Genomic DNA, 288,358 nt, shown 5'->3' on the forward strand with positions numbered 1-288,358 from the left:
AGGGTCACATTTAGTAAATATGTTGCTTAAAGAAGAACCTCCACTGTAAGTGTAAACATAAAACTTGGTTATCACTGAACGCTTCACGATGCTTTCAAGTGTGGAAATGCACCTTGACTAATGCGGGAGATGCTTCGATTTACACCTTATATTCCACAGTAGTTCTCGCTCATGAGCTTTAAATATTTATAGACAATGCACAATTAATATGCAATGAACCCTCAAAGGCAAGTCATTTGTGTAAACAGGCCAGGGAGGGATGCCATCAAGATCTGACTGCATATCTCTGCTTCCATCAGAAATTAAACAAATGGAAATTGAAAGCAGGCAGAACCACCTTGTGATGACTTTCACTCCTATTTCACATTTTTTTTGACTCTACACTGTACTTATCTCCTGAATGTGAGGACCGCTGTTTCTTTTAGCAAGTTATTGATAAAAGACAAACAATAACAAAATAATAAATTGACATTTATATCACAAAAATTTTAATTCTAATCAAATATTCAGTAATTAGTTCTGTTAATCCTCATTGACTTCATTTGCATTTTGCAAATTGATTTGCATGTAGGACATTTGCATGCCCATTCCTCAGTGCATTATTAATTGTTTGATTGACAAATTATTTAATCAGTTTAATTAGTAAAGTAATAGATACCCAAATACTTTTTTTCTAATAGCTTCCTATGTGTATTTAAATTTTCAAAACAAACAAATCATATCAGTTGTAACAGTTCACTTATGAAAGGCTGTTATTTTTTACATTCCAAATATAATCACAGAATGTTGGGAGGCAGTTGGGGGTGGCGTGTGGATTGCAATGATGTTTTTATATGGGTAGCCAGTGGAGTAGTTTCACACCCAAAGGAGTGGCCAGTGGACCAGTGGCCATATCGGGCTGATGGCTGGTTTTATCTAACTTTTGTACATTATGATATTACTCAAGATTTCTAACCAGTTTACTCATGTGTTATGGTTGATGGAACATTTAACAGTTAGCAGTTAATGAACAGAACCGTTTCCCAAGACATCTTATTGGATGACTACTGCCTCCAATTAAGTAAGCTATTAAGCCATACTATATCTTTTTTTGGGTCAAATTAGTCATTCTGATCAATTTTCCTCATGAATTGTATGTGCTGGAGGCTTTGCCAGACAAATACCCCTGCTTAGTAAGCATGCTGTGCCATATTACAGAGTTTTAATTGTTATAGCTTTGGAGTTCAGCTGGGTTGCTGTATTGACATGGCTCAGTTTTATTTATCATGCAATTTCACATAACTGTCACCAGGGAAGGTATGTATGCACATCATAATGGTAAGCCAACACACACAAGTACACAATGTTTTTGATGGTTTGATATCTGGTACCAAGTACCTCTTTATCATTGCTATTTATGATATATTTCCCATGATGCAAAACTGTCCTTTGTGTAACAGACCAAAACTGTTTCATTTCACATTACAAAGTATATTGATATATTCCGGAAATGTAAAATGAGCAGACTGTGTGAACTGCATGCTTTGTTATTGTTGATTTCAATAGCTCTATCTGCCTGCGCAAAGGCCATTTTTGTTGGAAACTGGAAAAAAAAAACGACTTGCCTCACTCATATAATAGAGTGAATAGTAAATAATTCAATGCATCTGAACAGAGGCATCATTGAGAAGGAACCTTCAGTGAATGTAAATTAGTTCTGTGTGGCCTCCAGCACTCTACTACCATGCAAATTCTACTGGGATGCATTGAAGATGATTGGTTCAATGAACATAAGCACAGCTCTTTTGTTTATCAGCACATCCAAAGAGCGAGGCAATAATTGTGTCTTGTGTAACTAAATATTACAGAGAAACAGCAACAAAGCGTTGAGCACTGCGTTAGCACGCAGTAATACTTAAATTGCTTTCTGTAGTATTATTTAAAGTTTAATCTGCAAACATAATCACAAAGAATATATTATAGCACAACGCTTCAAGAAACCACAGCACAAAAGACAGGAGTTACACCATGCACAGATCTGAAGTGACATTTTTATCAGAAAGGTTGGTTGCAGTATAATTTCATCGAGCTGAGCACCAGTGTGGCTGTCGCCTCCTTCCGGGAACCCTTGATAGCGAGAAAGAAAAACTTAATCCAATTGAGATGATGGCACAAATACATTTTCCTCCCTTCATTCGTTTTGGAATTACAGAAAAGCTCAACTCAAACAGGGCTGTCAGAACATCCTTATGATTAATCAGAGATTTAGCTTTTTTGATAGCTGGTTTCAGCAATAGAACATGAAAGATCATCTAGGCATTGGATTGTATTTTATGTATGCAGAAAAAACATGACAGTTGACAAATGAAGACACTTTCACGGTAATTCCTCAGAGGGACTTATATGCAGGGGCAATCATTATATTCTCATGAAAATTGATCTTTTGCTCCCAAAGTTGCAGAAGGAAAAAAAACTGCGGTACATTGTCCACATTTCTTCATTTTTTATGTATTCCAATCCATAACATATTTATACTTTGCTTAAATGTGTTCTTCCTAAGATAGAACCTATAGACTGCTAGTGTGGTAGAGTCACTGTCTTTCAGAATGTACAATGGTGAACAATTTCTGTGGTGAACTGTGCTCAGGGCGTATGACATATTTTCTGTTATTACTCATTGTTCTCTCTCAGACTCAGAGATGTGAATCAGTCTTCTAAATATTGTGAGCGACTGTAAAAATATGGAAGCTGTGTTTTAGAAATCTTATCTTGCAGCCTGCATATTATATAGACACAGAAGTAATCCTGTTTATGTTGTATTGCTGTAGCAAAAATGGTATTTATATTGATATAAAAACTAATTCATGTCCTATTGATTGCTTTACATTTTTGCATCCTTAATGGTTGTATATTTGGAATACGAGTCCAAAAGAGTAAATCCTGTTTTCCTTGAAGTTGACTGCTATTACATTACATTAAATTGCAATCACTTAACAGATGCTCTTACCCATTGCAACTTATAGCAGTGGAGAACATCAGGAATGCAATCTCAGGAATACAAATTATGAAGAAGCAACAGAAGGCCCATTTATGAACATGCTGTAGCCTTGTCTGATAACTTTAGGGTATATAGACAGAGAAATGCAATGTTGAGAAGTAGAAATAGGGCTACAAGTGGATTGCAGCGATGCAATTGACAGAAACATTAAGATAATGAATATAGTACAACATGTTTGGGTATTTATTATGTTAATAGTTTTATCTGAATTATGTGTGATTGAGTAAGTTCAGATGGCACTAAAGGTAATTATTGTAAGGACTTTGGCCATTTATTTTATTTTTTCATAAGGAAGTGTGGCATTCTGTGGCCACACTGGGCCTTCGACCCCCAATAGTGACAATGTTTTGTGTTTCTTCAGAAGGTAATACAACTGTGACACCTTTAGATTTGCATACAGAGATTAGACCTTCAGTGTGACTTTATATGCCTCTTGAGGGAAGAGGGGAAAGAAACAGACTGCATTCCTATAGGTCAGGTCTAACAGAGAGCAAGCCACTTAATCACAATGTGATATTGTGTGGACTATGAGTGAGTTTGATCAAATGATATTGTCTGTCTTTCAAAGATGATAATTAAAACTAGACATCAAACAATATCACAATTGTATTTTTAATTATGTACTTCAGATTATTTACAATGGCCATTGAAGAAAATGTTGTATTCATGCAATCAATCTGGGTAATCAAAAACTGAATATAATCCAAATTTAAAGAATACTGCATCAAATTAAGTGTAATAATATGAATAAGTTTATCAGATGCTTAGGTGAAAAAAGTGTAAGGATTTAGATTTTGAGGCAGGGAGGGAAACACACATTTATCCAATTTTATCTGGCATTTAGTTTCATTTAATTTCAAAACGTGCAACTGAAATGTTTAGGACATTTTGTCAGTAAGAGTGGGGAAGGTGCTATAGAAAGAATATATGCCTAAAGATAACCTGATGTATACAGTATGTTTATGCATATACTATGTGCTAGGCAGCATACTTGAATCTTGGAATTCATGCCTGGCACTAGCACCCCCTCTGGTTTAGTCTCAGAAGTGCAGGTTCTCCCCCTGTGTGTTTCTTTGGACTCCCCTTAAATGCAATCCTGACCAAGCCTTTCACAAGGTCTGGACAGGAATCCCCACCAGCAAAAGCCCCCAGTACTCTCCTTCAGGAAGTACACTTCCCCAGTGACAGTGATAAATTACTTTGTAAGTTGGACATGATTTTATGATTTTACCTGTCATTTTCTTAGATACCTTTCTATGGTATCTAAGAAAAGGTGGTGGTCTTTCCATATTTTACTCTCTGCTCCATACATACTTTGGATCATAACCTCCCTATACCATATCATAACAGCTCAGTGTGCCAGGCTATATAACACATATTTCCTGCATTGATATTATTCACAGTCCACCTCATTATATCATCCCCAGTTATTTCCATGCACATAAATATAATGCTTTCTTTCAGTCCATAATGTGGGTAATGGTCAACCAGCTTTTCCTATCTACCCTGTGGGATTCCAGACTATCTGTTCCCCCAGGAACGTGTGTGAGTGTTGGTTGGGAGCCTGGCCCGAGACTGTCCCTTGGCGATCTCCAGGCCGTGGGAAATTGTCTTTCCAGCTGTTTGCAGCCTCCTGATCTTTACGACTCCACCGGAGAGCAGACCATGGAATGATCGAAGTCCAGAGACAGTTAAAATTGCACCTTACAAAAGCAGTCATTGAAATGACAACATGTCTGTATTAATAGCTTTGTATTGAATTATGTTGAACCATATTGAATTATGAGGCGGGTTTTATTGCTATAATTCAGAAGCACTTTCAAGTCACAGTGCACAGCTCCATAACACCCCCAAATAAATAGGGAATATACTGATAATTTCACCTGGGGTTTTGTTTTATGTTGGTTTAATTACAGCAGCAGTGAGTGCAGGTCCCTTAATAGCCAACATGGTGGCACCCACTGCTTCTCCACTGTCCACCCACAGATGGTAATAAATGGTAATAAAAGCAACCAAAAATAGTTATCTTGCCTTGCTCGTTATACATACATACAATGTGCATGTTATTTTAAAGTTTGTTCTTAAAATTTTAATACTATCGCTGATAATTTGTAATTCAATACAAAAATACAGCTGCAGAAAACCCGACCACACCAAACAAAAAGTCATATTTTATCCAGGCAATGCCAGTATATTTCTCGCCATTTAAACCTGCACAGCTCCCATCATTTTGAATTTACCACCTGCACTTCCTTTCATGTTTGGTGCGTCCGTTGTGTGCACGTGCCTTGTTTGGCCAGAGCAGTGATGCAGACAGTTGTTTATTCTGTGAGGGAAGTTACTTGATATTAATATATTGTTAGGTGTTTCCATTGTTTTGACCAACTCCCGTACATGAATTGCTTCTCATAGCTTTATTGTGGCCAATATTTGAGTGAACATATGAATGGTTTTTGAAAAATCTGATATGTAATGGTATGCTCAGGAACCACAATTATAACTCAGGCTGGTCTTGAAGTTTGCGTGAACCACCAAGTGAAGCCAGTTTCAATTAGTGAAGAACTTTGGATGCCCTAACAACCTGATTACAGCACTCCATTTCAGGAACATCTGGTATTGGCAGTACATCTCCCCTGAGACCTTTGTTTTGCTTACAATGTATAAAAGTCTGGAGATAGCCACGGTATGGCCGTGCGCATCTAATCATTAACGCTGATTACACTGCAGAAGCTATTATGCCCCCTTCTCTCCGCCCGCTCTTCATCAAGGCCTCCCAGCTTGCTTTGCATTTCAGTCACACTTTCACTTGGTTTAATTCTTCCCAGACACTTTGAAGGTCCATTGCTTCAATCAATATCCATCATTTAAATTATTCCCCAGCTTTTTTTAACTCAGTAAAGTTGCAGGGTTTGATGGATTTAGGGCCATCATTAAATACAGTTAAAATATGTTCGTATTAGCCTTCCACTCCACTGGAGTCTGCACACTGCAGTCACAGTAACCTTTGCGCACAGTAGTTGCTGATATGCATATAGTCTGTTATTTAATACCTGTTTGAAAGTAGTCACAGCACCAATGGCTGATTTATGGTCTTGCTTAAGGCATTCATTGATTGATTGGGCCATTCAAAGTGTCAATCTGTCACATAAAATTAAATAAATACATTTTTATCACCAGCTATCTCATTTTTCATTTGAGTATTCATAAATGTAAATCATGGTACAATGCATTTCTGACTAACTAATCTTTAAATATGTTATGCTGATGCACCCTTTGTTTATTTACAGCTGTGTTATTTTTCTGTTTGGAATAGTTTATATTGAACTGTATTAGATTTAGCTTTCTAGTAATTGTCATTTTCAGCTTGAAATACTTTGTGAATTAAAAGTGCTTCTGAAGAGCAAACTAATAAAGTAACAGAAGCAGTTAGAATGAAGGATGAAGACTTGGCAAGGCTTATGCATTTATCATGTAGCAAATTAATACTGAGGTACTGAATGAAACCAGTGCTGAATGGATTCACTCTGCATAAGAAAACAAAAATTAATAGTCCTCATAACCTGGAATTGAATAGTTTATTTACCAGTTCTTTTTTCTGTCTTATTTCGGAGGGAAAATAGTTGTTAGTGCCAAGCCATATAAATACCACCCTGGCTGCCCTGATAAGCTTAACCTGTCTTTGAGACACTCAAGGTCTCCCAAGGTAGATTCAAGCATGGATTCATTCAACAAGTGTCCTTAAAATAAATACAACCACTCTTCTTTCAGAGCATCTGTTAGATTGTCTCCACCATTATAACCCCTGGTTTTCATTACATTCATAAAAATGCATCAGATTTACTGGGTAGAAGAACATTATTTTTTCGAATGCTTTATTTTAGGAAAAAGTAAGAAACCTAATGTTGATTTATTCCTTGCTTTAGTCACAATAATGCAGGGATTTAGCAGATGCCATACATCATTTTTAAGTAAACTTTAATTATTATTATTTTGATGGATTCCTACTCAGTTCAATTCCCATTTCCTTTTCCCACAGCATATTCTGTATATGACTGTCTCCCTCTGTATGGTCTTTCTGGTCTGTACCTGTCTTCATCTGTAGCACTATACACCCCATATCCCCGGGGCCACCCAACACTTCAGTAGAAAAGGGCAAATGGGGCAGAATTGGTTCTCATCTCATCATGTCCCCCTGTCTCGAATCTCTCCTTGTGTGTAAACATATTTCTTCTTCTACTTAAGGAGGAGAGATATTTCTGTGAGATTCATGTGGCTCCCAAGTGTCTGTAGATTTACTGCAGATATGTCTCTCTTTGTCAGTTTTTTTGGCTACTTTGTCTTGTTTATTGTACTAAATTGTTAAATATTTTACTTTTCCAAATAATTCACTGCTGGCAGCAAGTACTGTATCACGCTTCCAAAGTACAAAAATTATAACCCCAATAATTCATAATTATAAAACAGTACACTTACTTTAATAGTTATTAGCTCTCTCTCTTTTTCTAAAAGTTATTATCATTCTGTTGTATAGTACTACTGCACTTTTTATCATTTACAAAAGCACTTATGTATGTCATTTTTTAAGTTGCTGTAGATAAGAACATCCGCTCAATAAATGCAATACAATGCAAGGTACTGCAGTTATGGAATACAGCAAAATATGCTGTTTTAAATCAGCTAATGGAATTGGTATTTTAGATGCATTATTTTTTTCCGGAAGTTTAGATAAAAAGTAAAGGTTGTGCCATTTAAATTAACATTTTAATTAGTAGGAAACAACAATGGTCAGCCAAATTCAGAGTATGGACAAGTTTATCAGGACATCACTAATTTCATGGAGAGAAGTTTATTATTTGCTGAAAGAGGTTGTTTGTTTGCTGGGAAGTAACCTTGTACACCTCCAATCTGATAGTGTTATCCTCCCTAAAGACCATTATTTTTAAAATGCATGACCTGTTAATCTTGTAGAAAACTAAATAGTGGATTTTTTTCTAGCCAGAACCCTGTGCCAAACACATAATCTCTTCTCTCAGTTACATTAGTACGATTGTGTAATGAGAATAGTATAGTGAAAACTTATGGCCTCATCCACTTGGAAACATTATCATGTTTGGCACAATTCCTCTGATTAAAATCTCAGCCTGTTTATCTTTGATATTTCAAAGAATTAGATAAATAAATGCAATTTGATTGATTTTCAGAAAAGTCTTTCAATATAAAAAAGAAAACAAAATGAAAGCCACCACAAGACTCAATTAAGCTGCTCAGCAGGGTCCAAATGGGCCTGGAAGTGGGGAGCTAAAGATCTCAGAAGGCGTTTTGCTTTCCCCCCGACAGACACTTAGAGTCAGGGCCGTCTGAAAGGCAGTGTCTGTGGGGGAGCTGTGCATGTATCTGTGATACGTTTAGCCCCCTCCATCTTACTCTAGGCCCCACACAATTGTAAGAAAGGTCCAGTTGATGAGGTGGTGGAGCGCTGAACATGCTGACTCCTCAGGTAGGACCAGTGAATGCTGGGAGCTGCGGTCTTTTTCCTTGGTCCTCATGGCCTGACAGCCCCCTCAGGTGTCATTCTGCTCTGCCTCTGGTGCCACTGGCTTTTCTTTTGCTCTTTTATGCTGGCCTGGCTTTTCCAATATATCAAGGAAACTGTTCAGTAGTTCTGTTTACTTTATATTTTAGTTTTGGAGAGGCTTACCGTGGTTGCAGCTTTCAAAATGTTATTTTCAAACGAGCAAGTATATTGAAAATATATAATCACTGACTAGCTTGGGGGAAATAAAGCTTTAGAACATTAAAGAGCACATGAAAGAGAAGGTACACTCTTTACAAAAAGGAAAAGGAAAATGGCAACAAAACACAAAATAATAAAATAAAATCACGTTTTGCTTTGCAAGTGCATTATGCCTTTGCCTACCATTGCCTTTGACCAAAGCAGTGGCCTTAGAACTAGAGTAGGTCCCTGTACACTGCACTGTTGCTGTCGAGTGCTCCTAAGTAACTAGGATAGGTTAAATGAGGACAATGGGGCCCAGTAAAGTATATCTCATCTTATATTATACATCATTTTGTTTACATTTCATGGTGCTTTTTGCTTTCTAACATCTACAGTGTGCATTGTTGCACTGGGCAGGTCCGCAAGCTTGATATGTGAATAATTTAACAGTCTGGCATTAACTCTAACCAGTTAGAGAGACGGCAGCGTTAGTATTGATGATTGGAGAGAGGCATGAAGGTTTTCCTCCTACTGTCAATAATGTTAGCAATTACAATCTCTCAAGGTAGCTCTACGTGTTTATGAACTGTTAAAGATCCATCAGAAAGTCATTAGGTTTGGCTGTTCAGATGGGAAAGCATGAAATCATGAGGGTTCCCTGAGAATGAACTTGCGAGTGGAAATGTGCCGGATACTAATCCAAAGAATCAGTTAATATGCAATTGCATAGTATATATATCAACTGCATATGTCTATATATGTGAGAGTGCACAGTGTGATGCACATTAAAATGAGGATCAATCCACACACCAGTGCAATTCGCTCCAGGGGATCTAGCCTGATAGCTAACGTATGTGCTTTGCATTTCACATTTCAGTCAGTATATACCCCAGGAGCCATCAATTAATATACAGCACTACAATGGAAAAAGAAGGATTTTTATTATTCTGGCTTGCTTTTCCTGTGGTCAGGATATACTTCTGAAAATGTAGGGTGCATTGAACCCATTGAACCCTAAGGGAAGTGGTCATTTTAAATCAACAACAGAATACACTAAATTCACAATGTAAATATAAAAAAGGTATAAAACGTGGGATATAATTTCCAAATGACCTGTCATGCTTTCTCCAAGAAAAATTCTGGTATGTAACCTTCTAATCTTTTCTTCTCTCTCTCTTTGTGTCATATTAACTCAGTCACACACTAGCAACCCCTCTAGTTTGCGGGGTACCTGTGAACTGCCTGTGGCATTATTCAGTATGTGCCGTCTTCTGGCACAGTGTGTCAGATGGCTTGTCGTCTGAAAGAGAAGCAAGTGGCTGACTTCACACCTTTGGAGGAAATGCATTAGTCTGTGAATTTACTGAGGCTGAGGGATGTGTTATAATAATTCTTTTGATTAGGCATAGCAAATAGCAGGGGTCTGGTCTACAATACTTTGTTATATATTGAACAGACATTGGAAAATGGATCTGGCTCCTCTTAGGACTATTTGTTAAGACGTTCTTTTATAAGTTAGTAGCTGGTTTTCAGTTTGTAGCACAATTAAATCACATTTGGTTTCAACAGAATGTATTCTACAGAAAGTTACTTGACCATTAGGCAATACGTTTATGTTAAACAGTATTTTGCCATTTATATGCATGTCATTCTTGAAAATAAGCAATTTTAGCACTTTAGCATCAATTGGGTACTATGCATCATATTTGCTGCATGTTAGTTTGGTTGTTAGACTGCATGATATTTAATCCTGACTGTAAGGGCGAGCGTACATTATACCAGTCATGGGCTTCTTTTATCAGATCAGGACCAAATCGTAAGAAAATCGTAACTCGCAAGGTATGAGATGCCATTCAAAACCGATCTGACTGATCTAGAGGCTCCCGATTGTTTTTTGACATGCCATAAAATTTGTTAGGTGTGAGGGGTCACGCGAGCCAATTCTGTGTTTCAATCTCCGACCAATCAGGAGGCGGCACTGTGGATGACGTTTTGCCTGCTCTGCTTAGCTGACTGTAACGTCACCTTATCTGGTCGGGAGCTCATATAGTCTATGCTATCATCTGACTGGTTTCACAATCTGAACCTCATTGAGTGTGAGAGGACATTATGAACACCCAACGTCATAACCTGAGAGAAAACCACATGTACTTAATGTCAACAGTGCACAACATGCAAACATTTTAAAAAGTCTGCCAACCATTATATTGGCCACACTTTGGTTGGGTTTTACTGTAGAATCAGTCAACCATACAAAAGTAAATATTTTCCAAAGAAAGAATTGTGAATTTTGACAGCTTGGTTGCATGCAATAATGTGCCATTAGAGGGTTTGTTGTTCTTTTATTGTATTTGCACGTATTCCTCAGTGTGAGCAGTAAATATAATAATGGCTGTGTCAATAGCAGGAGCACTGGGTATTATACTACAAATATCTGTACAACCAGCAGATGTGCCTCCCTGAGCAGAATGGCTGTCTTTAGATGTGTACGTGATATCCGCTGATAATTAAAAGCACCACAATGCATTTTATTTGCAGCTATGATGTGTCATTTTTTTCTGCTAAAACACTGCATGGCACATGCCTGTATTTGAGGTCGCGACTATGTGACGAAATGCAGGAGCAGCTCCCTCGCCTGCACAACCCCCCTTGGCACCCCAAAGTATTACACTGTGATATGCATTGGTTGAGAAGAGCTCAGTCATCATTTACAGTGCTTTTATTTTTATCTCTTCCATTTTGAAAAATGCACCGTCACCCGCTTTTCCTGCAGCAAGCCAAGACATTATCTCACAGTTACAAGGTGTATTAAATTGTTATCACAGATACGCTTTCATAAATTATAGAATATATTGTGAGGGATTACATTTTATTTTGTGACCTTAAATTCACCATCTTGTTTTCTTCAAGTTTATTACCAAATGCGTTTCAGTCTGGCAGGGCAAGTCATCATGCACTTGATAACATAATACTATTAAGAAATAAGAACTTGAAAATGTGTGCTTCTCCTGGCCATGATTCTTCTCCATACTCGCTTCCCAAAGATGGTACAACCTGCCAAACTCAGTCAGGATGGCAGGTTTCCTCTCTACCTTATAGCAACAAGGCCCATCTGTTAGTAAATACCTCTCCTACAGTATGTTCTCTACCTTGATTCCCATTTCCTTCTTCCACATATTCTCCTATCTATCATATATTTCCCTACATTAAAAAAAAACCTTTCTCTCTTCATTTCCACATGTTAATTATGGTGACCATGACACTTTCATTAATTGCTATGTGGAATGTTGGTGATTTACAAATCTTGGCTTTTTCTGTGTGCATTAATTGCAATTCGCTGTGGAGTGTCAGCTAAATGCCTAAATTGTGAAGGTAAATGTGAAATGTGTGAACATAGAAAAGAAGAACCTGTCATGGTGTAGACAGTATACAGAGGAGAAAATCATATGGTATTCAATATATAAAGTAAAAACATAAAAGAAAAATGAAGCGATGATAACTGTGCAGCTCAGCTGGTGGATTGCAGACTAAAAAGAGGAGTAAGGGGTACGAAGATCTATTTTAAAAGTTTTTCTCAACAACTTTTTTTTGGTATTGTTTTGTGCTTACTAATTGAATGGGACATTCCAGATTGCAAAGAAGAAAAAAAAAAACGCGAGAAAATATTGGTCAAAACGAATGTGGTATTTCCTTATACAATGTACAACTGTATTCATGTTGTTCTGGTTTATTTAAGGGAATAATCTGTTTGCTGTAAAAACGTACTGCAAAATATGGAGTAGCATAAAATTGCTGCATATCCTTAAAACCCATGTCTAGAAGTAAAGCATCATTTGAACTGAGGCAATTTATTTATGTATGTATATATTTACACACCAAACAGAACATCATTCCTTTTAATACATTCCTTAGCAGTCAATACACTTACTGTGTATTGACAATCTTACTTTTCTCTGAAATGCAAACAGCTACACTCAGAGGAAAGGGTTCCAAAAAGAACAAAGGCTCCTCTGTGTCTGGGTAGAGGAACCCTATAAACTTCACAGATTATTTGATGGGCAAAATGGCTTAATTTGGAAGCTTTCACACTTTTCACACCTACCATACAGAGTTTGTAAAGAACAACAACAAAAAAAAGGTTCCCCTCTGAAGACTGGCTAAAGAACCCTTTAAGAACCCTTCTTTTCTAAGAGTGTGTGATAAAACAGCCAACAAGTGGAACTCCAAAGTGCCATATTTAGTAAAGGTGCCCCCAGTGAGTGCAGGTTAAGCCTTAGAGAATACAGCATTTTGGACTCGAGGCCCTGCGATTAGCAGACTATTACCATGCATCTGCAGTGGACTCGTCCTGTATGGATAATGTGGGCTTTAGTTGAATAGCGTTACTAAGAGCCTCTTAGCTACCTCCAGTCATGTAAAATTTGTTGTAGCCAGTGAGATATATGCCTGTCCTCAAGTACCATACTAGTTCTAACTGTCAGGTAGCACAGAATGAAACACAACGTGGAAAATAATCACTGGCTTGCAGGCAAATCAGAGAAGTATGGGTAGTGCAGCTGTGACATGACAGAATAGGTGTCAGTGGAATTTTCAAAATAGAGAACAGATAATCCAGGGAATACAATCCTACAAGTGTCAGACTTCCTGATGAATTTAAACGTGTACAGTGATTCAAAGATCACATTCTTTAGGATTATAAGACACAGTGAAAATTAGAAGCACAGCGAAAAGGTGAAATGACACCAGTATAACGTAGCATCTAATTTTTAGTACAGATGAATTCAACATGATTCAATAAAATGAAAAAAATAAACATTCTAAATACCAAAAAAGTACCTGCTTTGGCATGACGATGTGCAACTATTAGCCACCACAGCTGTTCACAGCAAAAGTGCTTTAGAAAGATGCACGGATTCATTATAAGATTTCTTCACACATGTGAGAACATATTCTGGCACAGATTTCAGACAGCTGCTTATGAGCTGCTGTGCATCCGTTTTTGATCTCTTCCCTCGGAGTTGGACCAATGCCTGATGTCTTACTGCCTCACGGGCTATGCAGTCTTTTGGTGTAACAGGCATCCTGTTATGCCATATTGCCTAATTATTCTTCAGGAATTGATAATGTTGTCACAAACGCAGGGTTCAACATTTGCAAAGCACATTTCAGTCCCCATTTGAGAACACTTATTATATAGCTGTATACAGTAACAGAAGCAGTAGGATAGTCACAGTCTTATGCTCTCTCTGAGTAGTCCCATAAAACATACAGTGCTCCACTGTGTTGCATTGCAGTCCACATTTTCATATTTATAGAATCCAACACACAGTACAGTATATGCTAGTTAGGTATTCTAAGAGTAAGCATTCTAAACTAAGGGCCTGGTGCAGGAGAGCTACAGCGTCTGCTGTCCCATTGTTCAATTAAAGCGCACTTGGTTACAGTTTACTGTTCTCGCCTGTTTTTTTACGGTTTGAATATTTTTGTTGCTTTTAAGGTCAAAATAAAAAGCAGCCGAACCTGCAGCTATTATTACATTACAGGCATTTAGCAGACACTCTTATCCAGAGCGACTTACACAACATTTTTTACATAGCATCCAGAAGCAGTGTTGCAGATCCCTGTTCTAAATGAACACATTAACAAATCAGCCATTAGATATGGGTCTTTGCTACATATATGAGTCATGGGTATCTAGTCACGCAGCTACTTACTTTGTGCTACTAAGAAAGATCAGACATGAAAAGTGCACATCTGGTGATTCACTTACAATTAAGAACCTTACCACACCATTATTAAGATTTCAATCTTACATGGTTACGTTCTACAATTGGACAGTTTGGATATGTATTTTTGGAAACACAGTGCCACCACTGGATTTGCTTTCTGGTGTTTTTGATTTCTGAGACAGGGAAACCAAATTCAATGTAGTTCAATGTACCTTAATTATCAGAGGACTATAAAAACCAATGTAAACACAGGTATAAGTGAGTTTGCTTAATATCAACATTTCATTCTGTTTCAGGTAACCTGAAACATGCGACTTGCTGAAAAAAACGGAACCACACAGCACAGGCCTTTTGGGATTATACAGGAAATTAAATATGGATTGGCAAAAATCTATTTGCTGTCTGCAAATTTAACAGAGGGAGATTCAAATTGTCTGGAGACTTCGGCTCATGACTGCCATCCTGAAGAACAATGCGTTCTTTGCAGAGTGCCCACGGACTATGGAATGTCACAGCTTATCACAGAAATGATATGCATTCCTAAAGCGTCTGGTATTTGATGGTGGTCAGTGCAGAAAAAGTAAATAGAAACATGTAATAGCTCAATTCACTTAAAATCTCAAAGGAGGAAGACACGTCTCTGACAGTTACATTGCAAAGGAATAAAAAGATCTGTTAATCAGCCTTGATCAGTCATTTTCTCCTGCTGTCTGTCAGCAGTTGAATAGCTTTTTCAATCTCACTATGGACACAGACAGCTGGTCTTTCAGGGCGATATATAAGGTAAGTGCCATACTTGTACAAAACCCAAGGCCTCTACACCAAACAACCTTGAAAAACATGCCACGTTTTTTGAATTATCTAAATTTTACGTTGATTTTGTAGCATTTATATAATTATTGCAGGGAGAAGAAATACAAAACACATGCCAGCAATAATGTGCATATGTATAACACCTCAGGTCCTTTGGTCCCAGAGCGCAAACAAGTCTCTCTATACAACTTGATATTGCTTAGTGCAGTGGCATCTGCTGCCACTTTAACAAGGGAATTTGCAGCAGCAGTCTTCATTTTGTCTTTACGGGATTATTGCTTTTGGGTGGGATTGCTTCCCCGCCTTCTGATTCCCACATTTTATTGGTCCTTATTGTTCTGGCTGCTATGTTTTTTTCTTTTCTTTTTTTTTTTCTGAATGAAGTTCAAGTTCCCTAGTGGAAGCATGCTGTTCACGATAGTGGTCATTCAAAAGGCTGTTTTGATGTCCTGACTGTGAACCAGTCCTGCAATCCTTTCTGAAAGACAGATACGCTTTACGTCAATCTTTTCTACATACCTATTTTATAGTCTATACATTTTAGAAGCCACAACAACTGTGGTAAAAGACGGTGTACTATACTCTAAGATGAAAGGCTTTGATTTAAAAAATTACATTTTTTTTTTTTGAACCTTCTAAATCTTTTTTCAGTTGTGTGATGTGAGGTCATGAAGAAATGAAATTGGAAATGAGAAGTGAAAGGATGAAGAACCACCCACCCCACCCCAGAACTGCTTTTTCCTTTTTTCACATTGATACATGTTTATATCCCCAATGTTTGCGCCTCTACATCATGAAACCTATGCACTTGTTGTACGTCGCTCTGGATAAGAGCGTCTGCTAAATGCCTATAATGTAATGTAATGTAATGTAGGCTACACAAAATTTAGTTCAAAAAGGTTTCAAGTCTGAAACATAAAACTGTGGATACATTTAGACAAAATAATAATAATAATAATAATAATAATAATAATAATAATAATAATAATAATAATAATAATTTCAGATTTTGTTGGACTCCTTTAAACATGGCAGTGAAAATGAAAGATGCAAAGAGGATTAGAAATCTGTATGCATTTTTTTTTTCTCAAAACTATATTTTCCATGATTTCTGCCACTAAAAGTGTGTTAAATAAAAATTATATTGAGAGAGGACTAAATCCAAAGCATGTTTAATGTATTCAAAAAAGGTTGTGCAGAAAGTGCAATATTCTGAAAAATGCATTCATATAAAAAGGAAAGCAATTACTAAACTTTGCAGATTGAAAAGGGCAAGCATCCACAGGGAAATGGAAAAGAAATAATTTGCTCATTGCATTTTCTGAAACACAAGTTCTGTGGCAGTGAGAGTTTACACATTGAGAACTTTGCAGCACAATCTGTTTCATTTTTCAAACTTTTAAATCATTGTCAAAAATGTATGCAGATTCAAACACAATGACATATAAAAATAACATGTGAAATTGCAAAGTAAGTAAATTAATAAATATTGTATGTTTGTCAAACTCTACCTGCATGAGTTATTAAAATGATGAACGGCTATGCTGGCTGAAAAACATTGTCAGTACATTTTGTCCTGTTGGACACTTGGATAGAGATGCTACTCTAAATTATCACAGCATGTGCTGCATAGATGAGAGCAAAAATGGCCAAGACCAAGTCCCTCAGTCTTTTAGTACACACCTGTGTAGTAGTTTATAGCCTATATAATTATACAATCTAGCAACTTCAACCAGTAAAATTGGCAATTCTTTTCAGTATTGTTGATCTTGTGAGTTGTCAACACAAAGTTAATTTCCCCTGAGGCTCCAATATAAATTGCTTGTCAACTTGCAAAGTAATAGCTGTGGTCTGCTTAAATGGCTTCTTGAAACTAGGTGGCAAACATATCTAACAAAAAAAACCTTTTCATAGTTACATTTGTTTCCATATTTCTTTACCCTTCATATATACATATGCATATATGAGTACACCTTTACCTGAATTCCCTAAATTACTAGGGTATACGGGCATAAGGGTGACTGAGGCTAATTTTACTGATGGATTTAAATCTTCTTTGTCGAGTACTAATATATTTGCAACTTAAACATATTTCAGGTGCATTATTGTATGTTCCCTGCCCACCCCAACACATTGGAGAAGGGGTGCCTGGCCCTTCCAGCCCACCCCACCAACACACTGCAGAAGGAACATCTGGTGCTTACATCCCACACCACCAACACACTAGAAAAGGAGTGTCTGTCGCTTCCAGCCCACACCACCAACACACTAGAGAAGGAGTGTCTGTCGCTTCCATCCCACCCCACCAACACACTGCAGAAGGAACATCTGGTGCTTACATCCCACACCACCAACACACTAGAGAAGGAGTGTCTGTCGCTTCCAGCCCACACCACCAACACACTAGAGAAGGAGTGTCTGTCGCTTCCATCCCACCCCACCAACACACTGCAGAAGGAGCATCTGGTGCTTACAGCCCACACCACCAACACACTAGAGAAGGAGTGTCTGTCGCTTCCAGCCCACACCACCAACACACTAGAGAAGGAGTGTCTGCTCTCCAAACCCACTAGAATAGCCCAGAACATGTCCAATGCACGTTGAGATGGAAAGAGCTGCGACTGAAGCTCAAAACAATTGATCAGCAAGAACTGGTGACGATGGAGAAAGAGAGGAATAAGTGGTGGGATGTGCTGCAAAGGCTTTTCTGCTTTATTATATCACTTGCAACAAGAGACCTTGTATTTAGGGGCTGATGTTTCACTGCACAAGCCTGACAATGGTAATTTTTTTAAAGAAGTTGAGCTGTTGGCATGATTTGACCCTGTGATGGAACAGCATCTAAAAAATATATAGAAAAAAACCAAGATGGAAGTCACACGTCCACTATCCAGATTGGATCAGCATAATGGGTTACAAAATTCTGAACACAACATCAGGGAGTTCAGGTATTACATCTTAGACTGCACGCCTGACATTAGTCACCAAGAACAAATGTCAATAATTGTAAGGGCAGTTTCTCTGGTGCCAGTTCCAATAATTAGGGAGTCATTCCTTGGTTTAATTGATGTTGTTGGAGAGACGACTGACCTTCACCTGTCAAAGGTCATCCTTTGCTGCAAGAGCTCCAGATTCTATTTGAAGACTGCAGAGGTCAAGCATGACAATGGAGCCAATATGAAAGGAAGGCACCAGGGTGTTCAAACCAGATAGCTGTCTAGAAACCCGAGAGCAATATTGTGCCATGTGGAGCTCTTAGCTTGATTGTTAGTCATACTGCAAAGTCATCAAAGTATGTCCAGAAATAGTTGACCTTCTTCTCTGCTACCACCCAAAGATGGAGCGTTCTCAAGAAGCATGTGAAGTGATGCCAGGTGGGACAGCCAACTTAGAAGTGTGAAGGCAGGTAGGTATCAAACCGAGGAACTACAAGATTAGCTATTGAAGGCCCAGCAAGCTGTCAATGATCCCATGTCCATCATACCAACTTCTTCTTTGTTGCATAGTTTGGTATGACATCCTTTCCAGCATCAACCAAGTGAACAAGCTCTTGTAGTCAGAGTCCATGCTAAAACCAGTCCCATTGCATATAAGGAGATTCATTTCCCTGGAGTCCCCACAGCCAGGGAACTCTGTGAGGAGATGAATATGGAGCCATTCCTGAAGAAGAAAAGAGTGATGACCACAAAGAGGCATTTCAGCTGTGTGTCAGTGGTTGAGTCAAAAAGGGACGCACTTTCAATGTTGTCATGGACCATGCCTTGAAATCATTAGACAAAGGATTTCAAACACTTTCTCGAGTGAAGAACGGAGTGTGGCACAGTGGGTAAGGAACTGGGCTTGTAACCGAAAGGTCGCAGGTTCGATTCCCGGGTAAGGACACTGCCGTTGTACCCTTGAGCAAGGTACTTAACCTGCATTGCTTCAGTATATATCCAGCTGTATAAATGGATACAATGTAAAGTGCTATGTAAAAAAAGTTGTGTAAGTCGCTCTGGATAAGAGCGTCTGCTAAATGCCTGTAATGTAATGTAAAGAAGAACGTTGGAGTTTAGCTGGATTTCAGCAATATGAAGGACATGCCTAGAGAGTGGTTGGAAGAGCTCTACACTCCAGCACACATTGACCTACAATGGAGAGCCAGACATGAATGGACAAGAAATGTTACAAGAGATCTTGAACCTGCCGCAACTGTCATCAGATAAAGTGTGGGCATCCAGTTACTCTAGTACTTGCAAAAAAACTGCTTCAAGGGCTATACCTTATCCTTTGGGTGGCCCTCAGAATTACAGTGACACTGCCAGTTACTGTTGCATCTGCCAAGAGGAGCTTCTCTAAAATTAAATGCATAAAGACTTGCTTTAGCTCAGCCATATCTCAGGAGCACTTGTGTGGATTGGCAGCCATCAGTATAACAAATGATCTGGCAGAGAAGGTGTATAGCAACATCATAAACTACTTTGCCATCAGAGAAAAAAAAAAAAAAACAGAAAAACAAATTTTTAGTTAAAGTTAAATAAAGTTTGATAAAAGACTAAAAGTCTAAAAGCCCCGCTAGAACCATTGGTTACTGGGGTAACCTAAGCACAAATGTGATTTTCATGCGCAGAAAATGGAAAGCCCTTTCACTTGGTTACTAGGGTACACTAACAATGTGATTTTTATACGTAGACATCCGTGGCATGTTGACCATAGGACTAAAGTAGTAACTAACCGACATCATTAAAGCTATTAATGTAGCCCCCAGCAGGGCTAATGAAAAGACATCTGACTGTCACACATTCACATGCGCCCCCCCCCCACCCCCACTACTGAAATGTGGCCAGGCAGAGTTTATCATTTTCCACCATTACCAGTCATTATGTCACAAAAAGCTTTGTTTGCAGAATCAACTCTGACTGTACTATTCAGTCTTATTGGCAAAAGAATAACATTGAGGTAGTGATTTACTATTCAGTTGGAGAATCAGTGATTGATATGAATGCATTCTGTTTCTGTTAAGTCAATTGACTTGTTTATGAACTAGCTGTAAAATAATTCACTCAGAAAGTGAAATATGCCATCCATCAAAAGGTATTTAATTTCCCTATGGAAATAATGACTCCTCCCATTTTAAGTTTTGTTTGATGCACCACAGACTCGAAGATAAAGGAGCCAGTGCTTATCAGATTCTATAAGACCATTGATTGGTGCTTCAGAATCCTCAGTCTCTTTTTGCTGGAACAGGAGAACCACCCCCTCATAAAATACAAAGACCAAGATGCATAGGTTGTCTTAGTAGGCTTGGCAAGTACACAAATCTTTTAAATTAAAGCATTGTTATGGCATGACCTACTTCTCCACAGTGAAGCACGATGCCCTTTCGCATTGAAGAGCTTAAAGGGCACATTGCATGAAACAAATTGTATACCAGGAAAACACTTTTATTCCAAATACGTAGTTAGGTCCACCTTTGAACACAATAAGCAATATTTGTTTTTTTTTTTTGTTTTTTTCTTTTTAAACCTTCGGTAAACTCTGTAAACATACCAATGTGAAACTTTGAGTCCATCATGTTACACTGAATAAATCATAAATCACAAATGAATTTCATTTCAGAAGTTAACTATGAAATAAAGACTATTTTAAAAGGAATTCTTGGGGGGCGGGGGGGGGGTGGGGGGGGGAGGTGGTCAAACACCAGTGGTCAAAATCAACGGTAAAATTGTTGGTGAGCTATGACATTCGGCATGCAGATTATAAGGGTGGATTGATCCTAGAGTACAGAACTGCCTAATTTTGGTGGGTTCATACAGAGGATTCATACACATATCCTGGGTTGGCTTGGTCAATATTTTCTTTGAGGACTTCTGTATTATGCTTATGCATTTGATGTTTGATTATCTTGCGGTGATGCAAGGGTTCGTGTTAAGATTTCTAAAAGTCATGTCAGATAGGCCTTTTCTCCTGTATTCTGTAGAACGTGTTCATAGCAGAAATGCCAGGAACATGAATAACAATGGAAGCACTACTGAACCCATCACACTGAACCTATCATACATCATACATATGTATTCATGCTGATTTTATCCTTGAGGGTGAAACAGATCTCATTCTTATTGGATAAGATACAATCCATTGCAAAAAGCTAATGCCACAAATCTTAATTTATTTGTGACATTTCCAGTGTAGAAAGCTGACTCGTATTTGTGGAATATAAATGGGTATCCTTGTTCAACTGTGCATGCTCTCCGATTCATTTGTCTGTGGACGTATCGTAAATGCAAAACAGAGCTTCAGCTGAAAGAGGAGGAATTGGACATGTGAATACAAATATTTCTCAAAAGTGAAAGCTTTTTTCAAGTTTTCTCTTCCACCTTCCGAAGATTTTATCAGAGGTTACATGGAATTATGGATATACTCAATTACAGTAGCCTTAAGACGAAGAGAGGCATCTTTTAAATGCTTCAGAAATACATGCAACTGAAATTTAATTGTTATAAAAAATCACCTTGATATTTCACTGGTACTGTAGCTCAACAAATACTGATTCTATCAATGTGTCACAAGACAGGTGACTCAAAAAGTCCATTAAATATCTATTTTGTGCACATGCACCAAAGAAAGTTGAATACATTTACAGGGTCTGGCTTAGTGGTTAGAATAGCCTCTGTGGATATGGAAACTCAGCTTTGGGGGAGTGTGTGTTTCAGTGTTTTTGGGGGTGACTAGAGACTGATTTATAGAAACTCATGAAGGAAATGACTTGTAGTTGTTTAGCAAAAAAACTTTATAAAAAGTTTGATAAAATCATTTATTGTCTTTCCTGAGCACATTTCATTTTCCGTCTTTCAGGTTCAGCTGTAGATCCCATTCGCATTCTCTTTTTATTTTTATATTCCCTTTGGAAAGTACCTATTACCAGTGCATTTATTTTGTATGTATGTGGCACTTGGTCTAGTTCATGATTAGATCTGGGGTACATACACATAAAACAGCAGATCACAGGGCATCACATTTTAAATGCAGTGTTTATGCTAAGGATACAGTGCCTGTCTGTGGAGGGCATATGGGTTGTCCTTTGACTCCAAGAGGTAAACAGCATTTTTCATGTTTTGAACAAGCACAGGGGTCTTTTCAATTGGATGCTATTTCCCCACAGAGCTGCAACCTTTTGAACTGTGGCTTTGATGTTGGTGTATTTTCTAATTTAGCATGACAGCTGCGGTGCATCAGACGCTTGATAACCAAGGTCAAAGTAGACCCCTAAAGACAGCATTTTTTGCAAAGAGGAAATTATCCATGTACTTTTTGACAAATCGCCAGCAGTATATTGTCTAATTTGAGTGCCTCTCATTGTCAAGAACATTTGCTGAATATAAACTCCTTTTTATTTCCAAGAAACTATAAAATGTATATTGATGGGAAGAAGGTAATATGAAGAATATAAATATTTTACAGTTACAACATAAAATAAATTATTGAAAAGGTATGTAGAATTATTTATTCATATGTTTTACATGGTAATACCATATGTGATTATTCAAAGGGAAATACATCACACATAATAAAGGTGAACTTTATATTTCAAAACTCCAGAGGCATTAGCAAAATATGCTAATTATTTCAGAGGCCTGGGGGGAGTTGATTCTTGTTGTACAATGTCTGTATGTTAAACATTCATAAAGATTTTTAACCATTTATAATAGCTTCTTTAGAAATCACAATAGCATGGGTATTGCTAATGTCTGCATGATGTAGTGGTATCCATGGGATGCTGCTCACATTAATGGAAATAATCTATATCACTCTGCAAATGCTTTTCATACGTACTTTAGTTTAGTGCAAGAAGTGATGGAGGCAAACAAACAAGCTGCTAAGTCATACAAAAATGTCAACAGACTAAAATACAGATACCAAAAATGTAGCATCATTCTGTTATGCAATGAAAATGTATAATATTCCAACAATTTCAGACTTTCAGACTGCACCATGGCTTATTTGACCCCTTTTAACTATCTTCTTTATTTCTGTTTGGATTTTGTATATATGGCTGTGTAGATACAGTAGGTTACCTATGTCGAGGCATTCAGTTTTGTTTACAATACCAATTATTGGCCTGCTCAGCTAATCTGTTGGTTAGAAATGGGCCTTTTGTGTCTTCTGGTGATATCACACTTTCGTATTCCTGAAATTTGCACAGATGTTCTACACTTGTCTAGGTTAACTTAAATAAATGTCTGCTTAGTAATTGTAATGTAAAGTAATGTTACTTCACTCATCAACATGATCCACTGGCTGATGCTCACCATCGAGAAATGGTTCCAACTTAAAGGCAGTTTAATAGGCATGGAACCACTTTAAATATTGAGGGAAAAGTTTATGTTGAACACAGACACTTACTTTAAAGTGTTTTTTTTTTTTCAGAATTAAGAATGGAGCACAGCGGCGGTTAACAAATTTGTCTCACCTATTTCCTGTCTCAGTTGTCTTTTTAACTTTGCTCTGGGAGCAATCGATATCCCTTTGGTTTTAATTGTGTCCTTAGATTGCAGTTGCGCCCTCCCTTATTTCTCAACTGCTCTGTTAGTGAGATAGCTGCTTTACCTTCTGGTATAAGTTCACTGTGTGGGTTCACTGGGTTCCAAAATGCAGCCTCACTTCTCTTGCTCTACACTTGGTTGAGCTGAACAAGCTGGCTGTCGTCTCCCTAACAGTAGGCTGGCATTTGCATTAAAGTTGATTGTTCAGTTTTATTCTATTTATTTATTTATTAAACTCCTTGCAGAACTGAGAGGATGTTAGTGTTCCATGACTGAGTCATAATGGTTAGTGGAAGACTCAGTACTCCTACCCCTCACCCCGCCTATGTTGTAATGTTCTTTTGTTTTTTCTGCCCCCACTGACAAAATAGCATACCGCTTAATTCCTTTACCCACACTTGGTGGATACATGGAGTTTTTTATTTAGGTTTTGTTGCCATGATCATGACATTAAGAGGACACACTTTCACTTCATAATGGATGAAAAACAACTAAAATATTATCAGTTTAACAAAAGAAATACAAGGAAGTCTGTCTGAAGTAATGTATCTTGAAAAATGTATTTCATCGATAGCGAAAAAGTTTTGGACATCCAAATCAGGGACTAACCCTTGCCCTTATGCTTTCTCTCACTCCTGAACATAACCGTTAACTTTCCTCAACCCACACAAATACTGTTTTCCTAACCCTTATCTTAATGATAGGTCTGGGAGTCATCTCAGTTATGGAATTTATATATTTATTTTGATATAAGCATTAACAGCTTGCGTCTTCATAGTTCTTTCCATATTTTATTAGATATATGTTTTAGTTAGGCTGTCATATCCACAGAAAGCATCCAAGGGTTGATCTATAATATTACATTTTGACATTAAATTATGCTCCTAATAATATGGAATTGTAATTACTGCCCCATTGCTTTAACCACTATTAAATAATTCCCTGCTGTTTTTATTTAGACATTTATTGGTTTGTGTTTATTTCTTCATTCATTCATTCATAAGCATTTAAGTGCTTTATTTATTTATTATTTATTTATTTATTTATTTATTTATTTATTTCCCAGGGGAACACACTCCTGCACCCCCATAGCATTTAAGTGTCCCCTCCAGGTTCAAAATCACTCCGACGCCCCTGGTTCAAAGTAATTAAAATGTGCAACACATTCACAATCCTATTGCAATATCTTGCCAAAACCTTCTGTTGATCCCATGTATTCCCTGTTATCTCCCATATAAGTGTCACTTTTAGTTTCTTCCTTGGTCCTCTACTTTCTACCATTAGATTGTCATTTTGTCAGCTGCCAACTATGTGGGGTTTTCAACTATCTCCTGCGCAGAAGGGTTTAACTCAACGAGCAGAAATTGTGAAAATAGTGAGCACAACAGATTAAAAGACATTTTTCCTCTTCCTATCCATCCTGTTCATATCCTTATAGGTGCTTGTGCTTAGTGTTTGGAGTGGGGCTCCATAGTAAGTGACTGAGTATTAGAGGGGTTCAGTTGGAACATGTCCACAGCATGTCATCCTCCAGCTCCTCCCACATGGTTCCACAGAAAAACGTGACATATGCATGCTTTTCCCAGACTGTTGCAGTTTAACAGCTGGGGTTTGGAGTCAGAGCATATTATGACTCCCCAAGGGCACATAAGGAGAAGAATGTGGAGGAGCAAAATCAGGCCATGACCTTAGTATAGACTATGCCAGACTACACCACACCCTATTTGGGCAGGGACAACTTTCATACAATAAATGCACAAACTGTGGGATTAAAACAGTCAAGGTGGAGCAGTTTATCGCCATAAAAGTTCAAAACCATGAAAACAGCCAGCAAGAAACGAAGGCAGAGGGATAGAATGCTTTACAAAGCAGCAGACAATGGTTCTGGACGCACACAGCAAGTGAAACACGAAACGCACCACACAACACCATCCAGTCACTCTTGTTGTCAAATCCATGTGAAAGAGTACAATCCTAAAGTACAGCGAACACACTCCTGTGGTCCTGGCTGCCACTGGCCATGAGGCTGTTGGAACCTAATGAGAGGGAAAAAATAAAATCAAGAAACTTGCTCGAAAATTCCACATCCACTAACCTTGCTATAAATAAAACTTGAAATTAAAATAAACACGCATACACAATCCGTGCATTTGTTGCGGCAAAGAGTAGCAACAAGATCCCGGAAGTGTGCAGCAAGTCAAATCTGTTACGCACACTTGCAAATGGACAATTTGGTCACTACCCCACCACCCACTACAATTGTTTTCATCATGATCTTGCTCTTAAACCAAAATTCATTCGTGTTAGCAAGTATTTTTGCATAATGCACCCATTCCTGAATTTGGATGCTCAAGTAATTTTGGGACTGGTCCATTAGTACTGATTTAAACCTAGTAGAGTAGAAATTGCTTAGCCACATAACAGAAATCAAACCAAATTGGATGAACGTGCGGCAGGGATATTGTTGCGTAGCAACAGCAGCGGTAGTGTAAAACACACCATTGACTATAATAGAATGGGACCCAGCAGAAATCGTCCTTTGGTGTGGAATGCATATGACAATTCAGGAGTGGGTCTGTGCCGTGACTTGCAATTTTGCCACTGCCGCCACTGCTCACTGACACAGAGAATTTATTTTTCAGCCATTTTTGTCACAAGGAAGGAAGTAGACCTTCTTATGTACTGTCTAGGTGCTACATGTATGAATCTCTATCAATGACTTTCTACGTTTATTTGTATTTATGTATTGCTACATCAGTCACTTCGTGGTCCTTTGCCTTTCCTCATCTGCTAATGTATATTCCACTGTATCCGTGGTTTTGCTGACTGCCTCCAGTATGGGATTCTCTGAACAGTCAGGCCATTTCCAGCGCACAACGCGGACGCGGCATTAACTGGATTTTCCTTATTTTCTTATCCGAGGGAGGTCAATGTCCTCATCAGCGCACATAATCTCTCCCTGTCTGGCTTGCGCTCTGCTCCCTGTTGCACTGCAGGTATAACTTCATCGTCCTCGTCACCACCTCAGTCGGCCAGGAAAACCTTGTGGTCTCCACCCCACGCAGAACAACACTCTGCGTTTGCCAGGTAATTTCTGCGCTGAAAAGTCACATCAGGCAAGTCAGTGTCCCCATTTGGTCTCTGACTGAATTGTGTTCTTGTATACCTTCTATATGCAAAGAGTTCCCTCCCACACCCCATTGAGCAAGCCACAGGTTCTTGTTGACCCCAAACTCACTCCACACTCTGAATTCCAACTCATACATTTGCTAAATGTAGATGCTTAGAAAGGAAAACACACATTGTTGGGTCTATATTTGGTGTGTTTGAAGCAGTCTTACGTAGATACCGTACCTGTAGAATCACATCAACCTAGCTAGAAATCTATTTAACATAATGCATAAACCAAAACATCTTTGGCAGTCACTAAAATGCTCATTTAGTCTAGACAACAAGATAACTGGCACACTGTTGTGTCCTGAATAATCTGTTTAGTGTGTACCACCATTATGCTTTATGAGGTTTATGCTATTTCTAGAAAATGGAGTTAAACAGCTCAGAAGTTCACACTGTTGGTGATAAATCATACACACACACACATATAATATATATGTATATATATATATATATATATATATATATATAGTGCAGAAATCATTTGTTTGTTTTTTCTTACTTTTAGCTTGGTTTTACCGTCTTCTTACAAGTAATGTCCACGTGATTTATGATCGCAGGACACAAACCAAAAATATGACAGGTAAAATGATCCAGAGTCTATTTCAATTTCCATAATAATATTACCTCAACTTGAGGTTAACCTCTCCTGAATAGGGCAATTCTGGCAGTTTTGATGGATGAGAATATTTCAAAGATGTTCCTGTCATTTAAGAAAACAAGTAACAATGGCACGAATAAAAGCCATCATTAGCCATTTTAAGATGTGATTTAAATCTACATTGACCAAGTGCTATGGATGCCAATAATCTGTATGAAACACTGACAGAGGGGCTGAGTGTGCTGACTGCATTGTGACAAGAAGGGTCAGCCAGCAGACAAGTGTCCTTCATCAGCAAGGGTGGACAGCTTCTTCATCCCCAGAGAATGGCTGCTGTGCACGGACAATACTGGGTTGAAAATGGCAGCATTGAAAACATAAAAAAAGAAAACAGTGAAGAACAAAAGGCTGCTATCAATATAACCTCCCTGAATTCTCATTATACTGTGTATTAAACAAATAAATCAGCTTATCTGTACAAATTAGAATACACAATCACGTACTTCTTTATACTTTACATTTGGGGTTGATTATGTTTTTCCCAAATTGAAAAATGTGTAGAATAGGACAGACATCACTTTGTGTGGACTTTGCTCAGTCTCCCACAGTCTCCTCCTGACAAACACATTTACTAGCATGCATTACTCTTGGACTAAACCCTTTTTTTTTCCATTGCATGGACTACGTAAAGTGTGAAAAACAATTTACACTTTGGTGTAAGAGTTCTACCTTGGCCTTAAGATCATACCATTAATTAGGTAATATGATTTAGCTAACATGATTAATAAAGGAATCAGTTCCATGCAGGATGATCAAGCATAACATTTAAAGGATGAATTACCAATAAAGCAAAAAGTATTTTTGCTGGTGTAATTCCTGGAGTTGTGTTAATTACTTAATCTGTATGGAGCCTCAATTCTTCTCTTTTTTTTCATATTTGGGTGCTAAAACAATTATTGAGCTTTTCATTGGATACAAACTCACCACATTTAATTTACATGCATAGATTCTAATTCTAGTGTCAATATTTTGCAGTCATTAGTAAACAGCTCTGATCCCTGCTCTGCTGTGTGTTTCATTCATGCAGTATCTACAGGTTTTTATGACAACGCGTATTTAAAAGATGCATACAGCATATTTGCATGGAAAATACTGGCAAGTTATTCATAATACAGTGGCAGCTGTGTTACTGTAAGTGAATCAGATTTAGCACAGTGGTGCTGTTCTCTCATCTCAAGTGTCATATCAGGCTCTCAGATAATTTTCGACAAGGGAATTTTTAGTATTATTTTAAAGGCACACTATGCAGGGTTTTATAAAACAGCCATGCTCAGTCATTACTATGATGCTCTGACAATCTGCGTCTGTGTGCACATCTGCCCAGTCTTTGCTTGTCTGCCTGTATTTGTTATTCTAAAAGGTGCCTGGGACGCCTCTCGGTGTGGCTCTTTTTTCTTGGTGGGCTGTATCTGAAAAGCATGTGACTAATAGACCAAGAAGGAGAAGAAGAGGAGGAAACGTGTATGGATTGGGTACAGTGAGTGATGCGTTTTCACTTGATTAGAGATGCTGGAGAGATAGGGTTGCCTTGGTGGCCTGCGTTTGAGTTAGGCAAACACAGGAGCGAAGCAAGGGGAAAAAATCCTGCAGAGCATGCTTTTAATGTATCCAGGTTACTCAGCTGCGCTCCAAATAACAAAGTCCAACAACTAAAAAATAAATAATTTCAAAAACAGCCCAACAAAACTCCAGTCATGCGTAAGAAAATGGGAAAAGACTGCTTAAGACTACTTCCCAGGGGAAGCCTTGGCTCGCAGCACCTTGAATAACAGAACATGCTGGCTGACATGACTTTAGTTGTGAAGATATCCTTAGCATGGCAAAGCACAGATAAATGGCTGCCCTTGGAACAGAACGACAGGTGATGAAACATTATCAGATGCCAGCCATTATCAGTTCTTGCCATCCTCAGAATTACTTGGCTGTTTACCTGGACGTGAAAAATCCCTAACAGCTGTTTTATCCTGCTGTGCAACTTCCAAAATGTCTGTGATTTTTAAATAAATAAATAAATAAAACAAAGTTACAAGTGTAACATGACTTTGCAATAAAACTTTAGTTTGCGCTCATCGATTACTGACTGAGGGCAGAGATTGTATCTATTTCCACTACCTTAGCACATGAGTGCTTCTCCGCATCTGTTAATGATTAGTCATTCTGTAATTTTTAATGTATGAAGTGTTATTGCCAGAAGTTTGTTTCACTATAACCTATTTATGTTTTGGGTTTGGGCCTTCGGCTCTGTAAAATGTCAAACAAAAGGTAACTCCATAGGCTTTGTAAATTTTTAATGGCAGGAAGTCCAATGCTTAATTGGCATATTGGAGAGATGGAACAGCTGCTGTAGCAGAAAGACAATTTACACCTCCTCCCTAAACAAGAATACAAGTCAGTGTTCATCAGTGAATCTTAAAATGGTGCAATCGACATACTGTACTTATTTTAATGTGGAAAGGCAAACCTCCAGATTGCAAATTACAAAGCCAGGGCACTTCTCTTCATAAGGATGAATTGTATTTGGGACTTGGGAATTATCTATTGAAAAGTTTCAATTATAATTGGAATTACGCAGAACTAAAATTACACAGAGCAGTTTTTTTCCCCTTAAGTGCAAACTGTCTTGGCTTGATCTACCGCCAGATTGCCTTTATAATTGCATTCTCCATCACAAAGACTTACCTTATATACACACTAGCCTGGCTTCTATTGGCACTGACTTTTTGCCATCTGTTTAAACTTGCAAACAAGCTTGCTTTGAATGATTCACATGTCCGGCTCCAGGCCAGATAACTGGAACTCTGGGGCTCTATTTTTAATATGTGTCTCATGCCAAACAGACTCTTAGGGGAAATTGTCAATTATCTGTCTACACTATCTAAAGTTTATGTTGTTTTTTTAGTGCTTGCTGTCATGGAAAATGCTACAACATACAGGATATTCAAAGAATAGTTTTTGCGAGCTGGAGGATGTTTCAATTTTAACTAAATAAAATCATCAAAACAAATTGTCTTATTTTCCTTAGTTACTCGACATTTTACAGCTTCTATTTGAATTTGTACTATTTCTGATTCACAGTTCAGAGGTCTAAATTTTGTATGTAGTATATATGGAGGGGATGTCATTGACTGTCATTGAATTATCACATCCTAATTTTTGGTATAGTAGACATAGTAAAGGTTTGAAGATTCTAACCTATATCTGTGAATTTTTTTATTTTTTATCAACATTCTGCCAGTCCGTTACCTGAAATATTTATGTCCATAATTGGTTGCAGGTGAAAGGCACATGTTGCAGCCCTTTGATATAATTGGGATGGCAGGTATGCCATCCTGCCAAGTTACGGCTCTGTGGGGCATGCCCCATACCTATACAGCACCGAGAGTTTGGCATTTTTCAGGGCTTCCTACAGAAATAACCACAATGACCACAGACCGTCAGCCCTTAATTAACTTCAGTACATTATGACCTCATGTAAACAGACCAAATTCACAAACAACTTCACACATCTACACAATAAAGCCCAAAACTTAGGGGATTTTGCATTTTTTCCTTTTTCTTCCTGCTGATTACATCATTACACATGCTCCAGCACCACAATCAACAATTCTCCCGACTGGACATTTAGTTACAATTACAAAATCTGATATAAGTAGCAAATTTCAGAGCACTAATACACCATCCAAAGTACATTGTAAAAACTTTGAGGTCACCATCTTGGTTCTGTTTGGAATGGAAGCTAGCTTTCTTGCTAACTAATAATAATATCCCAAAAATTAAACATATTGCTACAGCTGTATAATCTTTCATGACTCCGATAACTGCATGACTAACGTTATAAGGTAGGCCATAAAACCTCAGACTGAATTTGTACATTGTTTGACTACCGTTAACCAAAACATTGTGTAGCCAGCGACATAGCCATGCTTGTTTTATTCATACAGTATACAGTATACATAAAAGTATTCAAGGAATGACACGAGATAGCTAAAAATCTAGTGATGCTTGTCAAATTCTTCTTTTTTTTTCAATTCAAGCATGAAGCCATGTTTTGTTTACCATGTCTCAAAATAATTCATAAATACATTTAGATGTGTGTTTACCCCCAAGGGAAATTAATCTGGAACATCTTGGTTATAAGTCTATTTACTGTGTAACCAGCTATACATTTAATGCTTTAATGCTTGTAGTACTTTTCCTGCAGCAGCTCTCAAGTGTACATATAAAGATAAGTGAGAAACTTGTTTCCCTTGATGTGTCGCTTTCAGCTTGCATTATGCAGATACCTTTGTTGCAATATAAACCATACATAAATGGTAAATATAGCATGCCCAGACAAAATTCCATTCATAAATCTGAGCAAGGCTATCCTAATATTCTTACTAATATAGTAAGCTTTATCTATGTATCCTCATTTTGCTGTTATCAATGTGATATGCAGGTACGTAGCTTGCCAAGTGGATTCCTATTGGATATTAAATCCTTAGTAAAAAAAGCATGAACTACCTTAGTAGAACATAAATAATGCAGGCATTATTGTAATACAGTTGTGTCTGTTCGGTACTAATATAGGACAAATGTGTTGATGCAGGTATTTAAACCAGAGAACTCATGGCCTTTGTTATATCAGTGGAATTTACCGTTTTATTTGTACCGTCCTGTTCTACCAACATGACCCCCCCCCCAAACAAATTTGGATTCGGTCATGTTCTTTGGTTTCATATATTAGGTACATTCTCATGGAAACCATTTAATTTACCTTGCATGCATTACAAAGTTGCTACTGTGCACACACAAACACAAACACAGAAGACAATCCAGTCAAATTGTGCATATATATCTTGTTAAAAGAAAGCACAATGTAATAAATATGTTTGTTTTCAATTAAATTTGTACATTTCGAAAGGTTCTATTCATGGGCTTGTAATATTAAAACCTGGAAAAATTGGATAACTCTGATTTATGCCTCAGGTCTGCCTGACTCAGCTATAGGTTTGTGGTATTATGGAGCCTTATTTATGGTTGTGTTTAGTTGGGATGAATATGAAATAGGATTCATTTCAGTTTTTCTGTGTAAATTTGATTTGTGAAAAATGGCCTTCATGTTTATGTTCATCTTGTGTGCGTGTTTAACATTTTTGTTGCTATCTATGTGCTGGAATGTCATGAGGATATGTGAGAGATTATTTGTGTATGGCACAAAAGTGTTGCCTATATCATACTGCCAATTCAGTCCAGATGCATGAAAAGTCAACAGCCTAATCAATTTTCCACTTGCGCAGACTGTAAGGTCTAGTGGAACATGCTCTGGGAGCCCCTTTGGGACTCTTAACGCAGGCAAATTGAGACGTTCTCACATAATATATGCTGAACCCTGCTGAAATGCTGTGGCCATGCTCCGATCCTCGCTGTTGTCACATAAGAGCCTTGTATCGCGCTGCCTGAAGGGAGTGTCTTGGCGTATTGATTTGCAGGCAGAAGCAGTTTCATGGATTACTTGCAATGCAACTTCTTAGACAGTTACCATCACTTCTCCAAGCCAGTACAATTCCTAATTTATTCTGTGAGCACACCACTCAGCTTGGGCTTCTTTTGAATCTTCTTTGAGCTCAAATGTAAAAATCAGCTGGGGAATTGTACTGCCTGCAACCCGCCTGTGCTTTGATCATCAGTCTCGACAGTCCAAGACAAGCTCTTTATGACCAAAATCTGACTTTCTAAAATGTCTAATACATAGACAATGCCACTCGTTCTTACTGCACTGATGTGGCCTATGATCTGGATTAAATCATTATGATAGTGCTGACTGTAGCAAGGACTGCAATGGAGAAACACATAGCCCCTGTCATTATCCAGGGAAGGAAGGTTTAATTTTGTTTTCACACTAGGAAAAGTGTAGCATTGCTATTTTTGATTTTAAATTTTACTTATTGTTGTAAAACATTTCTTGTTCACTACTGACATAATAGTAGGTAATGGTTTGAAACACAATTACATATTAATTTTGCCAAAAATCACTAACTTCTATTTCTGCTCATCCACCATTATTGTAGAAGCATATTTTCAACTTAATTAACTGCAATCATTTGATGAAGATGATTTACTTTGATAATTGACTTCAATGTGAGTATCAATAATTGTGGGCATTGTAGTAATAGAAATGGTAGGTTTGTAATGCTCCAATAGCGCCTCCAACATTCTTTCAGTTTTTTGCTGAAACTGCAACTAAAGACAACTCTCACACAAACAATCAGGACAAAGTGAGTACGTACTGTATGTGAAATGTGCTCCAAATAGCAGGTGCAGGGGAAGGAAGAAGCAAGCTGAATGTGCTATGATTGAAGGAATAACATTTGTTTTTTAATATTGCACTTTGCTCTACTTTTCCATTTTGCGTTTTGCCTTGTTTTGCACATTTTAAAATATTTTTCAGTGTGCTCGTAATGTGCCTTGACACATTTTCTCTTAGCCTATATTACAAATCTATTACAACAACATTTTATTTGTTTCGGTTTTCTGGTAACAAGGCTTGCATGTAATTTATAATGTATTAGACATTCCACTGACTATTAGAGTCTACTATTAGAGTCACCATGGAAGCATTTTAGAGCAAAGAAAAAAAAATGAACAGCCAGTCTTTAGTAGTGTTGTTATGACAACTCTTCTTGATGGTTACCATGACAGTTAGCTAATTATTGAATGTACATATATAAGTTGGATATAAATAGATTGCTAATCACCACCATTGGGCAGTAGCACAAACAAACACACACACACACACACAGGCCACTTTTAGGTGCTTCTTGTTGTGTAATGTCCACATGGGGGTGAAAGAAAGACACAAAGGCAAAGGAAGGTAACTTCCCACTTAAAGATTATTATTTAAATGTAATGACAAAATCGAAAGCAGGGCCAGTTAACCATAATTTACTACAGGCAAATAGACTGACTGCATCATTGTCTGTAACAATTACCTGATTGTATCTATCTATAACATTGTAATAAAAAATAAAAATAACAATCTAGGCCATTGGATATTTTTTTGTTTTATTTTTATGCATACTATGTGTTCCATGCTTGTTTGTTTGGTTAGATAGTTGTACTTACTGCCCCACAAAACATCTTCATATTATTTTATGTTTATGTCATTTTATACTTTTACTCTAAGATTGATATTTTAGATAGGAGTACAATATATGCATACATGTAATGTGATGATAGCTGGTGTGGGTATGTAACTGAGTTATACAACTGAATAATAATAATAAGTAAAAGTAAAATAATAAAAAAATAAGTAAAACAACACTTACTAGGCCTCATATTGCTCACTGACTGTGTTGGTATATATGTTGCCTTTTACCCTGTGTTTTCTTCCCACATCTCCAATAAAGAGTAAGGCATGAAGTGCACTTACTAAATTAAGCTATTTAATCCACCTACTCTGCTGATGTTGTATTATATTGGTACATTGTGTACAGTATATTGGCAACCATTTCAGCACAGAAGAAGAAGGCTCAAGAAAATACTTGTCATTCACACCCACTATTTCATTTCAGTTTGTACATGCATGCACACAGATACATGTGATTTTTTTGAGATTATTGCATGTCTACGTGCCTGAAATGTTATATGTATAGTATATAATGTATTATACATGCCTGCATATATGTATATGCTGGAGCTATAAAAAGTGCGTTCAACACAAGTTAAAGTCATAGCATGCGCTTTATGAGGCATCCATCTCAGGTGTTCATTGTAAGGGCTCTTTATTTTTCACGGCATGATCCTGGCCTATTTAGTTTGTGGTCAGAAGGCAATAAACACAGCGTTGCAAGACTGAAATAACCCTCTTCACCATCTAAGTCCCCCCTGGGTTATCAGAACAAAAACATAAAGCACCGTAGTGTAATGCTGTAAGGGTGTATAATTTATCTGCCGGTTGTGAAGTAACACACATTCAAGAAAAATTCAAATGCCATTAGTATTTGAATATAGAAGCTGCATAAGAAGCAAGTAACTAAAACATAAACCCTGCAAACTCCTTTGTTTATTTTTTGGGCTATACATATAGGTATGCTAAAATTTCTCAATCAGCCAATATGTCACATGTTGTGTTTTTCTTTTGATCTCTCACTCTTACCTTATATTGGTTAACTGCATGTCTGGATATCTACGAGTTGCATGCATACTAACAGTGGAGACAGAGTGCATTTACACAAGGGATGGAATTACAGTAAAGCTTATGAAAATGTTGATGCCTACTTCTACAATGGAAGACTACAGCAATAGTACCTGGAGAACAATACATACCTAGCTAGCTATCTTTTTCTAATGTGTTTAGATCCAGCCATCCATTATAAAGATCATACTTGGCCTGTATTAGTAATAGAAGTAGGAAAGCCTGTAGTAGCCACAGCACTTTCATGACAAGGCAGGTGCACTTTTTGATTGGCTATAACAATGTGCAAGGCAAGAACAAAAATTCAAGTGTGTCCATCGCTCCAGAACCAATAAATAGTTTGAAACCATTGCAACACTAAAAACCAAACCAAACTTTTCACACAGAGAGAATAGCATTCATTGAATTGTGTTGCTTTGCTTTGGTTGTTGTTACAGCAGACAGAGTTTTTTTATTTATTTATTCATTTTTTAATTTAACAGAACACCACACAATGATTGAATGCATTGGATATGTTTATTCCTAAAAAGCTAGGGCTCTGGTAGTCCACTTTAACTGAAATGAAGAAATCAGGGATCCAGATTGTCGATTATTATTGGACACTAGTGTAGATTATTGCAGCTTTTTTGTTTGGGATGCACAGGTTCTAGCTCCAGATGGTAGTTAAAATCTCAGAGAAAGCATGAATAAAAACTGGTTCAGTTGTCCTGGAGCATTTCATTTTTCACTGGATAGCAGGAAATGTGCATTCTTTGCTTCCCTTGGTTCTGCCCTACTTTGCATCATGTATAACGGTCAATATGTGGACTTATTTCTGTTGATGCATGCATTCTGATGAAAAGGTTGTGAGGGTGAAGTTCCTTGCTCCCTTTAGTTTGTAACACACATTTGGTTTGTTTGAAATATTGTTTGTAAGGAGCTGACCAGAGAAAATATTTGTGTTCTTATTCTGTGTCCAGAAATCTACTATGACTGTAACCATTTTAATGGGCAGATTATTCAGCAGTTATTATTCATTATATCCACAGTACTGTAAAAAATATTTCCTAAACTGGTTAATCTTTTAAGGGCTTACACTTTAGGGACATTATTAAGCAATAAAAAAGGATTCATAATTAAAGCTTCAGGAAACTGACAGCATAAATAATGAGGGGCAGTGAGTAGTTTGTCAAGCTTCAGGCATCAACATAATGCGATGTGTTGATATTATACCCATGCCAATCCTTTAAATAATTACTGCACACTCGCTGAATAAAAACACTTTTTAGAATATTTATATGGTGTTGGTGGCAAAAACTTGGATGGAAACCAGGTATCTGCAAATGAGGACTTGGTTTTACCTCAAGGGTAGAATCACAATGGCAAGAAAACTCCTTGCTGACTTACGTGAAGTTACCAAAGTTATTCCCTTCTCACACAATTCACCATTTACTGGCCTATAAATAAATAATGTTATGCTAATCGGATCAAAGGGCTTGATTACAGGTATGCATAAAATAAACAAACTACTTGTAATAAATAGTGTCCAAGGTTATTTGAATACTATGAGTTATGAGTTGTTGTTTTTTTTTTTTCATCCTTTTTCCTTTGTATGTTTCTGTTTAAGGAAAATAAAGCTTTTTCCAGGAAAACTCAAAATCCTATTTGTTTAAGAAACTGCACATCTAAAAAGTGTTCCAATGTACTAAGCTATAGATGTCCACCAAGGGAAACTGACAACTTTAAGTAGCAGTGGTCATTGTTTGACACAATTGCCATGGATGCTCTTTTTCATACCTTTACACTGTTTTTTTCAGTGCTTGTGTTCCTTTGGATTTTGGGAATTAATAATTTAAAAGATAAATGAGCACTGTTCTACATTTTATGGAATTACAGTTTGCTTTAGTGGATTTTTTCATCTTCAACAGGGTTACAGTTCCACACAGAGATGAATACTTCAGCCTTTTGCAATGTTTCACAGAAATGGATAAACAAAGGAATTTCAAAGGGACAAAAATATTCAAACAAAAAAGGAACTCTGCTAAATTATTCATCCTTTCAGCTGTAGAGAACAAAAGAGCATGGCAAATTTGAAATGTGCTTCTTGTTGTTTGTTTTAAACACAGATATGTGTTTGGGGTAGTGTGTGGTAGTTTGGAGCTTGTGGTCTTGCGGTGTAATTAGGACATTCCCAGCAGCTGACACTGCAGGGAATCCTTAACAGTGTGTCAAATGAAGGAGGAGGAGGATGACTGATGATGAGACAGCCAAAGCATGGAAACATAAGTAGCCATCGTTCCTGCTCGATATATATATCGTGTCATCCTGCTGAGGACGACTGCATGCATTTGCCTTGTGCAATTATGCTCGGGCAATAGGCAGAGCTCCCTTCACCTTGCTTTGACTCGTTTGGTTTAATGTGTTATGACGCCTCCTCCTGTCTTTCCCCCTGATGGACCCATGGTCCCAGGAGACGTACAAGGGAGCCGTGGGAGGTTTCACCTTCAAGTGTCTATTGCGATATTTATTGCATGTCGCTCATTTTGTGTGTTTTTGGCTGAGCGGTCTGTAAGATTGTTGGCTGAAGTATAGTGCGGTTGCACACTGCCATTGTCACGGTGTCCTGTTGCCTTTCCTGCTCATTAACTTTTGCAATTATTTCCTCCAGAGAAGGATGAGTGGGGGGAAGAGGGAGCTATGTCTTTGCTAAAAGATATCCAACGGATCAATAAAACTGCACTTCTAGGAGTAATTATTGGCTACCCATTTCTCAGTGGTCCCAGTGGCTAATTTGCTAAAGAACAGTCTTGGAATCTATAATCTATTTCTCTTCTACATTCTACAGCTGTGGTAAAACAACACCAGCAGATAGGTTAGCCATGACCTCAAGGTCAAATACCTCAATATTTGTCTAATTCCTGTAGAGTCAGAGATGATTTTGGCGAGCGAGATTAGCTCGTTTTTGACCACCTCTATCCATCATGTTTCTCATCTGTCACAGATATGTGCTCCTGAGCTGGGCTGTCAGGCAGAACGAACTCACAGCTCCAGGCTTAAAGCTGAACTCCTTTGTTACCCCTGACATGTGGATATCTTTGCTAACTGTAACTTCAGTCAATCAATTTGTAGGATTTCATTCATATAGGTCTGTTCACCTAAGCAGAACCTCAAAACAATAAATTCAGGATGCACATATAATTCAGGGCTAATATGTATGTGAGTGTTCGACAAACACTTTGTTTGTCTGGTCCCAGAAAGTGATGCAATATACAGAATCAAGCAGGTCACATCCAAATGACAATGGATCGTTTCACAAATAAATGGCAGAACAAGGCCTACAAACCCCAACCATGTCCAGATAACACAACCAGAAGTGCTGAAAGACTACCGTCCCTCACTGTCAGGAACTTTTCAGATCAGGCATGTTGTTTACAGTGATTATTATTAGAAATCTGAATAGGATACCAAAGCTAGTATCCTGCAAAAATCATATTGTTAGTCTGAGTGGCTTAAACCCATGAAGGGGAAGCCTTCACCATCACAAAAGTATACATATAGGATGGCATATTTCATGCATGGTGATGATAGTATAACTTAAGCTTCTTAGGATGTTTCAAGCAGCCTTTCAGCATAGTCTGCCTTGCTAAGCATTTCTGTGTTCAGCCTGTGGCCAGCACATTTTCTCAAGTGACTTTTAAAGAGAGAATTCAGAGGAGGCTAGAATTTAAATTGAAAGCGTGAACAAATGTGCTCCCCAGATGCTGTAAAACTCTTTCAGAACATCAGATGATGGAAAACCTGGACTCTGTGAAAACATAAGGAGAGAATGAAACCAGCATAAGCAGGAACATGCTCTGTTGTCTAACTGTGTCTTGCTGTGAACTTGTCTGTCATGTTTAAGTTGAGATATTGTATTTCCAAAATGTTCAAGAAAATGTTAACGTAGTGATTTTCAATAAAATTTGATTCTTAGGCAGCCATGAATAAAACATGTCCCCATGCCATAATAATAATAATACCTTTCATACAACAGTTTGCAGTCTAAAGTGTATACGGAGAAAGATGAATGATAAAACACAGTAACTTTAACACAGTAAAACAATTATAAATGACAAAATAATTAAGCGACAAATAGAATATTAGTATTAGGTTAGATCTTTTGGTGGGCATCTCCAAATAATATTTGGATGTTAATTCAATAGCCAGTTATATAGTTGCAAACAAAAATATGTTTGCCCCAAACCCAGTTGAGGGTAGTTTCTCGGTCTTCTGTGAAAAAGCTACTAGAATTTAATTTTGCCAGAACACTGAAGGGTGAGTTTGACTTGCCTCATTATGATTAAGATCTCCTCACCATGATGCTTGCACAACAAAATAAGGGAGTCCAAGTGCTTATGTTATTCTGAAAATATACTTACTCCCTACGCACCCATTACGCCCACAATTAAACTGTATTTCAGCTCTACAGAATTTCAGTTAATAGAAACATGAAAGTATTTGGAGCCAAATTGCTGGGTATGCTCGTGTAACTGCTTGTGTTCTTCTAAGAAAAACCCCCTAAATAAAAGAAAACGTGCGGCGTGTGCAGAGTTTAAGGCCATTTTGTTTCTCGGTGAGGTGGTCTCTTGTATAGTATAATGCACCGTATTAAATTAAAGCATGGATCAATGCAGGATGCCTTGTGCATTTACTCCCCTATTAATCTGCACAAGGAAGGTTTCTGAATTACTGTTGAAAAGAGAGCAGTTCAACACAATTTTTTTACAAACTTCTGGAAAGTCCTCTCAATATAAAAATTGGATGTTTTTGGTTCCTGATGCTGATTGCTTTCTATTGAAGTGACTCCTGGCAGGGAAAAGATAAGAACGCTTGTAGAATACCACAGACACATAAACACTATTGCAAGTGTTGTAAGACAAGATGTTCAGAATGTTTCTTCCTTGTCTCCACTGGGAGAGAAGACTGCCATTAATGTTTCCTGAAAAGCTGATTGATCACTCCATCAAATAAAACACAAACCTGCCCACCTTGGAAACAGACATGTCCTTCAATATGCATTGTATTGGCACACCCTTCATAGTGTCTCTTCAATTCCTACTGCTTGGTGAAAATAAACAATTAAGAAGGAGAGGTGTGAAAGACATTTCAAGGGCAAAATAATCTTCTTCCTTCACATGGTATCTTCCCTGAGGAGACACCATTTGCACTGGCAAACAAGCAACAAAGAGCAGAGAACAGTGATCAGTGGAAATGCGTACGTTAGGTGATAGTGAATTTCAGTTGCCTAGAATAAGGACGCCTGGCAAAACAATATACTATTGTAATTTATGATTTTGAATAATAGTGTAATAATATATTGTTAATCTAATTGTCTGGTCTAGATCATGTCCTACTTGATGATCTTGTGTTTCAGTATTTTCTGATCTAATGTTTTGCAACCTCAGTCCTAACTGTAAATAATCAGTGCCACCAGTTTGTTTCCACCACGTGACATGCAGGGATATAAACTTGTATTGCTATGGTTATCCTCCAGGAGTCCCCATAAACACTCCAACATTACAGTCAAATAACTATTCATACAATTGAGACGTTTATAAAAAACAATTAATTGAATTAAAATGGGGAGGGACAGAGGAAGGAGAAAGAACATGGATGGAACATGGAAGTTTAAATGCTACGAAAAACAAGTCTTTGAGTAAACAAATGAAGCACTATTTGCCTGGTACACTAAATACTGGACTGAGTTTCTTTTGTACAACTTTTTGTAACAATAGCATTTAAAAACTGAGAAACTTTTATTAAGTTCTGAGATCAACACCGGGGAGGAATCATCTAGCTCCCACTTCCAAGTTTGGAAACTGTAATGCCCAGATTGTAGCACTAGAAAGTAGTATTTTATCAACTAATTTCTTTAAAGTTGACAAACTTATGAACACTGTCAATTTTTGAAACATTTTCCAAGCCGGAAAATGTGTTATATGGAAAATATTACACAGTAAAATGTCCAATGTTAATTCAACTCTAAGAGAGTACATATGAGTCCAATTGGGACCAGAGTATGCACAACTCTGGTCCCAATACAAGAACCATACAAGAACATGGTTACACAGCAAGGTTCTTCTCAGTCAATAAAACTAATCTCTGTACCATGTAAAATCAGATGGTGAAGTTGGTATTTTGCTGCAGAGTACAATACAAAATATGTCCGTTTTTATCCCAGATTCATGGAAATGGAGATGGATATCATAGCAAACACCATTATGCTGACAGTGCTGAAGGCATTATTGGGGGATAAGTGTTTGGAGACACAGCTCTTTTTAATCACTGAAAATGGCTAGAGTCTTTTTGACATAATCTGGTGGTATGAAAGTGACATCACAATCCATGAATGCAATAATAAAATTGATAAACTTGCAAATAGATATAGTGCATTTTTCATCAGATGAGACACAGCACAGACAAAACAATAAACCACCAATATGTCAAAACTTTAAATGGATTTTCTGAATAACTCACAACGTATTATAACTCTTTTCAACTCATCAACCAGCTCGGGTTTTGACAAAAATTGTAGATCCAAGCTGGGTAATTACAAAATATTTGCCAGTGTTAGTGGGTGAATTCTAAGATACAACTGAAAAAACCCTGAAAAACCCTATTCAAAAGGCAAAACTCAAAGTTGACATAGAAAGATGTGAGTCTTCCTAAGGACAAATATTCACCAAGCATTGTGCATAAATGACAGAAGAGAATGATAAACAACTGGCCATAATAACATATAATGACTGAGTTTTCATTTGAACTTTGTTCATGACATTCACCACTTTTATTTCATTTACCTTTTTTGTTTCAATATATCTCAGCTGCAAACTATTTTCTTATTATGGATATATTTTTTTAAATTGAACTTATATGTGTTAAAGTTAAATGTTTTATAACTGCTCTCATTTTTAATGTGATTATTTCCCTCTGCTTCCACAAAAACATGCCCCTGTACAACGTTTAAAGGCTGCAGCATATCTATGGTAGTAAGTAATCAAAGTGAATTTAACATGTGAATGTTGCTTGTAAACATTGATGTCAATCATCGCCTGTGCTTAATTAGTGGCAATTACTTTACAGCAGTTTTGTAAATATTGAAATGTGCTTTACTCCAAGAATTTATGTATTTGTGTGTTCTTGAACTCCTGATAATGTAGAGGAACGTGAGTTCCAGTCCCCACTGCTTTTCAGAAAAATTATAAACCATCCAAACTCACATTGCAAGAGAAATCATTACTCAAAATGTTTGAAAACAAAGTAAATCCAGCAATGGAAATGATTACTGAAATACCGTATATCACAAGGAGAGATAATAAAAATGAATTACAGGAACAATTTTAAGACGAAAGTAAGTGACACTAAGCCGTATATATTGATAGGTCAAGGATAGACTGTTCAGGAAGATCTTACGCATGTTTGGAAGCAGATGAGAAACAAACAGTGAAAAGAGCGTGGTTATGTCTAAGAGAAGTGTTTGAAAAAGACTTCTTGTGTGTTCAGGGGTTGATCAAGGTGCAAGGAAAGCATGATGGTTAAGGGATAATGCTTAAAGGAGAGAGAGAGAGAGAGAGAGAGAGAGAGAGAGATGCTGATGAAGGACTGTTCTCCAGTAACTACAACGTTTTGTTGTCCGTTGTTTTTTTTTTTTTTTCTGGTGAGCAAGGTCAGTAGAATAAACAAGGTATAAATTTACCTATTTCGCTTGAGTTGCACATCATCCCAGAAACAACAATGTACAAATGTGTGTTCACAATATTAACACAAGAGTAAAATAAAAGCATAATAATGATAATACAAAATGACAGAACAGTTACTTTCATTTTAGATTTCATTATACCTACCTGTGTTTTTGTTTCAGTATGGTGGGTGCCCATTTGAAGCTAACATTAGCCTTTCAAGTTAAATGCATTTCTAGGCGCCAATTTAATTGAAATGTCAATGTTGATGAAACCTCCATTTCTTGTTTAGTTACCCACTTTAACAAAAGAAGAATGTCTACCAGTTTAATTGGAATGTCAAAGCAGATGAAACCACTATTGCTTATTTAGTTACTCTGAAAGAGAGAATGTTTATTAAACAAGTTTAATTAAATATGGCACTTTTAATAAATGTGTGTACTGTATTTACTGCCAACATGTTTATTAGCCAAGAGGCCTGAAATTCTGTGGTACATGGTCAAGAAAACCACTTGTTTGCCTTTGTGCTTCTAAATTGAGAGACTTATTCTAGTTGCACGATTGTTTCTGCTTCATTAGTTTTTGATTGTAGGTATGTAGGATGATCTTTCACTGACTGGCTAGCTTGCTACCTCACTTGTTCTAAGTTGAAACAATGACTAGATTAAATTTATTTGTTTATTTATTTATAATGACGAGATCTAGCCCCACTCTCCCACTCAGCCACTCAGCTCTGGTACATGAGTAGGCTTAGTGAATAAGCTTCACTGGTAGTCACACAAATCTGAGAAAACATGATGGCAAATGTTCATGGGCCATTACACAGAGTTCCTCCAAATATGAACTCCCATAAGAAAAAAAAAACTGGCATTAGTCTATGTTAAAAATCTGGGGGTGTAGAGCAAATGTTGCCCAGTTAATTGCGGAAAGCAGCTTTGCGAAGGAAGAACAACAAGCACTGTTTTCTGCCTTAGTGCTAACTGGGACAGGACAGACATCAAAACACAAGCAGGGGGTGGGAGAACTCAGCAGGAGGGAGAGAGGGAAAAGTCAAGAATAAGAATAGCTGATCCGTGCCACTCCCAGCCCCAGGGGAAGGTGACTGAGACAGGGGCACACAAATGAAAGAGCACCCATAGGAGAGCCAGGCTTCAGGAAGGGCAATGGGGACCCAGGGTGAGGTGGAGTGCAGTACCCACAAAAAAAAGTACTCGGAGGGGTAGAAAGATATATGCACTTAGCACACTGCTATTCTTGGAAGAACAAAGCAGAATATAAAGAAATACATCCTTACCTGAGGGCCAAATGAGAGTGTCTGTGCAACAGCACTAGACTCAGCGAAAAAACTTCACTAAAAATCACACATCTGAGAACAGACCTGGCATTAATGTTGTGATAAGGAAAATAAATAAATAAATAACTCTTACACTGCGCATACACTGTAAAGTCTTCTTAAATTATTAAAAACTACTGCTGGGGTGCACAGAAGTTCCAGGTAATCTCTGCTTGTTGTGATTCAACAACAAAGTTACACCAAAACCAAAGCATAGACTGATGAAAAAATATTTATGTTAAAAATGAAACGGACCATTTTTCTACTTTCACAATCAGTTTCAAGTCAATCTACAATGGAGAGACATACAAAGACTATTTTCAGGTCAGGGCACTGGTCAGGGGCAATGTGCTCTCTTGGTTTTTTCTGCATACAATACCCCCTTTCAGCCTGCTGTCATTTGATGATGTCATGTTTTTACAGTCGTACAGGCTGACTTATACATCTGTGACCCTGGGAGACCTGAGCAAAGATCACTGTGCTTGAAAGGCAAGGTAATCAGTTGAAACGGCCCGTAGTTTCAAACATACAAAGAAATGAAAGGTTATGCCGTTTTAGTGGATTTATTTCCGCTCACCACATGAACAGGCTGGGTGAAAAATACACCCAGGGTAATTTCCTGGATTCTTTGTTTCCACCACTCTTGCATTGTAATTCAGTCTACCCCAATGCTCTGACCGAAACAATGTATAAACAGTTTCCCATAGGCTGGCTCAGTGACCCTTTCCCATTTATTCATTTCAAAACTCATTGCCGATATCTAGATTTTTTCTTCTTTTTTTTCCCCCTTCTGCCATCATCCCCTGATTTGTGCTGGTGTTTGAGCCCTGCAGGGAGATGACAGCTGCAGCAGAATATATGGCTTATAATTAGCCCTGCTTGATCATGTACTGTCCACCTCCCCTACCGTTTGCCAGTCTGTGGCCTCAGGGTGGCTCTCCTCATGCCACCTTCCTACCAGCCTGGATATTTTATTAAAATGCCAGCAGCAATGCGCGGAGCCGCTAAGCCTCACAAGGAGACATTTATCTCTAAATTGCTGTGCCCTCTGAGCTGGTTTCTGCATCAGTGGCAGATCTGAGAGACTTGCGAGATTGCCATTTAGTACAAAGTAAAATGTGTTCCGTGGCAGTTGAAAGTATTGAACTATGAAAGACATAGTTTTGTTTAATTGTGGATGAAGTCAGGAATGATTTTAATACAAATTCCTCAGAACTCCCTTCTTCATTTCTTATATGTAAGACAATTGAAGTGTCTCTTTTGATGTGTTTTGTTTTGATTCTTTGTCCAGCCATGTGATTAAACCTACTAAAGTCATATAAACTATATCACAGTTCAAATATTGTAGTAAAATTAAATGGCTCTACACATAAATGCCTACCAATTTTATGGTGTTTGGATTGTTGTAACATATTAATGTATACTCAAAAGCACACACCACCACAGAATCACCCATGCATATTGCTGCTGCTTATGCCTGGGTGATTCAGTGGTGCAGTGTACTTTTGAGTATACATACATTTGGGTGACCCAATACATGTTTTATCTTCCAGGCAAGGGAAAAAAAATATTGATGCAAACAAAATACTTTCTATAATATGTCAGACGACTACACAAGAGCAACCGCAAGCAATCGAGAAGAACAAGTGTTGATAACTTGACGTGCCCTTTGTTTTCCCAAGCTACTACTTGTATTTGAACTATTATTCTTGTGAGTGCAAAAACAGATTTGATGGCAGTAGGCAAGAAGCAGGCAAAAGCAGAGCCTTGTTATTTTTATTGTATCACCAAAGCCTGTGAGAACATCACAACCTCTTCTGAGAAACATTAGCAGAAGACATACTGCTTTTGCAACCTTCACCTGTGTTGTCAGGTGAACAGCTTTTCCAGTTTTTTTATCAAGGGACAAAAGTCATTGTCTACAGTCTACAGTCATTGTCTACTGCTGGAATATGGTCTAACATGGTAGGAATTGGCTAACAAAGATTGACCCTTTGTATTTTTCTTAGAATGGTTCATTAGCCCTGTAAATACAGTTTATTTTCATTAAGTTTCCTTTGAATACATACATTAAAATAGGTACCAGTAAATGAAAGTTCTGATTTGAATTTTAATCCTTTTATGTGAACATGCTGAAATGAAGATGAAGTGTATATAAAAATCTGAATCATATAGTAAAAACAAAATACCGAGCATACCGTAACTGAAAGTGCCAAACTGTTGGCATGCAGAAATTATATGTAACTCACCTATGGTTCTGAATATTTTAACAGACAAAAATACATGTTTATGTATCAGATGTGGAAAAACATTTTTTTCTGACATGCCTTGTTTCCCACAAATCCACCAATGTCCCCAGCACTGAGGCCAAAAAGCCTATCATTTAAAAAGTATATTAAATATCTTGAAAGATGATAGAGATGGTACAGAAATACTGAATATTTTTATCAGAGTTTGAACAGAAAGTCTTAGATTGCAACTAAAATGTCTGAGGGAGTATCTTTTGGAAGAATGGTGTTCTATCCCTCCAGTAGAGTTCTAAAGACTTGTAGAATCTATGCCAAGGTGCATTGAAGCTGTTCTGGCAGCTCGTGGTGGCCCAACACTTTACTGAGACACTTTGCGTTAGTTTATCCTTTAATTAGTCACCTGTCTGTAAATATGTATTGATAGGTTTGAGCAATTAAGGTTATATTTATTATAACCCTCATTGTCTGATTTATTCTGATTAAGTGTTTTTTTTTACTTTTTTCTTAATACACACACACGCACACGAACACTCAGACTCTGCAGCAGTTTCCAGATGGCTACATACAGAGTTCAATCATTGTTTGTAAGGATATACAATAGCTGCAAATCAAAGGGGTGTCATCAGCAGCAGACCAAATGCTGTCCTGGGTATGGTCATGCCTGGCAAGTGTCACTCCTCTGACCAGGACACTTAAACCCTCACTTGAGGCTGTCTTGTTGAGATTCTGATGGAGCGCTTCCCGATGCACTTGATTGCAAGATTTTTTTTTTTTTTTTGGTGTACAAAATGCGACTCTGCTTAATTTATCCAATTGCTATATTACAGACACATAAACATGGGAACAATAAACTAGACTGTTTTTAACTGTTCACCTGTGCCCCTGAGAATAAATGATGTGGTAGTTACCTTTATTTGTATGTTAGGTGATACCTATCTAATGATTTTCAGTCGACGACATACTGCTGAGCAGAGCTCTCAACAGGCAAGTGCCCAGATTGTGTTACCTCATTTTGGAGTGGAAGTCAGGACATACAGCCACAGACACCCTGTCTGGAGCCTTTGGCAATTGCTTTCATTGATTAAGATGGATGCCAGGGTGTGTGAAGGACATTTTTACAAATGGAAGCTGAAATCAAAACCATGGATAAATAGTGTGTGCAGGACAGCTTCACACCCAAGTGATTGTCACTTTGGACATTCTGTTGAGTGGTGTCTTCTTTGTGATTGAAAACTGTCAAAAAATAATTCCAGTTGGTCCTCACACCCACTCTATCAAAATAAAGACAACAGTTCAAATAAGGAATCCATGACAGGTCAACAAACTATGCTTTTTTAACACTGAAATATAGTTTTGTGACCCAAGCGAGGTGATTAATTATTTGTACCCCTGCCAGCAAACTATTAAAAGCCCAGGAAGATGGAGGGCGTTATAAAGAATGCCACCAACCAAAAATGCATTGTACCTCTTGTCTCTGAAGAACATCAGTGTCTATAAGCAACGGCTTAAGTGTGTGCAGTGCATCTGTGCATTTCAATTGTTCATAGAATGTCATCCTACTTTGTAGTCAATTCTATTATTTTCATCACATATCTGTCATTCCTTACTGAAGATTCATGTTCAAGATTTCTGCAGACTGTCTGCGCCTCTCTTTCAGGGAATGTAATCAAGACAGGTCAATGTGCAAGATATTCACTCTCCACCGCACCGCATCACCTCCGGGCAATTACAACTATGTAAATATCACAGAGTGCTCCAGAACAGCTGTCTGTGACTAAGCATTTCAGATGACCTTCCTTTCCCCTCAGCTCCTTCACATGGGTTTGGAACTTCATCGTCAATGTAGCTGTACCGCTTGAGCGCATTCATTTGATGCCCAAGCCTGACCTGCACTCATCCTCCATTTTTCGCCTTCACTGAGGCAAACTGAAAGGCATAAATGCCCTGTCAAGCTCCAAAAGCAAAGATATCACCTGCAAACCTGAGAATATTTTACTTAATCGGAAATGACTTTCTTAATGAATATCCTTTGTAAATTTGTCATTGAGCATTCAATTTTGTTAGAGCTGGTTTTAAGTTTTTCGTGCTAAAACATCAATAGCATTGTTATATTTCCATATATATATATATATATATATATATATATATATATAGTAACATATATAGTTATACAAACTTATAAATATAGTAATATATATAAGTCTGTGACCTCCCATTGTAAAAATGTACTGCATTGACATTTATTTATATACAGTATGTCCTTTCTTTTGTCCTTACAACATATACGTTCATATTTACACTTTTCATCATAAAATGAATAACCATGGCCTGTTCAAGGCCTCATTTGGGCAAATTGAGTGCATTTTCAGTGCAATTTCAATAATATACATTTGAATTCTGGCTATTACAGAATCATTCCTAGCAAGATGAATTTGAGTAAGTTAGGACAATATTCAACTCTGATATCTTAATTAAGTCAATTGTTCTTTAGAGTTGTTTAAAAATTCCCTGCTGCAGATGAGTTTGTAATGTTGCATACTGATGTGCATAGGTGATTTCCTTTGAATTGTTGACCGGTATGCATGGGATGGGTTCAATAAGGTCAACCATGTGCATTAAGAGCTTTCCATGCAGTTTAAATATGAAAAATTAACACATTTTGGATACATTTAAAGGATTAATTGAAGCAAATTACCCTATGGGATTAGATTGTTGTTTTCCTGTGGTACTTCAACTCCAGAGGACAGCACATACTTATTGATTTTGTAGTTAAAGTTCACCCCAGCTGGATATACTTGGATACAGAAACCACACTGCTGTCCTTCCATGGCCCCCGCCACTTTGAGGTTTTATGCCAAAAAAAAAAAAAAACTGCTGGAATGGGAGGCTGCTGCAGGAGCTTCAGGCTGTGAGCTGATTTGCTGATTCTCACTGTCTGTCAATATCTGCCTTGACAAGCCTCCCCCTCCCTGTGAAATCTGCAAGAAAGCCTGTCGAGCCGCAACTCCCCAAGTAATGAAAAGGACAAATGTGCAAAAACAAGTCCTCTTGCGGCTGGTACATTTTCCCTGAAATCTGAAATCAGGTTGCAATGTTTTGATTTTGATCCAGAACCTGTAGTGTGGAGGCAAACATTTGCAACAACACTGTTCTCTGTGGAAGGTCTTTTTCTCCAGGTCTAGACACAGAACAGCATAGCAGTGTGTTTATGAATGAATTACTTATATCTTCTTATACTGATGAGTTGCTGCTACATCAGTGCTAAGAAGTGAAAATAGATTTGAAGGCCCACACAATAAAAACTATGCACATATGATGTCAGTCTAATAATAATAATAATAATAATAAGAATAATAAGAATAATAATAATCACAGAGTAAATTTCTCTGCAAAGTTGCAACCTTTTGAAAATGAAAAGCACTCAATCTACCCCACTGGAATTTTTAAAGATTATTAGCCTACAATATAGATTTTCAAATACGTTTTAACAGTAAAAATTGCAACAGACTAAAAGCTTATGTAAAAGACAGCAATCATAAAGGCTGAAAATGGGAATTTTGTTCCCGTGCCAGCCCATGAGAGCAGTATAGGTACTGTAAGCATGAACCTATTATTTGAAGCTTTTTACTTTTTTTTTTCTTTTTTAATGACGATACTCAAGAGACATAAGTGAAATGTTGTATAATTTGTCTTCAGTCGCTATTTGGATTGCTTGGAACTAAGGAGAGAAGCATAGATTAAGGCTTTATATTCTAGCATTTAAATAGCAACATTTGCTACCACAGTGTTTCGTTGAACAGCACTTCAAGAAGATGCGTTGTTATTTCTTGTCATTGCAGACAATGGAATGTTAGAACAAAACCTACCAGGTGCCAATCAAGCTGTGGCTGATTAAACACAAATCCACAGATTCATCATGTTGATTGACACCACAGACTGAATTTGATTGGGCATATAGTTTTAAACATCCCCTGACTCTTTCAACTAAACTGAGATATTTTGTCAGACATTGAAATGTCAGTCACTCTGCTCAGAAGTGCTGAGCTTCTGAGCTTTGAGAGCTCCAGCTCTCCTTATTCCAGGCCAGTCTCTGTGAATAATCCAGGTAGGGATCCTTCTTTATGTTCTGAAGCTTCATAGATTGCAATCAACCTGCATTCAGGCCTCTACAAAGCCTACATTTTAAAACCATATATATATATTTTTCTCATCCAAATGTCAATTGCATCATTTTGAAATCCACCTTTCAACTGTGTCAAAAAAACATAGTTGAAAGGTGGCTTTTAACATGACGTAATTGACATTTGAAAGCCACCTTTCAACTGTGTAAAAACATTTATCACCATGAAGTCATTTTATTACCTCGGTTACCATCGTTACTGTACACAGGGATGAAACAAATGTATTTTGTTATTTCACATAATACAAATCGTTCTGTAAACCCACTGACATCTATTACCAAATCAGCTTGCCAAACAGCTTGCTACATCACTTTGAAAACAGTGAAAACTGCTTAAAAATAAAGGTCACTATTCCGGGGGCTATAATTTACGACCAATTAATATTTCAATAGAGCAATGTCAACTGCAAGGGGGCCCATTCAATTTGAATCCAGGTGGTTTGCCATTCATGTCACATAGCACATCAAACAGCAATTATGTGCGTTCTACCCATAGCGCCTTCTTCCTGGCCAACTGAAAGTTCTGAATGCGCGGCTGCTGGGGACTATGCCTATCTATGAAGAACATTGCTGATGACGCCCTACGCTGCCTGTGCCCACGACTTCACAGCAGCAAGCTTCCAATTCCCAGCTTTTAGCGGCACGTTGTGTAATCGAGCAAACGTGTAATGCACTTAGAGTGATCGAACAGGACATGCGGTACATTATCACTCGGGCCTCGGGCAGCCGATGCACTCATTGTTGCCTGTTATATATTGCCCAATGGATGTCGGTGATATCAAGGAGGACACATTGCAGGACCCGAGGCATCGCCGTAAAGAACAAAATGTTCTGGAGAACGTGTGCGCGGGACGCGGAGTGCGGGAACAGTTGGCTGTCATGCTGTTCTCAACAAAGAGAGTTAAACAATAGCAGCAGAAATTATCAAACAGTTCTATTTCTAGGTTTAATTGTAACCACCAGTAAGAGAAGCCAGCAGTAATGAAGTTAGCCCGCTTCTTCACGCCTGCGGTGGGAGGACGCCACTGTGCCGTGAGAGACTGCATGGAAACAGGCTGTGTGTGTGTGCAAGGGGGAAGCTCCATCAGGTGGAAGAGCAATAGAATATACTGGAAGTCCAGCGAGTGCATGCAGAAATAGACAAGTGATTGACTCACTGGCCATTCTTAACAGATTGCTGTTGGTCTTTAATTTTATGCCATCCGTGCTCTTTGCCTAAAGCGTCATGTAAGTGTTCCTGGATAAGAATGTCACCTAAATGCACGATATTGCAAATGCATTTCATGGATATAAAATGAAAAAAGAGGGGACTAAAATCTAAACATTGAACCAATCACTCATAATTTCATTGGCATACTTCAAGCAAAAAAGAAAGGAAAAAATGAAGTGGCGGTCAGTTTAAAGGTAAGCTCCAGGTCTTCTCAATTTCAAGATAAGGGGCCCGAACTGCAGTGCTGTTTGAATCTATCCCTCCCGTACCCTCCCATTCCCTCCACGCTATTGGAGGTGAGTGAAGTGGCTGTCAATCAACACCTGTGCTGACATGCGGTGCTGACTGGTAGAGGGGTCTCTGCCAATTGCTCCATCTCCCAGAAAGCATGTGGATCAGTAGATGAGAGGCCTTTTTTTATCTAGCTGCATTCGCCAACAGTGTTTGCGAATAATAGAGGCCTATGTAATTTGGCTCCATGTAACACTCAGTTCAACATGTCTTTACAATTGCAATTGTAAATGTGCTGTAATATACAGGAGCAAATATACAGTATTGCATGTTAAATGTATTTAGTATATGCGTGTAGAATATTTCAGTGGCTAAAGACTTACACATTTCAATCTTGTTTTATCTCAAAATTAAGTGACATGTATGAAGAAAAAAAAAAACCACTCTAGTCACAACTGAAGTAACTGCCTTAAATACTTGTTGATTCTCTGTGAACATGCATCTATTGAATTGACCAGTGAATCATTTATTAGTCTAATTGTAGCACAGGGTCAGATTTACTGGACAGAAATAAGTTGCAGAGGGAAAAAAGGTGCAGTGGTGAGAATATATAAAATGAGTGTGCCTTTTCATGAAGATTGCTTATATTCCAAATATTTTATTCTTTCTTTTGCCTGATTCAGGCCGTTCCTACATCCTTTTCTGTCAATAATGGATGGATTGGGAAATTGTGAAGTAAGTAGTAAATGGCTATAACTTTAAGATTAAAGTGATAGTGGTTGAAATTGTCACAAAACACCCACTAGCATTCCCCCTTGTGATTGAGCAATTCAGTCATTGTTGAACACCACCTATAAGAGCCATACACCTGATTATTTAAGAGAGGAGCAACATTTATGAGCTAGGATTTCCAGGGACTGTTTTCTTTGAAACAGAAAAATATGAACACTGGTGTAGGTCATGCCATGTGTTTTAGCCGATTCTAGGTATTTTCTATAGTTGTAAAGAGGTACCAGTAACTGAGCATGAACTTGTTGATTTGGTACATTATGAATATACATAAATAGGGCTGTCGATTGAGCTCATCCAACACCCCAAAATTATATTTAACATTTAACTTTCCAACAGCCTGTTGCACCAGTATAACATTCTGCTAGTTTTATCGCAAGTTAGGGTGTAAAGTCGATGTTAAATGTCACCAATAATGCTGTAAGTAGTTAGGTAGTAAAGTGAAGCTGTGTCTTTCTTCAGTTGCAGTGTGGATATTTATACTACATCTTAACTATAACAATTCAACATTTTCATCCTGAAGCCAATGACATGTGTGTTATAAAAAATAAAAAAAAAACTCCTTGTGCCTTTCTAACTGTAATAACAAGTAATATCTATGCTAGCTAAATTGATATGCTATCCACCTGAACGACCCCCCCTCCATAGCAAGCAGTTTTGTCATTCCAGCTGGTGGTCAGTGTTGCCAGGTCCACGGTTTTCATGCCAAATTGGGCCAAACGGACTTATTCATGGGTAGAGAAATAATTGCCGCGGGTTGCGGTTTTTTGGGCTATTGTTTTGCAAATGCCACAGCCGCTGAGAAGGGAAGATCTCTTTGACTGCTGTGCTGGCAGGCAGCATAGCTGAGGAAAGCAGTGGTATGTGATTGGTTTTGCTACTAAAGCCATTGATTCCCACCTGGTTCGCCACATCGATCAAATCAAATCAGAACAAAAAGCAAGCACATGAGGTAAAAAGGCCCTCAATGCCCACCCCCCAATTACCACCACAATCTCCAGCAACACTATATGCCATTATTTCATATGCTGTTGTAGACCAATTCCTTGAGGTGACATCTGGTATAGTAATGTGCTGTTGTTTATTGCAGTACAATCCTTTAGAATATATTGCATTTGTAAAATTGATGTTTTAGCATAATGAAACAATTTTTTTCTGTCATGATACTCAATGATACAAATGTAATGTTCCCTGAAATCTTTATTCTTATTCTTATTCTTTTTCTTCTTGGTAAATGAGTGATGCTATTTGAATTTTTGATTTCATCATCCGAAGAAGCATGCATGTGATAATTATTGTAAGTTTAAAAGGTACAGATATATTATCAAAATAGAGCACAATTTAAGTTGCCTTTCTTTTGCAGTTGAGCCTTTCCATTTTTCTAAATGATTGAATTATTTTCCCATATTGGATCGGAAATGTTATTTTTTTTCCAAATGTTTTTTAAGTTGCCTTTTTTTCAAACGATAGATACATTTTTTGTCATTGGATTCCACTAAGACTGAGCAAATGTAAAAAGATGACACTCAATGATGCAGTTTAATTTATGTTTCATGGGTACTTGTCATTGGCAGGAATTGGGTGGTCAGTGGTGATTGTGCTCCCCTCTAATGTGAAATGAAACCTATGCCCTTTTCTAGACTGTTTCATAGCATTGCCTTCTGCTGAAGAAGAGCAGATGGCTCTGTGGGTTTGCAGAAAGCAATCTCTGTGTATACCTAGGCAAGGTTTTCTGAATTATTAGGCAGCAGCCAGTGGTAGAGTGCTTTCATATTGCATATGGTACTTCATAGTAAAATTTTAAAGGAGGTCTTATCAAGCTGACATACATATGTTGTTATTTGGTAAATTATTGGATGAAATTTCAATGTCACATTCAAGGTACGTATGCAGTAAAGTTTTCTTTTTTTCAGCTTTAAGATGTTGCTTTTACCTGTAGGGTTCATGGCAGGGCTTCAGGGCTGCCCCTCCAAACTGTGCCCTGTAGCTCGCGAGCTGAAATAACTGACATATTTTTCCTCCACTTCTTTGATTCTATGAAGGTAGAATGTCAGCCAGACCTGAGCTTGCCAATATTTGTCCAGAACACCAAAATCAATATCTCATTGAAAACATTTGTGTGAATCTGTGCCTGCCTGTATGTATGTGCCTGTGTGTGTGTATGTATGTTGGTGTTAGTGTGTGTGTATATACAGTGCCTTATAGTATTCAGACCCTTGACTAATTCTCACATTTTACTGAATCACAACTGATGCTTTGATATATTGTTCTGTCTGATATTTCATTTAGAAAATCAAAATGCATTATTTTAAGGAGACATTGGTTTTATGTTATGTTATGTTATGTAACTTAGCACTGTTGCCTCACAGCAAGAATGTCTCCTGTTCGACTCTTGGTCGAGACCTTTCTGTGTGAAGGTTGTATGCTGTTCTTGTGTCCATGTGGGTTACCTCTGGGTACTCCAATTTCCTCCCACAGTCCAAAGACAAAGCTTGCTAGGCTTCTTGGAGAGTCGAAATTGCCCTTAGGTATGAGTGTGTGAGTGAATGGTGTGTGTGCCCTGCGATGGGTTGGCGACCTGCCCATGGTGTATTCCTGCCTCTCGCCCAATGCATGCTGGGATAGGCTTCAGCCCCCTCGTGACCCTGACCAGGAATAAGTAGGTTAGAAAATGAATGGATGGATATTATGTTTCTAGGCACTGCCTGGAAAAGGCCATGCTTTAAATCCATGAAAAATAAAATAAATAAAAAACTGAAATATGCTGTTTGCATAAGTATTCAACCCCTGTTCTCTGAAAGCTCCAAGTTTGTTCAGATGAAAATAATTGCAAAGACACAATTGCTTTACCATTGGCCTCTACCTGTGAACCATTAAACTAACTGTCACATTTTCTGGATAAAAATCCCACTCTGTTTAAGGATCATTGGTCAGGCCACGAGTCTAATGGAAAGGTACGAAAATGAAGACTAAAGAGTATTCTATGGAAGTTAGAGATACAGTAATGCAAATGTAGGAAAAGAGTACAAAAATAATATACAAGTATTTGGATGTACAAGTGAGCACTATGGGATCAGTAGTCAGGAAGTGGAAGCTGCATCACACCATCCAGACACTGCCTAGAAGGCCTTTCAAAATCTTTTAAAACTCAGCATCAAAGCAAAAAGGAGGCTTGTGAGGGAAGCCATGGAGAGGCCAACAGTCATTTAGTTCAGTGGCTGAAAGTGGAGTAAAGGTGCTCCAGTCAACCAAATCAAGAGCTCTGCATAAAACTAGCCTATATGGGAAGGTGGCAAGAAAGAAGCCATTACTCAAAAAGAGCCATGTCAAAGTATATCTGAAGTTTGCCAGAAAGCATGAAAGTGACCCAGCCACGATCTGGGAAATGGTTTTGTGGCCAGATGAGACAAAGAGTTATTTGACTGAAATTCTAAGCACTATGTGTGGTACAAATATAATACTGCCCATGCTTCAAGAAACACCATCCCTACAGTTAAGGATGGTGGAGGTACAGCATGCTGTGGAATGCTTTTATTCTTCAGTCCAGGCATCTTGTTAAAATTTAAGGAAGAATGGATGGAGCACAATACAGGGAAGTACTGCAAAGGAACCTTATTCTGGCTGCTAAAAAACTGAAGCTTGGGAGAAAGTTCAGCTTTTGGCAGGACACTGATCCCAAGCACAACACTAAATCTGTAGGGGAGTGGCTAAAGATCAAAAGGACAAATGTTCTACAGTGGTCCAGTCACAGTCCTAATCTTAATCACATTGAGAATCTCTGGCATTATTTGAAAATTGTGGTCCACAAGTATCATCTAACGAACCTGAACAACCAAGAGCAAATCTCCAGAAGAAGGGACCAAAATAACTCCCAATATGCAATTCTGGTAGAGACATTTTCTCAGACATTAGCCCAAACACAAAAAGGTGCACACACTAATCCTGTGTTCTTTCAAATTTTATGCAGTATATCAAATAGTTTTTGGAAAGCTTAAAATATTCAAAAGCCTTTCCAATGTTTTTCAAATGTGGTTTTTGCACAAAATTCTCTCGTCACCTCATCTGCATGGTGGAAAATAACCAACCCTAATGAAGCCCTAACAGAGAGAGTGCATTTGATTTGTACTTTTCAACTAGAGATAATGTAAGTGCAGGACACCTATCATTTTCTAAAGTGTGTTTAAGCTTATTTGATCACTTCACAGATATTTCTGTTCATCCTGTATCTAAAAAATGAAAACAATGGATATAAAGCTTTGAAGATTAAAATGGAAATGGGAAAGTTACATCACAGTAGCTGACTTTCCCTTAATTATGTGTCAAATATGAGGGCCCTGATTTAAATGTTGAAAGCCCACCTCAAAACAGCCATGTGACTTGTCCATCAATGATAACCCTTCACCATATCCAGTAGATTATTGAAGCAACTAACTTCCCAAATTGTAAATCACCAACCACCCCCCCCCCCCCCCATACAATTTGCAGTCTATTCAAAGCGTGGATAATCAAAGAGTCACTGCAGGATTGGTGCTATCAAACCATGTGCTTGTACAATGGGATCCATACGTTATAGCTCAAGTTATTTGTTCAGATGTACAGACCGAGCAAAAGACAATGATTAAGATGTCACTGCCGTTTAGACGAAATATTCTCAATTAAGATTCCAGTGGAGGATCTGCACTGAATGATAATGGTGCACACTTTGCAGTTCAAGGAATCACAATTCCCACACCTTTATAATGACCTACCACATGACAGGGATGATTAATTGCATACAGACCCAACCAGAAGGCTCTTATCAGAGGAGAATGCTCATTTCAGGTAGGAAACGTGTTAGCAGTGACATTTAACTGGTGAAGTACACCGATGGAAGGAGCTCGATATTTGCTTTGCATGTTGATGAAATTATCCCCAAGCACATTGCCAGACCTCTACAGATTAATCTCTGTCCTAATATAAGGACAATGCCCCCCACTTCATTTTTAAATGAACGCTTTTCAATATATTATGCAAAGAGCGATACTGGAGATTCAATACATCAGCATGATTTATTGTGTAAACTACTGTTGGACACAAATTTGGTTTAACCACCTAAAACAAGACACAAATTCTAATTAAAACCTAGAAATCGCTGCATTATATGCTATTTAACCTGTCACACCACAGAAGGGAAGTCATTATCATCCATTCATTTCACTTACGGTGTATACGTACAGTACAACATGTCATTAACCAAAATGCATCAGCCCAGTAATTTTTAACCCTAGATGGGTTTTTGAAGCATTATTTGAGGGTGGACTGTTATGTTTTCCTGTTGCATAACATATACACAATGACATAATATTAAATTAGTTATAGTTTATGCGTATCTATTCAGACACATCCACATTCATGTCCAGTGGTAGCATTTTTTGTGAACAACGATAAAAAACAAATAAATTGATAAGAACAATTAAATAGAAATGTTGTTCTAATTAATTGTAAAAATTGAAATAGAAAAAAAAAATCCTGTAAATAGTGACTTCAGTGAATGTAAGTGTAAATGAGTCTGACCCTGCTAGAGACGAAAGGCCAAACCACCATGGCAATCATCTGAAGAAATAGCTTTACCTACCTTTGGATATTCGTTCTGCAGGTTTGTGCGTTGAATGTCGGACGAAGGTAATTAACCTTACGTTGTACATCTTCATTATACATGTGTGGTAAGGCCTAGAGATGTACTGTAGCACTTTGCAGGTCAAATGACTGGACTTTCTATGAACTAATTCTGCCAGAAACAGGGTTTTCGGTTCGTGAGTACGCTCGGTTTAAGTCATAAAGCAATGTGTTTTATAATACTAGATGCAAGGAGACTAATGAATGTAATTATTTAGATCAAATGGCTGAATCATAACTCTTACACATGTCTGGATCGGTTCATGTATCAGAGATGGCTTCATAATTCCATCTCAGTCTTAATTTACAAGGACATGCACATTGTTTGAAGTTGACTAGGATTAACACAATATCTGCTGTGGCTTTGAAAAAAAAAAGAAATATGAACGTCTCAGAAATCGAAGACACAAATGATCCTAAATGAGAACCAGTTGATGAAGAAATTGGGGATATGAACAAGAGTGTAAGAGCAGAACAAAATTTTGTCATGGCAGCAAACTACTGCGGCTGTCAGCAAATCTACCCTCAAAACTGAAGTTAAGTAGAAGTGGTCTGACCTGAAGCTGGATCAATGCACTTTAACAAAAAAAGCATTCATGCAAATGTTGAACATCTTGGCACAGGATGAGAGAACAGGCAGAATTGCATTGGGGAAATGTCAATGTCTGGTATTATGATAGATAGTGACACTGACTACTATTTTATAGCAGGTCTTATACAGTATGTTTTTGTTTATAGTACAAGTTCCCTTTTTGCATGTGGGAATTATCAGATTTGTTTAAGTGAGCCTCTCAGAATAAGTGTATCTCAGAATAAAATGTAAATGTGAATGTATTTATTTCATGATTTTTCAGGGGGACATCCTATTAATAATGCTGTATAGACAAAACTGTTAATATAGACATGTTTTATAGATGTTGTGTGTCTTATTAAAAATGTCATCACTTTGCTTTGCTCACTCAGCATTATGTACTGAGCTAAGCACTTTTTTTTTAATTATCATAAATTGTTTTTTAAATAAGCTGCCCTGTTGCCTGCATATGTTCAGACAGTCAAATGATCAATGAATATAAAGTGGTAGTTTAGGACTGCTTTGGGATGTACATACATAAGATCAGGAGTAATTCTAATTGCTTGTTATTTAGTATTTAAACATTCATATTGCCTGTGCAAATGTAAACATACTTTACTATCCTTTGATAGAGGATGATGTGACAGTTTAACAGTTTTACTGAATTTTGAACAAGATCATTCTTTACCTTTCATAGTTACAGACTGGGCCCTGATTTGTTTGGCAACCAGACTTTATAGCATGAAATTAGTTTTATTGCAATATGCCTTTTTTCTGCCTTAATGTAACCCCTTGTTCCATTCAAATCACATAAACTATTCTTTACATCATCAGCAATTATAGGCAAGTCCATGTTGAGCCATGGAGAGATGCTCATTGTTATTGAATACTTATTGTTTATTTAGCAGTATTCATCATAAATCCACTATATACAATGTGTTAAAGGAATATTTTTGAGATATTTCAGATTTTCCTGTTGTTTAATTTTCCAGCCTTTCCACTGTATAAACTTAATCTTAATTGTCTGTATTGTAATAATAGCTGATTACGATTGGTTAAGCTTCCTTGTTGTCTCTAATGCAATACTCTTCAAATAAGCATAGCCAATTCTCTTATGAATTCAGCTGTATTGGTTATTGAAATGTGTATAGTATGGATTCAAATTACAGGCTGCAAAACAGAGTTGCCAAAAACATGGGGTGCCAGTTATGGGATAATCCCTTGTCTGACTTCTCCATTCATGTGGTTTAAGGGTCAGGGGTTGGGTCACAGAGCATCTGTCTTTTCTGGCACAAACCAATGATGGAAACTCCCTGCAGATCAGGAGCTTGGGAACTGTGCCACAGGTGGGAAATTGAACAGCTGTCATTTCAAGGGATCAGAATTCTGCTTGTTAAAATGTAAGCCTATGTTCACAAGCCTCATTGCTGAATGTTTTTGATTTTGAAGTTGTTTTATTTATTTATAAAAAGGTATTACTATTATTATTATTATTTTATTAGTTATAGTAGTAGTAGTAGTTGATATTGAGTTCCTGGGAAGATACAGCAGGAACTGACTGATGAGATCTGATGAGATTTATTTTTCGATAAAGTGTCCCATTGCTTTTTTTCCCCAATATAAAATGTATCAACAGACCTGAGTCAAAAGCTTTTGCCAAATTTGTTCTGTATATCGTATGCTGATTAAAATACATTTTGGGTACGAAATTAAAGAGATGGAACATATCCCTTCAAAGGCAAGCAATTTATTAATTTCCGTTCACGCCGTGGTGGAGAGGGCTGTAGGACTCATTAGTTTTATGGTTGTGTTTTTGCCTGGTCACCCCAAAGGCATCAATGGCACCTCAGAAACCATTAGTTGAAGCAGCACAGTAATTTGAAACTGCCTGGGCAGACTGATGGCTTCGGAGCAAATATGTATTGCTTCTTTAATTAGCATTTTTCAAACATCAGTACACTTTTAATTCTCCCAAGATTAAACTTCTTCCGGATGTATTATTAATATATGTTTTTTTCCCCCTTTCAAAGTCCAGGAGGTATTCAAGGTTGTGTGATTGAATTCTGGATGAATATTATGTTGATTCCTGGGGCAAGCCCTCCCCTTCAACAGAACTAATTGCATGGGCGTATTTTGTATGTAAAATGTTCCATTTTAAAAATCCTCAAATAAAGATATCGTGCTACATCTTTTCATCTTGTATTGCTATCATGGATGGGGTATAATAAGCCCCATTCCTTATCTTATTTCCTGCAGTAAACATAGTTCAAATACAGGTTGACAAATGGGTAAACAAAATGGTTAGATATAAATGCACAGTAGTCTATAATTCATATCATTGCTGTTTTTACTTATTATAAATGTAATGTTATACATTTTTTTTTCCTAGTTAGAATACTGCAATTAATGGTGAAAGATTGTAATGTATACTTAGATGTAGGTTCATCTTACATTTTGGAAAGATCACATACCTTTTAAAATTGCAGGTGGCACTTTTTCCTGTTTCCTTGAACTTTTGGTTTTATGAGCATGAGATGGCTTATGATTATTAGGGAGATTTTATGGACTCCAGTGAAATTTACTTTTGATTTTAGATTTTTCTGTTTTGGTTACTAAAGATGGTTTTTCAATAGTTTTTAGTTAGTTTGTAGTTTCTGTATCAATATCAAACTCCCTTTTTCCTCTTTCATATATCCAAGCGCCTTGTTAATCATTAAATCTGGAAAAAGTTATTTAAATGAACTGATGAATACTGGCTGGAATACTGGTGCAGTGCCATTCTGTATTTTATTATTTGTAAAGTTTGGATTGTGGACTCTGTGTGAAGGAGTACCATGTATCATTATGCATAATTACAATTTATCCTTATGTTTTTACTTGCTCTGTAACTCTGCTGCCCAAAGTCATTAGAACTATGCATCCATGACTTTTGTAAATTAATTCCTTCTGTTTAATTTCTCTTAGATTCAAGCTTCATTTAGTGTAATGTATTTTCTGTATTGGTGTATCTGTTTAAAATCCAATACTGTACGATAGTAGTGAGTGAGAGAGAGAGAGAGAGAGAGAGGTGGGGTGGAGGTAATAAGTGGCATAACAAATTACACCCACCCTAGCTGTGACTCACTGCAGACCGGCTGTTATAATCAGCTAATGGCAGAGGCTCAAACCTGTGACAGGTTTAAAGCCCAGGGTGCTCTCGCACGCATGACTCTTTGCTGACTGAGCCAATCAGGAGTCCCGAGCCCTATTCAGACCTTCCTCTGTTAGCTACGAGTCTATTCTTGCTTTATTTTATTTATTTTTATTTTTTTTGCATGTGTGCACTGAAATTGCACCATGGCTTCACATGTATTTGTGTTTGTGTCTCCCTCAGCTTGTTGGCGCCCAAATTAAATTATAAATTATGCAGAACTAGGGATGCCAATAAAGTAATAACAAAAATGTATATGCATATGTAATTCTAAAAGTATTTTATTTGTGACCAGATTCCAATTTTGTTGGTCATATTTCATACTTTGGCAGTTGAATACACTTTTTTAATCATAGTTAGAAAACTCCACTGTCTTCTGAAATGTGAGCCTATTGGATGATTTAATAGAGGGGTTAAATGACACTGCATAATTAGTCAGTAAGGTAAGTAAGTAGGAATTTGCATGTCACCCTTCACCTTAGCATTCCTTCACATTATCACACTAACCTTAGCTTAACTAACTTCATCAGAATAACATTTTGTCTTTCTATTAGTGAAAGTTCCATTCTATGAAAAAGAAAAAATGTTGTGTAGGAGTACCAAGCGAGTTCGCCCTGACCCTTGTGAGACATGATTCGCTTCACAGCTTCCCCACATCTCACTGAAGCTTTTTCCATTTCAGCTGGGACTTAATTACTCACAGATTAATTAAATAAAATCTGTAAAAAAACACCGTTTCACATAAGGCCACTGAAATAAGTATGCCACTGCAAGAATCATGTTCAATGTTGGTGAAGGAGATGGGCAGGCAGCCAAGTGGCCCATTTTACTAAGGAATTTTTCTTTTCTTCTATAAAAGCGTAGCCTACACATTACCGCTGATTTTAGTTTGGGCGCTGGGATATTTCCATATGGACTGGCTTTCAAAGTAAAATGAAAACTATACACTTTCTTTTCAGTTAATTAAAATGAAAAAAGAAAAAAACTTGCCTTTCAAATATTAAACAGGATTTAAATTATCAAAGGAAACATTTCCATTGTTATATATTATATAGTTGTAGAGTTGCTCATAATGTTCTGCTTCAGTATGTGACCCACTTTTTACTGGATTCTGTCATTATGTTGGCTGGCAATAGTTCAGATCAGGTCTGTAACAGTAAGCCGCTGACCTACTTGATAGTGGAAATCACAACTGTCACCACTCTATGACTATGAGACAGTGAGTGTCAGTCATTTAAGAAATGATTCTACATGCATGATGTGTGGCATCAGTGGTCCATGTTTTTGGACCACATGTCAGCATAGTCAACCATATATAATGCACCATTGTATTTTATCAGCTCTTATCAACTATCAAGAGCAGTCGAATAAACTGCATTACATTCACTGAGGACGAATTGACTTATTTTTGCATCAGCACATTATCTGTGTATCGTATCACAAATTTTATTTTTCATTTTTTGTTGTTCAATCACTCCTATGCTTTATAAAACAATTTCTGTGCACAGATTATAGTCTGTGAAAACTACAACCAGCTTGTCGGGTCCTGCTGAGATGCTTATGAAAAATGCATTGACTTTAGCGGCTAATGTCTCCTCTGCACTAGGCTAACTGGCCTTCGATAGCCTGCCTATGCGTGTCTCCACTTTTGGTTATTGAAGAGTAAGCATTTTTTTCTGACTAAAATAATCAGAGACGAATCACGTTGCCATGGTCACACATTGCACCTTGAGCAGTAGTCTTTTAGAAAGCAGTAAGATGAACAGGTGTTCATTGTACCAATTTGTGAGATGCTGCCAAGACTGTTGTGCAGACTATCATCAGGAGGATGATGACAACTGCACGATGATCATATTCTACTCCAGTCATACTTTGATTTTTACTTATAATTGTTTTAGCTGCGACCGCAGCTCTATAGCTCTGTCTGTCGGTTGGTCGGTTGGTCGGTTGGTTCACAAAAGTGTCCCACCCCGTAGCGGCCACAGTTTTCGCCCCAGGAGGCTGAAATTTGGCATGGACATTGGTCATGAACGGAAGGTACAGCTAAGTAACTTTCAGGCTGATTGACCAATAGGGGGTGTGGCAATGGGCGTGGCCTATCACAAAAAGGTGCATAACTCCCGAATGGATTCATAGATTTGCAAGATTTTGTGGAAAGGTTGGTCATGAGCCAAAGAAGAGGTCACGTGTTTGTGTGAGGCTGTGTGCGTGGATGCATGCACACATGGATGTATGCGTGTGTGCGGTCGCAGCTATTGCAGATTCGCGCTTGTTTTTCTCCAATCTTATTTGAATTGTACTGGCAAATAAATGGGCTGCAATTAAAGGTCTCAATGAAGTTCAAGTTATCGAGTACTAACTTAAATTGAAGTAACAGCTCTCAGACATGGATGTGCAAAACACGCTTACGTTTTAAATGGCTATTCACACTAATGAATAATGCACTTCCACACAACACCCCAAGTGATTTGTTGCCCTTTACCATGCAAATGAAGTGGCAAAAACAATTTATTTCATCCTGTTGAGCCTTTGAATACCTGGTATTAAAAGCACTATTACATTCAATTATCCAAGTTATGCAGTGCCGCAAAGCAAGACTTGTTTCTTAGGTTGGTTCTTAAATCACTTTTGATGCGCTTTTGTTTTTGTTTGTTTATTAACACATGGATGTGTTCATTACTAGGCCGAGAGACACAATGAATAGAAACTTTTAAGTTTAAATGGAACCACTGAGAATATGTGGAACAAGTTATATAATAATAATAATAATAATAATAACTAGAAAGGTTACAATTCCTGAAGGAATTGTGTGGGCTTGCTTCAAATTCCAACTGGCACTGTCCTCAAGCCTCAATGCATTTCAATGAAGGAGCATAGCTCAGAAGAAGCACGAAACCGTCCAGACCCTAACTATATACCTAGCTAGCTATGGCATGTCCTCACCTCTGTAACATTATTTGTTGTCCTCTGTGTGTCCATACATCTGTATTGGTGGTTGTAGCATACGTGTGTCCATACATCTGTATCGGTGGTTGTAGCTGTGTGTCATTAGCTCCTACTCATGCGTGCAGGATAGCATCCGTACGTGCTAACTTGGTTAACTAAAGTAGGTGAAACGCTAACATGTTAGGGTTAGCTAAAGTAATGTTAGGCGATAAAGCTCTGCTTAAAAACCTTGTGCTGTTGGAAATGCGTCCTACTAAACATCCATGAGTGAGTGAGTGACCACCTGCACATGCGTCCTACTAAATGTCCATGAGTGAGTGAGTGAACACATGCGCATGCATCCTACAAAAGCCTTCCTCTAAACGTCCATGAGTGACCCTCTATGGAACGACCACAAACATTGCTTACAAAAAGTTGAATATTTCAAAGAGTTTTGAATATTTCAAAAATCTGAATACAAGCAACAATGTCTGGAACTAGCCGCTCATTTGATGTAAAAAGTTTGAATGTAGTGCAAAAACTGTAGGACTAGTTAGAGCTAGAAAAACTGGCCAGAAAGTGCAGATAATAAAAAAATGAAAGATAGCAAGAGTGGGCTTGCCGAAGCAAAAAAGGCCTGTGGTTGTATTCACCAAGCATGTAATTTCTATATGTTGTTTGTTTAAACTGTAAATGGCTCCCAAAGGAATATTGCATCATACTGAATTTTAATTGTATTAGCAGTGAAAGGACTTACATTTGATTACCCGTTTCCTTGGCAAAAATGCTGTCGTTTAAATATTTAAATAATTATGTATGTTGTCAAAAGCAGAGATAAATTAAATTACCATAAATAACATTACAATCACTTGGCAAGCGCTCTCATTATTGTTAATGTGCATTAAAAAAATAAATAAATAAATCCATGAAGTGTTTAAAAATAAGCCACATAATATTGTAGCTTTTTACAGTAACTCTGTAACTCTGACAAAAGTCATGCTAGGAAGCAGAAGAAAATCAGTTAAAAAAGAAACAGGGTTATGATAAAAATGTAACACTAAACAATTTCCAGAAGTACTCTGCGTTGATTTAATAGAATTTCCCTGCACTGGATTACAGCTTGTCGATTTGATTATTGCAGTTAATGAATTCCCATAAGTGGGGCTGCATGGGTACTCCCCCACTGTTTTGAAACACAGCTAATCACACATCTTTTATCATATCTCTTTGGAGAATCAGTGACTGCCAGAAGGGATACTGTGATGCTAATTGAGACAGCCCTCAAAACTATGATATACACCACCCAATTAATTTACCCCATCGTCACAGAGGATGGGTTTCAAAAAGCCGACGAGTGGTATCTTTTGGATGAATATTTCAGTTTTTTCATCTGACCTACATTGGCTTTTTTTTAATTTTTAAAGAAATGTTTCATACATGGCAATTCCATTCCTGCAGACAATCCACTGATTGAATGAAAGGGGTGAAACAGGTCACATTCGTAAAGGAACACGTGCATTTCAGCACAGGTAACAGATGATCTGCATTCTCATATCAACTAAATCACAGGCCGTAGTTCTGCTTGTCTACTTGAATATATATTGGGGAGACACATGGGATCTAAGACTGCAATGCATGCATGTCCCAAAGGTCTGTGGTAACACAAGGGCAGAATACTGATAAGTACAGGGGTCCTCAGCTATTCAAGAATAAAACTTAAATTAGAGTAACCGGTCCATCTGCTAAATGTTCAAATGGACAGATTTTGCATGGGTTGGTATGCGTTGATTGCTTGCCCATTCCATTAAATGGGATAATACTAAAAATAAGAATATTTGTCAATGCCTTTCTTAAACTATATGGCGTAAAATCGACATTGACATTAGATTCAACAGAGCTTGCTGCAAGCAACTTGGCTGTGTTCAATCAACTGAATCTAATTATCAATTAAATTTAGTTAACTGGTTGACTGAGGGAGAAATTACTTTTTCACATGGGTGGTATGGGTGTTTGAAAACTTTTAATATTAAATAAATGAAATAGCAATGTAATGATGTACATATACAGAGGAACTTTTATGGTCCCTGGTTTCCAGACCACAGGATTGACCCTCTGCTGAGTCACGTTTACCATTAACTTTTCTGGTCAACCAAGGCATGATTAAGTGCTTGTCTCCTTCCTTTATAGTTTCACGGCACTGTATCTAATTTAAAATACAGAAGTACCAAAATATTAGATTGCCTCTAAACAACTACATGAAATATGCCAATTTAATACCGCAAAATATATTTGCTTTTATCATACTTCTCATTTCAATATATATACTGTTGTTACACATCCAGTGCTATTATTATAATATTATAGATAACTTGCACACATAAAGCGAAGGCACAGTCAAATATTTTTTTATGGCTTGTAATTGGCTAGCAAAAGGTTCCCCCACATTAGCTAGAGGTGTGTGTGTGCGTATTAGCTGAAATAAAAAAATGTGGATGTTAACCAGCTAACAACTGTGAGCTATCATTAACTGTAACATAACTCTGTTTAAAAAGTCATGTGTGAATAACAGTATATTTCAGCATACATGAAGTTTAGATACATACAGCATGCACAGATTCTGTACAGGTATGAGGATACTGTAATGTGTTAAATTTATGTAATGTGGTGCACCATCCCCATCACCACTACCACTAATACTACTACCACCACTACTACAACCACAGCCAATGCCATCATTACTACCATTGGCACTAATATTGTTTTACCAGCACCACCAGAATATGTTATTTTAATGGCAACACTTTATGCTCAGGTAAGTCCACAGATGTTCTTCTGAAACTCTAGTCCGTTACAGTCCAGTAAAAATGTTAAAAGTTTGTTAGAAGAAATACATAAGAAATACATTTTTTCACATCCCTCCTAGATGACCTCAAAGTTCAATAATTACAACAATGAAATGTGAAGACCTTCATTAAGTACACTATGGAAGAATTTGACCTCAACCTTCACAGTTCATAGCAATATTCAGCTCCAGCCTGTGACAGAGTAAAAAGCTTGAGCTCTTACATTTTGTAGTTAACATTTGCACCTTTTTATAAATATTTCAAAGGATTTACAGTTCTCTTTTCTACATATAATTTTCAGAAATCTCAGCATTTCATATAATTGAAACCTTGTGTTGGTGAACGCATCATGCATCTGTGACTTAAGATGGACTTAAAATCAATGAATGGAATGAAATTCAATCAGGTTTATTCACATAAAAAAGAAAGGTAGTTCAAGGCAAGATATAATTGCAAAATTATATTGCAACATTAGCGTCATTTCATTTTAACCCCCTGATAGAAAGTCAAACCAAAAAAGTACAGAGACCTGGAAATGTTCTCTGGTTCTTTCCCTAGTCTGACTCTAGATTCAATTAAAGGGATGTGTTACTTTGAAAGAAGTGTGTGATACTGTACACATTGGCTGTCTCCTAAGGTTTAATCACAACCATGCCCTGCACAGTGAATTGCTTCAAATGGCTACAATATATGGTAAGTGTGTGTGTGTGTGTGTGTGTGTGTGTGTGTGCATGTGTGAGAGTGTGTGTGTGTGTGTGTGTGTGTGTGTGTGTGTACAGTATGTGTATATGTGTGTATGTGTGTATGTGTGTGTGTGTGTGTGTGTGTGTGTGCCATACACCTTAGTGTCTTTTACTTTGGACGTCAGCAGCAGACTGCCTCACACTTCCATTATTCTTCTTTCGTTCTGTGGCCTACCTTGTGACGGATTGCAGCAGAATATTTTAACACATACAGTATATTGTTGAAATTTAAAAAGTGATTTTGTCCTGTTCGACATGAATATTCAAACCCTGCATCTGAAGCAAAATCCTCTGTACTGAATATTTTCCCTGAACTTTTCCCCTTTGTTTAGTGAACACTGTGTTCTCATGTTTTATTTACTGATTTATTGCATCATTTTATTTTTGTTAGCATTTCTGTTTTAAGCCATAGGGTTTTTAAAAAAGATATATTCAGGCCAAAACAGTAATTGGTATTTTGTCACCGTTGATAGTAATTACACATTTTCCCCAAGATAAGCTAACATTTACCCCCCTCATTATAATTAGGTCATATATTCAATGCATTTTCATTTATTAACTCAAGTAGTTTTAAATTGAATTTATTTTATCTGTTATGTATCAGAAAAAAAGTTATTTATTTATTTAAAGTCAGTAAGGAATTAGAAAATTAAGCATTGTCTGTACCCATAAATGAGGACTGGAGCTCCTCCAGCTCACTTAGCAACCTGTTTTGCTCCTTCATAATCTTACCCACCGATTGTGTGCACCACTCAACCATCCAGTTGTCCCTGTTCCCATATTTTGTTAAATTGTACTTAGGCATTTCAGTGTAGGGTCCGATTCCTTTCTTAATTCCCCAAAATAATTTAAAGTGAATTAACATATTTTAAAATGTCCATATGTTCCCAGAATTTACTGAACTGAAATTGAGCCCCATCTTTGATGCTTAATTGGCTCTTAAAGGTAAAACGGCAGATTATTGCATTCACCACTCTCCAATTTCGTAAGCACATAACTGCAGCTGTGTTGGTTGTTCAGTCCTCTGGTGCAGTAACTGCAGAAGCACAGCTGTTGGATTGCAGAGAGAATAGAGGAAATGGTTGACTGCCTACACTTCTGAGGACTCTTGCTTGTGTGCACCCTCCCTGATTGACAGAGAATCTTGCAGCGGTGTCAGACGCCTGCCAAGACTGAGCATTCAAAAAAACAGAAAGAGGGAGAGAGAGAAGGGAGTTGTGGAAGGTGAAAATAAAAAAATACCATACATAAGTGGTCAGAGAAAGCAAAAAAAAATATGAGTCAGGGCTGAGGGCTAATGGTACAAAGAATGAAGAAAGTGGTAAAATATAACAGAAGCATTAAGTTCAGAGGAAGATGGAGCTTTTGGTAGAGTGGATTCAGACAGTGGCTTCATGGTCACCGGTGGCAACAGGGCAGCCCATGTGATGCCCTTCTCTGGATCTCAGATGGCAGCAGTGGGGAGGATGTGAGTGAAACAGATCTCTGAAAAGGCAGAGGCCTGGGTGTGTGACCTTTTTAAATGGTAACATTTATGCTCATTGGCTGTGAGGAGATTGAAGAGACCTGAAAGTCATCCTAGTAGAATTTCTGCTTGTGCTTCCACCTGAACAAGGCAGACATCTTGAAAAAAATGCAAATTATCATCATTAATAGTTAGTTCAATAAGAACATTTTACTGTATATCTACATATTACAGGACTTGAGTGCAACAGTTAACTTTAATTGTATATTATTATTATTATTATTATTATTATTATTATTATTATTATTAGTAGTAGTAGTAGTATTATTAGTATTATTAGTATTAGTAGTATTATTATTATTGTTATTATTATTATTATTATTATTATTATTATTATTATATCATTAAGTAACACAGTAACATAATATCCCAAACTGGTAGTATGGAGACTGAGCTGTCTTATTAGCTAAGAACAACATGCTACTGAGACATAAAAAAACTGCAGTAGCAGATGTACCAGTAGCAGGTGCTTGAGCTGAAGTGAAAAACAGCATCGGGAACAGAAGTTCACTATGAGTGAAACAGTAAAGGCTCAGACATAATCCTGTATGTGTGGGGGGTGAGAGTAGGGACTGTAACCTTCAGTACTGTAGCAGAGAAGTCAGTTCTAGACATGTTGGAGTTGGGCTATGTGAGTCAGATAGCGTAGGCAGGAGTAAGGAACGTACCTGAGGTACATCAGAGAGGTCAGACACAGAGGTGACAGTTAACTCTCTAGTACAGTATGACAAGAGCAGGACACTGCTGACCAAACTCTTTATGTGGAAAAAAAACAACAACATTCACTCCCAAGGGTGACCAGCATGCAGTGAAGGATGCCTGTAGTGATGGGTAGACTGTTAACGAGGGATTGAGCGGACATCTTTCAAATTCTCTGAGGGGTTTGAAAATAACCGAAGATTAGGGTCAAATCATTGAGCGTGAAAATGGATACCCGCCACCAAATTATTTATGGAGGAGGGATATAGGCTGTGATTTTCAATGCTGGGGCAGGGAGGCAGTGAAAGTGGCCACATTAATATGACAAATTGGTTGTGAAGTCGTGTTATCTGTGCAGTGTGGCAGGAAAAAGTGCAATGTTTACAAATTAGTGGATTAGCTAACTTTGTTTAATCCAGCAGACAGCCACTGGCAAAATGAGACACCTCCCCACCCCACCAACCCTAACTCCAATCCACCTTCCTGCAGGGCCAAGGCTGACAAATGTCACATCACAAGAGCTGTCATCCTAATGCACCTTTTAGTATATTAGCCTGAAAGCAGCCATTCTGTTCCTTGACAATTCTTGAAATCCTTACCTTGTATAAAAAGGATTGTACTTTTCACTCTTGCAATTGGAACTGGCTTGGATGCCTGCACACTTTCTGGGGGAAAAAAGAAAAAGAAAACATGACAATAAAATGTCCTTTAAGGATGACCTTGACAGAGACCACGCTATCAACTCTTAAAGCTGTGACACAAGATTGAGGAATGTTTACTGCAACTGTATTGATTCAGTAGCCGTCAGTTTGTAAACAGCTCATTTCAGTACATCAAAATGGTGCCAGAGAAATGCATTCTTGTAAAATAGACAACATGTCAATGTGAGATTTAAAGAACGCTCTTCACAGATTGCATCAGCTGCTGTATCCCGGAATCTAATAGAAGGAGCAGATTCAGCAATGTCTCAATTCTGTTGCAGAGTTTTATTACTATTATTGGTTTGATTTGGAGATAGAGATTTCTTAATAATGCCTGTTATTAGAAATTCCATTTTGGGATCATTCAGCAATCTAAATTTGATTAAAAATGTATGCTGTACTTTGGATCAGGAATTATATGATTTCCATTTAACACCAAAATATTAGAACTTGTGATTTTCATGAAATCTGCATATGTACAAATATAGCACTCAGTCTTGAAAGTGTGCTAAACTACTCTGTGTGTGTACAGAAAAATAGAAACAGGCATATAGTCTATTCTATTTCAAAGTGAATATTGTAAAAATATAAAATACATGCCCATAAAATAAAAACATTTTAATATGATTTGGAATGTCAGTGTATTAAGTTAAATTGAACATGGTAATGTCACATTGTTAACTTGATTGTTTTTAAACCAATTAAATTCTATTAATAGGCAAATGATCATCTAATTATGTTTCATTAATAAAACACATTGCTGCACCTGTATAATTGTATAAACAAGGCCACCCCTGCATTGTGGAGAATAGGCTAAATTGCCATGGCTGCACTTTAGAGAATCGTGCGCCTGAACCAAAGGTGCGGAAAAATTTGGTGACAAGAAATGTTGTGAGAATAAATTCTGCAATTGGGGTCAACTTTAATCCACCAAACCCTTCACATATGAAGCCAGGGGTGGGTTATTTTTGAGAATTTTTTATTATTCATCCTATTCATGAAATCTTTTGTTTTAATATTTTATTTAGTTCAAAAAGACACTCAGAATGAAAATTGTTATAGTTTCTAATATTTTGAGCACTTTATTTTTCAGTGTTGATTGGCTAAAAACTCATGTGGTACAAACTCATGATGTCGATTGATCAACAACCCTTGCTTTAGCAGGAGCGCACTTTGTAAAGATGCTCTTAAGAGTCCATATAACAATTATGTTTGGGAAACCTACTTACCCACTTAACGAGAGAGCATTCATTGCTTAAGAACCTCGTAAATATACTCATTAATCCTACGATTCAATGTTATTGGGAAACCACCCCTGAGCCAGTGCCAAACACAATTACTATTCAAAGGGTTACCAATTAGCTTTCACCATGAGTATATCCACAGTTGTGTATATTTTTCAAGCCTGCTTATAAAACTCTTCCAACTGATTACCTGGTCTCTTTGTTAATCATACTTTCCCTGAAGACTACCCTGTGTTGATTAAATCCAACTAATTGTATATATTCCACCTGTGTATGAAGAATTTTGGTAACATATTCAGACAATTACCTGACAGAACCCTTCATGCATCAAGTTCTCAGGTTGTCAATAAAGCAATAATGCACTTCATTATGTCAGTTCTACCAGTCTGTAGCAGAAATAAAATTGTGGAATAGAGCTACAATAATTAGATCTTGTTGTGTTGCTTCACTCATTTAATGAAATCCATCAAGCTGCAATTTTGCAGAAAATCCACTCCGCCAGCCTGTGCACTAATACTCATCAACACATTGCCTATTAATACTTTGTGAAACAAAGTGATATGAATAGAGTGATGGTGAGGTGAGAACCGAAGCCTACATTTACTTCTTTGTATTGTTGGTATAGACTTGACTCTTCAATTATATATATTTTTTGCATGCCTTTTATTGTCAGAAGCTTCAAAACTTAGAAGTGGAGAAGTAATATCAATGATATTATTTCCATTATATTTCGTCCACAATCCCCCTTTCAATTTGAAAATATATGCAGTATACCACTGTGATGACAACATGTTCCCAATCAAGGAACATGCTTTAAAACTTGTATGAAAGAGCATGTTCTTCTTTAACACACATACAGAATTGACTTGTATCCATTAATGGACACAGACATTCCATTCTCTATTGCCAGAGCTGACACACTTGAATGAGACAGAGATCTCAGACCGTGAAACAACCTTGAAAAAGCAGTCATTCGCCAGAAAAAAAAGACCTTAAGAGGAAAAAACATAGCAGAAGCATCGATTAAAAAGATATAGGAAGAAGTACCTTTGAAAAGCTATACGAGTTGAAAATAGAAATATGAATGAATTGCACCATCTGAAATTCAATTTTTTGCCCTTTTTTCGTCCCTTTAGAAAAGTCGACTGTAGATTTAACATTATTGCATTTAGAAGAAAAAAAAATGTTTTGAGTTAGACCTGAGTATGGAAAGGTTCTCATTAAAACAGCCAATGAAAAGCTCTCAGTGGATATTCCATGGTGAATTAACCATTTCTCAATTAGATTATAAATTGATCCGTTTTCCATAAACGCTTACAATGAGGCTTGAACTCAACTGTATTTTCAATGCAGTATTATATTTTCAGTGATACAGTATTTTTCAATTTTGGACACTAAGTGCCAGTTTCACGGGCACAGGCTACGTTTGGTCTAGTGTACAATTTTGAACAGTTTTCCACGTGAAGAATTAAAAGTAAAGAACAGGGCAATATATACAGTCTTTTGGCTTCCATTGCAATAAATCAAAAATTATCAATGTCCTTCCACTCAATGGTTAACTATTGATCATAATGGGAATTACATTAGACCTGTCAGCCATTAGACCTTACCCTATCCATGTGTCACTGTGACAGACATTGGCACTTCATTGCATATTGAATTAGCACAAGTAAATGTACATCTCTGCGTTCCGTATAATGACTTGACATACATGAAACACACTGACTAAATCTGCTCATTGTAGGAACTGCACAATGATTGATTAAACAATGTTTGCATGCAGTTGTTCTTTCATTTTTATTTCATTTGCGTTGCAATGTTGTTCCTGACCTGCCGTGTCATAGCACAACTTGTTAGCAAATTTCTGATGAAAATGAGACCACCTAAGAAGTATGATTGTGGGTATTGTAGTGTGTAAGAGCCTGCACAAACTTTTCAAAACAATGTAATTTGTTTGTATTATTTGTGGAATTAGTGTGCTTCCAAATTGTCTTTGTCTTTTTAATTTGTGCAATCGGTCTTTGTGCAGTAGATACATGGTACATTGCTATCTATTCCTTATGTCTATACATGTCATTGTATTGACTGAAATCCGTTGATGTTTCGAAAGGACCAAGGACAACCTGTACTACTTTAACAGTGTACATATTTGTAAAGCTTCTCTTGATTTTACCATATTATGTATTGTTGTATTTGTTCCATTAAGACTGTGTATGATGTCACTGAATATTGCTTGTTTATGAATTTTAATTGTATCATTGTATTGATCGTCATCACTCTATTTTTTTTTAATACATACATTTTTTTGTTCTCATTCAGATGAGAGGAGTCAGACAAGTTTATAGATGGGATGGGATAATAGTCTAGAAAGTGCCATGGTGAGGAATCGAACCCGCAGCTACATGGGGGATTTGTTAATGGATTGTGAGTTGGCTGGCTGACAGGCTCTCCCCCTAATTGAATTCTAACAGAGTTTACAGGAGTCCAAGGGGAATAAAATTTATAAGAGTGAGTTCAATATTTTAGTGTATACCAACTTCGTACATGAACTGATTGCAACAGTTAACCTAACTGTAATTGTATTTATGAATTATTATTATTACTATTATTATTATTAGTAGTAGTAGTAGTATTATTATTATTGTTGTTGTTGTTGTGTTTTCATGTCACAGAATCCCAATCTCTGACTCTATAATGTTCTCCAGGAGTAGTTTCGTAATGATTCTAATTCAGCATTCTGTAAGAATATGTATTTTATTACTTGAGAGCTGCATTGCATACCTTGCCCGTTCTACTTCTATGGTTTCCCATTATATGACAAGCGATGTCATACTGGCTCCAAGTCACTGAAAAGTTTGACATATATACATATAGGTTCTCTCTTAGTCCCTTCCCTGGCCTATTCTTTTAGAGTCAGCCACGGAAGATAACCTACTGACTTCCTGCAGAAAAGTGCATGAGGGTTTAAAATAAAGATCATATCTTTTAATTACATTTTATGGGGGAAAAAATAAAATAGTGGCCACCCCCAATCCCCACACCCCAAGTATTTTATCAGTACAAATTATATGGTTGGGCAGACCAATTGCATTTACATTATCTATGTCACTTTAGTGTTACTTTATTTTACAAAATTAAAAAAAAAAAACATGTGAGGGTCACCTTTTAAATTTAAGTTGTACAAAACATGCGTGTTAACAACTTAATGTGCATTTGGATGCATATCCCATGTACATCACTGTTAGGGAACATGTTTCTGCCAAAAAAACCATCATTAGGGCCAGCTAAAGTCAATGTGGACTAAAACTCCACAAGTACGTTAGTTTCATCAATTTAACTTTATTTTAGGTTTTTACAGTGTGTACATACTGTAGAAGTGTTTGACAGCAAAATTGGCATTAACTGGGACTAATAGATTTGTGTCAGGCTTCCTGAGTGACGATAAATGGGTGAATGATGGCAAGCCAGAAATTAATTTCTAGTAAGTTTGGACAAAGTTTTGTATAAACATAATTTTATGTCACTTCTAACTACATCAGTTCAGCAGTAGTCCAAATGCAAATGTTGTTAGGTATGTGCTACTAATTGTTTTACAAATTCATAAGTTCTCCTGAACAAAACCTGTCTTTAAACAAAGGTGAACCAGAGAAATAAATACCACAGGCTCATTACATTTCATATAATAACATAATCAACCAATACCAGTCAATATAATATAATTTAGGAATATGAAAAGAGGGGTGGTACAGTATGTGCCTGACTTACTTATTTGGTAGAAGTGCAAGTAATCAAGTATCAGTTTAAATAATTTAACAAAACCCGAGTTTAATGGCACTCTTACTGGGGACACCTGGTTTTTGGAGAGGCATTTTCAGCAGTTTTATCATTTGATTCTGTAAATTTAGTCCTCTGAACTTTGCCTCTGACAGGACTGTCACGTTTTATATTTTCTGAGGGAGAAAAAAATAGATTGCAGGTGACCTAATAACCAGCACTGATAGCAATTTGCGCTGACAGTAATTCCAGATATGAACAGCTAGCAGTTTTTCAGGATTGCACTTCTACAGATGTCCAAGGTGCATTATCTCTCCTTGGTTACCTCTGACATTTTCCATTTAGAGTGTCACAGACATGGCACAGCCACCTACCTGCCTGAAAGGACAACTCTAATAGGCAGTGGCAGTTAATATATGAAGTTGCAATTGTTATTTGGAGATGTGTTCTGGAAACAGTGGAAACTGGCCATTTCACATATTACCATGCGTATTTTCTTTTTCTTTTTTTTCCCTCCAGTCTAATAACAAATATGATAGAATATCAATGTGAATAATGTATCAATAGTTTTATTAGATTTGTATAGTATTTTCATGTAGGATATCTAGTAAGGCCTGGCCATGTTGATACTTGCATCAATCAAGGCAATTCTGGGAGTCCTCAGTAAACTCTTTGGCTTAACTGCTGTTAGCCAGGGTGTCAATAAAGCAATCTGAATTTAAACCACACGTTTCTTGAAACGTTTTTTTTTTTTTTGTCACCAGTATGTATAGTGGCTGAAACTGACTAATGTTTTAATTTTTAAAAATTTTATTTTTAACAAACCTGTGGTTCAATTAAAGCAACACACAGGTTGGTAACCTGAGACTGGATACTTAATTGCTGTTAGGTATGATAAGTCTTGAATTATTTCAGCTATATATATTCACGATGGACATTGACCAGAAAATTGCTTGATGGAACGTACTTTGACAGAAGTTCCATCAACAAATGATGAAAATGGAGCTAAATCCTACGCCTATGTAAACGCATCCAGCCTGAAGACCAGATTTTCCTTCGAGAGAGAGTGCATTCATCAGTGAAATTATTCAAATGCAAGATCATTCTGGCTGGGCCATTGGGGAAATCACAAGGTTGAGATTCCATCAATAAATGATCAAAAAATTTGGTGAAAACAATAGAAATTCCAAGAAATATCTACTAATTTGTTCCATGAATAGACACTGAAAGCTTTTAAAATGTTGATGGACTCCAGGACAAACATGCTCAGCCATTAAGTCAATATTTGAAATGAAGCTCTGCAAAGCCAAGTTTGCTATTTATGCACTAATTCTGTGTATATTTATGATGTCCAAGGAAGCTCAAATTAGTATTGGTGAGACCAAAGCTGAGTCAACTTGTCCTGGAGTGGCTGGGAAGTTGTCATTCGCAGATATAAATAATAATTACTGCACCTCTTGACATCACTTGTGAATCATGTCTATTACCTATCGCCCCATTGTTTGTTTGCATTCTAATCTCAGAATCAATGTGATTACCTGAAAAATGGTTCTGAAAACCCATGTTGTTCAAAGACTCCTTTTATTAAATAGTATTTATGTGTATATGTTTTGCCATTTGACAGAGTTTTTGTGGTGAGTCCTCCCATTGTCAGCTGTGCAAAAGTAAATTAATGGGTGACTGACAGGTATTAACTGTTGCTTAGGTGTTGCCTTTTGCATGGATTGTTCACACATAAAAGAGCAGTGAGTGTCTAGTATTGGGTTTAGCCTCTGTTTTCATATGTGAAGATTGCATTTTTAGTCAGAGGTATATACTATCATGCAGAATGGCTGATAAACAACTACTCTGTAAAATGAGATGACAGACAAATTCATTAAGAAGGATTGTGCAGACACTGGGTATATCAAGTACAGTAGTTTGGAAAGTCTTGAAAAAAGAAAAAAAATGTTACACTCAGAAATAAACACCTTACAGGTTGGCCAGGAAAGGCAACTGGAGTTGATGACAGAATAATCCGAAAAGCTGTGGAGAAAAACCCTAAAGCAACAGTTAGTGTCATCCCCAGCAGTCTCCAGGGGGCAGGGGTGAAAATAGCACAAGCCTCCATATGCAGAAGACATCAAGAACAGAGTTATAGAGGCTATACTGTGATGTTCCGAGTAAGGACCCACACGCAGACCAGGGAAATCCAAGAAAACGTCGTCTTTAATCAGTGCGAAGTTCGTAGCCAGGTGATCAGAGAGAGTGCGGTACAGAATCGAGTTTCCAAAAGAAAAGTAAAAAGACAGGCAAAAAGTCAAAAACCAGGAGATCAGAAATAGCGAAGGTACAAAGGGGCAGGCAAAAGAGAAGTCAAAGAAAAGCGAAGGTCGAACCAGATCAAACAAAACCAAAAGGGGCAGGCAAACTCGAAGTCGGGCAAAGGGGTGTCGCAAGAATCTCAATAAACAAAGGCTTACAAATAATCGGCACAATGAATATGATCAACGTTCTGACAGGTAACTGGTGGAAAAGACTGACATTTATACACTGGGGAAGGTAACAATCAAGGAGGGGTTACGTGAGTGAGGGCGGAGTAACAAACAACATCCAGGTGAAGAACATTAGGATAACTAATTAAATGACAGGGGACTGACAAAACGTGGACTGGAATCACATAGACAACAATGATAACAGACGGCCTGGGTTTAGCAGGTAAAACACGTGCAGAGAGAGAGAGGTGCAGTTAGAGCAAGAGACAGGTGCAGGCAATTGCAGAACTCAGCGTTAGAGCAGGCTAGAAAGAAAAGGGGCGGAGCTACAGCGCAGCATGGAAAAGGAGAGACTGGTTAATGTATTAGTATAGTGATCTAAACTATCAAAAACCCAAAACTAGTGTGTGTTAGTCCATTAGTAATATTCACATGTTAGTATATTAGTGAGGTTAGTACTTTACAATCTATAAATTAGTAGGGATTAGTAGAAATTAGTAAAACTAGAAATCAGCAGGAAGAAAGTAAAGCGAGACTGGAAAGAAGGGGGGAAACCACGAAAACCCGGAACCACCCGAATAGTGAAATCACACAAGTACAGGGGAGTGAAGCAGCTCAGGGAACACAGACACAGAGACAGTACTGGGGAGACAAGTGACCGGAAAATACAGACTACAACACTATACTACAAGATGCAAACCTCTCATCAGCAGCAAGAATCCAAAGGCCAGATTAGAATTCGCAAAAAATACAGAGATGAGCCAGAAGAAGTATGGAAAAACCGTTTTATGGTCAGATGAGTTCATCCGCTAACTTAATTTTACACAATTTAAAATGGGGGGAATCAATGCACAAACAGTTGTTTCGGTAAAATGGTAAATCATATATGCATGCAAATGCCATGACATAAAAGGTGATCATTTATTTTTGTCTCATTATTATTATTATTAGTTTTATCTCAAATCCAAATGCCTTAAAATGACAAATTTCACTGTACCATTACCACACTTTTGGAAGGCCCTGCATATAAGAGTTGGTATGACATAATAAGAGTTAAAATGTGATGCATGAATGTAGCCATAAATTCCTAACTTCCTCGTTAGTCAGAGAAAATGCAGTTTTTTTCTTCTCATTCTCAGATAGTTTGCTGTCACATTCTGGCATACCTTAACAGCATGGAAGCATGTGTAAAATACTACTGCTATGGGACATTCCATAAAGATTCACTAATGTAACTATGTGTATTTGCTTAGCAAACCTGTGACACAGAACCAATGCCAGCGACAAATAACTGAAAACATTAAAATGGCCTTTGGTAGCTTTTTGGATAGACAATGCAGGGCATCCTTGCAACTTGAATACACTCTACAGACCTCTAAAACAGAGTTGATCTTGATTTTCAACCAAAATAAATTGATTTGTTGGTTGAACTAGAGACCACTTTTATAAGGGAGAGACAGAAGGACACTGTGAATACAATGGCCTTTCTTAATTGCATGACATAAAAATCTACAACAGTAAAATGGAAGGCCAAAAGCATGGCAATGGAATGGAATAAAGGAAACTTTATGAGGAAAACAATCCCTGTAGTTCCTCAAAGTGATGACAACAAAGGACCATAGAGGAGGTGCATAAAATGAATGGATCTGTGGTAAATAGGTGGAATTCAAACACACCATTCACCTAATAAAATTGACTGCTTAACTAAATCATTTATTCAGATAATTGGACCACACCAGTTTATCAAAGCAGAAAATAGGAAATATGCATTTCAAGATGCACCAGTTTTTATTGTGATTGTTTTTTATTTATTTACAATTTTATGAAGTGATGTCTACAGAGGTACCAGTAGCAACCTCAGAAAACAAAAAAGAGATCAAAAGGCAAATTGTTGGTAACTGGAAAGCAGTGAAACAATAAAACTGGTAACATGATTCACTTAGATCTGTACATTAAAACTAAAATGTAGAAACCTTACTGACCAACGTTGCATGCATTTTGAAGACTCGTTAAAAACTGCACTGAAGTACCTAATCAAGAGTTTAGATCTTAGATTATCTGTACTGACTATGTGTGGATTATGTGGGAGTACTTCCGTATTTAATTCTAATTCTCTCTCAGCACAAAATGAGAAGCTGCATGAAGTATTGTAGGTGAGAAATGAAAAGGTGTAATACTTTTTATGAAAGTATGATTAACAGATATTAATACATCCTGCAATTAAAAAAAAAAAACATTCCAAGTATGTTTGATGGTACTAATTACATTCATTTCTGCTACTTATGACATCTTATCAAATAAAGATACTGGATCAATATTTGCAAGTAGCAATTTTCACTTTGATGTTAAATAGTTCTAGCTGTAATATCCAGCACATAATATGCAGATACATTCATTACAATGATGATCACACTCTAAATTATGTTTATTCATTTGTTGGGTCATCTTTAATGGAATTGTTTGTCCTGTCAATACAGGAAATATATTCATTAAATACAATTCCGTTCACATAAAAATACAATGAGACAGACAAGCACAAAGTTGTTGTTTTAATTTTCCTTCTCCAAGGAAGTAATTATAAGGCCATAATCACTTACTAAGTGTCAGAAATTCATGTCCTATTTCAAACACTCATTCAATTGCTTATTTATATTTAAACTGAGTGTTGTTACAGCAGTGAAGAGGAGTGAAAAGTCTTTTTTTATTATTTATCTTTATTAACCTGCTTCTTATTCGTGAATTATGTCTTCATAAATCTGAGCTGACCAAAGAAGGGTGCACCTTTTTTGAAAACCTTTGGCTGTTTTCATTTGATAATTCATCACCACATAATGAGGTGCCCTTTTTCTGCCAGGAGAAAAGAAAATGGAATAAGACCATAGAGTGGAGGTGGTGGAGTCATACTAACTTACATAATAAATGATTCATTTATTTTGACTAATATTAACTAACCTTTCAAAATACTCCACATGACACATTCATCTTGGAAGCTCAAAATGTTGCCCTATTTGCCTTTTGTTCTAGTTTTGGTTCTTCAGAGAGCCATAAAATTTCCCAACACCTATTCTTTATCCAATTCTTTAACCTAATAAAGACTAATGAACATGATTATTGACATGGGAAAGCTTCAATACAAGAAACATTGGATTCTTCTTTCTTACGTCAACATATTTACTAATTCTCTACAAAATAGGCTGGCATGAAATGCTCTTCTTACCAAATACACATAACATATGCAGAAACATGACTCATTTTATACCCCTCGATGGAGTCCAAATTTAGGGCCATATTTACTAGGCATGCCACAAATTACCATCAGGGCCGCAAAATTATGTATTGCCGCATGTTTTCAATTTAGCGGGGAATTTACTAAGACTGGTTATGTAAATGGCCACAGCTGCAGTAGGTTCATTTAAATGCAATGTCGGTATTTACGATGGCAGGAAAGCAACTTCGTTGTACTGCTCCATCTCTGGTGAAGTTGGGCTTTGGACAGGTGCCACGGTCCATGGATGCAATGGATAGGCACCGTCATCTTTTAATGTAAGCATATCCCATTAGTTCAACACTTCAGAACACAGTTTTAATACTGTAAAAAAAAAAATAAATAAATAAATAAATAAAAAGGTAAGTAAAAAACTAGTAATTTTCAGTTATGAGGCTGTAGGGGAATGCACAAATATGAATAATGAGGACAGATGAATGTCTTAATCCCCACACATAGGCTCCAAGGAATGCAGGGGACATAAATATATTACCTCATGCGGTGATCAAATGCTGGAGCTAGAAGCTGTGCTGGCTTGCTGTCACAGGAACGTACATAGAGTAAGCTCATTTAACTCGTTGCTATGTTGCTAAGTGTAAGTGTTGCTAGTGGGAAATGGATGCTAGGTGGCCAAAAAACTGTCCCCGTCTGTACAAATGTAACAGCCGTTACAGTTATGCCATTTCTGAATAGCTAAAACAAATAACTTTGTTTGCTTTGTGATGTTATATGTTCACACAATTCCATCTAAAGAATTATATGTTTACAAAATGCCATCTAAAGAGAGATGGTACCCAGTGAGGTCGTGGGGAGGGCTTCAGATTTGGAGATTAGGGACACTAGATGGTGTTGAAATCTACATGTAGTGTCATTTTGGGGAGACTTTAGGCATTTTAAACCGTGTTTAATATTTGTTAAAGAAATTAATTGTAGCCCCCAACATGTTTGACTTTTTAAGTTAGCTCAGTGTTCAATGTTAAATATGTTCAGCTAATTTGCTTGCTGTATTGACATAGCCTCGTCTTCTGTATGCTCCAATTAATTAATGGAAAATAAACAGCTACCGAGTCCCCGGCATTTATAATAAGCACACACTAGACTGATCTGTATGGTCAGCTATTTGCTTTGTAAAAGCATACCAAACAAAAGCAACATTTCTCATCTGTTTAGACGGTACCACGACTCATGTCATGGTAAGTTACAAAGTTGCTAATCTGAGGTTTTGGCTGCTCATACATTACCGTTGAAAATGAGTTTCCTTGATTAACATTAGTCAGTGCATAAAAACCAGCATACTGTATGCACATTATAGGGTGTTTTCTTTTACGGTTACAATTTTTCCATACCCAACTATGTAGTATGGATGTAACAATGTACTGCGCATGCCTTGGTCAATTGTATCCAACTTGATTAAGTTATGAATGTAATTAGAACAACTAATGACTACTGATATGTCAAAAATGTTTGAAGTAAAAAAAAAAAGCTGTTCGAAGTAAAATAGCATAGTAAGCAAAATATTTTCTGAATAAAAGAGCAAAGTCCAAAAACTGTTACATTAATGGCAACTCTCTCAAGTGTAAGGCTAAACACACTGATGATGTTTACTTTTTTGCTGATGTTGTTACCACCGCAAGGGCCACCAGCCATGATAAATCAGCTGTGGCAGGTCATATGCATAATTTTACATTCTCTCCTCCCATACAGTATTTCTGTGGTATAACATCAGGCCACCCTAAATTACATATGCATTAACCCAAGCACATCAATTTATGGGTTGCCACATTTCTCTCATTTTTCCAGCACAAACCTCCGGTGCTGGGAAACCTTATAGTAAATATTAGCAGAGCTTTTATAAACACGAATGGAAAAAAAGTTTTTTTTTTTTTCCATTCATGTTTATAAAAGCTCTACTAATCCTTAGTAAATATGGCGTTTAGATTTATATAAAAAATTTTTTTGAATTATTTCTTTATTCTGAAGAACAATTCAGATGTTTTCCCCAAAAATCACTGGAAGGTATTCAAAATACAACAAACATTCTAAAGCATTGAAAAATACATTAAAGTTATGGAAGTAGTTAATTCTCTTGCCAAACATAAATGTTGTACTTGATAGAATGCCCTGACTTTTGCAATATGTTTTTAGAGCATTTTTGTATTATTTCTCAATGTAACTGAGGACTCAGAAGTATCTTCCACTTGTGTCAAGCTGTACTTGTACTCAAATTGAAATTAATGCCAGAAGGATGATGTTTGTCTCTGCAGAATTTTTTTGCACTCTTCAGAATGAACTCTGCTAAGTTCTGTATACAATGCACAAATCCAGGATGGCTGAGGTTCAACATTTTATTTTTATTTTTTTTTTGCATACCTTTGCCTCTGACATTCTTATTGCCAGAGTCCCTGGTCCATGGGTACCTCTTCACTTAAAGCAGTCATGGCATTCTCATTCAACAATTCAGAAGGATTTTTTTTTAATTATTATTAGTTTGCTTTTGCTCATGTTCAAAATTGCATAAACAACAGAAAATCAGGCAACAGCAATAAGTTTAGTTCTTAATTTCGCTCCTTACATGTCAATAATGTTCTAAACAAAAAAATGCATCAGAAAATTGGAAAACGTTATTCAACATGTTGAATGCATTGAGGAGGCAGCTATTCACATTGTAGTCAATACATCATCAATAAAAATGTATCGTGTCCACAGTGAGCAATAAATGGGAATGTTTTGTGATAGTATTTTCATGAAAAGTTGACATTTGCAGCCTGTATTAAGGTAGCTCAAATCACAGAACATTTCAGCTGACAGACATTGAGAGCACACGTTATTTTTTTACTAAGTGTTTTTTTTGGCATCCTCACGCCTTCTGTATCAATTCTTGTCCCCTCAGGCTACAAGAGGACATGCTCCCTACAATTATTAGCATCTGCGTGGCAGACAGCATCCTGTTTGTCTGTGAAGATATTATTACCTCACTCAAGCACCGCTGGCGGCCCAGAGACTCGGGCATGACAGACAACAGAGTTTGACTAACTGTGAGGTTTTTAAAGACAGGTTCCTCTCATTAGGTCACCGTGGAAGAGGAGTGACTCAGAAGGCCTTCCTGGTAATGAATCAGGGACCATACCAAGCCTGCAGGGCCAGAATTATGCATCCTGGCAGTGGATCAATAATTCTCTAGCAGGGCCTGTGTGGAACCCTGACCGCCTCTTCCATCTGTAACGAGCCCCACTAGGTAAGTGTTTGCTTCGCCTTGAGTTGCCTCTCCAAATTACCCCACTGAGGTATAGCTGGGGAATTAGAGGGGTGAATGAAGACGCCCAGAGGCAAAATTATGCTCACTGAACCACTCAATCACTTCGCATTACCATCTCAGAACACTTCAACACTTCTGTCTCTCCCGAGAGAGTAAGATGTGCTTCCACTTGGCAATTAAGGATGAGCTTGTGTACCACCATGTTGCATCTTTCTGTTCCTCTGCACACATTTATGTCCATTTATCTCCCAGGTGTGTCTCAACCTTTTTTGTATCACTGAACACTGCATGTGTTTCTATGCAGGAATTGTTCCTTATCGGTTCTAAGTTTGTGGCTTGAACCTATACATACAGCTTATCTGTTGCTGAGGTACAGTACTTTGTCATTTGAATCTAGCTTTTAGGTCTGCCTTTGTCAGTTTTGTACATGGTTTATTTTCTTTGGGGGGAAACAATACAGTAAACTAAGCTGCTCATAACATTGGTCAAAATCTCTTAGGGAGTGTATTCATCATGAATATACTATCATGTTATCATAAATACACTACTGAACACTGTTACATTTGCCCAATTGTTTATAGCTTGATGTTGCACTTACTGTGAAACATGATGCCCTTTGAGTATAACAATTATTCTACAAAGTTAAACTCCATTAATTTTTTAAGGCCTGTGCAGAGCCAGCTCTTTAATAATTACATTTAACTGGGATAATTACAAGGAATAATTATAGTAAACAACCTTATCCTTAGGCACCAATGTCACAATGAAATATTTTCATTGTAATGTTCTGGACACAATATGGGAAACATAGTTTTTGCATGTTAAGATTTTAATTCACATGAAAGCGAACACGTGAAAATCCCCGGTGCAAGTGACATTTTTGTTTCACATGAAAATATTTTAATTGTTAAATGTTAAATTCACATGTGAAATTGTGATTCTCACATGTGAAAATACTAATTTCACGTGATTTTTTTTTTTTCATAACGGATGTCACATTACGCTTAGAAAGCTACAGACAGAGCAACAGTGAAACCTTTTGCTTCAAGTTATGATATGTTCAGAAGAAAGGATAATTAATGAAATTAAAATTTGTTGGTCAAGTTTTGTCTTCACAGAGAATAATGTACTCTCTGTAAATCTGGATCTGACACAGGGAATGTTTCTAAATATCTCTGCTAATCATCAACAATGTGTCATCAGAAAGTTTGCTTTGAAATTCAAATCCATAAAATGTAAATTGTTTTGACAGACGAAGAAGATATGAGAGAGGATAGATTCACATAGTTTCAGGACTTATTCAAAATGATCTGGAATATTCAGTACATATCAGTTCTAGTCTTGCCATAGCATTTTTTAGATCATTATTCTTGTAGTGTTGGTAAATATGGCACCTCACCTAATGGATTGTTTCAAGAGAATATAATTATGCATAATGCGCTTGACTGATCACTGCCCCCACGTCAGCACAACTTTTTTGCTTTGTTCACTGATAATTGCCTAATGGGGCGATCTGCACCTAGGGATGCAATCTCAGATAAACATGAATAAACAGCATCATTACCATAGTTTAAGACTGAATTTGGGCATAAAAGACCAAAACAAAACTGTATCGTCCAAACAATTCCTTTTAAGACATAAATGTGAAGGATACTCTGTGAAAGATGCAGGAGGTGGATACCTGACTTCCAAATATCCACATTTTACATGTTTCTTTTAGTAATGGACTGTCTGAATCTGGAACACAGCATGTGTAGGCTCGTGTTTTGACTGAGAATTCCCTTAAAAGTTGTGTGTATATATACACACAGAACTAAATGGGAAAAAGTTGATGAAGCAGTTGTCAGATCAGTGCTACTAAATGTGATTCATGATCAAGATCTCTGATATGCATGTAATGGGGGCATAATTTTCTTAACTGGCTTTAAAGATGGAATTATTTCAAATTCTGTTTTCTCTAATGACCACATGAGAGTATATATCCTTTGGTCCTGACTCTGCTTGCCACTATCTCACGGATAACAAAAATATGCAAATTCTGTTGGATTCATCATACTCCCACTAAAGTAATTCAGTGCAATAAATAAAATGCAATTAATGAATCCCTCTTCCAGCTCCGCTGTAGCGCACTTTTACAATTTCACTGTGACATAGTGCTGGACAGAGCACGCTTTCCAGAGGGAATTGAAAGACTAACCCTGCCATAAAAATAGAAGCCACTTTTTTTCTGGGAAAAGTGGTTAAGAGGTACCCCTAGAAGACAGAGTTGAAGCCAAAATAGAATAGAATCAAACGAAGGGTTGTGAATTAATCTTTTAAAAAAAGAAGAAATTTGTTTCTCTCTTATCTTGAAGCATGCACCTTTGCCTATATCTATCTCAAGTGGTGCTTGATCACCATGTTAAATGCTCTCTTGTGTGTTGCTTTGGCTTAAGCATTTCCTTTTAAAAGAAAACGTTAAAAGGACTTGAAATAAAAAATGAAATTTTAACCATGATTCATGAACCACCCATGAATCATATAGTTACATATTACCTTCTATCCTAATTGACTGTATAACATAATATAGACAATTGTAATCCAGACATTAAAACTGTGAGTGTACTTTATAAAGGGCTTTACCGCTAGATTTAGCTATTGATGCATTAATAAGAATAAACAAATATCCTGTGGGAAACAAAGCAATCAGCAGAGGTATATGAAACATGAATTAAATTGTGCAGAAATAAAATAAACAGCAGGAGAGTTCCACTTCAGAATGAGTTGACATTTCATTTGCATAAAATTACGCATGGCTGCCAGTGCAGTTAACTTGTTGAACTGTTTGTGGGGGGCAATCTGTACAAATAAAAATCAAAATGACTGCAGTTCATTACAAAATAATTACACAGTACAAGGACCTAACTCACCTGATACAGTATTTAAGCATAAAATGTCATTGTAGTTAAGGGTGATGCTTATTTTATATGAAATGTTTATAAATAAATTACTTTTTCTAGTTTAACTTTCATGTGTTATGTGTTAAATGGTGTCTAGTACCACATGGTATTGAATGCGGGCTTATGGGCATAGTGCATTTAGGTGGGATATTTTGCATGCCTTTCATGCTATAATCAATGAAAATACAGTAAATAGTAAAGTTTAATAGAAAATATGATTAAACATTTGACACACTACCTTATGATCTAATACTTGTTTTAAGATGATGCGTTGAATTTTGTATGGTACTTTCTAGGTCCAGAAGTTCACATACATAATAATAGCCGGTATTAATTAAACCTCCCAGTTTATTGCTAAGAAAATTAATCACAAAAAAACTGTTTTAAATTAAATGTTTTCTTTTGCTGAAAGCCTCAAAGGACAGTAAATTAATTGATCGACCTAACACTAACCTCAGCCTGCTCTCCATCTCCATCCTTAAGAGATCATAGCAACATACACTCTGCACTCTGTAATACACATTCTACATTGTAAGTCACGATGAATATCAATTAACCACAATAGTTACAAATATAGAGAAAGATAAAAAGATAGCTAGTTTGTCCTCAAGAGGAAATACTTTTCACAGTTCGGTGCAGGCATATGAGAACATTACAAAACATAACACATATCCAAAAAAGTCTTTCAATTCCCTTTTCTTAATACCCAAATTTCATTTGCAAAAATAAATAAAGAAAAATATTTGGTGACAAAAAACTCTACTAGACTTCTTGACTTCCAACCCATCATCAAAATGCTGTTCAGGGTAACATGTACATATGTAACATGTATGTGTTTCAATCATGGTAATACAGTGCATTGCACCAGATTAAACATTGGACTAGAACCGTTTTTGGACTACTTTTGTTGAGGTATTTTTAGAGGAAAGAATGCTGGAAATAATTTAAATGAAGACCGGGTTAAACATAAATGAACTCATTACTGTAAGTGTGCAGTGTGCAATCTTTGTTTTATCTTTGTTTTTGAAGGGTGAAAAAGATTAAATCTGAGACATAGCATTTTCCGGTTATATAATCGTGACTATACAGCATCAAAGGGCTCTCACTAACAATTGTGCTACATTAGCCAATTCAGGACAGGCCTGCTATGTGGTTGTTCCAAATTTTAAAAAAAAAGACAAAACCCAGGTGGAGAACCTGTTCTCATTCAGCCTCTACTGTGGCATGGCCTTCCAAATTCTATTTTGGAATCAAATACAACAGTGGTCCCCAGGCCTGGATTAAAAAGCAATCTATCTGATGTGATCTGTAGTCAGCTTGAGTGCTGAATTTGAGGGTGGCTTGCACTTATAAAAAAATGAGGTGCCAAGCCCTCTCCTTCCTGTCACCTCATTACCCATGGGTCTACCCCCTACTTCCTCACATCCTGCGGGGACAGTCTCAGATCACTTTTTTCGGCCACACGTCTTACCTTTTCATGTATTATCCTTGTGTCTCACCTCCTCTGTATGCTGCTATAGTCTATCTCTGCAGTGGAAACTGCCACCCTGCCTGATTACATTTTGTGGTCAAATTGCTGTGCCTTCCCATTCTAACCACTTTACCTCTCTCTCTCTCTCTCTCTCTCTCTTTCTTATCATGTTTAGAGGAACCACAGTACATACATGAAATGTCACATGTTAAATGGTATTTTTAAAAAGAAAAATGAAATAAAAATGAACAAATGTCTTATGTTTATGTTTAAAATGTTTCACATTTGTATATGGCAAAATGTGTATTGTAGTGTATCAAAACTTATATCTTGAATTCTCTGAAAAGTTCAGTCCCAAAAATGCAATGAATCTTCAGCTGAAACGCTTGTTTATTTCAATGTCTCCTGTACTGTGGGAATATTGGTTTTGTAAGGCTTCAGGCTATTTTCTACCAGTGTTGACCCTATTCATGATTGTTACTTTTGTAGGAAATACAACCCGCTCTCTGGTGATAAGACATCCATTTCTGCCACATTTCATCACACATCTAAAGCAGCAGTTTTATTTATACTGTATTTATGTATTTATTTCTGGATATGATTTTTCTATACACAAAAGAAAGTTTGTGCAGTTCACATATTGATTGGTTACGGCAAAACCCAAGGCTTGCTTTAAGAAGTAAAAATATCCATGATTATTTTCTGACTTTAACTTTGCTAAGATATGAGATTATGGATATGATTATGGGTTTGACTTTGCTAATGTCAAGTGAGCGAGACCATGCATCCATACTGATCCAGGAAACTGAAGGCCTTCCAGTATTACTTGCATCACATGGAAGATACTGGAATCTATCATTAGAGACAAGTCTGAATTATTTTTTGAAAATAACAACATCCTAAAGGATCGCCAGTATAGTCTTCGCAGGGGAAGTTCATGCCTGACAAACCTTTTCATTACAGGACGTATTTCAGAGTGGGTTCCGAACTGGCTGCAGGGTAAAACGTTGAGAGTTGTAGAAGGAGGATGTTACCTGAGTAAGGTACTGTTGGAAGTGGAGTCCCCCAAGGATTGGTGTTGGGACCACTGCTCTTCCTTATATACATAAACAATCTTGAAAGGGACATTGAAAGTGCATTCGTGAAATTTGTGATGCAAAAACTTGGAGCCATAGTTAACAGTTTGGAATACACTAAAGTAATCCAAGAAGATATTAACAGAAACTAGAATGTAATTTTACTGACATCTAAAGAAGCAGCAAGTTTTACAGCAGGATAAAACAACAATCATCACTTAAGATCATTGTTGACAAGCACTGCCAAAAATGAGTGTGAATCAATTATTCTTAAAGAAAGACAACCACTTCATTATTCAATGTAATTAACGGAAATGTCAGGATAATGGCATTAATTATTAAATGAAACAACAGAAGCAACCGACACCTTTATGAACAGTCTGTTGTGAATGATTTCAGATTACTAGTTTTTTGTTACCAAAAATCAAGTAATAAACTTTTATCCAGGGAATTATTATAATAATAATTTGATTCACCAATGAATATCAATTTATTAAAGAAAGCTAACTTTTTCAAGCCTAGAAATTTGATAATAATAATAATAATAATAATAATAATAATAATAATAATAATAACAATAATAACAATAACAATACTAATAATAATAATAATTATTATTATAATAATTATAATTATAACAGAGATATACCAGTATTGCTAACTTGTGCCCGAATGCAAGCTGTTACCTCTAAGTGAACCAGGGTATAGCAAAAGCCAAAGCAGGGACATGAGCAAGGCTGGCAATAAAAGGCTTTATTTTCCTCCTGGGTGTCCTATTTCTGAACTGGTACATCTGCTCCATATGATTGGTGACTGCTGAACTGAGAAGGCTCTGCATTGGTGCCAGGAGTCAAACTTCCTGCTCCGCGGCTGTGTGCGACCTAGTCATCAACAGATTGCGTGGACGCACGAGGCGGTGGGGGAGCAGTTGAGTTCGCTCGGGACTCAGTGGCAGCTTTTGCACAAACAAGAACCACAGAGGGTCATGTGTCTCCTGTACAAGGGCCACCGTTTCACCAGCAACCCTTCCTTCCCTTGCCAAAAAGGCCTCTCCTTAAACGTCTCCCTTGATATGAATTTCTCAGACAGGAAACTGAAGTAATTATGGCTGAAACTCAAGCAGTGGCAGTTGATCAGGATTCATTTGAGTCCACTAAGGCAATAAGTATGACAATTTAGAGTGTGTGTGGTAAATTAAGCAGTCTCGGTTTGGTGATGATTAATTGCGTCGAAGTACAAAATCAAATGTGCAAGCCTATGCTTGAAACATCTGTCATCTGTCATTAGTATCCCTCACTTTAATTGCTTCCTATTTAAAGAACCAATTACTTTTCTTGTCAGAAATACTTTCATTATACTTTCAAGCCGTTCACCATATTAAATTACGTAAAAATAATCACGCTGAAAAAATAGCATGGGTTAATATTGCAATTAACCTCATGCAAAAAAGAATAGTGTATAGAATAGAAATAAGACACTACTTCATGTTACTATCTGCCAAAATGTTCTGATCAATCTAAGAAACTGAAAACTGCCACATTCAGATTATAAGCTTACATCCTTAGCTACTCTCTACTCCTCCCAGAAAGTGCCAAAATAAAAAGGTTTAAGTTTAACATTATTGTGTACGTAGAGTACGCTGAGCCACAGTAACAGGTTAAAACATATTTGAAAAATGCACAATGTGACTTGGCTTGCTAAAGGAGAACAGTGTTAATTTGCCTTGTTTCCATCTGCTCTTGTTGAGCTCATGGGAGAGTAGGCCTGCTGTCATTGCTATCTGCGTCTGTCACCACTCTCTCAGCACAATTATTCATTTATTTATTTATTTATTTATTTATTTATTTATTTATTTATTTATTTATTTATTTATTTATTTATTTTTGTTTAATTTATTTTTGTTTAATTTATTTGTTTGTTTGTTGCTTGTTTGTTTATATTTATGCTTTCTCTCTACCATTAATTGGTGGTTACTGTGTTAAACTGTTGCCCAAGTGCAATGTTGTTATATATTGCAAAATTTAAACATTCACAAAAAGAGACATATAATTGATAATTAATAAGAAAGTGACTGTAAAAGGTCATGTAGCCAAAGGGTTGCACCATATGTCTGCAAACATTCAATGCTCATCTGCTAAAGGTTTGAGCCATAGGCAAGGTGAACTGTACCTGAGATGTGGCATTGGAGGGGGCAGTCCGTTTTAGCTTGATGACAGATCCCAAGTGTAAAATGCCTTTTCTACAAGCACAACGTGTGATACAATACATACGAGGAAACTGAGTCATAAGTGAAAAGAATATATATTGAATTTATAACTTGTATATCCCAGTGAATTTAAAGCAACCTTTCAGGCAACTCAGGTTTTCAATCGTGCATTTGGTTTGCCAAATCCATGCACTCAGTTTTGCAACCTGTAAGCACGGTTTTGTGACAGGAGCTAGCCTGTTTTCAATGATATAGCTAAACCATCAACATAGTTTGTAGGTAACCAGTTAAAAGTACAAACAAGAAATTATCATTGCTTATAACTTAATGAAGTCCGCAGAATGACACACCATGCAATCTATTAAAACATTATTTTTAAATTGCTTCAAGTCGTGCCTGACATCAGCTCCTAGTCGAGCCAGTATTCATTATATAGGCTACCACAGGTTCTTTTAGAATATCGCTTTGACAATATCCTGTTTTCTCATGTGTGAATTGTAGCTGTACTGCTTTGTGTCTGACCTGCAATGAACCCTTTATTTACAAATGGATTTAATGTGACAAACTTGAGTGATCTCACTCAAACCGTGCGGATTGCAAAACTGAGGGCATGGATTGGCAAACCGAGCATACAGATTGCAAAAGTACAGAGTGTACAGATTTCCAGGTTGAATTTTGTTTTTTTTTTCAGCTAGGGTGCCTTGGGGGGATACATACATTGGCAATCACCCAGTGTCTACTTTAATATATAACATAAATGTTATATTTGGACTAACAGCAAAAACACTTGTAGAATCATAGGCTTTTGGATATGTTGAAGAAGTAAGAAACACTGTAAGCTTTATATGAGCAATGCAAACGTCAACAAATAATAACAGGAAGAATGACATGATCAATAGTTGAAATGCATTATTGATTTAGAGTAAAGGTAAAGTAGGTTGACAATCTCTGTTACCACACTTTAATAATTTAATATATATTTAGTCAAGAATGAAGTTAAATCAATGAAGGAGCTTGCATCTTTCTCTGGTGTTAATAACTCCATTCCATTTGAGGGTCATGGGGTTCAAATCACTCTGCAATAACTGTGTGGGAGTAAGAAAGGGAGATCCGGATCCCAATGTACACATTTCAACATTTGGCTCTTCTCCACATCCCTTCAGGATAAAACAGAAGGCTTTCTGATGTCCCCTAGGGTGATAATTCCAGGATCCACCCCCACAACCTATAAACATATAATGGTTGGAGTACTGTTTTTAGAAGTAAAGATAATATCCAGAATGATATTATTCAATAATTATCCATTAATAATTATCCAACAGCTAAAATTTTATATTGACATATGTTTTCATTATTTTTGCTACATACCCTAACCAATGCATGCCTACACTACTAGTAGAAAAATAGAAGTGAAAAAATATATAAAGCATGTTTTAGCTTTTTGCTGTATTGTTTACAGATGTGTCTGTATTAAGGCGCTGAGAAAATCTCAGGTTGAGATCTTGCAGTGATCCTGAAGTATTTCACTCCTCCACTACCAAGGGGTCAATGAAGCCTGGATTCCGAGCTGTGTCTTAAACGTTCAATCAATAACTGTTTCAGTTAATCTTTGAAATTATCATGTAATCAGGTACGTGGGAAGAATGGCAGGGGAACATTTATGTTGACACTTATCATGTGTCAGTATCAGTGTAATGTACGTGGCAATACATGAAAAAAAAGACTACAGGCATTGTATAAAGTAAAACAAGCTGATTAGAGCAGGGGCATGTAAATATAAATGGGGTAGCTGTTACTGTCACACGTTTCAAGGAAAGGAAAAAGTCCTGTGCTCTGCATCCCATAGTTACACTTATTAATCTTAGTTGGTTTACTTACTATCTCTTCTTTCATGGATTTACATTGAAGTGTTGACCAGCATCAAAAGCATTAGTAACAAATGACAAGTAGTGTTCATCTCTCCAAGATGAACTGTGAAATATTTGTTTAGAATGTTTCATATAAATATTTGTTTAATATTTGATCTAAGGACATTTGAACAGTTTCCGTTGTGGTCTGTTAGTAATTTTGAAGTTTCGAGTGACAGACCACATCAGAGTCAATACAATGAGTGAACAGGTTGAACAGGTTGTCGCAAAAGCAACCAGTTTCTAAAAAACAACTGCAAATATCAAACATTTCTACCATGGAACAGTAGTTCCGTTCACAATGTATACTTAAGGGTTGGAGTCAATTCCACAGCAGTTCAGTTAATTTCATTTCATTTTCTGAATTTGTTGCATTGATGTGGAATTGACCCAAACCCTGATGTTGATACACTGTATCTGCTAGAGTCACTATCAAACCAGCCCTTGATGCCGTGGTGATTGCTTTGGAAATAAAAATGTGGAAAACATAATGATCCTTTGAATCTGTGAATTTATCAGTGGAAACAGACACATTGTCAGCTAATTGTTATGCAAATCAGTGTTGGGCAAAAACACAAATAATTTGTGTAGTTGACTAGATGTTGGAACCGCCCCTCCATTTAGAGCACACTTGTTAAAAAATTATTATCATTTTTAGAGATCCATTCTTTTCAGTAGGAATATTGACAAAGAGCAATGCCTCTGTTAAATTACACATTAAGTCTGTCACCTCTCACCCAGCTGTGTCCCCCTCTCCTGTACCCATCTCAGTGTGGTTTCATATAATTTTATTTAGTTTTTTATATATTTTATTTTACTTTGTGTGTGTGTGTGTGTGTGTCTCTTTACCTTCCAGTCTAATATAATCGCCATTGTGTGGTCTAAAGATGAGTTGCAAGGTGTGTAATAATGAGTACTGTACGTTATCAGACCTGTGTTTTCTAGTTGTTCCAATGACCTTTGGTATGCACTTATTGTACGTCACTTTGAATAACAGCATCTACCAAATAAATGTAGTGTAATGTAAAATAATGTGCAAAATAAGCTCACTCCATCGGTATGCCATGTACCGGTAGGATTTTATTTTAATTAGATTTGATGTTGTTTGTGCATCTGTTTTTCACTTCCTCTATTCTTATTCACTTTTAGAGGGATAGCTCACTTTCTGGGGTCTTTTGATATTATTTCAATTTTAGTGTATGTTTTAAATTGGCTCAGACAGCTTTAGTGTGCAGTGAAGGGTATTTTTACAGATATTTCTGGCAACCTGTCAGCTTTTAAATGCCTGATATAGGAACGTTCAAGGGTTTGTGGTTCAAAGAAAATACAGTTCAGTTACCTCCAAATCAACTTGTACAGCAGCATTATGCCTCCAGAAGTTGTTTATGTGTATTTCCTGACTATTCTTCAAAAAATAATGTATAATCTTATTTTCTGTATTTTCAGTTAGAACCCTTTCCTTTGGAGCATGCAACCTGAGCCCACTGCACACAAAAAGTACCAGCACAATACAAAAACTGTTATATGTGTTCATAATTATGAATATTTGCGTACAACATAACTTCACTGTACAAGCTACTTTGGAATTTCTTGTAGACCATGACCATGAACTGCCAAATACCCCTATACCAGCCATGGTAAACCTTCCAAGTTGTCAGAAACTTCTTTAAATATCAAAAATATCCTTCATATGGTCCACCAGAAAGTGAACGGTCACTTTAAAGTGTAGTTGTATTGTTTTGCACCAATGAACACTTCATAATTAGTCATGTGTCTGTGCTTATCGCTAAATCATTTCTGACCTCAGAGTGCTTGCAGGGACAACCGGAGTAAAACTCCAAAAATGCAGGTTGACAGCCCAGATGCTGATGGCTTGAGATTAACTCCAGGCCCTGTGCAAGTGATGCACAGAAACTGAAGATAAAGCTGGCCACATCTCACCGTAAATGGGAAAGAATGGGTGGCAGACAGTATTTATTGACATTCTCTGTCTTATCTCTCAGATCACATTTAACAGCCTTGGAGAGAGAAAGAAAGTGCAAGTATACTTTTGCCGCTCCATAGCCCTCCATTTAGGAAGATGGTGACAGGTTAAAGTGGGAAGAAGAAATGTTACAGCAAAGAGCAGGAAACCTGCTACATTTTGACTTTTGAAAAAAAAAAAAAAAATCTCAGTCGATTGGAACAAGGGAACCCCCATTATGGAAAGAGATTTTTGTGGGGGACAGTAGCAAACAAAACTTCAGTTTTTACAAACCAGTTTTTAATGATGGAAAGAGCCCCATATTTGGGTGTCTCGTGGCGTAGCCTGTAGAGCACTGTCCACATGCTCATTAAGAGCCGCGATGTCTGCGGTTCATATCCCGACTGCGTTTGTCGCACATCTTTCCCTGTTCTTCCTGTCTCTCTACACTGTTCTGTCCAATAAAGCTGAAAAAGCCCAAAAAAATATATATATTTTAAAAGAGCCCCATACTAGAGTGCAGAGATACAGCATATCATTCCTGAAAATGCATCCAAATCTTATTTAAAAATAAAGAAGCAATACCCTGTAAATAGGTAATTGGGTGATTATATAATTATTTAAAACATAAGCTATAAATTACAATATTATTAATGGAGATGTATCAGTCATTCTAACAAGAAACCTCATAAACCACATCAACCTTCAGGGAAGGCATAAACTTTCAACATATTTTGTATGGATCACCACATCCAAAGATGCTTTGCAATTCCACTCCCAATGTTTGATAATCAGTCTCTCGTGTTTACATGCTCCTGTCTAATTGGATCAAACTTTCTCTTCTTTTTGCTCCAGTTTATTAAAAATGATTTATTTTTATTTATTAAATTGGAGAATTTCAACTTTCTGTCATTGAGAATCTTACAGATGCAAATATCCAGTCACATAACATTAAAACTTTGGCTCCAGGTATTCATGTCAAAAAAGAAACACACTGAGTCTCAGTGAGTTAAGAGCAGTAGTCATACATTTGTCAGGTGAAACTATAAAACAGCTAGAGTCTGGGCTATAGCCAAGAAAGGTTCAGCACAGTACAGCATTGATGAATTTTTCTATTTACTCAATACATTAAAATTTACAGTCATAAGTGACTGGATTTAGCTGTCAATAAAAATAAAGGATGTAAATCAGGGGTTTCGAATATGTTGATTGTGAGAGGCCAAACGTAGATTGTGTTTCATTTTTAAAAAATGCATCAATTCAAATTTTAATTCTCCTGGTTTTCATCCCTCTTCACTACAGCTTCTATCTAACAGACAGGAACACTTGATTGACATGAACCAATATTGGCAATATACTGTTTGGTAGATCTCGATGTCCTGGCCATTGGAAAAGTGCATCGCAAGCCAAAAAGTGTGCGCACCCCTGATTTAGATGATTAGTGCGACCAATTGACAGCTGACGACAACAGATACTTGTTGGTTAGACAATGGTACGGTTTACTGTTTGATCAACTGTCAGCCCCCTTGTAAAACATAATCATGTAAATGTTAATTGAGGGAAGGAATGAATCTATATTGTATTGAATATCCTCATTGGTACTTACTCCAACTTGGAGAAGGGGTCTATTTCTGTACAAAGGGGATATTTTCAGCCAAACAAACCCACAACATTTCTGAGGCATGTTGGATGTGTTCATTCACCCTCATATTAATTCAACTCCCTTTATGGATATCAGCAGGCCTATCCCCCCTGAATGACCATCCACCTGCTCAAACAGACCCTTTCCAAATCAGACAAATTGTATCTCTCAGCCAAGTCCTCACTGGCCCAGGGCCTCTTGCCCCAATCATCATGGATGGTTAGAAGAACCAAGACCATAAGGTCTGGTTGGATGATTACAATAATTAGCAATATGTGGCCATGTTAGATGGTTCAAATAACTGACACTGTACACTCTGGCTGGATGTATGGAATAACTAGCACCATACAGTTTGGCTGGATGGTTAGAATAAGCAATACCATATTGTCTGGTTAGTTTGTTAAAATAATTAACACCAAACTGTCTCCCCTCACACCACCAAGTACCACAGGGAAACAGCTGTCAAGCTCTTGTTCCCCAACAGCACTGTGGTTTCCTTGGCTACCACTTCTCAATACAACCCCATCATATTGGTGGATCAGAGGGGTAGAAGGAACATGAATGAACTGAAAATCCACACAAAGTATAAAGCACCCTTAGTATTGCAATCTCCCTTAGAAGCTTTCCTCTCTCTGAACCTGAATCAGGCTGACATCAAATGGTCATCATTTTTCTTTGGTGATGATCACTCGTGAAAAGCAGGTTGCTGAATTGTATGCCTCGTTGGTCCATGTGGACTGTTTCATTTTCAAATATGATTGTTCAAGGGTAATGGAAATTGAAGTTTGATCCCAACATTGTTGAATTGACTGACTGCCATTGAAGTGTTTTATAAAGTAATGTTGTGCCTGAAGCTGCATGTATTTAATTTGCTGTTTCCCCACACCTGCCTTTACAGCTCAATATTGGGTTGGTCTGAAATAATCTACTGACAAAATACCTGGTCATGAACTCATTATGTAAATGATTAACAATGCTGCTTTCCCTCGTTCTGCGCACGCTTTTGAGAGATAAGTCAGAGGTTAGTGCTTCAGAAAATATTTTGTAAACTTTGGATTTTCAATTTCAATTTTGCAACTGTAAAACTATTATAGAATGAGAGCAGGGAGGTAGAGTTAATTCAAAATCCAATAGAAGCTTAGCTATAATGAGGGCAGAGTCCTCTGTGACCAAACGTGGTGGCGAAAATCAATGAGGGAACCACTAAATATTAGACATCGGTATAAATAATTCTGCATTAATACAGTATATTGTGTTTGCACATAACATTAATTTTACGTTTCATAGCATTTTTTTGAATAGCTTCACAGTGCACCATTCTTACCTGCAGCTACTTTATCACAGGCAAAATGTCCACTGAAAGGAATGCAATTTATCAGAAGTAGCACCAACATTCCCTGGGTACAGTATAAGCTACTATTTAATATGAGGCCATTTTTCCTGCTTGGCTTTTAATGACATTCATTGATGCCTTTAATAGGTTTTCTTGATATTTATGGGGAAATGGACAATTATCTTGATGTTAGATAGATTGTGGAAGCTAACCCTTGGCAGCATTTTCCTTAAAACTGCAGCCATAGTTTAAACACATTAAATTAAACCTTCTACTTCATTGACAATGGCTGTCATGTTGTTTGCTTAAAGATCTATTTCAATACACATTCACCTGAGTATTAGAATACTTTAATCATGCAACTTTAAATGAGTTAGAAATATGACAGAAAGCAGAAAAAAATGAATAAATGATAATTGTGCTGAATACAATGTATATTTTAATCAGACATTTGTCATTCTTGATGTAAAATTGCTCATAGTCATTCCAGAAGCTGCTTCTCCTTGTACTCTTTTGAAAAGCCAATCCTGGGGCTAGCCCAAAGGCAACCACCAAAGAGCAAAACAAAGTGTATAAAATCCCAGTTTAACAGGTTAATGCCACTTTATAATACCCCAAAAAAAACAACCACTCTTAGCTGTAATAATAATAATAATAATAATAATGTGAAACCTTTATGTGTTGCAAATAATGAATATATTGTTAATTTCACAGATAACCTGATCCACAAACTGTATTCAGAAAGTATATGCTGAGGAAATAAGTAAATCACTGAGAGTAGCACATACTTTCTGCAGTGAGAACGATGAAGAGCTGAGAATTTGAGTTAAATTACTCTGGGCTATCTTGGAACTATCTGACATCTTATATTCAATAGCCACTTGAGAGTTTAGACAATCAGTTCATTGCCAGGGACATATATTACATTCTGTTACCTTGTGATCCATCCGCTAAAATCTACAGAACATTGGATTACCAGATGGTGACACAAAAATCAATCTTGAGGGCTGGCAGGCAGAATAAATCAGTATAAATATGCATTGATTACTTAAAGGTTGTTACTTGCTTTCAGCATGGACACAATCAGAATATCCCAGAGATGGTATGCACTGCAGCTCTGTTTCAGGCAGTTGTTTGTGAAAATGCATTAGTCTTGCATTCCATAAAGTGAACAGAAATCATAACTTAGTAATGCAAAGTGATTTTTAAAAAAAATATATATTTTTTTATGGGCTTTTCAGCTTTGTTGGACAGGACAGTGTAGAGAGATAGGAAGAATGGGGAAAGAGTGAAGGAGAGACGTGCGACAAAGGTCATGCAGTCAGACTCGAACCGCCGACGTCACGGCGCGTAATGAGCATGTGGACAGCGCTCTACAGGATGCGCCACGAGACACCCATCTGAGAGTTAAAAAATTTAGAGCTATACGAACAAAGAATCTGAAAATAATGAGGGTAGATATCATACAAATACACAAGACTATGCACTTTCTGCAGACCATTTAATACTGAATACATTCATTTTGTGATCACAATTTTTTTATTTTATTTAGCATATAAATACTCAAAACTGAATAAGTGGATGACATGAGCATTATGCTAAATACTGTTACCTGTTCTGTAACCTAAACAGCCTTTTCTTTCATCCAGTGAAATATAAATACTTCCAGTGTGCGTGCGTGCCTGCGTGCATGTGTGCATCCATACACATGTATGTAGCCAACCCTGTTAATTTGGCTGCATGTCACATTAATCACGTTCTATCTACAGGCAGCAATATGTAAAAATCTATAAATATATGCAATATGCTAAACTCATTGGTAAACACTTAATCCTTCCTGACAAGTATCAATGTGTATTAAAAATATGAATACAGAAAAATAATATATTACAGAGCTAGACAGATTCCAGGTTGATAGCAGCTGCTGTGAAAGGACACCTTCTTCAGGAAAGGAAATTAAACTAGGCAAAAAAAAAAAAACATTTAATTTTCTTTGTACAATTTCATCACCTCAGAAAAAAAAACATTAAGATTAAAGCAGTGGCAGCAACAATCATTTGAATGCTAGGGAATTTAAATCCGGTGCTTATGGGTTGGTAGGTGGAAGGTGGAAGTGTAGTAGAATTGTTAGGGAACTAAGCATGTAACGGAAAGTTTGCAGCTTTGATTCTCAGATAGGACACTGCTGTTGTACCTTTGATCAGGGTACTTAATCTGAATAGCTTCTGTATATATCAAGCTGTATAGATGGATAGTATGTAAAAATGCTGAAGTTGTCTAAGTCACTCTGGATAAGAGCATCTGCTAAATGCCAGTAATTTTATGTAAATCCAACCTCACAGCAAGAAGACCCAACTGATCAATTTAAAATGCGTTGTTTTTCATATTTCTGACAGATGGCTCTAGCCAGCATAAACTTTGAGGTCAAGCTGATTAGTTTGGTCCTTGAAATCCTGTCCAAGTTTTTCAGCTACAATTCATTTTCATTAAGAGACCCGATTCACGCAGCTTGATATGCTCACATGTTTTATAATTCCAGAAAAGGCTGGATTCATACAGTAGAACTGAAAACAGGCTAAGAGAAACTGTGTTATAGCACTACCATTTTTCGGTGTCGTTGAATGGAAGTCTACCAGAGCTTCCTTCTGCAGAATAAAAAATATTCAGCTAATGCATCCACATTAGATTTGAATTTGGGGAGTTATGGTACTGTATGTATCAACCCCTAAAGACATGCGTGTGATTTCAATGCCATATGGTGCCACACATTAAAGAATTAATCAAATAACCTCTGGTCAAATGTCTAGGCTGGTGGCCTATTTTATCTCTGCTGGTAACCATTTGGAGCCTCTGGCAATTCTCTGGAGGTAAACAAACCTAGATGGGTGAACCACCTGGATTGTACACCACTGTTTGCAGCAGATTCTAGGTTCCACTACATGTCTTCTTCCAGATTTAGGAAGAAAAAGTTACATGCTATTATCAGTCAGTCCATCTGAAGCACATTAGGACTCTTCCCAGTCGTACTGGCACATACAGGTTAGGCTGTTTCCTGGTCATGATCCTATAATCATAAATAAGACCTCCTTGAGCACTTAGCATCAGGCTGGCTATTTTATAATAGGCGATTTGGCTCCATGGTCATGCACCTAAGTCCATTAAGCTGTCCACACAGCTGAAGCTCTGCCAAGGTGAAAGCCATGCCAATATCAGAATATTATTCACCTTGGGTGTTATAAACATTAACTCTAGTTATGGCTCTTATGTATGGTATAGAGCTGCAGCCACTTGGAATGTGACTCCACCATAATTACTAAAATTATCCCTTGAAACTTGTGCCTGAGATCAGTTTTTGGCCATCTCATTGTGGTACACTACCAAGGATATAATGGAGCCTGTAGTGAACTTCCATAAAAATCTAATCTCGCCTTCAGTGGTGTTTCTGACTTCTGTCATAACACACCATTGCCCTGCTGTATTTTGAAGGTTTGTTTAGCCAGTAGTGACAGTATCTTCTCTGGCGAGTGAGCAGGCTGACCCTGAGCCCGTTGCCGTTTGGTACTGGCATTTGTTGGAAGTGTTTAAGACTAAAGGCATGAGGCACCGTCTTGTGTCATTATGGCTCATTACGCACACTGTTTACAGCATTTATAGTGTGCCTCCCAAACAACAGGATTGTATGTGTGCTAGACATGCAGCTGCTGCACTGATGGAGGATGCTATGTTTCAATGTATCTTCCTTTAATGCAGACACAATTAAAGGGTCCCATCCTATTACAAAAATGGCATGAAACAGTGGCATTCCTGTAGCTACTGGAGTTGTAGCGTCAAACTGTTCGTAAAACATGGCTTACCCTGCTCGCGCATTAGGACTGATGGCCCCATCCCCATAGCCGGTCTAGTGAGTCCAATCTGATGTGCCTCTTTAGAAATAGTAGGGAGCCTTTTTCTTTTCAGGACATAGCATGTAGATGTTTTAATGATGGGTTTTCAGCCACCAGTGGTTTGTATTCTGGCACTTTGAAAGGCAGTTCAGGCTCAGCCCACAGGCGACCCTGCTGGGATTCATCCAGCATGCTGTAGACAATGCAGTCTCACAGCTGAGGTCCTATCTGATCACCTAAATATAAGTGCACCAAATGTCCCCCTCAGCACATTTATATACCTCTGCATTATCTGGCTTGGTTACTGATGTTTGCAGTTATGAAAATGGAAACTGCACTAAAACCCATCCACAGTGTCCTTACAACCTACCATAGTCATCAAAGAGATGTTACTGTTGGCGTGACTCATTGTAGCAGCTCCACACACTCTCAGAAGACAGGATTGTTTTTCGCCCCCCTTAATGTCATTTCCATGGAAAAACAGCTCAGCCATTCAATATACTTTTTCTAGCAACTATCTGTATCCTTTGTATATTCTTCAAAACATCCCTGTGAATGTAACTCTGCTTGTTTGTAGTGATGTGATATCAGAAAAGAGCCATTTAGAAAAGTATTCAGCATGTATGAACAGTCTGTTTCTTAGCAGCATTTTCCTAGAGTCACTATCAGCCTGCAGAATTTTTTCAACAAATAAAATAATGGCACTTTTGCAGGTCCCTTTGGTATTGAAGATTTTGTTCTGTTTAATCTGCTGTGTAGGCAGTGTTTAACCATCTGATGCATTACGTGTTCATGGAAATGATGGGCATGAGGCAGAAATTGGGGTCACTGGGGTTTACTCTGTGCTAAGTGTTAGCGAACTCATTTACAGGAAAACATAGCTGTGCGCCATAGTAATGTGCCCCCACTGGAATATCAACTTAACTGCCTCAGGGTGTGAGCATGTAAGACAACATCAATACATAACACCCATGCTCAATTTCATAAATTGTGACTGGTGGGGAAGGCTTAATGGCATGAAAGTCTCCCAGTGAAACGCTGATTTACTGCAGTTCTTCCTCCTCAGATGTTTTCTCTGGCAAGCCACTAAAAGAATTATGTGCAGCTGCATCAAATTTAAATTTGTGACCAAAAAAAAAAAAAAAAAAATATATATATATATATATATATATGTGTGTGTGTGTGTGTGTGTGTGTGAGTGTGAGTGTGCATGTGTGTGTGTGTGTTTGTTTACTGCAGAAATACATATGGTATTGCATGTTTTTCTTTTATGCAGTGACCACTTAATAAAGAACATCAATAACCCTCGCAGACATTAAAAAATAATTCATTATTTGATACATGTGAAACATTAAGTCGTCTTAAAATATTTAAGCACTTGTTAAAATCCTAAGCTATTAGGTGTCTTTGAACAAGGTTCCATTTGGCCTTTTCCTGCTTTATTACTGAAATTAGTCACGTAGCAGTGCATCCGGGCTACCCTGAAACTCTGCTTCTATCAGCCATGGACCATGAATATTTTATGAAGGTAATAAAACATACATTTATTGTACGTTAAGTACAGGAAATTATGCTCCGTGCAATCCTAGAGTCTGATTTCTCATGATTATATCTACTAATTTGAGCTTTATTACAGATGGGCTTAAAATGATTATTACTGACCATGTTTTTATTGGATTTTTAAATATTTTTGCATTTTATTTCTGGGCCTTAGAAGAAAAAAAAAACACCCGTGTAGCATATAAATGTTGCCCTAAATGTATTCATGTATTTCATCAGACTGCGTTATCATGACATGGGGATCAATTTAACTATTTTCAAATCTCTGACTGAATTTGTCATCTTTAGATGATGTTCGCTGCTATGAGACAGAAATGTTCAGATTAATCATCTGATCATTTTACATATTCTATCAATAAGAACTACTTGAATTCATCGGAAAAAAAATATTTCATGAACTGTGAATAATGTCATCTACATGATACTTAAACTTCAAAGTCTAAATCAGAACTGCTTCAGTACCATGGTGTCTGATTAGATCTTCAAGAGCACATACACAGCAGTGGAATCTGAAAAAATGAAACGCATGGTATTTTTCTCCTATTACACTAATTAATTGGTGGCCATGATCTTTCATCAGATCTTTCAATCGATGTATGATTTTTATTGAAACCTACATGCTTAAATACAGATTTTTTGCATTGAATGACAAAATTAATACATTTCTAAAGGCAGAATTAGACTGTTTCTAAATGGCAAGGCATTTTAATTTTATTCATCTGTCAGGTGATTACTTATTGCTTTAAACTCATGAGTTCCACAGTTTCTGCACAGAACCCAACAGAAATGAACACACACTTTAGCCTTACATTCATTTTTATTTCATCCTTTCGATATCGAAATACTACATTGCATTCATTATGAAGACAGCTATCAAATTAAATACTGTGACCATGAAACAACTGGTGACTTTGCCTTGTATATTCTAAAGTGAGAAAGGTGATATAAGAAATTAACTGAATGGACACCATGGCATAATACATGGACAGTAATATGATGTTCCATTCTGAATAACTTTGACCTGAAGTATCAGAAATATCAAACCTACACTCTTGAGTCCCAAATTGAGACACAATTGTGGAAATTCAAGGATGAAAACAATATCATCACTTTACCAAACTGTTTTTGCACTAGCACTGGCTATTTGTGATAGCAGAATAGTGCCCTTAGTGTTTTCATTATTGTTGTATTAACGGAATTTGATCTGCATTTCAATGGTGAATCTCCTGCATGAGTATATTTCATTTGTCCTGTGCATGAAGAACTGTTGGTTCCACTGAATAATTATTGGTCAGGGTGACAAAATAACAAAAAGGTAATTACAACACATGAAAGAGTTCCTGATAGAACTTCCACTTTGATTTGGAGGTTATTATCATGTGCAGATGATTGAGTGTCTTAGTAAGGTGTTGGGCCGCCACAAGCCACCAGAAAAGCTTCAATGTTCCATAGCATAGATTCTAAGAGTCTCTGGAACTCCAGTGCAAGGATGGAACACCATTCTTCCAAAATATATTATCCAATTTGGTATTTTGATGATAGTGATGGGGAGAGCTGTTTAACACGTCCAAAATCTCTCATAGGTGTTCAATTGGGTTGAGATCTGGTGACTGCGAAGGCCATAACATATTATTCACATCCTTTTCATATACATGAAACCATTCAGTGACCCCTCGTGCACTGTGGATGGGGGCATTGCCATTGTGGATGAGACCACTCCCATCAGGATAGAAATATTTCATCATAGGGTAAAGGTGGTCACTCAGAATAACTTTGTATTGATTTACAGTGACCCTTCCCTCTAAGGGGACAAGTAGACCAAACCATGTCAGGAAAACTACCCCCACAGCATAACACACCCACTGGACTCCCTCACTGTAAGGCTCAAGTATTCAGGCCTGTACCATTCCCTTGGTGTACACCACACATGCACTCATCCACTTGTCGAGAATATGGTGAAGGATGACTCATCTGATCATATCACTTTTTTTTCCACATCTCTGTAGACGAGTGCCTATGGTTTTTGCACCCGTGAACTCTCAGATGTGCATGTGTCTTTGTAATGAGGGGTTTATGCACTGAACCCTCCTATAATATCCCTCTCTATGTAATTGAGCCTGTAAACAGTCTGAGGATGTCTTGTGTTGACATTCTCAGGAAGAGTTGCTTTTCTGTTTTTCCTTAGATATCGCATTAATGCATGAGCATCATGGTCATCAACTGTATGCTTTTGACCACAATTTCTGACGTTATATGCTTATGTCTTTCCCATAGATGCAGATTTCCCTAAATGCAGATGTCAGTTTAGTCACTGTTCCTATTTTAATACTGGTCAGTTGAGCAGTCTTTTGACTGAAGCTGCTGCCATCTATGCCCCAATAATGATCCCTGTTAAAACGTCTCTTAGATCTTTCCCTCTTGCCATCTTGATCCAAAGGTAAACTAGGTCTGCTCAGAATTTTATACATGCCACAGAGCATGATAAGATGTCAATTGCTTAATTGTTTCATGCAGTACACCTGTATGGAAGTGTCTGCATTTGTTTCTCCACTCATTTATTCAGCTTTTTTAAATTTAATTTGTCACCCATCTGTGTAGTTCTCCAGCCCTATACAATTAATCATGTGAGACTGCCTATTCCAGAAAAACTTCACTTATATATTCAGCCTATATTAAAATATTTGTTGTAGATATCAGTAAGCTTCTGCAATATATAATGTTTATTGAGACAAGTCAAAGCACATGCAAGCAGTAGTAATGAGGTACTTTACTTTAAATGAAAATGCTTATTAGCAGCAAGACCGCCTAGGGAGAGTGTGATATTCATCTTTCATTAGAGCATCTCCAACTAAATGTCCTGCATCTTGAGCACTTGGTCTCCTCACAGCAACATTCCACATTGAGTATAACCTTGGATAACGCTGAACAAATTAAGAAAGAAATGGTAGGGACTCATGTAATTGTTATAAGGTTATGATATATATATATATATATATATATATATATACATACATACAGTTAAATGCGAAAGCATTGGGACAGTAGTCCCAAAACACAAGTTTTGTGGTTTGGCTCTGTACTGCAGCACCTTGGATTTTAAATAAAACAATGTCAAAGGCAGTAAAGCAGGTTATCTTGTGGTAGAAAAATTTGAATAAATAAATCAGAGATATTAAGTAAGCACTGGGTATGTCAAAATCTGCTGTTTAATTCATTGTTAGGAAGTAGGAAAGCTCAGCAATAGTACTCAACAATGTAGACCATGGGGGAATATTGTAGAGGATGACCGAAGAATACTTTCAATTCTGAAGAAAAAACTATTTTCACTTGTCTTCATTGATGGTATGATTGCTGATGGCAGCAGGATGAATTTTGAAGTGCACAGTAACATCTGCTCAGATTCAACCATGTCACAAAACGCATTGGACAATGCTTCACCTTGCAGCAGAACAATGACCCCAGCAGGTATATCACCTTTAAGTTACAAACGCATCTCCCTAACGATTATACCACACTGCTGCCCTATGTTTCACTAGGAAACATAGATGTCTGGTGATATCTATGGTTTGCAGACTTCAGGCAGTCACTGAAAGCAAACAATTGCAGTCAATTATTATACATGATGGCTTTACTTCACATTATGATAACTTGTCCCATTACTTTTGCTGCCTAAAAATGGGGAAACTTTGTTCAAAATGGGCTGTAATTCCTACACGAATCACCTGATTCAAATGCAAATGCTCTTAAATTAAAGCTAACAGTCTGCACTTTGAACCCCTGGGGTTGACTGTGTTGCAATGAGAAATGAGTGCTAATATGTTTTCTTTAATACCTTTGCTCTTGTTTTGCATATAAACTTACTTATATTGCATTCTCTGCAGCCAAGCCCTGTAATTACAATTTACGACCACCCCCTTGTATCTAGACTAACCAGAGACTCTGATCGATGCAAACTACCTTGCACCTATGCACTTTTTTGTACGTCGCTTTGGATAAAAGTGTCTGCCAAATGAATGTAATGTAATGTACCTTGCTACTCATCATTTGCAACACAAAGGCTTGAGAGACTATGGCCAGCTCCTTTTGTTTATCACAGTCTATGCATACCTGTTAGTTCCATATAGGCTTTACATATATTTAAAAGGCAGTTCACCAAAAAATGAAATAAATCCATCTTTCCACTTACCCAGAGTGTTATCTAGCTATCCGAATAGTTTCCCTGATGTTTTAAAGATGTTTCCTGTGCAGCTCACCCTGATGCAATGGATCTCAACAAGACAAAGTTTCTTTAGAGCTCAAAGCGCCAAAAACCTCACATAAGAAAACTCAACAGCAATGTCTCTTTATAAATATAATGACACAGTTACTCACTTGACATCCACAGACCTTGTTGTGTACAATTTCATTAAAAACTACTTTCTACCAAAGTATACAAACTGGCATGGCAGCATTCTGTGGCGTAGTGTCAACATAATTTTAAAACATTGCATTTTTTAAAAACTGTGTTGACACTGCACCGCAGAATACTGCTGTGCTTTAATTGTGATTGCCGTGACACTCTGCGTGGATATACACAGTCGGCATACTTATGTAGAATGTAGTTTTTGATGGAATCGTGCACAAGGTCTGTGGATGTTCATGAGTAACCATGTCAATATATTTGGAAAGAGATGTTGCTGTTGGTGATGCTCTGCCAGGCCTGTACTGCAGCTACCTTCAGCTCCTACTTGTTTTGGTGGCTCATTGACTTCAGCATAAGAAGCACATGTTCAATTACATTAAGTGCATGTTCAAATCAGGTGATTGACATGACCAGTCAAGAATGTTCCTGCATTTAGCTTTGAAAAATGTCTGTGCTGCTGTAGCAGTGTGTTTGGGATCATTGTCTTGCTGTAGGATGAAGCGCTGAGTTTGGTTGAACTTGAACCGATAAGATGCTTCTGTACACTTCAGAATTAATTCTGCTGCTATCAGCAGTTACATCCTCAATGAAGACAAGTGAGCCAGTATTTGTGGCAGCCATACATGCTCAAACCATAACACCCCCACCACCATGCTTGACAGATGAGGGTGGGGGGGGGGGGGTGCTTTGATCTCGAGAAGTTCCTTTTGGTGTCTGTCTGCAAGACCTTTTACCATAACTCTGCAGGCTCATCTAGGTACTTCTTAGCAAACTGTACCCTGGCCATCCTGTTTTTGTGCTTAACTAGTTGGTGGCATCTTGCAAGTGTAGCTTCCGTAGTTGTATTCATGAGGTCTTCGGTGGACAGTAGTCACTGCCACATGCACACCAGCCTCCTAAAGAGTAATCTGTTGGATAGGCGTTTGGGGGGGGGGGGGTTCATTAGGGCGAGAATTATTTGTCATCAACTGTTGAGGTCATCCTTCACCTACCAGGCCCTCTGTGAATACTGAGCAGTGCTCTCTTTTTTCTTACCGACGTTCCAAACAGTTGACTGTAGTAAGCCTAAGTTTTGGCCTCAGTCTCTAACTGTTTTCGTTCTTATTCCTCAGCCTCAAAATGGCTCTCTGGACATTCTTTAGCACAGCTCTGGCCCTATGCCAATAACAGGCTCCAAAGGCAATCAAAAGCCTAGAATCAAGACTAGATACTGAAAGCTTTTTTATATCTGCACTAAGGAAGCAATTTAACATACCTGACTAAAAAGTGCTGCAGTGTCTACATGGAGAAACCAATGTGTATAAAAATAAATCAAATAATAAATTTAAATCCTTTAATGCAAGCAGAGAATGTGGACTTTATCCACATGTGTATTGTTTCATTACAAATTTAAAACTGTGGAGTATGGAGACAAATCAAGAAAAATATTTTCTTTGAACATTATGGAGCTCTCTGTAAGTGTGTGTGTGTGTGTGTGTGGTGGGGGTGGGTGTGGGGGTGTGTGTGTTTTGTGAAACCCAGCATGAGTACAGCTGCCCAGGTTTTAAAAGCTTTAAGTCATCCCTCAGTGGAAGGATACTGATACAGGATGCTCATGAAACCACCTGTTTAGCCCTCATTATGAAATCGCTCCATTGCAGTCAACAGAATCATCTTAATTGTCATGCATAATTAGTGGAAATTAAATCACTTAAGAGTCATCTTAAATGATTTAATTATTACTAATTATGTTTAAGTGCATATTCAGTAGCAATTTTTGGTCACCGACACATATTTACCCTTTATTTAACAGCTTCTTGAACCATAAAGCATAATAAATATAGTACAGGCCCAAAGTATTAGGCCACCTGTGATTTTTTTTTTTTATTTATTTATTTTTTTTTACTTTAGGTAGAGAAGAAGTTAGTTCACTTAGTTTACATCTGTTTATTGAATAACAAACTATAGTACCATTTTTTTTAGCTTTAAAGCTGGACCCTTCCGAGTGTGTACTCAACACGGCACCTGGATATATATGTGTATTTGGCCCTGCACATCCAAGCCAAACTCTTTCTTCTAGCCATATTTATTGCAAATGTAGGGCCTATTTTACTTGCACTACTGGATAAAAGTATTAGGCTACCTGTGGTGTTAAAAAAGCATAAGGTAAATAAAATTTCACTCCATTTCATTTCCCCTTCACTTCCCTCCCACCCCTTCACTTCCCACTTTAGACAGATGCTTGGATAAACTTCTAATAATTTGTTTAATTGTAATTAAAGGAGGCTATTTTCAGTAAAGTCTGAACGTTTGTTTGTGAGACCCTACTGATGTTATCTTCATTTTAAAGGAACCACCCACAGCTAATTAGTTGCATTGCATATAAACTGTTGAAATTTGACTTGCATCACAACTTCAATTCATGAATGTAGATAGGACCATCCATAGGGTGCTAGCCAAATGATGATGGTTATAGCCAAATATGCAAAGCACTATTCCAAAAACGTTCACTTTCACTTTTAAATGCAAGACATTGTCTCATTGTAAACAATATTTTTCCACGCAGCTGAAAGATCCAGTTTAATGTTAATATTAGTAATGATAAGAAGAAAAAACAGGATGTTACCTCATCAGCCAGAATGGTGGAATGTAATCAGTTAATGCGATAATTTGCGACATCACTCCAAAGTTATTATGATTTGATTATATTATCTAATCAATCCTCACTTAATTATAGCCAATTACCTCACTTACCTTGTATTCAGCTTGAGCCCTTACAGACATGTTGCATCCTCAGCTGAATTACAAGCTTTTAAGATTTCACACAAGAAAGGCCAAAAATGAATCACTGGCATATACTTAATTAAAGATTTTGTTGTTGGGAAATTTGAACATAGTTAGTGTACAATCTATAGTGCCATGTAGGACTCCTCCAAGCAATTTCATTGTGCAATTTAATCAGATCTTTACTACAGCTATAACAAATTCCATTAATATAGCATACTGTTTCAGCTTTATCTCTTTAACATTGTCCAAGGTTTGTTTATTTTTTATTTATTTACTTGCTTGCGTACTTACTTACTTGTTTATATCCTAATTGTCCCATTTGTTTCCTGTAGTGGATGCTTTCTACCCCAACTTGCATCCTGTACTCTCAGGTTGTATTACCATTGTTCCAGAGGTATGATATTAATTAACTACTATCAATGATTAATTACATAATTATTACTGGCAATTAAAAGATAAAAGGATTTGTGAAGATAATAGAACACATAAAATAATGTTTGTTATGGCTTTGCCCTACATAGAAAGTGTCTCTGAGTTTTAACTGAACAAGGTGACCCTCGCTGCAAGGTTAAAATACTGCTGTTAGCCTGTTTCTCTGCCAATATGCAGGCTACTGTATGACTGTGACTGCAGACCAGCAAAACAAAAAAATGTTTTAAATATTATGTGAATTATTGTTAAATGATTTTATGTGAAGTACACAAAGGCAAAACTACTGCACAAGATGAAGGAAACATTATTTACAATTACACACTTTTAATTATGGAAAACAAAAAAAAAATGTTGAGAATATTTTAGGAAAAAGATATCTTCTATGCTATGCCTTTTTGAAACTCAATGGCTGCCACTCAATGGCATACACAATCAAAAGATGCTAAGCCTTTTCACCGGCCAAAGCCGTTGACATATTATGAAATTGATGTTGTTATACATCACACTTAGCAGAGGATTATGTACTGATGTAAGGCTCATTGCCTTCAAATAACACCCGAACACCCTGACAATTCCCATGGAGACCAACCTCAGTCAAAACAACTTTTCACCCCAATTAAAGTCCAATTTTGCTTTCAGGATACAAAATAAAAGGTCTTTGTTCTGTTTCATCAAATACATTTGAGAGTGTTAGTTCACTGCTCAGATTAAGGAGAAATGCATATAAATAAATAAATAAATAAATAAATATACATTAAAATAACATAAAATAAAAGTTGCAGAAATACATTGAATACATTAAATTATCTATTTGGATATTGCATATGACTTCTCAATTAATTGCAGCAGCTATTGTGTGCATGAAACATACACAGTACAATTACAGAATCTCAGTATATGTTGTATTTCAGTAACCATTTTGTAACCAATTAATTAGTAAATCAAAGTGGTTTTATTTGAACAGGATGATTTTCTTCTCCAGGCAAGATGAAATACTGATGTGAACTTAAGTGTCATTAAACCTCAATTCATTTCTCAGTCCAATTAACCATAAATGTTGAACTCATTATAGTTTATTAAAAAAATCATAAGCAAGGTTATATGGTTTCTTCTGTGATTAAAACTATGGTCCAAGCTATCACTTCCAGTTTGTGTAATCTTCAAGGTTCTGAGGCATATATAAATCCTTTTCTTTCTCTCTTTTAGTTCTGGTCTGTTTGCCTATATGTAGTATCATTCTCTCAAATTATTGCCTTCCCATTATCTCCTGCTCAAAGTTTTAATCAGGAAAATATTTATGCAGAGGACACAAAGAACACATTGATTAAGTGATCTAAACAATATCCCCTCACTGGGTGAAAACAGACCTAGGAAATAAACTTATTTACCTACATAAATCAATTTTGGTGTTGTACATTCTACATATAAATGATTTTCTTTAATAAATGATAAAAAATATAATTTCGCTTGACAATATCCATTCCTAAGAAAACTACTACTATATGAACAGAAATGTAGTATAAATCATTTATAGTGCAAACTATAGTATGGGTTATGTATTTCCATTCCTAAGAAACGAAGACATTGAAAACATGGATAAAGCTTTCAGTTGATCGAACCACTGACTTCAGTTGTAGGAACTCACAGGAACATATATCTCATAAAATAGATATAGTAATTTGTTTTCAATTATATAATACAAGAAAGAATAAATGTGTGCACACATACAGGGCACATTACATTCTCGGTATTCAAATCATTATGCAAATCTGTTTTGAACTGGAGGAAATGAGAATATCTTTGCTTATAGCACACATGTTTTGGCTGCTGGGATAAGAATCAGGAAGGAAGTCATTAAGGGAGCACCTGCTCGTCCATGGTTCCTTCAAGCAATATGTGAATAACACAATCTGTGCTTCTGTTATTGTAAAAGCAACTCAGTAAGCATAATACTCAATGTAATGTGTAATTGTCATATCTAATGAACTTTGAAGATTTTTTTAACTGAAAACTGAAAATATGGGGAAATGTTCTAATCTAATTTTCTTCAAAAACTTCACGTTGAAATTTATTGGATCTGGAATGTCATATCTTTCCATGCTCCTGCACTGAGCTGTTTTCCCAAGAAAATAATTGTGGACCATCCATTTGAAACGTGCCTGACAAAAGCAGCTGGCAACATAGCTTTCAGGAATAGGATGTAAAGTGATTTCACTGAGGACTATTTAGTTGTTTTGAGTACAATGACAATCAATTACCAGTGGGAAATGCAGCACTGAACAGCAATCCAGCAAAAACAATTTGTTTGATAACTGAAAAAGGTAAAGGCATGGTGTCTTCAAACCAGTAAGTTGGCAATGTTAGTACTCCTATCCCACCCCCACCCCCTCCCCCCGTCCCACTGCTGATGTGAAATCCAAACCTTAAAAAAAAAGAGCACGCAAAATTGCGGGGTGTGCACAGCGGAGTGGAAGAAGGGCAATTTTAATACAGAACATGAAAAGTAAGATATCTAGACAATCACAACTTAGAATAATGTCACTTTCCTAACCTTCCAACAGCAGACAGGTTGATAAAATACAATAATATGAAAAGAGGGAGAAATTTTCCTTCAACAGCAGTAGGTGGTGATAATGTTGTGGATTACTCTATTACTTCCTCTGGCTCTCTGCTCTTGACCCAGGACTGCAGCTCAACCTGGAACTGTGCCTCTGTCCTGGTATGGGTATGGCTTTAAGGTACAATTTCTACAAATGACACCTACTTAATATCAGAACTCAGGGGGATATTGCCTCTAAGATCTTCAATCGATGTAATGACCTTGGCACTCTCCACAGACTCATCCATAGCGCCTTTCGTTGCTCCTTATCATATTCTTTTTTTTGCATAATAATTCAATCTGCTCTGCATGGCTGAACTGGCACTCCCTTGCCCCTAAGCATTTAAAATTCGCCACCACATGCATTGTTGATTGTACTGCACTATGTACCCTGCCTAAAACGAAGATCATCACAAGGAATCCAGCAAGTCCACACACTGCCTAGATCATCTACCCCCATGCACTGACATTAAAAAATACAAGCCATTGTTTTATTGTGACTCCACAGTGGCTGGTGAAAAACTAGGGGTTCTTCTGTTCAATGAAATCTGGCAACAAACTGGCAAATTTATTTTGTTGGATTAAGACATCTTATTTTGAATACATCGATATGGTAACGTCATCTGTTGGCATCAGTAGAGGATTTTCTGCCTTCCAGAACATAATCCTGAAAGGAAAGAAATTAATCTTGTCATCTCTATGTTTGATTTTCTTGTCTTCTAACTATAAAGTCATTTGGGTCTTCTTGTTTTTTCTTGTTTACCAATCCTCAGAAGGATTATTCACTGCTTTTATTGGAATTTTCTGAGTTGCTTACAATGTGTATGCAGTTAAATGCAAAAGTATTCGGACAGTGACACATGCTTTGTTGTTTTGACTCTGTACTGCAGAACATTGGATTTGAAATAAAACAATGAATATGAGGTTAAAGGGCACTCACATTAAGGACTGTCAATTTGAGGGTATTAACATTCACATTGGGTGATCCATGTAGGAATTACAACATTTTGTATACATACTTTATGGAAGCAAAAGTAATTGGGCAATTGCCTACTCAGCTGGTTCAAACATCTCATCTTCTAGGTGTGGAATGTGCAATTTAGTCTCCTATTAGCCCAGGCCAGGATTCGAATCCAGGACCTTCTTGTGAGGCAATAGTGCTACCCACTGCAAATCAAGTTATTCTGAGTGATCACCTTTATGGAGTGAGTCTATCCCAGGATGACAATGCCCGCATCCACAGGGCACGAGGGGACACTGAATGGTTTGATGATTATGAAAATGATGAGAATCATATGCTATGGCCTTTGCATTCACCAAATCTCAACCTAACTGAACACCTATGGGAGGTCTTGAACCAATGTGTTAGACGGCACTCTCCACCATCATCAAAACACCAAATGAGGGAATATCTTTTGGAAGAATAGTGTTCCATCCCTCCAGTAGAGTTCGAGAGACTTATAAAATCTATGCCAAGGTGCATTGAAGCTGTTCTGGTGGCTCATGATGGCCCAACACCTTACTAAGGCACTTTATAGCCGCGTTTCCACCAAAAGTACCCGGAACTACTTTTCAAGGAACTAAAAGGTTCCTTCAGCCCATGGTTGTCTGTGTTTCCACCGCGGTCTAAAGTCTCGCGAAGATTAGGCCACTGACGTAAGAAAAAGCGACGTTGTCGCCGGTCCATCTGTCATATGATTTCTTCTGTAACCCCATACTACCACCGAAGTAGCCTACATTATTTTCTAATAACCGGGACAGCCCGGAGGGGTTTATTCCTGTTATATACAACGGGTTACCAACAATGACTATATATGGTTACTTTTGTATTTATTGATTTTTATCGATTTAATCACCTGGAATTGAAATATTCTTCTGCAGCCGTTTGGGCATATTTTACCGTTGTCAAGCAAAACTGTCGTTGGTAGTTGAACTTGGACCGTTGTTATGCAACAAATAGGATATAACAGGCCAATAGTCAGATTGTAACTGTTTTATATATCCTCTCAAACACATTCATTATGTTTTTATGCGAACATTCGCTTTCATGTCTTGACATCCGAAGCGACAGAATGCATTCACATTTCCAATATAACTGGCAACAACAGCAGAAAACATGCACACGTTGTAAACAATTTGCTGTTTGATTACTTTCTCATCGTCAATTCTATATAGGCTAATCGCAAAATGACAAGAATAGAACGAAAACTCGGACTTGCGTGAAAATTTAAATTAGTAGTGGTACAGCCACTGTTTGCTTTCCTTCGAAGTTACTGCTAGCCGAGCAGCGAAGTGTGCCCTCCAGATGCGAACCATGCACCATAAATTAGTCCATAGTCTTCCTGGTCTTTTTGTGGAATTGAAGAATGGCAGAGTAAAATTACGGCAGTCTGAAAAAGCTAAAGGGACGATTACTAGAATTAACCTGTTATTTTACCCTGACAAAAAGTGCGGAAGGTGATTTCCAGTTTGCTTTTACTGTATCACCAATGTGAATTACGCAGAACTACCGCATACCTCACATAACTGTATCAAACGTTTTGAGTCAATTACAACGGGCTAACAAAGAAAATCCGGAAGAAAATATTCAGCAACCAAATTAATCCGTTTGAATGTTTTGGTATGTAATATGCTGTCCCAGCACGAATGCTTAGCATTTTATAAAACGAATACTAAAGCAAGAAAAGAACAGAAGAGCACACGTTATAATTCCAAGACGTTGGCAGACTATTACCAAGTAGGCTACTGCGCCGCATAACATACAAGTTTGATTTGAAGTTATTATGAAAATAAATCGGTTTGCGCGTGCATATTTTTAAACATGGCGCCTGAAAATAAACACAAAAAAATGCTGCGAGTACTCGACCAATCAGAAATGTTCAGCGCTGCAAGCTCCACCCAAAAGGTTCCTGTACTTTCGGAAAGTACTACTCCCCGAGCAGGAACTTTTTGGGGGGTAAAATAAAGCCCCCGGAACTAAATTTAGACCCTAGTTCCTGCGGTGGAAACGCACTGAGTTCCTCAAAAGGTTCCTAGTTCCGGGGTAAAGTTCCTGCGGTGGAAACGCGGCTTATGTTGGTTTTTCCTGTAATTTGTCACCAGTCTATATGAGATTTAACTGGCTTAATTATCTAAACACTGAATATACAGTTATTTGGGGTATGTCAATGTTGCAATATAGTTGCAATTTTGTGTAGAACATTAGTGTGGGGTGTGATAATAAAGAATACTGTATTCTGTCAGTGGGAATGTATTGTATGCTGTCTGTATCTTGCTATGTTCCCTTGGTTCTGTTCTGTTAATTTACTGATATTAAATATTACAATAGCTTCAATATATCCAGTTAAGGAATGAATGCCTCAAAAGCAGGTAGAATGGCAATTTTTGCAGGAAAATGTTTCCCTCACACAGTCTCTATTGATTTTGTTCCCAATTTCCTGGAGGTAGAGATGAAAGGGGTCCTTACTGACCTCATTGTAAGCCTGATAATATCCCCCTGAGATATGTGTCCCACATACTCTAAAACAACTAGCTACAAACCAATGGATTTTTGCCATGAAAGCCTTTTTTTGCAGCTTTGGGTGAATTAATTAATCATTCTGAAATAGTACTTGCAGATATAAACTGGCAACCTCCTGGTTACAAAGGTAGCTGAATATTCATTCTTACAGTATTTAAAAATTAAGAATTTTTTTTTTTTAAAGAAAAGACTTGAAAACATACAACCTGACCAATAAGAATTACAGATTCCATGAGCAGGCATTATTGTAGCATATACAACCCTGACGTTTTCTGTGTGTGTGTGTGCGCGCATGTGTGTGGATGCTGTTGGCTGCACTGGCCATATTATTATTATTATTATTATTATTATTATTATTATCCAATCCAATGTACAGCTATCTCTAATTGGCCTGCATATACACAAGTGTAGTTGTGTTGACAAAATAAATGTGTTAGGTGTTTATTAGAAAAATATAGCATTAATAATGTGTAACTGTTGCAAGGTCCAAAACATTTCAGCTTATAACTCAACAGAATACCATAATCACTGTGCAGTTCAAGGCCAATGGAAACATTTCTGTGATGTTTAATATTGATATTTCTGCAGACAAAATCAATACTTTGCAGTGTATAATATTCCCTGAAAAACAGAATTTCTTAGCCTTGCTCTGAAGCCATCAGGAGACATTCAATGGGCAATAACTATAACAAACTATGCCTAATATTTCCAAATGCCTTTTCAGCCAAAGAGGCAAAATACACTCCTGCACATGCTGATTGTGACCTTCAGAAAAATTATTTCTTTTACAGCACATTTCATGTTTTTTTCCAGCAGATTCAAAAGTTAAAATGAAGCTGTGGATTTAAAAAGTACCTAAATGACTATTTTATTTAGTTAATATCTGAATCTTGGTCAGGTTGTCATGTAGGCTGCTTTGTGTTGGTTTATCCATTGGATTTCATTGATTTACTGGCTTTTTACCAGGAATGGTAACATTAGTTGCAATCCACTTATATGCATGACAGTAAATCACTGATAATTTGTGAGGAAATTGCCATCTGTGTTCTTTTAGTCAATCATGAGTATTTCAGAACCTGGATAATTAATCTAATCATGACTAAGGAGGCTTGTTTGGTTGTGGGCACACCTTTAATTTCCATTTTTTAGAGAATTTTAGAGAAGAGAAGAACTCTAAAAACTGAGTAATGGCTGTGCGTAGGACTCACCTTACATGGGGAACAATTTTCAATAAGGTCACATGAATTGGTGTTAACTAATGTAATTATTAACTGTAAATTAACATTGTCACCGCTATAGCCTGATCTATGTACGCCTGTGTGTTTGTAAGGTTATGTCCCCCATTGACAGCTGCCGTGGCAAATGGTTTTCTTCTGCTGTAATGGAAGTTGTTTGGTTACTGATGCTGTGATGACCTTTAGGCAGCTACCGTGTTATATCCTGAAAAGCTCTTGGCACACATGAACATATCCACTGGGCAAAAAACAGCTCTGTATGCATCCTCAGCAGCCCACTACAGGTATATGTTTAATTCAAAGTATTAAGGCCCTTTCCTTTCTGCCGGTTTTATCGACAGTCTGACTAATTATTTTATTTCTTATCTATTTTACAATTTAATATGTCAAATATAAAATTCTATGTCAGTGTTGGTATTGAGCTGAATTGTTGAATTGTTGAGTGCCTCCTTCCTCATTTTAAATTGTAATGATATGCTCAAAATTTTCTCCAAAAATTATAGTAATACGTTAATTCATATACGTCATCAAACGCTTCTAGACTCCAGTGATACCTGTATATATCAATGACAATTTTAAATGTGAAACATTTTATTTTTTCAGCTTCGGTTAGTAAAATGTTGAGTTGAAAATTCTCAGGAATCTGCTGGAGTGTTGTCAAATTTTATCTACATCTAAAAAGTTATGTATGTGGTCACTTTGAACAACTTGCAGATAAAGTATTTCATCCGGGTCTGATATACACACCCACAAAAAGCTTTTCCATACTTGTTGAGTAGCTTTGAACACCATAAGCCTCAATACAAATCCATTAGCAAATTGCTGGTAAGTATATTTTATTCTGTTATTGCTTCCCCATACAATTACAGCTGTATTATCCATTTCATTTTGTGATCCATTAGAACGTACTTCATTATGTGCTTACAACCACTAAAACCATGTTCAAATTTGAAAAAAGTGAAGGTTGAGTCTAAGGCCTGGATTCATTGAGTACCCAGTATGGTTTGTCCTGAATTTTGGATAATTCAAACGTTGACATTTATCATTATTTCTTATCATTGCAGTAAGCTTTAGCTTAGACTGACAAGAATGGCTTTAAGGGATGGCTGTTTTAAAGATATCTAATTAAATGTAATATTCAACATAGAAAAATGATTGATATTGTCATCTTTATTTCAGAAACATAAAATGCAAATAGTATTCCCTTGGATGCATTTTAGTATCAGCAATACCAGGACCCTGAATATTAAAATGTATCAGTATAGTGAATTGTGGTGGTAGCATTTTCTTTAATATTTTTCAATATTTCATGTGCACTAAAACTGGAATACACAATCTGCAACTCACTGCTGATCCTTTGCATTTTTTCATTTTCTTTTCTTCTTTTTTTACAGGGCAATTCATTTCTTTTCAAAGGACTTGAGCTTCGCTTGGGCTTAATGGGCTTGACAAATTACAAACGATCTGTGTTGTCACTTTCATGCTTCGAAGTGCCATTATAACCAATGGGCGAGCATTTGGAACCTACAAAGGAAAACAAAGGAATAAAACAGGCCCGAAAAAAAAAAATCAAAAACTAAGAAAAAGAAACAATATGTGCATGACTTCCCCAAAATGATATTGGGGATTTAAGTAAAAATGGGTAAAAAATCAAGCAGGAGGCAGTCGAGTGCCATATCTGGCTACGAGAGGAGCAGTCGGTGCGTTGGTAAGAGCCATTGCCCAGAATGAAATCCTGGCCATGGAAATAACAGCGAAAGGGCAGGCCCCCCGCGAGGGGGCGTGTGATTAGCCATAGGGTCGCCCAGGGAGGGAGATTTTCAGTCAGCGTGGTCTTCCTGCCTCATCAGGCATTAGTGTTTGCTCTAGTTGGTCAGCCACCAGTGGTCCGCCTGCACCTGGTGCACAAGCGGCTCTGTCGTCTGGCGCAGTGACTGCACGGCCCAGCGGGTGGGGGTGCAGGATGAAATGAGGCGTCTGGTTCGACGTGCTCCACAGAGCGCGTGCGCTTGTCTGCGCTTTTACGAATTTGCAGAGCATGTACGGGTGGGGCAGGCCTGCAATTACAACTGGACATTCTTAATATGAAAAACTGAATAGGCAATACAAATACATTATGAATGTGAGCACAGAATAATAGTAATAATTTACAGGGTATTGTTTTGCCACAATATATGACACATTTATTGGCAAATTCCATGGATTGGGGAAATAAACAGACTCAACTTAGCAACATTTAATGTTATGAGTTTCCATTTCATTATATTATGCTGTTGTACTGTTTCATCCAGTGATATATTCATATTGCTACTGCTGCTGCGCATGTTTTGCCTTTAATATATGTTGTTTATGGAAGCATTACTGCACAAGATAGGAGAGGGTACATTGTGTAACTGTGCAATTATTATCTGTTTATTCTCCTTATTTACTGATGGGAATGGTTAGCCTGTACCTGAAACAAAGACAGCAATGAAATGTGAACCAGGGGAAATGCGGGATGCATTTTCATCCATCACCTGGCTTCCAGACTTCCAGAAAATCCTTTTGATTTTCCTAGTGCCCTGGCCACAGGGCCCATGCAAATGCATTGCTGAATTCTAGCACGGTTACCGGTAGAAATACAGTCAAATAGTTTGGAATGGCACTGATAAGCATTTAGATTATGGCTTTAGGAAAATGGCCATACGGAGCCCATGGCGAATGTGCCGTTTGCGGGAAACAATCTCATCAGGGATCTGAAAAAGCAGAGGATGCCAATAAATGACTGGTGATAGGATGTTAATCCTGCCTGCAGCAAGTGCCACTGAAATGATACCCTCCTCACGATTTAGCTTACCCAGGTATAAGAGTGTAATGAGTTTTATACTGATGAGAAACCTGCGTCTGTTTCTCATACGCAATTTCAAGATGAGAGTATGGCCCTGCATCAAACTTCACACCTTTGTTGATAAGAAAATTATTCATTGTGTTATTTATGGCTTCAGTCAAGCATTGCAGGGAGGTTTATTTCAATACACTGTACCGTGCAGCTCTAACTTCCAAACTCAGGAGGCTGACACCACGTGAAGTGATTTTATCGAAAATAAATCTCACAGTCTGTCCTGAAAAAACATCACGGCCCATACCACATCATTCAGTTTGTGGGCGATATCTTTCGTGCTAAAGAAGATGGATGCATGGATAGCAAATCCAAAAAAATGAAAAAAAAATACATAAGGTCTAGAAAAGTAAATTGAAAAATAAACTCAGAATATAAAGCATACACTGTGCTGCAGGTGAATTGAAAATATATATACTATTAATAGGATGCCATAAGTCTCAGGGTTGCTCATCCTCTGAAGACACTGATCCGGTGTATGAATGTGTTCAGTGGTCCAACTCTGACAAGGCAGTACATAATTGGCCGTAACGTTGCCCAAGGAACGAGGAGTTCACTTGGCAGGATTGCCTGTATCAGACTGTGCATCAAGACTTCCTGTGGTTCATTAGGTGCCTGCAGTCTGCCTGCGCCAGCTGTGTTTGTTGCGCAGTCCTCCTATGCAATGAGTGTGAAGCGCAGTTAGTGGACAACGTTGCACTAAGACCAAGCTACACATACTTTGTGTCCAAAACGGCTTATTTGCCTACTATTGTGTATACTTGTCTTACTAGCTTACTTGCCTACTATTGAGTATACATCTAAATGTGGGCAAAACGGAACCCACAATAGGATATAAACTGGTTAAAATATGAAGACAATGCCATGCTATGGAAGAGGAAACAGTAATGAGTAGGAGTAGTAGTAGCAGGAATGCTAGAATACATATTCTGGACTGAAATGCAGGAATATTAAGTCACACAGGATAGCACCCAGGCCTGTTAAAACACAATTTTAATAATTCTGTTGATGTCACAAAGAAAACAAATGTAATGGTAAAGCTTCATCTCATTTTCTTTCCTTTTGTCTGTTCAAGGAGAACCAAATTTGCTAGAAGTATCCCATTCATTCAGTGCATCTAAATATTTAAAGGGCCATCTTATTAATCTTTCTAATCATGAATTAACCATAAACTATTTAAGATTTGAGGCCCTGTAATGCTAATTATACAGTATTACATACCAAGAATAAATATTTAATTCCAGTGTTTCCCTACAGTCAGTCACACTTCCATGGCTACAATGTTCTTATCCTTTTCTTGTTCGCATGGACACACAATCAAAAAGTTTGTAAACTACATTCAGCCGCTAAAACTGGATTAATAAACTGTCCATTCCATTAAATGCGTACCCTCAATTTTATTAATTAGACCCTAAAATAAAACAAAGTTCTCAATTAAATTCAGTGTGTATAGAATCCCTAAGAGGGCAATTATGAAGTTACACTCATTGTTTTCCCCACAAATACACTTCATAAAATTCATAATTTGTTTAAAAAGGCCTCATCATTCATGCCGTTTCCAAATAATGGCACAGTTTTTTTGCCTTCCAATGAATAAGTTGACCCATTAAAGCAGTTGAATGATTAAATGACCCATTAAATGACACTTACAATTTATCATTTGTACCCTACTATCATTTAATAAATAATAAAAATACCAAAATAAAAATACGGATTTAACGTGGTGGTTCATTTGCACAACAGTATTTACTAACTTGATAACTTACGGGGAATTGGACATTGTAATTATTTACTGTCAGTATTTCAAGAACTGATTAGTTAAATTAATTTAATATATCTTAATATGACGAATTGAGGTTTATTTACAACTTTCCTTATTTGATGTTTAGAACACCAAATCGAGGTATTATGGGTAATTCTGGCCACTTGCATCTAGCTGCTGTGTTAGCATTCATCACAGCCCATATATCTATTATTACTTTAAAAATATATATCTGTAGTTTAGTATCAGGTCTGATGTATTGCCTTTGTGTGAGTTCATGAGTATCAGATCTTTCAAAGATTGTTTGTACAAGGAAAATAAAGTAACTACATAGTACACATTATAGTAGTACGTGTCAATGAATGAATGGATATATAGTTATCTCCAAATAAAAATGTATTATTTAGGAACACCATGCTATTAACTATATATATTGCAATACAGTAACATCAATTTCTTCCATAGCCATTGCCCTCACATAATTCACCATCCATATTTATTAATTTGGTGGTGATATCAGTAGACGCTAAACAACACTATAACTTTAAAATGTAAAAATAAAAAAAGACTAAGGGAAAATGCTTTAGTTTTGCATTTGGAAAGGGAGCAACTGGTCATAAAATATTATGATCTTGATGTCTGAAAGACTACAAAAACATGTAAAAAATAGCATGGGGTGCTGTGCTGTCCATTCCTGGACCTGCTGAGATCAGTGTGGAGCGAAATGGTGGGTAACTGCCTGAGTTTGACAACTTAGCAACTGACATCCTTGTGGTTTCTATGCATTCAATAGATCTATTATTTTTTATTTATTTATTTTAATGTCGGCATAACACAAAGTGCAGGACAAAAGTACTTTTTGAAACATCACTGAAATAACAGAATAAGCATGGCCAAATAATCTGAGCATTCAAATATCTGGTACCGTATGATCAGAAGTCAATCAATGTTTCTTTAACTTAAATCAATGCATGTGCTAGTATCATTCATTCATTCATTAATTCAATCATTCAATCATTCATTCATCCATTCATTCATTCATTCATTCATTCATTCATGCATACATACATTCATACATTCAGTCATTCATTTTTGTTTTCCAAGTTCACAGTTTGCTATGTTTCTAAGTGATCTGAATTGTATTAACCTTTGGATTCCCACAATTAAATATATAATTGTGGGGGGGAAAAAATTCTTCAGCTGCTTCAAAACCAGACCAGACAGAAATCTGAGATTTGTGTGATGCATGAAGATTGAGTAATCTTGGGGAAAGGTTCATGAAACACACGCGTCGTGGGGCACTCCATTATGTTGTTTAACTTAAAGTCTACTGAGCAGTGTCATGTTTCTCATGACACCGACCTGATTCAATTTCAGAATTTCAGGCCTCCCTTTGTCCCGTTTCTAAACAAAGTGCTAAAGGTTACAGGCACATTCAAGTGCTTCGTGAAATGTACACAATTCATCTGATGTCCCTCTGGTGAAGACACCTGGGGCATGCAGGTATTCTGTCAGAAAACTCTTGAGAAGTCAGTACCATCATTGTGTTACAAACATGCCCTTCAAAGAATGCCAGTAATATGAAAAATTCCATTCATAACCCATTCCTCACCGTGTTTGACACAAAAGAAAATCTCTCTCAAAGTACATGTTCTGATTAAGAGCTCTTGCATTCCATGTGCGAGGGTAAGATTCATTGTATACAGTACAAATCAAAAAAGGTGAGAAGAGTTTGTGTTCACATAGACATCGTACGTGGCAGTGGCCTTTTTGGTGTCCCATGCGATTCATTTCCTTCACCTCAGTTTTCTGTGATTCCCGTATTTGTGGATGGATTTAATATAGATACAAATTAAGTTTACAATTGCTTCTTTTTATCAAAGGTAACTTTAGGATTGTTTCACTTAATATGCTACATGATATACAGTATACAGCATGATAGTCTATTTACAAGCAGAGAAGCATATCAGTCCAAGGAGCGATGATGGTAATCAGATCAACACCACTAATGAAAAAGCATTATTAAAAATAAAAAAATAAAAACATTGCGGGCAAATGCTAGGGACGGCAATCATTTCTGTAGCAGAACAGTTTCATTTTGTATCTCCTGCAACTCTGATCTATCGCAGTCAAGACGAATCACCTTTTCACCTTCCTGCACCCACTTCCCACCACTCTGAAACTAACACTTATACACTCAGTAGGTATGTGTGCACTCTCACGTCTGCTGGAAGGAGCAGAGGTTTCATTCCTGGACTGGAAGTGGTCTGATCGGGACAGAATAAACAGTGTTTACATGGAGAGCAGACATGTTTAATAAAAGCGTGTCCCATTGTGCATTCCGTGGCAGCGAGGGTGGAATCGCAGGCCCCCTTCCCTGAACACCCAGGCAACGGGGAAACTGTCTCTCAGATCCGCTCTTATTGCATTCACATGCAGCGCATGCCCTCCCCTAAGTCTTCCGCCAACTAGATTCAAAGACTGAGCATGAGCAGGATTATTATGTCTTGGTGGCATCAAAACGCAGATAGGAGGATATAACGAGAGAAAAGAACCCGTTAGAGTGCAGAGGGGAAAACAATGAGAACAAAGTTGTGGAGGACCAAAAGAGTTAAAGTCAAACTTTTTCATTTCTCTCCTCTCGCTCCTGCTGTGTAAATCACCCAGATCGCATGCATGCGCATACTCTCAGAATTAATCAAATTGGATATCATAGGTGACTAATTGCGAACAAAGAGAATTATGATTATGAGAACTATTTCAACAGAAATAACAAGTGAATCTTTATTGAATTCCCTTATCATCATCATGACTTTTTAAAGTACTTTGAAAGAAGTCAAAGAAAGGATTGTTCCTCATGGAAAAAGAAACATTTTTGAAAATGTACAATAAGTCTTAACTGCCTTAAGTAGAATTAACAGGTGTAACTGACAGACCCTGAAGCCATAAAAGCACTTTCAAATCCACTGTTAAGCTCTTTCTATGATTAGGAATAAGTGGGGAGGCTATTTTATCTGAGTGCCTCTTGAGATCATGATAGAATGGGCTTCAAAATGGAGCACGAATTTTCAAAGAAAACTGCGGCATCTATTTGGCATACGACACCGAAAGCAAATGGTAACAAAAATACTTTAGACCGCAAAATATTTATAGAGAGCATTCAAATTCCTGAACAGTGTTTATGCCTTTTGTATTATGCACATAGAGCCACAAAAAAGGATCAAGTTATTGAAACATTTACAAAAGGGAACAAATGCCAATTCCTAACCTCAAGCTAGCCTTTAGCTAGCCTTTAACTTTAACTTTTAAGTTTATGAAATGACTTAACAAAAGCATGAAGAAATGGTCCGTTTAAAATGCTCAGCAACTGCATATTTCACTTTGGTACAATTTTACATGTGCATAGATTTAATCATAAATAGTATGTGTTCTAATAAATGTCCTATATTCATAGCGTCCTTGATAAAGGAAGAAAAATACTTTTCATTATCTGTGTGCATTTGGTCAATATCGAAGGTTGGGAAGATACACTGAGCACTGCTAGGTGCAGTTAATGTTTTTGTACCGATATTAGTAGCTCAGGATCAATAAAACAGTATTTTCCTGACAATGTTCTTAAGAGTGAACACATACTGGTTCTCTACAAACACTGATAAATGAGAGATTCCAGAGCCAAATTTTATCTGAGTAAAAGGCCCAGAAAATGAGTATGGAACCAAAAGCTGAATCCACAAGTGATCACTTCTTCTAACTATTCAAAGTAAATACTCTGCCAACCATGCTGTTGTTCACTGGTAAAATTATTCATTTTGGTGTGGATTGAATTCATTTTCTGGGATACTCTTCTAACCTTGTGCTGATACATTTCATGCAACATGCACATGCATATATTAAACATTCTTTAATCCAATGCTATTTTGTGGCATATGGCATATTGACTGTATTGTCTTAAGAGTACTTCAGTTCATCTTTACTGAAAAGTTAGAGTTCACACAACAAACATCAGTGTACCTTTCCAAATAGAAAACAACACCAGATACGCACTCAAAGGCTACAGTATGTGTTTTTTGTTTCCAATTTCATGTGCATCGCCTTAGTTTGCAGTTAACCTCTGCAGATGCACAATGCCAGTAGACACACCGAAACAGGCATATTTCCACATCAAATACTCATGTCTTTGAAATGTCATCTGGGTGGTTTTATAGCCCATATAAGACACGTTTTCATTTCAGCGTCACGCTACCCTGTACTACGACCTTCACCTCAAACGATCTATTGTATGTACACACATATATAAAGCCCCAAAAAAATGCATGGATGTTTATGGTCTGTAGGCCTTGAAAGAGGGAAGCAATTTCCAGAGTGTCTTTCTTACAAGCAAGAGTTAGAAAAATACATTTGGTGTTGAATTAATCATTTTTGTTTTCACCACTGGAGCAGATATAACCATGGTGGTAGCATGGAAAGCCCACGAGCATTCTGGAATAAGTAGCATCTTACCATGTCTTGGAGCATTATACTGTTCAAGTCATAAATTTACTGAATACTTGCATTTTAGATGGGAAGATAATGAATTAATATGTACAAAGAAAAGCCGTGAGCAAATTGTTTAATGAATAGAAAAAGTACACACGCTTTCATTTTGCAAATGCAGCTACCTATAGCATGGATGCATCCTACTGCTAGTGTCTATTTTATTCTCCAAGATTCCAACGGAATTATAATCATTAATGTACATGAATGGAATACTCAAAAACAAATTGTCTGACAATTCTGTAAAGTAGCTTTTCTAAATATGTTTTCCAGCAGTCAAACCATACATTTTTTCTTTTGTATGCATTTGTTTAGAACCACATTATGACTGACCAATACACACAGCACATTTAGGTGCGAACTGGGCTTCTTGAAAGTCTGATTTGAATGGCAAGACAGCTTGTTTTATTTGTTCAGTAATTTATCCTCACCCAATGGTTGACAATTATGTTGGATTTTATAAGCTCTGTAATTTACATCCTCATCTTGTTCTTGGCAGTTCAGAAGAGGATGCTTCAAATCTTAAATCTTTAAGGCTGGAAACTGTTGTAATCAATGTCAGGCAACAGACCAACATGCCATCAAAAAATTCCTTCCAAGAATCCACTGCGCCTCAATATGTTATAGTTTAAATATGCATACACATGATATATGCATGAGTATGCAAAAATTTCTGTTATGCATAAAATCAAACAATATTTTACAGTGTGTGACATTACTGGACGATAGATTTACAAAATAGGATAGAACATTAACTGTCACTATGGCACCCTTAAGTTTCATATATAGATATCACAATATATAGGAATTGCACTTTCGGTTGTCATAATGTAGGTTCATGCAATACTGACCTTAATCAACCATTCAAAGGAAGTGTAGATCAACACAGTTAGGACTTCACAGACCATAGACCAGAATAAATTACCATGGAAACAATTCAGATGACATATATAAAGGTATGCAATTGAATATACAAGCCAGATAGTTAAGAAAAAAAAGACTCAATTTAAAAACAAACATTCTCAAGAAGAGCTCAATGGTTTGAAAGCACAGATTTGCTAGAACAACACTGACATCTAGTGGTAATTGTGTAGCATAACACAAATATCAACTGAAATAATCAGATAAAAAAGGTTACATACTTGCACGCTTACTTACTGACTGACTTATTCACTTACTGTGAACAATTATGTCAATAAAGACCATCATTTTTCCCCAACAAATATAGAACAATTACAACGGATGGCAAGGATCAGAAAATAAAATCTAACACTGCTAAACTGCACAAATAAGCAACAAAGTGCACCGCACACAATCGTCTCTTCAGAACTTCTAACACCATAATAGAACTGAACTGAAACAACACACATTTCACACAACACTCAAGACCACAACTTGTGTCCAGTGCACCCTGATTGGAGAATTGCTTCAGTATTACCACTGATGAACTAGCCAAACATTAGTGGAACATAAAGGAAGTGAACTCTGATACACTATGGCATTGCTTAAGAGTGCCTTTATATCATTGGCTATTTACAGCACAAATGTGCTTGTGAAATTAAAAGGTGTGATTTGTGCAGCACTCATGGCAGTCCAGGTTCACTGAACTTGCTATTTGCCTGTTTACAATTGCCAAGTGCAAATTAAGGGTCCATTAACAAAATTAAAATAAAATAAAAAAATATTAGATTTTGATTTTCTGTTAAAGATGTTCAGCATTGATGTATGGTGCTCTTGTCCCAGTCCTATTAAATATAGTGTAACTTGTAGATTGCACAACAGAATACTTGAGCAATTGGTGAAAAATATTTTTTGGAGTGAATTTCAGAGCAAATTTATCTTGAAAGAAACTATATTGTCTTCTGTTAATATATAGTATTGCTTGACAAGCCTTGTTGCAGGCAAGCAACATGAGCCATTATACAAACACTGACATGCATATGATATATAATGTCTATTTTGACAGGCAGACTATATGTACAGACATGAATGCAGTTTGACTGATTTTTAATTCCATAGATCCCATAGTTGCCCTGTGACAGATTGCTGACCTGTCCAGGGCATATTCCTGCCTCTCGCCTAATGCACACTGGGATAGGCTCCAGCACTCCCCGTGACCCTGACCAGGATAAGTGGGTATAGATAATGGATGGATGGATAGATCCCATAGTGCAGTGTATATTTTTTCTCTTCACACAATTGTGCAAAGTAGCTTTTTATATGGGTTTTTGACTCACCCCATTGTGGTAATGAATGAATGAAAGTAGCTTGTCTCCTGCTGAGCAGTTCAGGCTTCCCCTGCTCTCTGTTCCAATTACCTGCCTCTCTCCATCAATCTGCCCATCACTGTTACACAACCTGAGGGAAACAATGAAAGCATTTTTTATCTGTACAGCAAAACAAAATCTGAGATAGTCTTGTGATATAAGCTGTCATACAGGACCAACTGATTAGCACAGACGCATGTATACATGCATGTATAAATACATACATACAGACGGGTGACAAATTAAAGGAAAAAACAACATAAAGTGTCTTAGTAAGGTGTTGGGCCACAACGAGCCACCAGAACAGCTTCAGTGCACCTTAGTATAGATTCTACAAGTCTCTGGAACTCTAGCGGAGGGATGGGACATGTTTTGATAATAGTGTGGAGAGTGCTGTCTAACATATTGGTCCAAAATCTCCCACAGGTGTTCAGTTGGGTTGAGATCTGGTGACTGCGAAGGCTACAGCATTTGATTCTCATTATTTTCATACTTATCAAATCATTCAGTGACCCCCTCATGCCCTGTGGATGGGGGCATTGTCATCCTGGAGGAGACCACTCCCATTAGGAATGCTCAAATATGTTTTTGTAATTAAGAGTTTATACACTGCAACCCTACTATAATATCTCTCTTTATGTAGTTGTCAACAGACTGTTCTTGTTGACGCAGTCTGATCACGTCCTGCATTGAGATTCTCAGTCACCTGAAAAGAGTTGCTCTACTGGTTTTCCTTACATGTCGCACTAATGCACGAGCATTACGGTCATTGAATGTACATTTCTGACAAAAATTTCCGACCCTATTGACTGATGTCTTTCCTATAGATCTGAATGCAGATGTCACTTTAACTTTAACTGTTGAAACACAACATGCACAACAGAGGCTGCTTCCCATGACTTCACGGTCGGGCCCCTCCTACCCTCTCCAGTTCCTATAAATGTGTAAATGATGTGGATAGTCTGTGTCACTGTTTGCGTCGACTGAATTATCCACTCCCTGCATTTTGAAAATCGGTGAGGCCCTGAATCAACAAGAACGCGTCTGTTCGCCTAGCAACGACAAAAACACTGGTATCGACCCTTTGGTTTCGGCAGAATGGCAGACGAGGATGAAGCAAGCAGCCACCAGACAAAGAGGGTTTTTATCAATCGCATCGACTCATATTCATCAAAATGCATTGCAAAGGCATGTCAGTTCGTGCACTTGTTTTCCCTCAAACATCTGCCTATCTCGCTGAATCTTTTAAATCCCATACATTGATCTGCTATGATGTCAGGCCAGTTTGTTTGTCACGTTTACCTGAGTTCCGCCGAGTTTTCCTGACTAGTAACTGGAAATTCGCGTAACAATGCATGTACTGTATGTATGCTATGTACCCTATTCAACCTGGAGTTTAGACAACTTTTCCTTGCTGTTAGTAACTTGGAATGCGGCGTGTACCTCGAACGCCCGCTGCTGCAGTTGAAATTAAATATAAAAAAATAAAACAATACAAAATAAAAAGTGCTACATTAGGTAGTACTTAACCCAATTTACCTACATTTATCGGTAATCAAATTCGAATTGCCGACTGGTGACGAACCGAGTTGACTGCATAGGGCAGAACACCTATGCGTAGCTGACCTGTTAAAATTTTTCTGCATCATATCATGTAATTAAAAAGCAAAGATTACTTGTTAGTATACAGACTTTGTGTGTAGGCCTATGTAACCATTTTTATTATGTATTTGAATTATTTCATGGCATTCATATTTAAATTGTTCTTTTTTCATACACTGCAGTTTTTGTCTACCTGTACTGTTGGAGCATCACTGGAGGAAGCTAGGGATGCTGAGATGGAAGAGGAAGAGGATAGTCTGTCTAAAGAACAGAAGTCAAAAGTAGAGAAAGGGACTTTTGAAATTGTTGGAACCGTTTCAAGCAAAGATGAGAAGAAAAATTTCAGTTTTGCAACTGAAGAGTATTATGTGAGTAAGGGCTCTTGGAACACTTCCACACCAAGTTTCCTTGATGTGATTTGAACCCATGCACATTTTAAATTATAGGAACTTTTGTTTACTTTATTTCATAAAAGAAGAATGAGGTTGCAAATTCAAAGCAGTCCAATTATTACTGTTGGAGTATGGGTATTGATACTTTGGTTAATCAATAAAATAGTTGTCTATCTGTGGAAATGTCCTTTTGGAAATTTATAAAACAATATATAAGAATTTATAAAAATAAATACTGTAGTCTACTTCTGGAGATCTCACCTCCCTAGTTGGTTCTCAGATTGTTCTGGTATGCATAGCATTGGACATATATACTTAATTGAACTGGAAAATGGAGGTAAACTGAATATAGGGAATGTTGGAGAAATATATTAGGACTAGCATCTTGGTCTAACACTGGTTACAATAACTGCCCTGTTTTGCAGTCGATGAACCGGGAAGAACTTCTCCTGAGGCTGATGAAATGTGATATTATTATTTACAATATCACTGAAAACACTGACCAGATAGATGAGGCATCTTGGGCAATTTCAGGTAATTACTACTTCTAAGTCATCATATACTATGATCTTGTAATAGCAATGACTACCGTTGACCATAAAGTGTCGCTCTTGTTACTTCATTTCAGCGCTACATGCAGACTTGGACAATTTTAATGACCCAAAGATGTTCATCTTGATATCAACTGTGATGACCTGGGGCATGAGCAAGCCCATTGATCCAGTGAGTATGTTGTTCATTTGTGGTCTGTTCAGTTTTGAGTCCATTGTGAAATTCAATGGCACTTGTGCCGTGAAATTAAACTGTAGTGTTGCTCCATGCTATACTAGATAAACATGATTCTGTAATTAATTGAATTTGCTGAACTTGCTTTTTTCTTAACCTTAGGATCAGCCTGAGATTCCTTTCACTGAAGAAGACTACCGAAGAAGGCGACCTCATCCCAATTTTAAAGACCATATCAGTGTGGAGAAACTTGTTGTTAAAATGGGAAAGACAGTATGTGCACCCACAAGAATACTATAACTGATAACTGACATTTTACAGTTACTGCATGAGCATCACACACTCTCAGGATCTGATATAGGAATTTAGCTTTTATTTTCACCCTACTTGTACCGTAGGCATTCACTAAGTAACATTTTTATTTTTCAGAACAAGTACAAGTTTTCTACTTATGTTGTGGCCTCAGGGCTTCAGTATGGCATGGGAGAGAACATTTTTCACTTCTTTTTCAAGGTAATTAATGTATAAGATTTATTCTTGTTGTTGGGCTTTGATATTCTGGGATCATGCTGTTGTTTTACATTTGATCACATTTTTCTCCTTTCCTCTAGACTTCATGGATGGGGGAGGTTTCAGAAATTCCTGTCTTTGGACCAGGGAGCAATATCATTCCTACTATTCATGTCAATGACTTGGCCAGGTTTATTGTTATATTGATTTGACTCATTGGCTTTTTAGTGTTACAGCTTGTATATTCTTTTAAATGTATAATTATCACATGTTTCTCTGCTTGTTTTGAAGTGTGATACAGAATATTGTTGACTTCAAGCCAAATACACATTACTTAGTTGCTGTGGATGATTCCAAGAATACATTAGAAGACATTGTGAAAGTGAGTTGTCACAATTTTAACTAACTAATATTATTATTATTATTATTATTCAACAACAATGATAAATATTATTGTTGTTTTTCCTTTTAAGGTTATAAGCCAAGTTCTAGGTCCAGGAAAAATCCAGAATGTCACAAAGGAAGATGCATTCCTCACAAAGGATTTAACAGTATGTTCTGCATAAGGCAGCCTTACAATACTAGACCACTGAGAGCATTCCAATAGTCTATAAGTGTATGTGCTCATGTCATACAGTACTTACTTCACCAGGCTGTTTTCAAGTTTAATAATTTTTATTGACATGTTCTTTGAGTTTTTAGACTACAAACATTAACATGAGAAACAACTGTGCTTTTTATAGCAAAGAGACATTGATTCTCTCTTTGTAAATCTGCGGATGGAAGCTATTGTTCTGAAGGAGAGCCTGAATGTCCACTGGGTGTGTGAATCTGGAATTGTTGAAAACATCAATCATGTTGTGGAGGAATACAGACAAACCAGGGGGCTACTGGTAAGAGAGCAGCTGTAGTAGTTGGCAACTGCTGGTTATAGCTACAAATATACTGTAGCTATTCAACACTAAGCCTGTTATAGAGGTTAAACCGTAAATCAAGAATTTCAGCTGCTTTCCTGGACTTGCTGTATCCTATAGTTAAGATCATAAATGACAGTCATTGCAATTATTGTTAACATAAGTGTAATTCCAAGCATAAAATGAAAAGGTTGTTTTTTATCTCTCTGCAATCACCTCTAATCGTTTTCAGTTGCTAGGATGGGATTACAATTGCTCCACTCTTGAGTCAGAGGTTCAAATCCAAAAGCCAAACTCGTTTTTCTTAACAGTGCATTAAAAAAATTATCTCAGAATATATGTAAATATTATAACCCAGATTACACGTGTTTTTATCCAATCATGTAACGTATATAGTTTGCAGATGTATGTGATATATATATATATATATATATATATATATGTAAATTTGTGTCTTCCAGCCAATCCGCATCTGTATCCTGGGCCCTCCTGCTGCTGGGAAGAGTACAGTGGCAGAGAAGATCTGCAAACATTACAAACTGCATCACATCAAAGTCAAAGATGCCATCACTGAATGTATTGCACACCTGGTCAGTCTTGAAGTTTTGCATGTGAACCAGAAGCGTAATTTGATGGGGTGCCGTGGGTGCATTGTTTAATGAATTTTGACAAATAACACTGTATCATTTGCTTAGAAAAAGAAAAACATATTTTTAAATAAGTGTTGACTTTTTAATGTATTTTATCTTTAAAATGGACTTGCGTTTCCTTTGCTTCATTCTAAGCGTGTTGCTCGATTTCTCATCATGCCTCACGCCCATATGTGCAGTACGACAGACTAGCGCTTCCCCTGAACGAAAGCTGATATGCTGGCACATATCTCACAGGAAAATTACATTTTCACAGCCAAATTTAAAATAATAATATTGGGAATGTTTTTTGGACGTACATTTTCAATGTGAGCTGAAAAGTTGCTGTGCTTTGCCATGAGAATCATCTTACTTTTGTTGTCACAATTTCTCTTTAATTCTATAAATCCTCTAAATGTCTCTAACTTAAAGCTGAAGTTATCCTTTAAACAAAAATGGTTCAAAGCAGTTAAGCAGAGTGAGCATGAATCTTCTTTGGTCATGTTTCAAATGACTGCTTGAATCACAGGAGACACTGAATCAGTTGGAAGATGAGGAACATGAGAATGATGAGATGGCCGGGGGTTCACTAGAATTCCTTGAAGGTCTAAAGGAGAACATGGATCAGAATGGAGGTGACTGATCTACAGACATCAATATGGAAATAGCCATTAGCCTATTCATGACTCATTGGCTTAGTCCAAAGAATAGCAAGAAAAAATTTATCTTTAGATTTGTATTTTTGTTTAATATTCTTTGTCATTTCATGTTTTAAAAGCTATATCATTGTTAGCATGCTAATGATGAATTTGAATATCTTAGCCTTAGCAAACTGACTCACATCGACAATGACATATATTAAATAGATTTAGTGTAATATTGTTAATTATTTGTTCTTTCAGGACGACTCGATGACCAATTTCTTATTCGAATCATGAGAGACAAACTGAATTCAACCCCCTGCAGAAATCAAGGATTTGTTCTGGATGGTTTTCCTAAAACATATGATCAAGCCAAGGAGCTATTCAGTGGTATTTAAATAAACATATACATTCAGTATGTAAAGGCTATATATTTCCTTCCATATCTAATTTTCTGTTTTGTATTTAGCCGATGAGGATGAACCAGAAGATACACGGTCTAGAGGACCCCCTTTCAACAGAAAAATCATCCCAGGTCTGGCTGCCATTAAACAACCTTTTTCTGTGTGTGAAATGTTTCAGTATATAAATGCATATATACATACATGCACAATGTATACATGCATGTTAATGTGATGTTTATGTTTATGTGTGGGTGTGTTTGTGTGTGTACAGGTATGTAATTAAACCACACAAGTTTGGTAACTACAGTGAACTGCAACATATTTGACAAAAAATATATAGACAATATAAACTGATTGATTGAGGGAAAAAGTAGTGCCTTTTCTCACTACTTTCACTGACCATGGTGCTGTAATTGTGTGCTGTGCTTAATAATAATATTTTTTGTTACAGAGTACATTTTGTCTCTGAATGCCACTGATGAATTTTTGAAGACCCGTGTGCTCAATCTGCCAGAGATTGCAGTTGAGGGAACTCACTACACACAGGACCAATTTCCCCGAAAGCTGGCAAACTTCAGAGAAAGCAACGTTGAAGATGAAACAGTGCTCAACTATTTTGATGAGCTGGAGATTCATTTGGAGCACATTGGTAGTACAGGAGTTCAGTATCCAGACTTTCTGTGAGGGAATGGGTGCTTGACCTTTTGCCCGAAACCAAATTTACTAATTATTTTTGTACTTTAACATTAGTAGGTGGACACAACCCATTTTGAGAAACTAAGTTAAAGTAGTAGTAGCATTTTGATGTGGACACTGTTGTTTCTTTCAGACATTACCAGCAGTGATGACTTGGAGTACTTGGTTGTGATGGAGAAAATCATCAATATTCTGGGGGCTGCAAGAAACTACGGACTCACCCTAGAGGAGCTGGAAGAGGAGGAGCGAAGAATTGCAGAGGAGAGGCTGAAGCAGCTGGCAGCCAAAAAGGCTGAAATTGAGAGAAAAGAAGAAGAGGAGGCAGCCAGCAGGACTGCACGATGGGAGGAATGGGTAAGCTTAGGGCTGTGTATATGTGATTCTACTACTGTGGGATTCTACAAAACAAATGTATATTTTCAGAAATAATCATTTTGATGCCTATATGCTAAGAATCCACTGCATTAACACATTGTTATTTTAAGTGAGTTGTACGTACTTGTGTCATGTTTGCTTGAATGTGTAATGCTGTATGTGCTCTGTAGAGCAAGCGTACGGAGGAGGTTCAGAAGGTGGAGCAGGAGTTGCTGGAAGCCCAGACTGCTCCTTTGCGGAGTTATCTAATGAACAATGTCATGCCAACCCTCACCCAAGGACTGATAGAGTGCTGCAAAGCTAAACCAGATGATCCTGTTGATTTCCTGGTACTTTAATAATAATAATAATAATAATAATAATAATAATGAATTATTTCAGTTTAAGGTGAGTATAAGTAATCAAATTATTTGTCTAATCCTTGCTGAATTATTTCTTTCTTTTTTCAGGCAGAATATCTGTTCAAAAACAACCCTCAAGTGTGAAGTGTCAGCTCTTCAGTACAACAACAAATTACATATAGATTACATATACTTTATGACAGTTTATGTGTGTGACATGACGTTAACATTAACAGTCTTGCCATTAAAAACTATGGTATAAGATGCTCTTCATGTATTCATCAACAGAAAACATTTAGGAATGTGGAATGTTCTTAGAGGTTAATGGCTCCCATTCCAAAAAAAAAAATAATAATAATAATAATAATAATAATATAAGCATTGCAGCAGTTGTCCCTCAAGACAATGGCATGGGATAAATAGTTTTAGATACCTCAAACTTCTAAAATCTTTCAAATATATTTGTTTTTTGAATCAGTATTTGAATATTAAAACATTGTTTGCTTAAGCTGACCATATATATTTGAATACTTGGATTGGAACAATTTGAAAAGGGTGGTTCACAAATAAATGTTCAAAGCCACAACCATTTTTGGCCGAGATCTGCTCTGTAAAAAATGCGTCCAGAAAATTGTATCTTCTCATACTAAGGGACATAACGATTTTAAATGTAGTTTTAAAATACCAAATGTAAATTTTATTTTCGAAAATGAATTGGTATCAATGGAAGCTCCAATGTGCTCCAACTTTCTCAGCGTGCTGTCCCTGTGGTATCTTCCCTACGCACAGTCGACACGCGCGCTTATGCAACGTCATTCTTCAAGGTTGCTGTGGCAGCACTGTTGCGCCATGTTGAATAGAAACAGGGAATTACCCATGTTCAAAACAGAAGATTGAGGGCCACTCGATAGGTACAACAAAACATTCAGTGAAGATGAAAGTCCCATGAAAAGGCATTTTATGTGTTAACCGTGCACGCAAGTAAATACCATGCCTTTGTAAGTATATTTTCAGCGTTGTCTCATACCTAGTCGTAACTACACTTAGTCTATCTAGCTAACGTTAGCGAAATGTATTGCGATTGGGCCTACTGCTAACCGGAGATAAACTTTTGGCGGAGATTTGACCGATTTTGCAAACGTTATAATGCATTAGCTGTCAGTTTAATTAAATATTTCATGCATAGAATAGCTGGTTATTTATAGTTTCCATTTATTCCTCCTTTAATTTAATGAAACTCCAGCTTTTCGCTACGTCTAGCTATCTAGCTAGATTAAGTTGCATTAGCTACAGTTAAACTACGGAATAGCTAGCTAGCTGGGATGTTAGTTTAAGATTGCGAATTTAACGGTACTCGTCAATGTGAGCAAGGTACCCCTATTTCAGAGTAATATTGGTTAACGTTAACTAACTGACGTTTGGGTAATTTACACTAGAGCTGATTTTATGTGGTAGTATTGGTTAGCTGAACGTACATTTCCAGCGGTGGCACGCCAAAATGGACACTGAAGGAAACTAGCCAGTGTCTGTTCGCTAAATGACCGGTTAGATAAGTTAGCTAGTTGGCTACAAATTACTTCCTTAGTTTTAGGTCGCTTACCTCAGCTAGGTGCTTGGTCGATGGTCGTTTTGAAAGTTTCGCTAAACCAGTCACCAGATTCCCGACATACCCTAGTCAGCAGTGGTAGCTACCTGAATGTCTGCTGTCCGATGTTAGCACCATCTCAACATTTTGTTGTGAAATGCGCTTGACACCTACACCGGAAAGAGGTTTGGTTTTGCAACTTGAATTAATTTAGCAAACTCTAGTTAGCTAACTATCTACTAAACTTAATGCAACCGGTATCCCCATGCCTTTTGTTTACAATTATATACGGAACGAGCGTCTGTGTGTCGGGCATAGACCTATATTGTCGCACTGCATTGAGTTGTTTAGCTATAGCAATGCCCTCTGGTAAATAAAGTTTCCCACCATGGTTTGCGCGCTTTCTAGCGAGTGTTGTGGTAGCTAGCTTGGTGCAGTCTAGCGATTTATTGGCAAGTTATGCTTTTCTTATTTCATTTTTTACAGTGTTGGTTAGCTAGGTAAATTTCGCTTTGAGGATGTGTATTATAAGACTTGTCTATGATTTGTGTTATGTAATTGTTGTAAGTTAAGGTTTCGTTGGCAGAATGAGACCGTGAATGCTTGGTGACCTGTCACGCGATGTGTAGTTTTGTTGGAATGAAGAGGACTTCTGCGACGATGCAAATCGGGGCTCTTTTGTTGATGAGCAAACGGTGCTGTATTGAACCAACGGTTACAGAGCACTATTGTCAAAGCGATTTTTTTGAAGTGTGACAGTAGCTCTAACGTTAGCTAAGTCGTTCGCTACTTCTTGTTTACAACTCAGCTCGCCCTCCAATTCTGAGAAAGTCTCAAATGTCACTGCAAAACTTTGTAAACCGTAGCAGAACCTTGCAAACTATTTTCCTTCTGGCCACACACATTTTTCTATGATTCCACATTTACAGTAACACGTAAACGGCCGCAGCAGGTTTTGTATGTTTGTTTACGTTTTTGTTCATTTCAGGGGCGTAGCCAGAAGCGGTTAAAAACGTAATTATGAGTAAGCGACTCAAATAGTGTATCATGTCATACAGCCGTTGCAACAACAGTGATTCATACGGGTTTTCCTAGGTCATGGGCACTGCGCATATTACATTTGACTATGAATTTGTCACAATTTGAGTTAGTTTTTCACTATTTCAATGGTGAACACTTATGCATCCTATATTAGTAGATGTGCTCCGAAATTATTTTTCACACATCCGTTTTCCGGAGCAAATGCTTCTAAAATAGGAGCACTTCAGAATCCTGCCTTGTGAACGTCATGCTGGTGTGTTTGACTAGAGTCAGCATCTGGTCATAAAAAGACTTTTTAGATGTTGTGGGCTATGGTTTGGATCTTAAATGTAAGTAATTACAAGCAGCGCATACTACTCTACATCCTCTTCATAATTTCTTTGTTACATAATGTGATTGTAAATGTCCCTTTCTGGGGTAATGCTATGATTTTTTTTTGAATTTCTCAGATTAGCTGGTTCTTCTTGCTTGCCGTAGTAAGCACATTTTGAGCAGGAATGGACAACCATTCAAATTATTCCAAACTGTTTCTGACAGTTTAACACATTCAAGCTAGTTCAACTCAGTACATTTCCTTACTGCCTTAAAATCAGGAATAAACTCTGCTTAAAAATTGCCTTTGCTTCCACTTTTAAAATCAAGTTGAAAAAGTTGATGCGATTAAAAAGTTTAGATACATGTACTTTTCCCACCTTTCTTTTCTTTTTCTTTTTTTTTTGATTTACCAGATAACTTACAAACTTGGGCATTGACTCATTCAACTCTGGCAAATCTCAAATAGTCAAGTCAATGAGTGATTTTGAGTTCACATTTTTAACACTTAAAAAAGTAGAGTTTGATATTCCAAAATGACCATGATCAAGTGAACATGACTAAAGAGGGTCGTTGATTCTTAGTGTATAATCCACTTGGAATTTGGAGGTTTGCATTTTTTACTTTTCCCCAGATTATAGACAAATACACTAGACTTTCTCATATTTGGTATGGTATGCCTAAATGGATTGACATCCCAACTAAGAAGACTCCCTCATTTCCTTGCCTTCTCATTAATCCCCATTAATGTGTATCAATACGCTGGTCTTGCTTAGTCACCAGAGTGTGTGTAGTGTTGAATAGCTATGTTTAATTGACAAAGCTTTTAATTAACTTGATTAGGCCTACATACATTCTAGCTGGGTGTCAAATATTTTTTTCTCCCAATTTGGGACGTCTAATTGTGTTTTGGTGTTATTGTTGCAACTCTTCTGGTCAGTTTGAGGCAGTTTGAGAGTTGCAGAAAAGTGCACACTCTCGTTGGAAATGTGCTCTCTGCTATCCAAGAGTCCTTCAGTCAAGCTTAACAGTGGGATAAGTGTTTCCACCTCGGTGCGGATATGTTCATTTGTCAGTAAAGAAGTTCAATGTTAAAATGATAGCTAGTTGACTAATTATTGTTATATCTGGCTTATCCATCATGAAAATATTTCTTGTGAGTGTTTTAGCTTGCTAGCTTGCCAAGTAGCATGGACTAGGGACAAATGACAGGTACATGTGCACACATTGAAAAATGAAATGTGGCCTATGTGGTAAATTCTGTAGCTCAGTTGTTGTTTGCTTTTTGTACAGTCCTGCAAATCAAGTGCAAACGTCTCAACCGTCGCAAAAGCATTATGGCATCACGTCTCCAATCAGCCTGGCCCTGCCCAAAGAGGTGGACCTGGCACTCACCCGAAAGCTGACGGAGGCGTTGAAACCTTACGGCGTGTTTGAGGAAGAGCTCGAATTACAGCGCAGGTAAAGCCGTGCACCTAATTTTCAAGATGTTAAAGGAATTTTATTTGAACCCAAAGCAGATATCCTGTAACTGTATGATCAAAAGTATAACCACGTAACCCTTACCTTCGATTGCGTCTTCTTATGAAATTTCGATTGCATAAGAAACCTCCTTATGTTTTTCCTAAATCATTCATACTTTATTTCACCATAAAATTGGAGCGCTTAATAATAAATCATGTCTGGCTGTTCAGTCCTGAAATGCCTGAAAATGCATACCTTGAACTTCAGGTAGAGAGAATTTCAAGCTCCAGTCAGATAACTGGCATGTAAATAATAGTGATAACTGCTAGGATTGCATTTCAAACCTAATTCCTTATTTAATTACATATAAGCTTAGCCAGGTGCTCCATTAGAAGGTGTCTAAAATAACATATTTATTTTTTTCTGTAGAATTTTGGTTTTAGGCAAATTAAATACACTGGTTAAAGAATGGATCAGGGACATCAGCGAAACAAAGGTACGTATTTTGTTTTCGTGAATGTATCTGTTTGGAAAACAGTCACTCAAACTTATTGGATACCTATTTAAAAGTATTTTACAGTGATGTCAGAGTTTAAACTGGTTTCTGATCCTTTGTTTGTTTTACAGCTGAATGAAAGGCCACATGTGCTAATGTGACTGTTAATGTGTTCTTTTCTTTCCCTTTCAGAACTTGCCCATGTCTTTAATTGAAAGCGTTGGAGGAAAAATATTCACATTTGGCTCCTACAGGTTAGGAGTTCATACAAAAGGTAATTGGATAGTAACGGTTTTATACGTTTTCATGTAAAATGCGGTGTGTGTGTGTGTGTTTGTATATTTCTTAAAGGGGCCTTTTGTGTGTTTAAAAAGGCATGGTTGGCGTTAGTCGGACAATGCACCATTCCAGTTCAAATGAAAGTGCTTGGTCAGTTGAGACATTGTGTTTCCAAAACCAAACACCAGGGGAATGAATGGGCCCTAAACTGCTTTCTCTTGCAAAAGTTGTGGAGTAGGCTGTCTAAAGGGAGTGTGATTTTGGAAATGTTGACATGTTTTAAAAAATTTTATTTAGAAATAATGACTTTGGTTATGATTCTCCTGAAGGTGCTGATATTGACGCTCTCTGTGTTGCCCCACGCCACGTGGAAAGAATTGACTTCTTCTCTTCATTTTATGAGAAGCTGAAAGAACAAGAAGAGGTCAAAGACCTGAGGGTAGGAAAGCTTCTCAGGAGTGAAATCATTGCTTAATCATGCATGCATGCTCAGTGGGATGTTATTTAATGTGAAATTAATTGACTACACTTAAGCATTTTATTGCAGTGTATCTTTATAAAAATATTTTTGGAACCCTCAGGAACCACTAGCAAGATAATCAATATAGTAACAACAGACGTTATGTAGGAAAGAAAGCATTAGATGGCAGAGGCAATTAAATGACTGCTATATATATATATTTATATATATATAAATACATAATGGCCATTGGGTGTACCACCCAAGCATCCTAATTCATTTTAATATATGCAATTTTATTACACAGAATTACACAGACCCTATTAATATAAATAATAAGCCGCTACTTTGTATAATGCATGTATCCATCCACTGTTGTTTTTGATTCGGTGTACAGCCTCACATCGTCTTCCCAGAGCTATGGCTCAGTAAGGATGCATTTGGCTGCTTGGTCTGACGAGTGCCATTTATGTCAGCTCTTTGTAGCTTAAATACAATTTATCAAAGATCAATGTAAGCTAAGTGGTGAAATGTTAGCTCTGGCAGGACGGGACAGAAAGAACTGCATTTCCACTTAATAATGTGCCGATTAGAGTGAGAAATGAGAGTAGGCCCAACAACCATCAGTCTGCTTTCAGACTTGTGAACGTAGCTGCTGATAAGTTCCGGGTGCTGGTTCTTGTGAAATGGGTCAGTTGTCGCAAAAGGCAGCAAGTTTCGCTTACATTTTGTCATTTAGGATATTATTTCTCAAAATTAATAGGTAGAAATGTCAAAACTCTGCAAAAAAACTGACAGTTACTTCTTTTGCAGCAATTTCAGTTTTTAGCAATTACATTGCTAGGCCTGGTGTTAAGTAGTTGTTTATGATTTTTGTCATTTTAATGTTTAAAGCCTTCTCAAGGCCATAGTCTGTATTTCCAGTGGAAATGTAGCCTTGTATGCCAAAACAGGTAGCACCTGAAGAGACTCAGCACATCTCTTGGTTGTGGGTGGTTCAGGGATGGTATAAATTCAGGCATCACTGGCATATTTATACAATCATCATGCATAAGTACTGCATCTGCAGTTCCATATTTCGTAAATATGGCTGTTTTAATGTTTCTGATGGGTTGGATTTCACCAGCATGTGAATTGCTTCTATGAAAATATCAAGATTTGTTGGTACTGGTACATTATGCTCCACACTATGGCTAGCTTTCACCTTAGGAATATTTTGCTTCCAGATATGACTCATGATTTCTCTTTCTCTTTCAGGCTGTGGAGGAAGCATTTGTTCCAGTAATAAAATTATCATTTGATGGCATTGAGGTATTTTCCTTGATTTGGGACTCAAGCCGTTCATTCATTTGTTCATTCATTATATTGTTTGTGTGTTATATATATATATATATATATATATATATATATATATATATATATATATATATATATATATATATATAATGATATACACCATTCAGTGTATGTATATATATATATTAGCCGAGTGGGTTGGTGTGCATTCAAATCCAGGAATAAACATAGACTAGCCCCCCAACTTTGATTAAATGCAAACACATTTCAGTGGGTGAAGGTGACTAATGAAGTGTTTTGTTTTTTTCTTGCGGTGTCTCGCATTGTGGTGGTCAGGTTTTTTTTTCAGAAATTTGTATTGAATGTTGTTAGTAATCACATTAAAATTTATTTGATTTCAGGGATTTATGTTATTGCCGTGCTCTAAATGTTGCCGTGGTGCCGCACCACAGCAGATCATTTCCTGTGGAATTTCCAAACCTTAAATAAAAAAAATAAAAATAAAAACTGAATGGATTCTTCCTGTTTATAGCACTGTGGGGACTTGTTGCAGCAGTATGTCTTTGGCCAATGGATTAGCCCCAGTACTTTTTCTTTACCTTAATGTGGACTGATCTATAAGTACCACATTCAGTAAAATAAAATGTTACTTTTAACATATTTATTGACTTGAACATTCTGAAATACGAACATAATTTCTTAATTGTTTTTATTTTATTTTTTTATAGATTGATATTTTGTTTGCCCGGTTAGCCCTGCAAACAATTCCTGAAGATCTGGATTTGCGTGATGATAGTCTGCTCAAGAATCTGGACATCCGTTGCATCAGGAGCCTTAATGGTAAGTGTCATTTCCAGAACAACAGTATTTTCATATCATATTTTCATCTGAAATCACTTAATCATGTTTAAAATAGTTACAGACTGCATAATATGTAGCCCGGTACTTTAAGTTGCACATTTATTTATTCTTTTTTTTTTAAGCTCCAATTAAAAAAAAAAAATCATTATTATGGTAATATACCAAAAAGTGTTTTGTAATCAATAATCATCTCTGACATTTGGAAAAGATTTATAATGGGCAACAGTAGATGTGTTGTATGTTTTTAAATGGGTCTAGAAGAGCATGTTGGTTGTAGGTATATACTAACATCTTCCCAATGTTAATCAGATTGCAATTTGAATTGGGGTGTGTTTTTGTTTTCATAAATGCAATGGCACACATTTGTTTCATCTGCAGTTCATTGGTAATTTTTATAGTCAAATTTATGATTTAAGTTAGACGACGGGGCAGCTGGGTCCTTTGAGATCATCACAGTACTGTTCGTGCGTGTCTCATCTCAGATTTCAGTTGAATGTTTAACTGGTCTTTGAATGTGATATGCAGATTAGCAGTTTTATCCACCTTCATTGACAGGCTGCAGAGTGACTGATGAGATCTTGCACTTGGTACCGAACATTGAGAACTTTAGACTTACCCTGAGGGCCATCAAGCTGTGGGCTAAGCGTGAGTTTGGCCTCCTCATGGTGGTTTTCTTCTTCTTTTTGCAAGCTTCTTTTGGAAGCCGTGCTGCCTTTTCATGTAACTTGAGTTTATTTTGTTATTGAAAGGAATATTAGATATCAAAGATAGCTTTATACATAAAAATGTTAATGAATTCCTTGTATTTGCCCCCCCACACACACACACCGCCACACACGCACACATTTTTGCATTAGATTACTGTAGTATTGTTTAATGAAGACACAGTTTAGCTATTTGTCTATGCTTTTTTTCCTGTAAATAATGCAAGCAAAATATGTCAACTAATATATATATATATATATATCTTATAAGGTGTTGTTGACTGCAATCCCTTTAGGTCACAACATCTACTCCAACATCCTTGGCTTTTTGGGTGGGGTGTCATGGGCCATGCTCGTTGCCAGGACCTGCCAACTGTACCCCAATGCTGTGGCATCCACACTAGTGCACAAGTTCTTCCTGGTCTTCTCAAAGTGGTGAGCTGCGAAAGAAAGAGCAACATTAAAAAAATAATAATTATAACCCTTTACTATTATCATTTGTGGTGTTGAGAAAATGGACATTTACTGGATATAATAATACATTTTTTTGGACTGGATATTCTTGGGAGTTGTTGGGAGGAAATAATAGCAAATAGTGACTGAAAAGTCGTAATCTGGACAGGCTGTAATATGTTCTGAAGGGAGCCTGTTGCATCGTTTGTACTATAGCTAACTTGTAACCCCTTGGCCTTTTTTGAAACTTTTAGTAGCGTCCCTACCTCTGCTGAGTGACGGTGCATTAGTGACTCCAAAAACATACGTACATTCCAAAAAATTGATTGTCTATTTTATAATGGGAATATGTTACATGTATGACATCTGGCAAAATTTTCTGTATTTGCAAGCTTGCTAACTAGCTAACGCTGTTTATGTCATTGTGGAGAAGGTTATTTTTTACGCCTCTTTCTCGCTTAGGGAATGGCCAAACCCAGTCCTTCTGAAGCAGCCTGAGGACTGCAACCTCAACCTCCCTGTGTGGGACCCTAGGGTAGTATATAATTTGTCTGTTCAGTCAAATTATTTGTCCACTAACAAATACTTCGTGCTTATTTACATCTGTAACAATACAAAATAGGGTCCTTCTGCCATTAGTAATAGTATAACACGATTAGAACATTATTGTTAATGTCATCGGAAGGAATACATTTGTTTTTGTTTTTTTTTGTAGATATGAGAACTATCCATGCCCTGAGAATATAGTTGCTTGATAGCAAAAATGTACAAACTGTCATTTCAGGTCACCCCCAGTGACAGGTACCATCTGATGCCGATCATCACACCAGCCTACCCCCAGCAGAACTCCACCTACAATGTGTCTGTGTCCACCCGGGCTGTCATGATTGATGAGTTTAAACAGGGTCAGTGCGTGCGGCAACCGTTTGTTCGGTCCTTTCTGCCGTCTCCATTGCTTGTTTAAATCTGTCTAGTAACCGCGTGCTAATATATTGGAGCTAATAGTTTCCTGTGTCTTTAGTCGAGTTTCATATGAATTTAATATACATGCAGTTAAATATTTATGCAGAATGTGTGAATAGAAATACCCACAGGCACATTAAATTATTGTGTCCATGATAATATCCTATTTATGAGCAGACTGTCCCTGTCACATTGGGCACATTGTAAATTTGGTGAAACACTGTACTGTCTATTTAGATGTGTGTTTTGTATTGACAGGTCTTGCCATCACAGATGAAATTTTGCAGAATAAAGCAGAGTGGTCCAAACTATTTGAAGCACCAAACTTCTTTCAGAAATACAAGTATGTATTAAACTGTTTATCTTGTTGGACACACGTGGTGAGACATATTTCTTTAAATAAAGATTTATTTTTTAAAACAAAGCATTTTCTTAGCATACATGATTTTTGTATGATTTGTGATCCAGTCAGTGTTGATTTGAAATAAAGACCTACATATGCAGATAAGACTCCAAACAATTTTTTGACTTATACTATCCTTTATCACTGACATTGAGGTTGTTTCAAACACTGGGTGCATAATGCTCATGTTCTTAAATGTTTTTCTTTAGTACAGAAGTGTAACTTTCACAGGTAATGTTATTATCCATTTGGAGCACAATCCACAATCAGTATTGCAGGCCCCTATTTTTTTATTTGATTTAAAGAAGGTAGGTAGAATAGTTGCATTATTAAAATGTTTATTTTTTTATCATTGTGCATTATTAAATTGTATGAATTTCAAATAAAATGCTTTAGTACACAAATTGTACTATGTATTTCTTGTTAGTCTGTTTTTAATAGCTTTCTTTTGTCTTCCCTGTTTTTCATCAATATTAGTCTAATGACACCAGTGCAGACCACTTACTAAAAATTCTGTTCTTGGTGATAACTTGCATAAAGCCACTGCGTAATTAGAGAAGTTACAGTGATTCTTTGGCATTAGATGTAACTTTAAAACCCAACCTGACATTTAGCCCATTATGAAATGCATGGCTGGAAATTTTTAATGATATGCTTGTTATACTCTTTGTAGTCCCCCATGAAAATGAGCCTTGTTGAGGCTAATGAGCGGTGGCTTGCCCTCTCACAACTTTGTGTGTCTAAGTTCAGTTAGGCCAGTGTTTATACCTCTTACTGGGGACTTTAATCACGTTCGGTTTACTGTTAATCAGGGAGATTCAGTTGAGATGCATTGGCATGCTGGCCACTTGGTAATTGAATCTGGTCCGTTTGGAAAATAAGAACATCGCGTGATGAGAATAGGCCTTTGTTATTTATTTATTCGCCCACTATTTTCAGTGAATCTATAATTGTTATGAGATGGCTCAAACAAAACCCGTCTAAGTATCCTGACAAATTGTTCCATTAATTTATAAATGATGCACTTACTAGTGCCTCTGCAAAGTCTGGTATTCAGTTGAATTCTACAGTGCTATCTGGTTCTTCAAGTGCTACAGCTTCTGAAATGCAGCTTCACCCTGCATTTTTGTATGTCTACTATTGTGACAATCAAATACAGTATGATAAACAAGACGTAGTGCATGATACACAGAAATAATAATGAATACAGTTTATGCCTACAGAAGCCTTGAAAGCAGACCCTTTTTATTACTTGGAATAATAATAATAATAATAATACAGTCTAAATTCCACTCAGATGGAGAGCATTGCAGTTGTGAAGTTTGGATGAGAGAATTTTCATGGTTCAGATCTTCACTGTCTTTAAATTCTTTGTATATTCATTGGAACCAGCATGCCTGGGATAAGTCATTTGCTTCATAAATCCCAAGTCTGCATTTAAAAGAACACTAAGATCATTTATATCAGGTTTCATTCAAGTTATTTTATGCAGAATAGAATGAAGTTGAGCATAGTCCTGCTTATGATCCAGCACCCATGGTGTATATTATAGTTAGAGAAAAAAAAAACCATACCAATGCTTCATATAATGTTCTATAATATAAGTTGTGCTAAACAGATTTTTGACACTTATAACCTTGGAGTGATACGACAAACCATGCTCTAAAATGTACTACAAATAAGAGCACATATTATGGTTAAATAAAATTGGCCCTAATTTAGGCCCCTGCTGCACTTTACAGGTAGTGGGAGTAGTGAAGAATGTGTGTCATGAATTGACACCTTAAAACCAACCAGGGAAAGAACATTTTCATCCAAGATCCAGTTTTATATTTCATATATTTTTGGTATATAGTTTTATATATCCAGTTTAGAAAATATATTTCTTGATAGACATCCCAAATTTGTTTTATGCATAAAAAAATAACTGATTCCGCAATTTAATTTAAGAAAAAAATGTATGTAGATTTTGCATAAAACTTACTGTGTAGCAATGGCAATCAGATTGTGGTTCTGCTATTGCATTACTTAATTGTATTGTAAGCCCATATGCCTTTGAAGATGTATAATACTTCTCAAAAGTATTTGAAGCTTTGGTTTCCATGAACTAAATAAAAAAATTTAAAAAAGCTTAAAACGGCTTCTGAAAAAGTGCATACTGTGGAAAATTAACAGCAGTGATAATGTGAAAAAAGTTGTATAGTCACTATAAGGCCCAGTTCCCTTTCAGTTGTTTACCATAGAAATGGAAGAATGGCTTTTTGAAGACCCCAGCTCTTCAAAAAAGGATTTAAAGGTCCTCAAATATAACTTCCACAGAAGATCGTTCTTCAACAAACATTTCAGTTTATTGTATGACTGCTTAGTTTGCATGAGCGTATACCATTCTTGGAATTTGTGTGTATGACCTGCTGTTTTTTCTCTCATGCACATGTAAAGTGTTACTTTGACTTTTTAGAATAAACAACATTTTCTTGGCAGATAATACGTAAATCTTTATTTCAGGAAGTCTGTAAAAGGCTGAATGTGAGCTTATACTCCACACTACAGTGCACGGCCCTGTTAGTAGTTTTCTACTGATGTTTCATCAAGAGCATCCTTCTGTCTGCACAAAAACTATACTATATATGTAGGTTAGAATGATCAGCAGATGTGGTGCCTGAAGATTATGTAAGCAGTCTATATATAATTAAAATAAGAGAAGGGATATTATTGGATTACCTTTTTTAAATAAAGCAATAGTTTAGGGATATTCTCAATAAGCTCCATACAGTTTGCATTGGTTTGTGTACTACATGTTCTGAATAAAAAATATATGTATTCTTGTCTGAGACCTTTTCATTTTCCACTAAGGCCCAAAGAGTTACATTCATTAGGCTGTGTGTTCATTACCAAAACTGCCAATTGAAAGCTAGTGTATCTATATAATTATATGGTGCATTCACATATGCCCTATATTTTACTATGTAAAATGTAATGGAAGACTTTTGGTTTGATAAACCCCATAGCCTTAAAACTAGGACAAGCTACCAAATAAATTTACCTGATACCCTTCTGTGAGCTAATTGTGGTCAGTTTATTTTCCAAGCTTTTTTTACCCCCCCCCCCCCCCCTTTCCCCACCTCCAAACATGTCTCTGGATTTACCAGGGACCTCCAAGGTTACAGGTCAGTGACATTTTGCACTGGTGTGGAAGCAGTGTTTAGCATTTAGCATTTAGCAATTTCCCCCTCAATCACAGAACATGTCAGTTACCTGGAGTGTAACACATTTATACCGCTGCTTAATTAGTAAAAAGGTCGCCTCTTTTTTGTTCTGCCTGTGAGAACTAAAGCTTTATGAAGAAGGTGTATACTCAATCTCCTCGAGGTATTGTGGAGAATCTTCAGTCGCGAAGTAGATCTGCTCTGTTCAGTTGAAATGAACCTGATAAGAGTTATAATTAATTTCCCCTGAGTTGGATGTTTTATCTCATTTGAATGGCCATCAGTATGTGTGCACATTTGAGTCACATATTTTTTCTTGCGTGCGGAGCAAACCAGCCTGCATCAGTAATAGTGCTACCCTTGTGGGTGCAGATCTCCGTATGCAATTTGTTTTGTAAATTACCTTGTTTTGTCATTCAGTTTTCCCGAGCTCAAAGCAGTTCTGTCCTCGGTGTATCAGCGAATATGTCCATCCATTTTTCTTTGGACTTGACTCTTGCTGACAGACTGGGCTGTAGTGGTTTTTGCATTTGAATTATTTGGAAGGCTGGCCTCTGATAAGAGGACTGTACCATGACCTTGTGTTTCTCTCTTCCTGTGCTGCATTTCCTGGCCTTCTAATTGCACCTCTATTGATGAGTCTGAAGGTGAACAGCTGCACTTGCTTTTGTTTTGCGGCACTGTTTTATTAAGCGTATAATGGCATTGTTCTGTTCTTATATTCCAAGGCATTATATTGTGTTGCTAGCGAGCGCTCCAACAGAAAAACAGCACCTGGAGTGGTGAGTGTAATTCCAATGTGACACATTTTACAATGTATGATGAATTTTATTTTCAATATCAGTAAATTGCTTCTTAGAGACAGGGGCACAAATTATTAGATGAAAAATATTTTTGTGACCTGTGTTTGCATTATGTGTAATACAACCTCAGTGAGCATTTGCTGTTACAGATTTTTTTATATGACAAAAACAATTCTACATTTCTAATTTTCCAACTAATGCAGGCTTTGAGGTGTGACAGTGGAGTTGCGTAAATGCTCAAACACTATTTTGGTTGCAGGGTCGGCCTGGTGGAGTCGAAAATTCGCATTCTAGTAGGGAACCTGGAGAAGAATGAGTTCATCACACTTGCACATGTGAACCCACAGTCATTTCCAGGTCCCAAAGAAGACGCTGAGAAGTGAGTTCCTCAATGGCATTCCCATTACACTGTTCCCTTCTGCATCGCAATATCAGTCAGACTGTGCACTGCACTACTGGGGATGTAGTCCAGTTCTGTTTTCACAAACCTGTTTTGCTTGTCTGACGTAACTTCATCCCTGGACTTTACTTTTCTGTTTGATTAGACAAGAGTTCAACACGATGTGGGTCATTGGGATCGTATTCAAGAAAATGGAGGGCTCCGAAAACCTCAACGTGGATCTGACGTACGACATCCAGTCTTTCACAGACACCGGTGAGCCCATTTTGATCATATTTAATGCGGTCTGCCTGTGAGGTCTGCCTGTTTCTCATCAAGCTTTCCGTTTGATGAGCGTAACTATCAAGTGATTGATTCATTAATTATGGTTGTTCTTTCGTTTAATCAAAAATAAGTAGAACAACCTTTAATTGTTGCTTTTTTTTATTAGCAAAACACACCTTGAACAACACATTCTTCTCAGAGGACAGCTGTGAAGCACAGATCAGTGTTTAATTAAAATCTCAATCTAACCTAATTAACTGAGCTCTTTTAGAAAAGGAGAGTCCGGGACCAAGACGAAGATTGAAAGACACTGTTTTGTATCACAAAATTGAATTAATCAGATTTAATTTTGTAAGCAACATTATGACACTGCGTTTTGTGAACTAAAATCTGTATTTATAATTTCAATTTTATAGACAAAATGAAAAGGTTTATTTCACCTATAAATGTCTATAAAATGATTAAACTATTATGATTCTTTTTTGTGAAGAAAGTGATTCTTTTTGGGTGAACCATGAGATTTGGTGGTTACTTTTGTCCATGAAATAGTGCTTTATATTACCTTGCATACATATTAAAAATATGTGTAATATGTGCTTTATTTCTGTTTTGTGACATTATAGATTTTGTGCTTCATCTGGGCATTGCATAATGCACAGTAATATACAGTACATAGTTTTATTTTTAACTAATTACGAAGTATGTCCATAGGCATTATACAGGCCAAGAATGGGTATATGTTAATATATTTTCCCCAGGAAAAAAAGTCTTTAAATCCAATAATTCAGTGTTTTTTTTTTTGTTTTGTTTTTTTTATACCAGTATACAGACAAGCAATAAGCAGTAAAATGTTTGAACCGGACATGAAGATCACAGCCATGCACGTGAAGAGGAAACAGCTTCATCAGCTCTTGCCAAACCTGGTCATACAGAAGAGAAGGAAGGTAAGATGTGCTTCAAGCAAACCTCATTGTTTTAAGGTGCTGCCCAATTAGGAATTTCATCAGCTTGCAATTCCCATTAATGTTATCCTGTCTGACATTCTGACACGCTTTCAACAAGGCATTAGCTCATGCTAACAACAAATTCAAACCTGGCTGTGTTCTCCATGAACGTTCTGTAATGTTGGCTAATTGTCTGTATATTAATATTATCTTACTCATTTTAATGGTCATATTTGTTGCAATTGCCTATTTGTTGTTAAATAATTAAATAAATATTATCCTTAATTACTCAAGTAAATGGACATCACTGGTGAATGAATCAGGCTTTGTTTAGTTAGCAGCTACATTACGGACTTTACATCAAAAGTGTGTGTTTAAATGCTTCTGTGTTTCAGTTTTTAAGTTTGGTTGAAGCACATACAGTGCATTCTCAGTAAATGAGTGCATTCTCAGTGTGCCGTGTCAGTCCTGAGAGATCTGAACTCTCCCTCTGTGGCAGCACTCGACGGAGGGGGTGCGTCTGCTGAACGAGAGCAGTCTGGACCTGTCCCTGGACAGCGACAACAGCATGTCCATCCCCTCGCCCACCGCTGCCCTGAAGAGCTGCCCGCTCAGCCACGCCTCCAATCCACCGGGGTGAGTCTGTTCGCTTCAGGCACCAGGCCGCTCGCTAACTCCTTATGCCGTTTCCACCCGCGGGCATCCCAACCAATTCAGCTTTTAAAAGACCGCTTACATGGCTTCCTGCTAATGTGCTAATGTGCACCCAGAAAGAAAGAAATAAGAAGACTGCTTTTCTCAATCATTGCTTTGACTTCTGGGATGCTGAAAGTCTGCAGTTATATTTATTTATGAATTCATTCATTTGCTTATTTTAGCATTTTAGGTGATGGTTAAGTATGTAAAATACAATTTCTGCGAAATGCTCACAGCTCGAATTGGTCTCTTCAGTGGTCCCTTGCCACTGTTTGCAGTCCTTTGGTTGTCTGCAGTAACAGAATGCGGGTGTGTTCAGCAGTGTTCTGTCTCTCTCTGTTTCCTCTCTGGTGACGGCGCAGTCCTGTCCCTGCTCTGACCGGCCCTTCGGACCCCCAGGCCAAGGCTGACGCTGTGGGACCTGCAGACTCCTCAGGAGGTTTGTGTGTCCGCCCGTTTTTAACCTTGTCGGTGTTCGGAGAACGCCAGTCGCGCGTGATAACTCACCGCTGCTTTGTCGCAGGCGTGTCCAACGGGCAGAAGTCCGGCGGTCCTCGCGCGGCGGCCTCCGCTCCAGCGGCGAACCCCTCCCCCCCTCTCGCCGGACCTCCCACGCCCAAGCCGGCGCTGAAGAGGACCAGCTCCCCTTTAATGGAGGACAGCAGCAAGAGGCCCAGACTGGAGGAGGTGGGCTGGACTCTTTATGTCTCACACACAACACTCAGAAGTCTTTCACTTAACCTCTGTGCTGCACTATAGAACTCATATACACACCTGCTCATATTCACGTTGATGTTGTACTTCATTCACATCTTTGGCCAGGAATAGCAAATTACACTGGTGTTTCACGGTCGTTGAACACAATGCAGAAATGCTTGTAAGTATTGCATAGTGTAAATATATAAATATGACGTGCCTCTTATTCGTTGAGGCCTTTTTGTGCAATACCACGCGCTGTAAAAGTTGCCATTTTCTTTGTCTGGGTTGCAAACACTTTTCCTTTCACTCAGTGGCCTGATATTTCTTTGCTGAATTCAGATGCTCAGCGTTTTGTTATTTTAACATTTCATGTGTACTTGATTGCATATTTTACCCCAAGTGATTTTTGTGATGGTCTCGAAGTTTGAAAATTTGTGAATCCTTTCAGTCTCTTGGTAAAATCCACTCATAACTCTTCCATATGTGGCACTCAGGACCCAGCAACAGAAACGGACAGCACTGCAGTGGACTCTGAGGCCACATCATCTGTAGAGCCGATGGTAAGCATTCTTTCACAGCAGTCTGAATGTTTGATGTAGTTCACAGAGGTAGCCTCCTGCTGGTTTACTTCAACTAAGAAATATGTCATCACTCTGAGCTTAAATGTTATGACTGTAAATTATTTTAATGTGTCATTACAGCAGAGTGGTGAAGACATGAGTCAATCTCAAGATGGAGAAGGGAAGGTATGGAAACATTCTTTAAAATTTTTTTTTTAAATGTATATCCTAATGGTCATGGAGTCCTTGTAAAATAAAAACTTGAACAGTTCAAGGTGGGTTTGTCTACACGACATGAAACCAAGAAGTAAATGATCTTTTTATTTATGCATTCTTATGTTTTTATTTTAGTCCTCTAGGTAAATTTGTTAGGACCAGTTGTGCTTTGTGTAAGTGACACATTCCGTAGGCTCTAGATCACTTTGTGCCCCTCAAACATATAAAAAGGTGACGGGATACAGGCTCCAAGTTGGTTTAACTTGAATGTCAAATCTGGAGAATAACCAAGGAGTCAAAGTTGTCCAAAGTGATCCAGTGTGCCCCTCATAATAACAGAACTGTTGCGTGCTTTTGACATGATGTTTTAAAGACTGGGCCGATTAAGTACATCATCCCTTGCTATCTGAGGCGTTCACAGGCAGCAGTCTCTGTGCTGTCCAGCCAAAAGAGATCCGTTGCCGAGAGACCTCCAATCACAACGCCTCTCTGAGATCTAGACGTCATGATTGTTTTTAGTTCTTCTGCTGCATCACAAGCGGGGCAGATCACTGGTGTAACCCCTCGCGTTGAGCTCACACCGCGTACTGGAACCGTCTCACTGCGCAGAGCCAGCAGATGATGATTCACTCTGGGCCCCAGTGGGGTTGTACGGTCAGGGAACAGAGGCCCCGCGTAGTTCAGCTGCTTATATGCAGGGTGCTGTGACCTGGCGTTTCACATGCCCTGGAACTGACAGCACGAAAAACAATCATGGAGATGTACTCTGCTGCTCTCTCCATCTCGCGGTGATGCCGTGACCTCTGGTCGCTTAAGACTGTGGCCTATTTCTGGTGCTGTGTATAAATGTGACTGCTCGCCAGGGTAGAAATGTATAACTCTGAATGTCCCAAACATTCATACTATGTCCCAAACAGTGATCAAAAGGCTGTGCACTTTTAAAAATTTAACCAGGCATATGGTCCCATGAAGATATACGGTGTCTTTTACGAGGGAGAACTAGCCAAGAGGGCCGCTCAGTAAAAACTAAATATTATAAGATTACAGAAATGAATTATTCACAGTAAAAACAGTCAGACACTCCCAGCGATGTGTCATGAATTTGCTATTTAAATTCTTTTATCAAAATAAATCTCTGTAGACAGACTGATGGTAGAACTTGTCCCTCCACCCTGTGCACACGTGGTGTGAAGGACACTGCTGTAGGTGCGCCCTGTTTGTTTCCACCACGATTGACGTTCATCAGCTGATATCAGTGCAACGCCTGTGTTCAGCCACCACTGTGACAGTTTAGGTGATGTAGGGCTTAAGCAAGTGCGTTCACAGAAAGTATCACAAATGGGTGTTAGTTTAATTCAGATCGAATGGTAAAATGAGTATGATGTCAACAAAAATTATATATATATATGAGGCAATACCCATATTTATGCATGATTCAGCTTTTATCTTCATGCACATTCTGGTACAGATTAACTGTCCCAGCAGTGTGAGATAAGTTTTGGTGACAGTTTGTCACCGTATTTGTCAGGATTTTGTGCAGTTGCTTTATCCCGATTTGTTACAGAATTCTAATTTCTTCACTCCGCAGGATCCGGAGGACAAATTCACAGCATCTGTTCCAGTCACACAGGTAGGAATATTCAACAGGAGAACTTACTGCTTACCACGGTTTACATGTATGCATTACCATTAATGTACGTATTCAACCTTCAGCAATTTGTGGAAATTCTTAATTTAGGTACCTTGAAAGCATGCAAGTGTAATTTGCTCTTCATTGAAATTGAATTTTGTAGGCTATAGGCCATTTTGTAAGCCATTGATTCATTTAGTAGAATGTTAGATGTGACTTCTTTATCTCACTTTTAAAAAATTGTAACTACATTATTAAAACATGTTCTTTTTTTGGTTAGAATCCAAATGCTAACACCAAAGAAAGTAACTTTTTTCTGTTAAACATATATTTGTTAGCTTCAGAAGCTAAAAAAACAAATGTACAACTATTTCATAATTTAAAGTTGTAAGAGGAAATTGTTCAAACATATTGAATTATTTTGTATTTAATGTGAATCTTACCTTTTCTTCTTCTTTCAGAGAGTGCTCAACACAGATCTTTCTGATGTACCCCTTCTCCCACCAAACCCCATTCCAGTGGTGAAGAACTCTATCAAGCTGAGGCTCAGCCGGTAGAAAAACAACGCATCTCACCAAGTCCCACTAAGTATAGACAGTGTCAGAAGAGGGCAGCAGCTATCCAGTGCTGCAGAAGAAACAGTGGGTAAATCTACGAAGGAATTCATTGCAGTTCTAGATTTGTCCGCTAGATGGAGGCGCAGCTCTTTCCTTCTGACTTATTCAGTGGCATTATCCCAAGACCGGTAGATTTACAGGAAATAATTCATATGTATGATGTCATACTTTCACACTGTTTAATGTGACTGCTATAGATATGTGTTTGTGATTTTTATTTCATTGTTTATGTTGAAACAGGAAAAAAAATCAGTCTAGAGCAGACCTTAATGGTGGATATGTTCTGTGGTAGCGTGCTTTATTTTGATGCAGATTTATGACTTGGTGTGGGTTTATGGCATCAACAGTCAAAATTGAATTGAGTTTCACGCAGCAGCTGCAACTAGTGATGACCACTACTTGTCTAAGAGAAGTTCTGATTTAAGATGGATGGTAATATTTACAAGGTTTGCACTGTCAGCTGTTCTGTGCCTTTGGGATGTTTACGGGGGTAGATTTGTTGAAGTAATAGAAATAGCCTCACTAATTGAAATAGCTCAGGTTTGAGTAAATAACTTGACCAAAAACATCTTCAGATATTTCTTTTGTTTAATGTAGTTTTTTTTTTTTGTTTTTTGTTTTGATGGAGGAAAGTTAATCCAACCACACGTAGGTCCAGATTATTCCCAACAATAACTGAAGACTGACATAACAGAGTTTGAGTCAAAGAAAACGATCTGTATAACACCATTTGAAATAATTTGCTTTGTACTTTGTGTTGTACAAAATAAATGAATTTTCTTTGAACGTTATTAGTTTAGTCATTGCTTGGGTTCCAGCATAGTAGTAATGGTATAACACTTTATATCAGGTCCCAGTAATTACCCATTTACTTATACTGAATGAAAACAGCCTGTCCTAGACACCACTCACTCCTCACAAATACTTAAACAGGTGTGGCATAAGGAATTAACTTATGCTTTACATCCATAGTTTATATTCAAGAAGTAATTTTGTAATTTATAAAACATGAGCACTGCACGCACACATAAAGTGTGCGTGTCTGTGTGTGTGTGCGTGCTTGCATGTGTGCATAAGCACGGTTAGTGTGACTAATGGGACCTTAAAATGTTGTCAAATGGCTTTTCAATTTAAGCAGGCTTAAACTTTCTTACATAACATTACTCCAAAAAATACATAACAAAATGTTTGCTGGTTATATTTCTGATTGGATCTTTGAATTAGCATTAAAACATCAAGTGTAGAGCTAAAATGATATGGATGATTATTTTTTCTTAATAGTTTATGATGAATATGTTGATGGATACAATAACACAAAAATGCCCCAATTTGCATTTTAGTGGAAAAGACACCGTATAGCACAGAATTAAGACCACTGCTGAAGGTGCATATTTCTGTATAGCATTCTTAAGCTTATTTTTAAGGTAAAGATATTGTACTTTTTTAACAAAACAAATGTGATGCTCTGCAGTGTATTTTTATGTAATTATTAATTATTATTAAGGAAAAGAACAGGTGGTGCTTTCTGTTCACAGTGGTTTATTTTCCAATAAATGTACTCCTGAAAGGAAGTGTAAATAATAGTGTTTGCTTATGATACAAATATACATACTTAAATAATTTTATTTACTATTAAATTACCAAAGATTATATTAACTCAAAACTGAAGTCTGCTATAACTTGTATTTTGCTAAATGCCTTAGAATTAATTGGGTTTAAGGGTTGAGCAGTTTGTATACACTAACACAAAACTGAACAAGCACATGATCGGGCGCCTTATTTTACATAAGGCATTCCTTATCTACTGTATAACTGTAAACAATCCATAGGAAACCAGGCAATTAAATGGTAACACTAGATGGCAGCCTAAAATCAGCCATCAAATAATTGTATTCAGTTTAAGGTTGTGTTACCAAAGAGAAATAATTTTATTTACAGTACCAGTCTCCCTGCTTTCTTATACACGCTTCGGGTAGGCTGCATATGTGTCGTAATTGAGTTGTAACGGACTGCAACTGGACGCTGTTACATGCTTTCAAAGAATTGTAGGCTATTAAACCACATGTGGCCTGTATACAAAAATGTAATGTCTGACATGTTTAGGGGACAGATAGCCTTACTGGTTAAGGATCTTTATAGCATGGAGTTCTGCCTCATACACAATCCATGCCCAGAATGTGAACTGTGGATTTTAAATGGGGAAATTTCCCAAAACCTCACCCGTATTTTAGAAAGAAAATGTGTTTTGTTGCTTAGGAACAGTTTGCCTTCCATCTCTGCAGGGGGTCTCATTGTGAATATCATTATGTACCCTCTTTCAGTGAAGACACAATACATTTTTCTTTTCTGCCAATATTCGCGCTTGAAGTCGAAAAAAATGTTTTCTCTGATCAAAAAGAATTGCTGGCAGCTTCTCATTTCTGAGAGGCTTGTCAAATATACCTATTTTAACATATTTACCGAAACAAAATAATCTTTTCATTTAAAGCAATATGCATGTTCCATTTTAACGGCAACATAGGCCTATTTTTTTTAAATATGGCCGGCCTTTTGCATTGTCAAATGTTTTATTTGCCATTTGCTGCCATACTATAAGTTTTGGTAGTGTCTTTTTTACATCTCGATTGCAATATAATGTAACATTAATGCAATACAATGTAGACTATAGTGTTTCAGTTGTCATTGAGATGGCACACTAATTTTTGGTAGTTGTTGAATGACTGGTTGTTATTAAAATCTTTGACATTTTTATTCCATATACTTTTGATGAACTTGATCAAGAAGGTTCTGATACGATATAGCCTAATATTAATCAGACGCGAGAGCTATGCAGCTAACGCTGCATCGTCCCTGTCCCCTTCAAAGGCCCCCTTTACGTAGAAAAGGTAGATCGCTTCATGCCGGCACAAATTTAATATATTTAATTCCGTTGTAGCCTGTTTTTTTAAACACGCGAATATTCGAGTTTTAGTTTTCACCTTACGCAAAACCAACGGTCATTCGCACTTGTCTCCGCGAAACAACAGCATGTAAGATGTATTTTTGTTCCCTCTGCTGTTCGTGCTGATCAGAACTGTTAGATAAATTCATTAATATGATTCCTGAAATATATGGAAATAATTCTGGGAGGCTGGAGGAAGGAAGGCGCCGGTTGGTAGGATCGCTCATGCTGCGGTGCCAACATCGGAAGCGCGCGCGGCAAGTTTCCCCCGCCACAGAAGGAGACAGCCGAGAGGATGCTGTGAGGAGCGGAATGGCACCCACCAAGCCTGCACTTCACAACTGATTGTCTGCGGGATCGTCTTGACAGGGGAAAGAAGGAGAATGAGCCACACGTACAGCAGGGATGCTGGAGACCAGGACGGAAATTCGTAGGGGGGGGAGGAGCTGGGTGATGGACCTCCAAGAAGTGGAATCGAGAGTCGCGTGATGTATTGCTTATGGTAGGGAGGGCAAAACGAAGCTTTAGAATGTCGCCAGCAGTGTATGCGCGTGAGCTTGACAATACATTTCTCACAGAAAAGGTCGTTTGTTACCTTTTTTTAGTTAATTACAGTGGTGATAGAAGTTACTAGAATTAAGTGGTACTGTGCTGTTAGCCTTTATTGATCGCTGTACAAGGTTAATGTGAAGTACCTAGCACAATCTGACAGTACTAACCCATAAAAATATACTTTGAATGGTACTTGGTCAATCGAACGGTAAATGTGAAAAACATTCGATTATAGTCAGCGGCACCGAAATTTTCTGTCACACCCTCGATAAACAGCAAAAGTCCCAGTAGAAGACTGAATTAAATCTTTAGAAGTTATATATTTTCTGAAAGCTTATCGATTCCGCTTGGCCGTAGTGAGTGAAACTAGGCGATCTGAGCATATAGTCGCTATGTAAATTACGTCAGAAGGATTCAGCCTTGTTGTTTGCTACCTAAACTTCACAGCACACTCAAATCCCTTAGCATGCTTGTAGCATGAAGTGTCTACTTTCAAAATCCATTTAAACCATTCACAAATGACTTGGGACTTTGAAGTTATAAGTCGGGATGTATCAAGTGTCCAGTGAAAATACTGACCTGGGTCTCAGTCAGAATTCTGAGAGAACCAACTGCCATAAATGACCGCGTAAAATCAACCAGTAAGAGTTATTATGATGTCACTCGTTCAGAACCCCATAAATGTAAACAGTCGAATGTTCAGTGAAATCTATCGGTTTTCGGTGCCGTCGGAGTCCCGATCTTATCATTGATGGAATTTTGGGAAAGTGCGAGCTAAAAGGCCACAAAACAGCCAATATATCACATTAATATTCCATATATGTACGATCGCTGTTCACAATACGTTAATTTAAGGCTAAACTGGTATTTTAATCACAATACTTATGCTAATTTCCGGAAATAAATTTTTCGATTGTCCTCCCTACTTATGGGGTGAGTTGGTGCATTGCTAGCGAGTAGCCTATGTACTGATTTGATATCGCCAATAATATGTCCTGTTAAATAAACCTATAGCTTCATTATTTTGAAACTCCTGTATTTAGCTAAACTAGACGGGTGCTCCTCGATGCCGTTGCCAGTTAGTTGAGTTCATAAACAGAACCGTTCGCTCCATATGCTCAGGCCTTTTTTCGGGGTCTTAGTGAATGTGCAGTTTTGACAAAAAAATACAGTAGAATACGTGATGATTCCATGCCTTGTGCATCTGTTCCTTGAATCACTCCAATCGTGTTTCATACCTTGGTGGTTTCGCGGCTGGGGCTGGCTGGATGTGTGAGAGGAGTGATGGTGGCAGAGATGGAACCCTTTGTTAAAACATCAGGTGGAGTGTGAGTTAGCACAGCGGCTGGCGCCCCATGCTGCTCCGTCAATCTGCCCCAGCTCCATGCCGAGGGGAAGAGGGGGCAGCCACTGGGGGCCCTTCCTGTGTAAAACCAAAATCACACGGGGGGAAGGGGGGAGGGGGGGTCGAAGAGATCGTCCCTGCTAAATATGGAGCTCTGCCCCGATTTGTCACGCGCTACAGTAATTGGATTAAAAAGCAGCTAAAGCTATAATAAGAAAATTAACCGTTCATGTCTTTTACTTGTGTTTGTGGCTACGGAGCAATAAACAATTGCAGAATTGTTGGCCTATTTAAAAATAATTTTAAAAAACTGATTTCTGCAGAAAAGTTGAAATTGTCATGTAGGCCAACAGTTGGTTACAACTGTCACTGTCACAATGGCCACTGTTAAAAATAAACATATGAAGAGAATAAATAGCCTAGGTAATGGAAGGTGTCTGTAAGTAGTCTAGGTCTAATAATTAAACTATGGGTGTGTCGATGGTCATTGGAAGTAATGAATGCCACACTTGAATTTTTCATTCCTCTTTTACTGAGCCCAACATTTTTTGTGTGTGTGCTGTGAGCCAGTGGCCTGAAGTCACGTATATTCTCACAGATATATGCATTTTTATTTTATTTTTTTGTAAGGAAATAATTATCTTAATAAAATACATTTTGACAAAAAGCAAAGACAAAGACAAACTCCAACGTGCCAGTCTACTGTTAAAACTACGGGGAATGCCAGTCTAAAACACAGGCACTCTAATGTCACAGCATGACTGTATGACCTAATGCCTGTATGGCCATTCACATGAAGAGAGATTCAGAAATGAAGGCCATTTTGAGACCCAGGCTGACTCAGGGAAAAGGCAGTTTAGATTACAACTCTTACACGCAACTTAATAAATGTAATATAACAGAATAACGAATCGCTGCATAATAAGTGAGGGGCCTCTGCGGTGGCCAATTAGTAGCAGAGAAACACTCTAGGAACCTAGGAACCAGGCATGGCTAGGCCGGGAGGAGTGTTAAATTCGCTGTGAACACGTAGGCTTCCATTTCAGCGGTACAAATTGAAACAGCAACATTTACCTCATACTTTACCTACATAAAATATGCTGCTAGTAAAATTTCCACTAAATAAATAAATAAATAAATAAATAAATAAAATCTCTGAAGATAAAATATTAAAGACTCACGGTGTAACTTCGTACCGGCATAGGTTGTCTTAAATGAACATTGTGTTTGTCTCATTGCTCGTGAGTGATTTGCGATTTTGTGAGTTCAGAGGGTTCATTTGCTAGTGCGGGAGTCGCTTATACAGGACGTTTGCACCCATCCGCAAGACTAAAGGACTTCCCTGCGCATAAATGTGAACATTAGGAATGATGGCGGGCGGGCAAACAGGGATTTACAACACAACGTCCATATCAACAAAGATTTGGCCCGCGTCACTTTTCGAGACGGCGCGGATGAAAATCGGGAGCGATTCCTTTCATTTCTAGGTGATTCACGTTTCAAGTGGGCTCGCAAAATTGCTTTATGGAAAGCGGTGAAAGCCTCGCTGGAAACATTAGGCTAAAAACAGCGGGAAGCTGCGTTTCATTAGGGAGAGAGGCTTCAGGTTTATTATGGGGATTTGGAGTTTTATGGTTATCATTATTTGCGATGGAATTATTATTCATACGTGCGGCAGTCAGCTGTTCGGGCCGAGGTGCGGAGACGCTCGGGGTGTGCGGTTGCCGCGTTCTCAGCCGTGCCCGGGGGAAGCGGACCGCGGGTTCTTCTCTCCGGCTGCGGACGCATTGCTCACGCAGCGGTCACAGATCCCTCGCAGTAGATTCTTTTGGGTTTCAATCAGAAATTCCTCCTGCGAAAAAAAAAAAAAAGAGTGAAAAGACACAGGACCACGAGGAGATATTATAAATATTTAATATCGTACAGCGCTCGCCGTCTTATCTTAATCTGGCCCCGGTTGTTTCTCCAACTTCTTTATTATTACGACGAGGCGGTTCGGTACGCGGAGGGAGAACAAAGTAGAGACGCGGCCGCCGTTCCCTCGGAGACGCGCGTCCCTTTCGAAACGCCGGGGCCCGCTCTGGCGGGCGGGCGGGCAGAGAGAGCTGGCTCGCGGACGGCGTAAGCGATGCCGGCTCTCCTCCTCATAAATTATCGCGGGCGGCGAGGGCCAGGTCCACCGGTGTGATTTGCCGGCGGTAGGGAGGGACCCCGCCTGGAAGCGGCGCTCTCCCACGGCGTCGACCTTCCGACCCGAGCGGAGCGAAACCTGCGTGAGGTGCGGAGGCATGGCACGCCAGCCGCACCGCTCTGCCCGCTCCCCCCTGCTCCCCCTGCCCGGGCCCCGTCTGCAGCCGAGCAGTTAATAAAGAGATTGATTATGAAACTGTCAGGAAGTGACAGTTGGACAGGGCCGCTCCCCGTGAGTGACAGAGGGCACGCTCCACTTTCCCAGCCAAGAACTACACCACCAGCGCAGCGCCGACGGCGCCCCGACGCCGTGCCAAGGCTGCTGGAGGGGGCCCTGCCGAGACGCGGCACCGCCTTCTGGACCGGGAGCGCCGCTGCCGCCGCCGACTGCTGCCGCCGGAGCCGGGGTTCGCCGCCGCCGCTGCCTTCTGGACCGCGGCCGCCGGTTCCTTACGCTGTGGGTCAGCTCTCCTACCGCCGCTGCGACCTTCCGCTGGCCGCTCTGTCCGCCTCCCGCCCACACGTGCGCTACATCTGCCCCTTCCCTGTCCATGCAGAGGTAGAACTCTCCTCGCTAGGAAACCCTAAAATTCACACTCGGCCGTTTTATACAGCGGTACCTTGCTTTCAGATTCAGCTACCACGGAGGCTACACGTCAGTACGTTGCATGTGAAAATCCTACTGGACTCTTAACTCAGAATTAAACCAACACATTTGGCTGTAGCTACGGTACATGGTCATGAGGTAGGCCTTTTCAAATAAAACGAATGCTAATGATAAAATAACATGTTGGCAAAGAAGGACCTCTATTAAGACGAATGACATTTTCTGTTATTATATTTAGGCTATAGCCTTTGCACCCACAGTTAGGGTTAGGGTTAGGGTTACGGTTACGCGTGGAGACGAGTAGGCCCGTATAAGACAATGAGAGGACGTCTGTTGAAAAGGCATCACGGGGAAGCATTTGGCATCTCCCCTAATTACTGATTTAACTCTTCATAGGCACGCGCTAACAACTGCTCGCTTCATCCAGGGCCCCGTTGTCAGTCCTCTCCATTGAAGCCTGTCTAAGCCCTACACGCGTCTCCCACCTGATTGTTTTTGAAGTTGCGGTTGTCTGTCTCTTTTCCGGTGCGCCTGTCCGTCCGCCGTTCCCGTTTAATGAAACGTAACCGTTAATAGCATCCAAAAAAAAAAAAAAAAAGCAGATGATAAAAGTGGATCCCTCGTGCTCGCGTTCCAGTGCTATTCACACAACGTTCAAACAACGCTCTTTTCAAAGACAATGCATGCTAAGGAGACAACAGATGAAAACAATGCTCTCTTTCTTCAGTAAAGATCAAAAACAACCACCAAGTAAAATATACAATGAAGGCCGATGATCTGACCAGCATTGCAAATGAGAGCAGGGTGTCATCTTCTAGCAATGTTGATGGACTGAGGAGGAAGCTGAGGCTTCCAAGACCCTGTTATCTCATTCCTTATTTCAGACACCCCAGACGCACAAACCTTATAGCCCGGTATATTTTTCAAGCTTAGGTTTGTCATCATGACATTTATTTTTGCCTAATTTCCGACTTGCCACTTAGATAGGCGTCAAAAGATTAATATGTTAGAGTGAGGGGGGATATCTATGAATAAATGGAGACATTTTTAAATGACACATATCAGGAGAGCATTTCACACCAAAGAGGAAGAGGCATATTCATCGCAAAAAGCGACACAGATGGACAACTGCCTTTATGGCTGTAGCTCATATTGGCATCATGCCATGGGCACAGACTCCCTTTGTTTGCCAGGCTACTAAACTAATAGAGATGAAACCAGGTTCCTGCTGGCTTGGTATTATAAAGTCATTAATGAATACAAATAACACACTTTGCATACAGGCAGGAAAGGGACGGACTCCGAGCATCTGAGTCTGTGGTAGGAGTAACTTTAAATGTTTAGCACAATGTCTACAGGGATCCTGGGGTTTAGAAAGAATGATCAGTTCTTTTTTTTTAATTTTTTTTACCATTTCTATTTTTTGTATTTTTATTTATTTATTTATTTGAGCAGTGCATTCAAAACACTGTAAAAATATAAATTGTTTAATGGAAAAATAACTACTACCTTGTTCCTAAAAATGATAAACAGCTAATTTATCATATAGTCATATATATTTTTTGTCATAATTGCACAAAGCATACATTTATGACAGCACTGCATTACCAGTGGAATAGTTTATTTTTTATTTTTTTATTTTTTCCCTCAGAATAATATTGTGTGCATGTTTTCCTCGCCACAATGGATCCTCAATGTGCTTTTTTGGTATTATCTCTGTATTATTTAAAACGGCCAATGCACAATGCCTGTGAAAATAAGAGTCATTTAAGCCCTTTTCCCTGAACAGTGGTTTTGGCAACTAAACTAGCTCATTTGTTAGCTCTGCATTCCCTCAGACAGCCTTACAAATGGAGGCACTATCCAATTATTACAGGGGATAAAACTATAGCTATAGCAAACGCTACCAGAATGCATTACCACCATGTCTGAGCAGAGCTGTAAAAATGCTATTTTAACACTGAGCATTGTAACACTGAGCACTGTACTGGGATAATAAATAATAAATACTTATATTTAATAATTGGTTCAGTTTGCATCAGAGAAAACTCCTACATTCCCACAAACTCAAAACTGATGTTTAATCATAAGGAATAGTGTTACTCAGACTAAAAAAAAACACACGTTCACGTGCATCTAACTCTGGGTTTTATAAAATACAATTGATTTTTGTGCCTATCGCAATTTTACATTAATTTCTGAATATTTGAGAAATTAAGAAAGTATTGGTTTCAAACATGCAAACGATGCAAAACTCTGCAGTGTGTACAGTTTAACGTATTGTATTGATAGGACATATTTTGTTTTGTGATGTTGGATATATTTTGTTGGTGTGTGCGTGTGTGTGTGTGCGTGTGCGTGTGTGAAAGGAAAACCACTGATGAAAAAAGGCTACTTTGGAAATTCTCTGATAATTGGCTTCTTAAAAGGGGTTCATTTTTAACTATGTCACTGCGCCTGGTGGATGACAATTAATCTGTTTTTCAGTGTTTTCTTGGCATCTGTGCCAATTACTTTATATGCTAATATATGTAAATTACTAAACATTTCATATGCCAGTTACAAGTATAGGCAAGTAGGATTTTTTTTTTATTCTTAAAAATATTTTTATTTCAAATTATTTTCTTTAAGCATATCAGGAAGTGACTGTGTTTAATATTCATGTCTACCTGTACATTGTTTTCTTTGCAATTATATTTTTATTACACTGCAAAAATTCAAGGATCAAATATTCAAATGAGCGACAAATAAGTTTTATTTTAAGCTAAGCTTAAACTGTTGTTTGATGTCCTTAATACCTGCACATAAAATACTATATTTGTAATATGGAATTATTTTTAATGGTTTAACTTGACAAGATGAGAGTCATGCTAAAATGTTTTGAAGACTGGAATTAAAGAAAAGAAAAACAATTCATGCACAGGAATCCTCAGCAATCACTGAATGTTGCACAAATTATTGACTGAAATATTAATGTACCCATGTTCAACTACATTTACATTTCATTTATGAGAAATGGGAAATATAATAATATTTTGACAAAACATTTTGTCTCCATGCAGACAATAGCTTTCAAACTGTCTGAAGGGGTATGTGTTTCCATTTCAACCACTATTTGGCCCTGTTCAGCTTTCAATAGAAATATTTAAGTCATATAACTTGGTGTCATCTTCTTTACTATCTACTAGTTTTGTTTGTGTAATACAGTATTTTTTTTTAATTTACTCTTTTTTTATAAACTGGAAAGGGAAATGGCTTCACTGTTAAGTAAATGTTAATGAATGCACTTACCCATCTGACTATGCTTTTTTTCTTAACATAAATAGCTGTAATTAATGTTACATTCAGATTTTCTCTCCCTCTCTCTTGGGAGACTACATCAAGGCATGGAGATGCTATGAGCACATTTTCCATTGTCCTATGACTGCATGGAAATCATAGCAACTGAATCACATTTTTCTGGCCCACCTCTAGATGTCACTATTGTATTCAGAATGAGTGTGCTGAACCTTCTACACAGGAAGTGGCTCTGCTGAAACGTGAACTATCGAAACATGCAGAGTTTCTTATTATTTCAATATGCAAGATACAGAAGATATAGAAGAAAGATATTTGTTGTATCTAAGAAAATGTTAGATCTTACACTCTTAGGCACAAAAATAATTTTGACAAAGCTGTACAGCAGAGCAAGACTGTTACGACAACATGACTGACTGATACCTTCTTGTCTAAAAACACATACATATCTAATTATTATTTGTTCAAACTGCTTGGGGTCAATTATATTTTTCAAATTATGCTTAAAATCAAATGAATCTTGTCATCAAAATCGGAGTGTGTGTATGTGTGTGTGTAGTGTGACAATTTATTTTAATTTTAATGTTATTTTTTACATTTGTGCCATTAATTATATATATATATATATATATATATATATATATATATATATCCGTTTGTGCTGTTTATAGTATACAGTGATGCTGAGAAATCTGAACCTCTGACAGGCATCAAACTAGCCATATGTCTTGAGACTCCAATGTTACTGCTGCACTAAAGGGCCAAGTGCGATCTAAACTTAGGTAAAATCTAGTTGTGTTGACTGGTGGCCATAATTTAAGTCTCAGACAATTCAAGAATGATCACGAGGAAGCTGTAATAGACATACATATACACCGATCAGCCACAACATTAAAACCTCCCACCTAATATTGTGTAGGTCCCCCTTGTGCTGCCAAAACAGCTCTGACCCGTCGAGGCATAGACTCCACCTCTGAAGGTGTCCTCTGGTATATTTGGATTTCTGTACATATTTGTATCTACTATATATTTGTATCTGATTGTGTTACTTTGTTGTCTTTGATGCTGCAACAGTGCAAATGTCCCCCGGGGATCAATAAAGTACACTACTACTACTCCTACTACTACTTATTACATTATTGGTTTATATTACATAAAAAATTTGAAACGGATTACATTATTGGGAGTTATTACACTATTGGTAGTTTATTACATTATTAGTTGCTACAGGGCTATAAAAAGCTAAGATATTGTTAGAGGGTGAATTATTTCGACATGATTTTAAAAACTCACGACGGGTCAGAGCTGTTTTGGCAGCATGAGGGGGACCTACACAATATTAGGCAGGTGGTTTTAATGTTGTGGCTGATCAGTGTATATGGAGCTGAAGTACACCATTTCAGTGATGATGACATTAAAATTGCATATTAATAATCTTTAGGCTCTTTCATCAGCATGGAGTCAATCAAAGAGTTAACATATCAAAATCTGCTTGGAGGGCTTAAAATAAAGCACACTGTAATGAAAAAAATGCTTCAAAATTCATCCAGTTTTATTGACATACGCATGACAAAGTGTACATACATGCACGCACACACACACACACACACACAATAGTTTCCTTCATTAGTTTGCCACCGTACAACACAGCCAATGTACTGTGGATGCATAAATGTGCATACTGTGGAGTGCTATCCTATCCTAATATAGGAAATATAGCTCTTTAAGCTTTCAGTGTGATTAGCTACAGCGTGTATCTTTGAGGCATTTATTATCAATTTAGTTTTATCATCACTTTAATGTCTGTGTGAAATCTCACACTTGTACCTGTAATTAAGGTAGGCTCTTGTGCTTAAGAGAGTCCTGATTTGCAGTGATTATCTGACAAGAGTGCAGTAAGCCAACCATTGTGACCTCTAGGGCATGGTAAAGTGCCATTGGCTACCGCTACAGCTAATTTAATTGATCTTCACAGCTTTTCACTTAAATATCACCACTCTTAAAATGATCTTGGGATTTTCTTTGTCCTTCCACATGCCATAGAGAATCTCAATCTCTCTGTCTCTCTTTTTCTCTTTCTCTCTCTCTCACTCAAACACACACACACACACATAGTCATACAAATCCGTATCCTTTAGCACTACTGTTATTCTTTTAAAGAAGCCATTTAAAGAAATTTAGTTAATGCAAAATTAGCATCTGGAATATATATTACTCGGTGTGTCTCATGAAAGGGGGGCATTAAAAAAAAAAAGCGTTCACACACCAAGAACAAATATTCCTTTGTCTTGCTTCATGGTTGAGGTTTCAGCGTAAATGTGAGCCCAAAATAAGGCAGCATGTTTTGGATTTCTAAACACTGTTTTCCTTTTAAGTGGTACGACTGTGGCAACTCATCGCGGCGCATTGAAATTCAGCACAATAGACAATGTGAGAGAGACAGAGAGAGACCCAGAGTGGATAAGGTCAGGTTCAGATGTGTATCTGCTCCAGCCGCCTTCGCTGTTTTTAATGAATCATTCCCATGCACAGTATGAAGATTACTCGCAGATGACGGCAGAGAGCCATCTGTAAGAGAGCGCGGTGACTACAGTAATCCTCTCGCCGCGGGTTGTCGTGGAGACTAATGGCGAGGCTGGGTCACTGCAGGTGTGCGGGCTGACACAGTGGGAGTCACCTGAGTGGAGAGCCACAGACCTTCCCGAGGGGTGCACAGATCTGTGACTAAGACAGCGAGCTCACGATCCATAGTGCCGGAATTAAAGTGGCAATCTCTCTCCATCTGAATGTCAATATCATTTAGCGCAGGCGGTCCCTAAAGCAGGGCCGGCTTTAGCGTCGCGCGCGGATGTAGTGTTTTGCATTATTTTGACCCCTCCGCCCACCCTTCTGCCCTGCGATAGATTGGCGGCCTGTCCAGGTTGTATCCCTGCCTCGCGCCCAACGCATGCTGGGATAGGCTCCAGCACCCCCCGCGACCCTGCCCTGGATAAGCGGATATAGCTAGATAATGGATGGGTGGATGGATGCCTACCCTTCATAATAATAGAAAAAAAAATACATAAGCACAGGTTTTTCTGTCTCGCCACAGTTTCTTAACTTTGGATGTTTGTACATATTCCAGAGTGCAAGTACAAAATTATATGACCAAGAGGGATGACCACTGAATTAAAGTGATTATCCACAGTAACCTACGCAGCTTACATTCTTGGCACATACAATCAATTTATACGGCTGGAGAAAACTAAATCTAAAGCAATTTGGATTAAGCATGTTGCTCAAGTGTACAATTGCCGTGCCCTCCCTTAGACTCAAACCTACGCACTTGCAGTTGCAAGCCCAGTTTCCAAACCACTGTGTGAAGAACCACCGTTGCCATATCTACATCAGTGATGTCAGACAATTCCTCATTCAGAGAGAATGATGTTGAGGCAAGACGCTGAACTGTGCCTCAGTTACGCTGTTCACTCCTTCCTACGCATCTTCCCTTGGTAATTAAGCGAGCACTGAGTGACATCGTCAAATTGTCACTTGAGTGGGTTCATTCACCAATGAGGAATGGCTTTGTGATGCATTCCTCAATGCAGCATGGACAAACCTCGTACTGATGGCTAACATCACTGCACTGCTTTAGCACACAGTCACAGAGGTTAAAAAACAGTACACAACAGTTCACAACGCACATAACATACTGCTAGATGTGGAGAGAAGTCATTTTTAATACTTTCATGCATTTATATATTCTTCTTTCTAATCCTTGTCTGGGACCCTCCTGGTATGTGCCTAGTGCCTATTTATACTTCAAGGAACACTGCAATGAGATGTGGTTGAGTGAAGAAGAAATGTCACTTGGCAACTGAGACAATCCCATCTATCTTTAAAAAGTCTAGCTGAACTGGACACACATTCTGACATATGCAGAGATGCACAAAATACCACAACACACACTTGATCATTCACTGGAAACATTAGGAAAAGAGATAATGAAACTCAAAACTCATGAAGAGTCACAGAACAAATTAGAATTATTTATTTATTTATTTATTATGTGATTAATTAATTGCAATATAGTAGGCATTTTTAGTAAATTTTGGCAGTTCTAAAATTTTCACAAGAACATAAGCTTAAATGGATTTATTTATGTGGCATATTTCTCATTGTTAAATATCAAAGCATTTGCAATAGACCAGTACATCTGTCAATACTATTGCCAAATGGCTGTCTGAAGTATTGTTATTAGTCAGTGCAAGACCGATCCTGTCAATTTTCCTTGTGTCCATAAATCATTTCCTTTCTTTTATTCTTGACCTAGTCTGGGTGGAGGGGGCTGGGTGTACTGGTGGTGCCTTGTGGACAAATCTGAAGATTAGATGCCCTTTCAAACTGCCTTTACAAGACAAAGCAGCCTTTCAATCAAATACTGGTAGTATTTGGTAGACTTACTGGTAGCATATTTCCATATTTCCATTCATGTTCTTATTCTTACTCTTATTTTTTTATTCTGCTATCATGATTAAATCCTAAAGCTGCCATGTTTCCAGTGTTCTGAAGTTTACTGACATGTCACCTTTACAACATACACTTGCCCTAAATATCTTCGGTATGATGACGTACAGGAGATACAAGACAAAGAAGCGAAACTATACGTGTCATGTCACGGTGGTGTTCTTTTGACAATATTTTCAACAATATTGAAAATACAGAATTATTCCATTGAAACATGTTAGCTGTCCAGATGTTTCCATAACAGAGGTTTCCATAGCACGCCTCATACAATCTTTCCAAACCTTTCAGTATTTCATCTTGTGTTCATTGGTTGATTCCAATATGCAGTCCCCACACAGAGAGAAGCTTTTTTTCATTCCAGTATGTACATCAATTAGAACGTTTTACTACAATATTACAATTGTTATACGACAATAGCAACTTGATATTTAATGCAATGTATTTAAATAGTTACCTTATTAGCTGGGACCCCTGCTAATACTGAACTGCTTTCCTGGCATGGAGCTGTACATTTTGCTCTCAGGTGACTGCTCTGAAACATTTTCAGCATTATTTTGTCACCAGCCAGCTTGGTAGTTGATCTGCCACATACGATCTGGCAATTTTTTCATCCCCTTTGCCACAGAGCCTTGGATACATAGATGGAATCGCAGTCGTCAGCCTGTACGCAGTATAAATCGCATTGGGCTTTTACTCTTCAGTTAAGCATAAGATACGTAAGCAGCGAGTTGGTCTGTTCTCCAATAAATATATATATATATATATATATATCGAACACTTCTACGAATATAACGCAGCTGTGGTATGAGGTGAGGCAAACTGAGTTCAGTGGTGTGGGAGTTAAGGCTGAAGTTGACAGTACAATTCGGGAGCACACCCTGACTAGCAAATGACTAATGATGGCACGGTTATTAACTAAATGGGGTGCTTTTACGGCACATTATAGGAATTGCTTAGAAAAAAAAAAAGCTTTTATATTCATCCCTTTTGAAAAGTTTCAGAGAAAAGCTCTTTTCTTCCAAGGTGGGAAACATTTTTTATTTTTTTCAAACCTCAATTGCAGGCTTTAATGTACCGTTGATTTATCTGGTGCTTTAGGGACAAAAGTAGTTATTGTTGCTAGGTTTTATCTTCACAATTATTACTGTGTAAACTACATTTTGCTGATAGTGTTTACATTTGTTCCTCTATGTACTTATGTACTCTGTTCAGGACAAAAATGTTTAATTATGTTACCTGTCAAACCTTGTGCTAAGCAAATGACGAAACTGTGCCATATTTAATGAGGTGTAGCTTACGCTGCTAGTGCACCTATTGCAATCACCTTAATGCTCCATTAAATAACAGAAATGTGCGTAATGAGTAGAAATGTATTGCCCTTGTTCAGTGTAGGCATTTAACGGTCAGGCTGTTAACAGAAACACTGACCACCAAGATCTCTTTCAATCTCTAAAGACTGGTAAATTTATGATGATGGGCTCATCAATACAATTAATGAAAGTCAAATATTCCGCTAAAACTGTGAAATGTATCCAGTTTTGAATTGACATTAAATTCAGACAATCTTTCATATTGGTAAGATTGTGTTTCCAAATATTTCAACGGATACATTGGACTTAACAGGTTAAAACTGGCCGTTCAAACAAGGCCATGTCACATTCGGAAACCGGAATGGACTCCATGCATGTCCTACAGTTAACAAGCAGAGCCCAGGGGGAATAGAATCCCCAAAGGTACAGCATATAGCTGGGTAATTCTGTAGACTTCTTGGTGTGGCAGCTAATACTGCTGCCTCAGGAAGGTTTATCATGAAGTCCAACCACAATACACTGTCCCAACAGATTAAATCTTTCCCCCAATTTTTATATGATCTAAGTTCAATTTGACAAAGTGCAACAAAGTACAAAATGTCCTAAGTTTGCTTTTAAAAAATTGAACTGTTCTCAACATACTGATATGCAAAGTACCAAAAATGTGTGCTGACTATATCTGTTTGTATACTAACTTTTGACTAGGTCCAGGTAAACAAACTTCAGTGTAAGCCTGTTCAGAACCTGCTGGTGGTCAGTCAGTTGTCCATCTGTTCAGAATCTGCTGGTGGCCAGACAGTTGCACATATTCCAGCATGCATTGGGTGAGAGGCAGGAACACGCCCTGGTCGCCAATCCACCGCAGGGCCCAGAAACCATTCACGCATACCTACGGGCAATTTAGACTATTGATTAGTTTAGCCAGCATGTCTTTGGACTGTGGGAGCAAACCGGAGTACTCAGAGGAAACCCACGCGGACATGGGGAGAACATGCAAACTGCACACAGAAAGGCCCAGGCTGGGATTTGGACAGGGGACATTCTTGCTGTGAGGCCAGAGAGCGACCCACTGCACCACCGTGCCACCCCTTCAGTCAGTAGTGAATGATCTCATTAGGACTCTAGACTAAATAAAGTACCACGCTATATAATAACGAAATTCACGTGAGAATTGTTAATTTAGACGTAGCAGGATATAACAAAGCATTTCACACAATGAACACCTCTGATATAGTCAGGTACCAAGAATACCATGCAGCATATTTTGGGATCATTTGCACGCTAGTCCTCCCAAACTGATGTGTGATGGTGCAAGAACAGAATGGACGATTAAGATGAGACATTCCAAACCATGTAGCAAGTACACGTGATCAACAGTGGTTTAAAATACCACAGTGATACTAAGCATTAATCTGGTTAATATTACACAGTGTGCCAATTAGTTGAAAAAACTTCCTCCTTTGAGTCACCTGTTCTTTCAACACTACTGTATCTCTTCCTTGAACCTCCAGTAAGATTCACATGATGTGTTTATAAGATAAAAAAAATCTCAGGCTTTGGTACTGTGCAGCTTTATGAATAAACTAAACTGCTCTGAGTGCTGTTGTTTTTCTCGTTTGATCTTGCCTCTTTTTCATGAAAGCAAACGGAAAAGAAAGCTTTCTTTGGTGGACGAAATCTTCCATTTCAAACGGGTACCACTAAATCCTTCCCAAAGGTAGCTTCACTACAAAAGAGTCGTTGAGGGTTTTCAAATCGATGGTACATTGTAGTTTACCTGTTTTCTTAAGTAGGTGAGATAAAAATGTGGGGCATGGGGAGGACACAAAAAAGAAGTATTTTGCTGTCAGCTTAAATGCATACAAATTGCCGCTGATGAGCTCTTTATTGGGCTAACATTTATCTAGTAATATCCCAAGCTTTTAAAACCAGTGAGACCTCTCTTCAGGTGTTCATTTGAATAGAAAGAGCTGAATGAGTCTTTCTGTAATTGATCCCCTGGGTATGGAGATGTCTAGTCCTGCAGAACCGACATTTTTCCAATTACTGATACTTTTCCCTCTCTCTCTCCACTCTTCAAATCGCACCACTGCAAAATTAGATTCATTCTTTGTTTTTTTTTTTCTTCCTAAAAAAAGAAAATCTAAAACCGAGTATAAAAAATAAGGTTTTTAAATAACCTCTTAACAGCTAATCTGCAGCCAGGGACCAGTGGATGTGAGAGAGGAATTTGCAGAGCGATACCTCTCCCTGCTGCCAAGCCCAATCCCACAGTAGCCCAGGTCATCCTGACAGGTCTACAGAGCATGCTATGGGCCTATGAATAAATTCACCATCTCATTTCTGTACAGCCGCACAAACCACTCCCACCTTACTCATGTCTGGACAGAAATCCTCGCAAGCAAAAGTTTCATGGAGACACAGGCCATAAATAAAGCGAAAACGCTGGCCCCATCTAGTACTAAACAGACTCTTGTAGGGTTGTTTGCATTAAACATATGCAGTGTATTGCTGTCCGCATAAAGTGAAAATTTGAAGTGGTCTTTATTCTACCGTTTTAACTAATACATATTCAGCATTTAACACTTTCATATCAATTGCTTTGTCACACAGGCCTAATAATGTGTAGCGTTGTCATAGAAAATAAATAAATAAGTTCTGCCAATCTCAAGCTAAAAAGAAACAAATCTGTGGACACCATGATAAATAAGTACATTGATAAGGAACAGACATTAATGAACGGCTAACTGTATGAAACCTTCTAACCTGCATCCCTGGACAGCAAACAGGTGACATCATGCCATTTCTGCTGTGTCAGCTGCCATACTGGTTTGCAGCGGTAGACCCAGGACACTCCACAAGTTCACAGAAGAACGTGAGTAAACGCCGTGCTTAGCCCATCGGCCTGCAGGGAAGGCGGCGCGGGGTACGCGAGCACCGCAGTGTTCCTCAGCCACTCTCACACTCACACACAGCTCGCCGGCCCACGTGAAGCGTGTGGTGTGCGCCGGGCGCGGGGGAGCAGCGAGCGCTAGGCCTCACGCTGGAACGCGCTCCCTCTCGCCTCCCCTCGCGTCTCCAGACCTGGCCCCGGGTTCCGGCGAACAGCTGGCCCGAGCCTGTCCGCTTGGACATCACACCCAGCACTTTATTAGTGGTACCCAGGATACCAGCTGATCCTTTCTCAGGGTCCTGTCACGGTGATGTCTTCATCCCTAACCAGAGCAGACGCCAGCTCCTGGCAGCTACTGGAGGTGACAACAAATCCAATTATCTCCCCTCCATGGCGCCCGGGCAGGCGGGGGACGGTGTGACGGGGACGGGGACGGGGACTGCCACACTCCCCCCAGCGGGACGCTTCCTCCGCGGTCCCGGCGGTCCAGCTGGAGAGGCAGGGAGCGGGCGCGGCTTCCGTGTCCCGTTGCCGAGCGCGGCGAGCGGGGAGCCGCCCAGAGAGAGAGGAGCGTCGCCGTTTTCTTCGTCCGGAAGGTGAGAGCGTTAATTTGCGGCGGCGTGTTAATCGGAGGCTGTTTTTGACGGAGATCCCCCATCACTAGCTCAAGCGAAAACGAATGCAAAACAAATAAATATAAGTTTGCAGAACTGGTACTCGAAGTATTTGCGCGCTAAAGGAAATTGTTTACAGTGGCAATCGAGTTCTCGACTCTGAAGGAGAACAAGGCTCACTTTAGGTTTGCTTCAGGATTAAGAGGAAGTGTGTGTAACTGAGACGAGGTTCACAGTGAGATGGAGATGTGCTGGGTGTGCCAGGAGAGACAGAACTACAGCAGAGAGCTCACACCGACACCACCCGTCAGCACGGGTGGAGGCGTCTCCATTCATTTCCTCTCTCGACTTGGTAAGCAGCCAGGTGGGGGTCCGTTTTTGTCGCGATAGAAGGGAAAGGTCAAAGCAGGCTGGTGAAATAATACGGGATTATCTTATGAGCCACTCGCACGCATAACTGATGAAAACTAAGAAAATGCACATAGTTGCATTGGAATTCTCAGTGTGGACGGACCAATTTAACAGCCTACATTTGAAAGCGCAGAGATGTTCTCTGAGGATGAAGCACTACAACAGACTGCGACTTAAGGGCTTCATGATATTCAAATGAAGCGAACCATATGCACCGGCTCAAGTGACTGGTGACTTGAAGCATTTAAGCGTGGAGTCAGAGAGCATGCCCTGAAAGAGATACTTCATTTTCATATTCGGGCTTATGCACGGGGCAAAGCGAATGGCTGAAATGGTTTTCATTCTCGGCGTTATTGGCTGCGACATTTGCTTGAATGTGCTGCCTGTGTCCCTCGCTATGGCAGCTGAAGTAAACAAAGTCATGAAGCCTGATGTTAATACACCCCATATCACTAACACTGGCCTCACTGCAGTTCTTCAACCATGCAAATGGTGTAAATGTAGTTTTCGATACGGGGTCCACAGAGTGCACTGAGCCATGAGAGACTATACTAATGACACAGCTGGATAAATGAGGACTTTCATAAAGCTTCGTGTTGCTGGGACTCAATATCAAACCCATCTGTGCGGGAGCAGTTAAAAGACCCGCACGCTGCAATGCTGGTTTGTTTTTCCTTCTCTTTCCCACCACAAATCCCAACCAAACACCACCCGTGCACCACAGCCATTCTCCCCCAAATACACATGTACACAGACCCACATCCACGCACACACACACATACACCCACGCAAACACAAACACATGCATGCACGCTCACACACACACACGCACGCACACACAAACACGGGTACACACACACAGTCACACACACACCAGCGCAGGTGCACACACACACACACACATATACACACACACACAGGGAAAAAGAACTGCGCTTCCTGTGAAAGTGCAGGTCACACCTCTGACTGCAGCGAGAGGAAAAGTAGAGCTATTAAACTGACAGGGAGACAGATCAAATGTGACACATCAAAGAGCCCGGAAAAGCTCAAAAACCTGAGCAACGCACCACTACATCCCCTCAGAGCGGGGAAACAAAGCCGACAAACATGCACCACATGGTCAACAGCAGCACCCAGAGACCCCGGCGAGCTCGCCTTCGCCTCCCCCAGGACAGCGCAGAGGAGCCCTCCCCTGCGACTGCATGTCCAATGATTACACTATCCCCGCACAGGCGCTCAGAGGGGCTAATTAATGCTTTAATATGTAAATGAGCACCGCAGTAAATTACACAGCTGGCAAATATGCCTTTTTTTCTGAAAATTCATCACCAGAGCAGCAAGGCTCAGTGTTTGTGGCAAAGATGGTGAATTTCAAGGAGCTTTCGTGAGAGGTCCTTTGAAAGGTTAAAGCAACTGAACTCTGTGAGGCTTAACCAGGTAACTAGGAAGTTAGTGTACAGAATGTCATATCTTTACACCTGTAAGTGAGTCATTAGGTGGGATGCCCACGGCCATAAACATTTTATCACTCTTACTTACTGATCATTTTTGTGTGTGTGTGTGTGTGTGGTGTTGGTGGTGGTGGGGGGGGGGTGTTCATTAAGGTGTTTATGGTTAGAAAGTGAACTAAATGGCTGGTCTCAGTCACAGATCTGTTCCGGTAACTTGGTTTCTGCGGAATCTTTGTTATGTCAGGGACCCATACTGTCCCAGGGATGTTCAAGCCATGATGATCTGTCAACAGTCCCATACGCCAACCCCATTTCAGACTACATGCATGGTCAGCTGCCACCATCAAAGAGTTAGGCACCATGAAAAAACCAGTGATACACTGATGCTCCAAAACAGTTCTGTGCTCCATTAGAGGCTCTCCCTAAAGAAAACCTTTCTAACAGTCCTACTCACACTTTTAATTATACTAAGTGGGAATGCTACTCATATCTGAGTGGCAAAAAAATGGAAGAACAGGGAATTTATTTTTTCTATTCTGTAAAATAGCCACTAGACTGCAAGAGGCAAGACACTGCACAACCTGAAATAAATACTTGAGCAGAAAATGAGCAAATACAGTGTTAACACAGCACAGCTTTGAATTAACTTTTTTTTACAGTTCGGTCATTAATCAGGTTCAGTCCCCCGTGGAAAGATAAGGAAAAATCAACATATAGTACCTTGCCACAACTACAGACAACTTACCCTCCAAATGGTGCTTTTCAGAAGCCTCCTCTATAAATATTTTAGATTAGTAAATTATTCATAATTAACACCAAAACAGCCTGACGAGCAAATGGAGTAGCTCGGATGCAGACATGAAAATTCAGTGGTTGTAAACAAAGACGTGTGGGGCTAAATTCTCAAATAATAAATCTCAAAGCCACCTTTTTTTAGTACAATAACTTTTCCATGTAACAAAAAAAAGTTTTCTGAAAAAAAGCAATGTTTTCATAATTTACAAGCCTGGGAAATTCCATGGGATTGCCTCAGATCAAACATGATCAGATTACATGCTGATTTCTGATGAATACAATGATGCTTCTTTCTACCATGCTGTGCAAGCCTAAACAAAGCACATCTGCATCTCTAAATCTCGACAGAACTGAATATTATTATTTAAAACAACTTTTTTTTTGTGAGCTAACCAATATCAAAGCCAGTATAAAGTCCTCTTGCACATTTTAAGAAATACGATATTTCATTCAAAAAGCAATGATATGCATATCCATACTGATTCAAATACTATGCCTAACAAAGAACCATATAGCTACGATACACTAGTAACAAAGTACCAAATCAGATTTAGCACCATGCAAAGATTATTTACATCTCTGGAGGTAGGCATACATGCTGAGTGCCCTTAGCCAACTTAGCATTTATGCTAAATCTATAAAGGTTGTTTGCATTTTTGCATTAATTGGGATGTTTTTATAACATGGTCGGTCAGGGTAAACATCAGAGTACTCTACGTTACAAAAACACATGATTGATCGTTGAGCTTTAAAACGTAAGATCATAAGAATATTTGATGACAAGAATGGGCCATTCAGCCCATCAAGACTCGTTATTTGCCTACTTCAAGCTGATGTACGAGCTTGTCATATTTCATACAGAAAAATAAACAGGAAAGCACTGCAATTCAACATAAGAAGGAACAATATAAACGTAAACACTGTTATGCAAAAAAGAAAGTTTAGCGCATACACACAAACAAGCTTTAGATTTTGTTTTAAAGTAAGCGTACTTTCCTTGGAGATTTTAATTAATGCTTTAATATGCAAATAAGTTAGTGAAGATAAAATCATGACAAACAGATGGCAAGTGAGCTTAATTATTTTTTTTAATCCAGCAGGGGCATGTATTAAAGTTGTGGCATCATTTTCCTTAGGCTTCTACAGCAACATAAAAAAAGAAAGAGAACTGATGTATTGTTTGAAAAGAACTGGTACCACAAAATAAGCCTCCTACAGCTAAATTGCAGTGGAAAAATTAAAAAGGACTGATTTATGTCCGCTGACTGACAAGCATGCCTTATTAAATTAAGACAAATGGGTGAATACTAAACGATAAATAGGTAATGAATAAGAATGTTGAGTTTTGAAATAAAAGGGTTGAGGGAGTGAAGATCTGAAACGTACCTTCTCCTCTTTGGGGGCTGTGTCCAGGTCGAGTCGGATCAGAGACCGGTTGATCTTCAGGGCCAGAAAGAGGGCCAGTAGGCCAGCAGTTCGGACCGGGTTTTTTCTAATGTCCAGTCGCTGTATCTGCCGGCTTTCTGCAATGAACTCAGCCAAAGTCACAGCGCCTGCAGCACCAAAAACACAGCAGAAAAATAAGAGAAATCCCATCTGTTCCCATCTGCCAGACACCACAATTCAACTACTTTCAAATTATTTTAATGCATTTTTTTTTTTCTTAAGTTCCTTCATAATCGGCAATCATATTTCCACTGAGCCTTTTAAAGGGTGCTTATGCAATGCACATGCAATAGGAATGCTTTCCCACATCACATCTCACAGGACATACAATTATTTTTGTGAAAACCTTTTTTTAAATGAGAAAATAACGATTATACGTAATTAATATTGTACCTTCGCAGCCAACTCTTGTATGGACCAGGCCCAGGCGCAGTATAGACCGGTTGGCGATTAAAGGCTCTTTTAGCAGCTGGATCCCATCATTTTGGAGATTGTTACGACCAAGGTTCAGTGTTTCAAGTGTATTTACAAGGGGCTGGAAGGGAACAGAGCACAAACAAAGTCACAAGTCATGAGGGGTTAATGTTCAGTTCCAAAGACATTAACAGCATGCCTAACACACCATTGGCTTGGCATCTGCTAATGAAATTCCGGATTATTTTTAGATAATCATTTCAAATTGAGGTCTCACCTGCTGCTAGGTAACCCAGAGGTTTCGGATTATGTCTCCAGTGTAACCTACAGTCTAAACACCGAAGCCTTATGAGCACCCGTACGAAGCAGGTAGCAACGAGGGAGACGCGGTGCTAGCGATGCTGCTCGGCAAACTGAAGGGCGCGCTACCTCTCCACCCTCATCGCACATCCTCGTTCGCCACATCAGGAAAAAAAGAAAGAAAAAAAAAAAACAGGCAGCTAAATAAATCTAAGGTTCACTTCAGACTTAATTTGTACCAGGGCGACTACAAACCCACTTGAGTGCTTCACACTGTGACTGTGGTAATGCCATCTTTGAAATGTGCAGCGTGGGACTCGCACAAGCACCAGTCATCGGACAAGTTTAATATTCCCAAAGACTGAAGACCTCACAGGAGCACTCGGGATAATTAGGAGCAATTAAAGACACAACAATGCTCTCTGTCAGGCGTGCTGATGTCTTAAAGATAAGCTTACATAACCTACTGCAGATTTGGAATGACTACCAAAGGATACTTAGTTCTTCACTTGGGGAGCCAGATCTTTTATTACTATTATTTTTGCTTTTTTAATTTGAGATTTATAAAACCCAGAAAATGAGCCCCTTCAAAAGGAATAAGGAATTAGGAATTCCACAGCATCAATATTCTATTTTTCTTCTTGTTAAAGCAGCTCTATTTTTAGAGCAATACAAACACATTATACCACATAATTATCCATACTTTATGAGAATTACCCACATGCTATGATAGGAGAAAACCAAGGATTAAACTCATCCTCAGAACTACTAAGAAGTACTAATTATTTGGTATTTAGAATTGTTTTCTTTTTCTAGAGGATGAACATTTTATTTTTTCTGGATATGATACAGTATACAGAATATCAGGATGGGAAGCTACATTTTTGTTTAGGCCACATTGGACTAATATGTGATAGACACTTCCACAACAACAGCAAATGAAGCTAATTCAGGCGTCCTGACTTAAAATGTATGGGGAGTGCCATTAAAGAGAGCTGCTGTAGAGTAAGGCGTTTAAAACTAGCGGTAGCCTGTTGGGTTCGAGCACTTAACACCTAGCATTCAATATTTAAAAATAATAATTAAAAAAATATCGCAGGGAATGAGTCAGTAGGTCTTCTTGCCATTTACAAAATAAAAATAAAAAGATAATGCCGGAAAAAATAACCACTGTCAGAATATTAAAATTGTAATAATACCCATTGGCATTTAGAAACCGGAAAGGACTTTTTTTTTTTACTCAAGAAATAATATGATTTTACATAAACTCAGTACTCAGCCAGCATAAAACTGTCTTACACATTTTAAAGTGTAAGTTCAACTTTTTTTATATATGAATATTAAATGTCTTTGAAGGAAATTTACCAACATGGGAGAACATGTTACTCCATATACATGTTTTTGCATATTAGGTCTATGCATAAAACATGCAAAATATTATGTGATATTAAATTAGAATTAAACAGTATCAACAAGTGTGTACCGTTTGAATAATGATGAACATACAAATAACAAAAATATCAGCAATAATATAACATTGCATTATATTCTTCTTTGCATGTGCGCATGCAGCTGTGTAGGAGCCTTATATGAATGCTTACACTGGGGTAACCAATGCAATGGGCATCATACTGAACAGTTAATATTCAACCTGAAAATGACATACACTGATATTGGGGTCTGTTTTGTTTGTTTCCTATCCATTGTTTCATCATGACCTGGAGGCTAGCAAAGAAGTACCAGTTGTGCACAAAATGCATTCCATGGCTTGGTTTAAAAAACTACCAAGAAAACAAAGCAACACTATTTCAAAAGGACTTTAGTTATGTTACTGAAATTAATAATTTAGATCCAAGAAGAAATATCGTTTTCTGGCCATTACATCCTTAATATTTTTAATCAAATTCTTTGACATTGAAGTGGTTCCATATCAGCCAAATAACCTGCTCTTACATCCTTTTTCCTTTTCTTTTTTGTGGCACCCCAGAAAAAAAAACCCGAAAGGTTAATAACAGCCCTTCGAGTGTCATATTCGACACGACCAGCCATTGGACTAATTATGATCATTATGGTCGCAAGGATGTCTAGTTATCCTTCTTAATGACAGACTAGATGAGAAAACCTCCTAAACACATATCTATTATTTAATCAAACTGTTCCCATTCAGTGGCACTGAAATGGAACAAGTATGCTTTATTTTTGGCCTGGATGGATCGGCTTTGAATATGCTGGGGCCAAGAAGAAAGAAAGCAGGCCTTTAATTTGTATCCTTTTGATTTTCAATCGCCATTGAGATGACGGAAGGTGTAGTTTATTCTGACAATCAGTGGAGTGAAGAAGAATGGATATTATTAGGGATTTTATATAAGATATCCTGCGAGGAGAAGTCACGCTATTTTCAGAGTGCCCACTTTCCTTTCCTTTTTGCAGCCAGTCATGCCCCATGTCCTTGGGTTGTGGGTGTGTGATTTAAGGAACAGGAACACAAAGGCTAAATGCCTGGCCAACAATGGGGAAAGAAGTCTGTATGGATTTAAATACCCTGCTTTCTGCAGTACTGTTGAACTGCAGGCAATGATTTTGATCACTGGCTCAAATAATTCCAGTCTTACAATATGTGAAGAAAAAAAAAACTGTCACTGTATCCATAGATTCAGCTGTTTAATTGTCTTGCCTACTAGTCTGTGCTTTGTGATTTTAGAGTTGGTATGTCTACCATTCAGTGTACCGTGCCAATTAATCTGAACAGGCATAGGATTAATAGGCAGACATCAATGTATTTAGGTTTTGTTATTACCAATTATTCTCACCAAAATCTTTGCCAGGTGGACCATGCTCCTGTAAGTTATTTGGTTGTTCCACAGCACCAGGTTTCTCAGTCCAGTTTTCTGAAATCCCAGTCCCTCACATATTTCTTCCAGGCCTGTGGGAGGAAACAGCTCTGCATTATGATGAATAACATCTGTGAACAAAGTACACCAATACAATACTTTATCAACTGTTATTTGAAGACACAAAAACAAATTTTAAACATCATCTCGTGAAATATCTATGAATATCATCTCATGTAATGTCACCTGAATCAGAAATCTGGTTGTTACTCAGGTCCAGCGATTTTAGGCAACGGTTATATTTAAGGAGGTCTCCCAGTTGCATCGCATCCTGAAAACTGTTGAGGTTGTTGTTCGCAAGATAGAGTTCCTGTAGTGATGTGTTCCCCTTCAGTGTACTTACTAGAAGAATAAGGAAACCCAACCAAAAATCAGTAATAGTTTCTCAGCATAAAAGTACAGTAAATACTTATTTACACAAAATATGAATCCTTTGTAAAAAAAAAAAAAAAAAAAAAGATTTTATCATGTCATTTTTGTTACAAAAAATGATTAAAAACTACCAATTAGCAAATAAATACAGAAGACGGCTACAGTGCAGGCCTTGTAGAGCATCACCAGAGACGATACATATATAAAAGGTGCTGTCATTTCTATATGGTGGAACTGAAATGTACAACAATACCCTTTAATAAAAGCTGAGAATGTAAACTTTAAACATGTGAATTGTTTGATTACAAATCTGAAATTGCACAATACAGAGTCAAATCAAGAAAAAATATATATCTTTATCCCAAACATGTATAAACTTTTACTCCCCATGGGAAAACTCCATCCACACGCATCTGGGGAAAGGCTAAATATATACCATGCGTGTCCTACCAACATTGCACTTTGTAAAAAAATCTGCATTCTTGGCAAGATGAGCAATATGAAGAGAAGGATGACAGCCCAGGCTGGAGCATATCCTTGATAAGGACAGCAAAGAGGAGGAAGTGTCCGAAAATGAAGACTGTCTAGAGGTAAATTCAGATCAGCATGATGAATTTTCAGATGAGGAGGAAATGGTTATTTCCCCACAGCCATCAACTCCAAGAGTGACATTCATGTCCAATAATAGCCAGATAGAGTGGTCCACATCTCCCAGTGTGTGTCAGGAAAGAAGATGGCTGAAAATGTTTTAAAGGTAGTACCTGGGCCCACTAGGCTGGCAGGAACTTGTGTCACAGATATGAAATCTGCTTTTGAGCTGGTCATTCCTGTTTCAATTCAAAAAGCATAATAGAAATGACCAACCTGTAAGAAAGGCCAGTTTTTGGGCAGGTATGGAGAAAGCTGGATGAAAACAGGTTGCATGCTTTTTTGAGGCTCCTCATCATGGCTGGTGTCTAAACCAAAAGATGAATCAAAAGCCAGTTTGTGGGATGCAGAGACAGGCAGGGCCATTTCCCGAGCCACCATACCTCTGGAGACCATTCATATTTTCTCAAGGGTCATCAGAAATTTGTCACGGTGGATGAAAGGCTGGTGGCATTCAGAGATCACTGTGCCTTTAGACAACACATGCCCTGTAAGCCTCCAAAATATGGAATAAAAGTCTATACAGCTTGTGATGCAAAGTCAGGCTATGCATGGAATATGCAGGGTCACACTGGCAAGCCTTCTGGAGGAGCCTTGGGAGAAACAAGGGCATGCGGGCCATTCTTGACATGAGCCTGGGTCTCAGGGGCCACAACATAACCTGCGACTTTAGCACCTCCTACAGCCTGGGTCTGGAACTTCTGAAACAAAAACTTACAATGGTCAGAACTGTCAGAAAAAAATAAATCAGAGCTCCCTGCCAAACTGCCGTCAGTCAAGAACAGGGCCCCTCAGTCTTCAAAGATTGTCTTTATAGATGCAACAGCCATTGTCTCTTACTGTCCAAAGAAAGCCAAAAGGCAGCACCAGAGGACCGGAAACCTCAGATAATCCTGGATCACAATACCAACAAGAAGGGATGGACAATCTTGAGTTCTCAGATCCAGTTGTAAGTGCATGACAGCACACTGGCCTTTGGTCCATTTTTTTACAACATCTTGGATGTGTCGGCCTCCAATACCTTCATTATCTGGTCAGAGATCTTCCCAGAATTGAATGTGTCCGAGCTCTACAGAAGACGGCTCTTCCTCTTCCTCTCACCCCCAATCAACTCAACATCCCGCCACCCTCCATTACTATCCACCCCTCCCCCCATCCACACAAGCTCACACAGACATACACACACGCACACCAATGACAAAAAGCCAAAATATTTTAAAATATATTACTATGAAAAATTAAATAAAAATACATTATTTTGCCAAACTACAGAAAAGAGCTGTTTTGAAGATGTTTTTCTAATGAAACAAGTTAGGTATCATTAGTAAACCAAGATCTGTGAGAGGTGAAAAAAACACTTATTCAATTTTTATCAATAAAGTTAATGTCTATAGGGGAATTATTAATTATTTTTTCAACTACCTTTCGACAATTAAATATGCACTCATCATTCTGATGCAGGAACATTTTTTGTTGTTCCTGACACATGGACATAACAGGAGAGCTAAGGCCTTCATACATGTGCATTTATGTGGCTCCTCTTTCATGCTGGAACTATGAATAGAGCATCACCATATGAAGTGCAGGACACTTGAGGACTGCAAGAGGAAAAATGGGATATAACTGAATGACTTCAAATACAATTAAGTCAGTCTGTGTTTCCTGCATTACTACCACACACACGCTCCCTAGCTACTGACTAGGTACCTGCCAGTTACCAAGCTACAGGCAGTGAAAGATGTCACCCTCAGTGATAGCTCTCCTAGTATGCTGAGTGGTTTGTACCGTGAAAAATAATTACTGTCTCATCAGAGAGTGTAGCAAAGCTGTGAGAGTGGAACACAATGTCCGAAATGGAAGAAAAGTGGGGGAACATAGGTTACATGAACACCATAAAGAACCATGATGACGAATGCTCTGAGTGGAAAAAAAGCAATAACCTGTAAATGTTCACTTGAAAATTAGTTCATACCAATACTGCTACTACTACTACTACTACTACTAATACTACTACTACTACTAATAATAATAAGAAGAATAATAACAATAATAATAATAATAGTAATAATAATGATAATTTCTCTTTTTAAGAAAAACTGCTGTAAGCCACTGTCTTGTGGTTGTTTGTCTGTGACCACATACTGTTGTTCCTCCCGATCAATGGAGCAGATTTTATCAAGCCTTTTGGTTGCATGCGGAATGCCAACATTGTCATCATTCACAGTGGGAACCAAATGGAGTGATCGTTGAAATTGATTCTGGTGACTCCACCGCGCAGGCCGCCAAGTCCTGCAATCAAGGCCTGCGAATCGATGGCAATGATCAGCAGCCGGGTGGCCTGCTGCGAGCGAGGCCACTGTGCGTAGCCAAAATATCAAACGGATCCAGACGGCTTAAAGAGACAGACCACTGTTTCACCCCAGAGAGAGGGAGAGACTCTCTTTAAAAAAAAACATTACAGACCACACTGCTCCAGTTCCCAAACCAGTATAAGCCTTGTCTTGTTCATTTCTCACTGGTCAAGTTGTGGCCAGCAGTCAAGAGCAATTTATTGTTTGTAAGCAAATATTTCATTTATAAATTAATCGTATTTACGTATTTTGGATTTTAATGGGCAAATCAATGTACATCACATTGGGCAATGGGTCATTAAAGAGACAGGAATACACCAAGACATCTCTCGTACTGGTTCGGCCAACAAATCTATTTTCACAACTGCATACAGCTGTTCATTGTCTTTATATTTTATCATATTTTATAAGTCACACAGCTAATGAATTAAATCTTGTTCCACACACACATATTTTTTATGATTTGAAAAAAAACTTGGTTTTTAAGATGCGAAAACACCCAGCATAAATAACTGCACACCACGTTGTGTGCTGAATCAGTTTGTTGAAGTCACTGGCCACTGTGATGTCTGTGGATAGGTGCAGCAGTGTGTAAAGCGACAAGAAGAAGATTAGGACATCTAATCCCGGGCGAGTCCGGCTGTGAGGTTCACCGGGCCAAAATCTGCTATCCCTTTCCCTGTTCTGCGTCATCTGTTCCTGCTGCTCAGGCCAAGCACGGACACTGATCATCTACATACCTGTCTCTCAGTGTGACTCAACCCGCAGTGAGTCACTAATGAAAGCAGCGTACATCACAAGCTACTGGGTGTTTTAATTTAGCTGCCCCGTTATGTGCACTCTGTAAGCTGCATGTCAGTACACATCATTAATGCCCATGGGATACAAAGAGTTGAAGAAATACATAGGAGAACATATTTTGTGCACATTTTGAAGGTCACTCTCATTTACAAAAAGCAATAGAAAGTACTATCTCCAATCTTGCCATATTCTATACACAAAATGAATTCTATAATCTATTTTATTGACAAAATTAATTCTAAAGAAAGGTTGTAATCATGTGTTATATCCCATTCACTATTATTCAGAGAAGTGAACAATAGCTCTTATGATTTTATGAGTGTAAGCCTCCACTAACAGTCTGCCATGATGAACTTGAGAAACACAAAGCTTTTGATACTTGAGCGGTGAATACTTGAGCGCTGGAGGACTTTCCTCACAATGTCTCAGTGAACTGCAGGATTTCTGGGAGAAGGTCACTCGGTTCTTCTTCACATTATTTCACATTATTTCTCCAGAACCGAAGCTGCCACTCGGCTCCACTCAGGTTCAGTAACACCTGTGGTACACGGTGAACGGGCTTACCGAGTGTGAAGAGGGGCCTGCCACTTAGGCAGGTGTTTTTGAGGCATAGCACGGTTAGCCTGCTGCTGAGAAGGGCTTTTGACAGGGCCTGCGCTGGATACTCAGGGATGGGCATATTGCAGGCATCCAGTCTCCATAGGCAACTGCTCTAAAAGACAGGTAGCACATAATCAGACAAAGCTCTGGACTCCATGCCCTCGCTGTGGACTAGACCTGTGTCTCACCCTCCCATCAAACACATTCATTCCACATTCCAGGAGCCAAAAGTCAAAATGACAAATATTTCTGACCGAGAGCTGTGGATTTTGGGGCTATAGTTAGGGTTTATCCCTGGGTCTGTAGAATCAAATGTGTCCACTTTTTTGCCTCTCATCTGACAAAAATTTGGTTGATCTGTTCCGGTCTACTGGCTTTTGGTCTCACCAAAGATTTTCCAAAACTGAAAAAGCCCCCTTTCTTTATGAAAAGTTCCATGAACTACATCTAATTATATTCCTAATTGAACTTTCAAAGTAGAAAGCTCTCATAAAATATTTCATTTCATTCAACTTCAATGCAGGTCATGTTGCATTTTTCATTCATAATTACAGCTCTCTGTGTTGGAATTATGCAGCTACATACATTTTTTAAATTCATTCAGTGGTATCCTTGAGTCAAGTTTGACATTAGGGAGGTTTTACCTTACAAGTCCCAGAATGTTCTTATTCCAAAGACTCAAAAGGTTGTTATAAATGACATTTGGGATTAGTGGGATCACTTTTTGATCCTTGGCTCATCAAAAGTCTGCAGCAATGAGCTCTGCAGCAGTGGAGTAATGCACTGTGCTCATGCCTGTCATTTAGCTGACAAAGCCTGCACACCTCAGCCATGCCGCCAGGCTAGCCACCACAAGCTCTCCCTACCCAGGGCTTACTCTTATTCTGGCTGGACTTCTGGGCATGCTTTAATACCTTTAACACACCGTGCTAATCCCCGCTGTATCCCCTACAGCGGCTGCAGTCATTCAGTTTGACTTCGGCTATTGATTTTCATTGAAACATACCTGCTGAACCAAGCGAGAGAGAGCCTGCCAACCCAAAATGCCAAGATTTGTGTTGGACGATATGTCGAGATGGGCTGCTGATTCATAGTATAAAACCATATCAAACAAGGAGGATGCTCCCTAAAAAAAAGGAACATAAAATGACATACAGTACATACACACACACACACACACACACACGCACAATGATCAAATCAAACAAATTAACACACAAATTGATATACGTATACAGAGGCCTACAGAGAACATTTTCTACTAACTTTATTCGCATACTTACATTCTCCTCCAGTTCCGTCTCCCGTAGACTGATGAAATCAAACTGCACTAATTTCAGTATATCTTCAAGAGACTCGCACGCATGGTAATCTAATCGTTCACCTGAAAAAGCAATCAGAATTTAGATAATTATGATTGTTTGCTCACAGCCAAATTGCCCATCTCAGTCAGGAGTCAAAGTTATTTGCAATTGGAAAGCAAGGATAATGGCACGCCAGAACATTCCCAAAATGTTTGGACTGACTTTTCAATACTTTTCTTTCCCCCAGCAAAGATCCCCGCAGAGAAAGTAATGTATCTATGGATGTGACTCGGCTGGCGTGAGTTAAATGCGAGACGTGTTCCTGTACAAGATCACGTCCGATGCCCTCCCATCCCTGAAATAAAATTCAAAGAGCCGCTGATTATTCGGGAACAGATGACTTTTAAACAAAGCCTACAGAAACACTTTGATGGCCACAGCAGTCCATCTTTATTACACACACAATCAAAAGGCCCCTTCTCCTCATAAACTCTTATCTTCCCAGTCGGGGAGTGAACCACATCGCTCAGAGCTCTGCATCGAGAGATAATCATTTATTCATCATTAGCATATCATTTATGAAATGATTTTACAATAATCACTTAACTGTACCGTGCGAAGGGATCTGAAATCCCATTTTCTAATCCCTTCTGCTGTTCCCAGATAATATGCAAAGACGTACAGTCAGATGTCATCGCCGCATGACAAGGGAACAAGGAGGAAACATGCTGACCATGTTTAAATCACAAATTGTAACTGTGGTTACTATGGTAATGTGGGTGTTGTACTCATCAAAAGGCAGATGGTTTTATCCCAATCTCAAACTGCTACTGGCACTCAATGTGTAATTTTCAATTAATGGCCACGTCAAAATTTGTATTTAATCTTTAATCTGTCAAAACTCATACACTCTATGTACATGCACACACACACACACACACACACACACAATAAGACTGTATGGCTGCTGGGATCCTATTGCACACACATCTGTTTAAGTATGAAAATAACATCTAAAACCTAATAAGTTTAATGCTGAATAATTAAACCATTAAGCACAGCTAAAGATGAGAAATGTACATGAATATCCAATGGGTGATGAAAAACAAAGCAAAATGGGTAATACATATATTGTATAATATGATGAGATGCAGAAATAAGAAAACTTAAACTGTACTTAAAGTGGCCACAGTTTAAACAGTGTTTAGCCACTTCTGATTGATCTGATACTGTGTATTAAAGCATATTCCAGCCATATATGAATGTGGAAATATTTGAATATGCTGTTGCTTACCATTTACATTTACTGTTGGTATCCACATTAAAACATTTTTATTTGAAGTTCTAAAAATAACTTTAAAATTATATTTTTTTAAGGATTTCTTCAGCTCTTCATTTCTGTGCACATTTCTCTAGTAACAAATTCATAAATCATTGCTGTTCAAAACTGATTCCTCATCAGTTAAATTATACAAGCAGTTAAGGAACACTCATAGCCAAGTTGTAGGCACAGTGTGGGATACAATCACAGCCAAGCCAATTTAAAGGCAAATACAGTTACATAAGATGTGGCCTAGAATTTGTGGTACCCATGCTGGGAGCTTGAGATCTTTTCTTTCTTCCTTTTTTTCTTTTTCTTTTTTTTCTGTTCAAATAAATCCTTCTCTTGTCTTAAAAAAAAATGGGCCACAATGCAGTATACAGTTAATTACAGTAAATTCATAATTAATTTACTTTTTTTCCTAAGCAAACTTACTAAAAGAGCCAAATGCCTGCCAAATTTGCAAAGAGGTTTATAATAATTTCTTAAATGTTTATTAAATCAAATTCCAAATGGTGAGCGGAATTGGCAATAAAAACAAAAGGACACCTCCAAACCATGTAAAAATGGGGGAAAAATGACTAGCATTTATTTATAAGTCAAGGTGCGGGAAAAATATTCATTAAATCCTGGTCCTAGTTTCAATAAAAAAGAACAGTTAAGGAGAAATAAATAAAAATAAAATGAAATGGCTTACATGATTTGCAGCAGCCACCTGTAAAATTCTTTGAAGCCCCGTATGGAGACTGAAGGGGGGAAAAACTCACTTTTTGCACATGTTCATGGAAATCAAGCGTCCATTCATCACACATGCAATGGAGAAGTCATGCGCTGATGTCAGTTTGAGAGAAAAAAATGCAGATGTAAATTTCTCCCAATGTGAGAGAGGTTCCTTACTTTGAAAAATGGACACTTACAAATTTAGTTAAGGAGAGGAAAAATTCCATCGTGGATTTTTACTGAGCTTGTTTGGAATGATCATCAACATTTGTATTCCAGCCAAAAGGGTACCTTTATAAGTATGTAAGGTATCATACCTCACACCTAATGTCAGGACTCACCCAAGGTTGATGATAGCTGATATACCTGTTAGTTCCCCTTCTGCCAGATCCCTAGACACCGCCTGAATTTTGATTTCATATTAAGATCTGCGTGCATGCCGAATGCAACGACAAATCCTGACTGAATGCTCAAATATGTACACACGGCAAAAGCCACACACGTGCAATCATTTCTCATATTCATCGTACCACCATCCCTGTGATCTCGGGCTGTTCAGAATGGCAATGAGGGAATCCCCCTTACATTAGCCACGGTCAATATGTTATGCACTTATGAAATAAACAATACATTATAATTGTACAATGCCTGTTTTTTTATCTAAGCTTTAGATTTTTTCAAAGACGTTATTTCTGACTCACAAACTTTTTTTTTACAATCCCATAACAACAATGATAACTACTAATGATAATTTCCATGATAACTATTAGGAAATACTGGTGCGCTGTTTGTGTAACACTGTAAGAAATTGAATACCTATCCCAGCGTACCCCAGTACAAGCATTCTAGCATTTCGTTAGTATTTTCTGGAAAAACGCATATCAGTGCTAGAAAAAACCAGCATTTGAATTTATTTATTTTACCTTGTGACCACATTTCAGGGCTTACTGGTTATGTCAACCATTTCTGTCAATTCAGGAAATTTGTTTAAATTCAATAATAAAGAATCTCCATAGAACATGATATTTTTCTATCAATTAACTGAATTTAAGTTCAGTTCCTGAATTTACTGAATTTACATGGAATTGACTTTGACCTTGATTGTATAACAAGCTTCATTCTCGAAATATTGTAAAGCATGATGTGTTTATTTATGCTTAACAACCTATGGAAGGAAGATGTTCCCAGCAAGTAATCTGTTGCTAGTTGCTAAAACATTATCTTGAAGTCAGAAGGAACATTGAAGGAACAGCATTAGTTTTTTTGTTTTTTTTTCTTTCTCCCGATTATATATATGTGACATGACTGGAACATTTTTCATTGACTTTGACAGAACTTGTTTGGAGCAATAAATATGTTCTAAGACTGTTTTGGAAATTCTCTCATCATACATTTATCTCACTACCAAATGACAACTGGAGAGTTCCGCAATGTTTTTGAAACATTTTGTGTTAGCTGGCATGCCGTGAGATGCACATATTTCTCAGGCCGAATACTCCCACGGACAGGGCTGGACGGGGAGCAATAATCAGTTCTGGCATTTCTTTGCCTTGACCGGCCCACTCATGGACCGGAGGGGATTGCGATCGCGGACCAGGGGTGGGGGTGGGGGGAGGGGGGGGGGGGGGGAAGTTTTGCAATCGCGGTCCAATAGTTGCCAAGTGGCCCAAAAAGTGGACCGGCCCATCTGCCATCTGCCAGAATTGCCAGACGGCCCGTCCGGCCATGCCCACAAATAACAGACTGCACTCATAATATCCAATATTAAAAAATAATGTGAGTAAATTGTTATAGGGCATATCTATTTTATGGTTACTTTTGTAATCGTAAAAACAGACAACTAAACATAGAAATGTACATCTGGCTGATTCAACTGCCCTTGTGATGCATACATTTTACAGAGAAATCTTTTGTTATCTTACCCCTCAGATCTAGACATCTGGCCCTGCTGTGTGTGTTTGTAACTTCTTGCACCTAACAAAATGATAGAAAACACAGATTAGACAATGTTATAAAACTGTATCAGATAACAGATGCATCTGCGTGTATATATATATATATATATATATATATATATATATATCATAATAAAACCTCTGAAAGGTGGTGAGCATGGTATTAGCCCTTTTAAAATCATATAGAATTTTAAAACGGCAAAAGAATATTTCTGCAGTGCAACTCTTAGCCCTCTGTATTACAGAAACAATGCTAGATGCTTAATATATTTACACATCACTTCTGATTCTAAATACCACCTTACTGTTTGGACATAGGTTGTTCCCACACTGTACTTCGGGGCTTGATCAGTTGTATGATACGCAAATAACGGAATAAATGAAAAGATGCATACCCTTTCAAGGGAAGTTGAAACAGCAAGTCTGAAATGAGAAAATGCTCGCTGATGCAGCTAAATTTTACTGTGTACCAAGGCCCTAAATCTCACAGTGATTTCATGTCAGTGTTTTTTCATTCATTAACAAAGCATATATTATGAATTAAGCTCATTTTACTGTTGATGGCGATGCCCAATTCCAATTATAATTAAAAAGGAAAACAGCTGGTCATCTGTTGATGCATTAATTTGCCTATAAACTGTTCCATATACACATAATTTAACTACCTCAATCTTGGTGGTGACATAATTGCCAGAACTGTGGAATAATGATAATCTTTTCTCGTGACAATTAGAAAAGGGAATGAAAAAGAGGATGAAAAATTCTAAAATCCCTTTCTTAAAGGAAAACGTGATAATTTCTCAGTTTTCTCACGTGAAGAGAAAGCACATGTCAGTATCATTTGGGTGAATCCTATTGTGTGATGATGGCACCAGCCTATTCTCATATGCTGCAAGCCTTCTTCCATTGTTAAATATGATTCATTTCTCAAATGACTACAATGCACAAGAAGACCTGGAACAATATCTTTATTCTCTAGTCTTAGTAAAAAAAAATGTTCTATGAATACAAAGAGTGAGGTCATATAACCTGATCTTACTCATGTCTATGGCATCCGCTACGAGGTAACTATTTGATATCGCTGACTAGTATGCGTGCACAATAAAAATGATAACTGGTCTCCCTCGCTGTTTGGATGTATTTCATTTCTGAAGGCTTAGCCCTATTCTGACCATTATTTCTCTCATTTGCAGCCGAGTTGCCAGAAGAATATACTTTCAAAAATCATATTTGTGGACATGCAGTAAAACTGTGAGAAAGATGAGGAGCATCAAATCTTAATTGCCCAATATGTTGCCTATTAACTCAAGCTGTAATGAGCCATGCAGCACAGTCTTTAGACTGGATTTCCCACTCTTATCCCTGTTTCCAGCATACTCCTCACTTTACTCATGTTCACTAGAATGCCATTGTTTTATTCACGTTACACACTGGCTCAAATGAATTGGCACGAGTCACGCAGATGGAAAAAAAACTGGTATGGTAATGTCTGAGGCAATAAATCATATTAGTGTTAGTATACAGAAATAAATAAAGAAATAAATTACCTTTCAAAGCCACATTAAGTTTACTCGGTTTAGTTTCCCTAAAACTGTAAACTTTGGACATCCTTATGCAGTTCAACAATGTACTTCGCCTCTTTACATTCCAGAAAATTAAATAAGCGCAAAACCTATTGATGTGTCAGAAGGGAGAAGACAAAATTAAGTGATAAAAAGAAACAATTTCCACTTGCAGGCAGAGGAATACAGTTCATAACTTGACTTCAACAGAAACCATCTCTAGTGCATTTCTATTCTTCACTCCCCAAATCCTGGAGACCCACTAAAACACTCTTCATTCCGGGTGGCTTTGTGTTAAGAACTGTTTTGGAGCATTTTTTGCCCATTTAATTAGTTCAAAAAATAATTTTCAGAGTGCTTTATACAGTAAAAGCTCTCAGGGGTTAAAATCAGCTGCACATTTCCTTTCAGCATCTTTTCAGCAATAAAGGATAAATTATTTAAAATAACACGACCTTTTATCTCACACCCTTTGAAGGCAGCAAATTAAAAATGTAAATTGGGAGCTAATTAATATGCAAATGTATTCATTCCCAGTTAACAATTAGCAATTAAACCTGCAGTGTCTAGAAAGAGCATAGACAAAATTAGTAACTTAATTTATCATTAAAAAAATGAAAACGTACACAAAATTTTAATTGACTTTCAAAATATTTTCACAGTTTTTCTTTGTTCATCTGTTATGATTTGAAATACAACGGAAAGCATTCCAAGCCAAAATGATTAATTGGACTCCATGTAAAATATGATGTAACCCTTAAAGGTTGAACATATGCTGTATATATGTATTATGGTTTCAGTTTCTTCCATGGAGTAGGTGGGCGAGTGATAAACATATCTTGTCCTCCTTAATAACTTTAATCAGTGCAACACCATGGTTCAGAGGGCTTGATGCACATTACAGTTTAAAAGTCTGGAAGTTATTTATACTTGATGGTGTTTAGATATGTGTGAGTTTAAATGCTGTTATATTACAGGGCAAGCAGCATTTAATCAAATAGACCCAGTGGCTTACTGATGATGATCAGAGCAGAAATTCAGTCCTTATTAATGCAGAGAGGAAAAAGAGAACTAATTCCACTGGCAGTATATACATCTTAAATGATGCACTCTTTCAAATAACCAGTGGACACTGTATATGAATATGTAATGTATTTTCATGAAACCATTACAGTGACTCCTACTGAAAAATATTTTACCTCTTCACCGTATTTGGTGGATTAATTGTGATACAGCCTTAATAAACTGAGTGAACTCTTTTCATGATCAGGTCTAAATGCACTTCAGTGTAGTTTTCTGCAGACCACATTTCCATTCAGACTAGCCAGAAGCCTGCTGAAACTGCGCTGACACTCTACAATGCTCACGTTCAGTAGATGAGACCTTCTTTTAAAGTAAAGATAATGACCTGTCTGTTATGCCTATCACCTTTCATGGTTTACTGGGCTAACTCTGGGCTTAAAGCCTTGCAAGATTATGTTCAGGTCCTTCAGCCAAGAGAAGATCATGAGGTCTTCAGTTCAGAAATTTCTAAATCCTATCAACAAAGTCATCATTACAACTAAACAGTCTCAGTGTTCTCTACATCAAAGTGAAAGCCATGCAATTAGACAATTTCACTTTCTGTTACTATTATGCCAAATATAGGAATACAACATTATTAATTCTCCTATGTTCAAAAATGCTTTGATGAAACCATTAGGGAATGTGAAAATAAACAAATATTTAGCATTTAACATGCTAACTTATACTGATTACATACAATCCATTTTTACACCTGGATGTTTTACTGAAACAGTTCAGGTTAAGTACTTTGCTCAAGAGCGCAACAGCAGCATCCCAGCTGGGAATGAAACCTACAACCTTGCCAGGACAGCTCTCTACCCAATGCGCTATACCACCATGCCAATATCAGCCCCCTCCTTCCATGAATGATTCACAACTCTTGTGAGTCGGTATGGCTGGGGTTGTGGTGAGGGTATATCACTACCCACATGTCCATTATCATATATAAGGTGCTGACTCTCATAAATGTCAAGTCTAAACAGAATCAAGTTACTGAGACCCTGAGACACATTTATTCCTTGCAGAGTTGTCTTAGACCAGTGTGGCAAGTCAGGATTTGTCATACATCTTTTCTTTACAGCCTTCTCAAATGAACAATTAACCATTTGGTAATCTTTTACTTTAGGGTGGACTGTAAAATAAATTTTAAAAATCAGGCCCTGTAAGAGATACTGTCCTTCGGATAAGATATCATATTAAATTCTAAATTTGGCTGTTCAGCCCAGTCATCTAATCGCCCACTAGTTTCATTTACTAAATATAGCTATATTTCTGCACATAAACTGAAATCTGTGGAGTGTTGTGGCACAAAATAGCTGCCATGCATGAGCTAAATCCTTGAAAATGCTCTATACAAATGCAGTTCATATATTCATTCATATTCATAAAACAGAAAAAAGTCTGACATTTGCTTTTAGTCTGGTAATTCAATGCACCAGGGAACAGCAATGACAATCATTCTGCATCCTCCACAGCTTTAGACAAATAAATACTACTACTACTACTACTACTACTGCTACTACTACTACTACTAATAATAATAATAATAATAATAATTATTATTATTATTATATGTGTGGTTTTAACATTACATTTTTTTTAACTCTATTACAGAGACTCACATTAACCTTGAATATTGAAATGTTAGCAAGCAGTGGAATAATAATGAGTCTATGTGACCAGCAGTGTTTGCATGTAAAATACCTGTAATACATTTTTTCTCATACGGCTATGCATATAGAAATAATACTGTTTTAAAATTAATTTGACCTTAAGAATTTAAGAGCGATAAAATTTCATGTTCTCAGTTTTGAGTGGGGATATTTTTTTTTTTCTCTTGCCGTAAAGAATGAAGTTATGTAGAGGTAATTGATTTCTCTTTAGTCCACTCAGCTGAATAATCAGTAATAGTAATAACTGATATCTCTTCATTAAATGATTCACAGACAAGCAGCTAATTCCAATTTATCTCTAGTGCTGACACTTTAGAGAATGCTCTTAGAGGACAGATAATTCTATCCGCACAATATCAATCTTTGTTTAGAAACTGGATTTTCCCCCCTCCTGATTTGCAGTGTGAAATATAGATCGGACTGTGCGGAATGTGTGTCCACATTCATGTCAACAGAGGAGCAACATTCATGTCAACAGAGGAGCAAAGATCTTCTAAATAAAATTTTTATTATGCTTTTCATTGAATGTGATGACATTTACTCTGTTTAAATGTATGAATTACTGTTACTGTAAGGCGCACAATAGATGAGGAAGGCTAGCCATACAGTTTTGGCCCTTCACCCCTGATTTTAAACAGTCAATATTCACTGGCAACTATGCAATACTATGGCATTTACGGAATAGTACAAAAACTATAGGAACAAATGTTTGAAAAGGAGAAGTACAGTTCAACGTGAAAACAGAAACACTAAGTGATCTGTAATGAATGTGTGATGAGATTGTTGGGATGGACACTTAACATTAGTCAGCTAGCCTTCAAAGAGTCATTACTTTTAGCCCCTTTATCAGTTTGTATTCACACAAAACTGGGAAGGCTCTTGCATTTGCCGACAGCATCAAAATGCATATGTCTGATTTTACTGCAGCAAATGTGAAACCCAAGCAAACAGGGTATGTGATTGCCACCCCGCCTCTGAGGAGGATTCACAAACAGATTCTGATTCTGTTGCAAACACATGCTGAGCAGGAAGCAGTCTGCTGTCTATCCATTTTTACACTCATTTCCTCCATGTTACATTACATCACAATCACTTAGCGGGCACTCTTACCCAGAGCGACTTATAGAAGGGGAGAACATCAATTCAGTAATTCTGTTGTTTTATTATTTTTTAAGCGTGATAAAATAGATTTAAATGTAAAACAATGTCCTGTCTTTACCACAATCCTCTTCCACTGTGGATTGCTTTAATAGTGTTCAGTAACAAATAAACAGGGCCCAAGGATGTTTAAAATTCAACACTAATATTGTGATTTGGCAGGGGGGTGTGTTGTGATCAAGAAGTATACAGTTGACCAATAACCCTGGAACAGAGAAGGCACAAAGTGTGATGTTGTCTACAATTACTCAGTTTCTGGCAGTCAAATGTTTCAACAATATTGTCAATCTTGCTTCAGTGTGCTGATTTCTTGATTAGAATTATGTCATTGTAGTTCAGCTCATAAAATGTTACTGCTAGTATCTTCAAGGCAACAAACTGCAGCTCTTTTTCCAACAAACTGATTCAGTGAAGCTGTTAACTAGAAACTAGGTGCCAAAATTAGAGAAAACAAATCCAAAAAAATGTTTTGGACATGTATGTGGTCTGTGTGTCCAAAATTATTCTAAATCAGCACTGCATAAAACATTTTTTTTGTTTTTGTTTTGAAGGCATTTTTGTAGACCTGTGGATAATTTTAAGACTTACTTAAAATTATCCACACAAACCACTCACAAGAGTTCCTCTGACCATTCAACCATGCTCTGTGAAAGATGGCATTCAAATTATGACTGAACCATGTATGAACCATTTCAATTTGTAAACCTTTTTTTTTCACTTGCGTGCAAAACTAAACTACTTAGGATTGGTGCCTTCGAGTGGTTCTTTTAAAGGAGTTTACTTGTGCCAATGAAGCTACTGTGGAACAAAGCTTCCAAACCTCCTCTACACTTAATGGGGTGTCAGGTCTACAGTTAAATCGGGGAGCCCAGGGCTTTGCGCTCAAACCTATTATTGTTTACCACTCTTATGAAGATGTAACCAAAAGCAATACGGTTTTATCTACTTTAAACATTTCAAAGGAAACTGAAAGCCCACGGGTACAATAAATGCTTTTAATAGTCTTCCATGGTTGTCCTCCGGGGACTACCCTGCCTCGCAATACCTAATTTAATAAATATGCTCTTTAAGCTGCGATTCCCGCTTTGCATACACTTATTAGGAATTCACTTGAAGCCTTGGTCTAAATACTTCTCTTAGCTACTGTTTAACTACACATGTTTTGCTGTTTTAAGAAGACCACCCTACTTCCCAATGCATCTGAGTTCATTAGCACCTCCAAGATAACAGAGCAACAGAGCCTAAACTTTATATAAGCCATGTTAAAGTAAGTCTTGAGTTTTCTTACAAATAATTCTCCTTGATCCAATTTTTAATTTATGATGATGGAGAAAGGGTTACAAACACACCATCGGTCAGAGAGGAATAAAATACACAACTGATTAATTATACATGTGTGCATCTATGGGTATATGTCTGTGGTGTGTGTGTTTGTGTGTGCATATGTGTGTGTGTATGTGTATGTACCATGTCCGTGTGTTTATGTCTGCGTGTCTGGGTCTCTGTCTGTTTGCAGTTTCTTTATTAACTCTTGGAGGGTAGGTTTTCTAGAACGTTTTCTCTTTTTTTCTAAATTCTAAGTCAGTGTTCTAGAACTGCATTGCTTTCTGTTACAAGTAGTTGTTACATCAGCATTAGAAAGTTCTGCTAAGAACATTCTAATTTCAGAGTTGTGATGTCACACCTTAAAGGGTTAAATATAACTTTTCATAAAATATACAGCTTTGCATTTTATTTGCAGTTATGCATGCAATTAATAACTTTAATATTACTGTAACAAATGGAACATACACATTATGTTCCAGTTGTTACAGACATGTGAAAGTTAAAGAAAACCATTTTAAATGTGTTAAATGACTATTGACAATTACTTTTAAACAGCAAGTATCACAAAGCCCAATGTTCAGTCAAAAATATAAATATATAAATAAAAAACAGCAGTATCAGTTAGGCCTAGTTTAAATGTGCAGTTCATGTTTTATTTTTATAAAATAAAATAATAAATAAATAAATACCTGGAGTTGCTCCAAGATCTTTGATTTGGGTTCCACATGATAGTTAAGGCAGCTCTTCTTATACGCTGAAATAACATCCACCAAGGTAATGCTGTCAACTAAAAAAAAAAAACATGAATTACTTGAAATATTTATCAGTGACCTTACAGTCTTCTTTAAATACAGCATTAACTTATGGCTCCATATATGTTTTAACTATGGTGACAGAAAAATCATTACATTATGACTGAATCACATCAGATTCAATTACTTTCAATAAACAGATGAAATCCTGGCTGAAGAAATATCAATCATCACCTTGTTAAGATATATTACACGTAATATTTGTTCAGTTAGAATATGAAGTGTTTAAAACATGGGTTTAAGCATTAAAGAAAAATCTAAATGAAAGTGACTTATTCAATTGTATATGCAATTAAGGAAATGCTGATTATTTATACAAAACTAAAGCCACCATTAGACCTTTAATACAAATAACTTTCTAAAATTATGACAATACATCCTTAAAATGTATCAATTATATGATCAGATCAAGGGCCTGACTCACAGAAGACCCTCATGGAAGTCCTCATGGCACTCATCTGAAAGACTAGCAGGCTCCTACAGTGCCCTGTTCAAATTCCCAAACTGGATCTCTCAATCGGGTTACCTAATTGTGTTAGGTGGAATGGCTTAACAATATGCTTCTGTTCATCTCTGATGTGAGGTGAGCATTTCGGCACAAAGTGGCTGGCATGTATCACCCAGATGGTGTGGTTGAGGTGAGTTTCTCCCTTTCCGTCTAACGCACTTTTAGATCATGTGATGATGTCATGTTCCATTCCAGCACACTGTGTGGCTTGTTGCATGGTCACTGATTTATGGGTGAGTTTACTGGACCAGTGACCAAGCATTATCTGTGGCGCTCCCAGCAAGGTTGCAGGTGGCATAGCAATGACGTCACAGTATATAAGAGCAGGCTTTTCCCAAACGGGAGGGGAAAAAGTTTTTTTTTTTTTTTTTTTTAAGCTGCAGGAGGGAACTACATTAAAATCTATCCACAAAGATGGTTTAGGTTATTTAGATGTTTTCAAAAGAAAAATATATTAATCATAGCCCAGCATTATCACTGTCTAGGTTTTATACTTTTTATATGCCAGGACAGCAACCTCCACATTAAGAATTTCAAACAGTAAAGACAGCTTTTACACATTTCAATAATTAACATTATTCTAGTGCTTGTTATAAAGAAAAAAATCATAAGCAAACTGGTTCACATAGTGTATTTGAAGTACAGAACAAAGCATGGAATCTCAACAAATGTCTTAAGAATATTGTATGTTTATTTACCAATGCATTTTGCGATGAGTGAAAAATGTTTTTAATATTTTCACTTCACATGCTCAAAGCACAAGGACGAATGGTACTGTATGAAAGGCTCCAATTGTATTTACTGGCAGTGATTTCCTGAAATGTCAGAAGTGAAATGTGTTTATATTTAATTCTTCTCACATCAGAGGCAATCTTTCAATAAGCAGTAAAGGTTTCAGCATTACAGAAGATGTAATATACAGAATGACTATCCAAATACAAATTATCATACTGTATATGTTATTACAAAAAAATCATCACGTGCCTCACTCATATGCCGGAGGAGCATGTGAGGCATGGCACAAACATTGGACATTAATTAAAGTTAATTTAATTAATTCATTTAACGATATTAAAACAACTAGGTCATTCTGAAAACTGCTGTGCTTCTGTGATAATGGACTGTAGATGCTAATTAAGAATTCACATATGAGAAAAATACTGGTGACAGCAAGAAAACAAATCAATGACTGATGAAGTCAAAAAATGTGTGTGTAGGAATAAAACTTAACAATGAGCTGAAATATGTCCAAAATATGTGGAAGTGTTGACAAAATGCTATTTATTTTATCTCCAAAGTAACGTTGTGAAGTCTGCAAACAGATGGTTTATTTCACTACTCTATTAAGGGGTGTGGATTCTTGAGAGTGAGATCTAATCCCTAATTAATGCGTAAATATATTTACGTTTAAAAAGGGGAACTCACGTTTAGTGAATGGCTTCCACCACTTATGCATGTACAGCACTAGGAATAGAAATATGCAAGGGTACGAAAAGGACATTAGCTCACCATCTCTCAGTGCGTCCTTGTGCTCAGCGAAGCCTGATACTATCTCTTCATCCGGTGGGAAAGATACATGCTTTTCACCTTTGCATTTTTTTGGAAACTGGGACGGAGATGACGCCTGCTCTGCACTGTTGTCTTCCTTGCCTCCTGTCATCTTGCACTATCAGTGACACCGGATTAATTTTACTAGTGGAGTTGTAGTATTTTACCTGACATGGTATAACTGGGCACTGGAAGCTTGAACTAGCTGACCACATATCCCATGTTGCATTCCTTCCCCTCCACTGCCCAACGGAACAGATATTCTCCTTTTAGTCCAATTCATATAATTGGTGCAGTGACTCTCTAAAACACAAGAGAGCACCCTGCACTAATAACAATAACTATGAAAATAATTCAGCCTTTTTCTCAGCAATTGCAATGCTAGAACTGCTGTGGAATACTGTGTCCAATAACTGCCTCTCCTGTTCAAGTTGTTTAGAAGTGTTGCATCGATTGAGACAGTGAAGAAGCTTGCTGCCGCTGGAAACTGAAGTCCCTTCCTCTGTTCTCCACTTTTGTAAAGCTGACATAGGATACCACAGTATTCATTATTTATGAGGCCATCCTCAACCATGCATGTGAAATTCAATATTTCCATATCAAATGGCCAGATAAAAGAAGCTAAAGCTAAGAAGGCATAAAGTACATTTGCACAACACATCTTATTTTAAAGGCTCTCTTTACCAAACGCTCTAAGTGTGCCCAGGGTATGCACTGTGGAGAGTTCTGGGAAGGGGTTCATAGGAACCAAATACTAATTATTAATATGAGGACACAAACAAACTCTTCAAAGTATTGTTAATTGCCCCTACGGGTGCAGTGTCAGTATTGAATACATTATGTGCAATATGCTGATTAGCCTTCAACAGGACAAGAGAAAGGAAAGGCATCTGATGTTCAATCTCTTTAAAATAAAAAAGGGATTAAAACACAAAAAATTATATATCAAATTTTGACCAGAACATTGTTTGCGTGTGTGCATTATTATTATTATTATTATTATTATTATTATTATTATTATTATTATTATTATTATTAATAATTGTATTTATGTTTTTTATTTCTTTTGCAGAAGCCGAACACAGTTTTCTCATTGGCCCTGAGGGAGGTATAAAATTTGATCCTTTCACCCCCTCATGTTAAACACCTATTACTGAACTATTCTATTTTAATCAGCTTTTGGCTAGTTGGTCTGAATAAGTAGCATCCAGATCAGCTTCTATCTCTGTAGAGAATCCCTCGATGCATGACCTAATTATATTCTGCCTTTCCCCTTCATCTGCCTATTGATGCCTGGTAGAGTTCCTATCTTCTGACAGGGCCCTATCAAGCAAAGTATATGATGTTGGAAATGCATTCTGCTGTTAACTGCTCTTTTACCTGAGTAATTCTTGATATTTCAATGAGAGATAAAAATGATAAATAACTGAGAATTTTCCCTCTAACCCTCTCTGCCTTCTCTCTCAATAATGTGTAAACATTCCATGGTGGAGTGTCTGCCCTCCTTTTTTTATATAGAAATGATAAATAAGGTAAACATTCATTAAAAAATTAATTTCCTAAACCCAGTCCCCCCACCCATGTATCTGACTGATTTCTATCAGTCAGATACATGCATCAACAACAATGCTTCACCCAGTTATTTGAACTTGAAGTCACAGTGCAAATCTTCAGCAATAACAACACAAATTGTAAATAAACACAGTTGCCTATTTGAAGTCTAACTTCTCTTAATCTTATACGAACTGTGTTTAATTCTAAGGCTACATTCAGCTGAAGAATCAGGCTATAAACAAACACATTCCTTGATCAAATTGTGCCAGTGCAGTAAGTGATTCTCTAACTGTGATTCAATGTGGAAAACAGAAGTACAAAATACAAGTAATCCACCACATGCCACATGCCACATAATGACAATGAATACACATGAACGATGGCGGACAATGAAATACAGCCTAGCACTGGAGTATAAACTACAAATGCCAGAAAACCAAGAAACAGCTTGAAAAAACCCGGAAGATATACACTTACTCTCTATCATACCAAATTTCTGGCCAATGGGGCTTAGGACTGCAAAGGCGGTAGTGAATCGATTTCCTGTAAGGAGGACATTGCGGGAATTTCAGAGTGGCCGGGGATTAGTAGAAATATAGACGAAGGACATATTTTACTTGCAAATACACACCTAAAGGTACAGTAAAATTCTGATCAAGTGTGCAATTATTTATAATGTAAGCAAATAAACCGGGAAGTTGCCCGTAAGCGTGGTAGGCTACTGGAGGCCAAGTAATACCGGCTAGCTACCCAGCTAATTTAACGTTAACCTTAACTTATTTTGTCTATTAAATGGGGGGAAAAAACACTCACAGTGTGATAGCTAACAGCTAGAAAATCTGTCTCGTCATATAAATGATAGATCGACGTGCCATAACGTTACCTTGGCTGCATGTTGCGTACAATTGTTTGTTGTCAAACGACAGAAGGTGAAAGCCAGCATGTGATGCAGAACACGTTAAAATGATGGTGAGCTAGCTATCCACGTTATCTGCGTAACTGCTAGCTACCGCAGCAGGCCAGAATGGCTGAATCTGGTAAAAAGGCGAAAATAAAAAATAGCTGTCTCACTGGGCTAACTTAGCTAGCTATAAAAGTTGGTCATAAAAGTTGGATGTTCGCCAAGTTGGCTAGGTAGGTATTCTTATTGATAAAGAAATGTGGGAGGTAGCTCGCCTGTTGAATAAAATTATTATTCGCGCACATCTTCGCGCTAACGTTAGTGCTAGTTCTTATTTACTGTGAGAATTCATTTACGAAGTTGCTTTTCTGTCAGCTGGCGGAAGTAGCTTGGCAGGCTAAGTTAGCTAATGTCTTATTAGTGCTAAATAAGCTGTAATGTGATATTACTGAAGTTAATACTTTGTACCGACTTTAAAAGTCAGACATTTATCAAAATGTTAATTATATACTTTGGTATAATTATAGCTATAGTGATGTTTTAATTCATTTATTTATTTAAGTTGCATTATTTATTTGACCAGACGTTAACGATATGCCTACTGTAACTTATAGCCGGTTTCAAAATGGTGTCTGTTCTCCATGCTGCCTAGATGCCACCTAAAAAGAAGGCAAGGGCTCCCCCCAAGAGGAAACTGGCAGAAGAGTTTCCGGTTGGAGAAGTGCTGACTGACACCGCAAAGAAACGCTGGAAATTAGGCCCACCTATTGGGCAAGGGGGCTTTGGTTTGTTATACTTGGGTAAGTGCAGTTAGTTTCACAATGTGTTGTTTTTCCCTGCACCAGGTTTTGCTGTAATTATGGGTCTCATGGTCAACAAGTTGGGGTTATTTTACACATTTGGTCTATGCAGGAGTCTAGAGTATTCAGTTTTGCAAACTAGTTCAAGGTAATTAAAGTATCCATACTACCCGAATATAAAAATGGGTAGCTTTATGGCTGTAATTTTCTTGATCTGTCAGAATTGACTGCAGAATTGACTGAAGTTTCAATGCACACAAGCACCTCCGCTAGTTGGATGTTTGTGCCAGCTTCACAAGAAGTGCAGTCGTTCAGTGCAATGGATTCACTGCTCAGCTGGAGTTAAAATAAGGGGGTGAACATGCTTCAAAGCGCAAATGCTGGACTGCACTCCCTCAGCTGGCTACAGAACAGGGAAAAGCTGTCTTGACTGGACAGGCGTAACAAGCTCTAGTGGACATTAAAAACAAAAATGAGTGAAAAACGAGGAAGAACAATATGTCAACAAAGAGCTAGCCCTGTTTTTGATTGTACTTTAAGTACTTTTGTTGTCACACTGAAGTGCATTTTATATGATGTTCACTTCTGAAGTGAGTTCCAGTGGTTTTTTTATAAAGAGTAATTAATTAGAATGCTTTGTGAGCACAGTAGTAGAATTTCCTGAGCAAGGACTTGACATAGTAGACTAGTCATACATCCGGTGTCAGTATTCGAGTTTCAAATTGAATAACTAAATCTGAATGCATTGTGTAATTGTTGAAATATATTATTATTAGTATTAATTAGATTGCAGTACATACTCAGCAAGGAATTTTTTTAACTTGCTACATCAGAAATAATTATTGTGTGAGAGCTTGGACAAGTACTGTGCTTACATGCATATGTTAATAAATGTAAAAGTTCTAGATTTATGATTAAATTATAATTTGATTTATTTTGGTTTTAAAGCTACATTTGGTATTAAATAATTCAGAAAATGTTATATTATTTTCCCCATTACACTTAGTACCATCAATATTGTATCCTTGTAAAAACATATCAATTGAAAGCTAGTCCTGGAACCTTTAAATGTTCTTGCCCAAGGTTGTTAAACTGAAGTCCTGGAGGGTTGTAATGTCTGTTGGTGTTTGTAGTTTCCTTTCAATCAGGAGCCATTTAAAGTCTTGAGAACAAGGTGTGGGGGATTCTTTTAAACAATCAGTGACTTCAGTGAATCACTGCTGCTCAGACACATTGGAAATAAACAGACACTGTTGCCCTCCAGGACTGACACCCGAGTCCTAGACAAAAAGTGGCCTTGAAGAAGTTCTTCCTCATTCAAGAACTACTGGCCCACCGCTGCGGGAGCGCTCAGAGGTCAAGAGAATTTCTCAGCACACATTATGTAAACTCCTCTTCCCAGCTAGACTGAATGGTTTCCCTCGGCTGTGAGGTCTAGCCTGCCTATCTCAGTATTGTCGAGATCAGATCATTTGTACTGATTGCATTGCTTTGAAAATGGTCTGTCAGTCATACCTGATCCAGAAAGGGGTCATTGTATGAGGATATTAATTATTTTAAGCCAGCAATTAGAAATCAAATGCTTGACCACTAATTTGCAAGATATGTCTGTATATAGTTCTGTTTTTTTGATAATGTAAAATGTGCACTATGCCCATTGATGGGGCGACATAGCTCAGGAGGTAAGACCGATTGTCTGGCAGTCGGAGGGTTGCCGGTTCAAACCCCGTCCTGGGCGTGTCGAAGTGTCCTTGAGCAAGACACCTAACCCCTAACTGCTCTGGCGAATGAGAGGCATCAATTGTAAAGCGCTTTGGATAAAAGCGCTATATAAATGCAGTCCATTTACCATTTACCCATTGCCATTGTACTCTTTCGTTTCCCCTCAGTTCTGTGTTCATATAACGCAGGAGTGATATGTGGTATTTTAATTATTTTGTATTGATATGATGGCAAGAAAATCTAGATTTTTAATACAACTGTATTCTTTTTATTTATGTATATTTGTGTATATATATATATATATATATATATATATATACATGACATGATGTGAGTTCACGGTGTAGACATCCACTGTGGACTAGTCAGCTGCTTTTTACGTACTGCAGACTGCTGCTAAGCTCGCGTAGAGACGAGTCAGAGGAGGACCTTTCGTATATGGCTTTGAGTGCAATCTGCGTGCTCCCAATCGACTGGCGTGGGTCGCCAGGGAGCGATGAATGCAGAACCCTGTCCGACTGATCCGTCCCATTCCCTGGGCGATGCGGTCGCCACGCGCGCATTGCCCTATGGGCACTGGCATGGTCCAGGTTCGATGTGAGGGTGTCAGAATGACAATACAGCTGTGTTGTGTCTGATGGTTGTCTATCTTATGCATAAAGCAGAGAAAGGCTGCAATGTTTAAATAACTTGTCACACTTCAATTATTAATTACCTTTCTTTTTGTTAGATTGGACCAGCATTATTGGATGAACTCTTGTCAATTGGTGTGGGGACAATATGAGCATAAATGTATGATTTATTAGTATAGCCTTTTGAACTGTGTTCTTAATTGGGCAGACATGTTGCTCTGGCTTTCATGTATTCTCTCTGGTTGTTTGGGTCATGCTTTCTTCTTGGTAATATATTTATAAGACCTTTAAAGATATGCACACATAAATTAAACCATTATGGAGTATAGTGTCCAAGCCTGTAAACAATTTTTAACATGTGGGTATGCTCCAAGACAGTCAGATTTATAGATGTTTAATTAAGCTTGTTTGCAAGGAAATCAAGCTTATTTGCAATGCACTTTGTAACCTACTGTGATGCACTAGAGGGCTGCAGCCAGTACTTTGAAAACTGTTATTTCAGAGGACATTATATGCACTATTGAAGAGATCAATGTGTTCTTTTTATTATAAGACCATGATAGTGGCTGCAAAGTCTTGTCAGGAAGACAAAAAAAACAACCAAAGGGCTTAATTTGTTTATTTCAAAGTTAAGCATTAATAAGCAGCAATTATAAGCAATACCTTTTGTCTCCATCCCGGTGGCAGCCAGCCTGTGATAGAAATGTCAGCGACCCTTCCCTCCCCTTCTCTCCTGTGCAGTTTTCTCAGGCTGTGAATCTCAGTTCGTTATTCGTGAATTTTGTTCGAACATTATGGAGCTCACTATATGTCATCTGTTTTGGCTGTGAAGGTTGTGGCATGTTGGATAGCCTATAACATTTCAGGGGCCTAACAAACTTGATGTCAGAGGGCTTCTAGATATTCTCCAAGGGGTGTATTTTTTTTAGATTTGAACATTTGTTTTTTAACACACGTTAAAAAAAAAAAAAAAACCTCAGCATAGACATTTTTTTGGGCCTGGATTTCAGATCACAAAATTATTTACAGACTGAATAGCCATTTTAGGAATGCTGGAAGCACTGACAATTCACACTGTTCTTTTTTAGCAAAGGAAGATTCGCCTGGAACAGTAGAAACCACTGCTCCATATGTCATCAAAGTGGTAAGAGAACAGTACTATGCCTGTTTTTGGAACTATTACAGTAATTCTATTTCTTTATTATGAAATTTATGAATTAACTTAAATTGCCTCTCTGAATTTACAGATAAATCTAAGAATTCTGTGAGCCAACAGTACTTGTGGGGCTCCATCTGTTAATCTGTTGACATAAATTGTTTTTTTTTTTTCCCCTTTCCCAACCCTCTCTTTTTTTGTTCAGGAGCCAAGTGACAATGGTCCTCTCTTCTCTGAGCTGAAGTTTTATATGAGGGCTGCCAAACCAGATTTAAGTATGTAATACAAACTCAGCTTTGACAGTAATGTCTATTATCAACAGGAAGAAAAAAAATCTTAAACTGTCTAGGAGTCATTCTAGCATAAGGATATTGGTAGATATTGGTGGCTGATGGGAAATGTATTATTTCATGAACATCCCAGTTTTTGTTATTGTTTTGAATACCAGTATAACATCGCTCTACAGTGCTCCCAATTGATGTATGTTAACTGCAAAAATAATTTAGGAGTACATTTGGAGAGTTTAGGAGCTATGATGCTATGATGTTAGTAACTAATTTTATGTCGTGTTTCAGTTCAGAGTTGGATCAAGTCCAATAAGTTGAAGTACTTGGGAGTGCCGAAGTACTGGGGCTCAGGACTCCATGAGAAAGCAGGAAAGAGGTGACATTTTGTTTCTTGGGTCAGTCGGTCAAGGCCCTCGTAGTCTTGCTCAAATATTTCACTTTGTTAATGTCCTTTCACAGGTATAGATTCATGGTCATGGACCGCTTCGGAACAGATCTGCAGAAGATGTTTGAGCAAAGCAACAAGAAATTTCCCCGAAAACTAGTTCTTCAGCTTGGCCTGAGGCTGGTGAGTTCATCGCACAGACCGTTGTTCTTTTGGGAGGGGTGGATTCCTATTTAGTTCGCTTGGTTATCCTGTTGGCATTGTTGACTGTGTTTCTCTCCTAATGTTTCTCCGTGCATTCAGTTGTCTGCCCAAGAACGGGTGTAAATTAAATATCTAGCTTGACTGGATTTCTGATGTCACAGAAATGGCAGTTGCAACATGCCTCATACTCTTTAGTGTATCACACATAAACAGAAGAGCAGAAATAGATAACTGACTTTTTTGGCCAGTAACAGTGTAAAAGGAAGTGCTACAATCAATTTTACTGGAATATCAAAAAACCTACATTTCAACCTAAATCCACACTCCTTTGTTTAGTTTATATGGACACCAGTGTCTAACATGGTGTGCTAGTCACATGTAATTTGAATGGCTAAATAATATGACTTAAAATTAGCAATTTGGAAATTTATCCAGTTCTCTTTAAAAACTGAAGTTTTGTTTCCAAATCTTGATCCATGGGCTGCTATAGCTTCTGTATAATCAAAATACTTTGTTTATCTTATGGTTTGATACATGGTGTAAATGTATTTATTTTAGGCTTTGAGTCAGCACTGAGATATTGTAGAAACAAAACTTTTTTTTTTTTCTTCTAGATTGATATTCTGGAGTACATCCATGAGCATGAGTATGTGCACGCGGACATCAAAGCCTCTAACCTTCTTCTTTCCTACAAGAACCCTAACGAGGTCAGTGGCCTGCCGTGGCTTGCCAAAACCTATGACAGCTCAGCTGTGGTTTTAGTTCAGTCCAAAATACTGTATACCTGTTGATGCATTCAAGCCTAGAGAATTTACAGCATTGTTAGGATTTTATGGGACATTAATTTTTTTGTCATAATGCTTTTTTTAAATGTATTATTTTTTCGTTTTTTGCTCATTCCAAATTATATGGTTAATATTCATCTAACCACTGCGTTTATAGATTGAAGACTATCTAATATACAATAATACATAATGTACTATACAAATACTATAAAATGTATACCTCTGACACTGCTTATTTCCCCTAAATGTGTAATAACACTGGGAAATGCATCCTGAGTAAAAAGATTAAATGGCTTTAAATAGCTGTCGCAAGCAAATAAGGTGGGGGTGGGGGCAAAATTAATTTGGAGATGAATAATGTATCAGTGGTGCATTTTAAAACCGCTATTTTTAAATGACAATTTAGAAGGCGGCCTCGTGGGATTAGCAGGTTCAGTCTGTGTTTCGTCTTTGGGTTATTGAAATATTTGTGCGATTTTCAAAGCTGTGTTTTACGCTGAGAGTGTTCAGCGACTTGTGTTTCTCAGTGTATACGTTTGCAAAGCCATACTGAAATTAATTCTTTCTGTTGAATGTGTCTGTGTGTTTGCATGCATGTATTTATTTATCTTATCTGCAAACCCAGGTTTATTTAGTAGATTATGGGCTGGCCTATAGGTACTCACCGGAGGGCGCAGTGAAGGAATACAAAGAAGACCCGAAGAGGTGTCACGACGGCACCATCGAGTTCACCAGTATCGATGCTCACAAAGGAGTGTGTACGTAGCCCGTTATCAGCGCATTTCTCTGCCCTGTAATCATGCTAATAATGTGTGCTATGTGGCTTTCACTGTTTTTCCAGGGTTTTTAGAAGGCCAAGGTGATAAGACACTGTGGGGTAGGACAAGGGTTTTGAGAAACATGTAACGATAAACATATAAAGCAAATGTAGCTCACCCAAGGATTCAGATCATTCAGTTTATATGGTTATATTTGGGAAAAGAAACGCTGGTATGTCATACAAATGTAACTGTGTTTTCTGTCCAATGGCTTTATTTAATGGGTGGATATAAATATCTTGGAGTCCTTTCACATATGGCATTCAAATCCTTGCCTATCGCCTTCTGATGTATCACTTGGGTGTGAAACCATGTGTGAGAAATTAGTTTTGTTTCATAACTGCTGTCTGTTTGCTGCCCTAATGATATGAGGAGAATTTGGTGTTGAACTAGAGTTCCCAACATGCAGAATCCCAGAAATGTGTTGATCTTATGAGCCAGCAGGTCAATGAAGGTACATAGCTTATTTGTCGTGCAGCCAAGTGTTGGTCACCAAACTGCTTGAGTAGGCTGACATTTTAAATACGGTTTTACCTTCGTACCTAATCAGCGAACCCTGATAAAATGAAGAACAGAACATTATCAGGGATTTGAGGCGTTTTCCCATAAAGCTTAGTTGCACATTTGTAATGGGAAATTAAATGCAGCTCAGATTAAAGACGTTGTTTGCAAATCTACTTCCCTGTGAGTGGGCTAGCAAGCAGATACCTGATCAGCTGTCATCACAGTTTCAGGACCATCCAGATCCTTCACTCCATTTTGTTTTTAAGCACTAAGGCAGTACGAGTCATTGTCTGTGCCATTGGTAAAGACCAGCTTGTGTCTCGTTCCAGCTCCATCCAGGAGGGCAGACCTTGAGATCCTGGGGTACTGCATGATCCAGTGGCTCTGTGGGCGTCTGCCCTGGGAGGACAAGCTGCAAGACCCTGTCTACGTCCGAGATTCAAAAATCAGGTGAGTGTTAACCCTCGCGCAATTCAGTGCGTTGGGTTTCGAGATGAGGCCAAGCCAAGAAACACAAAAAATTGTCTTTTTGTAAAAGTTATCTGTTGAAAAGTACATCAAGTGAATACTGGTCCCTGAATTACCATTTTGCTGGTGAAGTCAATATGTAAATAAATTAATTAACTACCATTATGTCTGAAAGATAAAATGACAGAACATGCAGTGTTGCTATATTGGACATTACTTAAAAATGTCCATTACAAAATATTTGGACATTACTTAAAAAAGTAGGATGGCAGTTCATACTGGAACATAGATTGTGCTGATGTAGAAGTATGGAAATGTTGCTGTTACTCTGTGAAGAATAGTCCCGTAAATTGTGTGCCTTGGAAACCATATAATTAACCTTGTTATTTATTTCTTTTTTTAATGTGGTTCTACAGTATGTCTCCATATTAGGTGAAACAGAAGTAAATGTCTGTGTCTTTCCTTAAAGGCCAAATTAAACCAAAAATCTAAATTTAGTGTTTTTGTCTTGATTTACGTTGTCCTTTACATTGCAGTGACAACATTTTTTTTGTTTATATTTTAAATAAGATGCAGAGTGACACATTATTTGGATCAGCAATGTTTGATATCCAGTGAGCAAAATGCAAAGATGTAGAAAGTGTATTTTTGTCACTGGCTTGTGGTTACTGGTTGAGTAATTATTATATCTGCAAATGTACTGTCTTTGGATTTGTATTTGTATGACCGGAAGGACAAATGACAACATAAACTGAATATGGTTATAAAAACAAATGAAGTGACTCAAGATTTGTCTTCAAATTTTTAACTTCTCGTTGTTCCTTTTGAAGATGCAGAGGCAACATCTCAGAATTCATGTTAAAGTGTTTCCCGTCGGAAAATAAACCAGGTAAGACCAACGTATGATAGTATTAATCGTGAATTTGATAAATTAGCAGATGGTACCAGAATAATTATGTGGAAAGATTTTAATACCATTTCTAGTTATTCACAGTGTAGCAGGTTAAAATTATATTTGTCCTACATCTTTCAACATAAACACTATTTTTATATTTGGCTGAATGGAGGCACTGATATTGAGCATGTAAGGTAATGGTTAAAACTGATAATGTTGTCAAACTAGGATAGTTTCCTATTTTCATTTGAGGAAATTGCAGATTTTAAATGGTACACACAAATATCTTTCAAAAGTTGTACTGTGCTTGCTTGTGTTAGTTGATGTCTGAAATGGCACAAATGTAGAAAGTAAGAGGACTTTCTGGCTCATTTTTCTTCTGAAGTTTGAACCACTACAGCAATACTGTGACAAGCAAACATCCAGGTAATACGATGCCTTGAATCAGGCTGAAGTGTGCAGATACACCATTGTAAATGTATTCAGGAAAACGGTATAAAAATGTGATTTACTAGATTGGAACCCCAAACATTTCCATAAAAATGGCTGTTTTTCTAAGCTAAATTAAGTTGCTGCGCAAATGTATTGTTTTATGGTATGATAACGGTTGTAATTTCACTTTTGGAGTAATTCAGATGAGACTAGATCAACAAAATATATCCTAATGCTTTCGGCGTCGTCCTGGGAGACTGTTGCTCACCGTTCGACAGGCACACAGAGGTCCTTGAAAACACCTGTGATTCCTGAAACGCTACCCAGTCTGTTTACAATCCAAGTGGTAATTGAACTGAAGCACTTCCTGATCTGCCTCACAAACAGTTTGGAGAGCCCTTTCTCCCCATAATGAGCACAAACCTGTTGATTCACCGATAATGAGCGCTAATTCATTAGCGCTATGCTAATTTCCCACCAAACTTTTCACTTTAACTTTTTGGGACACTGTAGCGGTTTCATACAGGTTTATGCATTTAAAAGAACGAGGGGGAAAAACACATTAGCTGGATTTGCTATTAGCAGAACGACAATGAAATGTGCAGCGGATTGTAAGACCGGATGTATTTTTTTTTTTCCGTCCAGAAAAAACTTGATGTTTTTCTGCCTTAATAGCTGTTCTTTCATCACAATATATTTGTTGATGTAGAGAACCACTTTTTTTTCTTATTGTGCCTCTTATTAGCTGTAGCAGATCACATTGAAAGCTCGGCGTGTGCCACCTTTTTGGACATCAGACTTTATTCAATCAAAGCTGAGTAGCGTTCAAAGTTGAGTAAAATCAAAGCAGTCAGTGAACAAGCTGACGTCTAACTCTTGAATGATGCTGACATCGTGGCAGATTATAAGATATGTGACAGCAGTGCTGCAGAATGAAAGAAATGTATCTTGTCTGGTACATACACTAGACATCGGAGCAATGAGTTCATGCAAAGTGACGCTGTTATCACGGCCAGCACATCTGATTCTGTTGGTGTGGCAATTCTGATGGTATGGTAAACAGAACATTTTTAGCAGAGAAGTGGGAGAAAACAGTCCATGTGTTGGGGTCAGTAGTGTCTTTCCTTCTTGACCTCAAAATCGTCTTTTTTTTTCAGAAATGACATGGAGATACCCCTGTATTTACTACTTTAGCACATTCACCTTGCTGGTTTTGTTGAAAAAATTAAAAAGCAAGTTCTGTAAGAAACATTTTCTCATCTGAATACTAGAAGAAATGGTGAAGTTCATGGAGGAGGTGAATTCGCTGGAGTACACGGAAAAGCCAGCGTATCAGAAGCTGCGCCGCATCCTGGAGGCGGGGCTCAAGTCTTTCGGCGCCACTGATGATGACAAGCTGGACTTCTCCATACAGGTCAATGGAGCTGGCCCATCCTCGGCAAAGGTCAGAACCCAACCTAACGTAACACAACTGTCTGTGTTCAGGTCAGTTATGTCCATTACTGGGCCGTACCCCAAATTTAGTTGAGGTCCCCCTTTATTTATTTATTCATTCATTTATTTATTTATTTATTTTTGGAATAGGTCATGAAAACTACTTTTAAGTGACTGCCAATGTGGATTTACTGGTGTACTTGTGCTTATTACTTGTAACCATCTTAGCAGTGTCTCTTAAAAATGCATAAATCATGTTTGCGGTAACAATAATACAGTGACTGTCATCCCAGTTTTCTGAAATTAGATTTTGTAATTTAGTGTTTTAATAATTTAATCGTGTAAATTATTTTTAATGTTCCATGTGCTCCCTGTAGGTATTTTATTGCTGGGTCATCAATTTCCTCAATAATAAGAGCTATTTAAGTTATTAATGGATGCTTCTGTGCTCTGGTCAGTTTCCACTGATGTGACAGGGATGCACATGTCAAACTTTGGTCGGTGATTAGTTCACGGTTGTGCTTTATTGCTTGATTAATTTGCTTACCCAGAAAACAAACCTCCGCTTGTCCTTAAAGTATGTGTGCGTGCACGTGCGTGAGTCTGTGTGTGTGTGTGTGTGTGTGTGTGTGTGTGTGTCTGTCTGTGTCTGTGCATATGTGTTAGACATTGGGTATTGTTTTTGGTTTGTTTGGTAGAAGGGAAATTTGACGGAAAGCTTTAAGTTGGCACTTTATTTGTATTTCTAGATAATTTAAATTTTGTTCTGTCTGAATTAGCAGGAAATGTCCATCTTGTAGCATGTGACATTAGAATATTCCCAGAGCATGAACATTTTTTGGAATGTCATGCTGTAACAAAATGGGAAACTATTCAGAAAGTCTGTCAATCTTAGGGAATTATCTCTTGAGAATATCTCTTTTTCCTAGGGGAAGCTGAATAAAGCATCTTGACCGGTATTTGTCTCTCCTACAAATAAATTTTAAAAAAATTGCTCAGGCAGCAGCAGGTGGACTTCAGATGACAGGAAAAGAATGGAGATATTGTGTCCTGCAAAATGAACCGATATTAAGGAAATGTATGTGAACTACGCATTTGGCCTTTGAGGTTGTGTGCCTGCAAAGGTTACTGCTGCAGATGGCAGGTTCTGTTCTTTGAGTATTTAAACAGAGACTGTTGTTGTCTGCTGCTGTCCACCTACAGCTGGGATTTATCAACCAAATGGATAACGGGTGTCCTTTTTCCCCTTTGCTTGTCCCCTTTTAGCAAAATTTATAATGCTCAGTGCATCTAGTTGCAGTTTTTATTATTATGTATATGTTTTAATTAGGTATCTAATGCACTTCTTTCCTATTTCATAGATTTTTGTTACTTCTCTTATTTTTCTGTTGATGGAAAAGAATAAAATGGCCAGTGTTCGTCTAGCTAGCTGAAAGTGTTTTCTTTGCAATTGGCTGGCATTTCACTGCTTGCTCAGTATTATAAATCAGAAAAGGGGACGTATGGAGTAACTCCACCATACAGCTGTGCAGAAGTCTAACATGGTGTTGAGCATCATGAATTCGATCAGAATTTGAAATTCTGCGGTGAACACCCTGAAGTGAATCCATGCTCCCAAGTCCAGTGTACTAGTGCGACAAGAGATCGTCCTCAGAACATATCTAAAGGAAAGGACAGTGGCAGGACCTGTGTCCCATATTGTTTTGTGGTTTTATGTGCTTTGCAATCAATTCTTACTGAAATATTTATTCATAGTTATTGGGGTGGGGGGTAGGAATGAAGTTAAAGGGAAAAAGTGGGAGATTATTCTGCTATTGTTATGACATTAAACCTATGCTTTTTATTTACCGTAAAGACCTTTTATTCATTATAGAGATCTTTACCGTGACCACAAAGAATAAAATTTCTCAGTTCATGTGCTTGGAAACCCTCATGTAGCATTCTGTGATTGATAGAGAAATTATTAATCCAAATTAAAAATGCAGAAATGAGTCGAGCTTCAGTTAAAAAACATATTTATTAAAAGCTGAAATTCAAGTACCCAATGGCGAAATCCCAAACAGAACGCAAGCAGCAATGGCTCCCCTCCACCAAACAGCGGGCCGGTTTCGTCCTCCTGGATATTTTCTTCCTTTTCTTCCTCCTCCCTGCTCTGCGACAGGTCTGAGTGTCTGTGTTTATTCCCTGCTAATGTATCACAAATTTGCTGACACGGTAACCTTGGAGTCGGCGCGGGCCGGCAATCAGCGAGCCGCGCAGCGGCACGGAGGGACGGACTCGCCGCACTCCCACAATGCAGTTTGCATATGGAAGGTGCCACCGGGGAGCTGCCCCGTGCCAGCTGAGGGTTACCTGCCCACTGCAGTTATTGTATGTAATTATCGAGCCAATCTGTTCAGCTCAGCAGGGTCTGGATGGTAATCATGAGGCAGCAATTGGCAAAATGGAAGGGAGAGGAGAGCAGGAAAAAGAAGTAACCGTGATAGTTCAAGTCAGAGAGGGGGGTGGGGGGGGGGGGTGTTCATTATGTAGTCGAGGAGAGGAGGAATTGGAAAGAGAGCGAGAGAGGATTTGATTGCTGTCATTAAGTGCATCTTCCTCGTCATCTCAAAGGATGATTTCATTGTCAGAATTATTCTCCTTTCTGCCTGTTTCTACCGAAACAACAAATTATGTTTCATAGAATTGATTATGAAATCGAGAAAGCCAATGCTGTCATTATCATCTGCGAATTTATGGTTAAATGAAATGCGTTGACCCGCTGGATTCAATTTAATAGAAAGCCAGTTTTAAAATTTTAATTTATAGTTCCCTTTTCAAAAGTAGATACATTTATTCTTTTTTTGTGAAGGCCAAAATAGAAAATATTTACCACTGTTTTGGTGACAAGTGAGTGCATATATAGATGGCGGCCACATTTCTTGAAAAATGTTTCCTATAACGATACCTGTAACTAAATGATGATATAGTGATTTTATATGTTGCCTGATCATTGATGTGCTGCAAACATGGGAACTCTGTAGTCAGGTGATGCCCATTCTAGGAAACGGTGTTGAACTATTTTGTGTTAAAAATTTGAGTCAGTCCACAATTTTGTTCGACTGTGAATAGTAATCGCTTTACTGTCTGAAGACTAGAACAGTTTTGGAGTTGTTACTTGAATATTTGAATACCAGTACCATCCTGAATCAACATTCATCAGCCAAGGCTTCAAGTCTGCTGTGTGAAATCAAGTATATATGAGAGGATTGGAATTCTCATTGTTAAAATCCACATTGGATGTAGCTCCACTGACTCTAAAGAAGGCATTTTAGCTGGATTCCTTCTCTAAAGGTTGTCAAATGGCCAAATGTATGTAGTCAGCACAAATCTTTCACTAGTTTTTAATGTTTAGTTTTCTGTTTTGATTTCAATTTCAGTTTAATTTTGGTTTTAAGAGGGGGTTTTCTAGTTTCTAGTCTCATGCCTAGTTTTTGTCTTAAATTAACAATAATAATCTGGTTGGGAGCATGTCATTCATTTGGTGTTTCATGATGCTAATCACATGAACACCGAATTTACGAACAATTGGGTATTCATCATCTGATACACCTGGCATATGCACAAAAAATGTCTGCACATATTTCATGTTGGTTTTCTGTTGGAAATTATTTTAACAAAAGTAAGAAGAATTGAACAGTTTTGTGAATGATGCCCATTGTACAGTGTCATGTGTACTGATGTCAATGAAAAACTAACCTTCTCTTTACTAAAAAAAAGAACAAAGAAACGGATTCCACTAACATATTTTCCTTTTTTTTTAATCATTTGACAGTAATGCAGTGTTTTTTTACCATTTGACTTGATATCAGAGAATAATTATGATTAGCATTTGTTTCATTACAAATATTTTGTTCCCTGAAGAACATTTAATTTCAGTTTATTTGTTTTCATTTAATTTACTTTTTATTCATTGGTTTATTTGTTCATTTATTTATTTGTTAATTAATTTGTTAACTTTTTTCTAGGGAACAACTACAAAGGCATTTTATTTCCCTTTCCTTTAGTTCCCACTCTAGAGTGGACAGTCACCCCTGCAGGCCCGTCCCATCCCTGCAGAGTGTCTGTGCTAGCAGACGTAGCCTCAGAAACGCGTGAAGCCAGTTCCCACTTAATCCCTGTAAACGGACTGCACAACGTGTGCAGCTGGCCCACGCAGACTGCAGGTGCCCAGTTGACCAAAGGAGTCACTGTTGCCTCACACAGCGAGGCCTGGCCCTCCCTGGAAGGCGCTGTGGGCGATCGTCCCACGGGGCTCCCAGCCGCAGTCTGTGTTAGCGCAGTCAGGGTTTAAGCTGGACCGTGGGGCCCGGCGCCGCGCTTTCAGCTATCGCTTTAGCTGGATGCATCACCTGGGAGCCCCAGTTTAGCATTGACTGTACACACAAATGTCCCTTCGTCTGGTGAGAGGTAATGCCTTACACGGTGCTTCCCTCAGCACTCTGTGTACTGACTCTCTCAGCAGTCTTCTGTATTTGGGCTCCCGTTTGCCCATACGTGCTTTAAATTACAACCGAATATGTCTTGCCTACCGCCTATGAACAGTATCAGTAACGTTATTGAATGTATTGCAGTTTAAATGAAAGGGGAGATTCAAACCAGAAATTTAAGTGAACATGTATAATGGTTAACAAGGGCAGTTTGTATAATTTTGAAAGTGATAAATGCAGTGCTGAAGGCCAGAACTGAAGTAGGTCATTTAATCTGCCTGTGTATCTGTGAGACTCCCTTTCTGGCTCATTACCGAGGTGCTCAGGTTTTTGTGCTTTTCTGACGGTTTAAAAAAAGAAAGAAAAGGAAAAGAAAGAATCTTCTCTGGGTCTGTAACTCAACAGCCTGTCTGTCCTGGCCGTCCTGGTTAAACACCTATCCGGTCCTCTTTATTTAACTGGTTTGAAGCACATTGGGCATCTTCTTTATCAACAACCTGCATTTTTGTATAGCACATTTGGTGCATTTTGAACATTGTTCTACAGTTTAATTATTTAGTTAACTGCCTCGTCTGGTTAAGTCCAGGATCGAATCCTGACCATGCCAGTGGCGGCTATGGCTGGTAGCTCCACAGGGCGACACGATTGGCAATCGCATCTGCCCAGGGCTGTGGAGGGTTCAGTCGACGGGGATTCACACGGCAAACTCCCGCTGGTCAGTCGGGCGCCCGCCACTTGCTTACCAATGCTACACACCAAGTGTCTTCCTTTGACTCATCTCTGTGCAAAGCTTGGCTGGTGGACGGCGGTGTGAAAAGAAGCAGCTGGTGGCATCACGTGTTTCAGATGAGTGTGCGTTCGTTCTGTTGTCTTCTATCGGCTTCAGGGATTGCAGCATGACTAAGACTGCATATAATACAGTTGGGCACATTGGGGAGAAAAATGGAAATAAAGACTTGAGAAAGTTAACTTGGATTATGACATTTAATTTTTGGCATTCCGGTACTTTTATATTAGTTTATCACTCTGGAAATACTTCATTAGACAGCAGCATTTTTTCACCAAAAGCATGCAGGTATGAAACTGAGATATGCAACATTGCAGCTTTGCAATAAGACCTGGACTTAACAGCTACCTGGTAGTTCATTGTGATGAAATTCCGACTGATTTCATGGGTACGATGGAAGAATTCCATGTGCTACTAAGATCTAAGTCATTTAGGAGCAGTGCCTGCTTGTGCATACAGATGGAGATTGCATTTGTTTTAAAACACCTCTCTTCTTACCTTCATTTTTTCCTTGTTGACTTTGTTGGTCATTAAGGTAGGAAATGCAGAACAGTGAATGGGTAAACTGAAAATAAACCAGTGCAGAAGAGGTCTTTCTGCACTTTCAGGCAGCATCCTGATGGTGGAATAAGCCTAGCACCTCTGTGTTATAGACAAATGAACCCTGTGAAATAACATTTGCCATTTTGCTCGTGTAGATTGGCCTATTGTATCGGACTCCCTATAAAATATACCCAACTACGTAAGATAATAGTTAACCAGTAGAACAATTAACTATTTGGAATTTGTACATTTGCATCTAAATTAGAAAAACTATTCCGAGAGTCTGAAATATAAGTTGTAGAGGCTATTTGTAGTATCACTGACACGCTTTTAATCAAAATACAGTTTACTGCCTCTACCACTGCTGCTATTACTTTTTACTTGTGATTAATTTTTTTGTAAGAGGACTTGAGATATTTTGATAATTGTGATGTTGTTCAGTATGGTTATCATACTGGGAAATATTACTTTCCCACTCCTAATTGGAACTTGAGAGCACAATAGCTGTCCTCTGCATGTAGAGTGCTGCAGCATATTTTGCAGAAGGAAGGATTTCTGGTGAAGAGATGAATGTAGCAGAGTATGTGTAATAAGCTCCTGACTTCACTTTGCACAAGCCCTCTGCAGAATGAGTCTGTGGTGTTCCACATAATGAGCGTCACCCTGCTTCCCGAAGCCAGTCGCATTTGTGTTCCTCCAAAGGTATAGGTTTATGTGATACAGGCTTCCATACAGTTACAATAGTGCAGCATGTACTACATTGTATCAGGATATAAAATTACAATATGGAGCCACATGGGTTAAGATGGAATAGGGGAAGTAATACTATATGGGGCTTTGGTCCTATTGTTGCCATAGTATATTGATAAACATCTGTTGTTCCCATACTTAGTTTGACATGTGTTTACATTCTTTTTAAAACAAGTATTAGATACTTGTTACATAACTACCTATTTTTACTCTGATGCAGTAATGCCTTCTACCTAATTAAAATTCTAAAGTTTGCGTATGTTCTCTTCAGGTTTGCTAGCTTACCGGTTATCTACCTATGTTTGTTTCTCAAAAACAATTTAATGAAACTAGCTTGCCAAATTCTTTTAGGAAAGCTAGCAACATTGTTGCTTGAATGTAGTTACATGGTTTTCGGTCTAAATAATTTTACTTGTACAAAACAGCAAAATTACTAGCTAGGAATTACACCAGTTAGGAATTCAGTTACACAGTTTCACTGACTGTTGACTGTAAATATCAAACTGTGTGTGTGCACTTACATGTACTTGTGCATGTGTGTGGTTTTATTAGTGTGATTCTTCTTATCAACAGTCCGTCAAATTATTTAAAATATTGGCTGGCCAAATGCAGTGTTGTATAAAAAAACTAAACTTTCATGTCTGCGCACATGAAGTGAATTTCCCTCTCCTTTTTATGACTGTGTTGTAGAAGGCTGCTAAAAGGAAGTTAGGGGAGGCCAATGGGGAACCAGATGAAACTGACGGCACTCCTGCAAAAAGAAAACCAGCCCGCGAGAAGAAAGGTGAGGCTTTTGTAGCTGCTTGGAAGAATGTGTGTGTCACTTGCTAAAAAGGTTGTCAAATGTTTGGTACTATAGCACATGGTCTTGGTTAAGGCTTGAGGAAATCCATTGTCTTACTCATCAAATTCTTAATGTGCTATTTAATTGCTGTCCCGCAGTGGGAAAGAAGGTCCAGAAGAAGGCTTCTCCTCAGAAGGGTCGTGTGGAAATGGGGACTCAGACCTCTCCAGGTTTGAAACTGAAAAGGGGTAGAGGCAGGCCAAAGAAGAACGCCTGAGAGCAAAATTTGGCACTGCTAGTTTGGACCACGCTTTCTCTTGTTTGTTTTTAGTACGTTCCTTTGGTGTTTGTTCCTTTTTTCTTTTTAACTTTTTTATATACTTCAGACAGCTCGTTCTTAGCTGTAGCCTTTCCATAAAATAATAAATAACTTAGGAAAGATCCTCAGAATGGCAAGTTCTTTCTCTCCCGTGCCGGCTGGATATCGGCGTGGAAGGAAAGCCGGTGGGGATTGCTTTGCGCCGACGTGGAATCCTTTTCCCGCTCCTTCCCCTCGCCGTGCGCTTCTCTTGTTTTGCATGAAAGCAGTCATGCGCCCCCCGTTCCCTCGTCTCGGGGAGGAGCGGGCGGGCTTTGATGCCCGCGCCCAAGCCGGCAGACATGTTGCAGGTGCCGCTGAGCCAGGCTTCAGGTCTGCGCCTCGTGCTGTAGCTCTTTCGCTACTTGATCAAAAAGCAGACAAAGAAGCGTTTGGGTCTGTCGCCCTTCACCCAGCAGCTCCCCCCTGTCGAAAATACCTGCTTAAGCAATTTGGTCATTAAAACTCAAGATGAATGATGTGATGCTTGCCTTATATACCAACTTTACTGTTTTCTTTGTGTTTTTATAATGCGATCCTGAGATCAATAAATAGATCAATAAATAGTAAAGGAAGCTGAATTAAGTATGGTTTTCTGTTTCTGCATTAGAATAGTAGACCCAAATTAGCCAAAATCGGTGATGAGTGTTAGTCATCAGATTCCAGTTCATCTGTGTGTTTGACACTGCCTTGAACCAAGCTGACAGCTCGTGCCAAATTCCTCAATGTTTCCAAATTCATCCAGAGGAAAAGTAATTAATACTCATGTGCTGAATCTAAATTAACAGACATAATTTGTGAAAATATTACTCACAAATTAGAACAGTTTGTCAAACCTCAGCGTGTAAATTTGATGGGGGTGTATTCACGGTCAAAGCAAGTAATGTGCATAAATCAAGAGATTAGTCAACTATGGCCCGAAACATTTTCTTTTTGTCAAACACTTCGATGTATATTTCAGGATTATGACAAGAAGGCTTGTTCACAAAGGTTTGAAATGTTTATCGTTGGGTGTGTTCCTCTGAAAGTTGTGCACCGACTCATTTTGTTAATCAGCTGATGTGTGATTTAAAATAAAATACTTTCAATCTAGCCTTTCAATCTAGTTTATTATTATTATTTTTTTTTAATCTAAAATGTATTTTATTTCTTCACCCTTTCCTTTCCCGTTGAGCTCCGCGCGTTTTATCTTGCTGTTGGAGCGAGAGCCCTTTAGCTCTGGAGCGCTCAAGTCTCCCAATAAGAGCGGCGCGGAGGAAGATGTTCCTCTTAATGTGTTTCTGCAGCGAGCCGCAGGAGCCTGTCAGCGGCCGTGGAATGGATTGATGCAGCAGCACGTAAGTGCATCCCGGCGCTCGGCGCTCTTCCCCCTCGCCGGCCCTGACCTGGACGCCCATAGCCATCGCTCCTCAGCAGGGGGCAGTAGTACATAATGATTGCGGAAAGGGGGGGACGGCGCTTAAACACCACAGTGCCACCTGTTTCCTGCGCCTCCCTCTCGGGCGGCTCGCCGTTTGACGCGCCCGGCTGTGGCCATTGATTGACCCGCGTTTTTTTTTTATCCGGCGCTCGCTATAAGTTTCACTCTCGCTCCCGGGCTCGGGCTCGGGCTCGGGCCGGCACTACGGTGACTTTCTCTCCCGGCTGCTGCGCCGCGGCGGCTTGCCTTCGGCCCGGTTTCCGTAGCGCCGCAGGCGGCGGCTTCAGCCGCAAAATTACAGCAACGTTTCCGGGTTCAGCTTTTGGCAGTGACATTTTTACTATTCATCTCAACATTTTGAATTTGAAGGAAATCAGTAGAATGTGTCCATATAAGAAAGATGAACCTCTTCTATTGTTCCTTCTTCTCAAATGGCTATTGTTTAACATGTGAGCTTGCACTGTTATTGAGTATCTGTCTTTTGAAGATAAATCTCTGAATATGATTGATTGTAAAGATTTTTTTTTTCCCTCAGCATTACGGAGTTCATATGCCCTCTGTGCGCTCTGAATGAGCGAATGATCTGGCCATTCACATGCAAAATCCTATAGGTTTGAACTTGGCCTGAAAAACTAAAATACACTCTTGATATTTTGTTGGAAAGGTGATAGAGAGGTGCATAATCTGTTTTCTAAGCAACCTAGCTACCAGTGAAAGGAATATTAGGAAGTGTAGGAATATTTTAATTTCAATTAGCCTAATATTTCAAATCTGTTAACATTGTTATTTGCATACAAAATGAATTTGTTTCGTACACATTTAGTATTTAAGCTAACGTGAAGCACTTAAGCAAGTTTACTTCAGTGCAGACAGATTTCTTTTGTCTGAAAAATGTTAAATAAGAGTACCATGATCAAGAGCACTGCTGAATCTTCCACCTGGCATAGTGATCTGATTTCTCCTGTAATAACAGTACAGCAGAAAACTGCTATTCACGTTTTAATGGATGTCAGACATTCAGTACTGTAGAACAGATGAAAGTAATTGTGCCTTGAACAGACTTCAAATTCTTGCTGGGCTGAAACAAGAACATATGCAGTTGAAGCAGCTTGGGACATTTCATGTTATATGCGTACTTTTAGTTTTTTTAAAAAGGTTTTCTTTAAGTTTGTTCTGTGGGACGTAAACATCAGACTTTTTATATTTTTCTTCCGTATTGGAAAACTTGTGGAAATCTTTAGTAATACCTAAATTCACAGCGGAGCAAGAAGTGCAATCTTTAAGTGAGGCTAATTTCCACCTGCTGGCTTGTGTTTCCGTCTCATAATGTAATCCCACAGGAAGTGGAGTTGTACTTTCTGCTTTTTTTCTTCTTCTTTTCTTTCTTTCTTAAAACTTGTGCCATTTTCTATGCCCATTCTCTGGGAGTTTTGAGACGAGAATGGAAGTAACATAAATTTCACTGTTATTATGTTCTTATTTATTCTCTCCCACAAAACAGGGGATTTTAGGTGGGGGGAAAAGAAAGCCTTTTTCAATTCAGTTATGGTGCATTTGTGATTCTAGTTGTGTGTAAATATTAGAAAACAGCAGGTTCTCACATTGCAAGAAGCGGCGGAGCGGTGGGGCCGAGACATGCGTTCTTATCGGTATTGTATTCACACTACACAGTCCTCCCGCTGTTTCTAATCTGTGAGCGCCGCTGCGAACAAAACTGGACAGGCATTTATTGTCGCAGCAGGGGGACGCTTGACAAGAGAATGTTAAACACTCCACTACCTACTATTTTCAAAGGCGATACCAGACCTGATAAAATGTAGATACACATTTAATTTCTGTTTTAGGTGAAACAGTAGAAAAACATGGAAATAAACAAGTTTGGGGCCATAGTTTTTTTTTTTTCCCCTCTTTCTTTCTCTTTCCAAAGGGCGGCGGTCGGTCGGTCGGTAGTTTCCGCCATATTGGCGCGTTTGAGAAACCGCGGAGGAGCGACTTCTCGTCCTCGGGGGGTCAGACCTCTCCAAGTCAAAACCTGCCAAACCAAGTCCACGGGCCAGATTGAGAGACTTTAATTTGATTTGCCCCTGGTGGCATCGGTGGATTTAGCGGTCATCAAGAAGACAAGTTTATCGGCGGTCGGCTGTGTACGCGCTTGTGTGCCCTCACGCATTTGTCCACGCTAACCGTCCCTGCACACCGCGTATGAAGGCGTTCTCCATCTGGACAGGCGGGGACCGCCAAACACGGGCGAGACGACCGTCGTTGACATCGCGGAGGGAGCGAACTGGCTGCGGTCTTAACTAATGTGACATCGACACATATCTGGTACATGGAGAGAGTCTTAATGAAGTGTCGGTGGATGTTCTCATGAAATCTGAAAGAGTCCTGAAGAGGACGCTCCAACTCGCGTTCCGCCCCGTTGCCGGCCGCCTCCCTCTAATTGTTGCCGTTCGACGAATGGGAGTGACACAAAAAATATTGGCTGGAATAAACGGAGAAGAGCCGCCACCCTGAATTGGGTCACTGCTCTATGTGCAGTCCGACCCTGCAAGTGTATGAACGTGTTTAATATTTCATCGAATGTTAATGAATGCGCTGATGAGAAGATGCACACTGGTCTCCGCAGCGGTTGTGAGCTCTCGCTGAGCCACAACCCGGGTGCACTGTGGACTTTATTCCCTTCACTGCTTTCTTATTAACCCTGCTGAGAGGACACAGACCCTCACGTGGTCAATGTTAAAAGAGGTGAAGAAGGGATCGCTTGTTGCCCTGGATTCTGAGACCAATGACAAGGTCCAGCCCTTGGAGTCCCCTGAAGCAGCAATCTCGTGGACTGTGCAGTGCTGTTGTAGCTCAGGGCAGTGGACCATTGGGAGTTGTAGTTCATTCACTCTGCACATGACAAGCTTGGGGCACTGTCCTGTGCTCAGCCTGCAGAACAATGTTGTGGTGGCTTTTTGATCTACTGCAAAATGATTGCGGTCAGCTGCTGTGTTGGGGTGGAGTGGGTGGACCGTGGTGGGTGGGGGGCCAGGGTGGTGCAGTGTCTCTGTGGCTTTCAATGCCACCTTCAAGAAGAAACTTTTGCGGATAGGATAATGCTTTCGTTTGTAATGTATGAATTTTATTTGAAGGAAAACTGAAACTGAAACTGAACTTTTGCCGATTTGTTTTAACACTTTTTGCATTCACAAAACAAAAAACTAATTAACACATAGGCCTGTGTCAAGATTGGCTTGGTTTTCCCCTTCTAGTATATGAAACAGTTTTATTAACTTAAATATGTTTAGCATACTCATAGGAAACTTTAATGGAACTTTCCTTACTTCCCTGCTTCGTTCCTTCCGTCCTACTGAATTTACTCTAATTCTAATTTATGAAATTCATTCCAATTAACTTTGCAGTGTATGCCAAAATCTCCTACCTTATATTTCCTTAATATTTAAGTCCCCAGTGATTCCATAAGCCACTGTTAGGGCAAATAAAATGTAATAAAAAAGACCCTTAAAGCGTGTCTTACGCTATTAATTTTAACTTTATATATTTAATTTTAGTGTCCAGTACAAGTATTTGATTTGTCCCACTTTCTGTTCAAACCAAGATACCAATTTGATGTGCCTGATAGACTGTAATTAAATAGGCTTTTACTGGTTCTTGCTCCTCAAAGGAGATCTCAAGGGTCCGATAGTACATGAAAATTCAGCTCAGTGACTTCAGTTTCAGCAGTCTGATTGGGAAACAGGCATTCACGATGCCCATGGTGAATAGAAATAGGAGCTGTGGTGTCAAACTGTAATCTGTACATAGTGCACTTTTACTAGAAATTTGCCATTGTAAATCAATTCAAATGTATCACATTATGGGTGTTTTATAAATTAGAAGCATGAGTGTTCTTCTTGGTCTAGTAAACTAAAAAAAAAAGAATTGAACAACCACGAAAGCATAAACGAGTAAAATTTGCCTCATGATATAAAATTTGCTGTGGCAGATTTTGGGTTTATGCATGCGTATCAACATTGCAAGTGTGTTTGCATGAAAATGATACAAGGGAAAACTTTCTGATTATCCTTGATTGTCATTCATGATAGTCAATTCATAAAACTGAGTACAAGCATATTTCCAGATAAAGGAATTAAAACCTCTGTGTACCTTCTGCTATTATGAAAATTAATGCTCAATACTAGTTTGGACCACCACTCCTATCCAATATGTTTTCATATAGCCAGGCACTGGTAATGTTGAAATTATTCTGACAAGGAACAGTTGAAGTGTGGAACACTTGAGTCAGAACTTGGTTTGTAATGCCTGATGTGAGCATTTCTCTGGATGTCTTCTCCGCCTTTCCATCCTGAACCTTCCATCCATCCATCCTCTTGCTCGGCATCAAACGGCAGTGGATATTTCATGGCCGGAGGGGTAATTAGCTGTCAGCCGTGGTTCAGGTTTCACCGATGCAGTTCACCAAAAGGAAAACCCCACACCACCACTACACTCTCCCACCATTGTCTATCCCAGGCTGGCTGAAGCCACCAGATTGGCTTGTTGAGGAATGGGTGTGGATATGGCAGCCTTTCCATCTGTCAGACGGAGGATCAAATAATAGGATTTTCTGTCTTGGAATTGAAGATAATTACAGTCTCTATTCCGCTCCTAACCGTATGATATTAACCTTGTGCACCGGAGCTAAAGAAGGGCAGGAAGGGCCAGATGGTGCTGTGTTTTGATATTCGATCTGGGATCGGGTCAAGTTGAAGTTCAGGTCTAAAGGACTGCTGCTCCTCCACCGAAATAATAATATGAATGTAATTCAAAATGGGATCTTCCTAACTCCTCAGAATCCTCATGATAAATTTCTGCAGAGATGTGATGTATACAAAATGGTAGCTTGGGTGAAGTGGTAACCTATTTATATGTACTAGGAGCGGCGTGCAGAAGCCTTGGGTGAGAAAAGGGTGGGGGGGTTTCAGAATGTGAAAAATATTCAGTAGTAGATTCAATATAAAATGTGCATGCTGTAACACAGGTCAAGTATGGAACAAAAAACGTTGAGAAGGCCATTCAAATGTATGCTCTGTTTTTAGGTACCAACAGTCACCTCAACATCCATAATGTGCTGTGTACTACAAGGACACAGTGCAGCATATTTAGGCAATCTGGCAAATGGTGAATTCAAAACTACCTTCAAAAGATACTCAGTTCAGTATAGATGAACAAATCATTTTCTAATTGTGTGTACAGAGGAAACGGTACAGAATGAAGATTTCAAATTGATGTCACGCCAGTTGCTAATATTGTCCCTGTGTGTTTCATTGTCATTGCCTGTTGTTCCCAGGTCTCAGATTTTGTATGGATCTTCAGTCTCGTTGCTCCCTTTCCCTTCATCGTAGTGACCCAACCCTAGTTACTGTACCCTTGGAAACACTTCCTGTGATTCAGAAAGTGCTCTCTGAAGTCACAAACTCTCTCCCTGCACAGAGCTATCATGGGTTACAGGAAACGATTAATCAAACATGACAAAAGGAACTGGTCATACATAGTTGCATTGAAAACCACACGTGATTTCTCTCTAAATGTAACATACTTTTCCTGTTGTGATCCTTGTGAGTGGCTACATGCTTTTCATTTTGCCTTAAGTTATTTCTGCAAACCATTCAATATCATGTATTGACAGTCTTCAATCTTGGCTCAATATCAAGCAATGCGATGGAGACCTCAGAGAACCCATACAAAAAAACTGAATTTCATCATGGTGTAGCAGGTCGTGCTCTGCTTTTCCTTTCAAAACGAAATGTACGTCAATTAAAAAAATAAGAACTAGTATGGCGTGTGTGTGTGTGTGTGTGTGTGTGTAGACACTCCTAGGAGATATTTGTGAGAGCGATTATTATTTTTTATTTTATAAAAGTCTTTATGTGAATATATATATTTTTTTGACATCAATATGTTTTTTTCCCCACTACTGACTTCATAATTTTGTTATCGACTGTGTACACCATTAACAAAGGCCGTTGTACTACTGTAACTAGCTCTGTCAGTTTAGTGTCACTCATATGGAACCAAATATGCCTCCTCTCTGCTATCATAAAGCACTTGCCATCTTCTGAAACGCAAACACTCTCAAACATAGGTTTCAATTAGTCAGTGATTCAGGGACTTGCGGAAGTCATTAGTTGGTGTGGCTTTATGCTTTATGAAGCATTTTATCATGTGATGTATACATGTGTAATCCTCGATGCTTAATTATGACCTGTCGCTTCTCTGACGGCCTCGCCCAACTCTACTCTGGTCGAGAGGAGACCGTTGTCTGCGTAGTCTATGGATACCATGACTGTCCGCTACCTCTGTTCACCTTTGACAAAATCTTACATTTGAAGCTGCTACCCAACCCTTATTCTCTGACCACAGTCCTGTTTCTCCCCCTTTTTTTTCCGTAAGGAGTTATTGTAATTTAGCGACGATTTGTCACTGTCATCCTCGTTGCCTTTCCGACACAGAAAGGGTTTTGCTGCATTCAGCAGGGGGACAACAGCGTGGGTCCCGTCATCAGAACAAAGCCTTTGTTAATAAGGGTTAAAGCTGGCTAATTGTTACGCAATTAATAATAGACAAAATGATCTAGCATCTGCATTCTTATATTTAGCCCCCAGAAGAAATATCTTTTTCTTAGTCGAACACTCACTGTTATATCATTGGAAAAGGGTAAGATTTTTATTTTTTATTTTATTTATATTTTTTTGTGTAGTAATTTGACTACCAGTAAGATTAATCTGATCAAGATAGTGACTTTGAGTGTGTCTTATGATGTTATTTATGGTGTGGGCTAGTTAAACTGAGTCACATGCCTCTTTCTTTTGTGTATAATTTAAAATTTCTTTACATTGTGATTTAATATGGCACATCACTAGAACCTGATTTTAATTTGGAATGAAATATAGCACATAAAAAGTGTCACAAAAAAAAAAAAAATAGGAGACTTAACCTATTTGTGTTTATAGGTTCACTGGGAGAGAGATGAATGACCTCACTTTTTTATTTAGTTTTAATGAAGTTGGGATTGAGGGACCTCCATCCCTGTGGCATTAATGTGATTTCTCCTCTCCGAAGAAGCTGCCGCCTGGCCTCTCCTGTTTGTTTGTGACCTAGTTGCTGGTCCAAAAAGGACTCTTGTTTTGGGGCGAGGTGTGAGCGAACCCCGAATTCTGCTTTGTGAAGACTGCAGTGTGTGTATTTACAGGTGAAAATTGATGGGAGCGGGCTCAAGCCATCAGCGCCTCCCGTTAATGAATATCCCTCCACCGCTTGGCCAAAGGACAGACCCTTGGAGACGCTCCCTAAAGCCCCCCCCTGCTTAGCAGACCTCTAAACAACAGCAGTTTTGCCACCTTATGTTGGCCACATGAGTTCCTTCTACCTCTAACATTAATTGGATATTCAGCCCCCAATTAAGTCCCTGGCCCTAAAGGCTACCATGAAAAAACAAGGCCATTTTGCGTTCCTTTCTAAGGGACTTCATTAGGCGGATAGTGGGGGGAGGGGGCGGGTGCGTTGGGGGGGGGGGTGAGTGGGTTAGGAGGTGGGGGGAAGAACGGGCGGTGGGTGCCCTCATGGGAACGGGGGACACACAAACACAATAACACACTGGCAAAGCAAAAGGGGCTCAAACAGGGGAGCAATGGAAAGAAAAGTTAATTACAAAACAGTAGGTGTTTTTGTTTTAGCCCCGTAAAATATTTGGAGTTAATTAATAGAATCAATATGCAATTGCAATGAATAATATTAGCTGAGTCAAACATACTGTACGCAGCCATGGAGTGCGCGTACTGGCTGTGTGTGTTTGCTCTTCGCATGACAGGGCGCTACATTAGCTTCCGGTTTCTTGGTCTGTCTGTCCGTCATTGCAGTGCTTGGTTCTGTGTTCATCCGTTCAAGAACGATCTGTACGTAATGATTTGCGACTCGTTTGTCTTTCTGTTTTAGCGTAAGCAGACATGGGCACCACTTTGAAATTGGAGCCTTATACCTTGATGAAGTGGATTTTTTAATGCCCCCACCACAGAGTATAATAGACAGTCTAAACGTCCTAAATCATTTTCAAAACATTTGTTTCCTTTTTTCTTTATTTTACGGTAAATTGTGTATTTAATATTTCTTTATATTACCCGTTCAAAATACCCATTGATAGAACAAAATGCTGCATTTTGTGTATGGCTGGCAAGTAAATAATTATATAGGTTAAGGCTTAACATTTAACGGCACCATAAATTCGCTATTATATGGGCTCTTAGCATCAGCTAGCGAGGTCTTGAGCAGACTGTTTTTCGGTGGAGCAGCGATGGCGTGTTGGTGTTGTCCTGAAGCTCGCCTGAAGACTGCCCTGGAGGGAATGCTCTCGCAGGGAGTGACGGAGCCAGTCTCGCCGCTCATCCAACAAGTCTGAGCGGTTCTTGTAATCCTCCGCATTCCTAACTCCAGTCCCCATTGTCTGGAACTCGCTGTGAAGTGAGACATCTTCCCTGAGCCACGACATGCTGGTTTTCCTCTAATCTTAAACTCGCCCATACTGATGATGGGGAAACATTTTTTATCCTGTTATATGGAAAAATCATATACCCTGTCCTGAATTATCTCTAATATTGCAAGTGATTTTTTTTTTTCATAAGCGCTGTATGCATTTATACAAGTATACATGCCACAGAGGTCCAAATTCCCTTTTTAAAAATGCATTTTGAGAGTACAGAATTAATGCAGCCATTTGCAGCGATACTGCATGATATTTTGGTGCTCAAATGCAATCCACTAATGACACGAGTTAGAAACAACCTATCACCCCTTCTCGCGCATAGAACATAACAAGGAGAGCATGGAACTGTTGCCTCGCGACTGCAGACAAAAAAAAAACCATTTTTGGATCTTTGACATGTTGATAAAACTATTACATGAATTTAAACAGTGTTCAGAGGGATCGGTGCCTGAGAATAGCATGAAAGACGTGTGACCGCGGTTGCAGTGTTATGTGTTTTAGAGTGGTGGTCAGCCACAGGCCCGGGGAGCGTCTGTATTTCCTTACCCACCCGCTGTGACTGGGAGTCAACAACCAGTCGATTCTTCCTTCCCCCCTGGGCGTCTGTCAACATGCACGCAAACACACACACACACACACACACACACTCACAAACACGCACACAGTCACACAGCAGTCTGCTCCAAAACACTTTTTTTTGTGTGCGATATGTCACCACCGTTAATCACCTTCCGCATATCCTCCTACTAATTACAAAAGCAGGTCTGACTGCATGAGGCATCGCTGGGCTTCCTTCAGACAGTAGGAAGGTCAAGGATGGAAGCTCCTACTGAACTTTGAGTGCTCTGCTCTCTGAATCTCAGGCTTGTGGGAAAGAACCGTTTTGTGAACAGCAGTGGGTGAGACACTGCGGCCCACATTAAAAGCGTCGCATCCAAATAAAAATAAATAAAGAAGAGGAAGGTGTCCACATCTGGACCGTGGCTGTATATTATCCCCTTTAACTATCCACAGGACATATTTCTGCTATGCACAAAGCCATAAATCCCATTTATAACTCATTGAGCATCTCATACATAACCTGAACATGTGTTGGGAAACCTGGCCTGCCGATGGAGGGCCAGGCCCCAATTAAAACAGCATTACCAGGGCCCTCTGGTCCCAGAGCCTTGGTCAAACATATAAATTGCCAAAGCATTTTACTGCCAGACTGCCTCTAGGCATGTCTGCAGGGCTCTTCGTTAAGCTTTATTTTGCATTTGCCAGGAAACAAGGAGTACAAGTACAAGAGTGCCCGGCCGGCCATTTTAGATGGAAATGCCGGGCCTCGGTAAGTGCCAGTACGACACCAACTTTGATTTTAGGCAGACTTGGCTTGTTCAAGATGCTGTGCAGTAACAAGATTTGCTACCACTCAATGGTCTCCAGGCTCTAAAGTATTTTATACTCCTCAATACTTTTCACTTTCATCCCCAGACAAGCCCTCTAAATGGGGACTCTGTGGAGGTTGCCTAGATACAAGTCCACGGGCATACAAAATGCATTTAGGTACACTATAGTACATACTACTTGAATGATGTTTATATTCTTGATATTGTTGCAGCACAACCTTGTATTTGGTTCAGTATCATCAGAATACATTTGCAGCACTGCGTATGCTTCTGTATGTGCTTCTATGAAACTTCATTTGATTTCAACATTGCTTTATTTGCAGTTGTGTTTTTCTGGGTTTGCTGCTTAAATATTGTTTAATGGTCATTGTTTTACAAACTGTTTGGATATCCTTATTTTTCATTGATGCAATGGTGATTATTTGGTCCATGACTGTCATACCACTTTTTATTTGCATAATATACTTATATGTAGCAAAACAAAAATATTTATTTATGTATTTATTTATTTATTCATGCAAAATTCTGATCCTTAACCTACACACCACCATGTTTAATTTTTCAAAGTCTAAGGCGTGTTCTTCTCTACTTTGGCTAAGCACACTGGTAGCACAGTAATTGTGTGAAGAAAAAGACCTATGTTTATGCCTGTGTGTCCAAGGTGTCCTCAGAGACCAATTCTGTACATCTTTCTGTTAATGAAGCCCCACAGAGAGAGGAGAAAAAGGGCCGTCCTCCTCTGGGTCACCCATTTTTAATTGGGTCTTAGTAGCCTATTAATGTCGGAGGCTCCGTGACCTCTTGTGGCTACTTTACAATCACTAAACTGACATTTTGCATTGGGCGGTGCAAAACAAGAGGGACCTCTCTGTGTCCTCAAGGCTCGCATTAGGCTTCTGTTGACAACGCTGGCCATTATTTTTCATGGCAACAGGCCTTAATCAAAGATGCACGTTGCTTAGGCCGCCCAAGTCCCTGCACAAATAAAAGAGGTGCTTCTCCAGCACTAGGCCCAGCGAAAAATCTCAAGGCCTGTCAGACGTTTAAGGTTTAATGACAGCCTCTTCCCTCCCCAGTAACAAAGCATTACTTTACCCTTTCATCTAATTTCCACACTTCCTCCCCTTTTTGAAAATCACTTTTTTTAGTTTGTTATCATATTTTTAATCAAAATATGTGGTGTGGCAGTCCTCCTTATATTTTCTTTTCATGTTGATCAGGCCCTCTTTAGACATCACTGAGTGTAGAGAAAGAGGCGAGTGTTCAGAGGAAGTGCTTCCTGAAAGGACATGATCACTACATCAAAGCAGTCTGTCAGCTTCAAGGTATACTTTACTAGGAGAGGTGGATTTCTATATTTTGAAATGTTGGACCGTTGTTGTTGCAAAGTGTCAATAAGATTGTCTAATTAAAGTAAGAGCATGCTGTGTTGACCTAAAAGAAAGTTGTCTATATCTTGCAGTTACTGGAGGGCAAGTTATAATCTCTTTTCATTTCAGGTTGTATACATTTTGTTAAATAAGGAAAAGACTAGTCTTCCAAAACTGGTTGAAATTGACGAATAATGCTCAGCTGATGTTATACTGAAATGTAATATTTTTGGATCTTTTGCTGATTGATGATTATACTGTTCAGAACACCTATACTGTATTCTGCTATAATTTGAAAGCTGAGTGGGCCTTGTATTGATTAGGAAGGAGGCCAGTACAACCTTTATGTGAGAAGTTTCTGATTGTAGAACTGGATCTATGGTATTTTATCTTTTTTTGAAAGGTTTGAGTATATAGTCAGGCATTTCTGCTCAATACTATTTCATGTTAAGAGTATTAGAGAATATAGAGTATTGATTGAGTCAAGGTTAAAATGTATTTATTTATTTATTTGTTTATTTATTTATTTATTCATTCATTTATTGTAGATTTATCTGCCATCACAGATTTCCAATTAATTCCCATCTCCGTTTCCCACTTTTTGATATACATAAAATGACATTTATTCAACAAAAATAGTACCATAGGCTAGTCCTCAATTTATCTCAATTCTGAGTTCATATTACACATTGGGGACTGGCAGAGATGATCAGATGACAATCAAGCCGGCAATAGGAAGCGTGCCCTTGACTCTTTTTTTTTTTTTTTTTGTTTATTCTCTCCTCTGCCAGTCCTGTCTGTCTCCTGCTCATTTTAAAGGTTGGAAGATTAGTGATTTCCCTGATGAACAAACAGTACCTACAGGCCCCATTAAAGCCATCTGCACCTCGCATCCCTGTTTATCCGTGCTGCGTTCCTCCGGGAGCTTTCCCTGGTGTCAGTACTGGACTCGAGCTCACTGTAGGACCTATGGCACCGGTCCCCAAAGTGCCAGCTTTCCCCCAGTCGGCACTGCGGCGTGCCAACCCCCTTCCTCCGCCAGCCACCTTCGGGTCCATTACCGCTTGCTATCAGTGGGGACCAAGCTGGGGGAACCGACAAAATGGCATTTCCAGAGCACATCAACAGATCATTCCTCAAGCGCTCCAGGCCTCGTAAATTGGACTTATGGCTCAGTTGCCAGCATAAATAAGTCCCTTTGATAGTTAGCGGAAGAAGTTATGACACTCTTGGGTACGCGTGAGGGACAGTGGCACTGTCGTTTTATTCCTGCTACCCTGGCACCCCGGTGCCTCTGATCTTTCTGCCGATTCAGGGCACGCTCTCTTCATTACCGCCGGCCACCGGGGACTTGTTTTTTCTGCAAGATTAATGAGTACCACGGAAATTCTCCAGCGCATCTCGATAATTAAGTCTTTGTTTATCAAAAAACAAGTTATATTAGGAGCAGGAAATTCGCAGTAATTATTCATAATCCTAACAATTCAAGTGTAGCTACCTCATTTGCCTGTGTAATTCTGCTTTTTAATTTCTTGCATACATTTGCATATTAATTTTGCCCGTTGGCTGCTGCAGGCCTCTGACAGTTTTTTTTTTCCCTTCTTTTTTTTCCGCGTGATGTTTTTCACAGGGGTGAGGCTCAGTTGGGTGGCATTTCGGCTGGGTGTAATGATAAATTATGAATTTTTCTAATTTGCCGCATAATGAAGTAACCCCTTCCCGTCCATTGCCTTTCCCAGGCTGTGGCTTTAGCCCTATCAGGCGCTTGTCGGAGTGCGTTTCTTTATTTCCCAGAAATGGCCATGTGGTCATTAGAGGCAGCGATGCTACATGTGTGTCAGAGGCTGCTTCACAACTCCGGGGTGAGAGATCGTCAGTTTCCTGGCGTCGTCTCCAGCTCTGCTGGGCTCTGCCTCTCCTTGCCTAACCTCATTTCCACTCTGCAAATGGTGTCAACTCCCATTTACATGATGTCTGCGCACCGGCAATATACAACCGTGTAATTTCCTTGTAGTTGCGTATGTCCAACACAAATATGTCCTAACATGTACAAACGACTATGGGCGGTTGCAGACTTAGAGATATTTTTGCACATTGTTATATGTAGATCTATATTGTACCATAAATACAAAGTTTATGTGGAACTGTCACCATCATGGATGAATAAATGACTGCAGGTACTGTAACAGGAGTCTATGCCTGTGGGCCTTTTTACACTTTTACACATTCTGAATGTTTGGCAACAGTTCAGCTTTAGGCTTCGTTCCCGAATTAAGTGCAAGGTCTTGCAGGTGACAATTGATTCCGCAAATGAAAACCAAACACGTTTTTATTACTCTTGTTAACTCTTTTGAGAGTACAAAGTCTCTGTTTATATTTCAGTAATTATATGGCTCTTTTAACCCCTTTGTGGATACAAAAATACTGGTGTAATTCCAATTTTCACAGCTGCAGGTATCTGTAAAAGCTGTTATATCTGTATGAATAATTTTTTGCTTGTTTGACTTAGAGTGAGTGGGGAACGGAGGCAAGGGGGTGGGGGGCGATATAGTAAGGTGCCCTAATTCATCCGATGGTGCATTCAGTTGTCTATGAATCACCTTTCTTCTCTTTTCTTCTCTACTATGTGTATCTATTTAATTTTTTACATATAAATAAGTGTACGCATTAACTTTTTGTAATTTTGTACATGGAATGCTTCGCCCTGCCTTCTTCTGCACACAAAAAAAAAAAGAAAAACCCTCAGGGAAAATGTACACACCCTGTTTATGGGTATTACATTACATTACATTTATTTGGCAGACACTTTTATCCAAAGCGACGTACAAAAAAGTGCATTTCATGGTCATAGACAGCTGCTAAACACAGGTTCAGTAAGGTACAATACTTATTTTGTACAGCTATTTCTAGCCAAGAACACAGTTTAGTTCACACAGTGAACACTATTCACACCTAACCTCTGCAAAGCCAACTAGGCAGAAGAATAAGCTACAGGGCAGAAGAATAAGCTACAGCTACAGGGTATGTTTGTACTGCTCAGGCCTATGTCCTGTGTCAAGCAGAGGGTGATATTGCAATGTAGGGTAAAAATAATCTATCGGAGATCTGTACAGACACGAGACAATAAGGGACTCTCACAGTGATAGTCAGGATTTAATTATTATTTAATTATGTTTACTTACTAGCTGGTGACGTTACATCAACTATTTGTTTTCAAAGTTACAAAGTTTGTGAATTAGCTATGAAAAGATGGTCAGAATTTACTTCAAGTGTAATACACTTTCATTTGTATTCTACTAAATGCATGCAGAGCCATGCATTATTATTATTATTTACTGGGTACCTGCTTACTAACAACAAATGCTGTTAGCATTAGTTAGCAAAGTAAGTTAAGTAAATGATAGCAGTGCTTTGTGTACAAGGCTAAGTTAGTGTGGACAATCACTGTTTTACTGTATTTTATATCATTACTGTTGTTTTTACTATTTTTACAATGTTTCTATTTAGTAGAATTCTATAATATTAACATATGTAGGACGTAATAGTTCACAGACATGGTCATTGGCACATTTAACAAAAGTTGTTTCCTGGAATTTTTAAAAGAATATGTGATACATTTTCATTGGCGTAATGTTTTCACTGATAAAAATTCACTTTACTTAGCCTCTAATTAGATTTCTCATTTGCTGTATCGATTGGCTTCTCTTGTGAGTGACAGCAAATTAAACCAATAGAAACAATTTGAAAAGACATCCCATGCATGACATTGCTGAACAATGTGTTACTGTTATTCATTACAAAGTTTTGAAAAAAGAACATCATGGTTTTGTATCATTTTGCAAGTAATTTTAATACACATGCAATTAATAAGAATGTGGAAGTAAAAGTCTCAAATGATTAACAAAAAGACCATTTTTTTGTAATGAAGATATTATTTTGATGAGGGAAAATGTTTGCTTAAAGGTCTCTACAATAAAAACACTTTTAAACCTTCATTCAAAATAATGTAGCATGTCTGCAAAAGTCATTTAGGCAGCATGGAGGGCAACATTGTGGTTCAAAACAGTGGGCTCATTCCAATCGCTTATTTTATCCTTGCTTTCTTTCCTTCTACCCTTTCCTATTATGGAGGGCCAAATGGGTCAACAATATGTGAAATTGTTATCTGTAATCACTAGTTTTTAGCCATTTTTGACCCGTTTTGCCTTCCATACGAGGAAAGGACGCAAGAAAAGGAAGGAAGGATAGATAAAATAAGCAATTGGGATGAGCCCAGTATGTCATCAAGGCTTCTATTGTACTACTCTTACGCCAAAATACTGGTCTCTCTTGACCTTGTGTCACAAATGTGAGATTCCCTAAACAACCCAATTTCCTTTTGTACTGCTACTGTACGCTTATACTACTTAATAGTCCTCTGTTTTCTTCCCAATTACAATTTTGTACCTCTCTCAGTCCCAGCTTTGAAAGACCCTCCTCATGCTTCCTATGAAACGTGTCTTTGCAGCATTTAGCTAACCAAGTTATTTATTTATTTGTTTATTTATTTTCTCTCTCCCCCTTTAGCTGGCTTGGACATGCGCATTACATGGTAATGCGGGTCTTTCGTGAAAATTTTATCAGGGACTGAATTTGTATATATGAGTATGAATTTCAAAGCTTATTATTGAAACCCCAGAAGGCTGGTCAGTACAAAACTAGTTTCTGCATTACTTCCGGAGAATTTCCCATCGTAAAGTTGATGCCAGCTGGCATCAGCATTAAACTCCTTCCTCAGTCACCTCCTCTTGGGAAGAAGAAGGAGTCTATTGTGGAGGTCATGCTCCTGACCGTTTTGTGTCTACAGTGAAGTTACAATAGCGTAGCAATCTCAGTTTAAATGAACGTGCTAATTTCTGCTTGTGTCCATATCTAAGTCCTGCATGGAGAAATAATTCAATGGCTAGAAGGCTTAATGGAGAGCAATTGATAATCCACGCGCTGTAAGGATTACTTTGTGTACAACACTGGTAAAGGTACCGATCATGCGGTTTATGAGTGACCACCATATCTACAATGTGACATCAGGCATAGAAATAAGAATTGAAGTGGTCTTCAATAATTCTGGAAAGAAAGCATTACAGATATAATAAACAAACAAACAAATTAAGAATGTGGACACTATAAAAAAACATACATGAAAGCATAAAAAATATATGTTCATATGTCTTAAGGAAATCAGCTGACTAAAGCACACATTAACATATTGGTATCTTCACAATATATAAATAAAAACATAAACAAATAAATAAATTATGATGCATGAGCTTATTGACTTCATCATAAACACTTTCCTTCATAAACCTTCATCAAAAACTTTGCCTTGTGTGCGGCGGGAGGAAAAACAATAAGAAGGGTGCCTCGGAAGGAAGAGACCGCAGTGCCAGAGCAAGAGGTGAGGGAGAGATAAAGACTGATAATGCCTCATAGTGTGCCACTGCCACAGCCCTTAATTACGAGGTGTCGAACCATCCAGCTGCTCCCTCTCGCCGGGCACACAGAGCGGATGGCACATTCGCCATCGACAAAATGGCACCCGGAGTCAAAAGGGGATGACATCTGAATTCAAATGTATTGGGATATTTGCATGCTCTGCTTGCTGCAGGCAACCTGCAAAATGCACTGAGCGTGCACCTGTATATTCATACAGTACATATAAGAACATGCTAAATATAAGGCATCCAGCTATGATTTAGCATCATTGTGTCGATAGGTAGTGGTTGTATTGTGTTTATTTGGGCTTTTAATCTGTTTAGTTTTTAGACTTGGGGTGATGGTGGTTGAGGAATGTTCTGCACAGGATTTTACAGTGAAAACAAGAAATACTACTTAGACATATAAACATACTTGGGCAATTGCACCTTTTAAATAAAAAAGAAAGATAAATAGCAAGAAAGCGATTTTCATTCTCCTGTGTACTATAGTGTGCTCCCTCTACGAAGGTCTGATAAGTTGTAAATTCATATGCTAGTGCATTATAAAGACAAATCGTTTCCATTATAAAAATATTTCCCTGAATGTAACATAAACACCTGGATGAAGTCAGGAACATCTGTTTGTGGCGAAGCCTATCCCTGGTTCAGATCCTCGCACGTGAATATTCATGCGTGTCGCTCCAGAAAGCTGACGGCGAAGGGTTGTTTTAAAGACAGATTTGCATTTAAGTTTTTTTTCTCTTGTTGTTGTTGCCTCAGAGAGCGAACAGATGTATTCTACATGCCACTACATACTGGGGTGAAAATGACCCATGTTTGATAGCAGTAATTCTTTTTTCAGACTGAACTGATCCTGGATTCCCAGTGTACATAACCGGCTCTTGTAATGGCACTGCAGGAGCATGACTGCTAAGGTTAAAGGGTCCCCCTGTGAGGAGAGAGAGACTGAAGGAAGTTGAAGCCTGTTCTTTTGTGTGTCGGTTCTTGATCATTTACATCAAGTTGACATTCGGAGAGTTTACTCTGGGGTCTGTAATTGTATTCTTTCGCCAGTTCTGCATTGCCAACCATGAAAATGGAATCTTATCATCCCTGACCAATTTTTAATGTACAAAATGAATTGGCAGAGGTTCAAAAAGGGAGCTACAATTCAAATCAGGTGAATGATACATGTATTTTTTCAAATCCTCTGTGCTGAGACCCCCCCCCACCCCAACCCTTCCCCACATCACCCCCCAAAGCCCCACCCTCACTGCTATCATATTACAATAGATTTTTTTTTCCTGTTCTGAGGATGGGCAGACGCTAGGAGGGGTTCTTGGGTAATAACTGGGGTGCTTTGGCAGGGAGGAAGAGGTTGCATCTCTTCAGATTTATTGTCATTTTAAAGGTGAATGAACTAATTGAATTGATGACCTAAAACAAGGACGAACACCCTTATTTCACTAAAATCACAGTAGAAATTCAGAGGACGTGCTCCAAATCTAATTTATTACACTGGTGGTTAACATTTAATATGAAGAGGATCTAGTGGTTAAAATCAAATTCTAACATTTCTGTGGAGGTGAATTAGAATCATGGTGGAAGTGGATTGCAGTCTCAGTGCCTGTCCAAGCTTAGGAAATTATGCTTCAAATGCACATCAATATGCCCCCGTAGTAGTTTGACATAATGGGACCCATGCCTTCATCCGAACTTGTAATAACTTGTTTGATGTAATGGGACCCATGGCATCAGGACTTTCAATATCCACCCCAACCTAGTGGTGTATGTAGCAAGTCTTTTAAGGAGTATGTGACATGGAAATGTTGTACACTGCTACAAAATCTTACATAAATGATTTGTTTATATTTTAAGATTGTGCTATGTTTACTTGAATAACAAGGGGTGCTGTGTTGGCCCCAGGTGGATAGCCATGGGCTATTAACCACACCAGAGGAGCTATACATTGTGGTACATGCACTGTCCTGCAGTGATATTCTGACCCAGAAGTAAAATTACAATTCGCCTATCTGCCAAATGAAGCAAAGGCTAGCTAGCTGCCACCAGCCTGCTGGTGCTAGCCATCTAGTTACCAGTATCTTAGTTCGCTTAGCTTGTTAATGAAGACATTGTAAATTGACAAAGCTAGTAGACAACACCAATAAGTACTGGTAAGATAACTGCAAAAGTTCATCATGAAAGCAATATATAATTGACTGATAACTAGTGCCATCTTTGATGTCAACAAAAGTATAGTGTTGTGCTCCTCTTCCAACGCACATAAGCAACTAGACCCTGCTGCTATGTACAGTGCTACAGTGCTCTCTCTCTCTCTCTCTCTCTATATATATATATATATATATATATATATATATATATATATATATATACATGCATTCAGTTAATTTTATTCATAATTCACTTAAGCGACATTAAGCATTTTTAAGCACATGATCACAGAATACGTTTGTGCCACACGATTATTAAACTGATTATGAATTCCTCTGACATATATTTTGTTTGAATTCCCAGTTCTCTGTGACAGTGCATCAAACTCCAGTAAATGGTTTCTTCCATATTTTAGTCCACATTACTCTGGAAAAAAGGAGCAAAACAATGGGAGCGAGACGAAAGCTATACATATGTTAAAATCACATCAGTAATAAAGATTAAGTAGAAGTTAATAGCATCCTCAGTCATGCTTGTGGAGGTAATCTCTCTTTTTTAAATCAAAATTAGATTTGGAGGAACGAAACAAACAGGGGGCGAGACTTTGGCGTAATATTTTAATCAAATTGTCATGAATGAGTGGATACAATTAGAAATTCTGTCAGTCACTGAACCAGAGACCCTTTTGTTGCTCAGCTGTCTGGGTAAGGATGCAGTGGGGCATTATGGGGCGGGATTAAAGATGACCTTTCCCAGGGTCCACATATGTGACCCCTTCGGCTACTCTCTGACAGTCATATGGCCACTGTTCCATTTTTTTGGGGAGGGCAGGGCTGTGAGCAGGAGGGGTTGGTGCAAGAGAGAGGGTAGGCAAGGAGAGAGGGTGCAAAAGGAAGATAGCACTATGCCTTACAGGCACACTCATCATTAAGAGGCTGCTGGCAATTGTAAAGTCAAACTGCAGTGAGGGACAAATCTCCTAATCTCATCAAATGATATTGCAGCACCATGTTGCATGGGCTCATCTGAGCAGGAATACCATCAGAAAAAATGACTGCTGAAGATGACACACGTGCCCTTATTAAACAGAAGGGACACATACTCTTCAATCCTCCCCCCCACATGCCTACCCGCGTTTTTCTATTGCTGTTGTGTTTTTCATGAGCACTTTAAAACTAAACAAGTGTGAAAATGATCACTTATTAGAGTAATTTAGGTCTGAAAGTCCTTGACAGTGTGAATAGGCAGTCTGATTCAGCTAACAGTAGTAATCTTTGAACATTGGGGTGTCTACTCATGGTGAGATAATCAATTTCTGACACACCTTAAGACGGCTAGCGTTGTCTTCCCTTAATTGGGCTATAATAAGTGCATGAGGCATAAATAGATGAGGGGAATATTTTATTGTTAGTGAGGCCATTGTGAAAAATATGTATTTTTTCTCTTCAATTCCTTTTGTTTTTGCAGCTCTGCACAGCCCCATCTTGTTTCCCTCTGAACACCCAACATTTATGTTTTGCTGAGCAGGATTGTGCCAATGATGTACTGAAAAATATATTACAAACAAATTTTTGGAGCGATAAATAAATCAATATTACTACTACTACTACCACTACTACTACTACTACTACTACTAATAATAATAATAATAATAATAAAGAACAATAAAAATAGCATATTTTATATTCCATATCTGTTTTCATTTTTATTTTTTCAGAATTATGTGTTGCAATGTTTATATGTTTGCTATTTACAGGCTGACTCTATTATTATATTAACTTGTCAGTGACAATTTACCACTTAAAATGACACATTTAAGACTAAAGTGACATTTTAGCATGCACACTGGAGACAGGTATCCGTTGTAACACAGATAACAATTAATTTAACAAAATATACTTCAGTCTGCATGAATGACGCCTTGACATCTGTTACAGAAATTTTTTCAGCCAAAACTGATACTGAAAACCATGTGACAACAAGATAACCATCACATAACACCGAGGCAAGTTTACTAATGTGTGTAGACCCATTCCCATGTTTATTTTTATCTTCATTTCACAAACAGCAAGGATTCATTTAGCAGGGTAGGCTAACTAAAGAGAATTTTATATACTGTATGTACATTTGGCCAGCTAATAAAGATAACAATAGCACATCACGTTCTTAAATGTAAGATATTTGTCTAATGCAGTGAAAAAAAAGATTGAAACAAATATTCCTTGGGGGAAAAAAAAATTATATTTCTCAGATCATTCTGCATCATTATGTAGGGTGAATAAAGGGTGACATTAAATAGGTTATGGTAATAACATAATTTATTAAAGACATTGTTCATGGATATAAAAATTGTTACAACATTAAATGGGTGGGGGTGGTGGTGGCGGTGGGGTGGGGGGGTTATCGTGAACGGTGAATGTAGGAAATGTAAAAGTGTAATTGGAAACCGTCAGGGATTACGAGAAGGGGAAACGAGTATGGAAACGAGCATGTTAAATACGACACAAAAACACTTTGCAGGTGCCTGGCTCTATTTTAGTGCTGATTATGTAAATGGTGCACCATGGATTCAGTCACACTGTCAACATATACGGCGATATAATCGTGGAAAGGCAGACTATGGCGGGTTTTGATGTTTCCTGCTTACCGCATCCTTCTGAGTCCAACGCGCCCACTCATACTCAATGACGGCCTGCAAAAGAGGAGTAATAGCTTAATTCCTCTGCAAACGTGTACTCGCAAAATGGCTTTAACTGCGTGTTATTCACCAAAGCAGTCTCTGCTGACGTTTACGGCTTCTGGTGCATGGGTTTGTGAGTGCCAGATTTCCAAGGCAAACAGTATGCCTAAATTCATAAATAATGTGGAAGCATACCACATTTATTTGCAAATTTAAATTCTTGTACAGCGGGCTAAATCTGTGGGGGCTCTAGCTAGACCTTTTTTTCCATCATTTATCTACATTCAGCCTCAACATCAGTTTGGTGATTGAGCTCCAGCCAGCCTTTACTGCTTAATCAGAGGGTTAATGCCACATTCAAAGGAAGGTAAGGCGTTGGACATATTGAGATTTCAACCCATTACAAAGTGTGCATAGAAAATTACTGAGTCCGTGTCATTTATACTTCCTCTGCCCGGGCGCTGTAAAAGCAAGCAGGGCGTGGTGGGAATACGAGCCGAAACAGGGACGAGGATGTTCATCAAACCTGCTGGCATTTAAAATGGCTTGCGTTTCTCTCTCTCTCTCTCTCTCTCTCTCTCTCTCTGTCTCTGTCTCTCTCTGTCTCTCTCTCTCTCTCTCTCTCTCTCTCTCTCTCCCCCCCTTTCTCTCTCTCCCCCCTCTCTCTCTCTCTCTCTCTATCCCCCTCTCCCCCTCTTCCCCCCCTCGCCACTCCTTTCTGCGGGAACGCGGGCTGCCCTGTGAAATATAACTGCCGGTGTCTCAGGCCCGCGTGTGTTCTCCAGCAATATGCTCTCAGTCAATCAGATTTGCATAAGTAACCTCTCAGCAGGCCCGCTCCACTGCCCAGGTGCACAGATATTTGCATATAGAACTGTGAGAGGGCTCCCCAGAGTCACTTTAGACTCCAGTGGCTGCTGAGTGAGCTTACAGGCCGGAGCGGTTGGAAATGAAATTTGAATTAAAAACCTTGCTGGTGCTGTTTTTTTTTTTTTTTTGTGTGAGAGGGGGAAATGGGGCTGCTATGAGACGGCCTGGGCGTTGAACGGAAAGACAGATAGATATGCCTAAAGGGAAAGATGGATAAATGGATGGACAGCGGCGCGGATGGACAGGCCACTCAGACAGAGGAGGGCGAATATTGATTGATCGAGAGGAAGACGAATGTGGTGTTTGCATGGGCCGGACCTTTTGATTTGACCAATTAGGAAACAAGGCGACGTGTTGACATTTAGTGATCCCGTATTTGCTATAACACTGCCTGTGCTGCTGATTATAATTCACATATTACATTGCAAATACTAGTCATGGAAAAGGTATAGTTTGTTTTACCGTACTGTGTATCTTACGTGAAGACTGTTTTATAGTGTGTAAACGTCATAGGTGGCATTTCTCAGAAAATTCAGCTGCTACCTATTTTACCTACAAATAAACAGCCAATACACACTCCTTCATAGTTCTTGTTTTTTCTAAGAATTTGTTCAAGTTGAAGAAGAAGTATTATTACAGCTAAATATAAGCTCTCTGATTTAGCCAGACCTCTAAGGACTTTGGTGAAGCAGATGTTTAGCTGCAATGTTCAATGGCAAGTTTGTCCTTGCTGTTTGAACTATAACCTACCAGCAAGCTCCGATGGCATTACACTTTGTTAATAACAAACAACAAAACATTTGGAAAAACAAGCATACAGATTAAATGAGAAGAAAAATGAATTTCTTTGAATATATTTGCAAAAACAGGAAGGCTGTTGTGTTATATGTAAAAGTTAAGTCGATTTTTTTTTCTTTGTAAATGTCAGTTCAAATATAGAAATATGAGATTTAGAGGAAGGCTTTTCATATGCACCATAGTATTAAGGAATGTGGCTTAACAGTTGTCTCCCAGCTCAGTGGTGGCTCATTTCCAGAAGATAAGAAAAAGAAAAAAAAACTTGTAAAACAATTTATTTTAATATATGGAAACCCACAGTTTGTGTCAGAGAGAGGGAATACATAATTCTGGACCAGTTGTTTGACCTTGGTATAAGGGCATTCCTAACTAAGGGCTATTTTCTCAAACCAATGGCTGTATGTCATTTCCACTCTTTACATGCTAATGCATTGCTGAATTTATTCTAAGACCATGGAAAAATCAGATAAAAGGTTGGAACATGAGAGGATTTCAGGAGCTGCACAATACCCTCATTGCATGAACAGAGGAAATAAAACACTGACCCTTAAAAGGATACTTGAATATGTCTGTGGCCTAGGGTGGGGTATTCAAAACAGCTCAGCTAGCACAGCGACTGAATATCCTAATATCCTAATGTCCGTATTTGTATAATGTCTTTGGCTTTACATGCACCTGTTAGATGGAGGTTGCGATTCCAGGTCTTTTAGTATATAATTTCCCAAAGCCATTATGTTGACGATTCAAAAAGAGGGAATATTTAGATTAAATACTGCATGTTGTGCATGGCATAGTACAACTGATGCACAGCTTCGTATATAAAGAGTTGTGGACTTGATGTAAATCAGCTGCCCTGTACAGTAATGTGTCTTAATCACACCCACATAATCACACCCACAGCATAATTATCACAAGTATCAGATGCAACATGTCAGTATGGGACTTTTAAGATTTCCTTTGCAGAAATATTCCCATGAATGTTTGTATACGGTTGCTTTATGAAAGGTTGACCCTGTACAGTGAAGTTATGAAAGATGAATTGTAATACAGTGAGTGAGCTGTGCAAGGACCAGAAAGAGGATGGTGAAAATAAAAAAATAAAAAAGAGAATGAGAGGAACTGTACCAAAAGATCTTCATTTCTCATGTATAGAAATTGCAAACACCTGACCAGTAAACATTTATCTCCTTCTCCAGATACCATCACAAAACAGTCCTGTAATGACTGTATGCTCCATTTGATAATCCCAAAACCTGGTCCAGAGATACATTTGCAGAACCCTGGCTTAAGGCTTAGGACTGGGGAGCATGAGTGCATTACTAATACAAAGGAATGCATTTTGGCTGTGCAGCATCAGGAGTGGGTTAACATAATAGCTTCCCCTCCTGGCCCTTGCCTTGTTTTTGATTGATACTTTTCAATTACAGTCTTCCATTCCCCAAACATTCAAAATGCTATTTTTTCCCTTTTGATAACTTCAAACATTTAGGGGTACAAGAGCTCTAGTAACCCTGTTTAGCTGTTGCAGTAAATTGGTTCCATGTACGACATAATGGTGGTGACAGGCTTTTGCTAGGGAAATCAGTCCTGCAAAGGGACATGCCAACGATAAGACATCCAGCTTTGAAATTCTATTTCTTGGTATCAGAATTAAATCTGGACTTTATATTTCTTTGCCAGCAAGCACTCTGTAGTTGCCTCCCGTCTGTACCATTTGATCATAGGCTGACAACTACTGACTCAAGATCCTTTTTCCCCGGTTTTGGATGCAGGCCCCTTTTGTGGATTTCATTTCTGTTATTTTACAAGTTATTAAAATATTATATTATTTGTCATTTTTGCTGTTACTATGCAGCGCACTTGTTCTTCATTTACATTAGGAACCTGTTCTCCAGTCTCAAGCTCTTTGTTTTTGTTATCGCTTTAACGTCAGCTTTTACGGAAAAAAATAAGTGTGCTGAAAATATAACAATTCAAGCAATAAAAGGTTTTTGAATTCATCATGTTTTCATGCTGGTAAGAGAACACACAAACACAAATATCAAATAAAAATCAGTTGTTCACAGTTATCCTTTATCAAAGGCAGAAAAGCAAACCTTTGGATTTTCCTCTATTGTTGAGATTCATTGTGTTCACCATGATAGATTGCATGTTTTGCTTAATGGCAATGGATTTTGGAAAAGTTGTTTTAGATAAGGTTTACCATTGTATTGCCGTGAAAGCAGCTACAAGTGCTTTAAAATATTACTTTCACTTGTGGCATCAATTCATCTATGCAAAGCAGTTGTGGAAAAAACCAAGTGAAGGTCAGATAAGTTTTTAGCTCTTCAAATTTAAAAGTCATATAATCCCTAAATGGAGCCAAACTGCAGCAATTTCCTAATTCCATTAATTAAAATTTCTGATTGGATAGTTTCAACTGTGTCTAGCCCAGCTGTTTCATTAGAACAAAATTTCAATGAGAATGACACCCAATCAGTGACTCACAGCACATTACATACTCAGTCTTTAGTCGAGGCACTTATTCCACTCTACTCTTGGATCTTTACCCTCCATTAGACATCTTGTATAGGAATGTTAAATACAAATATATGGATACCCCCAATCAAAACTTGTTAACCATTACTCATAGCAGTTAACACCATATATATATATATATATGTGTGTGTGTGTTTGTGTAAAATGCTATATTGCATATGTATACACATGCACTCACATGCACACAAACACACAGGCTGGTCCACAGGGGGTGACTCCGGGCACCTGACGTTTTGGCCCAACACAGAACATTTGCATTATTATTGTTGCTGTTATTCATTTTCATTCAATTTGACAAAATATATTTTGTACAAAAATATATTTTGTACAAAACTGTGTGTCTTAAAACAGTTTTTCTAGACTTGTGTGCCCTTTTTATCTCTTTGAGCACCTGACCAAAATGTCTTTTCGCAGCCCTATATATATCTTATTAAAGTCCGACACATTTCTAATAATGAGACACATATCCTGATACAAAATGATTGATTTTACATAAAAAGTTTAATATTTTCCCGCTCTGGGCTCATAACAGCCCAGTCAACATGATAATTTCATGTATATTCACAGCCAAGGATGGCTCCATGCTCTCTAATTAGCTTTACAGTACCCATTGGTTATTTGAAAGAAGTCACATTTATCTAGTTCCCTATGTAATGCATTCATATAAATGAATAATAAACAGTGAGATTTATCAGCTCGGAGGATGTGAGCGACCGCAATGTGGCATCCGCAGCTGTGGCTCGAACGTTGCCCTGGTCACCACCAATGTCACCAGGCTGTTGTCACGTTGGCAGCTTTTTGAAAATGATCCTAGCATGGCAACAGAAAACTGTATACGCTTTGCCAAAAACATTTTGACAGATGGCTCGTTCACATTGCATGTCTATAGAATCACCATTACTCATTTACACGCATACATTTATTAATGTCCGTACCCTGTTTCAGATTAGGTTTATCATGATGTGTGCATACTGTAAAGATAATGTTCAATTCGACTGACCAGTGTGCTTCATGGCAATCTTGACCAATGGCCAATGGAAGTTGAATTGCGAAAGAGGTCAAAGAAAGTGTCACTGTAGGACCCAAAGTGGTAAAGCGGAGTTCAAATTCTGATTGCCACTGGTTTGATTACTGGCTTTCTCCATAAACAAGGTTTATTGCCTTACTGTTTGTAGTCTGGGTGGAGAGGAGAAATAGATTGTGCTAATGTTTGAGATAATAGCTTTTATTGTAGCACAGTGGAGCCTCCTCATCAACCCACTTCGTAGACTCTAATGACCTGCATACATCTGACACTAAGCCATGTAGTGTCCTACTGTATCATTCAGCAAAGCAGTTCACAGCATTTTCTTAACACATAGGAAGTTTTATCAATTAAAAAGTGTTGCGGTACTCTAATTTGATTTCCCTACTTTTTTAGATTTTTTTTCCCGCTCTCGTTGATTTAAATAGAATTTTGGTCTTTGTATTAAACAGTATGAAATGACTCTAAAAATAACTGAGAATAGGGTAAGACAAAAAGAGCATGTAAAAACCTATGGATTCAAAGATGTTATTGGAAAATGAGAGAGCTGCTCATAGGGGGAGAAAGCAATTGTTTTATGTAGATTTTATCCTCTACACTCAAGCTCTTTTAAATGTTATGATTTCAATATAATTAATACCCCCAGGCTTGGTTGTTTTGTTTATATTTTTCCGTTGCACTATAGAATCATATTTGCTTGGCCTTCAAGGAAGATGCAGACTACTTCCCAATATTAAACAATTAAAAGAGCAATTAAAACAGTTCTATAAGGCTGGGGCTATACGTACGAGCAGACGAACGCATTGGCGGGGATTAGGAATTCCAGGCATGCTCCGAAGGAGGGCTTCTCAGTTCACTCTGACATTGTGAGTGTCAGCCTCAGATCACTTTAATCAGAGAGAGGATATGCATGATAAAACGGATAAGGGACTTTAATCAAAAAAATTCGCTGGTCTGGAAACGTGACACACTCCGACAAGCACGCCTCGTCCCGCTGTACCCATGTCACTGCCAAGAGTAGGCCTCATGAATATGCATGGGAAGCAAGGTACCACATTAAAATGTGCCATTGTTTGTTCAGCTGCATGGCGACTGAAGAAATAACCAAACACGCTTCCCCGTAAGTTTCTTTGCCCCCGGACTATACTTGCGATTAACTTCAGCAGTGGACAGATATCCTTGAAAGTAGAACAGAGAATGACAGTGCTGTATAGGCAACTGGTGGTAGGCTATGCTGTCTTTCCCATCCCGACCATTGCTACCCTTTATATCTACAATACACACATCTCTTCAGCTTCTGGGCTGGATTCTATTTCTGTGAAGTGGGGTGTACAGCAGGTGGGTCCCACTTTGCAAGATTTGTGTATTTGTTGATGCTTCTGTAATTCATGTCCCATTTTGACAAAAGGATTCCGTGCTGAACCACAGCTTTACAGCAGGTACCATGGTCTGGTCATTCCAGAGGGTCTCCCGGTCACTGAGACCCGTAGCCTTCTGAACTCGTGCCAAAGTACCACTGAAGGACCGGAGCGGACATGGAGGAGAGACCCTTCAGTTACCCTCGCACTCTCACGAACCACACCTCTAATGAAGCACACTGGAGCGCCCTTGAGACAAACAAACACTGGCGTAATTGCTTCTTAAGTTATTCTAATTAATTAATTCAACATACATACATTTCATTGCAGGTCACACATGTACCACAGATGGGCTTTAAAAAAGCAGGAAAATGTTAATTCATATCACAACATTCAGAAAGATTACACAGAAACAACACTATTAATTCCTATAACAGGATGGTGAAGAAATTGAATAAAATAAACACAATTAAGCATTTGATTCCAGTGCCTCCTTAAACTGAATACATTAGCCAGCATTGGTGCTGGAAAATGTATTCCAGAGACCACTGCGAACACTCACTTGTGCTTTTTTAATTTGGGCTGACACTGATATTTCCCCTCCCTAAAACACTGTTAACCTTTTCAAAACAGTCCAATTGGCTTGCTGGTATGAGAGTACCTCTTCCTTGTCAAACATTAGACTCTTGAAAAAAGGGGAAAAGCATGTGTGTGAATGTGTGTGTGTGTGCACTTGTGAGTGTGTGCGTGCACGTGCGTGTGTGTGTGTGTGCGTCTGTTTATGTCTGTGTGTGTGTGTGTGCGTGCATGTGTGCGTGTGTGTGTGTGCACTTGTGAATGTGTGCGTGCGTGTGTGTGTGTGTTTATGTGCGTGTATATGCGTGTGCGTGCATGTGTGTGTGTGTGTGTGTGTGTGAGTGAGACAGTGAGTGTTTTTCTTGCTCTCTTCACAGTGATTAAATATGCAAAGCAATTTTCGTGATTATTCCATCCCAGTTCGAATCAGCAAGCGGCTGCTCTTGCCTTTTGTGCCCAGCCAGTTATGGGTTCACCTTCCAGAACAAATCCCCAGAATTCAGCGGATCATCATTTGGAAAGTAGGGAGCTTGTTAACCTAATGATTAAATTAAACCGTCCCTTTAAGAATATATGGATGTGGTCCATCTGAGCAGAACTGAGTAATGGTTTATAAATGAGGGGGCTTTGAACATTGGAATTTCACGGGTGCAGGTCAAGGAGGTGGCAGGCGGAGCAATAAGGCCTGGGAATACACTAAAAACAAGGTTCCACTTTGGGGAAATAGACCCTGTCTTCCTTACGACCCTATGAGCAGAGTCCCATATGTTTCACTGCATAATAGTGTATAACCATTTGGAATGATTTTGTGACATTAACAACTACCTTTGTATCACCCATACGGAGCAAAAATAAGCAGGATGATATGAAGAAATAAGCTTGTGTTACTGTATGCAGGTTGTTTTCACCAAGTACATAAATTCACTTGATTTACGTCCTGGGCCCTTTTCCACACCAGGGCCAGCAGAAATCGAATGCTGCACATCCCGCGTACACATGTTAGGAGGAAATCAGGATACAAGATCCAGTTTGTCCTTCCCTCTCATGCCGGAGAGCAGAATTGCCTGGGGTGTACTCACGTTTTTTCCCTGTCCGGCGTGTGGTTAAACAAGGGGGCCTCTTTTCCTCGCGTGAGATGACCTCCTACATCCTGTCAGACAGATCCGTTCTGGTGTCACTCAACTGCTCTCTTTCCATTGATTCTGGTGGCTGCCAATCGATCCCACAAGAATATTACATTTTAATTAGCTGCAGAATGAAATGCTCTTCTCAAAGTTGTATTTGAGAAGCGCTCTTTTTTTTTTTTTTTAACCTCAACTAAAATAGGCCAGAGACTGCAGAAAAAACCATAATGGCAGCAGACATTTAACATCTGTTATTGCACCCGAAATAAGAGGCGAATGACCGAATTAGCATTAGGTGAGGGACTTTGCCATAACATTTACCTTCAGCGTTACCATCTCGAAAGATGAATAAAATTGGCACGAGAGATTTTTACAGACTTCATGAGAGTCATAAAAATAAAATGAATGGGAACAGGTCAGCCAGCTCTGGCTTCTTCCCTGAAGGAATTATGGGTTTGTTTGGCATTGATGTCATCTACATATTCAGCAAGTCCTCCCATATCTCTGTTGTATATTTGAATATTGAACAATGCATAAATCACAAATAGAATTAAATATTCAGTGTCATGGGAGGTATGGAAAATTAGAAATTCTGAAGTGATTACTTGATTTGGATTGTTATTATGTAAATTGCATTTTAATGGTTGGAGTAGTTCTTTTGAAATTAGTAATGTAATAAGTTTTGTATATATTTGAAAGCAATGAATGCATATGTGATCAGTCACATACATTATATCATGTACTTGTGCATTTAATTATCATACATTTGAAGAATAAAGGAATCAAACTCTTGATTGTTGTAAAAGTTTTGTTTATCATAACAGATGTAAAGGAAACATCATCACAATTTGCATTACAGAGGAAATATTTTATGAATCCGATGTAAGTGATTAGGACAATTTTTTATTAGTTTATGTGCAGAAAGGTAAACACCTGAAAAGTATGATCTGGGAGAGCTGTATCTTAATATCCATACATGTAAACCCTGTCTAAACTGCTATTCCTGTATTTCCAATTCAGTAATAACCATTATAGACACATTTATCGAACCAAAACATTTACAGTACACCTGTGGTTCCTATAACAGAACTGAATTCAACATATGATTTCAAAAGCCTTGACTCTAGTGTGAAGTCCCGGTGACTGAACTAATACAGTTGAACAATAAAGGATTGTACTCCTTAGGTTAGAGGGCAGCAGTGTTGAGTGAAATTACAGCTGCCAGGGGTACCTGTTGCAAGGACTGTATTACAGAAATGGGCTCTGCAGCCAGGGAATATTGAACGGCGAAGAAAAAGATACTATGGTGGGGGATGTTTGTTGCTAATCCAGGCCAGGTCCCACCGCAGTGCAGTGGACAGATCAGATGCAGACAAGATTAGATTTCATTTAAAAGCCTTTCTACTGCGCTAATGGTATGGGCACGCTCGCACAGAGGCCAGAGTAAGGTCAGTGTCATGGATTCAAATGCCCACGGGTAAACGTCATGCTGAGTTTCCAAAGTCAGGGATGCATGCTTGAAACCTCCGGGGCTGCACATGTATGCATGCATGCTTACGCATGTGGGTGTGTATATACATGCATGCCCATGCATGTGCTCCTGTGTTGGACATGTATCCATTCTTTGTGTAGAACTGAATGAAAATATAATAATATGAGCAATGAGAGACCAGACTAAAGCATTTATTTCATCAGTCATATTTTTGCTTTTTTGTGCAGATCCAAATTCAAATATAGCTTCCTGCATATGATAATAGGAAACCAGTTCTGGAAAAGAATATCAGATATGATGCTGATGTTTAACTGAGGTTTAACCGACTTGATGTGAATGAATTCACAAGCAGTGACAGTGCTCTACTGAGGGACAGAAGTGAGTATATCAGTTATTTTTATTTAAAAAATCTAGTGCATTGAGCCTCCTCACCGATAGCACTACCAGTAAAACTACTGCTTGGGTCTCCAAATAGAAATTAGGATTGACTTTTAATCATAAATCATAAAAAATTTCTTTACACTTAAATATAATTAGCTAATTTTCCCCGGAATTCTTTCCCCCCTTTTCTATGGTTATCCCAGGCGTCCCAACAACTTTGATAAAGTAAGATTTTAGGGAAAAATGAACAAAGTATATTAATTTGGCAAGGGTATATTTCAAAGGCCTTTGCTGAGAAGTGAATTGTAAGAAATTAAGTCATTTCATCCTCTTTAGAGATTAGTGGTACATAATGAATTGTATTTAAAAAATCTCAAAAGCTGTAATGAAAACTTAAATAAGATGATTACTTTGGAAATTAATAAAAGACCCTTAAGAATTGTCACATAATATGACACTACCTCTATATTTAGGGTATAAATAAAACCTATATAATATAGCATGGACTAAAAATATAATTACCATAATTTGGTAATTTCACTGCATTTCAGAATAAGTTGCGAAGTCATAAGGAACAGGTATCATGAAGCTCTGTCTGGTATCTATATTGCTAACACATTAGGTTTTTCCTGAAGTACAAGCATTTTGCACAAAATTGAATACACTGTATTATTTGCTTTTTGTTTCTGTCTTTCTTCATTATACATTTGATCTTTATTCATTAAAAAAAACGTTTGTGAGTCTGTTGAGTGAATTCAGTGATTAAAACAAACACTTTCCGGTTCCTTGCCTTTCTATGTAAATGAGAAATTTGTTTTGAAATGATGATGGCTGTACCATATTTGGATGGCAGTTATGTTTGGGGTACTGGCAAGGTCCAAACAACATTGCAAAGCTATGACAAGCAAAGTGCTTTTTATCACAGTTTAATGTGTTTCATTTAGCCCTTGATATAACAATTATTAGGAGAAAAAAGTCATGTTACCAATAGGAAAAAAAAAAAACTAATTGAAGAATTCTAGAAAGAGAATACAAAGAATTACTGCACCTTGGAAAGCCAAAATGGTGCAATTGTGTGGCAGGATTAACAATCTAATTGACTAATGGCTATCAGCTTCATATGACTCTATCTGAAAGAGAAATCAGAGTGGTAATTAATTTACTTTATTTGTCCAGCTGCAGAGCTTAAAGCCAGATCCTGTTTGCAAATGCTTCTGAACTTGACGATGAATCCTCCAATGGAAACCTACTCAGTTTCCAGCCAAATGGTTAAATTTAGCAGTTTTCACATAAAGCCAAGCATCCAGCATGCTACTTTGCTGTGTGACGACGCCACTGTGTTTACTGCATAAGTTCTTCTCTTCATCGCTCCTGGACAGCTTCAGACATGATTGTGGTGTGGGGATGGCTGGTTTAAGCAGCCACACCTGCCCTGGGTCAAGCTAATTAGACCTGGCCAATTGGATAATTGGTGAAGAATTAGATAATTGGCCAGGCTAATTGGACCCAGGAACAGGAGTGGCTGCACCTGTGCGTAGTGAGGTAATCACTGCGCACAGGTTAAATCTGCCATCCCCACCCACACCAGGAGCTCTCTGTCATGACAGGGTTTTTACATCTGCTCATTTGGCTGTTACCATCTCGCCAAACCCTCGCAAATAAAGCTGGACTGTTGGAACATCATCTCCCTGTGTCTCTGTGCTGGAGGGCCCCAAGGAAAGCCACTTCGGTGGCCTGTGGCAGGCGTGTTTGCCACAGTGGCGCCCAACGTGGGGCTCCTCCGGCACAGCAAAGAGGCACAGGAGGGCCAGCCAGGAAGCACACTGGAGGAGGGGCGGCTGAGGTGTTCCGACAGGGCTTCGGGCGGATCCTCCGGGCCAAAAATGGGGAGCGGAAGATGACCAGGGGGGAAGGAGGCAATCCTCAGCTGGGACGCTGAGGAGCTGCACCTGGCCGAGAAGGCAGGTCAGCGACGGGCGGTGCACGAGAGGTGGTCGCGCCGTGAGCTGGACTTGGCCGGGAAGGCGGGTCAGCCACGGGCGGCGCACGAGCGGTGGCCGCGCCGTTTTGCTTCCTTTCTCGTCCATTTGGTTGTTTTTAGTTCCTTGTTTTGGCCTGGTTGGTTTGCCCGGAGCCCATGAGGGGATAAGCCTGCAGCCGCCCGCCAGCAGAGCCGACTGGCGGCCACCACAGCCACGAGGGTTCCTGGTCCCCAGCACCACAAGGCCAGTCCACCAGCCCACCAGCCCAGCCACCCCACCACAGCCCCTGGAACAGCCCAAGCCGGTGACGCCCCCACCAGCCAGCAGAGCAGCCCAGGACTTCCCGTGCTCCGGGAGGGAGGAGAAAGAAGGGCTGCCTTTGTCGTCCGAAGGAGGGTCACAGCATGTGCTGGACTGTTCCGGGGCCACCCACCCTGATTTTTTTTTAATTATTTTTTTTTTTTACCGTGTTTGGAGTGTTTTTGTTTTTGTTTGTCTTTTGCTTTCTTGGGAGTGTGGGGGTGGGGGTGGGGGGGGTGTAGGCTTCGGCCAGTGGTTCTCCCTGGCCTCAGTTTGGCGTTGGGGGTATGTGGTGTGGGGATGGCTGGTTTAAGCAGCCACACCTGCCCTGGGTCAAGCTAATTAGACCTGGCCAATTGGATAATTGGTGAAGAATTAGATAATTGGCCAGGCTAATTGGACCCAGGAACAGGAGTGGCTGCACCTGTGCGTAGTGAGGTAATCACTGCGCACAGGTTAAATCTGCCATCCCCACCCACACCAGGAGCTCTCTGTCATGACAGGGTTTTTACATCTGCTCATTTGGCTGTTACCATCTCGCCAAACCCTCGCAAATAAAGCTGGACTGTTGGAACATCATCTCCCTGTGTCTCTGTGCTGGAGGGCCCCAAGGAAAGCCACTTCGGTGGCCTGTGGCAGGCGTGTTTGCCACAATGATATTTGCCTGTCTGGGGACCCTGGGAGAGTGTATCTTTGCAGTATTTAATCTTTGAACCTCTATTTGGAGTAACAACCAATAACACAAATTGCCTAATATAGAGAGCAAGGGCAGGTTTATATAATCCACTTCTTTAATTTTGCATGGCAGCTTGCATTTTAGCAGTGTTGCAGTGATGTTTTGTAAGTTTGCTACAATGTAACAATGTTATAACAATATGTTTGCATTTGCTAAAAAAAAACATAATTCACCATAAATGTTTTGAATAAGCCAATAAACACAATTTTTCCACATCAAGTTTGAAAGATGTAATGAAATCATAAGTGCACACTATTTTATTAACTTTCAAAAACCTACAGTACATTTTTAGCATTACATCACAAGCTGAGGGGTTTTTATATTGCAGAGGGGTAACTGTGATGGTACTACAGGTTGTACCTGCCATTGATTTTCAAGTTGTGTTAGAATGATTTTTGTATTTATTTAGCCAACATTTTGATGCAGTTAGCTGTCTGGTTGACCTGACTTTCATCCCCAAATGGCTTTTAAACAGATATTACATTAAGAGCATTACCTAATCACCCCAGGTCTTATACACAGAAAAGTACCAAACCTCTTAAATTGACTTCTGGGGAGAATGTCACCATCCGTAGTGGACATATACTCACATGTATTAATATTTATTTACGCAGATAGTGCGAACTATTACTTTTTTATGTATACATTTAGTACAAACTTGCAGGTTATATGTTCATTGTCGGGGTATTACTACTGTGCAATAAGACAATTAGCTACTTCAGGTTCAATCCTGGTATTAGAGACTGTTGCAAGAAGCCAAAGAACACTTTATAAATTCCTCAGCATTTTTAGGAAAGCTGGCACCTAAGGTGAAATATTCTAATTAGCAGAACACATTTAATTGGGCATTACATGCTCTTTGGTGTTTGATGTTTTTTCATTTCAACCCATTCCATTATTTTTTCTCCCAGGAAAACTGAAATAATTCCTTCTTTCCCAATATCTGTTCTTTAAACCAATGAATTGTGCTTTGTTCTACTGGAAGTCTGTTTAAACATTTGACTATTCCCTTGTTTAAATCAACAAACACTGCAGCTCAGAACAGTTGGAAGAAGCCATTCGGTGTCTGCCAAAGAGTGCATGAAGGCAGGGATATCACAGGCCAAGTATTAAAACCTCTTGATGAAATCCATGGCTGCAGCTCAGTTAGGAGGCCCTCCTCATGCCACAAATAGTATCAAAGAAAATTTGTGATAAAACAACAAAAATCAGTTCAATTTTCTCCTACATTGTGGCATCGAGCAATTGAGCAATAAAAAAAAAACCTCTGTTCCAGGAATGCAATCTTTTAGTAGCAACCGTGTTGTGATAGACTCACCAGGATGTATGTTCCAAAAGTGCCAAAGTACTGTTAGCGTGCTTGTTTAAATATTGATAATATTAAACTCGCAACCTCCCATTGCAAGGATGTTTTCTGCTTATTTAATTGAAACATAGTACCAATAAGCCACATGTAAAGGTTGCCATTAGTGCATTATCTGATATTAAATAAGGTCCATCAGCTGACCTTATTATCAATCCTTAACCAAATACCTGTTACTCATCGGTCTAGGGAAAACAAGTAAATCATCTTTATGCTCGGACTATTAAAAGCCAAAAAGCCAATTATAAACCACTTGTAACTATTCAATTGCAAAGCGCATGAGGATCTATCTCTCTCTCTCTCTCTCTCTCTCTCTCTTTCTGTATGTGTGTGTTTGTGATTAGAGTGGGTGGGGCTTCACCTTATTTTATGCAAATAAGTTGAGTATTATTTCAAAGTGTATTAGTTCCATAAATTTGGGTATTGCAACCAGCAGAAGAGGAAGGGCAGTGAAAAGGGGGCTGGTGACATACAAGCTTTTTTCCAGCTAATACACTGTTCATACCCTGTAAGCATATTCTTATAATCAGTTAGCTCAAGATTAACTTTACATTTTGTCTGGCTGATGTGGCACAAGATAAACATCTGTTTCATGAAATGAGGACAGTCCACATCGACAGCCATCAGGCAGGGGCGATCTAGATGGGTAAATGAAACATGCTACCCACTGGTGATATTTTAGCGATGCAGTCTGATGTGCAACTATACTAAGTGAGCCCACTTATATTAAGAAAAGGAGCTCAATATAATGATTTTGACACTCAGCTGCACGAAACAGTCATAACACTAATCAAGCCAGATATTTGAAATAATGTGCATTTAAATAAGGAAAAAAGTCTCTCTTGCCAAAAATGAGAAACAGTGTCCATATAGATTTAGACCCCACTGACCTTTAAATGAGAAGTGTGTATGTAATCTAACAGTCAAATCCAGTGCTCAGTGCTCACTAAAATGAGAAAAATTGAAAGCTTGATTTTGGCATGATCAAATTCAACTCAAATAAAGCCAAAAGGCTTAGTAGTTATGCTGTGTATGGTGTAATGACGCAAATACATATTTATTAGATTTACAATGTTCTTGGCTCATATGGTTAGACTGAAGTAAATTTAAAGTCTCTGTGAGAATGAAAATGTAGTTGGTAACTACAAAATCGAGAATAAAGCATGCCAGAATCAATTTTGGTGTTTTATTCACTGGTGCAGGAGTAATGAGAATGAGAATACCCTTTCGTCACTGATTTGAACTGTAGAGGAGGTCAGTCCCTCAATATGTTTGAGTGCACTTGCACTGCCTTCCCCAAAATGAGCACAAGAGTTTTACTTGGGTATAGTCTGCATTCCATGATGACTCAACTTTTTTCTGAGTAACATTTTTCTTGTGTTGTAAAAATAATGCTCTGAGAGTTTGCAAAGTCAAGATGGAGGGAAATCCAATAAGAGCACATTGCTCGTTTATTAGCCTACCTCATGACAATGCTCTGTTACTCTCTGTCTTCAGTTCTTTGCATGCTAGATAAGTAGGTGTACATTGGAACCTCTCTAAATCTTCCTAAATGATTAAGTACCACAAATGCATATACTTAAAGAAAACAGGCTTTTAAAAGCAGTTGAAAGTTAAAATTATTCCGATTAATGTCCTGTGGTGTATGTTATTTGAATGCTCTTTGAAAAATGATCTGATGAAATAGGCAGTTTTTTTTTTTCTAAATACATGGCTGCTCCACGACTGCTACGCTGCACTGTATAATGTAAATGATATTGCACAACAGTATCTTTCAAAGTTGCCAAAGTCAGGCCTTAAGAATGACAACACTGGCATTACAGCCATAGAACCAGAAGGCACTCAAAACCGTCCAACCAGACCCTGGAATGGAGTCAGCTGACCCTATCCAAATTCACCCTTGAACCATGCATCAAAATAGTATCATTGCCAGCAGCACAGTGGGCGCGAGGCACAGGTTGCGGGTAGGCCTATACGCATGTAGGCCTGAGTGCATCTGTCAGATTGATTTATGTGATGTCTGGCCCTGTCTGACCCCTGTTTGTGGGCAGGCTGGCTAAACATTCCTACTGGCTGATGTCCACCTGATCTTCCATTTGAAATCCCCCTCCAACCATGCACTGGAGGAGGGGGGAAAAATGCCAACAGCACTAGGTCATTGATCACTATTTTGTTCTGGGAGTTAAAAAAAAATTGGGGAAAAAATGGAGAAAAAAAAATCAATCTTAGCCTAACAACAAATTGAGTTTGAACCATGATGGCTTACTTCCACTTTGTCCAGCCTCTTTTTCTCTGACCAGTGGTCAAAGCTAGCCCTGTGTGGTAGTAGTGTGTAATGACCATCCTCAAACCTCTCATTGATTTTATGCCTCGCTCTCTTTGTATTCCCCGTGATGCACCGTTTTGATGAAGATTTGCCCAGGTATAAGAGTGGGGCCGTCACTGAAGTGGAAGACAGGAAGCTCGGAGATTGCCGCACGCAGGTGTAATGTGGCTTACAACTTCAGAGCAGGCTGGCTGAGAAACTGCACAGCTATTAAGCAGCTTTTCTGGCTTGGGTTTGGGTGCGTATCCCTCGGCTCAGCTGAACGGTGATTGGAGGGGAATTTTTAGCGCTAATCTTCAGTGGCGACAGAATGCAACAGATAATAAACGGGGGAAAGGAAAGAGAAACAGGGAAGTGTAATAAAATAAAGTAAGCAGGAAAACAACTAACCTCAAAGTTACAAATTAGTTGGTTATCAATTTAATCCTATGTGGCAATGGCAGCATCGGTTGCTTTTAAGTCCTTTGACAATGAAGTGCACAGTTTGAAATAAACAACAACAACAACAACATCAACAACAATAATAATAATAATGATAATAATAATAATAATAATAAACCTGAATATAACAAAACAATCAGAGCTGTAAGTGATACAGTTTACCAGGACAAAGAGACAGCTTTGGTTGTAATTGCTGTAATGCCTCTTTCTCAATATTATAGCAGGTGTAGTAGCACGTTTCCAAAGATATTTGTTCAAATAGAATGATTGTGACAGTTGAACATATGAGTCATCTTTGGAATACAAACATAAGGGTTCACTAAGAATTGACTGGAGAGTGCACCAGCTAGTTTGATCATTTTAAAAACTATCAGACTCAGCAATGACTTTCACAGATGGATATTAGCTGTGCTGTGTGTGGTGATACATACAGGAGCAGAAGAATCAGTCCCGTTCCTCCAGCAATGACCCCACCTTAACAGCAGGGGTTGTGATTAGGTGCCTGAGAGTTACTGGAGCTCATTCAAGTGAAAGGAGAAGAAATGAAGGGGAAGAAGCAGTGGTCAATACTCTTATATAAAATCTGGACACTAATGACACACAGTGATTCTCCTCAGTACATGTTCTCTTTCTCTTCCTCAGGCAAACTGCATGAGATCACTGGCTGGACTCAGGCCTTCCTTGTCTAGATGATTTTTTTTTTCTCCACAGAAAATAAAATGACAAATCTAAATAGTATTATATAAATGTGAGTTTCCTGTAGATCTAGGTAAAGTTCCCATAGGTCAAGTGGTAAGGAGTATGTCTAATTTCAGTCATTATGCAGTTAATTTAGCCTGAAAATAATAATTTTCAGATATATGAATATAATGGTAAAAATATATATCTATGTCCAGTTTTCAGACAATATTGCCACATCTTTCTGCATGCCTGACCATAGATACAAAATTCACTGGGAAGTTTGCACTACTTTTCAGAAAGGTAAAAAATCCATGACTGCCATAATGAGAGTGGAGGCCATTTGGTGTACCAGTCAACCATACCAGATCTACAATAGCATGATAACAGTAATGAGATGATTATAGTAAGTACAACTCCCTTGGTCCATAAAATCAATTTTTCAAACTACTCACACTACAGTACTCTAATACACCGTTTATTTAGTGGTTATTTACATAGAAGTTTAAAAATATAAATACTTTGACCTCATTATAAGTAATGCAAAATGTCCTGATCCCTGGTCACCATTAGAGAGACAGAGACTTTACCATACAGTATGTTGTTTGGGAGAGTCACAAAACCTCCTGCATTCAGAGGCTTTTTTTTTATAATAAGGGAATAAAAACACGTGTAGATATGCTTCCTGTCAATCAGTGTTAAGAGAGCTAGCGGAGAAGCTGGTGCTGTTCCTGAGTGCAAGACACCGTGATAACCTCGCTCAAAGTTCCCAGCACAAAGCTGTGTAATCTCTCACCTAAACAGGCAAAAGAAAAAGACTTTGCTGACTTCCACGGCTTGTTAGATCTATCATCCCTTTAATTAATAGTGTTTTTACGAAGACGTCTGAACTGTGTCATTTCCATTATTGGAAAACCAACGCGATTAATGAATAATTTTCATTTTTGATCCATTATATCATGCTAGTTGATCTCCTCTTTCCGCGCGGCTGAATGATAGCGTCGTTTCCTGCCCCTCGATCAAATTTAATTTGGCCTTCTATTATATTACACTGTTGCGACTGAAGTGTCAATTTTTGTCAGGCAATTAGAAGCCATAACCTGTGAAGTTTAGTTTGATAGGCATTGTAATTGGATTGTTTCAGCAACAGCTCCAAACGCTTTCCGTTTTTTTTTTTTTTTACTTGCTTTCCCTTTCTCTTTTCTTTTGCTTCTGATAGCAACTCAGTCTATACGTGTAACTTCAGAACAAACAAAACATTAGAAGACCGAACGTATGGAGAAGCACGAATTGCTTGCCTGTGCAGAAACTCGCCTACTGCCACCTACAAATTTGCATGTATTTTCAATGTGTCCATTTCACATTGCAGACTTTCTGCTGTTATGGCAGAAGTTAGTCTATTCATCTTGGAACCCCCCCCCCCACACACACACACATATTCCAAGACCTAGTTGTAGATATTTTTATGTTAAAACAATTCAAGGAGTCAATAAAAAAATTTTTTTTTTGTTTTTTTGTAATCCATTAATGATTTGTGTCATATCTGAAATATTTATTGGTTTCACTGATCAGAATTTGAAGCAGTACTAGGGCTGCTTTCTCACATGATAAAAGTGCAGGTGCATGTGTGTGGACCACGGTCTTGGATCAAATCCGACCCATGCCGGGGCCGATGGTGGAAAGCAGCCCTGCAGGGGTGGCTAACAATTGGCTTCACATCAACTACGGGTTATATGGGAGGGATTCAGTCAGTGGGGATAGCAGTGCTCATTGCTCAAGTAACCCCTGCTGGCTGTCTGGGCACCTGTGACTTGCTGTCTGCACACGCGTATGATTGGGTCTCCTCTGCATGTGGACTGCTAGTGGCTGTGGTGTGAAAAGAAGCATCTGGATGGCAATGCGTGTTTTGGACACAAATCTCTTTTCTTCACTATCCTGAGCTGGCAACAGCGGACATATACGAGCATGCATGTAAATAGATAAATTTGGCATTTCTAAAAATCAACACTTTATATTATATATCTATATATAAAAATATCAAGCAGTGCTATAGTAAATGTGACACACATTGAAAATAGTTGTTACAAGAAAACAACATGAATGATTTAAAAGAAAATAAGCCTCTGAGGAAAATTGACAGATTGGACAGCAATAATATTGAATATTGACATTTTGATGTGAGTTTCATTTCTCTTATAATACATGGTGTTTTGTTTTTATTCTCTCTAAATATACTGTGACCATGTTGACTGAGGCGTCATGCTCAGATGCTTGCCTATTCCAGAGGTAAAGACAAATAGATCCCCTTTGGTTAAAGGCTTCAAAGCCAGGGCAGCATACAGAAAGGATTATTCGAAATAACATTTGATGTTTTATTTGCTGGTTTTGGGCGAGCAGGCATGGGCAGGACGCTATACGTATCATAACCCATGACTGCAACAGATAAACAAGAGTCACATTAGATGGCGAGCCGTGAGAGGCAGGGTGCAGATGTGCTGTGTTTGAAGTAGGAGTCATTAAAGACTTTAACTGTGGCGTCTGCCGGGGCCCTGATGGATGGAGGGAGATTTTTGTTTAAGGGTAAATTACGGCTCTCAAAAGTGTGATTTTATTATCAGCACGACAGGAACTGTGACAGAGAGTGTATTGCCTAAATTAATGAACGCTTCATGGTGGGATTTCAGGGGCAGATTACACCTCTTTGAAATTAGCCATGCTCAGATTTGAGCCAAGGCTGCGTGTCACTCCTCCTCCTCGGCTCCTCGGAGGAGACATTCGGGCTCGGAAATGCCACGCGAGCACACACACAAACTCACACACACGCGCACACGCGTTCACACACACACACACACACACACACGCAGGGCCTGGTACGTCGGTGCAGTGCGCTGCAGATGCCGCCGATACAGGAGAAACGCCCGGCCCTCGCAGCGGGTGCATTAGATTAAAAATGACAACCGCTTTGAGCATTGCTCTTTCTGCTGGAAATGCAGGTGCCTTCGTTAAAATGCGCTCAGGTTAGAAAAAGGTGCTCCTTGCATGTAATTACCCGCAGTTTTTTGGCATTCGCATGAAATGAGTTTTCTGCAGGAGTCCCCAAGAACTGATATCCCCATGAGCACAATCAGTAGGGCTGGTAAAATTATATATTTGGTAGAGCGATTTTCCAGTTTTAGGGATATTTAATATTATCATACGGAAGTTCCTTGTTTGCTTACTTGTGCAAACTCTACCTAGGGTGAGACAGAAACTCTGTGCGAATCCCCAAGAGTAAACAAAAAACTTTTATTTATAGCGTCTGATGTGCACATATGCCTCAAAAAGCCACTGTTAATCAGTCACCCTGGGAGTAACGTGTGGCTCCACGGCACCTTGAATCTGATCATAGCAGAAGCAAAAGAGTTTAAAGGAGAGATACGCATTTGAAGGAAGTCAAAGTGAGGTGAGAAACGTTGTTTGTCCTCCGTCTCCAGGCTCTCTGAGCCCCAGCCCGTCGCTCCTGGCAACACCTGGGGTGACACGGGCAGTGCTGACACCTCCAGGGAAGGATGATGTCACCTGACAGAGCTCTAAGGTTCTAATCTTTCATTCCGTGCTGAAATACAGCTCCGTACGATGCGCCTGGCTCAGGTTATTAGCTGGGATTGATTTTGTGACCTGGTGAGTTTCTTTTGTTTATCATTTTTTAGGTTTTTATCTATGTTTTTCTTCAATTGCAAATGCCAGTAGCACATCAAGTTCATGAAAGATAATTCCCAAGAAAAAGTGGAAAAATTGTGTACAATGAAAAAAACCAAAAATAACTAACTAAATAAATAAAACAATTTTTTATTTATTTTTTTAAATACATTACATTTGTAAATCTGTAGATTGTAAACAGGACACGTTTTACATGTTTGAATGTACAGGAACCCTGTACATTTTTACAAGTACAGAAGAATGCAAGATAATTATTATGGTCATTTGAAGTCATTTTTGCAATTCATCATCCATAATGAAAATGAAAGATAAGAAAGTTTTATTTTAATTTTAAGTGCACTCATTAAAAAAAAATGCTGTCATATATTCCTAGACTAGTAATGTATGCTGCATTGCAAATAAGTTAACGTAGGTTCATTGGATTTTAAATAATAAAATGTATAAAATGTTTAAAATGCCCACATAATGCTTGTGCATCCTTTAATTTCAATCCATTATATTTATTGTTATATTTCAAATAATAATTTTATTATATCTGTATGTAAACTGATTCTCATGAAGTGGTTGTACAGTATGCTGATCCCACTCTCTCTCATAAGGGAAAATAAAAGAGTGTTTTCCTCTCTGCATGTTTCATTGTACCAGTGGAGGGCAGAATTTCATTTCAGAAATTAAGGCAACCAAAAGTTCATTAAAATGCAGAGGGAGTGAAACAGCCCTGTTAATGTTGTTGATACGATTGTGCTGTTTTTTTTTTTTAAGGATCCATTTCAAAAATAGGCAATAATTCCAATCAGTGACAGACACCAATATACACTGAGGGGGGTAGCAGCGGGGGAAAGCGTCTACCGTCTAAGGTTAGATCAAACAGCCATAAAGCTCTACTTCGGCATTCTCTTTAAGCTCCACTGAGGGAACATTAAACCCAACAGGAAGTTTTTAAGAACACTTCTATTGCAAATGACAAGAGCAGGGATATGCAATCACCTGATGGAAAACACCCTTAGCCTAGTAAGTACAAAGTTTGGATTTTCTGTTATGCGCTTGTGTTTGTAGTTGAATCTTTACTTCAGATGATCTGTCTTAGAAAAATATTTTACATGTTAAAGTTGTTTTAATATGCTATGGCGTTAAGAAAAAAATAAAATAAAATAAAATAAAATAAAATAAAATAAAGAATGTTCAGAATGATCCCAGTTGTATCCCATGCTGTAACAAGAAGCCGGTCTGTTGATGGGAGCCTGTTTTAGACCTGAGGTTACGACGCTATATTAACCTGAGGGACTGTGAGTTGTCTAGGCCTGATACATTGTGCTGCCCAAAGTGTATGACTTAGATCAGCCAAATTAGCTGACAGGGGAAGGGGAGGATAAAATTGAAATTCCGACTGCAAATTGTTTTCCGCTCACCCCTGTAGTATTTGCCTTTTTAGCATGGTAAACCACATTTTGTGTATTCAATCTGCATCAATGACATCACTGTAAAAGCATGCCATGTCCTCCTCTTATTGGGTAATCTGAAAACAAATAACTGTGAAGACCCAGTTGCATGATAAGAAATAGAATATGCCAATCAAATTAAGAATGCCTGTCAGTTTGGACGAGGTAGAGTGAAACACTATAGGTGGAATTTGTAAGCATCTAAGCCTCATTTTATAGGTCATTGGTCTCATTTGTTTACAATATCTAGGAGTAGAGAATGCTGCTGAAAGAATGCAAATGTTTGTCTGCAAGGATCTCAACATGCTACAGCACAAGTACTAATCTTAATGCCTACTATCAAAAAAAGACTTAAAAAGACATGATGCTGAAAATTATTTGAAAGCCAATAAATAGATTGCTTTGATTAAGGAAATAAATATATCTCACTTACATATTGCTATTGTAAGTGTAGTATAAAATATAAAAGCATATAAAAATAATAAAAATATATATGGATGTATTTCTGTATGGAATCCATAACAATGCTACAAAATCTGGCCAGAATTCTAAGAGATTTTTACAGTTCCTCACAGTTTTAAATTGGTATCTTCATAATTTCGCATTATAATTAAATGTGCAAATATTTTTTCTCAGTATCACAATTTAACATACTGAATCATTGCAAAGTTTTAGGGACTCTGCTATAGGCACAGCTCTTTGACAGAGGTGCAGGACTAACCTGTTGCTAGGAGTGGATAACAAAAGGACAATAAACACATAGTGATTCCTTCTTTTATCAGACTTTTCATGCAGCCCTTGGTCTGTGATTTATGGCACTGGCCACTGCGCATGGTCTCCCACACACTTCATTAATGGTACAAGCAGGTGTTGAACATTACACTGTGAGGGCGGAACTGGGCTAAGATGAATTGAATAACAGCTGGAAAACACCTCCAGAGAGGTTTGAAATGAGCGGTAGAAACATTGTCTCTACAATAGACAGCACTCATTGATGTCCATTGATGTCCAATTCCACCCTTTCCTTGCAAATAATACCACTGACACTGGGAACAAAAATGTCAGGGAAACACAACTTTTGGAATGCTGTTGTAAAGTCAAAGTCAAAGTCAAAGTGTTTTTATTTGTCAAGTGCACAGTATAACACAGGTCATTCTGAGCAAAGAAATTCTTGTGACATGGCAGGCAGCAACTACGTAGAAGCAAAAGCAAAATATCGAAAATATCGAAAATATATCAAAGAAATATCACACATAATAAAAATACACATAATATTAAACAAAGTGTTAAATATTAACAGCAAATAAGTACCAGCCTGTACAGATGGGGGATATGGACAGTGGGAATAGGAGTATTAAATATTTAAATATTAACCATATATAAAGTGCAGGAGTGCTGATGGATTTGTAAGGTCAAGAAACACTTTTTGGAATACTGTTGTAAATCCAGTAAATACACTTTTTGGAATTTTGGAAGGTCAGAAATCACTCTTTGGAAAACTTTCGTAAGATCATAGAAACACAATTTTGGGATTCTGATGTAAGATTAGGGGAAACACTATTTTGGAATGTTGAATGCTGAGAGGGGTTTTATTGTGGTGATTGATTCAATCAACAGATAATGGTATTCACATATAGAAAGACAAATGGGGGACATAAAAAAAGCTTTTTACAAAAACAAATAAGCATCTAAAGAGTTTTCTCATCTTATTAAATCCTTACTCTAAAAAATGTATATTATTCAGTTTTTAGGCCTCAGTTGAACGATTAGGTGTGGAGCCAATTTAATTTCTCTGCTGGAAGGGAGGAAATTAATATGCCGTTTTAAGCAATTAGAACGACTTAAACTTCTCATACACACTCTCTTTTATCTTTTTAAAATCATATTATGCAATCCCTCCATTAAAGTAAAAAAGAGAAACCAGGCAGCATTTTTTTCCACAAAAGAAGACCTCTTAGTGGACCTGATATACAGACAGATCAAAAGCTGCTGCTTAATGAGAAAACGGGGAAAAAACACTGAATGAAAATTTGATTAACTGTCAGTCGTATTTTTATATGAATTCAAAGTTAATTTTTCCCTGTATGTTTGTCCATACTGACACGATATGTCCAAGCTAATCAGAGCATGGCCCAATCATTTCTTTTGGTGTAAAATCTCAAATAAATACCTATTACCTCAGAACCTATTATTGAGGGATTGTTTTGGTATTACCATATCTTTGAGCAAATTTGTGATTTGCATTGTTCCTTTATGAATCAGCCAACCACAGCATGCATTCGTATGACATCAGCACAACTATGTTAATATTTCTTTGTGAATTATAACAGACTCTTTTCGCATGGAAAGATGTCCTCCATGTCTAGAATGATACATGATTTACCTCTGAAAATGTGATGTTCCTTGCAGTTATACAATGACTAATTTGCCATGTGTTGACTTAAACTACGGTGGCTCATTATAAATGTTTCCAGCATACAATATGGTCTGCAGCATAAGGAAGAAGGGAGGTTCTTGTAGTGCCTTACAAAAACACCTGAAAACATGAAAAATTGTAATGACAGGAGATGAGTCTGTGGTTCGAGATAGAACAAGACAGGTAGTAAACAAGGGAGGGTGGCTCAGCAATAGCATATTTTAATGAAAAGTAGGAAAACAATTCTTCAGAATGACAGACAAAGTTAGTTAATGAATTTATCTATGCCAAGCGGCAGACATATGTTCCAAAACACTGATGTCCCTGTTAGATGTCCCTGAAAGACAGAAATGCATTGGGAAGATATGTACAAATCCATATTTAAACGTGTGGATTTGAAATAACCTTTGTTAGATTAGTTTTAATGGCTCAGGTCATTCACAGCGAAGCAAAGTGCAAGGCATGACTTCTCATAGTGAAATAGACAGACAGGTTAACACAAAATAACTATCTGCAGTAACTCCTCCAAACAATGGGACAAAGTACGTCCTCTGCTTTATTTTTCTGAGAAAATACTTCACCTACAACCGCAATATTTGCAACATGCAGGCCTGTTTTTTTTTTGTTTCTCTCTCTCTCTCTCTTTCTCCTCGGATACATACAGAGTGATATATAAAAGAACTACAGCCTGCAGAGGAGCAACTGTAATTGAAATGAATAAAAGGAGAGAAGAAAAATCACTGCTGTATGCACAAACCAAAGTTTGCCATCCTTTCAAAGATGTTCGCATATTCAGCAGGGAGCGGCCCTTTCATAAGTGACACCTAACGCTATCAAAAGGGCTGTGGCACGTTAGCGCGTCTGATAATCAGACGGCGTTATAGGGGGATCTCTCACGGAGGGGAGGAAGAGCGGGAGAGGTCCCCCCGGTGCAGCCATGCTTCCCCATTGTTTATGGGGACTGCTTAATTGGGACAGCACGCTCAGAGCTGCCTGTTGGGACCGCTAAAGTGCCTTTCTCCCGCGCCCGCCGCCTGCGCGTAGCGAGCGAGCGTGTGCCGAGCCGCTCCGTGCCGCTCCGCTCCGCTCCGCGCCCACGTGCGCTGCCCTGTGGCTTGTTTCCCGCTTCCTGCCCGGCCTGCCCCGCGGCGCCCGTGCGCCCGCCCACCGGCTCGCTCTCTCTCTCTCTCCGCGGGTGTAGCGCCCATGCCCACCTGCGCCAGCGTCGAGGCCTATGGGGGGTTTCAGCGCGCCGGATGCCAGGAAGCTTCCATATCCCGCCCCCATCCCCCCCGAACCTCCCCACGCTGCCCTACATACACGAAGCAAGGTGTGAGAGCTAGGTACACCGCATCGGCCTGTTTACCAGCCTCATCCAAGATCAAAGCCCTTTGCTTCCCTCCATCTACGTTGGTATCATGTACCCTACCTTCTACAGAAACCAGATGCCTATCTCAGCTTACGCATATTCCCTGCGCACACATGGTACATGCAGACCTCAAATGAAGCTGATAGTGAAAGAAAGTCAAAAGAATTCCAGTTACAAAGACAAACTGGCATTGTAACTGCACCCTCATTTAAAAAAAAAAAAAAATCATATATAAAGCACTTTAAAAACAATGGTTAAGAGCAAAAGCATTTTAAAAATTCAAATTTTTGCAAGACACAGGACCCATGGACATATAAATATCATGATGTGTTCATCCACAAACATGCAGTATTTTCATGTGTATTATTCAGAAAGAAACAAAGCAGAAGCAAAACTAATTCAGGTGTCAGTCTTCTTTTATTTATTTAATTTTACTTTATTACTTACTATAACGGCATGTTATTTTTTGCACAATTATAGCTATACTAGGTGTAACAAGTGTATTATAGAATTTTGAAGGCAAAACTGGCCTAAGATTAACAGAAAAACTGAGATACAGAAACACGGTTTAAGATAGACAAGCTCTCACTGATGTCCAGTGGATTCCCTTTCTTTTTCTAATAGCAAAAATCGTAAAATGACTTCACAAATATTTTAACTGATATTGGGGAAGAGGTTCAAGAAAATAACTTTTTGGAATGACTAAAGCTTGCAAGTGTTGTGCTTTGTTGTGGTGATTGATTGTGGGTGAGACTGCTAAAAATATATCTTCTCTATGGAATACATGCTGTTATGTTGCATTAAAAAATCTGGGCAACACAGTGAATTAAATTAATAGATAAAACACGAAACAAAACAAATATATTCACAAGACAATTAATTTGGATCTTTCAAAATTGTAGAATGTTTGCTACATTAATTCAGACCATTTATATGTATTAATCAATTTCAGTATCTGCTTATGTTTTTTTCAAATAAATTAATAAACATTCATAGATTTATTTCATAAATCTTAAGTGCCTAATGCAACATAAAGTATTATCTCCTTCAAGAAGTAAGTAATACAATACAGAGGCAAAAGTAAAAAGAGAAATATGTAGTTTGTATCATTTATTGTATGTGAGTGTGTGTGTGCTCTCAAAATACTTCTCAATAGCTTCCAACATAGTTCTGCACATTCAGATTACATTTTTTAAATGAAAATTCCTTGCAGATGTGTGTGTGTGTGCGTGTGTGTGTTTCTATTAAAATTGCAGAGTATAGGTGTAAGAACAATACAATTTATCTAATTAGTGTTTATGTTTAAATGGTCAGAAAAATTGCAATCCAATGTGTACTAAATCCATTTATTATAATATATATCCAAAATCAAGATGACAAACAATTTCAGCATTGTGATCAAACATATGTAGTGGTTTTTGCAATATATACCACTTATTTCAGTAAAACATACTGGAATGTATATGACATGTATATATGTATGTTTATACAGAAGGGGAGTATGCAAACACACAAAGTGTTGCACACTGCATATTTTTAATTCATAAATAAGCAGTGGGGAAAAGTAGAAAGAGTCAAAACAATCCAGAAGTATTCCATCTCTGTGCAAAGGGAAACTGGGAGTCCACTTTGAGGAAACAGTGTTCCAATTAACATTCCGTAAACAAGGGCAACAAAGGAAGGATTTGAATAACAGTGCACTGAACATGTACGTTACCAATTATGCCTGCATATGAAGATCGGAGAGATCTTGCTTTATTTAGCATCAAACTAAGATTTGATGCTTTGTGCAAAGCCCTGCCACCAGCAGAGAGTTCTCTTTATTTTCCTTGATTTGATCACATTCTGTAATCCCAGTTGTTCTAAATAATTTATGGGGTATGGTTTTTACTTAAAATAAATGGCATGTATAAAGTGATTTAATAAAATTATTATTATTATTATTATTATTATTATTATTATTATAGAAGTAGTAGTAGTAATAGTAGTAGTCATAATAGTAGAGTTTATGATTACAAAATTATTGTAAGATAAATTCTCAGATCAAGCTTTTCTGGGGGAAACTTGATCTGTGTTTGCTTCAAATATATATTTTCCAATGAACAACATCAAAACAGTAAATGTAAGTGCTAAGGATGGCCCTTACTTGGTTTCTATTTTATATAATGTTGTATTTGTATTTATATGATTATTAAACATATGAATGAACTATATTGACAGGAAATATTCATATTAGTAGGGTACGAAGCATTATTTTTGATGTTTAGTTTTTAATATTCACTTTTCAAATGAAGATGCTTTTTTCGATGTCCTCGTTGCTTCTCATTTAATGCTTGATTCTATTTATCACACATTTTAATTTATAGAAAAAAACCCCACAAATGACATATAATATATGCATTTATTTATGTAATTATATTGACACATTTATCATAATAAAGTTTATGTCTTTTATACAAATGGTATAGAAAAATAAATACCTTGAGGTATGAATAGAACAAAACGGCAACAGAACTGTTCAGGTAAATTAGACAAATTAATAAAAGTGTTGTAAGCACTGTCATGTCAATCTACCATATGCATATATGGTCATACAGGAATTCTTTTTATACCCAAACTTGTTAATAATAAATCATACATCAATAGAAATGAGGGTCTACATCCAGTGCACATCAATACGGTAGCTTGAGGTTAATGCAGGTGTAACCAAAACAAAAATAGTTACATTTTATATCAATCACTTATTCGGTACATACTGTACTGATGTTCTGTGTTCACACGCATTCTAATAATAACCACATTCACACAACTCCCCCAGCACACACACACTCACAGTCACACACACGTACACACACACGCACGCGCGCGCATGCACACGATGCACATATTCAAGATTTGTCTGAGGCTGCATATCAGCTCATTCACTTTCTGCATTCATACATGTATTAAGGTCCGTAGATGAGCTCTATGCATGCATCGTTAACATTTAATTCAGATCAAAGTATATAAAAGATGTATGTACACTTTTTCCACAATGAAGAAGATTGGAAATGATTAAATGCTCAGTGAGAAATACCTTTCTCACTGCCAATTTAGACTGGTTAAATCAATCAAATAAATCTAATTCAATTTTGGGAGAAAGATTAGTGCTTATTGTTGTATAATGACTGGCATCTGTAATACTTGCCACTGTGAAATCCAGAAATTACTATGTACAGGGTAATAGATTGCTCTCATGTCAAACTCAAAACAAACTCTCAATTGACTTTGTATAGTTGGTTGATTTCAGGACCCGAAATACCTTGCGCTCAAACAACACATCTCACTGAACTTGACAAACACATCTAAAACAACAACAAAACACTTTGCACATTTGATAGGTAATTCTGAAAGAGACTTACAGTGTTTGTAGGGGCTATGCCTGTGAATTGCTACAGGTTTTTCAAGCCATAACACACAAATATCAAATACAGAACCATAACACAAAAAAAGAGCGCACAGTTTAAGTTTGAAGTGATATTTTCTCCCTTTGCTTTCCTGTGTGCAGCCCTGGAGAGAGATGGTACTGCTGTCTGAAAGATGCCGTACAGGAATGGAAGAAAAAAGACCACTTTCTGCACGCCTCTTTATCTTGCCAATCAAATTTCAGCACTTGGTACTGTACTGAGAACAGCTCAGTGGAGTTGGCTGCTGCTGATGGCAACTCATCTTGGCTGAGCAGAGTTTGCTTCATCTTCTAACCCTTGCGTTTTCAAGTGATGACATCATCTCTGAGACATCTGTAAGCCTCGGCTCATCCATTTTGTCAGTACGGGGAGGTCTGTTAGGTATTTCAGTCTCTGTCACAACGGTTCCATATTAGTAATATCAGGCATAAAATAAATGCACCATTAATAGCCCAGTATGTCATGCAAGAGGGCGTGGGGGAAGAAAATAGAGCAGCACATTCAAATCACAAATCACAATTTAACACCTTGCTCATTTTCTATCCTGCATATTGGTGATATAAATGGCGATATTTGTTTCTAACTTGTGCGCTCCTAATCTTGGGATCTAGTCTGAAAAGCATGCACACTCAGCATATAAAGTTTGGAAAATTGAAAATGGAAATTATGAACGTTTTCAGACATCTCAGAAAGTCTCAGGAATTTTTCATTGAGTTTGTGTTTCATTGTTCATTTCTTTGTCAACACGTACAATAGTAGCCATTAAATGTTTCAGTCACTAACTGAAATAAGACCTTTCACCCAAAGTACACTGCCAGACTGTTCACTCTTATTTCATTCAATAAGAAGTATCTCACAGAGACTCTGTATTTCTGGCACATCTGTAAAATACGACTGCCTGACTGTAAAGTGAGCAAACCTGCTCGCATTGAACATTCTTGTGCTTAGATAGGTAACTTTCATCCACAGCTTTGTTACTTCTTCATCTTGGAGGAATCGGCTCATAGAGACACCCACAATCTGACAATTCTCGCTATGTAAACTTAGTCCTGTGGAGAAGATACGTAGTTCCCTCCTCCCACTTCAGGACTGGAGCTCTGTTCACTAAAGTCCTTGTAACTTACTGTTTCTTACCATTGACAGTCAGCCAATATGTCAACGTTTCTCTGTGCCACAGGGGTGTGGTAGACAAGTCCCTTTCAGAAGTCTGTCAAATATCACCACATAGAAATGGCAACAAAAAATGGATATTTGACCATAGCAGGCTTGTCTCAGCATATGCAGCATTGCACTGAGTGCCCTATGTGTCCTTTCACATGGACTCACAGAAGAGGCTAACCACAAGGCACAGGATATTGACAAATGACTTAATCATCTGCATTTCCTGAATGGTTCTAAAATCCAGAACTCCATACTCGCGTAGTTGACCTGCAGATCAAGGTGGCAAGCGGAAAAGATCTACGTGACTTAATTATTGGTGAATTACTGAGGTACGGATGGCATGATCTTCAGTCAGAAAGACTGGTCAACTGGCTAGTGTTTCAATAGGAAAAGCGACTAAAGTGACATCTGCATTTAGATCCATGGGAAAGACATCAGTAAATAAGGTCAGAAATTGTGGTTGAAAGCACACATTTCATATGTAAGAAAAAACAGAAGAGCAATTATTCCTCAGGTGAGTGGAAATGTCAATGCAGGATGTAAGCAGGCTGTGTCAACCAAAACAGTCTGTTGAACAGTCTGGCGTACATCAGGAGAACGGAACAGGCCTGAATGCTCTGTTATGCTGTGGGGGGCATTTTCATGGCATGGTTTGGGTCCACTTGACCCCTTAGAGGTGAGGGTTACTGCAAATCAATACAAAGTTATTCCGAGTGATTACCTTTATCGTATGATGAAACTTTTCTCTCCTGATGGGAGTAGTCTCTTTCAAGATGACAATGCCCGCATCCACAGGGCTGTTCTACTGGCTCGTAGTGACCCAAGGCCTTACTAAGACACTTTATGCTGGTTTGTGCTTTAATATGTCACCCATGTATATATTTAATTAATGAAAAAAGTCATGTAATGGAAAAAAGAAAGACTTGCATGTTCTCCCCTTCCAAAACCTTGGGAACTTCAGCTATAGGCAACCAATTTGACGATGAATTACTGCTAGTTTTTTAGAGTTTATTTTTTGAAAAATAACACTGAGTAATTAGCACAGATGTTTGTGTGTAAGTCTAGATATTTAATTAACCTAATTCACAATGATAAATATAATATAGGAAAAAATACAATGGTTAATTAAGAGTTATCATGTGATCTTGTTACTGGAGTCTATTTTTTCACATCAAGATAATTGTGATGAACAATATTCTACGTTAAAGTATGAGAGGCCAGCAAGCTAAAACATTCTGTGAATTCAGCATGTTGATGCAACTTTTTTTAAGCTAAAATTGACATTAATTTAACTGTATTGTTGGTGACTCTTGCTGTTGGCATGTATCAATAGATGGGAAACCTGGATATAGGTTTAAAAATATAGGAATGCACTCCTAGTGATTCAGTTACTGCAGGTTCTTCTCATGAGCAGAGAGACACAGGCTGGACACCATACTCAGAGGTCCGAGTCTTGACCTTGGCTGTATTAAAAGCTGACTGGGACTTGGATTAAGCAGATGGCTTTATCCTTCCTGGAGTAGGGTAGCGTTGAGCCAGGTTTCCACTGGGTACTGCTGCACCATTCCCTCCCAGAGACACTGCACTCAGGACACTTGAATACTAACAGAGCAGGTTTGTCATTCTGCATTTTTGAAGTGTAAAACATGCAATGCTATAAAGGAAATCTATTGAAATGTATCCATCCGTGGCAGGTATTCCAAGCATTGTGAAAATGAATATGCTCTGGTAATGGGTAGTTACATACTCCTTATTCCTCCCTCCTGCTCTTCATTAATATGTCTATATATCATCATAAAGTACATGTTAATGTTTATTCTGCTTATGACCATTTGTCATCCTCACACATTCTCCTTTGTTTTGAAATGAAGAACAAATAAAGTAATCCTTTAGTGACTTCAGTATGATTTATATTCAGCATTTGATGCTGTAAACAAGGCTTGAGATTAAACACACATCCCACCCTGCCAGTCGAATACATATTCGACTATCAGTCAGACAACCCAACCTTCAATTCCCCTACAATTAAAACTGGGGAGCAAAATGCACGTTAAACCCCATAGCTTCTATTACAGACCCCCAAAATGTATGCAGATGGCATCACTAAACAGGGAATGCAATGGCGGCTTTAACATTCGACTTCACTTCAGTTCACATCAATGAATGGTCCGCACGATTTGAACATATTTCAGACTAATTGGCTGTCCACGCTCAGAGGCCTGTCTGGTTCATGCAGGCAAAGACAAGGTGCCATCCTTCCGCTGAGGGCCTGCTTAGACGCAGTGTCTCTCTGAGGCACCTTGTCACATTGGCTTAAAGAACAATCTAGCTGAGACCGAGACTCATTGTTAGACACTCAATTTCATTTAGAAATGGGTTAAATGGCAAATCATGGGTTCACTTCACAGATGTCACGTCATCTCTGTGCTTTTGGTATACAGCAAAACAGTCTGAGTAAGCCATTATTAAATTGCTGTATACAACCAGTAGAATTGATGTGGTGTGGTTGTGCACCCCACTTTACCAGAGAAACATAATTACAGGCTCGGCCTATATTTTTTGCAACATTTGAAATTGAATTTCTTAAAGGTGATGGGAAATAAGAAAAGAGATGACCAGCCTTGTCCTTTTTGGCACATAGACTATGTAAGCCAAAACTGTTGTCTGGAATCTGATGAGCACTGTAGTGAATGTAAAATGTAAGATATGGGTAATTCAAAAATAAGAAATAAACCTAGCTCAGTACTTGCATAAGGCTGAGAAAAAGAAAAAAAAAGTTGGCTACAAAAGCTTGTAAAGACGAGAGTAGATCTTATTTATATCTGTGCTGGATCTCTTTCAAGGAACTGACAGATTGAAATATTTTGTGGGTGGATGAATTACGCAGGGAATGTCATGAGTGTCAATAGCACTTGCCCACAGTCTCTCCATGTATCACAAGAGGAGATAAAATGCAAAGATTTCCAGTGGCTAAAATTCGACTGCTTAATGATTTAATGTTATGAGCAAAAAAAAAAAAATCTGTTGATACCCAGCATAGACTTCACTTAGATTTAAATGGTTGCATTTCAGACCTTGGTAGCTATAATTTAAGGTTACCAGCTATGATGGGAGGAGTCATATTCTTAATGAAAGGAAATATTTAAAATTTAGTGAAAAATATTGACACATTTTCTTACAAACACCAAACAAAATTGAATCTGAAACTGAATTACTAAAGAATTGGAGCAAATTGACTGCTGTGAAAACCCATCTCATTAAATTTCTATTTTAATGCTAAACATCAATTCAATTTCCTGAATTGGTTTGCTGTTTAAATCATTCAGCACAACCACTCACCATCAGAAAGCAATGTGACTTAAGTGTTATAGGTGAAATCCTTGATTTAGTCATTTCTGCCCCTTGACCATTGATGGTCGAATTCTGTGCATCCACTATGTGGATTTTACTGACTTTACCAAAATAATATTATTAAATCAAGTGTAACAGCATATGTTAATAGTAGTGGCATAAGAAAATCAATCTTATTAATTGTATTGTGTGCAGCTTTCATTATGAATCAAGACAAATCTTTTCCCACAATGGCATGGGTAACCTAAAATCATATTTATACCGGGTCATATTTATGTAGGATATTACAGTCAGAGAATTTTGCTTTATAGATACAGCCATCTCTTGTTTTGGTTTCCCCATGCAGACTCAGATTAACTTCAAAGGTTTTAGCCCTCTGACATGTTGGATTGATCTGGCATAGCTTGTGATAACACGCTATCTTAATTACATCTTTACATGATTTAACCACGGCTGGCCAGTCTCTCTGGGCCTTCTTGGTTTTTACCGGCCCTTATGTGACAAGGTCGCAGTTTATTCTTCCCCACAACAATATTTCCCATGAATATTAACCTGGGACACATTTTGATTTACCATTTTGAAGTGTTGTGATTTGTTTGGCCCTGAAGGCAGCTTTTAAATGCCAGTTCAAGATCGGATTTGATTATTCAACATCAGGAGCTGAATGGTCAATAGCAACACTGTTTTTATATGCTGACTTCTGGTTTTTGTGCATATAAATTGTATCAGCTCCAATTTTAGAATCATATAATTTGAACCAGAAAAAAAGTAGATCTTCCCTGCATTTTTTTGCTTATACAGGTTTGACTGTATTTGTGGTAAGCGGGCAAGCGAGTTCCTTCATCACTAATACCAAGTTTGCTGACTTAACTTGGTGAACATGACACAATTAAAACATTGCTAGCATGGAAATACAACAGAAATTAAACAAACAATTGTGTGATGAAGAAATTAAGAAACCATATGTATAAACTTTGAAATTCATAATTTTATCATTATCTGTGATTATTCGGTTGTTGCTAATGAACGAGAAGTTCACATACTGAATCCACCATATGCATTGTCACTGATTGTTAGCCTGCTTGCTATCTTTTATACTCCATGGATAATAGTATTTTAAATAACTTTCTCTATTCTTAGAAAGGTAAGTACATCATTCATTGTGGAAAACAAACAAAAAAATAAAAATAATACCCAAATGCTTTCATGTGCTAAAAATATGTTATACCCTTTTGACCCTGTGCTTCAATACATAACAATTATGATTTTATTCGAAATTGTTGTGCTCTGTAGTGAGGAGCATTTTAGAATGAAGTATATATGTTGGTTCCAAGCAGAAACAAAGAGGCTGAGAGAACATTTAATTGAAATGGTGGATGGATGTTTTGAACAGCATGTAGTGTCCCTGTAGATTAAAACTAAAAAGTTGCTGACAGCCTGATGGCTAAGCAACTCTCCTGGAAATATCAATTAAATTCAAATCTTTATGACTGGTTATGATAGGCCTTGGGATATTTCCCAGACATTTGATAGATGTATGTGACCAAGTTGTCATATTTTACAGAACAACATTTCAAAAGGGTGGTAAGCTATAACTGTAAAGACAGAGGCATATATTAAATCAGTACAACCAAAGCATTATAAGGACCAATTCAATTCAATCAAACATATAATCACTATAAGGCACTGGTGCTGTAACACAATAATGTGAATTTCTCATGTAATCTCATGGACAGCTACAGCAATGGAAGCTGGATCTGTGAACAGCTACAGCAAAGAGGTTGTTGAG

General features: G+C 38.2%; 4 protein-coding genes and 2 long non-coding RNA genes across 13 annotated transcripts in view; 4 read left to right on the plus strand and 2 right to left on the minus strand.

Annotated features, from left to right (window-relative positions):
• Positions 1-67,766: 67,766 nt before the first annotated feature.
• LOC135248031 (uncharacterized) lies at positions 67,767-141,898 on the minus strand. Of its 2 annotated transcripts, XR_010328354.1 has the most exons (5): positions 141,588-141,898; positions 139,493-139,605; positions 132,728-132,848; positions 72,268-72,333; positions 67,767-70,616 (listed from the first exon to the last, which is right to left on the minus strand). It is a non-coding gene; the product is annotated as an uncharacterized LOC135248031 (long non-coding RNA). The 2 variants fall into 2 exon arrangements; XR_010328355.1 differs by lacking the exon at positions 139,493-139,605.
• LOC135248022 (adenylate kinase 7-like) lies at positions 133,741-140,251 on the plus strand. Of its 2 annotated transcripts, XM_064322119.1 has the most exons (18): positions 133,747-133,945; positions 134,542-134,727; positions 135,177-135,285; positions 135,380-135,474; positions 135,640-135,750; positions 135,907-135,990; positions 136,089-136,177; positions 136,279-136,369; positions 136,461-136,538; positions 136,731-136,880; positions 137,363-137,491; positions 138,060-138,165; positions 138,433-138,561; positions 138,641-138,706; positions 139,027-139,224; positions 139,405-139,625; positions 139,817-139,975; positions 140,096-140,251. In XM_064322119.1, the coding sequence occupies exons 1-18, from the start codon at positions 133,856-133,858 to the stop codon at positions 140,129-140,131; spliced, it is 2,127 nt and encodes a 708-aa protein (XP_064178189.1). In that variant the 5' UTR covers positions 133,747-133,855; the 3' UTR covers positions 140,132-140,251. The 2 variants fall into 2 exon arrangements, with proteins under 2 accessions (XP_064178199.1, XP_064178189.1); XM_064322129.1 differs by lacking the exons at positions 139,817-139,975; positions 140,096-140,251 and having other exon boundaries at positions 133,741-133,945; positions 139,027-139,235; positions 139,405-139,539.
• LOC135248013 (poly(A) polymerase type 3-like) lies at positions 140,789-161,130 on the plus strand. Of its 2 annotated transcripts, none has more exons than XM_064322097.1 (23): positions 140,789-140,985; positions 144,219-144,386; positions 144,819-144,885; positions 145,078-145,159; positions 145,494-145,603; positions 146,882-146,935; positions 147,649-147,760; positions 148,337-148,426; positions 148,782-148,920; positions 149,401-149,473; positions 149,723-149,843; positions 150,160-150,244; positions 154,239-154,292; positions 154,573-154,692; positions 154,859-154,968; positions 155,800-155,921; positions 156,421-156,557; positions 156,980-157,056; positions 157,141-157,304; positions 157,811-157,876; positions 158,018-158,062; positions 159,681-159,722; positions 160,184-161,130. In XM_064322097.1, the coding sequence occupies exons 1-23, from the start codon at positions 140,978-140,980 to the stop codon at positions 160,277-160,279; spliced, it is 2,142 nt and encodes a 713-aa protein (XP_064178167.1). In that variant the 5' UTR covers positions 140,789-140,977; the 3' UTR covers positions 160,280-161,130. The 2 variants fall into 2 exon arrangements, with proteins under 2 accessions (XP_064178167.1, XP_064178176.1); XM_064322106.1 differs by having other exon boundaries at positions 156,980-157,050; positions 157,138-157,304.
• A 4,206-nt stretch (positions 161,131-165,336) lies between these two features.
• Positions 165,337-211,169, minus strand: si:dkey-288a3.2 (protein phosphatase 1 regulatory subunit 37). 4 transcript variants are annotated; one of them, XM_064322166.1, is made up of 13 exons: positions 211,084-211,169; positions 210,058-210,123; positions 207,988-208,144; positions 205,848-205,945; positions 198,342-198,393; positions 194,358-194,458; positions 194,081-194,200; positions 193,039-193,186; positions 188,489-188,644; positions 188,222-188,334; positions 185,091-185,232; positions 184,638-184,804; positions 165,337-167,029 (listed from the first exon to the last, which is right to left on the minus strand). In XM_064322166.1, exons 3-13 carry the CDS (start codon positions 208,136-208,138, stop codon positions 166,910-166,912), a joined length of 1,368 nt encoding a protein of 455 aa, XP_064178236.1. In that variant the 5' UTR covers positions 208,139-208,144; positions 210,058-210,123; positions 211,084-211,169; the 3' UTR covers positions 165,337-166,909. The 4 variants fall into 4 exon arrangements, with proteins under 4 accessions (XP_064178236.1, XP_064178225.1, XP_064178258.1 ...); XM_064322155.1 differs by lacking the exon at positions 211,084-211,169 and adding an exon at positions 210,464-211,074; XM_064322188.1 differs by lacking the exon at positions 207,988-208,144.
• vrk1 (VRK serine/threonine kinase 1) lies at positions 210,060-229,786 on the plus strand. Its single transcript, XM_064322203.1, has 13 exons — positions 210,060-210,217; positions 211,134-211,281; positions 214,724-214,779; positions 214,997-215,066; positions 215,367-215,454; positions 215,538-215,646; positions 216,282-216,374; positions 217,078-217,210; positions 218,104-218,224; positions 219,073-219,131; positions 220,841-221,013; positions 228,243-228,336; positions 228,495-229,786. Exons 2-13 carry the CDS (start codon positions 211,134-211,136, stop codon positions 228,611-228,613), a joined length of 1,263 nt encoding a protein of 420 aa, XP_064178273.1. The 5' UTR covers positions 210,060-210,217; the 3' UTR covers positions 228,614-229,786.
• Positions 229,787-274,035: 44,249 nt separating this feature from the next.
• LOC135248046 (uncharacterized) overlaps positions 274,036-288,358 on the plus strand; it is a 49,057-nt gene continuing 34,734 nt past the window's right edge. For both annotated transcript variants that reach the window (XR_010328358.1, XR_010328359.1), the window contains exon 1: positions 274,036-274,398. This is a non-coding gene — a long non-coding RNA (uncharacterized LOC135248046). The remainder of the gene's footprint in view (positions 274,399-288,358) is intronic.

Source organism: Anguilla rostrata, chromosome 1, assembly GCF_018555375.3.
Source record: "Anguilla rostrata isolate EN2019 chromosome 1, ASM1855537v3, whole genome shotgun sequence".
NCBI lineage: Eukaryota > Metazoa > Chordata > Actinopteri > Anguilliformes > Anguillidae > Anguilla > Anguilla rostrata.

Bases quoted from the DNA above. Each gene is read 5' to 3' on its own strand.
- si:dkey-288a3.2 (XM_064322166.1), bottom strand. From the start codon at position 208,138: ATGACAGGAGGCAAGGAAGACAACAGTGCAGAGCAGGCGTCATCTCCG. The intron at 188,335-188,488 runs GTGACATTACAT...TTCCTCCCACAG, and splicing joins CAACCAGATTTCTGATTCAG to GCCTGGAAGAAATATGTGAG. The intron at 167,030-184,637 runs GTACGTTTCAGA...TTTTTTTCGCAG, and splicing joins CAGCCCCCAAAGAGGAGAAG to GAGGAATTTCTGATTGAAAC.
- LOC135248022 (XM_064322119.1), top strand. From the start codon at position 133,856: ATGGCAGACGAGGATGAAGCAAGCAGCCACCAGACAAAGAGGGTTTTT. The intron at 133,946-134,541 runs GCATGTCAGTTC...CATACACTGCAG, and splicing joins CATCAAAATGCATTGCAAAG to TTTTTGTCTACCTGTACTGT. The intron at 136,370-136,460 runs GTGAGTTGTCAC...TTTCCTTTTAAG, and splicing joins CATTAGAAGACATTGTGAAA to GTTATAAGCCAAGTTCTAGG.
- vrk1 (XM_064322203.1), top strand. From the start codon at position 211,134: ATGCCACCTAAAAAGAAGGCAAGGGCTCCCCCCAAGAGGAAACTGGCA. The intron at 217,211-218,103 runs GTACGTAGCCCG...GTCTCGTTCCAG, and splicing joins CGATGCTCACAAAGGAGTGT to CTCCATCCAGGAGGGCAGAC. The intron at 228,337-228,494 runs GTGAGGCTTTTG...GCTGTCCCGCAG, and splicing joins ACCAGCCCGCGAGAAGAAAG to TGGGAAAGAAGGTCCAGAAG.
- LOC135248013 (XM_064322097.1), top strand. The intron at 144,387-144,818 runs GTAAAGCCGTGC...TTTTTTCTGTAG, and splicing joins GAGCTCGAATTACAGCGCAG to AATTTTGGTTTTAGGCAAAT. The intron at 149,474-149,722 runs GTAGTATATAAT...CTGTCATTTCAG, and splicing joins TCCCTGTGTGGGACCCTAGG to GTCACCCCCAGTGACAGGTA.